Source organism: Sorex fumeus, unplaced genomic scaffold, assembly GCF_029834395.1.
Source record: "Sorex fumeus unplaced genomic scaffold, SorFum_2.1 ptg000063l, whole genome shotgun sequence".
Taxonomy (NCBI): domain Eukaryota; kingdom Metazoa; phylum Chordata; class Mammalia; order Eulipotyphla; family Soricidae; genus Sorex; species Sorex fumeus.
This window is the reverse complement of record NW_026606120.1, coordinates 33,397,311-33,685,668: the sequence shown is the minus strand read 5'-3', so window position 1 is coordinate 33,685,668 and position 288,358 is coordinate 33,397,311. Positions and strand designations below refer to the sequence as shown.

At 40.7% G+C, this 288,358-nt stretch overlaps 1 protein-coding gene across 1 annotated transcript; it reads right to left on the bottom strand.

Annotated features, from left to right (window-relative positions):
* Window positions 1-73,450: 73,450 nt before the first annotated feature.
* On the bottom strand, window positions 73,451-188,956 carry ERCC6L2 (ERCC excision repair 6 like 2). The gene is made up of 19 exons (XM_056126478.1): window positions 188,887-188,956; window positions 185,357-185,781; window positions 159,384-159,503; window positions 145,791-145,984; window positions 142,506-142,667; window positions 141,167-141,374; window positions 138,945-139,085; window positions 137,816-137,929; window positions 134,412-134,531; window positions 128,363-128,434; window positions 127,494-127,639; window positions 126,022-126,117; window positions 124,334-124,433; window positions 117,216-117,368; window positions 113,373-113,453; window positions 110,552-111,674; window positions 104,644-104,798; window positions 85,312-85,493; window positions 73,451-76,085 (listed from the first exon to the last, which is right to left on the bottom strand). Exons 1-19 carry the CDS (start codon window positions 188,954-188,956, stop codon window positions 75,122-75,124), a joined length of 4,626 nt encoding a protein of 1,541 aa, XP_055982453.1. The 3' UTR covers window positions 73,451-75,121.
* Window positions 188,957-288,358: the final 99,402 nt, after the last annotated feature.

The following is a 288,358-nucleotide window of genomic DNA, read 5'->3' as shown; positions in this document are numbered from 1 at the left end:
GAGGGGGGTAAGCTAATGACTAGTTTAAATGCTCAACATGAATGACTGTTCAGAGTATCCCTGCTGAGGATAGCAGGGATGCAAAGGAAGAGCTGCTGCAAATGATACAGGAAAAAAAGGAAGGAGAGGAAAAAGGGATAAGAATAAGATAAGATAAGATAAGATAAGATAGAAAGAGCATCTTTAGCTCCAGGGTTTAATCAGCCAAAGTCTAGGTTTGGCCAGCCACTCATAACTCAGTTGCACCCTAGGCTTGCCAGAGGAGTGGGCAGCACTCCTGTGTAGGAGAGTGCGCCTGCCACACTCAGTCTGCTCTGTCACTCCGCACTCTTGCACACTCTGGGACCAGGCGGTGTGCTCATGGCTTCCACATATCTGCCTCCAGCTACCTGTGCCCCAGAGTGTAGGTCACTGCTGAAGACAGTTGTGCGGCTTGTCAGTTCCTTATTATTATTTTTTTTAAATAAAGAACTTTCTTGTATCAGATAGGAATCACGTTTATTTGCCAGGGATCCCAAAAACTGCTGAAATAAGAAAAAGATTTGTTTATCTCACTTAAGAGAATCCAGATGTAGGGAGCAAAAGGACAGAAGGAACTTAATGATTACAGAGCCACCATAAAACGCAGGAGTGCCTATACCTGGCCTGAAAGGAGGCAACAGAAAAGAGAAGAGTGATCCATATGTTTATAGGGCCTTTTAAGTAACTTTTACATAACTCTAACAACAACTTAGGCACAAAAAGCAGCTTTCTAATTTAGTTCTATTTACTCTCTGCTTCTGTGCTAAACGGGCCATATTACTATTCATATTTAAAAGAATAATTAAAATGTCTATTTTTATGACTATGAAAAACTGTTTGGTCCAGCCCCAAGAAATGAACATTTCTTTTTATATAAAGAATATTTCTTATTGCAGCTATATTTGCTTACAAAGAGACAACCCAAAGTGGATCCCCAGCACTTAATGTTCCCTGTCCCCTTCACTGTCAGTAGTGTCAGTAGTGACTCTGAGCACAGAGACAGGAGTAAGCAAGCCCTGAGTACCATTGGATGTGACCCTCAAAAAGCAAAACAAAAAAATAAGAATATTTCTTATAAAAGTTTTTTTTTACCTAGTTGACTAGTCTTTGGGGGGAAGGTGCTAATATTATTATAGTTTCAATATCATATATTTCACTTCTTAACACAGTTTGTTCTGGAACTTTCTGTTCTTGTGTCTTATCTCTGTTGGTGGATCTCAGTGGCTCTTGTCCAGTGGTCATTTTGGGACTTATAAATTCTGCTCTGAAGGTTATCAACCTTGCTTTCTGGGTTTTGGATCTTCTGTCATTGTTTACTTTTAAATTTTGCTGAAAATTTCCTGCTTTTTTAGTTCTAGATCAGCGATCAAAGAGGCACTGACTTAGGCACCATCTATACAGGAATGAGTGAGTGAAAAGTAAGTTGGGGCCTGGCGGGTTTTACAGTCTAATGACTGAGGCAGCCATGCAACTAAATACTAATACTTGGATGCATTTACACACTCTAGTAGCTAAAACATGAGGGACGTGAAAGTTTGATTACTGAAACCTACTTATGGAGTCAAGGAAAGTCTTATAGTAAAGACAATGCCAAACTTTGCAGAAAGTCTGTTTTCTTTACGAAGTAGAAGAATGGAATTCCAGTCAAAGGTAACAACATAGGAAATTACATGAATGTTTGAAAGACAAAGTCACTTAGATGAATGACACACACAGTGACAATGAAGCTCTGAACACACAAAGTCTTGTAAATTATGCTGATGAAATAGAACAAGACCAGAGACTGCAGGTCCTTGTCTGCTTTCTAAGTTCCAGACAACCCATTTAGAAACTTGTGTCATTGTCTCCTTTGCAAGTTGGCAGGATATTAAAAAACAAACAAACCAAAAAAACCCACCACCAAATGTTTCCGTACAAGAAATAGTATTTTCAAGCCCTAATGCTCATTTTTTCAATCAAATTCAGGGGAGGTGAAAAAAATTTTTAGGGCCGATGAGTCAACATAGTCCTTAGAGTGTCTCGAGACAAAGAATTTTATTAGAATGTAAAAAAGAATAATTGGTTAAATCAATCTAGTATTAAAATCCTCCATGCTTCTGTGGTATTCTGAATTTAAAACAATATAAGATCATTCAAATTCTCCCCACCCTGGAAAGTTGATGTTTCTTACTCAGAGGCACACTTGGATTTCATTCAAAATATAGGGGGAAAGTATTAGCTCAAGTCAGAGCATAAAGACCCTTCCCATTTCCACTTCTCTAGATTATTGGGTTTATTCTATATTTGTAATATTTCTAAATGCTTCAAAGGGGGCTAGGGCAGACATAACTTCACCTCATAGACTTCTGGCTCCAAATCATAAGTCTCCTGAGTATTTTTACCGTATTATTGATTGAAAACATTTAAAATATCTTTCCTCCATAAATTCATGTGTATATAGCTTCCCCTTTCCCTGTAATACACACTTTATAGGCAGGAGGCAATCAATTGAACAACTGTTTTATGGAGAGGCACATATCTTGGGGAAAAAACCCCATAACACCTTACATTCATTAAATTGTGGAGCCCAAATAAGGTACTTTATTGTTGCATTCTTTTCAAATTATGTTTTGCCCTTATAGGTCATGGTATTTCTGTGACTTTTGTCAAAATAACTCCTAAGAAGAATCAGGGAAGGAAAAATAGTGGCTTCTATGAACTGGGAGAATTTTGAAAAGGTGTGGATAGCAGGGCTAGAGGGCCAGGTAACAGGAGTAACAGTTCTGTTTTGAAATCTGCTGCTCAACCTACGATCCAATTTATCAGTTGGTTAAGTACATTTGGAAATACAGTGTTCAATTACTTATTTTTTCAACTAATATTGGATGTGCATCTGGTTGAGTTGTGGGCACTTTGCTTCACATGAATAAAAGATGAAGCTGCGAGCCCAGCCTAAGGAGCTTGCGTTCATGTTCAGTGGTCGCGGAATCCATTCCTCACATTATCGTCGATTGCCTCGAGCAGGCCCCAGTAACGTCTCTTTCATCCTAGCCCTGAGATTATATTCAAGGCTTTTTAGGAGAATGAGACCCATCATTGTTACTGGTATTTGGCATATTTGGTGCGCCACGGGGAGTTTGCCAGACTCTGCCCTGTGGGCAGGCTATATTCGATAGCCTCACATTATCATCACACTTTATTACCGTGCTTGGCCAGGGCAGGAGGGTTCAAACCTTCAGACGCCCTGCAGTGTCCTCACATTTTCAGGTGAAATTTATGTCCTAAAATGTATGTCCTAAAATGTAATCTCTGTCAAATTCAACAAATTCTACTATAACAAAATGCCTTTGATTTAAAAATTTAAGAATGTTTAGTCATTGCTCAAGATAATTTAGAGAGGGGTTTCAGTCTACCTTACTTTGGCTTTCCTTGACTTTTCCCAGCATTGGGGACACAGATGTAGAGGAGGCAAGGCACTTACTTGCTTTATTTATATCCAGCCATGAGTATTTCTAGGGGTCACTAGATTACAGACCCAGGGATAGCCTCTGAGCACCATTGATTCTCCCAAATACTCCCTGTTCTGCCACTACCAAAAAGAACTTTCATTACCAGTGAGGTTTCATCTTACTTCTAGAAAGGATTGTCTGTCCCCTGCCACAGACTGACCATGAAAAATTCTAACCCAACCAGTGTCATTTTGGAATCACTTTTAGGAATATGGGTAATAATATAGTAATAATATAGAGCATGTATAAAGCATACATGTATAATGTATATGTAAATATATGCTTATGTGTCTATAATATGAATACACAAGCATATAAAGCATATATATATATATATATAATGTTGATCCTTGAACAACATGGATTTGAATAGCAAGGATTTACTTATACGCAATTTTTTTTCTAATCACTGTATCACTGTCATTCCATTGGTTGTAGAATTACTCGAGTAGGCTCCAGTTATGTCTCTATTCCTCACAGCCCTGTGATTTTAGGAGCCTCTTCTTACTCATTGTTTCCCAATGATTGGAGGCTCTTTCTATGTCAGGACAAGGAGAGCTATTGTCGTTACTGTGTTTGGCTTATCAAATACACCATGGGGAGCTTGTCAGGCTCTGCCCGTGCAGGCGGGATAATCTCGGTAGCTTGCCGGGCTCTCTGAGAGGACAAAATGGAAGAAGTGTCTTACAATGTGTCCAGAAATCAGCCTGGAGTGTGGTGGTGGTTGGGCAGTGGAGTTTGGCTGCTGGGGCTGGATCCCTTGGGGTGGCGAGGGCTTTCACCTGCCCCATAGCCTGGTACTGAGTCCGGTGGCATGGTTCTGGGAGCTTCCTTTTATACTTCCGTCTGGGAGGAGCATCCGTGAGTTTTGGAGGGTGGCTTATGAGGAGATTATCTGGTGTCAGCAGGATGTGGCTTATGGGTGTGATCCCTGAGTCACCAGGGACTTGGGAAAGCAGGCAGAGGATCTCTGTTCTGGGTCCTGTTGAATCCAGAGTCCAAGGTCACAAAGTTCCTCATTATCTGGGTTTCGTGGGACTTCATTCTTGCGTGAGGCTTGGCCTGAGCATCTGGAAAGTTGCCTGGAGTGTGGCGATGGTTGGGCAGTGAAGGTTGGCTGCCAGGACTGAGTTCCTTGGGGTGGGAAGGGCTCTTACCCATCCCACAGCCTAGTGCGGAGTCTAATGTAGATCCTTATTTAAATTTAGCTAACTGTGGATGGTGGTTAGTTGAAGCTGTGGATGCAGAACTCACAGACATAGAGAAATGACTGCAAGAGAATTGAGCAGGCATGGATTTTGGTGTTAGTGGTGGTGGGGAGGTGGGGGAGGCACTGAAACCAATTTTTCAGAATAACAAGAGACAATTGTAATTAAGATTTAAAATGTTTGACCACTTAGATTTAGGTATCCCTGGCCCCCATACAAGGATGAACTATATTTAAACTATTAGCTTAAATTTTCATTTATCTTCATATTAAAAAGAACGCAATATTGACAAATTATAACATTAATTGACTTGTATCTTTAGCTTTTACAGTAAGGTCAAGATTTTTCATGAGTGGAAAAAGGGATGTCCTGCTGACCCCATCTTTAGCCTTGGGAGGAAGGTACCCTGTGAAATGAGTCATATTACACCATTCTTGTTAGAAAGATAATCTGGAATTAACTTGACCCAAGTTATAGACAGAGCTTCTTCAAGGGACAGAAACCAATCTTGCTAGCCAAATCCTAATAGGCCTGATCAATTTTGTGGAAACAGTTTCTGATAAACATCCATTTCACTAGGTGTCCTGATCTGGTAGGCTGAATCCTGGGGATGGGATTGGGAGATGTCTCTGAGGCAATTGTTCTCATCCACAGTCATCCGTGGAAACCATTTGAGTAGTTCCTCAGAATTCTACACCCTGATTGGTTTGGGTGAGACTGGATATTAATCTTTTAAAAGATAATTCCAAGGTCCAGTGTAGAAACTACTCATGGGGCAGTACAGGTACAGAAGAACTTGGTATTTGAGCATAAAAATTACTAAGATCTTGAGTATCTTTCTTCTTGAGTGGCAGAGAAAGGTAGTGTAGGAACATATATATTTTGGACATGAATTCAGGGTTCATGTCGGGATGTACCTGTAGTCTGGCATAATTGCAAGAGGGAATTCTAGTAACTGTGAAGGATAAAAGAAAAGCCAGCCCTTTGAAGCTTTTCATACTGAAAGAGGAAGCAGGCATCAGATCACATAATAAGGGTAGCATGACTTTCAAACCCCCAAATTCAAAGGGGACCCTACTTATAAGAGAAATATCAGAGACAAGAGGCACACATGGGAGAATATTATTGGAAAGAGCATTTTGCTAAGGAATTTTTACAAATGGAAACTGATTCAAGTTCATGCCATATATAAAAACACAACTGCAAGGTTGGCAGGAAGGAGGGTAACAGCTGCATGCAAATATTTTTCTGAGGACGCTTACCCACCCTCACTCAACTGTCTCTCCTGGAGGCCCCAGAGCCGCTCTGTTTGGGTCCTGCTTGTGATAAGACTATCCCCCTGTCCCTCCTGAGACCATTGTGTCCCCATAAGAATGACAACATATGATAGCTGGTAAAAGAACTAACTATTCTTTTCCAGAAATAAAATGTTTTTACCCTGGGTGATTTAAGAATGATACATTTTAGCATTGGTAGAAAAGGACATGAATTGTGTAGGAAGCACAAATTGTATGGGAAAAACAATTACATAAGTCACGTTTCCTGTGTACCCACACCTGAGTGCTACCTAGAGTATTTGCCTCCAGATTCACTTAGGAAACTTTCTTTTCCTTTCTTGGCCCGTAGATGAATGGGCTGGATTGATCTGGGAGACTTTGGGAGTGATAGTTGTAGGTTGAGGGCATTTGGGGAAATAACTGCAAACTGGAAATGGATATTTCTGTGTTGTTCAGTTCAAGGAAGAGTCTAGATCACTTCTAGGGCAGTTTGGGAAATTGCTACTGTTTGACACAGATGTCCTTGGTCTGGCAGAACTGTGCTTTCCTAGGCACCAAGTTTCTGCGTTAAAAGAGGTGTCTCCAGGCCAGATAAAGTACAGAATTTAGGGTGCTTACCTTGCATGCATCTGACCCTTGTTCAAGCACTGCACAATCCACTGAGTACTGCTGAGAGTGACCCCTGGGAATAGAGCCAAGGATAACTCCCAAGCATCACTGGGTATGCAACCCCCAAAAGAGCAGGCGTACCATTCATGCATAGGTCTGCTGTATGGAAGCACCTCGCACAGGGGCTAGAGATTAAACAGAATAGTCAGTGGATCCACTATGAGTTTCTAAAAAAAACATTTCTGAATAAAAGATACTTCATGCACATTTTATTCCCAAAATTAATCATTTTAATCTGTAAGGGAGTGGAGTTTTTTTTCTGATCTTCTGTATGTTGTCTAATGTCATATATATAAAAAATCAATTTAATGAATCCTATTTTTCTATTAATAAAAATTTGGACTTTTGTGAGCATATGGTAGGGACATGGTCACTATCCAAGGATCTTTGCATATACTTACCCATTTTTATCATCTGGTTATAGAGGAATATCTATCTTGCTTCACAGAGGAGCAAGCAGAACACAGAGTATTCAGTAACTTCTTTAGAAAAACTCAAATGGGGGAACTGGGACTCCAGGCGAGGCTGGGCCTTGAATCATGTCTTATCCACTTCCCTGCACTCTAGCTAAAGGTCACGAGGGGGTGCTTATGATTTTGCATGGTTATAATCCTGCTCCTTCTTCTAGAATGCCCCCAAAAACATTGTTCATATGCACACATGACTTACCCCTGTCCAGAGTTCATCAGTCGATGGATACCCTCTTGACTCACTGGCTTTATATTCTTTCCCTGGTGTTTCTGAATTGGAAACTAGCCAGAAGTCAGGATCTGTTTCTCTTCAATAATTGCAAAATTCAGGAGCTGTTGGCAGCCATAACTACCACCACATGCAGAAAGAACTCTGCAACTAGAGATGGGAAAGAATGCAGGTCCTCGGAGAAATGAGAAGGAAAGACCAAGAGTTTTGGGGCATACAGCATCTGTTCCCAGAATTTCCAAGTCTTGCCACATTCCCAGTTGGGATACACACTATCTAAAGTCTCTAATTTTTTGCCGAAGTTACTTTTCTTGTCACTTATAACCAACATAATTCAAAGCAGCAGAGGCAATTCAACTCTAAGCACTAAACCAAAGATTTCCAAGTTCTTTGCCCTTTTATCCACAAAGAAGCCCTTTATCAATGGATGTGAGCCTCTCTTCAAGTGACTGTGTCCTCAGGACAGGGGTTGTTTAGAAGAACTTTACAGCTGGGTTAATAGCACAGCATGTTTGCATAGATCCTGCAGGAATTTGTCCCATGATCTCTTGTAAAAGAAGGCACCAGAACACTGCCTCCCTTAAGAGATGGAAACTGCCTTTTCTTTAAATTGGGCTACATCATGCTCTTGCTTTGATCAAAAGACAAAATCAGTTATGCTACCTCAAAGGCTTAATCTAAAAGGGCCTTGCTGCTTCTGCCATCTCCAAATGCTGTCCCAAAGCCTCCTAACAAGGAAGTCAGTACAGTTGCTAGAAGATGAAGGGTGACACAGAGGAGAACCCAAGTATCCAGCTAAGAGCCAGTGGCAGCTGCCTGACCCATGAGCACGTTGCTCTTACACCTTCTGAGCCTCTAGCTGTATAAGTGCAGGTGAATGAGTTGACTTGAGACAGCAAAGAATTGGAAGACATGGTCAATACCTGGGATTTTAAATCACCAAGTCTGGATAACTGTTTCTACACCAAGAGGTAAACAGTACAGCCCGTTTCGGTTTTCATTTTCTGGTTTTTAGTTAATATTTCTAATTAAACATACATTGTGGATGGTCATCTTGAAGGCTCTGAATGGTCTCTCCCTAGGAGCCTGTTTCATGGGATGCTGGGAGTTGGTGAAATAGGGAAAATAGTATCTTACAAGACATAGAAAGGACAGGCGGGGGCAGGGGAAGGAGGTGTTGTTTTGTATCCCACAGAATGCTTTGACATATACGAGTATAAGAAAAGGTTCTTTTTCCCAAACACTTTGGAAGGTTCCTAAGGGGTAAGAGTGAATGATCACGACTGCATAAATATGCAAAGTGCATGAGCCTGGTGTCATCTGTGTGCTGGGTCCATGATGTCCCCTTGCTGGAAAGCAAAGCTCCAGGCAAGCCTTAAAGATATTGAATGTCCAATTTCAGAACTTCACAACAATGCCTTCTTTACATGAGACCCTGTACCACTCTTCCTTCACATGGAAATGAGAGGTATAATGACTGGGAATAAACAAATACAAGGTAGGTAAAGATTTTCAACTCAAAAAGAAGTGTAGAAGTATAATGTCAATGTCAATAAGAAAATCTATAATTAGATTTAGAAAATCTCCATTCGCATCCATCACAGATTTGCACCAGAAACTGCATGAGATGCCGTAATTAGTGAGGGTGAGGGAGAAGACAGTGGTAATATTTACAGAGGTTCCCGGTATCTTTCCACAAAGGATCAAGTGGAGACTTTAAAAGAGAGAAACCTGGACGACAGCACTGTCACTCAGGGGTCAGAGTTAACAGGAGGAGCAGCAGTGAACGCTGGCTTTCTGTGCCTCTGATTCATGTAAGAAGGACACATTTCTGGGATGATCCTGTGATATTAGTTTCCTGTGGTTGCCATACAAAATTACCACCAATTTCATGGCTTAATACATGGGACTGGAACAATAGCACAGTGGGTAGGGCGCTTGCCTTGTATGCAACCACCCTGAGTCAATTTCCAGAATCCCATATGGTCTTCCAAGAACCACCAGAGTGATTTCTGAGTGCAGAGCCAGGAGTAACCCTTAAGCATTGTTGGATGTGTGGCCCCACACCAAAACCAAAAGCAATACAAAACAGCAAACATTTCTTCTCTCACAGTGTAGAGACCAGACATCTGAAATCAGTGTTAGTGGGCAGAGGGCTTTCCTTCTGGGACCTTAGGGAGCATGTGCTCTATTGCTTTTATGTTTCTGGTGTCACTTGGCTTGAGGCTGCCACTTGACACCACTTCAATCTCTGCCGATAACGGCCAATCAACTACCTTCTGGCTTCTTTTTATAAGGACTGACAAAGTTGCACTTAGGGACCATCTGAATAATGCAAGATAATTTCCTCATTCTTAACTTCATCCCAAGTGAAAAAAACCTTTTTCCATATAGGAAAACATTTTCAGGTTCAGGGATTAAGAATTGATATCTTCGGGGAGCCATTGAATAACATCTGCTCTAAGTGCAAAACCAAGTCTCTTCTGAACACATCACATAGACCAAAACTGAGGGCATTCTGTGAACAACTGGCTTGTGCCCTCTAAAAATACTTGATATTGGGGCTGGAGCGATAGCACAGCAGGTAGGGCATTTGCCTTGCATGTGGCCAACCCGGGATTGAATCCCAGCATCCCATACGGTCCCCTCCCCCCCCCCCCCCAGCACCTCCAGGACTATTCCTGAGTGCAGAGCCAGGAGTGACTCCTGAGCATCGCTGGGTGTGACCCAAAAAGAAAACAAACAAACAAAAAAAATCCCTTAAAAACCCCTTGATATTCTGAAAGAATTATGGAAAGATATGGTGAGAGGAAATGCAAGAATTCACAAACTAGTGCTGCGTATGATCCTAGGATGAGATGAGTGAGATGGGAGGGTGGGGGGGGGGGGGGTCCCATGCAGGCTTTGTTAGAACAAATAGCAAGTTTGGGTGCTATCTTAAACAACAGCAATATATTGATACTGCATTGCTAAATCTTCATGCTATGTAGAATACTCTTATTCTGATGAAATACATGCTATAATATTGAAGAATTTATTTTAAAATAGAAGAGTAAAACTACTGATAAAAAGTGGTATAAATCTATATAGCTGTCTATATCTATCTAACTATATCACCTTCACTGTCACTATCATCCCATTAATCATCAATTACTCGAGCAGGCTCCAGTAGTGTCTCCATTTGTTCCAGCTATGAGATTTTAGCATCATAAACTTTAAGCTCTCTCTCCACGGATGTAGCACACTAGCTGGAAGTCCTTGGGCATGATGGTGATGCGCTTAGCAGGGAATGTGCAGAGGTTGGTGTCCTCAAAGAGCCCCACCAGGTAGGCTTCATTGGCCTCCTGCAGGTGCCATGCTGACAGTCAAGCTCTAGGAGCACAGGTCGGTCTTGAAGTCCTATAACATTTTGCCCACCAGCCGCTGGAACAGCAGCTGGTGGATCTCGCATAGCGCCATGGTGTCGGACCAGTAGCTGTGCAGCTTCTTTATGCCACCCCATGGCTGGCGTGTTCTTGTGGACCACCTTATACATTCCAATAAGCCTTAGTGGTTTACCGGGAGCCTTCCTGCTCGTTGACTTGCGTGCCGTCTGCTTAGTACAAGCCCTTTCGTTCGTCCCAGCTCAGCTGGATACTCCTTCAGGACTAGGGAAATGAGACCCATTTACTAGTTTAAAGAGTTCTTAAAACATTGAAATCTAACTATATATCCATATTTAATCTACTTATCTGTGCACAGAAAGCAAATGTGGCAAAATGCTACCAATTGGTGAATTTGGTGGAGGTTATAGACCAGTTCCTGCCCATTTAAAAATAGATTATTGGATTTTTTATTACTTCAGTGTAAAATTCTTTATGTATTTCTTATCAAATCTATAACTGCAAACATTTTCTCCTAATCTGTGGGTTGTCTTTTTATTTACTTAAATGGTATCCTCTGAAGATGCAAAAAGCTTATCATTTTGGTGACGTTCAATTGTTTTCTTTTGCTATTCATGCTTTTTGGTGCCATATATGAAACTCCGTTGCCAAATCCAAAATCATGAATATTTAGCCCTTTTTTAAAAAATTTGTAAACTTAGACCTTTGATTTAATTTTAATATATATATGTATATATGGGGACCAGAGAAATAGTATAGCAGATAAGGTGTTTTCTTTGCACACAGCCAACCCTGGTTTACTTCCTGTAGCCTAAACAGTCCCTTAAGCCCTGCCAGGAGTGATCTCTGAGAGCAGAGCCAGGAGTAAGCCCTGAGCACAATTGATTTGATCCCCAAACTAATGTATATATATATATATATATGTACATATATATTATATATATAATGTGACTCATATTTATGCCAGAATGACAGTATAAAATTGTTTTGATTATTAATGCTTGGGACAGAGTGTAGCTAATACACCTACAAATAAACACGCAGGTCAGATCCCAGGCTCTATGTCCGTGTTCAAGCCCATGGTTCCCTTTGAAAGTGCTCATGCCCTAGGTAATAGAATCAGGTTGTGTTCCACACCATGTCCTTTCTTTCTCCCTCTTGACAGTCTTTTTGTGGTCTAAGTAATATGTTTGCTGCAGGTTGACTTTAGGTGACCTTGTGACCACTCACTAGCACAGCGGGTAGGGCATTTGCCTTGAATGCAGCCTACCTGAGTTAGATTCCTCTGCCCCTCTTTGAGAGCCTGGCAAGCTACCGAGAGTATCTCGCCTGCACAGCAAAGCCTAGCAAGCTACCCGTGACATATTTGCTATGTCAAACACAGTAACAGCAAGTCTCACAATGTTACTGGACCTGCTTGAGGAAATCGATGAACAATGGGAGGACAGTGACAGTGACAGTGACAAGTAATATGTCATTAAGGGACCAAGGTCAATGTTTCATGAGAAACTGAAGCAATAAAGGAACTGGTGAAGTGTAGAAATCAAACTCACCATCAGTAGGAATTAGAGAGCTTCCTGTCTGGCCTTCAACAAGATGTGTGGTGATTGTACTTTATGTTTTCAGTTCCAGTTTAAGGTCCGAAGTGGAGCTCAAGGTATAAAGCAGCCTAATGAGCCATTGAAAAGAGATCCATAAATAGGGAATAATCCCTGGGAAAAAAAGCAACATAGATCTAATTCCTCAATAATTAGCCTGTAGCTAATAAATGGAACCTAACCTTCCATCTTCTTGAATGGAGGAAAACAAATATACTGAGAAGCGAATCCATTTGTCATTAAGGGTATCTTGGCTTTTAAAAATTTCTTGAATCTGAAACATTACCAGAAAAAGAAATTTTTTAGACTTGCTAGGGAGCATCACAGAATCTGGAACTGGAAAGGCAATTAAGAAGAGACAAAGGTCACTGCTTTCAGGAGGGAAATATTGAAATACTTAAAAAAAAAAAAAGAAATACTATGTGAAAAACCTTCTTCATATAGAAGAGGAGATGCAGAACTCAGGTGGTCCAGCTCCAGAATGAGGTCACTTCAGGTGCTTTCCTGGGAATTAAAACCTTATATATAATCTGGCAATGTCTTTAAAGAAAGGTAATGACTTTAGACAGAGGAAGTGTCTGCTGATATTTTCCATCTGGAGCCCAGCTGGAAGAAGATGGGAAGTAGGAAGGAGTCCAGGGACATCTCGATGGGCCTCTTCCTTTCTGGATGAGAAAACAGCACCACCATTTTGCAAATAGGAAATGAAGCATAAATATGGCAGAGAATGTGTCGTGTTTAAGTTGTATGACGAGAATTCCAGAATTGATGTTAAGACTATAAACACTAATCCCTGATCCCAGAGGTATGACAGAGGGCAAGGGAATGAAGCTGTTAAAGGTGCAGAAAAAAAAGCCAGGTTTAGACTTGCCTTTAATGACCAAAGTGGCCCACAAGGCCTTCTCCCTGGGGCTAATCTTTGTGTGTAATAATGCGGATTTCTTTCCCCTTTACTTCATTGACTTAGCATTGCTTTACAGTCTCAGAAATTAAACTGCATATCTCTGTGTGGAATTTTAACTACCCAAACCACCAAACCAATGCTAACCCACCACTGAAAGAGATCTCTTTGATCATTGTTCTACCCTCATCATGTTCCTCCCAGTGACCACCATAGCTTTTCAACTGAGCGTAAGAGTTTTGTTGCTTCTTGCTAGCTCATTTGCTTTAGTAATTCATGCTCCAGTTATGAGTAGCACTGTAGCACTGTCCTCCCATTGCTCATCAAGTTTCTTGAGTGGGAACCAGTAACGTCTCCATTGTGAGATATTATGAGTGACCTCACGAAATTTTATTTCCTTAGTTCTCTCAGTGTAATCACCTCCAATTCTACCCAATTTGTCACAAAATACACAATCATATATTTTAAATGGCAGAATAGTATTTCATGGAATGCACACAGGACTGTTTCCTTATACAGTCATTTACTGGTAAGCACTAAGATTGATTATAGGTTTGGGCTATGGATAAGAATGCACTATCAGTATAAGAGTAACAATACCTTTTTGAATTAGTGTTTGCATATCATTTTGATAAATGTCTAGTAGTATTTCTGGATAATATATAATTTGGATATTTGTGTTTTTAAGTCATCTTCCTCCTGCTTTCTATACTATCTATAGTTATGATAATTTACATAACTACCAGGACTATACCAGAGTCCCTTCACCAACCAAGCTTTGCCAACACTTGTTTCCAATTTTTTTGACATAAGACATTCTCATGCAAGTGAGGTGACATCTCATTGTGGTTCTCCTTTTCATTTACCTCAGCAATGTTGAACTTACATGTCTTCTTTGGAGAGTCATGACTCTTAAAAGTTACATTGTTTGTTATTATTGTGGAGCTGTATGAGTTCTTTCTCTTGCATTTTGTTCCTTTTCAGATGTAGGTGGCAAAACTTTTTCTCTCCCTTTCTAGGTCACTCTTTTTTTGTGGCAGTTTCTTTTTTTGATTCATGAACATGAGACATCCATTTCTTTGTGTCTTCTATTTCCTTTAGTGACATTTTACCATTTGCAGTGTATAGGTCTTTTACGCCTATTACTAGATTTACTCCAAATAGCTTATCTTTTTGTATCACTTGTACCACTTGTCATCCTGTTGCTCATAGAGTTCCTTGAGCGGGTTCCAGTGACGTCTCCATTTGTCCCTGTTGTGTGCTAGTTGTAGCCCAATGGCATCTGCTCGCTCCAGGAACACAAAGAGCCTCAAACTATTCGTTCAGGGTCTTGATGAAGAAGTCTGACCATCTTGTAGGTGGGCGGCCAGGTGTTCATTTGACATCCTGTGGAATCCAGTCTGCAACAGCTCTAGTCCAGCAGTCATCTCCAAATCGCATTTCGTGTCTGGCCCATCTGATTTTCGATGCCTCAGCAAATGAAACAGTGTCCCTGATTCTTGATCGTTGACAGAGGTTGGAACACCGAATTCCTTCTCTCACTTGAGTGAGAAGCGTGATACTCCAAGCATAGCACTTTCGATTCCTCTTTGGTTGTTTTTTTTGGGGGGGGAGGGGGTCACACCCAGCAATGCACAGGGGTCATTCCTGGCTCTGCACTCAGGAATTACCCCTGGTGGTGCTCAGGGGACCATATGGGATGCTGGGAATCGAACCCGGGTTGGCTGAGTGCAAGGCAAATGCCCTACCCACTGTGCTATTGCTCCAGCCCCTTGATTCCTCTTTGGGAGACCCAAATAGCATTCTTACCCTGTTTCCGTAGGGTCAAGGTCTCTGAGGCATATGTTAGTGAGGAAGAATGGTGGTGTCAAAGAGATGTGCCCGGAGTCAGAGGTTCTTCGTCCTCTTAACAACTTCTTCAGCACTCTTGAAGGCATTCCATGCCACTCTCTTCCTCCTGTGTAGCTCAGGTGCCAGGTCATTTTCATGCTGAGTTCTCAACCTAGGTACACATAACTGTGGCATTCAGAGATGTTCGTTCCATTGAGAACAAATAGAATGTCAGGAATGAGTCCGTTTCTCATGCCCATTGTCTTGGTGAGATTCAGCTGCAGTCTGACCTTTCCACACTCACAGTTGAAGTCGGCTAGCATTTGTGCTGCTTGGCTAATATTTGGTGTTATTAGAATGATGTCATCAGCGAAACGGAGGTGGTGTAGTTGCTGACTGTCTATCTTCATTCCCATTCCTTCCCATTCCAGATGTCGCATGATGTTCTTGAGTCCTCAAGGACCTAGTGACAACCCATGATCTTTCCTCCAGGTGCCTCTCTGGATGACTTTCAAGCCCTAGTGGGAAAGTTCATCACAGAAACACAAGAGACACCAGCCAGTCCCCTCAGTCAAGCTGTGCCTGGATTCCATTCTCACAGAAACTGTGAGGTGATGCATGTGCTTTGTTCTAAGCCTCATGTTTGTGATCATTAGTTATGCAGTTACTCACTTTTCTGTGAGTACACTGGTTATCCTTTTTTCTGTGTTACTTCAAGGAAGTCATGAAACAAATTCAGGTCCCAGTTTCCTCAAGTTTTGTGCTTGAATTAGAATAAAAATCAGTCACTTCTACTTTTCAGATTTGACCTCAGATGTAATGATTATCATTTAAATGAGATAAATGCTTTAAGTAACTTACAGTTGAAGGAGGGGGGTCCAATGGACTTGGTGGGGGGTGACTATGGAACCATAAGTTTTGAGATATGTGAGATTGTGTGCCTAAAACATCTAGTGTTGTAACCAATATTATCTTAATAATATTTTGGTTATTATAACAATTATAATATAAAAGAAACATGACCAAGGACAGATGACTGAATAAAGAAGCTTTGCTATATCTACACCATGGAATACTACTTGGGCATAAAGAAAGAAGGAGCCAGGCAATTTGTTGGTACATGCATGAGTGTGGAGACTGTCACAGTGAGTGAAATGAGTCTGAGGAAGAGGACAGACACAGAATGATCTCACTATGCAGGATATAAAGAAACATAGAAGGGGATAGTTAATGCCCAAAAAAGATAGAAACAAAGAGCAAGAAAACTCATCCTTAATAGGAAGTTCACCACTCTAGGAGGGGGATAGAGCTGGGAGGGATCACTACAACAATAACAGAGGGAAATGGTCACTCTTCTCAAGAACTGGGTGCTGAAAGGAGGGAAAATTATATATACATGATACATTGTCAGTAACAGTATTATAAATCTCAGTGCCTAAGAGGAAAAAGAAAAAAAAACAACGCCAGTCATAGAGGCAGGCTGAAGGAAAACTGGGGACAATTTAGAGGGAAGTGGACATTGCTGAACAGATGGGTGCTGGAACATTGTACACCTGGAATCCCATCATGAACAACTTTATAATCCAATTAAAATAATAATACTAACACTAATAACGCTAACAAAATACAGATAGCCAGAGCACCCATCACAAAGTTGACTCTTTCTTCACAGAAGAGTGCTGTTAATGCTATATAACTTGGCAGACTCTCCAGGCCTTCAGGATCACAGCACCCTCCATAATCATGAGATCAGGCTACACTTCCTCCCTTTCCCCACTCCTGTTTGATCTGGAAGTCTGGTTCAATAGCAGGTTTTCAGAAAGTTCCAGAAACCTTGCAAAGCCTTGAACCATGAAAGCCCCTCCCAAGGTCTTTTCCAAGATTCCACATCTTCTGTCACTCCATGTATTCTCTGAATTCCTTAGAAAATCAACTGGATGCACAGTCCAGTGGGCTCTGGGAGAGCCCGGAGCAGAGCCCAATCCCATGCCTGTCTGGAGCCATTTATTATAAGAATCTCTAGGGGACAGCATTTGATCAGAGAATGTGTCTAGGGAAGCAGTGTCACCCCAGCATGCAGCTCCTGAACACTCTCAGCAGGAATCAGGGGTCCCTCTCTCTTCCCAGGTCTGACAGACTCTAGATTTCAAAACTCCACCCTGAGCGCCAAACTTTAAACTTTTCATCCATCTTTTCACCACAGTGGGACTAAGGATTCTGAGTTCCTCCCTCTCTTTTCCTACACCCCTTATATTCTTTTTTCCTCATAGCATATACTTGCAAAATAACCCCTTTCCCCATTCCCAAATTCAGCTTTTCCTTGACAGGGTGAACATGACCTTGACCTTAAAGTCAATTTCCCTCCCTAAGAGACATATATAGAGTTACTTGTGCCTGGGGGCCAGATGGAAATATGTTGCTTTGGTTCATTTACATGCATTATGTTCCCTTCAGATATAAGCTTCCCTCTTTATACTTAACTACATGGAAAGAAACAGACCAAAGGAGAAAGTGGGGCCTGGAGTTATAGGACAGCAGGCAGGGCAAGTTATGCACGTGCAGCTAACCTGGGTTTGAACCCTAGCACCCCGTATGATCCCCCAAACCTTGCCAGGAGTAATCCCTAAACACAAAGCAGGAGTAAGCCCTAAGCACTCATTGGTATGGCTAAAAAAAAAAAAAAAAAACGGGAAATGCCTCTTACCTTGAATTAGCCTCCACCTAGCTGTAACCATAGGAGCAAATCACGAGTCCTGGATCAGATCAGCGGCCACCTAGCAGAGGGGTCCTGTCCACTGGGCTCAGTCCATGCACGAGTTCTGACATTCCATTCAGTCCAGAAGAACAATCCCCCAGTGAATGGAAAACCCGGGGATATTCAGAACAAGGAATTACCTCCACGTCTACATTCACTACAGAGAGCAAGACATAGGAATAACTTAAACACTGGCTAATTTGAATGCACCTGTTCTTGCTTAAGAAAGGATGGTCAGGGTTGGGAGAATAGTAAAGCAGGTAAGGTGCTTGCCATGCACACAGCTGACCAGGGTTGACTCCCAGACCCCCAGAGGAGTGATCCCTGAGGGCAGAGCCGAGAGTAAACCCTGAGCACAACTGAGTGTGGCCACACAAAAAAGAACCGATTAGGTGGAAGGCATCCCTCTTTGGATGTCAGTGTAAAGACAGGAGATTGAAACTGGTTTGAATAACAAAAGGCAGCATCTTCTGGAAGCAGTAGTTACCTTTTTTTCCCCTAGGAGATGCATTTCACAGTTACCTTTCCAATACTGGGTAAATTACAAGGGACTCTGATGCATTCTATTTGCATGCCAGGAAAAATGATGTTTTGCTCTTGCCCTCTTTAAGTAGTCTCCCCGCACTGTTCAGTTTCCCACCACCAGGGGCAGCTCAGAGCAGAGGCTGCTGGGGGGTGGGTCGGGCTACAGGGATACAACACGGGTGGCAGCAACGTGGATTCTGTTTCTTCTTTACCCTTTGCAGATTACGATCTTGCAGCTAGGTGGGCTGACAAGTGGGTGGATAGACAGAGGCGGGGGTTTCCTTCGTGGCCTCTTCTAAGGTACCTGGTTTGCTGGCCCTAGGAGAGGGTGCTGTGCATGAGTCACAGACACCCAGAGCCATCAGGCACCCCTGCCTGCCTCCTGCACATCATCTCCTGCTTTGTTCAGACAGGCTCCCTCCAAGTGACCAGTACAAACATACTTATAGTTTAACTAAAAACTTATTAACTCAGACCACAGAGACAGGAGCAGCTCCTGAGCACAGAGTCAGGAGTTAAGTTCTGAGCACTGCTGGGTGTGGCTCCCAAACCAATAAAAAAATTAAAAAATATATATATATATATATAACTCAGAACAGAGAAAGGTCCTATGAGATCTCAAACTTAGTGATTGAACACTTGCAGAAAAATGCTACCACTCAAATCAGGAAAGACTGTGCACCCTCTAAGTACATGAAAGTGCTCAAAAACACTCCTGGTTCTATGTCTGGTTCTACGTACTGTCTGGCCCCAAAGGAATTTTTTTTTTTTTTTGCTTTTTGGGTCACACCCAGCGATGCTCAGGGGTTACTCCTACCTCTGCACTCAGGAATCACTCTCCTCGTGGTGCTCAGGGGATCATATGGGATGCTGGGATCCAAACCCAGGTTGCCTGCATGCAAGGCAAATGCCCTACCCTCTGTGCTATCACTCCAGCCCCCCCCCCAGGAATTTTTTTTTTTTTTGCTTTTCCGGTCACACCCAGCAATGAACAGGGGTTATTCCTGGCTCTGCACTCAGGAATTACTCCTGGCGGCGCTCAGGGGACCATATGGGATGCTGGGAATCAAACTCAGGTCGACCGCATGCAAGGCAAATGCCCTACCTGCTGTGCTATTGCTCCAGCCCCGCCCCAAGGAATTTTTTAATATCCACAATCTGGGCTGATTTTACCAAACTACACACTCAAGACCATTCATATTATCAGGCAACCATTGTGGTTCAGACTGAACAGCTGATTATATTCATTGTGTGGCTGTCTGGATCTAGTCATAGGTTTTCTACTGAGGGTTGTTTCAGAGATTTACAAGTTTTGGTGAGGCAGTTTCTGGAGCAGAAGTGCCCTGACATGAATGAGGGGTCCTGAGGGGTCCTGTGGTCATTGGTGTTTGATCTACTTACAGAAGCTGCCAGTCAGTGTTGGACCCCATGAACTCTGGAGATGATCTACAATGGGTGCTCACTGGTGTAGGGTAACATTGGTTTGCCCCCTCCCTGGCCGCAGGGCACTTGGGTTTGTTGATTGCTCCCCCAACCTGTCAATTACCTTTGCCTCCTGATCAGAATCTGTTAACTTGTAAATACTGTTTTTGTCTTCTCCTTAAGTCCTTTGCATAGTTATTTCAGAGCTGTGTCCTTTTTGTATAGACACAGGAAGACAGTTAATGCTATGCTTTTTTAACTTGGGAGTTAATTGACTTAATAGACAAAGTTAATTGACAATCCAAATGATATTCACTTCTGGGCATCTGTTCTCTCGACTTAAGCCTCAGTTACCCTTAATTCCTAACCTCCAAAGCAGGGGCCTGACGAGGGACTGGATGGACCCAGGGCAAGCTGTGAGCTACCCTGGCATAGAAATGGGCCAGGTCAAAGAGCCATAATACTTAACTATAAAAAGTAACATCTAGATTTGGATCCTGGTAGAGTTAGGAAAGATTAATCTGGTCTGAGCACTGTAGTCTAAGATCTATAGCGAGATGTTCCCAGGAGAGCCACCCTATAAGCTTAATATATCTCTTACTGTGTTCATACAAAGTAACTAATATTAAGTAGAATTAAGACGTTAATTAAGATGTTAATTAAGTTATTGGACTAAGGTACGGAGAAACACGCCTAGGTGGTATTTCCCTCCCTTGAGCCTGATCTGTGATCAGGAAGAGCTTTTGATATGTTGAATGTGCTACTGGACAGGGTGTGGTGTTTACCCCCAATGCAGGGAGTTGGTGAGAGAGTAGAGAGAAACCAGGGCAGCAAGATGGAGCATGGAGAGACTAATAAGGGGGACAGAGGGAGAAGAATATAGGGGACGAATGTAGGAGCAGGTGTGTGGAGAGACCAGGCTGTGAGATGGGGCGCAGAGATGAGTGGGAGAGACAGGAGGAGACAGGAATGAGGGCATTGTGAGACTAGAATGAGGATCTTAGTGAGAGTGGAACAGGGGCATGGGGAGAATGGAATAAATGACAACTGATCATCAACCAGCCTGGTGGCCTTCATTTCCTCCTTTGTCTGCCATGGCATCGGCCATCCCAGGTGGGGGAGTGGCCCGAGTCCACCAAATGCAGGCAGCGAGAGAGAACTGGGGTCTCCCTAGCCACCCGGAGATTACACACACTGGCTCTAGAAACAATGCTAACAAATGGAGGTACTTTGACTCCTGGGCACCCAAATGGGCTGTTACTGCACAGGGTGAACCAGAAGAAGTGGAGACTTAGGTGTGACTCTTGTGCTTCTCTATAGAGGGGTCAGCAATGCAAGGAAGGACAGGGGCTTCAGAGATAGGACAATGGTGGACACTTGCCTTGCATGCAGTTTATCCTGGTTTAATACTCAGCATCTTGCCTTCCCGTGAGCACTGCCAGGAGTGATGCCTGAGCAGAAGAATGAAAGTGGCATGCTTCACATCAACTTCAAGCCAGCCACTTCAAACATGTGCTGTCTCTGCTTCATCACAGGACGGGAGCAGATTCTCCCTCAAGAAGGGAGACTGAAGCTGTGCTCCCTCATGGCATGCCCATGGTCACTGAGCTGGTAAATCTTTTTTTTTTTAAGGTATGGATTTTTTTTTTAATTTTTATTAGTGAGACACCATGAGGTACAGTTGTAGACACCATGAGGTACAGTTGTAGACTTACAAATTTTGTGCTTGTGTTTCAATTATACGGTGACCAAATACCCATCCCTCCACCAGTGCCCATTTCCCACCACCACAGATCCAGTATTCCTCCCACCCTGCCTCTGTGGCAGGGCATTCCCCTTTGTTCTCTCTCTCCTTTTGGGTGTTGTGGTTTGCAAAAGAGTCAAGTCTGATTTTCAGGGAGAAATGTTGGATGATTTACTTTCCGTTGATCACTCTGCATATAAGGAAATGCAGCCACGCGGTTCGGGAAAAATGTCCTGCTACCCGCCAGCCAGAGCCATGCTTGTAGAAGCTCATGGTCACCGGGATTCCATCTGGAGAAGGCAGGACGGCAGCACCTACCCCATCTGGAACCTCCCGGTGATATCGGCTCTGTTTGCGGCCCAGAGCATTCTCAGGGAGCTGTGGGGTCATCCAGCCGGTTTTCTTCTTTGTTTGAGCTGGTAAATCTTAAGTCCTGAACTTACCATTCTCATTCTTTTTATTTTTCCTCTGTCCCTTCCCCTCCCCCCACTTTTCAGGATAAACAAAAAAAAAAAAGACTGGGAGTGTTCACTGAACACTTAACTGTGCTATTCTGTGGGCTTTCTGTGGGAGGGACAACTGTCTAAAGAATTTCATATTCTCAAGTTGCTGGCTTTAGACCACAGACTCAAGAAATCCCCTCTTCCCCACTCCGGAAGGTCATCCCTGGCATGGCCAGACAGGTGGAAAGAGAGAAGGAAGCTTGCTTTACACACAGTCAAGTATATTCAATCCCCAGCATCCCATATGTTCCCCACAAGCACTGCCAGGAGTGATTCCTGAGTGCAGAATCAGGAGTAAGCCCTGAGCATCACCGGGTGTGACCCAAACAACAATAAAAGTCACCACTAGCTTTGGTGGGGAACAGTGATACCCTTCCTATCTTTGTGGGAGGACCCACCAAAAAGAGAACAGAGACTGACCACATAGACAGGAGTGGGCCTCCCTGGAGAAGGCGGGTCTGCACCAGGCCCCAGGCCTGATGCTGGGCTGTGCGGAGAGGACCCTGGTCCCGCGTGTGCATGGTGCCAGGCTGAGAGTGCAGGAGATGATGCAGATGTCAGTCACCTGTCCCCACAGCCCATCCACTGCACTGACGACCTTGGCTGGACGCTGTGCAGCAGGCTGACAGGCAGAGCAGGGCCCAGCGCCTCCTGCTCACACTGGCTGTCAGCAGGGCTCTGCTCCCACTGCACACACATGTGCACGTACACACACACACACACACACACATACGCAAACATAGTGTGCCAGCTTGAGCACACATGCTCACAAATACCCATGCGCCCCTCCCTCCCTCCCTCCCTCCCTCCCTCTCTTTCTCCGTCTCTATCTCTCTGTCTGTCTGTCTGTCTCTCTGTGTCTCTGTCTCTGTCTCTGTCTCTGTCTCTCTCTCTCGCCGCCCGAGGGAGCATCCTTAGGCCCTAGGCCCTGCTCCCTAAACGGGGCATTTCCCAAGGCTCACAGCTCCTGGTCGAGCCCCCAGCAGAGTCCCGCGGGCTCCCGGGGAAGGCCCGTCCCCGCCCATCCCCGCCCGTCCCCGCTGCCAGCTGGGCGCAGCGGGTGGGCTCAGAGCCTCAGCGGCCTCGGCTTCCCTAACGTTCCCGGGCTCCGCTCCGTAGCCAGAAGCCCCTCTGTGGGGCAGGGGTGGCTGCTCCCCGCCCACCGCCTGCTCGTCCGCCCTCCGCCCCCGGGTGGGTCCCCCGCAGACCCGGAGGTCCCAACCCTCCATCCGCAGCCCCCCGGGAGGTCCCACCCCCCTGTCCACGCCTCAGCCCTCCGGGTGGGTCCCCCGCAGCCCCGGGAAGCCTCAGCTCCTGCCCGCAGCCCCCTGGGTGGGTTCCCACAGCCCCGGGAGGCCCCAGCCCCGTGTCCGCGCCGCAGCCCGGCCCCCGGGGACGCCTGGCGGGGTCACCACCCACCGTCCCTGCTGGCTGCGGCCCCAGCCCGCCGCAGGCCTTCATGTCTGATCGTGGCACTGAGCTGACGGTGTGTCCGCCTCTGCTGACCCCTGCAGCCGCGGAGACCCTGCACACTGCCGCGCGCGTCGCGGGAAGGGGCCCCCAGTTCAGGGGCGCCGGCCCACCCTGGCCAGGAATGAAGCAGGGATGAAAGAGGGCTAGGTGGGGACCACACACAGCCCCTGCACTGCCTGGCTGCCTGCCACACACACACAAGCACACACACACAGAGCCCCTGCACTGCCTGATTGCCGCACACATGCACATGCACTCACACACACAGCCCCTGCACTGTCTGGCTGACACACACACGCTCACACACTCACATAGCCCCTACAGCAGCCTGGCTGCCTGCCACACACACACAAGCACACACACAGAGTCCCTGCACTGCCTGGCTGCCACACACACACACACACACACACACACACACACACAGAATCCCTGCACTGTCTGACTGCCACACACATGCACACACACTCACACACACACGCACTCACATACACACACAGCCCCTGCACTGTCTGGCTGCCCCCCATCCCCCCCCCCACACACACACAACCCCTTCACCCTGTGACTGATATTAGGAGAGCCTATTTTGAAGTCCTCCAAAGCCAAAGGTAGATCTTTGTTAGGAACAACCTGGTGGGGAAAATGCGTGACTATGAGTGTGGCAGGCTGAAAAGATGCTCACAGCAGGATCCATAGCATAATGGGCAAGGCCTTTGCTTTGTGTGTGGTTGATCCATGTTCAATCCATGGCATCACATATGGTTCCCTGAGCCTGCCAAGAGTGACCCCTGTGTACAGAGCTAGGAGTGAGCCCTGAGCATTGCTAGATGTGGCCCCCTAAACAAACAAAGTCCAGGACCACCAAGAACATCTGCTAAGAATGTTTGTGGCCAAACAGAATGATTGAAATCATCTCTGTGTGGAGAGACAAGAAAATACACACACACACACACACACACACACACACACACAAGCACACATATCTTTTCCTCAGAGATGAGGCAGGTTTTCCTGTGACTCCCAATTCAGTGAGCACAGTGAAGCCCCTCTCTTTATCTCAGACACAGGTGGCCGGTTTGCAGAAAGCATTTTGTTTTATGCAGTAGGTCATTGTTGGGCATGGGAAGTGCACAGCTTCATGGAAAGATGAAGAACGTGCTGCTTCTGAGCTCAGAGACAGAGCCACGCAGCCTCTCCTTCCCAGGGTTGGGAGTAAGGAGAACCTTCCTGGAAGCGTACTCAGAGCTGGGAAAGCGGGGATCCCCCGCCCTTCCCCGCCCTTCCGCATGTAGAATTTCAGCACAGTCTCCAGTGGACCCAAAGATGATAGAAGCCTCATTCAAGAGCTATTTGTGTCTCTTTCTGGGGCAGTAAACTGGGTAGATATGTCAGATGAGGGCAGGGCAGAGACCCCACAGTGCCCCCAAGTCCCAGTGGATGTCAAAGAATAGCTCCATAAAAAAGGAGCCTGTGCTCCTCAGATAGGCATCCTGGAGGGTCTGACTCACCAGGAAAGATCCCTGTGCCCGAGTTTCCCTCACCCCGTGGCCTCCTCACCATGGACTGGTTTTCCCTGGGGAGGTTGAGGGGGCTGAGGAGGGAGCCACAGTCACCTTCTGGAGCCACTTGCTTCTCACTAGAACCCTTTAAGAAGAAGATCTTGGGATAGAAGTCTTGTACACCTTCTTTATTCTTATTCCTGAAGTGAGATGATGATTTTTGCCAAGAATAGTTTCAGAGTTGGACGCCCCAGGGTTCTGGTTTGGTTTGGAATGCAGAACCCACACAGTTTCAGGAGGTCTTAACAGGACACACACATTCTTCTCAAGCAATGCAGCTGGTCAGGAGAATAAGTTCTCTCTTGAGCTTTCTCGGGGTTTTCCTCAAATTTCCTCAGAGTTTGTCACCATATAATGAGATCCTTGACCCTAAATGCCCCCAGTTAGAGGATAGACCACAAAAATGGAAAAAAGGACCAAGCTCAGAGGTTCCTTTTAATCCCCACATCTGAGAAGTTCTTTTCACTCTATTTGCCTTCTGGGCTGACAGAGTTGCTTCCTTCTGTGGCGACACTGGTACCATAGTGGTCCACCCAGTTTGGTCACCCAAGGGCAGCCCTTTCACCCCATTTACTTCATGTTCTTGGTTCCTTACAAACACTGGCCCTTCCCCAGAGTATCAAACGACCCCCCACAACACCCAGCATCTCCTATTTCTTTGCTGGGCTACATTCAGTTCAACTGTCCTCCACAGGACAAAAATATGCTGCTCTCCTATATGGTGAGACAGTTGACATATTTTTTTCCTTGCAGGAGAGTCTGAGAAGAGAGAGTCCCTGCCTTTTCTTTGTTAGCAAATGCTTCTAAATGTCTATTAGTATTAAATCCAGAAAAGTTGCCAAGTATTTTCCAGGTATTTGGAAAATATTCATCCAGGAACACATTAACAGAGAAAGGGGGATTTTTTTATGGACATTGGACATAGGTAGCAGAGCCAATGGGGCTCATGACTCCTGACTCTTCTTCCGTGCAGCTTCTGGAACATTCTGAGTTTCCTTGCAGCCAGATGGAGCCATATGACTGGGTTCTGGCCAGTGAAATGTGAGTAGAAGAGATTATTGTCACACTGAGGCCCCACCTATAAAAATTTCTCAAGATACAAAAATTACTTAAAAATGCATCAAGGACTTAAATGTAAGATGTCAAACTATTGCACTTTTGGAAAAAATTTTAAAACCACATAAATCCAGAGCCAGGCAGAGTTCTTAGGCTTGGCATAAATCCACAATCCTTAAAAGAGAAAAAAAATAAACTGACAAATTGGTACTTCATCAAAATTATTGGCGGGAATGTGAAATGGCACAATCACTCTGGAAAACAATTGGGCCATTTTTTAAAAGAAAAAACAATCCTAACATACAACTACCCTCTCCCTCAGCATTATACTCCTGAGAATAATTCCTGGAGAAGAGAAAACTTACTTTCATACATAAACTTCTATAAAGAGTGTTTGCAGGGCGATGGAACAATAGTCCAGTGGGTAGGGTGCTTGCCTTGCACATAGCCAACCATATTTGATCCTGGCATACTGTATGGTGCCTCATGCACATCCAGGAGTAATTCCTGAGCTCAGTGGGAGTCAGGAGTAAGCCTGAGCATCACCAGGTGTAGCTCCAAAATGACAATGACAATGACAACAACAACAACAACAACAGCAACAACAACAGAATGTTTGCAGCTGAGTCAGGAGAGATCATGGTGGTAAGGGTGCAGGTACCAAGCCCCAGCACCACAAGAACCCCTGGTACCACCAGAGTAATTGCAAGCTGCAGGGGCTAAGTAGCCCCATGGCCTGGGCTTGGATGGTGAGATCAACAGCAGAGATAAGAATTGCTTGTGAGGTTCCCAGGCCTCCTGAGCACTTCTTGAAAGCACTGCTCCTCAAAAAAAGTTTACAGCAGTCTTATTCATAAGAATCCAAGGGTTGGCGAGACAGTGCTTGGGGTAAATCACTTGCCTTGCCTGTGGTTGACACAGGTTCAATTCCTGGCACTATGTATGGTCTACTAGGAATGATCCCTGAGCTCAGATCCAGGAGTATATCTGGGCACCACCAGGTGTGCTGCAAACCGCCCCCCATATAAAAAATAAACCATAATAATCCCAACTCCTTCAGTGGGTGAATATCTCAGGGAGCTGTGGCACTTCCATGCAAGGAAATATTTCTTTACTCTGTGATTAAAAACTTTAAAGAGCAGGGAAGCACAAAATAGCATAGAGGTAAGGCACTTGACTAGCATGTGTCTTACCCCAGTTCATACCCTCACACCACATACGATTACTACATCACTACAAAGCACTACATAGGATCACGGTAGCCCCTGAATACCACCAGGTGTGGCTCCAATATACCCCTACCCCAAGAAATAGAAACAATTGTTACATCTAAGAAACCAGAAGGATTCCCAGAGAGTTATGCTAGGCAAAATCCCAGTCTCAATGACTCATTTTATGGAGGATTCCCCATATGTGTAATTTGGCTGAACAACACCAAAAAAGGAGAACAGATCAGTGGACCAATCTGGACAATCAGGACTGTTGAGGCTCATGATGGTCACAAAGGACAACATAAAGGTTCCTGGCATGCAACATCTTCTCAGTCTCTGATTCTAGCATAGCCAGCACTGGCTGCAATACTGCACCATTGTTGCTGATACTGTTTTTTGGTTTGTTTTTTTATTTACTTTTCTAGGTCACATGTGACCATATTCAGGGTTTTCTCCTTGCTCCATGTTCAGAGATCACTCTGGGCAGTGCTCAAGAGACCACAGGGGACATTGGGCTCAAAACCAGGTAAAACATGTGCCCAGCAAATTACTCTAGCCCCTGTACTAGAGACTTTTGCTCGATTTGCTCGAGCGGGCCCAGTAACGTCTCCATTGGAGACTTTGTTGTTACTGTGTTTGGCATATCGAATACATCACGGGGAGCTTGCCAGGCTCTTCTGTGTGGACGAGATACTCTCGGTAGCTTGCTGGGCTCTCCGAGAGGGACGGAGGAATCGAACTCGGGCCAGCCATGTTGGCTGCATGCAAGGCAAACGCCCTACCCGCTGTGCTATCGACTAGAGACTTATAAGGTGAAATACTATTGGGGGAACTGGGTGAAGGGGACATGGCATCTCTCTTAATTACTTTGTACAACTTCTTGTAAATCTACAATTATCATGAAACAAAACTACAAAACACTACTTCAGGAAATAAAAGAGGACATGAGGAAATGGAAAAATGTCCCCTGCTCATGGATGGGGAGAATTAACATTGTCAAAATGGCAATACTTCCCAAAGCACTGTACAAATTCAATGGGATCCCTAAAAGGATGCCCATGACATACTTCAAAAATGTGGAACAAACACTCCTGAAATTTATATGGAACAATAAGCCCCCACGAATAGCTAAAGCATTCTTGGGGAAAAGAAAATGGGAGGAATCAACCTCCCCATCTTCAAGCTCTTCTACAAAGCAGTAATAATTAAAACAGCATGGTACTGGAACAAAGGCAGAACTCTAGACCAATGGAACAGAGTTGAATATATTGACATCTCACCCCAAGCATATGATCATCTAATCTTCGATAAGAGAGCAAGAAAAGTGAAGTGGAGAAGGGAAAGCCTCTTTAAGAAGTAGTGCTGGCAAAACTGGATGGCTACACGCGAAAAAAGTGGGCTCAGATCTCTACCTAATTCCATGTACAAAAATAATATCAAAAGAATTAAAAACCTCAGCATCATACCAGAATCCGTAAGGTACATTGAAGACAAGGTTGGCAAAACCTTCCATGACGTTGAAGCTAATGGTATCTTCAAAGATGTCACGCCACTGGCCAAGCAAGTGAAAACAGAGATAGACAAAGGGACTATCTTAAACTGAAAAGCTTCTGCACCTCAAAAGAAACAGTGACCAAAATACAAAGACAGTCTACAGAATGGGAAAGGATATTCGCCGAATACACATCCGACAAGAGGTTGATATCAAGGATATACAAAGTACTGGTTGAACTCCACAAGAAGAAAACACCCAGCCCCATCAAAAAATGGGGCAACGAAATGAACAGAAACTTTCGCAAGGAAGAAATCCTAATGGCTAAAAGGCACAGAGAAAATGCTCTACATCATTAATCATCAGGGAGATGCAGATTAAAACAACAATGAGATACCATTTCACACCACAGAGACTGGCCCACATCCAAAAGAACAAAAGCAACCAATGCTGGCACGAATGTGGTGAGAAAGGGACCCTCCTTCACTGCTGGTGGGAATGCCCACTGGTTCAACCCTTTTGGAAAACAGTATGGATGATTCTCAAAAAATTAGAAATTGAGCTCCCATTTGACCCAGTAAAACCACTCCTGGAAATATATCCCAGAGAGACAAAAAAGTATAGTTGAAGTGACATCTGCACTTGTTTGTTCATTGCAGCACTATTTACAATAGCTAGAATACGGAAAAAACCCGAGTTCCTGAGAACAGATAACTGGTTAAAGAAACTTTGGTACATCTACACAATGAAGTACTATGTAGCTGTTAGAAAAGAGGAAGTCATGAAATTTACATACAAGTGGTACTACATGGAAAGTATCATGTTAAGGGAAATGAGTCAGAAAGAGCAGGATAGACAGAAAGATTGCATTCATCTGGGGAACATAAAGTAACAAAACGGAAGACCAACACCCAGGAGTGGCTGAGATTAGTACCAGGAATTTTGCTCCATGACTTGGAGGTCAGCCACACGTGCTAGGGGAAAAGGAAGCTCAGATAGAGAAGGGAGCACCAAATAAAGAGTCTTGGGAGGATCGTACCAGGGTGGGAGAAGCATGCTGAAAGTAGACTATAGACCAAACATGATTTCCACTCAATGCCTCTCTTGCAAACCACAAGACCCAAAAGGAGAGAGAGAGAGAACAAAAGGGAATGCCCAGCCACAGAGGCAGGGTGGGATGGGGGGATGGGGGGTGGGAGGGATGCTGGGACCTGTGGTGGTGGAGGATGGGCGCTGGTGGAGGAATGGGTACTTGATCATTGTATAACTGAAACCCAAGCACAAAAATTTGTAAGTCTATAACTGTACCTCATGGTGTTTCACTAATAAAAATAAATAAATAAAATATAAAAAAACTTTAATTATTATGGCCTCCCCAAAATACATTTTCCACATATGCCCTCTGTCCCTCCCCCATGTGCTGAATGGATGAAGATATTCCATCGACCTAGAGAAGAAGTCTGGGTCTCTAGAGGGCTGGGAAGAGCAATCATCCTCTCATTCTCCCACACTGATCACAAAAAAACCCCCAACACCACCCCCCAAAAAAACCCACCCTTCCCTTTGGATAAACCACTGGTGTCTTGGGATTTTGTTACCTACCCAAATGGCACGAAGAGCAAAATAACTGCACTGTGTCGCTCTCGTGAAGTGTACTTGTAAAAGTGTTAAGCTAAATATATATGTGGGGGAGGGGACACTCAACAGTATGAAACGTACTGTGAGGGGGGAAAAGCAGGGAAAATAGGCAACAGGTTTGAAACTTTCCTGGTCTTTAAAGTTCCCACCTGCTTCAGCCTGGGTCCCGAGGCTTCTGAGCGCATTCCATCATCTGGAATCCTAAAGAGGACTGAGGAGTCCTGAGGGGCTGAGTCTGGAGGCCAGGCAGGGAGATGTGAGGGCATGGTCAATAATCACTCATCATCCACTGAGCTCAACTTTCTAATCAGTACTCTGTTTTTTGGGAACAGGGCAGGGGCAGAGTCTGAACAACTGCAGGCTAATGATAGAGGCAAGTTGATGAAATACATCCACATTCTTGGATAACAGGGAGGCAAGAAAGTCTTATAGATGGATATGCTAGTTTCATGAACAGAGGCAGAGGGTTGTGTGATCCTTTACAAGTTACTTAACCTCTCTGAGACAGGTTATTTGTTTTCTCTGAAATTAAGAGTACAGCATCTTTCTCAAAGGTCTTATGAGACTAGGTGATATTCCACTTGAACAGAACTTTTTGTAATCTATATGCATTTGTATATTTCATTTATTTATATTTAAGGGTTTTGTGTGTGTGTGTGTGTGTGTGTGTGTGTGTGTGTTTTGGGGGGGGGGGCTGCCAAATCCAATGCTACTCAGGGCTTACATGCTCCTGCTCAGGGACCACTGCTGGCCAACTCCGGGGACCATATGGATTGCCAGGGATCAATCCCAGGTCAGCCACATGCAAAGCAAACAGCGTACCAGCTGTACTATCTTTTTGGCCCCATATGTACTATATTTTAAATAAAACATTTTTACTTTACCTTATGAAGGACAGTGTTCATATTTTTTAGGGTTAAATATTACTGTAATCTTCAATATACTTCTTCTTTTGGGTACTGTTACTGTTCAAAGAAAGAAGTTAAATGAGAAACAACTTTAAAACAGTTTCTAAGTATGTGTTTCATTTGCAAGATGGTGATGACAAATTCGCTCAAGAGATGGGATAAAATCTAGTCAGTGACAAATACATTAATTCACTTTGAAAGTTTTGTGTACATAGTAATTTCAAAATGTTAAATATTCTTTTTATTTTTAAAAATTTTTTTAGTGCTATGATTTACAAAGTTACTGATAGTTGCGTTTTTGGCAATAATTATTCAATGCCAATCCCTCCACCAGTGTCAACTTCCCTTCACTAGTGTTTCCAGATTCTCTCACAACCCAACCTCCCCACTCCACCCTTGCCTGTCAACTTGACAGACACATTAGAAAGTTTTAGTGGTTTCCGCTTAGATCTCATATTTTCAGTTCTATTGAATCTGTTTGGGGTATATGGCTATACTCCTCACTCATATCCCTGGTATAGCTGAAGCCCTGATTCCTGTAAACCCATTACCACTTTTTTTTCTTCCCCCTTTGATTTCTTTCTCTGTCTGTCTCTTCTCTAAATACTGGGGTCAAGGATGATCTAAGCATTCCCCTTTTACTATAGTACATTTCCTCAGCCAGTAGTTTATATACCAGAGATAAGTGAGATCATCCTGTGTTTGTCCTTTATCTTCTGACCTACTTTGCTCAACGTGATATCTCCCAGTTTCAACCATGTCAGCAAACTGCATGATTTCATCGCTCCTTGCAGCTGCTTGTATAATTCTATTACACACACACACACACACACACACACACACACACACACACACACGCCATATATAATCCACTCATCTGTTGTTGGACACCAGGTTGATTCCATATCTTACCTATTGTACTGAGTGCAGCAATGAATATGTTGTGCATATATCCTTTAGAGAGAGTGTTTTTATGTCCTGGGGTTAGATGCCCAAAGTGGGATTTCTGAGTCAAAGTGGCAGTTTGATTCTAAGTTTACTGAGAACTCTCCATACTGTTTTCCACAAGGGTTGCACTAGACAACATTCCCACCAGCAGTGGATGAGAGCTCCTTTTCCATCACATTTCCGCCAACACAGATTGTTCTTACTCTTTTTGGTATGTGCCATTCTCACTGGTGTGGGATGTTATCTCATTATTATTTTCGTTTGGATTATTTTGATGACAAGTGATGCTGAGCATTTTTTTTCATGTGCCTACTGGCTATCTGCCTATTTTCATCTGAGAAAAGTGTCTATTCATTTCCTTTCCCCATTTGTTGATAGGAATTTTGAACTTCTTTTTGTTGATCTTTGTAGGGCAGAGCGATTGCATGGCAGGTAGGGTGTTTGCCTTGCACGTGACTGACCCGGGTTCGATTCCTCCGCCCCTCTCAGAAAGCCCGGCAAACTACCGAGAATATCCCACCACCAGCATGGCAGAAGCTGGCAAGCTACTCGTGGCATATTTGATATGCCAAAAACAGTAACAACAAATCTCACAATGGAGACAGTAACGGTGCCCGCTCAAGCAAATCAATGAACAATGGGAGGACAGTGCTACAGTGCTACAGATCTGTGTATTTTATATATCCTGTATATCAAATGTTTATCTGATGTGTTGGCTGCATACATTTTTACTCATACAGTTAGCTGTCTTTTAGTTTTAGTCTGTTTTGTTTTGTTTTGTTTGTTTTTGCCATTCAGAAGCTCTTTAACTTTGTGTTGTCTCATTAGTTTATTTTTTATTTTATTGCCTTTCCAGTAGTATCTGACCATTGAAGGCACCGTTGAGGTCCAAATCTTAAAGTGTTCTGTCTATATTTTCCTGAGAATACTTAATAGTTTCTGGTCATATTTCAAGGTCTTTAATCCACTTTGAATGGACTTCTGTGTGAGGTATGAGATATGGATCCAACTTTAGTTTGTTATATGTAGTTATCCAATTTTCCAAACACCATTTGTTGAAGAAGCTATCTTTACTCCATTTCATGTTCTCAGCTCCTTCATCAAAAATTTACTGCCCATATATATGGGGTTTTATCATAGGGCATTCAATTCTGATTCATTGGTCAGAGAGTTTATCTTTTTCCAGTACCATGCAATTTTGATCACTAAAGCTTTATAATGCAATTTCAATTAAGGTAATGAAATACGTCCTGCTTTCTTATTTTTCAGAATAGTTCTGGCTATTCACGGTTTCTTTCTGATTCCATACAAACTTTATTATTGATTTTTCTAGATACTGGAAGAATGTCATCTGAATTTGGATGAAGATTCATTGAATCCATATAATAGGTTAGGTAGGATAGTCATTTTTTTAGGTTAGTAATTTTTAATAATATTGATTCTTCCATCTATGAGCATGGTAATTTTTCCACTTCCTAAGATCTTCCTCTATTTCCTAAGTAACTTAAAATTATCGTGGTATAGATCTCCCATGTCTTTTGTTAAGTTGACTCCTAGATACCTGATGTTTGTGGATATTATTTCAAATGGAATGGGCTCCTTGATTTCTTTATCCTCTGCTTCATACTTTGTATTTAAGAATGTTACTGAATTTTGTGTATTGACTTTGTATTCAGCCACTTTGCTATATTAGTTTATTGATAAAATGTTAAATAGTCTATCAGTTTCACAGGTAAAAAAAATACCTAATGGTAAGATTTTTTTTTTAATTTTGTGTTGGGGCCACACCCTTCAGTTCACAGGGATTACTTCTGTCTCTGTTCTCAGGGATCACTTCTGGTAGTGCTCATGGGACCATAAGGGATGCTGAGGATCGAACCTGGGTTTGGCACATGAAAGACAAAGTGCCCTACCTGCTGTCCTATCATTTAGGACTGCTAGTAAGAACTTCTAAAATTTCATCAAATGATTAATAAGATGAAAGAAAAAGGAGATAAAGAGGAGAAAGATATATAAAGATATAAAACTTTGGTTGGCTTTAAAATTTATATGATTTATATGATTACTTTTGCATTGTTAGTAAAATTAACACATATACAGACATACAAACATGTAAAAAATAAGATGATACTCATTCCTGTTACCCAGAAACAATCACTATTATCTTGTGGTAGTCTCTTCTGCTATTATATTCTTAATAGGAATAAAGTGATTTTCATACCCTAGCATTAACACACAGAATCCTCTCCATGTAGACAAATCCTCTCCATGTTTAACAAAAGAAAACTATTTAGGGTCCATCAACCATCTAAAATTACATATTAACCCTACAATATTTCAATATCTATCAATATCTGCTATGACTTCACTCATATTTTCCATTCTCCTAGAAACTCCTGGAATCGTTTTAGCATTTTCTAAGGTGATAGTTAGAAATGCACAACTTTTAACCACATCATGATTCACCCACAGCCACAAGTGCTCCATAAATGCATGGACACTGAAGGGGACATGTGAAGCCCCACTTTTTTTTTTTTGGTTAGTTTTAAAATTTTTTTAATTTTAATATTTATTTATTTATTTATTTTTTATTAGTGAGACACCATGAGGTACAGTTGTAGACTTACAAATTTTGTGCTTGGGTTTCAACTATACAATGATCAAATATCCATCCCTCCACCAGTGCCCATTTCCCACCACCATGGATCTTAGTACACCTCCCACCCCCCATCTCCCCCATCCTACCCTGCCTCTGTGGCAGGGCATTCCCCTCTGTTCTCTTGAAGCCCCACTTTTGAGGCATTTTTGTCATGATCAAAATGCTGGTATGCTGTCTGTGACTGGCCCTTCCCACTTTCAACTCAGCTCATCTTCCTGGTGGGTGGGGGCTTGATTGTTAAACTGCTCTTAAATCTGAACTTTTTGCACAGCATCTGGAGTTCGTGTCAGGCTTGGAATGAAGCAGGTCAACCTTTGCTATAAGTATTGCCTGTACTTGATCTAATGTCTCCCTCACTCTTTTTTTGGCACAGAATCTAAAACCAAACATCATAAAGTATGGGGCTGTTTTCTTGACCCTGATATTAGTCATCTTAATTTGAGCCTTTATACATAAGATGTGGGAGATTTTGAAATCTGAACTCAAAGAGGGTGCCAGAAAGGTCTTGTCCTGTTCAAGTTTTCCATGCGGAATATTCAGATTCTCTTTCCCACACTCCCCAACATCATCCTTCAGCAAAATGGCATTCCATTATGAACCTGTTCAATTCTTAGAAATTGATTTCTTGTGTCTACATCATTTGAAGTCTGGAACCAAGTAGTTGCTAATGCAGAAGTTACTTTTAGCCAATTCCTGAAGAGGGCCAGGAGATCTCTCTCTCTCTCTCTCTCTCTCTCTCTCTCTCTCTCTCTCTCTCTCTCACACACACACACACACACACACACACACACACACACACACTTGGTTCTTGCTTTTGCTTTTTCTGTAAGGGAGATTAGCAGGAAAACTTTTTCTCTTCACTTTTGCAGTGATGATTTATCACTATTTGAAGAGTGCTATTTTTCTGTGGTTGCGTGGTTTGGAACTGCTACAGGCTCTGACTTCTGTAAAATTCCATTTATTTTCAGCATAGGATGCACTCAATATACACATGCTTTCTACAGAAGAGTCAGAGCCCTATTCATTAGATGCTTCTCAGAGTCCACTACGCCCAGTTTTGACATGGAAGGGATCAGAAGCTCTACATGTCTAAGGGTTTTCCCAGCCCCCAGCTACCAATCCTCATCCTATTCCATCCACTGCAAAAAGAAGCAATGCCAACTTAATGGAACTGAAAAATGCAAAGCACACACCAAAGAATGCAGGCCTGGACCTGGGCATAGCTCTCATCTGTTAAGTATGAAATCTCTCCCTGAACAAGTTCTCCACAAACAAGGTCAGTCAGAAAACTGAAGCTACCGTAGCCAGGGAAGGGCCAATGGCGCCATTAAAAACTCTTGCCAGGGGTTACCTCAGACAATGTAAATATAAAACCCAGTGCTTGTGTTTATTTAAAGCTATTGGCATCAGGCTAATTTAGTAGACAAAGATTATCTTGTTTACAGCACCACCCAGTTGATGGACAGACTCTGTATAATATAAATTGAATTGTGAGGGGCAAGGTTGGGGGGGACCCGTTAGCATAAACAATGTCACTCAAGCAAAACAAATCCTGCCAAGACTCAAGCTGGAATTCATTTATTATACAGCTTTAAGTTGACTTGTTTCAACTTAAACAAGCATAAAAGAAGAGGGAAAAGAACTGACATCCAAGGGCTTTATGAGGCTGTTCTTTCATTTCTCACACCTTTTACAAAGGTGTTTCGAACTTTATCATGCTGCAATGTTCACTTCTCTACAAATGCTGTCACTCGAGTCATTTCTCAGTCTGATCAGCTGTAGATTACACACAAATGTAGAAGTTCAAAGGGGCTAAGAGCCACTTGAGGAAAGACTTTCTTTCAAAAGTGAAGAGAAAATCAGACCCACAGCCAGCTCAGACAAAGGACTGATTAGGTCCAACTTCGGTGCTCTGGAGCAGAGATCTGAAGCAGGAAAAATTATACCTAGGAAGCCCAGCAATCCCCAGAAGACTCATGAGCATTTAACAAGGAAGAATGGGACCAGAGAAATACCACAGTGGGTAAGGCATTTATCTTGCATGCAGCAGATTCTGGTTTGATCCCCTGGCAGGGCATAAATGCCGCACCCCACCCCAGTACTGCACAGGGTTCCTTGAGCACCAGGAGTGATCCCCGAGTTTAGTCAATAAAAAAAGAAACATTGTCAGGGTGGAAAGGGAAGAAAAGAAATAGAACATGAGGAAAATGAATGGCATAGCAGGTGAAAGCAGTATAAGAATGAATGAAATGACTTTAAAACAGATGGATGGTATCTAACAGGCAAGATTAAAGACCAGAGGAAAACAGGAGAGATGTTTGTTCTCAAGAAATCTGTCTCTCTCTAAGGTTCTTTTACCTTTTGCTGCCCATTTCTCTTCCAGATTAGGGCTGTATCTTTATCTCCAGTTGGGAGGATTCAATTTTGTGGAAATGTTCACACTTGTAACTATTTCCCCATTTTCTCCTCACCTTTTTAGCATGTACCGCCTCTATTTATTTTTCTCTTGTACCACCAAATCTTCTTAGCTTTCTGTGCTGTTGATATCTGCCACACCAGCCTGCCTCTTAATGCTGGATTAATCCCACTTTCTTCTATGCTCTTACACTTGACCAGTATATGGTTTACTATTACACACAGCAAATTATCTCAAGTATTAACAGTATAAAACAACAAACACATAATTCCTCACACTATTTTTCTGGCTTTTGCTCAGGAGTTGTGGTCCAAAATCTCTTATGAGGAAGATGCCATCCAGGACTGAAATCAACTAAAGGATTGACTGGAATAAAGTTTCTGCTTCCAAGATTTCTCCACCATGGCTGCTGTAGGAGATCTCAGCTTCTTTCCAGAGGGATCTCTCCACACGAATGAATTTCACCTGATACATCACCCCCTTCTCCTGGAGAAAATGATTCAAGGAAAAGAACATCAACTCTCTCTCTCTTTTTTTTTTTTGCATTTTGGGCCACACCCAGTGATGCACAGGGGTTACTCCCGGCTCTGCACTCAGGAATCACTCCTGGCACTACTAGGGAACCATATGGGAAGCTGGGGCTCAAACCCAGGTCAGCCACATGAAAGGCAAATGCCCTACCGCTGTACTATCGCTCCAGTGCACATCAACTATTTTATGATCTAGAATTGGAAGTCATCCACGACCACTCCTATTACATTCTAGTCCTTAAAAACAAGTCACTGAGTCCAGCCTACAAAAAGAGTTATGAGAATGACATATTTTGAGGAAAAAAGTTTCAAAGAATTTATAAACATTTAAAAAAAAAGTCTCCACACTCAACCTCCACCATCTCAGCAGGCCCATGTCCACATCTTGGATTCTTTGTTTCTCAGTCAGGTGAGTTTAACTCCCAGCTGACATCTCTGGAGTCTCTGTGGAACTGGAAGCAAATTACCCTCAGCCTCTATGTCTCCATGCCATCTAAGCAGGCCAAATGCCACATCTCCTGAACCTTATTTGCTCATTCAAACTTCTGTGCCAGCGTCTACTCCTTGCACCCACTCTGTTTGCTGTTACTAGTACCCTGAACAGCTCTATTCATCACACCTCACACTGCTCAAACTTAATACTTTCTGCCACTGAATTCCTTCACTAACAGGGAAGGAATAAAGCAACACCCAACTTAATCCCTCAGAGACTCCCAGAGAGCCTTACTACACAGATTCACTCTCAGCACATGGCAGACAAAATGTTGAAGACGGTGGGAGCCCACCAAACTCAATGAGAGAGAACAATAGCATGGAAAGTTCTACTGGTACCAACCAGCTCTGTAAACTCTCAGAGAATGACTTTACAGACACCACAGTGAGGGGTGGGGATGTTTAATGAGCTCAAAGAAATGATGGCAAAAATGGTCAGCAAAGCACAAGAAAGTATGGAAATGAGAAAACTACAGTTAGAAGTGATAGAAATGAAGAATATGGCAGGGCAGATGATACAAAATCTCAACGGAAAATCTGAGTAGTAGAATAACTAGAATCTGGGGGAAAGATCAAGGAACTCCCAGGTGAGATATAGCAAACCTCTAGAAGACAATAGAAATGGTCTGAAAAGAGATTAAGAGTACAGCAGATAACTATGAAATGAGTTCAATAGGAATAATATAAGGAACATCTGAGTCTGAGGAAAAGTAAGGGAAATTTGATGAAGAACCAATAGTTAAAGAAATAACAATAAGAATATCTCAGAGTTGAGTACTTAAGATACTGATATCCAGAAAGACTGAAGCAAAAATAGACCAACTGAAAAAATATCACTGTCACTGTCACTGTCCTCCCGTTGTTCATCGATTTGCTCGAGGGGTTGGAGTGATAGCACAGCAGCAGGGCAATTTGCCTTGCACACAGTCAGCCGGGCAGGGTCGGGTTCGATTCCTCCGCCCCTCTTGGAGAGCCCAGCAAGCTACTGAGAGTATCTCACCCGTATGGCAAAGCCTGACAAGCTACCTGTGACGTATTCAATATGTCAAAAAAAATCAGGACACATTATACTCAGAATGACAAAATCCAAAGACAGAAACAGAATACTGAAAGCAACAAGATTAAAGAAGAAACTTACATACAAAGGAACTCCTATAAGATCCATAGCAGACCTATCAAATGAGACTACACTTAGGAAGAGAATGATGGGATATAGTAAAAAACATTCAGTGAAATGTATACCTCACCAAAATACTAATATCCAATTAGAGTACCATTTGGATTAAAAGAATTGATACAAAGCTTCATATAGGGGCAACTGGCTTAGGTAATTCATAGCCTTGATACCAGTTTTTCAGATGCCTTAAAGGAATTTCTTTAAAAGGCAAGACAACCTCTCAATAATTTGTGATTGAATAAGCATCCACTCATGGAGCTTATGGTTGTTCTGTATTGGTTAAGAAAGTCTGTTTATTCCTAACTTGCTAAAGTTCTTATACTTTTTCAACAATGAATTAATGTCTCATTTATGTTAATGTTCTGATAGCACAGTGGGTAGGGCGTTCGCCTTACAAGTGGCCAACATGGCCGACCCGAGTTCGATTCCTCCGCCCCTCTCGGAGAGCCCGGCAAGCTACCGAGAGTATTCGATATGCCAGACACAGTAACAACAAAGTCTCCAATGGAGACGTTACTGGGCCCGCTCGAGCAAATCGACGATCAACGGGAGGGCCTTTACCTTTACCTTTACCTATATCTATTCAGGTGGTTATTTTTACATCTGAGAGATATTATATTAAGATATTTTACTTATTAATGCATATAGTTGATCATTACCTATAATATTTTCTAACATAAGTCCAACATTTCATTTTTAGGGTAAAATGCACATTTTACATTTGTATAGGTCTATTCTGACGTTTTCTTTAAATTTTTTAAAAATTCTATTCTCCTTGCTCTTACTCAATTGTGTATTTCTAGCATTTATATATTCAATGTACATTTACAATGTATTAGCACATAATTATTATGCTATTAATTTTTGAAATTTGTATGCCTATAAAAAAAGAAAGATAAAGTTTTTGAAAGAATGTTTTATCAATATATTATTGATTTTCAATCCTGTGTGTGTAATTTCCAGGGTGGCTGGGGAGGACTCCAATAGCTTTCCCTCTCGCCTCCCGAATTCGGTGGAGTCGGACAGCTCCTTAACCTGGGGTGGCCCAGGCCATGGGAGGAGGAAGGAAGCAATGGTCAACCCGGTTGATGATCAGTTGCTATTAATTCCATTCTCCCCACACCCGTGTTCCAGTCTCATTAAGCTCCCCATTCTAGTCTCACTGCCCCTCATTCCCATCTCCTCCTGTCTCTCCGCTCATCTCTCCGTGCTCCCTCTTGCAGCTGCATTTCTCATCTCTCCACATGCCTGCTCCTGCATTCTTCCCCTACATCCTTCTCTCTCTGTCCCCCTTGCTAGTCTCTCTGCATTCCATCTTGTTGCCATGGTCTCTCTCTCTGTCTCTCTCCAACTCCCCCCATAGGGGGGTAGACACCACACCCAGTCTGGTAGCACAATCAACATATCAAAAGCCCTTCCTGACCACCCATCAAGCTCAAGGGCCGAAATCCCACCTAGGGGTTTTTCTACTCTCCTTAGACCTTAGTCCAATAATTCAATTAACATCTTAGTTAACATCTTAATTCTACTTTTTTTTTCTTTTTGGGTCACACCTGGGGATGCTCAAGGATTTCTCCTGGCTTTGTACTCAGGAGTCACTCCTGGCAGTGCTCAGGGGACCATATGGAATGCTGGGAATCGAACCCAGGTCGGCCGCGTGCAAGACAGATGCCCTACCCGCTGTGCTATCGCTCCAGTCCCATTAATTCTACTTCTTAATATTAGTTATTTTGTATGGACACAGTAAGAGATACATTGAGCTTGTAGGGTGGCTCTCCTGGGGACATCTTGCCACAAACTCAGACTTCATTCCTAACCCTAGCAGGGTCTGAATCTAGTTGTTACTTTTTGGATCATGACAGCATTTGCCCATGACCATGCTCTTAACTTATAGTAAAGCATTATGGCGCTTTGGCCAGGCCCATTTTGATGTCAGGGTAGCACACGGCTCACAGCTTGCCCTGGGTCCATCCAGTCCCTCATTGGGACCCTGTTTTTGGGGTGCTAGGAACTAAGGGCAAATGAGGCTTAGGCTGAGAGAACAGATGCCGCGGAGGTAATATTATCTGGAGTCACCTCCCAAGTTACAAAAGCATAGCATGTCCATACAGAAATGACATTGCTCTGAATTAATTATGCAAAGGACTTAAGGAGAGAGAAAAACAATCAACAGAGCAAAAAGAAAGAGGGTACAAGTAAACACAGAGGAATGGGAGCACTGTGATGGGAGTAACTCAATAAACCTAAGCTCTCTGAGACAAGGCTGAAAGGACAAACAATGTTATCCTACATCTCCCCCTTTTCTTTTTACAAAAACAGAATTTAAATTAGAGGAACAATTCCAAATACAAAACAATCTTATTAGTTTTAACAGTCTTATTAGTCCGACCCTGGACCCTGCAGGAGTAATGCTTGTAGTAAAGCATTCAATTGTCCTACACTGTCCAGGGATGATGAGAGTCACCAGTGATGAGAGTCATTTAGTCCCATTCTGAAGAAATCAAGTGTCTGGATCAAAATTGAAGAGTTGTTCCTGTAACAGCAGCAGTAGTGGTTGCAGCAATGAGTCCCAGGGGAGCAGCTATTAAGAGTCTGATAAACTTCAGGAGGCACTGGATCACTCAGGGAGCACTGGAACAGGAGCATCACAACTTCAGAAGTACTTCAGCAAGGAAATGCAGCCATTCTCTGGTCAGGGTCATTGGCATTCATAGATGTGCAAACCTAGCTTATGTTTGAGAAAAAACACTTTTTAAGGTTATCAGAACCTTTGACCATTGGGGTTTGGTAGAGAAAGAGACTGATGGAATCTCCAATACAAATGTGGAATTTCAGAAGTTTAGTTTTATTAATCTATCTAATCATAGATTAATAGATTAATAAAACTAAACTTCTATATGTGTATAGGTGTCTCCACCTATACAATAAAAAGATCTTTATCATATGTGGAAATAAAGAAACATAGTCAGGAAGCATAAAATGGCCAAAACTCCTTATAGCCACTAGAGAAGCAAAACTTTACATAAAAAGGGGAAAACATATTCACAAAAGATTTCTCTAAGGAAACCCTACAAGAAAGAAAGAATGGAATAACACATACAAAGTGTTGAATAAATGAAAAGAACCGTAAACCAAGAATCATCTACCCAGCAAAATTGTCACTCAGAGTAGAAAGAGGGATAGTCATTCTCAGATAAACAGCATTTACAGGCATATTTGTGATTCAATTCCACACTGACGAGGAAACCTAAAGGCCACATATAAAAAAAACAAAACATCAAATAGCACAAGTCCTCATATAGACATGGTAACAAATCCCTTCATACCAATAATTTCTCTGAATGTCAGTGAATCAAAGTTTTCCATAAAATTACACAGAATAGTGGTTGAATCAGGAAACAAAATCGAAGCTTTCATTGCTTACAGGAGACACAAAACTCTCATACTAAACACAGATTCACAGTGAATGGCTATAAACAGGCTAAAGGCAGACTAAAAGAAGCAGGGATTGTCAACTTGGTTTTATGCCAATTAGCATAAAGAGAATAATAAAGGGCCAGGGTAATTCACTTACTTTATACATGGCTGGCCTTGTTCAATCCCAAGCACCATATTTGGTCCTCTGATATTGACAGTAGTGGTCCCTGAGCACAAAAAAGGAAATAAGTCCTAAGTACCACCAGATGAGCCCCCCACAAAAACAAATAAGAAGGAAAATAATCAAAGACAAAGAGAGGGCCATTACAGGTAAAGACATGATAGATTAAGATAATTTGGCTGGAGCGATAGCACAGCGGTAGGGCGTTTGCCTTGCACGCAGCCAACATGGCCGACCCGAGTTTGATTCCTCTGCCCCTCTCGGAGAGCCCGGCAAGCTACCGAGAGTATTCGATATGCCAGACACAGTAACAACAAAGTCTCCAATGGAGACGTTACTGGGCCCGCTCGAGCAAATCGACGATCAACGGGAGGGCCTTTACTTACTTTACTTACTTTACTTATATATATTATATTGTATATATAATGCCCTTCATTTTATATATATGAAGGGCAGCAAGATTTATAAAGCAACTATTAATAGACCTGAAGAAACACATTGATGGCAGCACAATGGTGTTGGGAAATGGCACTGACATTTCTCATCTTTCATCATTGTACAGATCAACCAGGTAAATACCAACAAAGAAACAAGAACCCTAAATGAGGAATTGGAAGAACTGGGTATAATGAACTAATTCAGAATCCCTCAGCCCAGAAAAACCAAATACACATTTCCCTCCAATGCACACAGAACATTCTCTAGGATAGATCACACTGAGAGACAACTTGGACATCCATAAAATCACAAAAATAGAAATTATCTCAAGTATCTTCTTAGATCACAAAGCCACAAAACAGAAAGTTTGGAAATGATTCAATATTTTGAAATTTAACAACATTCTGTTAAATAACAATTGGATCAAAGAAAAAGTGAGTGAAGAAATAAAAAGATTTATCAAAACAAATGAGAATGAAGACACAGACTGTCATAACCTATGTGATACAGTAAAAACAATACCATGGGAGAAGTTCACAGCAATTCAGGTTCATGTCAGGAAATAAAGAAAAAATTTAACAATTAAAAACCCTAGACTTACAGCTTTAGAAACCAGGAAAGAAAAACAAATGAATTCCAAAGTAAGGAGAAGTCAGAAGATAATAAAAATTAGAACAAAAATCAGAAATACAGAAAACAAAAGAAAAAATTAAAGCAAAAGCTGGAAAACATAGAAAAAACACTTGAATAGACTTATGAAGCACAAAAAACAAGTAAAAAGATGAGATGAGAGGAGAGGAGCTATTAACAGGCACCTAAAAAACACAAAGATCATAGGAGGTTACTACAAAAAACACTAGGCTATCTCAAAGAAGAAATGTATGGAGAATCATATAAATTCCCAAAATTGAACTAAGAAAAAATAAGAAACCAAAACAACCCAGTCACAAGTAAGGAAATGAAGCAGTAATTTAAAGTCTTCCCAAAAGAAAAAAATCATGAGTGTCAGTTCTACCAAAACTTTTAAAGAAGACTTAGCACCCATACTCTTCAAATTCTTCCAAAACATCAGAGAAACAGAACTTCTCTCCAATACTTTTATGAAACAATGCAAAAGCACAAGGAAACATTACTAAAAAGAAAATTATATAAAATTATATACCAATATCCACAATGAACACTAATGCAAAGATCCTAAAGAGAAACTTAGTGAACAAAATACAACAATATAGCAAAAGAATCATGCACCACAGTCAAGTGGGTTTCATTCAAGAGATGAAATGGTAGTTCAATATATTCAAATCAATTAATGTAATATCTATATAAGGAAAAGATCATATTGTTATATCAATTGATATAGAGAAAACTTTTCATAAGCAATATTTAGTCATTTTATGAATATAAAGAACACACTTCAAGATAGCAACAGTCATCTATAACAAACTCACATCCAATATTATACTCAGTGGTGAAAAACCAAAAGCCTTCCCTCTGAGAATAGGTACAAGGCAGGAATATAGACTTTTAGTACTCCTTGTCAACATAGTCATGGAAATCTTTGCTACAGCAATCAGACAAAATAAAAGATATTAAAGGGTTCCAAATTGAAGTAGAAAGGTTAAACTAATACTATTTTCAGATGACATGATAATATACATAGAAAACCCTAAAAAGTCCACAAGAAATATCTTAAAAACAATATACTAATATAGTGAGGTAGCAGCCTAGAAAATTTACATTAAAACCAGTAGCATTTTTGTGTGAAAACAATGAACTAGAATATAGTGAAATTGAACACATAATGCTTTTCAATATTGTGTCATAAAACATCAAATACCTACGAAATAACAATGGTGGTGAAAAATTATATAGTGACAACTAGAAATCACTGCTGAAAGAAATAGAAAACACCAGGGAATGAAAAAAATATATTCCTTGTTTATGGATTGGAAGAATCAATGTTGTTAAATGACCTTCCTACTCGGAGATTCAATGCAATTACCCTTAAAATTCTAATGACTTTCTTCAAGGACTTGAAACAAACTCTACTAACATGTGAGTGGAGCCATAAAAGTCCCAAACAGTCAAAGCTCTTCTAAGGAGAAAAGAAGATAGGAGGTACTACATTTCCCAACTTTAATTGTATTACAAAACTATTAAAATCAAAACTGTATAAACTGGAATAAAATTGACTCAGGGGCCAAAGGAACAAAATAGAGAGTTCTGAGATATACCCTCAGATTTATGGTAGCTATTCTATGACAAAGGAGCTATGTACAAGCAGTGGCACAGGGAAAGACTCTTCAACAAAAAATGTTGGGGAAACTGGATAATCACATGAAAATGAAAATAGAACCATATCTTATTATTAACAAAAGTTAATTAAAGGTGGATTAAACACCTCAAGTCTAAAGCAAAATCCATAAGATACAATGAAGAAAACAGGGAAATTCTCCAGGAAATGGACCTCAGAGATGTTTTCAATGAACTGACACAAAGACATTAAAAACAAAACTAATAATATGAGAACAAAAATGGGATGACATCAAATCAACATTTCTGTATGGCAAGAAACTCAAGCTATAATAAAAAAGAAATCTTACCAAGTAGGAGAAAGTATCTGCACGTCATACATCAGATGAAAGGCTAATATCCAAGAGCTATAAAGCATGCAGAAATCTCGACCACATGGGTCTGGAGAGGGAGAGAGTTCAGTGGGTGGAGCACTTGCCTTTACATGGCCAACCTGGATTAAATCCATGCCATCTCACATGGTCTCCTGAGCTCCACTGGAGGTGATCTCTGAGTGCAGAGCCAAGAGTAACTCCTGAGCACTATCAGAAAACCAAGATAAACAAAATTAAAAGTTCAACAACAAATCCAAGAATCCCACCCAAAACTAAGGAAAGGAAATGAACAGAAGACATATAGATAACTATTAGGCATATGAAAAGTGCTCATCACTTATTGTTTAGGAAATACAAGTCAAGCCAATGAGATGTTACTTCATACAGTGACAATGTCATATATATATATAATATATATATATATATATATATTTGTTGTTGTTGTTGTTGTTTGCTTTTTGGGTCACACCCGACGCACAGGGGTTACTCCTGGCTCTGCACTCAGGAATTACCACTGGCGGTGCTCAGGAGATCACATTGGATGTTGAGAATTGAACCCGGGTCAGCCGTGTGCAAGGCAAACACCCTACCTGCTGTGCTATTGCTCCAGCCCCTGACAAGGGCATATATTAAGTCTGGAAATTTTGGGCTGGAGCAATAGTGGGTAGGCACTTGTCTTGCATGCAATTGACCCAGGCTCAATCCCCAGCACCTCCTGTGGTCACCCAAGCCCACCAAGAGTGATCTCTGAACACAGCTAGAAGTAGGCCCTGAACACTGTCAGGTGTGCCCTCCCAGCCCTCAAAAAATGTCTGGAAATAACTAGCATTGGTATGGATATTGTGAGAGAGGAATCTTCATCCACTATTGGTAGGAACATCATCTGGTTCAACTATTTATAGAAAGCAGTATTGGAGATTTTTCAAAAATGTCGGAATAGAACTACAGTATGACCCAGCAATACCACTTCTTAGCACCCAAACCACAAAAAATTTACTCAAAAAGATATTTGTGCACCTATGTTTATTGTAGTGCTTAGTACAATAACCAAGATACAAAAACAATCAAATATTCAACTACAGATGAATAGATCAAGAAGTTGTAGTATATACACAATAGAATACTATGTCACTGTAAGAAAGGACAAAATCATATAATTTTATATATATATATAATATAATTTTCTGCTACATAGATAGAACCGGAGCATCATGATGAATGAAGTCAGTTAGAAGGAGAGGGACAGATAGACAATGGTCTCTCTATGTGAGATATAAAAATACTAAGTAAGGGAGCAGCAAGTCCCCAAAGGGAAGGAACTGGAGCGTTGGTCCACAGAACTGAGTTTATGAGGATCTGTGGAAAGAAGGGTTAGAACGAGGTGGGGGAGCTTTGGTACTGGGGTGGAGGGATGTGGGACTCGAGTGGCAGGTGTAGTGTTGGGAAAATGTATGCACGAAACTACCACTGACAGTATTGTTCATCAAAATAGCTCATAAAGATTGAAAAAATTAGGAACTTCATTTCGTATGCTTTCTTAAAATTTATTTTTTTCCTGGTACTTTATTTTGCAAAAGTATGGTCTATTCTAAAAGGGTTGAAGATAAAGCAAACTTAATCCTTCACTGAAGCTCACAAAAGTGTCCAGAAACTTTGCTCTGGGTTTGGATCTCCTTCTCACCTCACAGGTTTGCTTGCCTGAAGCTTCATCTCTCTCCACATCATTCTTCACTTGGCTTCTTCCTCAAAGCCATTCCTCTGAGAGCCCCCTTGGCCTTAGCCTCTGGCTATTCTTGCTGGTCATTTGCTCTCAATGTCTTTGCTCCTCTCTCCTAACCCACCTAGATAATCATGTCTTGCTTATCCGCCAAAAACATTATTTTCCAAGGAGGCCTTCTCTGAAATTGTAGGAAATGTCCCTCATGATATGGTTGGTTAGGGGGAAAGGTGCCTTATTGGCATTGATGAAGATTTAAGAAGCTTCCAAACAGTGCAGGTACTTGGGTGGGCTTTTGGAGGGAAACTGCAGTCAAGAGGTCAACACAGCACTCCCCAGATGGTAACTGGGAGGTCTCTAGACATTAGTCAAACACTTTTGTATCTCACCATCCTTCCCTCCTTCTTGAGCATTTGCCAACCAGATAGACCTGGTGTCCATTCTGCAGGATGGAATGAAAATGCAATCCAAACACCAATGGGGACCCACCCCTAAAGCCCAAGTTCCTGATCTCCAGAAGCTCTTTCACTAAGCCTGGGAGGACAAAGAGAATATTTAAAGCAGGCTTCTGATATTCTCCTGAGTTTGCTCTCACAGTGGCCTCTGACTGCTTTGATGACCTTGATCTCCCTGCTCGTTTGCAGAGTAAACCCAGATGTTCCTGCTGGACACTAACCAAAGCCTTCCCAGAGTGTCTGGATTTGAATCGTGTGCTCAAGACAACAAACAGATCTTTTGTTATCTGCCCATGTTTATTAACTGTAAATGGGGACAACATTGGCTAAAGCAAGCCCTTCTGATTTGGTACCTAGTTCCCAACCTCCTGGTGTGTTTGGTTTTATAAACCACACACAAAAAAGTATTATACATAGACATCATATTAGGAATTAGGAGTGATTTCCTGCAATGATCCTCAGTATATAATATGTAAGGTACAGATGGAGAATTCTGGGCTCACTTTTCAACTCCATGTTGTCCTTCGGACATGATCTTGCTTACTTGTCTCTGTTTCTTCTCTTGACTCCACTTTGTTTTCATACTGGAGAAGCCTCTGTTCTCTCTCTTGAACATGCATTTCTCCCTTACTTTCCCCTCGCATCTTTCCACATGTTTTAATAAAAAATATAAAAAATAATGAACCCTGTCTGGGATTATATTCACCGAAAATAGTTTCTTATAGGGATTTCTACTGACTGGTGCTGAGTAAATTTACACAAACAAAATGATTATGATAGTTTGGTAGAGAAACAAACAAATTACTTTGGGGGATTTAGACACTTTTCTAAATGGAAAGGGCTGGATCGATAGCACAGTGGGTAGGGCATTTGCCTTGCATGTGGCTTACCTGGCTGACCCAAGTTCAATTCCTCCACCCCTCTCAGACAGCCCAGCAAGCTACTGAGAGTATCTTGCCCTTAAGGCAAAGCCTGGCAAGCTACCCGTGATGTATTCAATATGCCAAACACAGTAACAACAAGTTGAAGGAGACGTTACTGGGCCCGCTCGAGCAAATCAATGAACAATGGGAGGACAGTGCTATAGTGCTACAGACACTTTTCATGGAAGCATTGATATATTCAAAGAGGTGCCTGTGTATTCCAGTGGCTAAGCTGCCAACATGTAATGGAGGCCTGATTATTTTGTTAAACAGGGATCTGGTACCCTGTATTGGAAAACTTTCTGTTTAGATACATATAATGCTCAGCAAGTAGATTATCTGTTAGCATTTGTGAGCCAGCTGAGGAGCCTTGAGAATTTGAGATTCTCTATATAAGGGACTGAATCTTTTTCAAGCCACCAAATGCCTGCTGAAGTTTGTGAAGGGAGTTCACATTTCCTCTTGGCCACACAGAAACTCTCTGTCTCTGGCAGCCCTTGACTCCGTGAATTGCTGCTGGTCTTCTATGTGGTGAAGTATTTGTGAGTGTGTCCCTTGGAGTGATCATAGCTCCGGATATAAGTCATAAAACACTCCCACAAAACAACTCTCAAAGCAGGAGAATGAGGTCTGTCTAAATACCTAAGCAAAATCATAAGGGAGAGATAAGGTGAGGGTCAACATCACGGAATCCAAGACAAAGATAAACAAAATCCGTTGTAGAACAGGGAATAGCTTCATCAATGTTTATAGAAAATGTTCTTCCAAGAAGTGATCACTGGCACAGACTCTGTGTGGTGATAACATGGTGGAAATGGAGGCTAAGCCAGCTACAAAGTGCAGTTTCCATTTCAACAAAGTGGATTTGGCCTGGCCCAGCTTCTGTGGTTCAAGTGAAAGAGAAATGGGAGTAACTGTTCAGATCTGGGGTCCCTGGGCCTTCCCTGCTAGAAGCAGAACTGTGAAGTGGCCTCGGGTCAAGGGCCAGATGGATGGATGGTTCCCAGTGCAGGATGTAGTCTAGGAACTTCAAGGAAGGAAAATGTGTAAGTCACCAGCCCCACCCTCCCCACCAGTATTGAGCAACTACAGTCCTGAGTCAAACCTGAGCCACCCCAATAGCCAAGACACAGCACTGAGGAGTTGGCAGCCGGGTTATGATGTTTCTACTCTTGTTATCTTCATTGCACTCGGATGTGATCCTAGACAAGTTGACTCTAATAGAGAAATGGAATGATGGTGATGTGTCTAGCCTTTTAAATGTTGACAGAGTGTGAATGCCCTTCCATTCCTGGGTGGGCACAGGTGAAGGTTGCTTGTCCATGTCTGGGGTGGGAGCAGGGTCAGGGCAGGGGAGCAGGTCTGGAGGGAATGGTGAAGGGCTTAAGTTTAACTTAGTAGTTAAAGCTGAGCAAGGCAGTGGGTTTCCAGGGATGAGGAGCAAATAGGGCTTGAGACCCTCTGCATTTACTTTTGATTAGCAAACAGTTATGTAACCACACATGAAAGATGGTTACTGCCCAGAGAAATCTGGCTGGCAGCCACTGCAGTATGGGTCTGATGCCCAGGCACTTCCATTCTACAGCATTTGGAAAGCAACTTAATTGGAACAGGCCCTGGACTTTGTGGATGCCAGAACATCATTTTCTCTGAGATCCAAGCCCTCCTGCGCTTGTTGAGAAGTGGACAGGGTTTGTTCTAGAGAAACCATGGTAGGCGCTACATCACTCTGGGTTTTCAGGCTTTGTCTGAGTTTCCTGAGTGTTACCTCCAGAGGGAGATCTTCCCTGATGTGCCTCTGAAGCCAAGCAAAACAAAGGAAACCATATAAACCATATAACACCACCCAGGCTGGTTTATTTCATTTGTTCCATTTAACGTTGCTGGAAAGAATTCTTTCTTTATTATCTCTCTCCCACTAGACACATGAGAACAGGGTTTTTTTTCATAAGGTCACATTTCTATCCCTGGCATCTGAAAAATTGTCTGAAATACAATAGGTCTTTAAAAAAAAAGTGGAATGAATGAAGGTGCTAGGATTTTTTTTTTTTATCAAGTTGGTGAGACGTGAAAAATAGTAGCTGTGAGGAAAGGAGTCTATACTTACAGTTTCAAGGAAACAAAGGCCAGACACATGCAGGACTAAAAGGAAGGACAAGTGTGTGTCAGAGGCAGAGGGAGAGAGGATGAGGCATAGGCTTCACTATGGTTTTCTCAGGGAAAAAAAGGGAGATGTAGGGAAGCAGCTGAACAAGTTGCTCAGAATGAGACAGCAGGACTAATTGTGTGGATTCTAGCTGCAGTGGTATGGTGGCCTCTAGCAATCAACTTCTGGTGACCAAGGCAAAGTCATGCTGTGGTTGTGTGACGGGCACATAGAAGAGGTGGTGCTGACCGTCTAGACCGCATGTGACAGGCATGCTTTTCACTATCACTCGAAATAAGCTGACCCTGGAGTCCAGTCCTGGGATCCCAAGGCTCCAGGGTGTCAAGATATTGTACAATGAAATAAAAAATAAAAATCATGATTTACCCAGAAAGAATTTTTGGCATGCACAAAAATTTTAAAATTTGGATGAAAATATTGAAGCAAATCTAAGGACCAAACATGTCAAGGTAAGTTAGCAAAACTGAAGGTCATTATTCTACTTCTAGTGTCTTAAACCAACATGTTTCCTTAAACCAACATATTTTTCCAATAGAATCATTATTAAGGAATGGTCTTTTTTGACATAACCCCCTCCTTAACTTTTTATTGGAAGGTAACATATAACCAGAGGATTTTATCCATTGTAAGGTACAGCTCCGTATTTTTTTTAACTTTTTAATTTTGTAATGAATCACCATGAGATACAGTTACAGACTTACACATTTCTGTGCTTACGTTTCAATCATACAATGATCGAGTACACATCACTCCACCAGTGCTCATTCCCCACCACCAATTTTCCCAGTACCCTTCCCACCCACCCCCACCCCATCCCGCCTCTATGGCAGGCACATTCCCTTTTACTCTCTCCTTTAGGGAGTTGTGGTCTGCAATGCATGTGTTAAGTGGCTATCATGTTTGGTCTATAGTCTACTTTCAGCACACATCTCTCATCCCAAGTGGATCCTCCGAGCATCCTTTACTTGGTGGTCCCTTCTCTATCTGAGCTGCCTCTTCCACCAGAAGTTCCTGTATGTTTAACTGAACAAACTTAGGAAACCAGCATCCAGATCAAGGACTAGCATTGCCAGCACCTATGTGCCCCCTGACATCACCTCTATTTCAGTGGGGACTGATGACCGAACAGCATGGGGTAGCCTATTCTGTGTTTACCTTCATGTAAACATATTCATATTTTCTTTAGATTTTTTTCTAACCATATGTGTGGAATTTATACATATTATTATATGCAGTTTTCCATCCCAATGGAAAACCAGCAGGACTGTACTACTATACAAGAAGGGAGACATCCACGACATTGGCAACTATCGCCCAATCTGTCTATTGTCTGTCATCTACAAACTGTTCACTCGAGTCATCCTGAATAGGATTAGCAGAACACTAGATTGAAGGACAACCATGTGAACAAGACGGATTCTGAAAAGGATTCAGTACCATCGACCATATCCACATGATTACTAAGCTCATTGAGGTTTCTCAGGAGTTCAAGATGCTGCTCTGTCTAACATTCATTGATTTAAAGAAGGCCTTTGATTCTGTTGAGACGGAAGCGTCATAGAAGCCCTTGCCAATTAGGGCGTACAAACTCAATACATCAGGATCCTCCGCGAGCTGTATTGCGGATTCACTACCAGGATCTCACCATTCTACAAAGAAGTAATCATTCATGTCAAGAGAGGGGTTCGGCAGGATGATACCATTTCACCAAAACTCTTCAGTGCCACCCTCGAGAACATCATGCGACGACTGGAATGGGAAAGAATGGGAGTGAAGATAGATGGTCGGCAACTACACCACCTCCGCTTTGCTGATGACATCATTCTAATAACACCAAACATCAGCCAAGTGGCACAAATGCTGACCAACTTCGACCATGAGTGTGGAAAGGTTGAACTACAGCTGAATCTTACGAAGACAATGTTTTTGAGAAACAGCCTCGTTCCTGACACTCTATTCGCTCTCAACGGAACCACCATCTCCGAATGCAACAGTTATATATATCTAGATCGAGAAATCAACCTAGGCACCAATGATGAATGACCTGGCACCTGAGTTGCGCAGTAGGAAGAGAGCGGCTTGGAATGCCTTCAAGAGCGTTGAAGAAATAACTAAGAGGACAAAGAACCTCTGGCTCCAGGCACATCTCTTCGATTCCACTGTTCTTCCTGCATTAACATATGCCTCAGAGACCTGGTCCCTACGAAAACAGGATGAGAATGCTATTCGGGTCTCTCAAAAAGGAATCGAAAGAGCTATGCTTGGAATATCACGATTCACTCAAATGAGAGATAGAATCCGGAGTTCTAATCTCTGTCAACGCTCAAGAATCAGGAACGCTGTCTCATTTGCCAAGGCATCAAAAATCAGATGGGCTGGACATGTAATGAGGTTTACAGACAACCGCTGGACTAGAGCTATTACTGACTGGATTCCACGAGACATCAAAAGATCGCGTGGACGCCCACCTACAAGATGGTCAGACTTCTTCGTCAAGACCCTGAATTATCAGTGTGAGGCTCTGCATGTTCCTAGAAGAAACAGATGCCATTGGGCTACTCTAGCACACAACAGAGATGAATGGAGACGTTACTGGCACCTGCTCGAGTAAATCGATGAATAACGGGGGATCAAGTGATCAAGTGATTATATGCAGCTAAGGATAATCGATTCTCATGGCCATATAGTGTTTCACTATGCAATATATTACAACTAATTTTCTATTCAAATGTTTTTTTGCGGGGATTTGGGTTTGGGGACCATGCCCAGTGGTACTCAGGGCTTACTCCTGGATCTATGTTCAAGGATCAGTCCTGTGGACCATATGTGGTACCAGGGTATAGATCAAATTCTGGTTGGCCGAGTGCAAAGCAAGCACTTTAACCACGGTGCCTTCTCTCTTGCCGCTCCTTGCCCACACAAATGTAAAGAAACATTTGGGAAATGTAAAGATTGAGACTATGATTCCTTCATTTACTTTTGCCCCTCTGTTGTGTCTTTCCGAATTTTAGCTGCAAACAACAGAATTTTCCATGTATAACTTATTTCCAGAAGATGGGTTAATTGGAGCTATTCTAAGCAACTCACAAAATAGAAGGAAACAGACTTTGAAAAGTGAGGACTTCACATAGTAATGAATCCTGGTAGTAAGAACTAGTGGGTGATTCCTGAGATTAAAAAAAGTAAGATCCTCAACTATAGGATAACATTGGTTTGTTCTTTCTGCCTTGCCACAGGGAGCTTAGGTTTACTGGGTTATTCCCATCACAGTGCTCCTGAGGCACTCCCATTCCTCTGTTTATTTGTAATCTCTTTCTTTGTTCTCTGCTTCCCTAACCGGTGAATCACCTTTATCTCCTAATCAGACTTTATTGACCTGTACATATTGCTTTTCTCTTCTCCTAATGTCCTTTGCATAGTTAATTCAGAGCAATGTCCTTTTTGTATAGACACAAGAAGACGTTAATGCTTTGCTTTTGTAACTTGGGAGTTAATTGACTCCGAATGATATTCACTCTTGGGCATCTGTCCTCTCAACTTAAGCCTCAGTTGCCCTTACTTCCTAGCACCCCAAAAGCAGGGTCCCGACGAGGAACTGGATGGACTCAGGGCAAGGAGTAAGCTACCCTGGCATCAAAATGGGCCAGGCCAAAGCGCCATAATACTTAACTATAAGTTAAGAGCATGGTCATGGACAAATTCTATCATGATCCAAAAAGTAACAACTAAATTAGGACCCTGGTAGGGTTAGGAAAGATTAATCTGGCATGTGCACTATAGTCTGAGATCTATAGCAAGATGCCCCCAGGAGAGCCACCCTACAAGCTTAATATAGCTCTTACTGCTTCCATACAAAATAACTAATATTAATAAGTAGAATTAAAAGATGTTAATTAAATGATTTTTGGACTAAGGAAAGAAGAATCATACTCTAGGTGGTATGGTATTTTGTCCTTGAGTGGAGGGCTTTCATATGTTGATTGTGCTATCTGACCTGGGTTTGGTGATTACACAGCTGGCTTCTCTGATGTGGGTACAAACTACCAACTAAAGGTAAGAACAGTGTGGGAGAACAGGATTTTTTAGTGTGCTGGGAGTCAGAATCCTAGCATCAATCCCCCCACTAAAATGGGGCAGATTCTGGGCCTTCCCAGGATCTTTCATTGTTTCTCGAGCCAGATTGAATGGGCCGAGCCATTTATGGATTTAATTCAGTATCTTTCCTGCAGAACAGGGGACCTGGAAGACTGCATTTCCAGAGACTAACTCCGGTCCTAATTTAAAGTAGTTTATGAAATAAACCCATGGTTCCCAGATGAAGGGACTCTAGAAACCAAGATTTGAAAAGAAGTTAAGAAAAATGTCTACATGGCTTCTAAGGATCCCCATGGAATTTCGAGTTACATGGGAGATTGTTAATTCTATTCTTCTGTTTTGGAGAAGTACAGTAGAGGAGGACAATGTTAGGGATAAGATGTTCTGAGCTCCACCCATACCCAAGTCCCAAAAGAGACACGTGTTTCCAATAAAAACGTGCTCTCAAAGTAGAAATATTTCTGATGCTGGTGAATTAATGTTTCCTTTGGAGAGACCCTTATGTCTTCCATATAACTCCACCTCCAGTGCATCAGATAAAAGTGATGTGGATGATGAGTCTGCTGTCACTTCCGAAGATTCTGAGTCTGAGAGTAGCTCAGCCAAGTGGCCTCCAGACCGCTCGGGATGTGTTCCTAATCACCCAGTCCAGCCGGAGAAGAAGCAGCCTCCATCTTATGAAGGGTTAAGAATAGATTCTCTCAGCCATTTTAAAAAGGCCTATGCCTCGTACAGACCTACATCTCTGTACTGTTGGAAGTATCTTACAGGCTGGAGTAAAAAGGCTCATTGGGTACCTCAAGATTTTCACGTGGTTGCTAAAATATGCTTAAGCCCTTCTTAGTATATGCAGTGGAGGATATGGTTTAGTGATGAGGCCACGGCATTCTGGGTGAAAATTTTCAGGGATTAAATTGATTTATGAGATGTTAATCGGTGAAGGGAAATGGAGTGACCCAAAAAGGCAAGTCACCTTGCCTTGTGCTGTATTTGGTCATATCCTTGAGGCAGCCATGTGTGCTTGAGAGAAGATTGATGCAGATGCCGAATTTAAGGGAAGCCATACAAAGATTGTTCAGAGAGTCTTGGAACGTTATGCAGACTTTATTGGGAGGTTGATGGAAGCCATTGAAAGGCAGGTTAAGGGTAAGCAAACTCAGGAGCATTTGTCAAAACAATTGGTCTTTGAAAATGCTATGGAGGATTGCTAGTCCATTCTGCAACCCATTAAGGAGAAGGAGGACATAACGAGGTATTTGAAGGCATGTAGGAGAAATGTTGGTTCTGTCAAACATCAGGCATGTATCAATGCTGTTGAGGCCTTTGCAGTAGAGAGACAAGCTCAGAAAAGATGTTTCAATTGTGTGTAATCTGGTCACTTTAGAAAGAATTGCAGGGAACCCCCTGCTTCTTTGAAAGCACCACCCTGGCTCTGTCTGTAGTATAAGAGAAAAGAATATTTACAAGTTAACAGAGTCTGATTAGGAGATAAAGGCAATTGACTGGTTGGGGAAGCAGAGCACAAAGAAAGAGGTTACAAATAAACAGAGGAATGGGAGTGCCTCAGGAGCATTGTGATGGGAGTAACCCAATAAACCTAAGCTCCCTGGGGCAAACCAATTTAATGCTACACTCAACCTGCCCAAAGCAGTGTGTTTTAATTTATCCAAGAAACTTTATATGTTAGGAGACAATAGTTGGGCCAGAGAATCATAATTGTTAATACACATCCTTTGTGCAGTTGACCCTGGTTCAATCCCTGTACTACATGAACCCCCAAGTATTGCTGGGTGCTTCCTGGGAAATCATTGAAGATCCTGAATAGAGGAACAACTGACACTGTGGGCCCAGAATTGCCAGTGTCAGCTGCAGTAACAGTACAGAAGTAGAGAAGTAGAGAGGTTGCCTTGGACAGGGTCAACCTGGGTTTGATTCCCAGCACCACATATGGTTTCCTGAGCACTTCCAAGAGTGATGCCCGAGCTCGGAGCCAGGAGTAAACCCTAAACAGTGTGGCCACAAAGTATAGCCCCAAAATGTAAATAAAAACAAAACAAACAAAAGAATCTCAGACTTCCTGAGAGGCCAAAATTCTACTTGAAACTCCAAAAATAAAGGACAATACCATGTGACTAAGTGACATAGTGAAATCAGCTAGGTCAACCAATTTTAAAAGATTATAATTTTCTGGATATTTATTATGAGAAATCATATTTAGGCTTTCCAGGAAGGTAATTTTTTTCCCAGCTTGACTTTTCTCATGAAGCATTATTTATTGTTTAAGGAGCATTCATATTCCACAGCTTTGGGAAACGCTGATCCAGAACAGAATGTGAATGAGGGATAAAATGAAAAACACATTTTAGACTGTTTTAAGTGCAAATTTAAGTATTTGTGATTTTTTCCATAAAAATAAGGAACTTTGAAAATTGATGATCTATTTGATGCTTCAGGAATAACAATATATTAAATGTCACAATAATAACATATTTTCTGTGAGTTTTGCTTTGTATGGAGTATCTTTAAGTATCTTTTTTCAAGACATATTTGTTGCACTCTGATTTTCATGTCCAAAAAATTGGTTTATAACTATTCAACTAATTACATAATATAACTTGGTTTGTCAAGCTGCTTAAAATGTAAACAACAGTAGTATATAATCATTCATATGGATACACCTTCGTCTTCTTATGTACTGTAATTTGAGCCTAGAATTCTTAGCACACATGTACAGTCAGTTGCATAAATACATTCCTTTTTTTTTTTTTTTTGCTTTTTTGGGTCACATCTGGTGATGCACAGGGGTTACTCCTGGCTCTGCATTCAGGAATTATCCCTGGCGGTGCTCAGGGGACCATATGGGATGTTGGGAATCGAACCTGGGTCAGCCACGTGCAAGGCAAACGCCCTACTCGCTGTGCTACCACTCCAGCCCCAAATTCTTTTTTTTTTTTTAATGTAGGAGTACTGCTATTCAACCTGCATAAAAAATTCTTTAAGGGCTACTTGCACCAATTCTACAACAAATGAATGATGAACAGTGATCATCAATTGACACCTACTGGAAATAGTAAACACCAATCCCTTGAACAAATACACAAGTGGATAATTAAGAGTTAGGACTTAAACCATATAAAACAGTTGTCAGAAGTTACAAATGATGGAAATCCAAAAGTAGTACCTGGATCTAAAAATAAAACACTGTGTCAGAGTAACAAAAATGAGTACATCTTCTATGAATGAGGCTCATTTCTTGCACCTGCATGAAATATATGCCTCAATTTCTTTATCTATTCATCTCTCATTGGACAATAGGGTTGTTTCCACATTTTGGCTTTTGTACTTGGTACTGCAGTGAAAACAATTGTGCATCTATCTTCTTGAATTAATGGTTTTGTGTATGGATTAAATATATATAAGTGGAAACACTGCAGTAGTTATATTCTTGCTTTTTGTAAAAGTGTTCATATTGATTTCAAGGAGGGTAAACCAGAAAATATCCCCACCAATAGTGAATGAGGGTTCCTTTTTCACCATATCCCCACCAATACTGTCTGCTTCAAATTTTTTTGACAAACGCCATTCTCATCTGAGGTGTGAGATGACATCTCATTATTGTTTTGATTTACTTTTTTCCTGATAGTGATGATAAATATTTTTTTCCTATGCCTACTGGCCATTTATATGTCTTCTTCAGAGAACTATTCATCTCTACATTTTTCCATTTTTATTTTAAAAAAATTAAATCACCATGAGATGCACTGTTACAAAGTTGTTCATGATTGAGTTTTGGTCACATAATGTACCAACACCCATCCCTTCACCCGTGTAGATTTCCCACCATCAATGTTCCCATTTTCCCTCTTTCCACCCCACCCCCTGTCTGACTCGATGGCAGGAACTTTTCTTCTCCCTCTCTTTTTCTTATTCTCTCTCCTTTTGGGCACTATGGTTTGCAATACAGATACTGAAAAATTACCACGTATATCCCTTTACCTACTCTCAGCACTCCACTCTTGTCAGAATGATCATTTACAACTATCATTGTCACAGGAACCCCTTATCTGTCCTAACTGCCCTCTTTCCCTACCAACCACTAGCCAGTCCTCCACGCCCTCGTTTCTACTGTCCTTGGGTACTGGGCTTTTAATATCACACAAATGAGTGCCCCCTCCTGTTGTTCATCGATTTGCTCGAGCAGGCCCAGTAACGTCTCCATTGGAGACTTTGTTGTTACTGTGTCTGGCATATCGAATACGTCACGGGGAGCTTGCCAGGCTCTGCCATGTGGGCGAGATACTCTCGGTAGCTTGCCAGGCTCTTCGAGAGGGGCGGAGGAATCGAACTTGGGTCGGCCATGTTGGCTGCGTGCAAGGAAAACACCCTACCGCTGTGCTATCGCACAAACAAATGAGTGCAATCATTGTATATCTACATCTCTACATTTTAAAATGAGGTCAATGGATTTTTTTGTTGTTGAATATTTTTGAATGTTTTCTAGGCCTTAGATGTTAACCCTTTACCTGGTGCATAGTGTACAAATATTTTCTCCAATTCTTTTTTTTTTCCTTCTTCTTATATTTATTTATTGAATCACTGTGGGAAAAGTTACTAAGCTTTCAGGTTTAAGTCTCGGTCATACAATGATCAAACGACTCTCCCTTCACCAGTACTCATTTTTCACCACCAAGAATCCCAATATACCCCCCTCCCACCCCTCCCAATGCCTGTGAGGCAGATGATTTCCACTTGACTCTTCTCTACATTGATTACATTCATTATTTCGACAAAAGATGCACCATTATTGTTTAGAATCCCCCCCCCACCCCAACAGTCAGAATTGCTGAAAAGGTATTGTGAGATAGTTTGTTTTCTATAGCTGGTTATGAGAATCATATAATCTTGCATGACTGCAATAGCGGCCTCGTGATTTTCGATTTCTGCAAAGAGCCAGATAATTATGAGATTGGTTTCTGTGTGTCTGGTGTTATGGCTGTGCCGGAGAGCCGCTTGTGGGGGGCAACTCGTGACCTCGGTAGGGTGTGAAGGGTGAGCCAGTACCCCCTCCTTCCCATGAGACTGCAGTTGCCCCATCACAGCCGGCTCATACCTGGCTGTCCAATAAGCTCTGAGGCAGCGGCCACGTTGCTGCTGGGGGGGTGGGGGAGGCAGATGGGAGCGACACCCTTTCCCTCCCAGGGAGGCATGGCGCCGTAGTTTAATGCGTGGTCCATTCACTTTTCTGCTGCAAGCTGCTGGGTTCTGGATTAAGTCCTTTTGTCTCTGGAGCCATGGTTGTGCCGGAGAGCCACTTGTGGGGGGCAACTCAAGACCTCGGTAGGGTGTGAAGGATGAGCTGGTACCACCCCCTTCCCATGAGACTGCAGTTGCCCTGTCACCGCCGACTCATACCTGGCTTTCCAACAAGCTTTGAGGCAGTGGCCACCTTGTATGCGGTCCAGATGCATTTCTGCCAAAAGCAGCTTGGTTTCGAGATTTGTTTCTGGGTCTCTGGGATCATGGCTGTTAATTAGCTTGATCAGGAGCCAGAGAGGCCGTTTGTAGGTGGCAACTCGGGGTCTTGCTGGGATGGGGAGGAAAGGCTGGTTCCACCCCCATCTGGTGAGGCCCCGCGTGTCTCGTCACTGCAGGCCAAAACCTGACTGTCCAGTGGCCTCTGGAGGATTGTGGTCACCAGGCCGCCAAGGGGAGCAGGCCAAGGCACGAAACCTATTCCCACCTGGAGTGGCCCAGTGCCAGTAACCTACTGCAGGAACATAATGCATTTCTGCCAAAAGCCTTTGGATTCTGAGATTTGTTTCTGAGTCTCTGGGATCATGGCTGTTAAGCAGTTCGATCAGAAACCAACCAGAGTGGTCATGCCTCCAATTATATAGTTGAGCCGGAAGTGGTTTGTGGGTGTGTCTCCCACATACCTAACTTTTGGCCGTTTACTTTCTTGGTAAACTTTGCCCCAAGTTTTTGGGGTCTGGCCAAAGGCACTGCAGCAATCTTGGGGTATCTGAAAGCCTGACAGTGCCATCAGGCTGCTGGTGCACTCGCCTCACAGGTACAAATTGATCTGCTGGCAGAATCATACCCCCTTTCTCCAATTCTTTATGCTTTATCTTATATATTTTGCTGTTAAAAAAAAACCATACAGTTTGATGTAGTCAGTTTATTTGTTTATTTTTGGTTTCTATGCCAATGTTGTCAAATCACTGAAGATTTCTCTGAGATCCTCCAAATGTTTTGGGTCCAGTACAGAAAGGCATTAAGGACTGGACCTAACTGTTCAGGTCTCCTTTCCAAGGCTCCTTACTTATGTCTTTTGCTGCCTTAAGTTTTTAAATATCTGTTTAAACAATTAACTGTATTACATTTTCTCTTTAAAAGTGAAATGTAAAGTTGGCTCGACTGAATGCTATAAGATCACTCTCTCCCAAATAATGTTTTTTTTTTTACAGTGAGACATCATGAGGTACAGTTTCAGACTTACACATTTTTGTGCTTGGGTTTCAATTATACAATGATCAAATACCCATCCCTCCACCAGTGCCCATTTCTCACCACCACGAATCCCAGTATCTCTCCCACCCCCCATGCCCCCCATCTCACCCTGCCTCTGTGGCAGGGCATTCCCTTTTGTTCTCTCTCTCTCTCTCTTATTGGGTGTTGTGGTTTGTGAAAGAGGCAATGGGTGACAATCATGTTTAGTCTATAGTCTACTTTCCGCATGTTTCTCCCATCCTGGGACCAAATAATGTTTTTAAATTGAACCTTTTTCTATATTACTAGAGGAAATGCCAGTGGAAATGAAGACAGACTCTCATACTAATTTAATGTAATTGAGAGCCCAGGATTAAACAATCAGATGTACAGACACCTAATTTACAACAAAGGAACTAGGTGCATTAAGTAGACCAAGGAAATCCTATGTAAGTGGGAGAACTGGTTAACTACATGCAGAAGAATAAACCTGGACCTCCTATCTCACACCATAAAAAAGTTATTTCAAAATGGACCATAGACCTCAATATTAGATGCAAATCCATAAGATGCATGGAAGAAAATATTAAACTGTCTGACGCTGACTATGAAGGAATCTTCAATGATTTAACATCATTGGCAAAGGAAATTAAAGCAGAAACAAGCAAACGGGATTGTATCAAACTGAAATGTTTCTGCACCCTAAAAACATGATGGTTAAAATATAAAGATATCATAATTAATGTTGGAACATGGTGAACCGGGGGGGGGGGTGCAATACAGTGTTGGAGGTTAGTATAGAGTTCTTTTTTTTAATTGAAAACAGCCATCATATGGTCCAGTAATTCATGTAATTGGCATTTATCCTCCAAATGCAAAATACTGAGTTGAAATATTGATTGCAGTGCTATTTATTATAACCTATTATAACCAAGTACTATTTATTATAACACAATCCACATGCCCAATAACAGCCAAGTGGAAATATTAATCATTGCATATATATATACATATATACATACAATGGAATACTACTTAGCTATAATAAAAGATTAAATCTTTTATTTCACTGCAACCCAGATAAAACTAGATGGCATAATGCTAGACAAAGTGAGTCAGAAGAAAAATTACTGGAAGAAACTACTCATTTGTAGATACTAAAAGTACCACTATAGATGCAAGAAAAGTGTCCCTGAATTTTCTGTTTGATTGTGGTAACCCAGATTAAATTGGGGGCAAAACAAGAAATATAAAACAAAGCCAATCAGGGGTATAGACAATAGCCAATGGAGAAAACTCTGAGGTTCTACCAATAGAGCCGAGTTTACCAGCGAGAAAGGAGTGGGACAGGCATGAGGTAGGCTCTAGGGACAGTGGTGAGGGGGTACTGGCACACTGGGGGCGGTGGGGCACAATAAACATGTTTGCATAAAGAATCCATACTAATAATATTGCAAGTCATGCTACTTTAAGAAAAAGGAAGGAAGGGTACTGAGTAGCTGAGGGTGCACTGTTCTGCATCTTCTGTTGTTGCTGCTCTGCTTTTCTGGTGTTACTGTTTAAAGGCACCTTTAAGCACAATGTGCAAGCCTGGAAGCAACCAAAATGTGCTTCACTAGGTGAATGTATAAATAAATGAGTAGAGTCAAACAATGGACTATTATTCAGGACATGAGCTCTTAAACCATGAACACATGTGCAAGAAACTTAAGTGCATATTACTAAATGAAAGAGGCCATCTTAAAAGGCTACCAATTATATGATCCCAACTCTATGACCTTCTGGAAAGGGCAAAATATAGGGAAAATTAAAAAAGGATTAGTAGTTGGCAAGGGAGTGGAGGAGGGAAGATGAACAGAGAAAGCTAGAGGGCTTCCAGGCAGCGACTTCCTTCACAGCAGTTTCTCAGCATTCCCCAGCCACGGCCATCTTCTGACCTATTTCCTTCCAGTCGGCCCCCGTAGTATTGCACCATCGCTTCCAATGTATTTTTTGAACTCGTTGCCCCCTTGAAATATCCTGGGGACCCACAAGTTGCCATATGGTCTTGGGATGAGAAATGCTGCTTGATGTGTTACTGTATATTGGTGCCAAACCATAGACTCCAGGACACTGAGAGTACCTAATTTAAGCAACTGTCTTCAAACTGTCTTCATTAGATAATGAGGTGCCAATGTGTATTCACAATCTGTAGCCAGAATGAGTCATTCTGGTGCAGGGTGTGACTGACAGAGAGGTCATATGAGAAGATAAATAAGGCATTTCTCTATTATACTCACGTTTACTTTGAACCTAAAACTTTGAAGACATAAGAAAAAAACCCAACCTAAAACTAATGGCATGGCAAGCCCAAGCATTGTGGGACCTTGGGCAAAGGAACTATTATTTACTGGGGACCTGCATGTGGTATTTCCCATCCTAGTCATTGTTCATGGGATTTTTTGGACCTCCATTGTGCCGAAACGGGGGTAGTACTAGATAATCCTGGAGATCTCTTCAACTGTACAGTGTGTCTTTCTCTGACTACCAAGCTAGTCCCTAATGGAATCTATCCAGGCACAAAAACACAAAAATTAAGTCTGTGGTTCTCGAAGCAACAGTTAGCACCAACTTTTTAAAATTGAGCTTCTGTGGTTTACAATGCTTTCTATTTTCTTTCTTCCAATGCTTTAATAATGATTTGTCACGCATAAAACTCCAACACCACACACATTATCAGTATACCTGCTTTGTCTCCCAAGGACTTCACTACCCTTTCCTCCCAACTCCCTTCCCCACTCAAGTTTTGTGTGGATCAGTTCTACCATTGTGTTGCCTTTAGATCTTTGTTGCTCACTTGCTGTGTATCTTTAATCCCACATATGAAAGATTATTCTGTATCTGCCCCTTTCCTTCTGACTGACTCCCCTCACGTTCCAGTTCCACCCATATCACTGCAAATAGCCTGGCTGGGGATTTTCTTAGAATTAGGTAGCAGCAACTTATAGGAGGTCACTTTTCTAAATTTCTGACAAGAAATTGAGCAGTTTTTGAAAATAGATGTGATGTCTGTCAAGATGACAAGAAGGGCTGGAGGTGGAGAGTCCAGAATATTGGAAAAAGTATGTGAACACTGGTGGAGGAAAGGTGACACTGGTGGTGGGATTGGTGCTGAAATATTATATATTCAAAACTCAACTATCAAAAATCTTGTACATCATGATTCTTTAATTAAATAAAGAATTATTTTTTTAAAAAAGAAAACAGATGTAAAGTATCTAAGTATATCTGAAATTTAGATCTGGAAAAGGTTAATGCCTTTATATATATATCTTATTTCTGAAGAAGATAGTGATGGCAGAGTTTATGGGAAGAAAAGAAAACTAAGATTTTCCATACTCCTTGAATTTTGCATCATGCAAAGAAAAATTTATTTTTCTACACAAAGAAAAATTTATTTAGAAATTACAAAACAGCAGTAAGGTTGGTGTTATACCCTGGCAGGGTATTTGAGGAAGCAAAATAACAAGTATTATATAAGAAGTAAGTTCACAGAACTAAAAAGCATAGCTTTACTACAGCAAATGCTTGTCACTAGGTCCCTGTTTACTTTTGTCTTAGTGTCTCTGTGCATCTGACCTAGCTCATGTAACAGGTATAACATAAGATCTGAGTCTCAAAAGTGCTAATTTCCACTATACATGTGTTTTAAGCAGGCAGACAAGGGAGTATCTACTGATGTGAATGAAAAATCAATGTTTTTTGGGATCTGAGAGTTAGTACAGCAGTTAGGGCACTTGCGTTGTATAGGCTGACCTGGGTTCGATCCCTGGCATTTCATATGGTCCTCTGAGTCTGCAAGTCATCATGACTCTTGAGTGTAGAAACAGAAGTAACCCCTGAGTACCACCAGTGTGGCCCATGAGCAAGACATTTTTAAAAAATTAAGTAGCACTTTAGCACTGTCTTCCAGTTGTTCATCAATTTGCTCAAGTGGGCACCAGTAACATCTCACAACAAATTGAGAGATTTGTTGTTACTGTTTTTGGCATATTGAATATATCATGGGTAGGTTGCCAGGCTTTGCTGTGTGGGAAGGATGCTCTCAGTAGCTTGCCAGGCTCTCTTGAGAGGGATGGAGTAATCGAATCCATTTTGGCTGCATTTGAGGGAAATGCCCTACTGGCTGTGCTATCACTCTGGTCCCAAAATTAAGTGTGTTCACCGCCTTGGCTCTCACCAAGGAACAAACAACAACACAACACTGTCCTCCTGTTGTTCACTGATTTGCTAGAGCAGGCCCAGTAACGTCTCCATTTTGAGACTTGTGCAGAAGAGATACTCTCCGTAGCTTGCTGGGCCCTCTGAGAGGGGCGGAGGAATTGAACCTGGGTTGGCCGGGCTGGTTGCGCGCAAGGCAAATGCCTTACTGCTGTGCTATTGCTCCAAGAGTGATAGCACAGCAGTAGGGCATTTGCCTTGCCCGCAGCCGACTTGGCCAACCAGAGTTTGATTCCTCCACCCCTCTCAGAGAGCCTAGCAAGCTACCGAGAGTATCTCGCCTGCACAGCAAAGTCTGACAAGCTATCCATGATGTATTCGATATGCCAAAGACAGTAATAAATCTCACAATGTTACTGGGCCCGCTCGAGCAAATCCCAAAATTAAGTAAATAAATAAAATTAAAATCACTGTGTATCTAAGCCAAACCACTCCTACAGAAACCCATGGAGAATACTAGAAACCCTCCTGGATGCAGAAGTTCCTGCAGCCTGAGTGGAGAGATTCTTCCAGGTACAAAGGCTTGAGAAGACTGTTGAAGGCACCACCTGCTCCCGGCTGCTCCCTGACAACATCCTACGATAGGCCTTGGGGAGTAGTCTGACAAAATGCCATAAAGGTAACTATGCAGAGATAAATGCGGTGCATTCTCATTTGGGGGGTTCATTTGCATCTCTTCCAGGGAAGAGTACTCTGGGCTCTTTCCTCTCTGAGGAAGTTTATGTTTCTTTGAATGTGTATTTCCTTCTTTCCGTCACCTCATGTTTCCAGAACAAACTTATCTTTACTATTTGTGTTCTTCCTGAAATTCTTGTCTGTGAGGACACATGACAAATCAAGTAACTTGGGTGGAGGCAAGAACTATTTTCTTTCCTGAAAAAAGCAAATTACTCACTCCCACCTGAGTTCCACAGCCCCCCTCCCCCCAAGAAGAAATTGGGTGGGAGAACTTGATCTCTGATGACTGCCTCATGGGGCTAGTGGGATGCAAATGTCCATTTTACAGAGGTGGCTTTGGCTGACTTGGAAAGTCCTGACTTTCCTAGGAATTTACCTTGGTTACCAACGTGGATTACGAGGAAGATGGCATAGCACTGACCTCTTGAGGAAACTACCTCACTGAGTCAGTAAAACATGTTGACAGTTTTCACTTTAAGACTCAACTCACTCACATATGATTACTATAAGACTTTTTTAGGGGTGAGAAATCCACATTACAGCAATATGTACAATTATCAGTACAGGGTGTTGTATACCACTTGAGACAAGGAAAGGTTCAGGAGACAGTTTGGACAGAGTGGAGCCCTGGGAGTCTTCAAAGCTGTTCATCGATGAAGAGCGATGGGGTGGGTGGGGGGGAGGCACTTGTGAGTGAGAGATCTTGGTGCTCTCACTGGAGAAGGCTTTAGGGTCACTGGTGTAAAGTTTAGAAAGCAGCTCAGCATAGCTGGACCTGATGTTTAGAGTGATACTCTATTCCAATGAAGCGTTACCAGGGCCACTTCTCAGTTTTATTTACATGGGGTTTCTGGCACAGCTGAGTTTCATCTGTTCTTGGTTTTCTTCTTTGCATGTCTGCTCACAGGCAACTTCACAAACACACAGTTCCTTTTGGTTGATAAGTTACTCTCTGTGTCCCATGTTTGCATCAGTGGCCTGCTTCTCTCTTACCTGTTCCACTATTCTCCCAGCTGGGATCATCACATGGTGAGAGCCAGAGCCACCCGTTTCTGTCTGTCTGGGTCACTACACTAAGGACATCCACCACAGTGGGGTGAAGAGCAATCACCCAAGAAATGGAAGCCAGGGACCTAGAGTTGTCATTTGAGAATTCAAGAAAGGGAGCCTGTGCCAACTTCTAATTTTCTGGTTTGATTTCTGTACCATATGTGGTCCCCTGAGCACACCCAGAAGTGACCCCATGAGCACAGAGCCAGGAGTAAGCCCTGGCTGGATGTGGTCCATTTCCCCTGCCCCCAACAAACAAAACCCCTCAGATCCTGAATACAGTAAAAGCAAGCAGAAGAGCATGTGGAGACTATTGAGGCTTAAGTGAACTCTACCTGCTTATCTAATCAGGATTGTCATTTGTGGTTGGGGCTTCTACCCCATCGTGCTATGGGTTTACTTTCCCCAAGAGGAAGTCTAGATGGGCACTGCAATGATAAATGACTAGTATAACCTGCTGAGTTATGGATAGACCCTGCCACTGAAGAGCTATGCAATCCTTTCTGCTTCAGTTTCTTCCTCTATAGAACAGGGGTCATAATACCTACCCCTCAGAAGCACTGTGCTACTAGTACAGTGAGAAGAATCTACTTGAAGTGATTAACAAAGAACAAAGAACACATATGAAGAACTCAGTAAATGTGAACTTGTGGTCCCCCAGAATGACTGGGACCCCTTAGTTGACTCTGGACACAAGCTTGACCTGTCAAGTATAAACCCTGTGGCACTGTTATTTTGGGAGCCCCAGTGCCACCACTAAAAGAACCCACAGAGATTCACAGCTGAATTCAGTACTAGAAGGCAGAGACATGCCCACTCCACTCCCAACTCAAATCCCTCAAATGAGGACAGTTGCCCTCATCTTAGTATACCCTAACCCTTTCTTTGTTAGGTGTGTAAACACACAAAAAATAAAAAGGCCGGCGGTCAGGCCGCTTCCCCACTCCAGGGAGGTCGATGGCGATGGTCAGGCAAAGGAAGGAAACGAGGGCCTGACTGGTTGGTCTTAGCAGCGATTTATTACATGGAAGAGATGTATGTCATGGAGGCCTCAGGAATCCTCAAGCACGTGCACCTTTGTTCTCTCCGCTTCTGTCCTCAGCCCGATCTTCCTAGGTTCTCTGATCCCTCCCCCAGAGCCCTGAAATCTCCCTTATATAGATCATAGTACCTCTAAAGGGCGCAATATAATGATGTCATCAAAAGGAGTTACAGAAAGAACATTGAGGAGGCAAACATACATTGTTTCCTTACTTCCACAGGCCAGTAATCCTGGCCTCACCTTTTCACAAGCTACAAGCACTTAGATTAGCACAACAAAGACCAGTTTGCTAGAGCTTGGAATCTACATCTCCAAAATCAGCCAGCCTGGAGCCAGGCATCTACATCCCAAAGACCAGGCCTGGCTTAACACCTGGGATCTGTATACCTAAGGCCAGCTAGGTTCCTGAGAGAAAAGGGAAACTGTCTCAATATACTGAAATCATTTACTGAAGGCAGTTTGAAGGGGAGAAAGCAGTCTCATCCAAGCTAGTCAGGACACACAGGAAAACTGCTTCTAGGACGTGTTTCTCCTCTCCTTGTCCAACCAACATATAAGCATACATAATATTAATCATTTTGTATGGACACAGTAAGAAATACTTTGAGCTTATAGAATTGCTCTCTTAGGGCCATCTCAATCTCAGACTGCAGTGCTCAGGCCAGATATCTTTCCTATTCCTAGCAGCAGGGCCCTAGTCTCGTCGTTACTTTTGGTTCATGACATCATTTGCCTATGATCAACCTCTTAACTTATAGTTAAGAATCGTGGCACCTTGGCCTGGCCCATCGCGATGCCAGGGTAGCACATAACTTACCGGCTTGCCCTGGTTCCATCCAGTCCCACGTCGGGACCCTGCCCTTGGGGTGCTAGGAAGTGAGGGCAACTGAGGCTTAAGTTGAGAAGGCAGATGCCCAGGAGTGAATAATATTCAAAGCCAATCAATTCCTAACTTACGGAGCATATTAATTAATTGTCTTCCTGTATCTATACGAAAGGACATTGCATTAAAGTAAACTGCTCAAAAGACATAAGGAGAGGAGAAAGGCAATATTAACTTACAGTACAGCTTCAGTGTCTAAGAAGGATGAGACCTTACAAATTCGTTGGGGAAGAGAGCATAGAAGTGGTTACAGACAGACAAAGTAATGGGAGTGACTCGGGAGCACTGTGATGGGTGTAACCTGATAAACCTAAGCTCTGTGTACTCCAACAGTTAGGTTTGCAGATATGATGGCAATGTGCCTGAGGGGATCAGCCACTGTTAATGTTCATTCTGGCATCCACCTGGCTGCAGCTCTCCCTGTCCTTTCTCTCTGAAATACTCTTCTCTGTGTGAGCAGTATATAGAATAGGATGAGGAAATGCAAAGTTTGAAAGTGAGGATGCCTAGACCACCCTTGGTCCCAGAATAAAGGGAAGAGAAAGAAATCAAGTGTTGAAGGAAAGACAGGCTGGAAGCACCGAGTACGTCAACGTGTAAAGGAGTGGAGTAGCTAAATATCCACACCGCAGAGTCAACAACCCTGGAAACAAGAGACCCAAACTTCAACCAACAAACTGAAAAAATGCTCCTGTCCAGGAGGGAGGCTGGAAGGTAGGAGGGAGCCTGGGAAGTGGTGGAGGGAAATGGACATGGGTGGTGGAGCTGTGCTGGGATGCTGGATACCTAAAACTCAAGTGACTTTGTAAAGCACAGTCACTGTTACTGTCCTCCCATTGTTCATCGATTTGCTTGAGCTGGAGCAATAGCATAGCAGGTAGGGCATCTGCCTTGCATGCGGCTTACCTGGGTTCGATTCTTTGGTCCTTCTCGGAGAGTCCGGCAAGCTACCGAGAGTATCTCACCTGAACGGCAAAGCCTGGCAAGCTACCTGTGATGTATTCAATATGCCAAAAACAGTAACAAGTCTCACAATTTGTGAGACGTTACTGGTGCCTGCTCAAACAAAGCATGGTGTTTTAATAAAATTTTAAAAAAAAGAGAGAGAAAAATAAAAGAAATAAACTAAAACATCACTGTATTTAGAGAAAAAACAAAGCTCCTCTGTGATCACTGATGGCCAATGTCTTCAAGACTGCACCTGTCAGCTTGCTGTTAGTCAAGCTCTTTGGGGACCCATTCCATCTCTCAAGTGATGGCTTCCCAGGGCAGTGGAGGAAGCAGACAGCCAGGGGAACTGCACCGCAAGAAGGCGCACAGTGCCTGTGCACGTGCCACACTCCAACTCAAGTTTGAGTGAGTCCTGGCCACGACTTCAAAGAGAACGAAGGGTGGACTCAGGGCCCTCAGCCGTTGGGAAAGAGCTGAACAGAGGCCTGTTTAGCACAGTCTGCAACCAGTGAGGTCCCGTGTTTTCCCATCAGCTCTCCGGGGAAGCAGTGCGGAAAAGGATCAGGGAGAGGGAGCGGAGGGGAGAAGGGTGCAGACAGGAGGGTGAGCGGCAGCGGGTTGGGCACTGGGGCTCTTGGCAGGGGAGGAGATTCCAGAAATACTTTGGAAGAAATTCGCTCTCGGCATTGTCGATGCGGAGGTGGAGGCAGAGAAGACGTCGCCTGAGCCTTATGCCGGAGCCTAGGGAGCCGCTGGTCCAGAGGTGGGGCTTCCACGCCGGCGACCCGGCCCACCGGTCTGGAGGCATCTGGCTCATTTCCACCAGGCTCGGCGGCGCCCAGGAGCAGCAGTTGGCACCTGCCGGGAGTTCCCCGCGGCTGCTCCCCCTTTCCCTCCCCCAGTCGTCCGGACTCTGGCACCCCTGGCCCCGTTCACGGTCAGGCTGGGTTTGTTTTTCCCGCGGGCAGCAGCCCCGACTGCTTGGCCTGGCGCCCCAGGTGTGAGTCCCCCGGATGTATGCGCGTCCCAGGTGTGCGCGCGCCCGAGGTGTGTGTGCACCCCAGATGTGTGCGCCCCAGGTGTATGCGCGTCCCTGGTGTGTGCGCCTCACGTTTGTGCCCCCCTCCCCAGGTGTGCACCCGGTATGTGAGCGTCCCAGATGTGTGTGCCCCAAGTATGCGTGCGTCCCAGATGTGCCCCAGGTGTGGAGCCTCAGGTTTGTGTGCCCCAGGTGTGTATGTGTGCTCCAGATGTATACGCCCCAGGTGTAAGCGCCTAAAGTGTGCGCTCGCTTGGGGAACGTTCCCATCTTGAGAAGCAGCGGGAGGGCAGCCCAGGCTCCAGGGAGCTCCCAAACTCCCACCTTGTTCAGGGCACCACGGAACTGGGTCCTATCAATGGCTCCATGAGCTCCGACGCGAGGTTAGGCTGAAGCCCACGGCTGCTTCTCAAACTTATATTTCGCAGGAGAAAACTTCTGAGACCCGGTGGAGTGGGCAGCCGCCCACCCCTGCCTCCTGCGCAGGAAGAAACCTGGAAACTGTACCTGGGGACTGCTGTGAAAAGCACTACCTTGTCCTCCAGACCCTGGAGTGTGATTCCAAGTTTCCCATCAACCACAAGGTAATTTAACAGTTTTATTCGCTTCTTCCTAAAGGAAAACGCCTCTGCGGTTGGGCATCCTTCAGGAAACTTCCAGTACTTTATTTGAAGCATTTTGTTGTTTGGAGGTGCTCAGGACTTGTTTCTGCAGGCTCTGAGCTCAGGAATTACTCCTGCAGGGTCAGAGGATCCTCTGGGGCGGCCCTACCCCTGTTCTATTGCTTTGGCCTTATTTTCAGCTATAAACATTCTCTATGATTTACCACCCCACAGGAGGGGATGGCTGCACGGCACTGACCTGCGCCACATCCTCCAACGGTCCTCCGCCAGGCACAGTGCCCTGTGAGATGACAATGACATTTCACTGATAACAGAAACTCATTTTAAAACTTCAGATCTGCATGTGTGTCCCAACGATCACAAAGAACCATACAGTCATATTGTACTGTCTATGGGCATTTGGTTCCAGGACCTCCATGAATTCCATAATTTCTGTACCCTCAAGTCTTTTATATGAAATTTGAACATAGTTTACACACACCCTTCATATAGTTAAATTATATCTAGATTGCTGTGATACCTAATGCAAATCTGTGAACAACTTAATACTATATTACTTAAAAAATAGTAAGAATAAAAGTACATATTCATATTTAATGCATCCGTGGCTGGCCTAAACTATGAAGCATGTACTCAGAGGCTAGGCTGCTTGAATCCAAGCATGTGAAAGCAATGAATGTAGTACTGAGTTACTTCTTTAATATATGTTAAGCTTACAGAGATAGTATTTGTATAAATTATCACTTTAGATTTTAACAATGTCATGTAAAAAAATTTCAAAGGTCTCCCTTTGTATGTATGAAAATATGTCTTTATTAAAAAACTATACACTCTATCATCTGGCATAGAAACGGGGTGGGGGAGAGGAGAAGGAAGAGGAAGAGGAAGAAGAAGGCCCATTTAGGTCTGTGTGATCAAAACAATGATTTTCAAACTCAGTGCCAATCATCGTGGGTTTTAAAAACACACAGATACACGAATCAGAAAAGAAATACAAATGCAGAAAACACACATAAAGTATGTGGCATACCTTAAGATTGATTAAACATTTGATTTCATGAACATTTGATTTCAGTCATACATCATGAATACGTAAGTACAGGAGTCATGGCATAAAGCATATTTCATAGTTTTCAATGTTGCCCTACTTGGCTATTCAGTGCCATAAGTAAGAATATTTCCCCCTATTTCTGATCAATATCATGGCACATACTGAGGGCCCTCTTCCCGCAGAATAAGGAGGGCCATGACGTCTGAGCTCTCCATTGCTATTTTGTTGACTCATTCTGTTGAGGCAGCCTTGCAAGATCATCAAGGCTTCCCTGGTGTGTCTGGATGTGGGTCAGCAAAGAGCTCAGGGCTCTGTGCCACTGTGCCAGACAAGGCTAGGAGCTGTGTGGATGGGCCCTGCCCCCATGTGGCTTCCTTTTTCAGACCTGAGTTCCTCAGGAATTGCTTCTATGTGAGTGAATTCAACAATGATCAGATTCCATTGGTTTATAAACTACATCGATTCAACAAAATATAACACTCAAGACAATTTACTCATTTATTTATACTGTTGTAAAATAAAAGTACTCTCCTTGGTTTTCTATTGATTAAATCATAATAGTCCTATAAAATTTGAGGCATTGGTGTTCCGTGGCTAATAGTAATGAATACATCACTTTTTTTTTGGGGTTTGTTTTTGTGCCATACCTGGCAATGCTCAGGGGTTCCTCTTCACTCTGCACTCAGGATTATTCCTGGTAGTGCTCAGGGGGCCATATGGGATACTGGGGTTTGATTGAATCTGGGTAGGCTATGTGCAAAGCAAATAATCTACCCACTGGACTAGCTCCTCATCTCTGAATATATAACTTAATATTCACATCTTGTATAGAAAGACATGAAGCTTTGATCTTGTAAAGTTGTACATTTACTATTTTGGCAGACCATCATATATTTAATACTAATTGTTTTCTAAGAACATGAGTACATCACATGGAATAAAATAGAAGAAAGCAGAGAAATGGCTCACTGTGTAAAACACATGTGAGGCCTTCCTGGGTTTTGGTCCTAGGCATATGTTGGCTTACGACTTAATGGAATCTGGGATAGTGAAGTACAGATATTTTAAACTAGAAGGACATTCATGTTGGTCTAGTTCAAACACTTCATTTCTCTTTCGTACTAGGAAGTGGCTGTATACCAGGGCAAATCTCTTACTTAAAGCCATATAATTACAAATTACATGTTCCAGGTCTCATGATAACAAATCTAAAATCTTATCCATTTCATAACAGCAGTGATATCATAATATAGTCTTCAAAGATGAATCATATCAAGGAAAATGAATAGATAGATAACATTTACATGTCAGACTTTCAAACTCCTATATCAACAATTTAATAAAAACATGTTTTGACAACTTGTTGTCAAGTTCAGGTAATAAATAAGGAGTACAATGTTGCAAATGGTGATGGCAGAAGTTCACTGTCATAGTAATTCACTTGTGTATTTATAAATTATTCATGTATATTAGTTGCATTTTCACCTTCATCACTTGAGTTAATTTTTTTCCACAAAAAGTTCTCATTTGATTTCCAAAGCGAAGCCTGTGGATCCTCTCTCCTTCTGGAAGATGTGGTTGGGGGCATTTTTTCACACAGAGTCTCTATTACTGCCAAGTCAGTGAGTTTACTGAGACTGTCGTCATTCTGTTCATTCAAGATGTCCCAGAAATCTTTTGGTCTCTGTTTTGTTTTTTCCGTGGGCCCTGAAAGAGATTTCTTTGGCAGCTGTGTGGGACTATTCCCGTGACTTTTAAAGAGGTCATCGAGAATAGAGGTGTCACCAAGCAAGTTGATCACAGAAGTGTTTTCTAACACTGCACTTTCCATCTTTCTGTTTTCCACTGTGAAAAGTGGCACATTTCTTGAAATGTCTGTCCCTGTGAGGTCCTGTTGATCTTTGATGGCTCCTCCAAGGTTTCTCTCAGAGGCTTCAGATTTACTACTCAGAGAACAAGATGCTCCGTTACCTTTGGAAGCTTGGCTGCTTTTGTCACTGTCAGTCTTCTGGTTAGAGTTTATAGACAATTTTTTAACTTCTGTATTGTTATAAATTCCCTCTTCTCTATAGGTACCATGATTTTGGGACCTAATTGATTTTCCCTGATAAACTTTTTGACTGCAAATTGGAGAAATTTTTTGGGCAGAATCTTTCAGTGACATAGTTTCGAATTCTAACTTTTCTTTTAGAAGAGATTCATTTTTTACAGACTTACTTCTGACTCTTGCTCCTTGCTTATTGGAAAATTTCGTGATTTCTGAGGCAGAATCCACAAAAAATTCTTTTATCTCCAAATACTGAGAAGCATAAAAGTCCTTTAGAATTTTCTGTCGTTCTTCTGAAGTGGCATTAGTTATATGCTCAGCAAATTCCTTTACAGATAACAAATTAAAAGAAGCCATTTCTTCAAACTGTTTTCTGAAAAATTTATGAATAAAACAAGTGTTATATATTTTATTTTATTGTGTTATATAATATATTTTATTGTGTTATATATATTTTTCCCTTTTTCTTTTTTGTTTTGCTTTTGTTTTTGGGCCACACACAGCAACGCTCAGGTGTTACTCCTGGCTCTGCACTCAGGAATCACTGTTGGCATGCTTCGGGACCATATAGGATTGAATCCAGGTCAGTTGTGTGCAGGACAAGCATGCTACCCGCTGTATTATTGCTCTGCCCCCTCACCGTTACATGACATATACAGGGGAAAAACAATGTCCTCTATTTTATTTAGCATATGGAACAATGAAAGTGCATTTTATCCTAGCAAAAGGTGACCTCTTTTCTGAGGCTATTAAAAAAAAATTTTAGTTCATGAAATCAGCAGTTTTCAGGTTTCTGATTTACCCCGTCAGGCATCTCTGGGAATGACGGGGTTTCAGTCTGCTGCTCCTCAAGCAGCCGGTCTATAACAAGAGAATCACGATTTCTATGACCTGTGTTTAAAAATCTACACTGGATTCAAGCACCATGAAATAAAGTTTTCAAAGGATCTTAATGGAAAAAAATCTTTAAAAAAATAAAGGGACTTTTTTCTTCCCCTTTCCGACTCCCCCAGTCCCCATCCTTAATACAAATATAGGAGAATCATTTCAAACAACTTTTTGATGAAGCTAAAAAAGTGATAAACTGAGATTCTTTCTTCTGCCATTGGCTGCAACTTAAGTATTTACACATAGTTAAACTAAAAGGTGAAAGGCTATTTGAAAAAGTGAGAATCAGTCTGAGTACAAGATGCCAATGACCTTTTTGCATAGCTGAGGAAAGGGATCTGATGCAGAGGCAGACTCTACAGGGACCCCAGGATATGTTTCTTTACTCAGGTCTGAATTGGGTCTGTGTCCAATTATAGCGATACTGAGATTAGAGCTAAAATATATGGAAATAGGAGCGCGGTAAACCCACTATTCCTGCCACTCAGACTGGGTGACATCAATTCGCGTCTCATTTGCTTTTAGTAGCTTGCTCATGCATTTCTTTGATGCTTCAGATGAGCACTCTGAGAGCGATCCACACAGTGCTATTATGTTCCTGGTCCCGATGCATCTGTGCTTGATCAACAGTACTCTCACTGCCAAGACACGAGTTATGGATTTATTTTAACTTTTAGGTCTAACCTGGGATCATTCCTGATGGGCCTTGGGGGAACATATGTTGTGCCAGGGATCAAACTGGGGTTGGCCATATGCAAGACAAGCAACATCTTGTACTATCTCTCTGGCCCCACAGAGAACATAGCTAATAACACAGATGATTACATATCTGGTGTATGAAATGCCTGTATTAATTATAAACATATGAACATCAAGTACATACATTTTAAAATATAAACATTACATTAATATTTTTATTTGAGAAATATTCAGTATAAAATCACATATATCAAATATAAACATTTATATGTACATAGGATATTTAATACACGATACTTGAGCTTCTGTCTTCTTACTAATGTTCTCTTTGGAAACCAACAAGCACATTACTGAAAGGTTCTAATTTTCCCTTTGCCTTAAGTAATGAGCTATTTATTGGTCTTTTGCTTAGTAATCATCTCCAAATCCTTTTTGGCCTTCCTAGTCAACATTTGTGTCCTGAGATTAAGCTACTGGCAATGTTACAATGTTACAGGCAATATTTAGAAAAACCCAAGTATTTCAGCAGCAGCCACACCCTTTCTTCTGTCTCTTCGGTGCTGAGATGACCTGTGAATGCAGCTGACACCTCTAGGAGCAGCTGAAGAGCATGAAGGCAATAAAGGGTGCATGGCTGCCCTTCACAGGATGAATTTTGATCAGAATTCCTTTTATTTTATCTTATAATTTGCTTTCCTAATTCTTTATATTTAAAATCAATTTTCTCAAAAATTTCAAGGAACTACAAGGCACAACCAGGGAATGTTAAGTTAGATTCATTGTGAGCAAAATTTAATAAATCCGTATGTGCACTTAGGCAACAATAACAAAAAACCCAAAAGATTGGTAACAAGTATCAAGAGTAGTTACACAGCATGAACAAAGCACTTGTTTCTCCCCTCTTTTCTTGAGGAACTAAGAGAGAGGGGTGAGGCACAGCTAAAATCATCATCTCTTTGCTTTAGTTTTCAGAGTGAAGGTAGAATTGAAAACCTTAACGGCCTTGAGGCTGCGGACTGGTGTAGACTGTGGGGCCCAGTAACTAGGAGAGTTGGCAGGAGAGTGCTGTGGCCAGTGCGTTACATGAAGGCATTCTGATGCTAACTTTTTCACTTAAAATGAGGTTTAGGCAAGGTAGAGAATAAAGGAAGAATGGGAAAAATTCATCATTAGTAATACTTATTTTTATATTAAAAGACAGGATGAAAAAATGTGCTTTTCAAAGACTAGTAAAATATATGTGCAAAATCAGTGTTCAAAGTTAAAAGACATAAAATTGAGCAAATACAAAATACAGTGAAAGCATGTGCACACCTCCACAACGTTGGTGCCTGCCATGCTGCGCATTGGTGGGCATCTGAGAACCAGTTGCTGTAGCAGCACTTGTGGAATTCAGAAGCCAGCTCTTCCCTGGGCAATGAGCATCCTGGAAGAAGCACCAGGAGCACTGGAACCCACAGAGTCACAGCCACCGTCCGACTGTCAGTGGGTTCCATCAGAACCCCTTTGACCAAACCTCCCATCCCTTCAGATCACTACTCCTCAGCTGTCCCAACCAAGACTGGCTCCTCCTCCCCTCCTGCTCTGTGTAATCCTCCCCCTGTGCTCCTGGGTCAGGCTAGAATCCCTTTCCTGTGATGTCTACACCCAATCTTCACTCTCACCCTTTAGCACATATATTGAACTATTCTTTAATTTTGCCAATCTTCCTTTCTTCTCTACCACACCTAAGTCTCATGCCTGTCTAGCCCTCTTATACTTTAAATTGTATGTATTTAACGGTACACCCTAAGCAACCTACCTTGTCTCTTACACACTTAAATCTTAGTGTTCAAGCTCTACATTGCTGCTTCTATCTCATCCTTTTCTTAAACTCCTTCCTCTCTATAAGGTTTATGTGGTTCCACTGAATTATTTTCTCCCTCATCTTATTAATTCACCTCTCAGTTGCTGTCTGCTAATGATAAAACACTCAAGACTTAACACTCCCAACTAATGGCATTTACTTTCTCACCTCCTGTCACTATTCTTGGCCAATAACCATGGTGCTTACTGAAAAAAAAAAAAAAAAAGAAACCCCCCCCAAACCCAAAAACCTATAGATCAATATCTCCTCTGATCCTTAACAAAGTATTAGCAACCAAATCTAGCAACATATCAAAAGTGTTATACATAGGATCAAATGCTATTCACTCCAGAGATTAAAGAATAGTTCAATACATGCAAATCAATTAATGTAATACAACACATCAACATAAGGAAAGATAAAGGTCATATAATGATATCAAATTATGCACAGAAGACAAGACTAAATACCCATTCATGATAAAATCATCTAAAAAATAAGGATAGAAGGAACATATCTCAATATAATAATAGTCATCTACAACAAGCCCACAACAAATATCAGATTTGATGTTGAAAAACTGAGACCCATTCCCCTGAGATAAGGCAGCACACAAGGATTGTCTCTTTCACCCCTAATAAACAACATGGTTTGGAAGTCCTTGCCACAGCAGTCAGACAAGAAAAAGGTATCACAGGGAGTCAAATTAGAATAGATGTCAAATGATCACTATTTGCAGATGACATAGTAATACATATTAAAAAACCCTAAAAACTCCACAAAATACGCTTTTGGAAATAAGAAACCATTACAGTAGAAGTTTTAAAAATTAATACACAAAAATGTGTGGCATTATGTGTGCAAGTAATGAACTTCAAGAAAAATAAAAATATAATCCCTTTAAAAACAGGTCCCAAAATATCAAATATCTAAAAATAATGTAATAAAGGATGTGAAAGATTTACATAATGAAACTATAAATTACTTCTGAAAGCAAAAGAAAAATACAGCAGAAGATCCAAAAACATTCCCTGCTTAGGATGAGAAGAATAAATATTGTCAAAGTGACCTTCTGAACTGAAGCATTCTGAAGATTTATTAAAATTCCCACTAAAATTTCAATGACAGGTACTAAAGTGATAATACAGTGGGGTAGGGTGTTTGCTTTGCACATGGCTCACCCAGGTTTGATCCATAGTATCCCATGTGGTCCTCCAAGCACTGCCAGGAGTTATTACTGAGTGCAGAGCCAGGAATAAACACTGAGCAAAGCTGGGTGTGATTCCACCCCCAACCAAAAAAAAAAAAAAAATTCAAGGACATTCTTCAAAGACTCAGAACAAACTCTACTAAAATTTGTATAGAACAATAAAATGCCCTGAGTAGCCAACAAAATTCTAAAGAAAAAAAAAGATGAAAAATACTGTGCTTCACAACTTTGAACTGAATATAAAGCTATACCAATCAAAACTGCATGGTACTGGAATAAAGAAAACCCACAAATCAAAGGAACAAAATTGGGAGTTGTGACACAATCTCCCAGATTTATGGTAAATAAATCTACAACAAGAGAATGAAGTGGAGAAAGAAAGTTTCTTCAACAGGGGCTGGAGCGACAGCACAGTGGGTAGGGCATTTGTCTTGCATGTGGCCGACCCGGGTTCAATTCCCAGTATCCCATATGGTCCCCTGAGCACCGTCAGGAGTGATTCCTGAGTGAAGAGCCATGAGTAAACCCTGTGCATTTCCGGGTATGACCCAAAGAGGTAAAAAAAAAAAAAAAAGAGTTTCTTCAACAAGTGGTGTTGCAGAAATTGGATAATCATAAGTAAAAATAAGTGAACGAGGAACCATATCTCACAGCATTCACAAGAGTTAAACAAGTGAATTAAAGACCTTATGGTCAGAGCAGAATTCATAAAATACATTAAAGAATAGGCAAAACTTTCTAGAAAATGGACTTCAGATGTGTGATAACAACCTGACCACATAGCAAAGACAACAAAAATTAAAAAACAAAAACAAAAAAAGCAAGCAAACAAACAAAAAAATTTACATCAAATTAAAAAGCTTCTGAACAGCAAAAGAAACTAAAAAAAAAAGATACCTTTCTGAAGAGGAGAAAATATTTGCACACCATACATTGACTAAAGGGCTATATTCAAAATTTAAAAAGCACCCATGAAGCTCAACAACAAAAAATCCAACATCCCCATCCAAAAATAGGGAAAAGCAATGAATCGACACTTATCCATAGAAGACATACAGATGGCCAACTGGCATATGAAAAAGTATGATTAGGGAAATGCAAATGAAAACAACAATGAAATATCATCACACGTCAATGAGTGGACACCAGCCAGTGCTGGTGAGATTGTGGTGAGAAAGAAACCCATATCCCTGGGTGGTGGGAATGTCATCCAGTTCAGACTCCTTGGAAAGAAATATGGCAATCTTCCCTCCAAATAGAACTACCACTGCCTCAGCATTCAAACTTCTTGACATCTCCCCCCAAACACGGAAATGCTCATTCATAAGAATATATGCGCACCTATGTTCCTCATAGCACTTAGCACAATAGCCAAGATATGGAAACAGTCCAAGTGTCCACTATAGATGAACGGACAAAGAAATTGTGACATATAGGGGCTGAAGGGCAGTGGGGAGGGTGCTACTTTGCATGAGTTAACTTGGGTTTGTTCCCAGGCATCTTAAATTGTACTCCAGGCCACCAGAAGTGAGCCCTAAGTGCAGAGCCAGGAGTTAGCAGTGAGCGCTGCCATGTGGTCCCTGCTCCTCCCTCCCTGCAAGAAAATCTTCACTGAGCAAATATCACCATATCTGTGTCCATCTTTATCCCTGTCCTTTCAATACCTCAGACTAGTGTTTCCCAAGTGGGTGATATTTGGGGGATAGGGTGGGTGAGAACAGGGCACTGGAATAATCCAGGGAGTGTAATTTTGAAAACCAGTGCTCTAGACCATTGTCAGTGGTTTTGATCCTACCTCTAGGATACTTTTCCCCAAAACCCACTATGCTTTGGGCTTACTCATTGCTCTGTGCTCAGCAATCAATCCTGGCAATGCTTGGGGGATCATATGAGGTGCCAGGGACAAATCTAGACTGGTTAAAAGCATGTACTGTCTCTCTGACCCTGTACCTCAAGGAATTACTCCTTCAATTAGTACCTCTCTGGCATGGTATCTCCCCCTATTTTGTATGTTCCTATATTTTGCATAGTTTATTGGTTCTATTATCTTCACAACTTTAAGACAACATATCTTTAATTGTACAATCCCCTCCAAGCACCTTTACTTTTCCAACTAGACTCTGAGAGTTAGCATGGGGTCTGGCCTGTCATCACCGGATCCTCACCTGGCATCTGCTCACCAATTCTCAGGTCTTTATGTCAAGTGTCATTTATGTCAGGAAGTCCTCTGCTGTTAGCTCTGGGGCATATTCCCAGCTCACATGATTCTGGTACTCCACAGTGTCAACAAATTTAAGTACTGTCACCTTTTTGAAACTCAGGACTCTTCTTGAACTTCAGGACTCTATACTCTGCATACTTGGAGATCACTGTCAATTCCAAGTGGGTGATACTTGGGGGATTGGAGAGCATCTCCACTAAACTATTTGACATTTTCATAAATTTTCAAAATAATATAAGCAAAATAAAACTCTGTTTTTCACTCCAAAGTCTTTTTTTTTTTTTTAATTTTAAGCACCTCTGGGAATAGATCCCGAGAGTGCAAAAAAGCATAGTAGAAATGACATCTGCACCTGTATATTCATTGCAGCACTGTTCACAATAGCCAGAATCTGGAAACAACCCGAGTGCCGAGAACAGACAACTGGTTAAAGAAACTTTGGTACAAGTACACAATGGAATACTATGCAGCTGTTAGGGAAGATGAAGTCATGAAATTCGCTTATAAGTGGATGGACAAGGAGAGTATCATGCTAAGTGAAATGAGTCAGAAAGAGAGAGACAGACATAGAATGACTGCACTAATTTGTGGAATATAAAATAAAATGAGACTGACACCCAAGGACAGTAGGGCCAGGGCCAGGAATATTGCTCCATGGTTAGCAACCTGCCTCATGAGTTGGGGGAAAAGGCAGCTGGAATAGAGAAGGAATCACTGATGGTTAGAGGAATTGTTCCGGATGGGAGATGTGTGCTGAAAGTAGACAAAGGACCAAATGTGACAGCCTCTCAGTATCTGTATTGCAAACCATAATGATCAAAAGTAGAGAGAGAGTATGGGAGAAATTGTGTGCCATAGAGGCAGGGGGAGAGGTGTGATGGGGGGTATTTGGGATGTTGGTGGTGGAGAATGTGCACTGATGGAGAGATCGGTGTTTGATCACTGAATGACTAAAATTCAAACATGAATGCTTTGTAACTATTTCACGGTGATTCAATAAAAATTTAAAAAATTTTTGAAGTACCACAATTTACAATACTGTTAATGACAGGTTTTCATGTGCCCAATGTTCCAGCACCACACCATCTACCAGTATCTCAGGATTCCCTCCCAAGCATCCCTTTTCTTCCACAATGGTCCAGATCTGTAAACCTAGATCTCAGGTTCTATTATCTTTGGCCATTTTTAATTCCCATATACCATTTCTTTATATACATATATGAGAGGGGTTACTCTGTATCTGTATTTGAGTAAGAATACTGTCTTGTTCTGTATTCTATATTTCTCTCTCCCTCTGACTGACTGCATGGTACCCTCTAGTTCCAACCATATGGCGCCAAACCACCAATTTTTTTTTCTATTCTACTCTCCCCTATTCAGTAAATCCGACCACTTGCTCAAGATAGTAAACTGGAAGTAATTCTGCTTGCTTTCTTTATCAACAACTAATCTAACTTAAACTGAGATTATTCACTAGGGTCTACTGCCAAAGCAACTATGGAGTAAACCGCCACCACATCATTATTTAGGACTTCTGGCCCAAGTTTATGTTTTTAAAAACATGCAACAGATCACACCACTTTTCAACTACTTTCCACTGTGCTTAGAACAAAGTTCAACCTTTCCTAAAATTGAGGAGGCTCTGCACACTTCAGCCTCATGTTCTACACCTCTGCCTGCAACTCACGCCTTAGTCTATGTGGTTCATGGTACGGTTATGTAGAGGAGCTCTTCAGCTCTTCAGAGACACTCCTACTGTGGGTCTGTGTGTGTGTAATGACCTTCAGGAATGCCCCTACTATGGGTCTGTGCCTATGACCCTTCCCGGACACTCCAACTCAAGGAATGTGTCTGACGACCCTTCAAGGATGCTCCCACTGTGGCTGTCTGATAAACTACAGGTGTCAGCTTGTGCTATACCTCTGAGATTTTGTGGTTGCACTCTTGATCTTGTTATCTACACTTTTTTCTGTCTGTCACCACAGTTCATACTTATTTGTATGCTTTATAGGACTGTTTTTGCCTGAAAATTGTATGGTTCAACATCAGCTCTCCAACTGAACTCTATATGCCTTTTTTTACTTTGTATAAATAGCATTTAGACAATGTCCACATTGGTCAATCAATACTGACCAAATGAATGCACAGAATGAATATGTACTTTTTCCAAGTAAGTTATTTGTTTCATGTCTTTGGTAATTTAGGCATTTTCTCGAGCTCGAGCGGGCCCAGTAACGTCTCCATTGGAGACTTTGTTGTTACTGTGTTTGGCATATCGAATACTCTCGGTAGCTTGCCGGGCTCTCCGAGAGGGGCGGAGGAATCGAACTCAGGTCGGCCATGTTGGCCGCTTGTAAGGCGAACGCCCTACCCGCTGTGCTATCGCTCCAGCTCTTTAGCTTTCTAAAAATATCTAAGTATTTGTATTTTATTTTTTTAAGTGTACAATTTCAGATTTTTCTCTGAAATACTCTAATAACAGCTGTAGTCCTGTATTTTATCAAACAGCTATATATCCTTTGGGAATTATAAAACTGACTACAGTGATTGCACAACAGGTATGGCATTTACTTGCATGTGGCCAACCTGGGTTCTAGCCCTAGCACTGCAGATGGTCCTCTGAGCCCGCCAGGAGTGATCTCTGAGACTAACCAGAACCAGGAGTAAGCCCTGGCACAGCGGATGTGGCTCCCCAAAATCACTCATAAAACCCAATGCTATTATAAATTACATACCTGCGGATTCCTTTTGGAGTTTCTCCAATTATGAAGGTGGTCTGTTCTGTACAGTAGATTTCTTTCTTTTTCTGGTTGACAGGATGTAAAAGGCAAAGGGGAAGTGAAATGCTTTCTTCACTTGAGCGTTGATTTTTCTTCACCTGTATCAATGTATCTACCTCTTTTTTTTCTTTATGTGCCTAAAAAAATTAAAAAGAAGCAAAATCTGAAAATCTGAAAGAAAGCAGAACCCCCCCCCCTTTTTTGCAACAGTCCCCTCCTTTGCCCTCTCCCCTTCCTTATTCTCGTCACTATCCTTTGTGCTAGACTGAACTGATACATGCCGATCATGTACACCAAGCCGCAGCCCTGATCCCTCAACACTTGCTTTAAGTTTCTTTAAAAATAATGCAAGAATATTAACCTTGAGGAAATACCTATATTCCATGATTCTGTTTCCTTCACTTTAAGATTTATGGTAATGGGTCTGAAGATTGTACAACAGGTAGGACATTTCCCTTGCACACAGCCTGCCTGGGTTAGATTGCTGGTACCACATATGGTCCCCTTTGGCCCATCAGAGTGGTTCCTGAGCACAGAGCCAGGAGTAAGCCTTGACTACTGCTGGGTGTGGCCCAACTTTAAAAAAAATTATAATTATAATAAGGGAATCATGAAGAACTTTGTACACTGTAAACCGTAAATATGTATACAACATTTTAGAAAGCATACAAATTATAGTGTAATTTATATAAATAATTTCTATATTCATGACTATTTCCATAACTTTTGAGTATTGTTAAGTATTTCTACTATATTATTTAAATATAAAACAATCAATTTAAATATAAAATCCTTATTAAAAGATTGGAGGCTGAAGGGATAGCACTGCGGGTAGGGCATTTGCGTTGCACGCAGCCGAGCAGAGTTCGATTCTTCCGTCCCTCTCAGAGAGCCCAGGAAGCTACCGAGAGTATCCTGCCTGCACAGCAGAGCCTGGCAAGCTCCCCATGGCGCATTTGATATGCCAAAAACAGTAACAACAAGTCTCATAATGGAGACATTACTGGTGCCCACTCAAGCAAATCAATGAACAATGGGTTGACAGTGCTAGAGTGCTATTAAAAGAAACACTTAGTGTAAGAAATGCAATAATCATTTCTAGATGTTAGGGTTAAAACACTGATTTGATGATAAAATTGAATTAAGAAGAGGTATACCTGACAAGTTGAAATCACTCAAGAATACTGGAGTAATGACAATGATTTGAGTTGTAATGTATTTCTTCCTTTTGACATATGGAACAGTCAGATGGGAAATGAAAAAATGAGGAACTCTCTTACCCTTCAGTTCTCAAAATGTAATAGACCTCCAAAGTAAAGATCAAGCTGGAGAGATGTATAGGTAACAAGGTGCCTGCCCTGCACATGTCCGACCCAGGTTTGAATCCTAGCACCAAATATGGTCCTGACCCTAGTCAGGTGTGCCTGCTGAGCAGAACCAGGAGCTTGCTCTGAGCACTGTTGGGTGTGGCCCAGCCTTCCCATCCAAAAAGGGATAAAGGTAGACTACAAATTACTATGTCAGTCTTACTCTGACCTGTATAATTTAAAATTCAAACAAACAATATCATTTTTATAAAAGTAAATATTCGTAATTAAAGGTAAAGTAAAAGTAAAGAAAAGGCCCTCCCGTTGATCATCGATTTACTCGAGCGGGCCCAGTAACATCTCCATTGGAGACTTTGTTGTTACTGTGTTTGGCATATCGAATACATCATGGGGAGCTTGCCAGGCTCTGCCATGCGGGCGAGATACTCTCGGTAGCTTGCCGGGCTCTCCGAGAGGGGCGGAGGAATCGAACTCGGGTCAGCCATGTTGGCTGCGTGCAAGGCAAACGCCCTACCGCTGCGGAAAATAAAATCTATTCAACTGAACTGAAACAATATGTACAAACATACTAGTAATTGTTCTGTTTTGGACAAAATAATCTTACCATTTTAAAATGCCAACTTAGAAATGGCTAATTGAAGACTTCAGGAATATCTGCTGTAAAAAAAGTCTCCAGATCCTATTTTGGCCATAGGAAAAGTACTGCAATTTCAGTCGTCTTTCTAAACCTCCTTGAGACTAATCCTGGAGAAACATGGATCACTGGGCAGTTAATGCTGACCCTTCTCCCCTGCTCATTCATACACCCTCACAGAGTTTCTATAGAAGGAAACTTGGAGTAGGAGAGAGCACAGTGAATAGAACAGCTCGACGGCAATGATAACAGGGCTATGGTTGGTTCCCAGCAATGACCGAAATGCTCCATTAAGCAATTCTGGAATAGATCTGTCTTTTGAGCTCATTCTTTTTTCTAGAAAGCATCCTACAGAGTATACACCAGAACTAAAAGCATTATATTTTCTATATATTTTGTATTTATATATTTTGTACATATATATTTATATGTCATATTCATAAGTACATTTTGGAGCTTGATTAGTTATTGAGAAAATTGGAACAGATTTTTCAAAGGCATTAGAAGGCTGGGTTTTCTGGAAAGGTGAAGAAAAACCAAGATAATCTTGCTAATTTGTAGAACATAAAGAAACAAAGAAAAGGATTAGACAATTCCAATGGGAACTAATCCAAAAACATGATAATCAGAAATAGAAATTGGGGGATAGAAAGTGGGAGAAGGGTTGGTGGCTGGCTGTGGGGGCATGGATCAATGATGGAGGGATTGGGTAACACTGGTGGTTTAGGTTCTCTCCAACTATAATACTGTTGGAAACTATGGTACTTCAATAAAAAATAATAAATGTATGACATCACAAATCTAAGAGGCATCAGCAATTTAACAAATTTGTTCAAATAAAATAATAAAAAAGAAATTATTTCTTTAGGGATGGTGAGGGCTGGAGCAATAGCACAGCAGTAGGGCGTTTGCCTTGCACGCAGCCAACATGGCCGACCCAAGTTCGATTCCTCCGCCCCTCTCGGAGAGCCCGGCAAGCTACTGAGAGTATCTCCTCTGCACGGCAGAGCCTGGCAAGCTACCCGTGATGTATTTGATATGCCAAACACAGTATCAACAAAGTCTCCAATGGAGATGTTACTGGGCCCGCTCGAGCAAATTGATGAACAATGGGAGGACAGTGACAGTGACAGTGACAGGGATGGTGAAATCTAGTAAACCCATAAAAAGCTATGAGTTGATCACTTTTGAAGAACAAAGAATCAAGAGTCCAACAGAATCTCCTGACCCTGCACCAAGCTGTCTTCACCTGGGCAAGGAGCAAGGGTGGGTTGAGTTTCCCTCCCTACCCCAAGCAGAACCCCGGCAGCCAAAAACCTCCAGAACCCAACTCAAGCCATGCTCAAGTTTACTCTCCACAAGCTTGGATGAGCCTCACCTATGAGGGAACCTGCAGAGAAACCCAGGTATGCAGGACCAGTAATTGAGATAGCTCACTCAGAACAGGACTGGGCCTCCTCCCCCCAGTTCCCTGGTTTTCCAGTAGCTTGGCAGTCACACCCACAAACTGCCCCCCGTGCTATATAATCTCATCAACAGCCAAGATCCAGAGACTATGAAATAAAGCTCCCGGAAGAGAGCAACACAGAACATCCTGGAGTGTGCATCCGTGAACCTCTTATACTCTAGCCCACTGATGTACCAAGAGTTGCACACATTTGTTTGTTTTTAACATACATGCTCTTAATCTCTTATATAAGGGCTTAAATAGCTCCAGGATGAAATACAACAATCTTCACACACTTTCCTCTTATATGTTGGTGGGAAGGTGCATGATGGTGGGATTGGTGTTTGAAAATTATTTGTAATGAAATATTGTGAACTATAAAAATAAAATATATAAAATAGAAAGTAAAAAAATCAGGAGTCATATAAAGGCATATGGCACATGTAACTCAATTCAGTCAAATGTTATCCAAGAGTTTCAGATGACAAAAACTTGTATCTCTGAACAAGTGTGAAAAATTCCCTATCCTCAATTCTTAGAAAACTCCACTGTGTTTCTCCAGTGGTTGCATTAATTCACATATTCAACCACCCACAGTTAATGAGAGTTCTGATTTCCTTTCAAATACAACTGTTGATAATATTACTCATGATAAATAAGTACCTGTATGACATTAAAAGAGTGATGTCCCGTGGAATCCAGTTGGTAATGGCTCTAGTCCAGCAGTTATCTCCAAATCGCATTGTGTGTCCAGCCCATCTGATTTAAGACTTCTTGGCAAACAAGACAGCATCCCTGATTCTTGATTGTCAATGAAGATTGGAACCCCGGATTCCTTCTCTCACTTGAGTGAAATGTGATATTCCAAGAATAGCTCTTTCAATTCCTCTTTGGGATACCTGAATAGTGTCCTTGTCCTGTTTCTGTAGGGCCCAGGTCTCTGAGCGTATGTTAGTGCAGGAAGAATGGTGGAGTGGAAAAGATGTGCCCAGAGCTAGAGGTTCTTTGTCCTCTTAACAATTTCTTCGACACTCTTGAAGGCGTTCCACACCTCTCTCTTCCTCCTGTGCAGTTCTGGAACCAAGTCATTCCTCATGTTGAATTCTCGACCCAGGCACACATAGCTGCTGCATTTGGAGATGTTCGTTCCATTGAGAGTAAATAGAACATCAGTGAACGAGTTCATTTTTCATGAACATTGTCTTCGCGCCTGACTGTCCTCGCTCGCCGGGACCCCTTGGAGGGGAGCGGGTTGAGCTTTCCTCCCCACTCTGACCAGGGCTCCGGCAGCCAAAGACCTCCAGGACCAGCCACCACCATGCTGAGACCACTCTCCGCACACATGAAGGTACTGGCAGAGGGACAAAGTCACGCGGGTTCCCGGGCCGAAATCTCCAAGCCTACTCGGATTTGGGCCGAGCATCCTCCACCCAGATCCTCCAAATTCCAGTAGGCGGGGGTCACACCCACCACCTGGCCCCCTGGCGCCGTGTAATCCCATCAGCGGCCAAGACTCAGAGACTATAAAACCCAGATCCCGGCACCGCATTCGCGGCCGCACGACATCTTATTATGACATCTTATTATCTCATTCCTACTTTGGATAAACTGGCAGGTTACCGAATGTAGCCTGCCCACAGGGCAGAGTCTGGCAAACTCCCCCTTGGTGTACCTAATATGCCAAATACCAGTAACAATGATGGGCCTCTTTCTCCTAAAGAGCCTTGAATATAATCTCAGAGCTAGGATGAAGGAGACGTTACTGGGGCCTGCTCGAGGCAATCGACGAATAACAGGATGATTTGTGATTTGTTTGTGATTGTCTTCGTGAGATTCAGCTGCAGTCCGACTTTTCCACATTCACGGTCAAAGTCGGCCAGCATTTGTGCTGTCTGGCTAATGTTTGGTGTTATAAAAACGATGTCATCAGCGAAGTGAAGGTGGTGTAGTTGTTGGGTGTCTATCTTCACTCCCATTTCTTTCCATTCCAGTTGCCACATGACGTTCTCGAAGGTGACACTGAAAAGTTTTGGTGAAATGGTATCACCCTGCTGAACCCCTTTCTTTATGTTGATGATCACTTCCTTGTACAATGGTGAGATCCTGGTGGTGAATCCATAATACAGCTCACAGAGGATCCTAATGTATTGAGTTTCAACACCCTGTTAGGCTAGGGCTTTGATGACTGCTTCAATCTCAACAGAATCAAAGACCTTCCTTAAATCAATGAAGGTTAGAAAGAGTGCCATCTTGAACTCTCGCAAAACCTCAATGAGCTTGGTCACCATGTGGATATGGCCGATTGTGCTGAATCCTTTTCAGAACTCAGCTTGCTCGCATGGTTGTCCTTCATCTAGTGTTCTGCCTATTCTATTCAGGATGACTCGAGCGAACAGCTTGTAGATGACAGCCAATAGGCAGATCGTGCGATAGTTGCCAATGTCGTGGATGTCTCCCTTCTTGAACAGTAGTATAGTCCTGCTGGTTTTCCACTGGGACAGAACCTTGCATTCAGACAGGTAGCATGTGAAAAGCCGAGCCAGCATATTGATGAGTACTGATGGCAGGTTCTTCAGGTGTTCAGGTCTGACCTTGTCTGACTGGGTGCTGTTCTCTTCTTTACTGACAAAATGGCATGTCGGATTTCAGAAGGGAGAACGTTGGGAATGACATATCCATCCTGCAGAATTTGGTACGTGGGCAGCTGGACGTGGCTATTGAAGAGATCCGAGTAGAAGTCATGGATAATCTCCATTGCCCTTTGGGAAGATGTGATAGATCAGAGTGTCAAAGGGCAGTCATCTTGATCTTGTAGTTGGTGAAGGATAGTCGAGCATTGCAAATACTTTTCCTGGCTTCTGCCACATCAGCCAACACTGCTGCTCTGCTGCTCTTTTTTTTTTTTTTGCTTTTTTGGGTTACACCCGGCGATGCACAGAGGTTACTCCTCAGGAGCTACTCCTGATGGTGCTTAGGGGACATATGGGATGCTGGGAATTGAACCCGGGTCGGCTGCGTGCAAGGCAAACGCCCTACCTGCTGTGGTATCTCTCTGCCCCTGCTCTTCTCTCTTTGAGGTCTTCCTTTATCACTTCTCTGCACAGCTTTGCAAGTTCGGACATTAGCTTGTGATTGTCTGAGGCTTGCACCAAACCACATTGGTGAATGAGCTCAAGAGTTTCCAAAGACAGGTGTCTGTTTGTGGCTTTCCCACTCTCGGTATTCCTTGTGCTGTCATGGAGGTGCTGAACCAGTAGATCATATTTCTTGTTGGTGTTGTCAACAACGGCATCTTTCCACGTTGCTGCAATAGTGCCAAACAGCTCCTAGTTGGTCATTCTGGGAATTCTTTTCTTAAACTCTGCAGCCTTTTCACCCTGCTCTGTGAAGTAGAATTTTGTATGAAGGAGACAGTGGTCCGATCCCATTTGGAATTTTGGGACAACAGCAACATGGGTCAGGGCAAAACCATCGATTGAATATGATATGGTCAATTTCATTGTGGAACTGTCCACTGGGAGACTCCCATGTTTAACATTTAGATTTGGCATTCTGTAACTGTGAGTTACTATGGATGGTCTTGGTCGATATTATGAACTCAGACAGTCTCTCATCTTGTTCATTCCATTCTAGGCGATTGGTCCTGATATGGAGTTTTTCAGGCGACCTTCTCGATCCTATCTTGGCATTAAAATCACCGACAATGATCTTGCAGAAGGTGTGTTCTTCTTTATAGAACTTCTCCAGCTCCATGTAGAACTTCTCAATTTCTTCTTCAGCGTAGTGGGATATTGGTGTGTAAACAATGAACCACATCTACTCAAGCATAATTGTCCGAGTCGGGTTGTTAGGCATTAGAATGAATCAATGCTTATGGCCAAGTTCATACTGACAAGGACACCGACACCACCGACGCCTCTATTGTCGCATGTTCCGAGGAACAGTTATTCCCCTTGCACCATCAAGTCCTCGATGGATGCTTCCAATGCCAGCGTATGTGCATTGAATGTATAGTAATTTTTGTCTTTCTTTGTTTTGGTAGCCTAGTTCAGCCCTGAGATTTCATCGGCCTCTCCTTGCTCATCTTTCTTTTTTTTTTTTCACTTTTTTTTTATTATTCTTTTTTTATTAGTGAAACACCATGAGGTACAGTTGTAGATTTACAAATTTTTGTGCTTGGGTTTGATTATACAATGATCAAATACCCATCCCTCCACCAGTGCCCATTTTCCACCACCATGGATAATATCCCCCCACCCCCATCTCCCCATCCCCCCCCCCCCCCGCCTCTGTGGCAGGGCAATCCCCTGTGTTCTCTCTCTCCTTTTGGGTGTTGTGGTCTGCAAAAGAGGCATTGAGTGGCAAACATGTTCAGTCCATAGTCTACTTTCGACATGCATCTCCCCTCCTGGGAGGATCCTCCAAACACCCTTTATTTGGTGTTCCCTTCTCTATCTGAGCTGCCCTTTCCTCTAGAATGCCCGACTGGCCACTAAGCTATGGAGTAATCCTCCTGGTGCTGATCTCAGCTATTCTTGGGTATTAATCTCATATTTTGTTACTTTATATCCCCCAGATGAATGCAATCTTTCTATGTCTATCCCTCTCTTTCTGACTCATTTCGCTTAGCATGATACTTTCCATGTTGTACCACTTGTATGTAAATTTCATGACTTCATCTTTTCTAACAGCTACATAGTACTCCATTGTGTAGATGTACCAAAGTTTCTTTAACCAGTCATCTGTTCTTGGGCATTCAGGTTTCTTCCAGTTTCTGGCTATTGTAAAGAGTGCTGCAATGAACAAACAAGTGCAGATGTCACTTCGACTATACATTTTTGCCTCTCTGGGATATATTCCCAGGAGTGGTATTGCTGGGTCAAATGGGAGCTCAATTTCTAATTTTTTGAGAATCGTCCATACTGTTTTCCAGAAGGGCTGAACCAGTCGACATTCCCACCAACAGTGAAGGAGTGTCCCTTTCTCGCCACATCCGCGCCAGCATCGGTTGCTTTTGTTCTTTTGAATGTGGGCCAGTCTCTGAGGTGTGAGATGGTATCTCATTGTGGTTTTGATCTGCATCTCCCTGATGATTAATGATGTAGAGCATTTTCTCATGTGCTTTTTTGCCATTCGGATTTCTTCTTTGAGAAAGTTTCTGTTCATTTCATTGCCCCATTTTTGGATGGGGTTGGATGTTTTCTTCTTGTGGAGTTTAACCAGTATTTTGTATATCCTGGATATCAACCCCTTGTCAGATGTGTATTTGGTGAATATCCTTTCCCATTCTGTAGACTGTCTTTGTATTTTGGTCACTGTTTCTTTGGAGGCGCAGAAGCTTCTTAGTTTAAGATAGTCCCATTTATCTATCTCTGTTTTCACTTGCTCAGTCAGTGGCGTGGCATCTTTGAAGATACCATTAGCTTCAATGTCATGGAGGGTTTTGCCAACTTTGTCTTCAATGTACCTTATGGTTTCTGGTCTGATATTGAGGTCTTTAATCCATTTTGATCTTACTTTTGTACATGGTGTTAGGCAGAGTTCTGAGCCCATTTTTTTGCATGTAGCCGTCCAGTGATGCCAGCACAATTTGTTAAAGAGGCTTTCCTTACTCCACCTCACATTACTTGCACCTTTATCAAAGATTAGATGATCATGATTGAGGGGAGATGTCAGTGTATTCAACCCTGTTCCATTGGTCTGCAGTTCTGCCTTTGTTCCAGTACCATGCTGTTTTAATTATTACTGCTTTGTAGCACAGTTTGAAGTTCGGGAGGTTGATTCCTCCCATTTTCTTTTTCCCAAGAATTGCTTTAGCTATTTGTGGGGGCTTATTGTTCCATATAAATTTCAGGAGTGTTTGCTCCATTTCTTTGAAGAATGTCATGGGTATCCTAATAGGGATTGCATTGAATTTATACAATGCTTTTGGTAGTATTGCCATTTTGACAATGTTAAGTCTCCTGACCCATGTCCTTGCTCATCTTTCTTAACGCTGCCGTACTGGGGGCTCTTTCAGGGTCAGGGGAATGATTCATATACATATATATGTTATATATATGAATCCCATCAATGGCCAAGATCCCAAGACTATAAAACCAAGCTCCTGGAAGAGAACAACATAGAGTCTCTTGCCCCTGCACCTGGCTGTCCTCACTGGGGCCCCTTGGAGGAAGGAGGGTTGAGTTTCCCTCCCTGCCCCAAGCAGAGCCCCAGCAGCTAAAGACCTCTGGAACCAGCCACAGCCATGCTCACAACCACTCTCCACAAACTCGGACAAGCGTCATGCATGAAGGAACCGGCAGAGGAACCCAAGTGTGCAGGACCCGGGGCTGAGATCTCCAAGCCTGCTCGGATCGGGACTGGGCCTCTTCCACCTAGCCCCCTATCTTCCAGTAGTTAGGCGTTACACCCACCAACTGCCATAGGCACCCTCTAATCCCAGCAACGGCCAAGATCCAGATACTATAAAACCAAGCTTCCAGAAGTGCGGCCGCATATGTGGCTGCGTAACCTCTTATTATCTAGTTCTTGCTCTTGGAGAACCTGGCAGGCTACCGAGAGTATCCTTCCCACATGGCAGAGTCTGGCAAGCTCCCCATGGTGTATTCGCTATGCCAAAACCCAGTAACAATGATGTGTCTCAATCCCCTGACCATGAAAGAGCCTCCAATGTGGTGGCACTTGCTAAAATCTCAGGGTAGGACAAATGGAGACGTTACTGGTACCTGCTTGAGGAAATTGATGAATGGGATTACAGTGACAGTGACATATGAATAGATATGCATATAAGCTGAGAATTAACACATCCTTTTCCTGATTAGGCAAAGTTATTCATCACAAATGACATATCATCTTTCTAAATCAATCCTAATTCTAAGGAGAGAAAAACAACAGTTTTTTATGCCAATAATTTTATACATAAGCATACATATAAAAATCTTCTACTAAAATTACTTTAAAGAATAACTTTCTTTTATAGACAATGTAAAATTAACATCCAGCTATAGAACACAAATGAAAGGACTATGAAAAAAAATCCCACCTAGTAAGTTAATCCCATTACATGCTGAAACCATAAACCTTACTTACTAGACTGCTTAATAAACCAGTCATTTGTGAACAATTACTTTAAACCATCATGTCACTCACTATCCTGCAAAGTAGGTAAATGGAACGCTGTCTGTCCCCAAGTTTACTGACTGTAAACAGTCCATCCCTCCTTGCTGACTCCAAAAGCTGTATAAACATACTGCAATAAAATCCACTAGAGCTCAGAGAAATCCTTTAAGTCATCTACAAAATGCCAATCCAATACAAAGAAAAAGAAGTCCTTCCTAACACAGCATTTTGTATTTACAGTATTCTGAACAGCGCTTAAATCTGCACTAGTTATATGAAAGGAACTCTCTCCTATGCCACCCCCTGCCTCAGGCTGACAGCATGCTTAGTTCTCTCATTTACACCAGACTGCAATAACATAAAGAAGGGTTTACTATTAATCCAGGTTTTACTACAAAGTGGTCCGTTATTTCTCTGTCAAACACTGGCAAGAGTGCCAACTGTCTGTCATCCAATTCAGGGGATTAAGTCTTCTTTTATAGTCTGATACTTGTACCAATTTATAAAAATACAGATATAGTTTCTTAGAGCTGGTCACAGTCTATATTTGGCTTAGATTCAGGCAGCCAGGCTGACTCTGACAGCTGGCGGAAACTGAGAAGAGAATACATCCTCCTCTTTCAGTCACAAGTCTTGGTTGCCATAGTGATTAATCCTTAATTGAATGCTGTCTTTGTGCATTTTTCAGAAAACTTTAAGTAAACTTAAGTTGAAAACATGCAGTTGAAAAAATGTGGCACCACATCACAAACAGATATAGCTAAGTTAAGTGACATATTTCCAATATATTAAAATAATAAACTGACATAATAAAGGTACATTCAATTCCTTCACATCCTTTAAACAATTCTTTTTGGTCTGAACTTTTAAAATACAAATCATAAAAGTTTTTCTCACTTATCATACATCTCATCTTTTTGAAATAAGTTGTCAGAAGAAATGGTTCTAAGTTTGATAGTTTGTATTACTAAATACACTGGTATAAATACAGATGCATTCAGGATAGGTTTCAATGAAGACCCCATAAAATATTTCTATAATTGGAAATTAATCTGTAAAAATACGTGCTATGAGGAATCAAAAAGAAATATTTTAAGTTCTTCTTAAATAATTGCTCTGAAATGCACATTTCCAGTTTTTGTCATTTAAATGATTAATAATTATAAGAAAAGGACTCCGCACTTCTAAAGGACTGCAGGGTTTTGTCTGCAACTGAGATGCGTGCTATTTCTCTTTTGTAGAGTTTGCCATTTATAGGGTATTCCTTTTCAGTTTCATAAAAAGCTCTCAGACATTAGCCTGATATTCCTTGGTAAGGAAAATACTTGCACACTGTGGTCACAGTTTTCACATAATACCTACATAAAAACTGACGGGATTTGTTCTATTTTCTTCAGAAGTGAGGCAACATATCTGCATCTAGCTGCAGTCACACATACCACACACACACATATACACAGACCACACACACGCACAGACCACACACATACGTGCACACATACAGACCACACACACGCAAACACATGCAACAAGCACAGACCACACACACAGACCACAATATGCACACACGCTCTCGAGAGTGTGGGCACACACACAATCTTTTCAAATACAAGCAGAGATCTCTAATGAAACTTTGGTGATAGACACAAAGCACTTAGAAGAGTTCTCAGTAATCAGAAAGATCCTGGACGAGCCCTAGATGAAAGCTACTATACTTGAAGTGGGAGGTCCAGGATTTGCGGGGAGTTCAGTAAGCAACTGCACTGCAGATATTTTCTAAGAGTATGACTGAGTCCCTTTTTACTTCATCTCATTTCATTTCCCTTCAACTTAGCTTTTTCTTTTTCTGTAACAATAAAAAAAATTTAGTTTTTCAGAACTGCAAAAACTACGTCACTCAGCACCCATGCTACAAGCAATCCAGTCTCTCAATGAGTAACAGGAATATCTCACCACAGGGCAATGGACTCTCTCAGTGAGTCATTTATTAATGGTGCTGAATGAAATAATATTGACTTGACATGATAAAATCAAAAGTTGTAAGCAAAATTTTCATCCAAATTCTATGAGAGCTTTGAAATGTCATCACTATCTCATGTAGGCAAAATGTTAAAAGTTCCCAGAAATTTGTAAATCATTTTATAAATAGTATAACCAAAGAGTAGAATGATACTACATCATTCCTTCTCCCTGATATTACTGAGGCAGTTTTCAGAAGAAGAATACTGGGGGAATTAAAAATATTAGAGACAATCCAAAAGGATTAGTCTGGTGGCACACTGATGTTTCTCTCATCTAAATGTCTTTCATCAACATCTAAGGAGATAGCAGAATCAGTAACTTTAATTGGCGAACCTAAACAGAGAATCTATCAGCTTTGAAAAGTTAGTAGTAACTTTAAACCTAATAAAACATACCTTTTTAATAAATTACTATAACTCATGGAAGTACTAAGTTGCTTACTATTTCATAAGAAAAAAAGTAAAGCATATAAAATTTTTAAAAGTGCCACAAATCTTTTTTCTGTGGGGGTAGGGCAGGAGGGGTTTAGGGTTCTCAAGTCTGATGACATTCTGGTGTCACTAGGCCCACAGAGGCAGGTGGTGAGATAACAAGGGTCATCCGATGATGCAGACAACAACTGGGGGTCCCCAGGAACAGCCCCAGAGATGCGGGGGTGGAGGGTCATGCAATCCTTGAGGTTGGACCCAGTCCGAGACTTTACATGTGTCCCTAACTCCTGTGCTGTTCCCCACCACACATTTGGGGGGGGGGGGGCAGGGCGGCGGGTGGGACTACACCCAGCACTGCTAGGGCTCAGGACGCACACAGAGTGCTGGGGATCAATCCAGATGGGCTGTGACAGTTGGCAAGATTCATCACATACATTCTTTTACTTAGTTATTTTCTAATTAATAAATTAGTAGGGATTAAGAACGAGGTATGTCTCAGGTTGTACTTTTCTATAAAGGAAACTGCTTTACTGGTAAATTAGTAGGGACTAAGAATGAGGTATATCTCAGGTTGTACTTTTCTATAAAGGAAACTGCTTTACTGGCGGTACGCTAATTCTGGGCTTCTGGGCGTATAAAGGTCAGACCTGCTAACACCACTCCTTTATTCACAATTAAATATGCTTGCAAACAAATACTTATGGATTATTTTGTCTTCTGAATCCCTGTTTTCTAGAGGAGTTGGAGATATGACATCAGTATTATCTGGTGGGAGTAATAACACCCTTTCATTGAATACTTTGTGCTACACACTGTTCAGAGCATTTTACAAATATGTAGCCTCACACCTTTTTAAGATAACAACAAAAAATTATTTGCACTTTAAATATTTGGTAAATAAGGCAAGGGAAAGTACAAAAAGTACATTATTTTCTGATGGTCACCCAGGAGGAATGTGGTAGGGTTAGAATCTGACTCAATCATCTTACTAGAATCTGAGCTGTAGGTTGGACGTGATCTTTATTATTCCTCTGCCTTTGGAAGAACGCACTTCAGTACGCAGTTGACAAGATTCATCACATACATTCTTTTAGTTATTTTCTAATTATATTAGTAGGGATTAAGAATGAGGTATGTCTCAGGTTGTACTTATCTATAAAAATTATGGCAGTTTTAGGGGTCGGAGTAATAGTACAACAGGTAGGGCATTTGCCTTCTACATGGCCAACCCAGGTTCGATTTCCAGCATCCCATATGCCACCCCCCCCCCCCCCCCGAGCACTGCCAGGAATAATTCCTGAGTGTACAGCCAGGAGTAACCCCTGAGCATTACCAGGTGTGACCCAAAAAGCCAAAAAAAAAAAAACCTGAACAAACAAAATATGGCAGTTTATGTTAGGTGTTTCTTTTTTAAAAAATTTAAACTAAATTTATAATACTGTTTTCCAAAGATTTCTGTATAATGGTAATATATTAGACCTTTGAAGAACTTAAAGCTAGGGGGCCAATGAACACAGATTTTAGGGTACAGAGCCGAGCATCACAGAGACGGCCCTTTGAGGCTCCCGAGCACTACTTGGTATGATTCTGGGGGCAGCTTGTATCACGTGGTCCAAGAAGTACTACCTCCTGGGGCCTGAGCATTCAACCACATGGACTTGTTGGGAAAAGAAACACTGGGAAGGGGTTTCATGCCCAAGAACACAACTTGGGACACCCCCAACACACACACACACACACACACACACACACACACACACACACACACACACAAGTCTACAGCACAGCATTTAATATGTATTAAACCTGAAAGACTGAATCTTAATGCTGAAATCTGTGTATCAAGGTCTGGTTTAAGTTAGTCACTCAGGTGAAAGTGTCTTTTGCCTGACAGCATTAGTGATGTGAGACTGGACTTCTGCAGAGCAGTGTTAAAATTTGCCATCGCAATTTAGCCATGCAACAACCTTTTTTTTTTTTTATTACTGAATCACCGTGAGAACAGTTACAAGGCTCTCAGGTTTAAGTCTCGGTCATACAATGATCAAACACCCATCCCTTCACCAGTGCACATGTTCCACCACCAAGAACCCTAGTATACCCCCAACCCCATCCCTCTCCCTGCCTGTGTGGCAGATGATTTTCACTAAACTCCCTCTTTACTTTGATTACATTCAAATTTTCAACAGAAGACCCACAATTATTATTTGGAATTTTCTCCCAATTATCAGACCTGCTGAAAAGGCATCATTAGATAATTTGTTTTCTATTGCTGACAATAAAGAGCATATGATGTCGCAGCCATGCAATTTTGGATTTCTGGTATTTTAGTAATTAAGTCCAGAGGGATTTCTGCCAGAAGCCGCTGGGCTCCGAGACTGGTTTGTGTGCCTCTGGGATCATGGTCGATCAGGAGCAGAGGAACTGTTTGTGGGCAGCAACTAAGGGTCTTGTCCAGGCGGGGGGGGGGGAACCAATTTCTTTATACTAAGAGCTGAGCTGGTTTCTTAGTGATGGAGAAAGATAGCAGAAAATCCTAGTACATATTGCTTTGTTTCCTGAAATTGGAAGAAATGTGCCTTACTTTGAAATGATCATTGTGAAGAGAAAAGGTTTCTGATGACATTGGACTGTCCATATCAAGAAAGTTGGGGCTGAAAGGACTGAAAAGCATCAGTACAGCTGAGGGAAGGTCAATGAACTCTCTACTGCTAGCCACTGTCTATTAAAGGCAAAGGACGCTTCAAGTATTTTCATTTTTGTAACTTTCCTTAGAAATATTACAAAGGAATATTTTATTGTTTCTGTATCAAAGGGCTGCTTCTCAGGTTTGTTTTGTATGAAATCATATGATTGTAAATTTTTCTGAGAAAGTTCTGAATATATTAACAGCCAGTATTAGTAAATTCTTTCATTAGATCCACTATAGGGGTTTACAGAGTGACTCAATGTTTTCATACTAAAATTGTTCAGAAAAAGAGCATGGCTGTAGAAGGGCACGGGGTAGTGTGGAAAACTAATAAACACTGCTGTCTCAAATGAACAGAAACTTTCTCAAAGAAGAAACACGAATGGCCAAAAGGCACATGAAAAATGCTCTTCATCACTAATCATCAGGGAGATGCAGGTCAAAACAACAATGAGGTATCATCTCACACTACAGAGACTGGCTCACATCCAAAAGAACAAAAGCAACAGGTGTTTGCACAGATGTGGGGAGAAGGGGACTCTCCTTTACTGCTGGTGGGAATGCCGACTGGTTCAGCCCTTTTGGAAAACAATATGGAAACGTTTCTCAAAAAAAAAAATAAGAAATTGAGCTCCCATTTGACCCAGTAATACCACTTCTGGGAATATATCCCAGAGATGCAAAAAAGTACAGTAGAAATGATATCTGTACTGCATGTTTATTGCAGCACTATTCACAATAGCCAGAATCTGGAAAAAACCTGAGTGCCTGAGAACAGACAACTAGTTAAAGAAACTTTACATTTACACAATGGAAAACTATGCAGCTATTAGAAAAGATGAAGTTATGAGATTTGCATATAAGTGGATTGATATGGAGAGTATCATGCTAAATGAAATGAGTCAGAGAGAGAGGGAAAGACATAGAATGACTGCACTCATTTGTGGATAATGGAAGACTAACACCCAAGGATAGTAGAGATAAGGGCCACGAGGATCGGTCCATGGTTTGGAAGCCAGCCTCACATGCTGGGGGAAAAGGCAACTCTTATAGAGAAGGGACCACAAAGTAAACCGAGGCTTGGAGGGCTCGTTCAGGATGGGAAATGCTGCTGAAAGTAGACTGTGGACCGAACATGATTACCACTTAGTACCTGTATTGCAAACCACAACACCCAAATGGAGGGAGAGTAAAAGCGAATGTGCCTGCCACGGGGGGGGGGGGGGGGAGGGGGGTAGGAGTGGGGGGTGAGAGAGGTGTTGGAAGGGATACGAGGAACATTAGTGGTGGGGAGTGGGCAATGGTGGAGGGATGGGTACTTGAATCACTGTATGACTGGAATGTAATCACAAAAGTTTGTAAATCTGTAAACTGTACCTCATGGTGATTCATTAAAATAAAAATTAAAAAAATTTTGGAGGGAAACTACAAGATCATACACTTTACTTTTACTAGATGCATAGCAATGGTTTTGGTTCTTATTTAATAGTACAAGCTTCTCAGATTCCTTATTTCTTGCAAACTTTTAAAAGAAACTGTTAAGTAATTTAACATTAGGCATTCAAAGAGGATCTCTATTCCTCTCGGAATGCCTAATAATGTTAAATTGCTTAACAGTGCTTCTCTACACTCGCAAAGCAGTGCGGAGATGTGATAAAGGAAGACCTCAAAGAGAAGAGTAGCAGTGCAGGCAGATGCAGCAGAATCCTGGAAAAGCATTCACAATGCCCATCTGTCCTTCGCCAACTACAAGACCAAGACGACTGCCCTCCGACGTCCTGATGGATCTATCACATCTTCCAGAAGGGCAATGGAGAAGATTATTCATGACTCCTACTCGGATCTCTTCAATAGCCACGTCCACCTGCCCACCTACCAAATTCCTCAGGATGAATATGTCATTCCCAACGTTCTACCTTCCAAAATCCAACATGCCATTTCATTGGTAAAGAGAACAGCACCCGGCCCAGACAAGGTCAGACCTGAACACCTGAAGAATTTGCCATTGGTACTCATCAATACACTGGCTTGGCACTTCACACGCTACCTGTCTAAATGCAAGGTTCCATCCCAGTGGAAAACCAGCAGGGCTGTACTACTGTACAAGAAGGGAGACATCCACGACATTGGCAACTACCACCTAATCTGCCTATTGTCTGTCATCTACAAGGGGTTCACTTGAGTCATCCTGAATAGGATTGGCAGAATACTAGATGAAGGACAACCATGCAAGCAAGCTGGGTTCCACAAATGATTCAGCATGATCGACCATATCCACAGGATAACCAAGCTCATTGAGGTTTCTCGGGAGTTCAAGATGCTGCTCTGTAACGTTCATTGATTTAAAGAAGGACTTTGAGTCATCGAAGCCCGAGCCAAACAGGGCATTCAAACTCAATACATCAGGATCCTCCGTGAGCTCTATTATGGATTCACTACCAGGATCTCACCATTCTACAGGGAAGTGATCATTGACGTCAAGAGAGGGGTTTGGCAGGGTGATACCATTTCACCGAAACTCTTCAGTGCCACCCTTGAAAACATCATGCGATGACTAGAATGGGAAGGAATGGGAGTGAAGATAGACGGTAGGCAACTACACCACCTCCGCTTTGCTGATGACGTTGTTCTAATAACACCAAACATTAGCCAAGCAGCACAAATGCTGGCCGACTTCGACTGTGAGTGTGGAAAGGTTGGACTACAGCTGAACCTCACAAGGACAATGTTTATGAGAAACAGTTTTGTTCCTGACATCCCATTCGCTCTCAATGGAATAAACATCTCTGAATGCAACAGTTATGTGTACCTAGGTCGAGAAGTCAACATGACAAATGACCTGGCACCTGAGTTGCACAGGAGGAAGAGAGCAGCTTGAACGCCTTTATGAGTGACAAAGAAATAGCTAAGAGGACAAAGAACCTTCAGCTCCGGGCACATCTCTTTGATTCCACTGTTCTTCCTGCATTAACATACACCTCAGAGACCTGGGCCCTGTGAAAACGGGATTGAGAATGCTATCCGGGTCTCCCAAAGAGGAATCAAAAGAGCTATGCTTGGAGTAACCTGCTTCACGAAAATGAGAGAAAGAATCTGGAATTCCGACCTCTGTCGACAATCAAGAATCAGGGACGCTGTCTTGTATGCCAAGGCATTGAAAATCAGATGGGCTGGACATGTAATGAGATTTGAAGATGACCACTGGACTAGAGCTGTTACCGACTGGATTCCACGGGATATCAAAAGACCGCGTGGCCGCCCACCTACCAGATGGTCAGACTTCTTCATCAAGATCATGAACGATCTGTTTGGGGCTCTTCGTGTTCCTAGAACAAGCAGACGCCACTGGACTACACTAGCATGCGACAGGAACGAATGGAGATGTTATTGGTGCCTGCTCGAGCAAACTGGTGAGTAATGGGATGTCAAGTGATCAAGTGATCAAGGTATTCAGAGAGATCAATCTTTTAACACAAAACATCTTCAGTAACTACACTGCACCAAATGGTGTCACAATTTTATTAGCATTTTAAAATGAAGAACCTAGAAGACTTTTTAAAGCAACTTCTGTGAAATTAATTGAAAATGAAAGATATTACCTCAGATTTTCTTACCTTAGAAGTACAAACAGCTATATTAGCAGGAAGCTGAGAAAATTGCTTCAATTCAAATACATCACGCACTGCCCAATGGCTCATGTGATTTTCAGCTTTGCTCGATCCAATCACATTCTGGTTTGAGTGAACGTAAGCTACTTCCTGAACACCATCTAGGAGATAATCATGATGTGCTGTTAAGAAGCAATGTGGGGGCTGGACAGTTAGTAGGGTGCACAGGGCGCCTGCATTGCCTGTGACAGAGTGGGATTTGTTCTCCTGCACCTGTACACCATTCCCTGAGCCTTGCCAGAAGTGATTCCTGAGCACAGGTAAGCTCTGAGCACTGCTGGGTGTGGCCCCCCAAACCAAACAAAACAAGAAGCAAAGCAGGGGCCAGAGAGATAGCTTGAAGGGCTAAACATGTGTTTTGCATGTAGGAGGCAGAGTTTGATCTCTGGCATCCCCGGGGTGATCCTTGTGCATCAAGCGAGTACAGCCCCTGAGCACCATGAGGTCCAACTCACCACCAAAAGCAGTATGTGTTTATGCATACTTAAAAAAATTGCTGGTATAGCTGGAGATACAGTTTACCAGATAGGGCATTCACCCTGCATGCAGATAATTGAGTTCCTATCCCTGGGATCCCCTACGGTCCCCTGAGAATGGCCAGGAGTAATTCCTGAGTGCAGAGCCAAGAGTTAACTCCTGAGAATCTTCAGGAGTGCCCCAAAACCTCCTCCTCGTCTCCCCAAAAAATATTGCTTGAAGTAGTGCTAATTTTATTTTAAATTTCTTAGTGAAATATTTAATTTGTATGTCAATATTGCAATATTAAAATACATACACACAAAAAGAGTTCAATATGTTGACATATGTCAAAGGTTCCCAAACTTAGATGGCCTACCATCATTCTTATTAAAAAAATTAGGTCCTGGAAAGGGAACAAACAGAAGGCACCTTGCACTACCCAAACTACTGCCCAAGGCACCTGGCACCCCAATTTGCACCACAGGCTACTACTGTCTCTTGGATCCTCCCAGCAACACTGCCCAGGGCTATCGCTATCCGTGTCCACAAGGAGAAGCCGTGGTTTAGGGTAACTTGGAAAGAACTTTAATGTGAACTACTGCGATTAGGAAATAATTTTCAGATTTAAATCTGAAATGAGGTTTTGGCATTAAGAAAGGTCCTGGCTGAAAGTCATCCCAATAATAAGAATTTGATGCCTTTGCTGATTTAAAAATTTCTAATTTGGAGCCAAAGAGAACAGTGCAAGGGTTGTAGGCACTGATCATGCTTATGGCTGACCCCAGTCTGAATCCCAGCATTAACAGGGGTGATCCCTGAGCAGGGAGCCAGGAGGAAGCCCCACTGGGTATGGCTCCAAAATAAAACAAACAAAAAAGTTTAAAAAAAACTAAAAAATATTTCATTTAAAGAGCTGTCTAACTTCATCTTGGTTAGAGTGATGGAGCAGGAACATGTGGTTTAGATGGCTTTGTTCATTTAAACTGGTATTTTGTCTCTGTCTTTGTACATAAGCCTAAGGATACTCAAGATAAAAGCTTTTAAGAAAATGGGGGGAAAAGGCTTTTACCTGAAAGTTTAAAAAATATTTACTTAAAAAATTTTAGATTGCTTTGCTTTAGGCACCTAAAGTTTACTTTTAAAACTGTGGTCATAAGAGAGAGGGCTAGATCTGAGGTTTGTAAAAGTCTTCTTCAAACAGCTCTGACAGTGAAGCTAGTACAATCTTCAACCCTTTTGGTCTGGAAAGCCTTCAGTGAGGACTGCCAATCATACAAAAACAAAATGCTGTCAAACAGAAGACTAAAAGTGCAACTAAAACAACACTCTCCTGAAATTTCCAAATGCCTGACTGCATGTATGGAAGCCATTTCAAAGACTTCAAAAGGAATCTTCCAGTAGAAAAGATTCTCAAATCTGTAGCATTTTATTCAAAATAGTGTTAGTTTCACATATGACCTATTTGCAACTTTAAAAGTCAACAACAACAAAAAAAACTCAGCTGGGGGCCAGAGTGAGAGTACAATAGGTAGGGCGGTTGCCTTGCAGGCAGTTGATGGGTTCAATCCCTGGCATCCTGTATGGTCCCCCAAGCACAGCCACGAGTAATTCCTGAGTGCAAACCCAGGAGTAACCCCTGAGCATCCCTGGGTGTGATCCAAAAAGCAAAACAAAAACAACAACAAAAGGAACAACCCTCAGCTGATCTCTTAAAAAGGTTTATGCAAAAATTCCTCACACCTCAAGTCTAAAAACAGAAGACAAATCAAAGGACAATTAAGTACTTTGTACCAACAGTAGAACAAAAATGTTAACTTTTGAGGGGGGTGGTTCTCAAATGATACTCAGGGGGCCCAGGGGCCACCCTGGCAATATTCAGACAACCAGGCTGGTGGTTCAATGCTAGGATGGTAGGATGCAGTGCTGCTTGGCCCTGTGGTGCCACCCTGGTTTTCAGGGGTCTCTAGGGTGACACCCAGCCACTCCCTGTATGGATGTGTATGGATGCCTTGTGGTATTGGGAACAGAACCAGTCAGGTACTATCTTATGTACAATCTCATCGACCACATATGTAGTTTTAAACGACTGCTAATAACCACACAAGAAAGCCCTATTTGTAAAATAAAGACAAATACAATGATCATTCTCAGATTTCAGCGATGTCATGCTTTTTTTTTTTGAAAATAATGTTTAAATCACTAGAGAGATTCTCAGGAGGTGGTAAGAGTAGGGAAGCAATCCTCCAGTCTCTCTCAGACTCCTTCCATGGATACTAGATAGCAAAACCAAAGTCCTTGAGAACACCTGAAACCAACCAACCGAAACCATTTGAAGGGCCCAACCTGGCCTGGACCCTTGAAATACTAGTCAGTGAGGACAATCCACCAGTAACAACACATGCCTGAGAACAGATGACTATCAGAAGCTATGGTGTATCTACATACAAACAAAACACTACACAGCTACCAGGAAAAATGAGGTCACAAAATTTGCTTCTACGTGGATGGACATGGAGACTATTAAAAAGCTGAGAGAAATGAGTCAGAGGGAGAGGGACAGACGTAGATTGACCACATTCATTTGTGGGATATAAGAAAGCATATTATGATTATAAAACTAATACCCAAAGACAGCAGAAATGAAGACCAGGACAACTGGTCCATGATTGGAAGGTCGCCACAAGTGGCGGCTGGGGGCAGAGGGTGAATAAGGACAAAGAAGGGATTACTATGACAGTGACAGTTGGAAATGAAAACTCTGGACAAGAACTGAGTGCTGAAAGGAGGTAAAGTGATATACATGAAAACCTTTCAGTACCTGTACTGCAAACCACAATGCCTAAAAAGGCTGGGGGCAGAGGGAAAGAGAGAGAGACAGAGAGAGAGAGAGAAAGAGAGGGAAGGAGAGAGAAAGGGAGGGAGAGAGAGAAGGGTGGAAAGACAAAAAGCGGGGGAGAGGGGTACATATATATTTTATATAAATATATATATATATATATATATGAGAGAGAGATGGGGGAGGGCGGGAGGGAAAGAGAGAGGAAGAGAGGAGAGAGAGATGCCTACCATAGAGGCAAGATGTGTGTGTGTGTGGGGGGGGGGGAGTGGCAGGAGGGAAACTGGGGACATTAGTGGTGGGAAATGTACACAGGTGAAGGGATGGGTTTTGGAACACTATGACTGAAACCCAATCATGGAAAACTTTTTAATTATGTATTTCATGGTGCTTCAATAAAAAGGGGGGAAAATAAAATTTTGTTTTATACAAAAACAAAAACCTAAACCTTGTAAATAAAGTAAGCATTACTTTTTCTGTGTTCTCTCAAGAACTGCATAGGGAATATTCTCCCAACAGAGGTGTTCTCAATTACAATTTTTTTTTTAATGAAAAGTAAAAAACACCTTTGCTACTCTAAATGTTGTTATAAGCACTGACCATTTATGAAAAATGCTATGGTCTAACAGAGATTCTCAAGCTTATTTGACCTGCCGGCCTCTTTCCCCTTCAAAAAGTAAATTTCTTAGCACCATTACCCCCTAGTTTACTGTAGGATAACAATGTTTTGTCCCTCCTCAGGTAGCTTAGGTTTATCGGGTCACACCCATCCCAGTGGGAAGGATCATTCCCATTCCTCTATTTATCTGTAAACTCTTCTCTGTGCTCTCCTCCCCAGCCAGTTAATCACCTTTTCTCCTTAATCAGATTCTGTTACCTTGTAAGATCAGATCTTTCTAGGACACTGAACTTGTATTATAAGTTAATATTGCCTTTCTCCTCTCTTTATGTCTTTTGAATCGTTTACCTTAAAGCAATGTCCTTTCTGTATGGACACAGAAAGACAGTTGATATTATGCTTTGTAACTTAGGAGTTGATTGACTCTGAATATTTACTCCTGGGCATCTGCTTTCTTGACTCAGTTGCCCTTAGTTCCTTGCACCCCCAAAGCAGGGTCCCAACGAGGGACTGAATGGAGCCAGGGCAAGCTGTGAACTACCCTGGCATTGAAATAGGCCAGGCCAAAGCACTACAATATTCAACTGTAAGTTGAGGGCTCGTTCATGGACAAATGCTATCATGATCCAAAAGTAAGTAACAACAAGACTAGGACCCTGTTGGGGCTAGGAAGAGACTAACCTCGCCTGAAGACTGTGGAATATACAGTGAGATGTCCTCAGGAAGAACTAAACTGTAAGTTTTATCTCTTACTGTGCTCATACAGAATGACATTGCTAGAAATACTAGAAGTAGATTTACTACAACTATTTAAGTAGATTACTATCTGAGAAAAGAACACACCCTTGTTGGGATCCCACCCTTGAGCAGATCTCCTAGTAATCTGGAGTAATCTCTTTAGATGAAATTTTATCTTTGAGTTAATCTCTTGGAGGAGTGGTTTTACCTCTCTGTTTATTTGTTAATGTTCAACCCATCTTTGTGTCACCACCCTATGTGATTGCTATATCAACTAAGACTGTAAGTTAGGAGGGGGCTCAGGCTCCAGAGATCCAGAGTCAGAGCAAGAGGGGCTCAGGCTTGAGAGAGAGAAGCAGAAGGGGAGTGGAGATTGGAATAAATTACAATTGATATCGACCAGCCTGGCCCTCGTTTCTTCCTTCGTCTGCCCTTGGCCAACAGTCATCCTGATCCAGGCCACACACAGCAGCTCAAGAGCACCGAATGCAGGCGGTGAGATAGAGCCGCCCAGAGAGCCCATGAACACACAACCTTCAGCATGCTTAGATTTTACAGTCTACCTTCTTTAATCAAACAAGAAACCCTCAAATGTACAGGTGACTACTGCAGCTCCACCCCCTAGATGAGGTGTGGGGGTATAGGCAGGAAAATCACCATCACCCCTGAAGCACTGACAGACTGATTGAGTTCACAGAGAGAGAAGCAAAAATGATTATATTCGTGCTTCCTAAAGTGAGCCAAACATGACTTTTGTCTTAAACATTAAACCATTAAATCTCAGGTTTAATATCATCTCAGGGACTAACTACTTGTTAGAGGGCCATAAAGTGGGCAGAGGAACATGTCAGACTGCTATGAGGGTTCATAGCAAGAGGCAAATTTTGAGAACTGCATAAATGGCTGATTCAACAGATAAATGGTAAAAAAGTGAAAGGAAAGGTAAAGGTATAGAATAGATTGAAAGGATTTTTTTTTAAATGAATGGAACTATAGTATCCAGTGATACATACTTGTGTGATAATATAAATTAGTACAAAAGTTGTGAGACATAAAATTTCCTGGGAAAGATAAAGTTCCATATCTTGTCCCTGGTCCTGCCACCCATTCCCTTCCTCACCTATGTTTGGAGAATTTAAAACTGAAATTGACTGCACAAAGAAGTAGCAAAGGAAAAGTTTTCAGAATTTCTCTGTAGTTACCTAAAAGTTTGTCCATTGATTCACACACTTGTTCTTGATTAACAACTGTCTTATTTGAAATTTTCAGTGCTTTTCTTGATTGGAAAGTGGTATTTTTCTTATGGGTGGGCAATTTTGAAGAGAAACTTCTTTCTTTTACAGTTTTTGGTCTTTGACTCTGTTTAGAGAAACTGATGTGGTTGATAGATAAATCATCATCTGAAGATACAAAATCATCAATGGTCTGAGAATGACAATATACATTTGTTGCACATGGTTGGCCTGTTTTCTCTGTTTTAGGTTCCCTTTTATTTTCTCTGTTTCTCTTAGGCCTCAAAACATCAATTCTTCTTTGTTTTCTTACTCTTGACTTGGAGGAAATTTCAATGTCATCAGATTCATCACTAATATCACTAGTACTTTTTCTTTTCATAAGAGATCTCAGGGGCATGTTCTCAGAACTTAACTGTTTTGAAATTAGTCCATTTCCTCTGATATCAGCGTTTCTACCATTACCACCATTAATTAATTTTGCAGAGTTTTCTGTTTCAGAACCTCCAGATTCATCCACGAGTGGCCTCAACCCTAGGTTATTTTCAGATAATCTTTTTGTAGGATGTTGTGTGGGGAAAATAATATCACTTTCATCTGATTCTGTGGCAATCTGGAAATCACATAGGTCAGCTGTATTTTTAATTTTTTTTTCATCATCAGACTCGGAAGAAGTCTCCAATATTTTCTCATTTTTAAATAAAATATGTTCCTCATTTGGATTTTGAATAGCACCAGAATTTTGATGTTTTAAAGTACCACAAGAGTCTGAACTTTCTTGATGATGAACATCACTGGATATAGGTTCTGCATCAGAACTTTCATCAAGCGAGACATTATTTCCACCACTTTCCTTAACTGCTTTACACTGTGTTTCAAACAATTTAGAAAATCCACACTGGAATAAAGTTGGTTGGCCGAGAGGACCCGGAGCTTTACTTGAATTAGATGCTTTGTTTGTAATATTCTTTACTCTTGAGTTTCCCCCTGCTTCATCATCACTAAAATCACTGCAGAGATCACATGGTTCTTCTGCCAATAGTTCTACAGGTTCCGCTGGATTTCTGGGTTCTTCACAGTTTACCTTGCTAGGCTACGGAAGAAGCAATGACAAAAAAATTAGAATTGGTCAAAATAATATATCAAATCTAGAAGAGATCTGAGATATTATCAAAGAGAATGAAGTTTGCGAAGAATATGTACATCATTTAGTATTTTCTGAAAGAAAAAATGATGGATTTAATATTACAACTTTAGTCACTATATTTTTTATTTCAAGTTGACTAACTTTCAAAAAAACTAATTGTAATTGAGAATACTATTTTATCAAATGGTAACAACAACAGAGAAAATGGTCAGCAAGCAAAACCTGGGTCAGTCCTCAGAAGAAACCCGGGAGGAAGTAAAAAGATAAATAACAAGTGTAAAAGATCTCTAGAACAGTAACCATTGATGGTGTTATGCGTGCTAGAGCTATGAATTGTTCCAGAAGGAAATGGAGAAAAACCATTCGCTGAGATTTCACAGAAAAGCACACACAGATGCCAATGAAACATCTGAAAAAAAAAAAAAAGCGCAACTCACCAATAGAGTAAGAGAGACACACTTAAATCCTAATATCATTAAATTAACAAAAATTAAGATGAGACATGTCAAAAGTTCTTAGGGATGTAGAGTCACAGAAATCTTCTATCGACTCTGTGTTAGTGAAAACTGTTCAGGACCCTTTGCAGGAAAGTGTGGTGTTCCCTTGGAGACTTATGGGTATCCTTAGCCAAACAGGTCCACTCTGGGCAAACACCCTACAATAACTTGCCCCTCTGCACCCACTGATCTGTTTCCTAAACTATCTCTCTGGCTCTGAAATGCATATTTTAAAAAAGGCCTTATGATAACAATACAGACTCTGTATGAGATATAACAAACTACTAAAAAACTTCAAGACCAAGAACTCAAATAAAAATCTGCTTGAGTCAGGATACTTCAAGATTTAATATGAAACATATGGATATTTTCTCATTCAATTTCTGTTTAGTAAAAGGTTATTTATTTATGTTGGGTCAGTCACCTATACATTGCGTATAATTCTGGATTTATTGGTTTTTTTGCTTGTTGTTTTTGGGTCACGTCTGGCAATGCACAGCGCTTACTCCTGGCTCTGTAGTCAAGAATCACTCCTACTGGGTTTAGGGGACCCTAGGGGATTCCAGGGACCAAATCCAGGTCAGTAGCGTGCAAAGAAAATGCCCTAACTGCTGTACTATCACTCTGGCCCCTAGATTTACTGTTTCTTACAGTTAAAATTTCAATGCCTAATGATTACTCCTGAATTTTTTCTTATAATATTAGATATACTTTTTCTTATAATATTAGATGTAAAACGGATCTAAATTATTCATTTTACTATAGTACTCTACATGTCCCTGACTTCCTTAAAATATTTTTTAATTGCCGTAACAAGGGTTTACATAAGTAAAAATATTTGTTTTAGGGGGTTTAGTGTTATGATACCACGTCCACCACCAAGATGCTCCTAACCATCTACCACAGAACATAAGGCCTTTTCGGCTCTTTCTCCCACGTCTTGGTAACATCAGTTCTGCTGTCAGAGTGTAGGAATCTGTTGTTACTGGATATTGTACCATCTCTTGATTAGTGTCCCTTACATATGAGTGAGATTAAAAGACTTTTTCTTTTCATATTGAAAAAGAGAAGGGGAAAACTAAAGAAATTAAAGTGGGCACAGTCCTTGTTCCCTAGAAGTTCTGATCTATGTATTAAAGTTGCTCACCACTCCCTGCTGATGTGCTTGAGGCTCCTCTCTCAACCAGCTGGTGGCCGTCATGACGCCTGCTTCCACCTGGCCTTCTCTCTGTTCAGAACACAAACGGAGAACACAGTGTAAAGATAGTCAGGCAAGGAGCAACAGTGTTCTATAACATGGAGTAAAGAAAGAAAAACAGTGCACAGCTTGTATTTCCCTCTCTAAATGTTATTTTTCAACCTGTTAATCGAGGAACTAATGCAGTTTCCAGAGCCTTCTTGAATCCTCTGGATTGTCAGGTAGAAGAGCTGTGCAGTGGAAAGGTACTGGGCACTTTAAATGCTCTTGGGTTCACATTTACTCTTTTCAGATATAAAACTAACAGTACTTTGCAGCAAACTTCATTAAAAGATCTAGCAGGAGAGCAAAAATAATTTACTTTTTCAGTAAACATATCTATCAAAACCGAACTTGTGCAACAAAATGACAGTAAGGGCATAGTAGCAAGATTTCAACTTCACAAATAATGTGGAGACTAGGAACTTAACAGTCTAGTTAACATGGTGTTAATAGTCATTAAAATACATTGATTCCTCTGAAGAGCAGGTATCAAAATGAAAAGGCCTATCTTTGTTTGTTTTTTACTTTTTCGGTCACACCTGGCAATGCACAGGGGTTACTCCTGGCTCATGCACTCAGGAATCAGTCCTGGTGGTGCTTGGTGGATTATATGGGATTCTGGGAATCAAACCCGGGTCAGCATGTGCAAGGCAAATGCCCTACCTGCTGTACTATTACACCAGCCCCTAAGGCCTACCTTAATATGAAACTAAAAGTCACAAAAAAGATCTTAAATATATAACATATTTGCTACACCATTTGGGAAAGCATGCTTTTCAAGTTTCTGCTGTGTCACTTGGGAGAAATATTTAATGACCTGGATTCTAGAAATTTTCCTTCAAAAGGACATAACATAATTTCTTTTTATAGGTTTTATTTGTTGATAAGACAAGAGAAAATAACACTGCTATCACTACAGTGGTAATGCCCCACACCAATGACATGATTCTAGCCACTAGGAATCAAATAAGTATCTACCCTGTAGGGTGTTGCTCAGAGAAGAGCCTCCTTCTTTCCTGTGCTACTGTGCTCTGCAGTAGATGCTAACTGCTCAATGCAGCTGCCACTGGCATCAAGCACCTCTGTCAGAAGGCAAACAGAAACCTCAGTCTTCTCATCCTCAAGCCAGACTCCCTGGAGTCCTTCTTGGTACTTTTTCCTCACACTTTCTAATTTAACCATGAGCAAATCCTGCCACTGCCAGAAGACTGGGTCACTGCTGCAGTCTCTCTCCTCCTAGCTGGCCTCTTACTTTTGCTCCACACTTTCACAGTCTAATTTTCAACACTTCAGACTATAGAGCAGCTTTCTTTACACCCGTGCACTGGCATCTGTCCTGTCTAACAGTCTTCAGACTAGCAGTTAGTCAAAGTGATAGACCAAGAGTGGTCAACCTCTCCACATCTGGACACTGGTATATATCGGGACATCTTTGTCTCAAAGTGTTTGCTCGATCATGTCTTGCCTTCCTGTCAGGTGTCTGGCCCTCTCTCTCACTCAACCCCATCCCTCTCACCTCTGGACTTGATGGAATCTGGGCATATTTGTTTTTCAAAGCCTCAGCATCTTCCTCTGATGCAGCCTCCTTGTCTCTCAAAGGGACCACCTGCCATCTTACAGGGTATCTCACTTAGCTGCTCCATCTAGAACTACAGTGCACTTTCCTTAAGGCTTTTCCTAGTGCCATTCCTTACTCTTCTTTTTTTAATAGAGAAATAATTTACATAGAACATGGTGTAAGTTAAAAGTATATAACATGATGATTTTATACACTTATATACTGCCAAGAATTTCTATTGTGGATTTAACAACGTCTACCATATCACTTAATGTTTTTTAAACTTAACTCTTTTTTAAAAAAATCAATTTTTGTAGTGAGAACATTAAAAATCTAGTTTCTTAATTGTAAAGTCTGCAATACAGTATCACGAGCTATAATTCTATGTTTTATATTAACTCTCCAAACTCATTTCTATTCTATAAGCTCTATTTTTCCTCCTTGTATCCCATCATAACATACTATATGTTTTACTTAAATATCTTTTATTATCTGTCTACCCCTAAATATAATTTACATTGTTTAGAGAAAGGATTTTTGTTTTAGTCATCTCTTAAATTTAGCTCTATAAATAAATACCACCTGGTATTTAGCATAAGCTCAGATTTCCGAAATAAATTTCCATTAATAATTGCTGAAGGGAAACCATGGTATAGATAACGTAAAGCAGAAAGCAAAAAAAATTACATGGGAGGCTGTCAGTGAGCGTCCTGCAGGACTCAGAATCAACAGTCTGCATCAGATGTTATGTAACAGCAACTCTGTTCACAGATTCCAAATACTAGGTACCTTTCTCTTCCTCAATCATCAGTGCTTGCTCACAGGTGCTTCTGAGCGTGCTTAACACAAGCTTACATGCTACATGATGCTACACCATGCAAATGTTCTCTTCCATCTCCCACTAAAATGGTGTAAGTTTTAGGACACTTGAATGTTTTTACAGTGTTCACCAAATAAAGTATATTCAAGCTTTATTGTAAGATCTGGAAGTAAATCTTCTTAACTTTCCAGAGACATCTCTATGAGAAAGTTTTTAAAAATACTTCAGAATTGTTATATCAGTATCAACTAGAAAGTAGGTTAATATTCTTAGCATTTTAGAATTGATATACTCAGGACCTGTAAGAGTTGAAGATATGAAGAATATTATTATTAAAGAATAAGAAACATCTGTATGCCGAGGATGAACACAACTGGGAGGTTTAAAATACTGCTGTGGGATATTTACTGAGGATAGAAAACAAAAACTCCACGATTGCATTTCAGAGAGTATTTGGTAACTTTAAATCAAAACGTGTTTAGAAATACGTATTTAGAAAATTCTCTTTTTCAGTTTCTGACTCAACAGCTGTTTTCTAAATAATAAAGTTCTCTATGCTAGCCAGAAAATGCCCTTCGAGGTCACATTATCTAGTTTACATTTTCCAATTACATGTATATTAATTGCAACTATACATAGGAAAATCTTAGAGGAACAATTAATTCATTTTTTAGTTTATCTTAAGTAAACAGAGCTCTAAGTATTTTTACAAATAAAAACAAAAATATTTGAAAAATTATCAACACTGTCTTTCAAGTTTCCTGAGGTACAAAATCATTTTTTAAAAAAATTTTTTTATTTATTGAATCACTGTGAGAACAGCCACAAAGCCTTTCAGTTTAAGTCTCGGTCAGTCATACAATGATCAAAGACCTATCCCTTCACCAGTGCACATTTTCCACCACCAAGAACCCCAGTATACCCCCCACCCCTCCTTCTGCCTGTGTGGCAAATATCCACTTTACTCTCTCTACGTTGATCACATTCAATATTACGACAAAAGTCCCACCATTATTATTTGGAATTTTCCCCAACAATCAGACCTGCCAAAAAGATATAATTAGACAATCTGTTTTCTATTGCTGATTATGAAGAGCATATGATGGGCTGGTTCCACCCCCCATCCCATGAGGCCCCGCGTGCCTCGTCACTGCAGTCTCAGTGGCTGTCCATTAGGCTCTGAAAGATGGTGGCCACCATGCCGCTGCCACCAGGGGGAAAAGGCGAAGGGACAAACAGCCTTTCCCTCCTGGGGTCAGCCCCTAATCCGGGAAGTCGCGCCCTCAACCTGCCTCCAGTGCCATCTTGCCACACTCAACCGTGAACAAAATCATTTTTAAAACATCATCAAAAAACCCCCAAACTTTCGCACCTCCAAGATGTCCTTTGTAAGACAAGACCCTTGGGATCTTAATTTGAAGAGATTCTTGACCCCAAAAAGCTCTCCTTGATGCTCTTTTGATCCTTGAACTGCTTCAAAATAACGCTTGGCATTTTCACTTCCAACCACTGCACAGTGAAGTTGCTAAAACAGGAAAAAACACAAGATACTTTTGAAGTGTTTGTTCCAATGATTTATCAGTATTTCATGGCATTTTCTGTATAGACACAGGTTTACTGGAGCAGGCAGAAGAACCTCCTCAGGAGGAAACTTCATTTTAATTTCTGCAGAAGATGTTGCTATTACAGTGACAACGTCACCATCATCACCATCATTATCTGGCTGATTTTATTAAAGAAGATGTCTTAGATTTCCAATATTAAGATTCCATCTCTGTGAAACAGTGATTTGATGTGAACCATCTGATAGGACAATATATGGTTGAGGCATTTTTCTCCTTTCTAGACTTATTACAGCAGAAAGCAGTTGAAATAGGCAGCAATAATCACTGCATTGCCCAATATAATTATAAAGTACTTATATAGTAACCAAATTAGTGTCAAACTAATTATGATCATGGTTAGGTTACATTATCAGTTAATGACAAAACTCAATCACTGTTTTAGAAACAGTGCATTTTGAAAGAAAATTATAGAAAATATAGAATGGGAGGAAACCCTTAAGACAAGCAGCACTTTAGAATTATTGTTATTAATTGCCTATTTATTTTCTTTGTAGTTATCAAATGTGATATAAAAATTTAAAATCAAGTATAATCTGATTAATCTCATATATTTAAAATCTCTTGAAATAAAGAATACATAACAGAAAGCAATTTAAGGGGCTGGAGAGATAGTACAGTTGGAAGGGTGCTTGTCTTGTAAGTGGCTGACACAGTTCAATCCCAGGTATCCTATAAAGTGCCCTAAGTCCACCACAAGTGATCCGTGTGTGTAGAGCCAGGAGTAAGCTCTGAGCACTTCTGCATGTGTCCCAAAAAACAAACAAAAAAGCAATTTACATTTACTAAAATTAGTAAGAAGTGCAACTTTATTGTGACCATCATCAGTTGATCTCGATCTTTAAACTACATGGAACTATTCTAGGACACTAAAATTAATTATTTTTATTAACAGTCACTTTACTGAATATCTAATACATGTGAAACATCTTTATATTCTTTGATTCCTAAAATCCTGTATCAGCTACCATTTAGAAAGAATTTCTTACTTTGGAAATAAGTTTAGAGAAATCTCTATGGAACCATAAAACTTCCAGAACAGTCAAAAGTTATCCTAAGCAAACAGAAAATGGGAATTGCCGCACTCCCAGACTTCAGTTTCTACAACTAAGTCATACTGATGAAACCATGTGGTACTAAAATAAAGACATCCTCTGAGATCTGCTTATTTGTCTTTTTCTTTCTGACTTACTTCACTTAGCATGACTTCTTCCACCATTTCTATGCAATTCTAATGGATTAGAATGGAGAGATCAGAGATAAACACTTAAATTATAGACAGTTTACTTTGACAAAGGGGCTAGATACAGGAAGTGAGCAAGGAGAGCCTCCTTAAGAAATGGTACTGGGGAAACTAAATAGCTACATTAAAAAAAAATTAAGATTCCTTTCTCACACCATACACAAAAGTCAATTACTAGAATAGGGCATGCGCAATAGTATAGCAGCTACAGTGCTTACCTTGCATGATCATCAGAACATTACTTACAACAGTCAAATTCTGGAAACAACCTAAGTGCCCGACAACATATAAGTAAATAAAGAAATTCCAATATACAGATACAACGGATTTGCTGAGGTATGAGAAGTTTGTGCAGCTAGGACAGAACTGGAGGAAGCCATGCTAAGTGAAAAAGAGATAAGTAACAGGTAGATTTGGCTCATATGCTGAGTATAATGAAATACAGCAAGGGATTAGAAAATTACTATTGGACACAATCCTTGAGATCAATAGAACTGTTATCCACAGATGCTGAGGGAAAAAGGGGATGTGTTGGAGATGGGGAGAATTTGGGATAACAGTGAAGGGATTTCTGCATTCTCAGTGGGCATGATGTAGCAGTACTACAAATGTGAAATAGTATTTGTACTACTGTAAAAACTACAGTAATTAAAAGAAGTTATAGTGATCTGTGACACAATGTGAATACTGAATAGTATACTTAAAAATGTTTGAGGATAAATTTTGTTTTTTTATCATAATTTCAAGATAAATATAAAGTTTCAAAGCAAAAATACTTATATCCTTTGTTCACTATGTTCATGAGAGATAATGGTATGTAATTTTCTGTTCTTGCAACGTTTTTGGTCAAATTTCAGTACCAATAGTCATATTTCTAAAGTAATTGAATACTTCTATATTTATTTTAGATGAAACTGTGCTTTGTGACTTAGGCTTTCTCCAGAGGTTTTATTTCTGGATTATTTCTCTAATAGTCTGTTTTTGTTCCCTCAGTTAACTCTGAAAATATATTAATTTTAAAAGTTTTTTTTTCTTTTTCTCTTCTTCAATATCTTACGTTAGTTCTCATGGCTCCTTAAAAAGTTAACATAAATCTGGTGCCATAAAACAACAGAAATTAAACCTTCTGCTATTCTAGAGCTGAGTTTTACTGAGCTCAAATCAAGGTACCTGTTGTAGGTCTACCTCTTTGCCCTGGTCTCCAGGGATGACTCACCCTGCCTCTGGCTGTCAGCATTCCTTACCATATGGTCAGCTCACCCAGACCTCTGCCTTCTGGCTTGTACTGTCCTTTTTCCCATCTCTGCCACATTTCCTCTGCCTTTCTTATAAAGACACTATGACCTTAGGAACAGGTCAAAAATCCAGCATAATCTCATCTCACATCTACAAGGAACCATTTTCTCATAATACAGTAGCACTGCACTGTCCTCCTGTTGTTGATCGATTTGCTTGAGCAGGTCCAGCAACATCTCCATTGTGAGACTTGTATTTGTTACTGTGTTTCACATACTGAATACGTCACAGGTAGCTTGCCAAGCTTTGCCATGTGGGCGAGATACTCTCAGTAGCTTGCTGGGCTCTCGGAGAGGGGCGAAGGAATCAAACCTGAGCCAACGGGTCGGCTGCATGCAAGGCAAACGCCTTGCCCACTGTGTTATCTCTTCAGCCTTCATAATACAGTAAAATGTATAAATTCCAGAGATTGGGCTCTAATAGCTTAAGAGGAATATTTTCATAATTTTTTATTATTTTAAAAACTTTTCAATAATGACTTTTTGTTTGGTATTCATTTTTAGAATTTTTATATGCTTATCTCAATGACATATTGCAATAATTACTCAAAAGGTGTAAGATGGAAGTATTTAAATTTTCTGGGCAATGGGAAGGGCTTTCTTCTTGATTTCAGCAAAAAAATTAGACTGTCATACTTCACTCCTTTGAGTATTTCTACTTACTACTTGAGAGTATTCTTGTCAATTATCAGTTGAGAGTAGACAGCCTTGTTGACTGCAATTTTATACATCTGGGGCGGTATTACAAAGGATAAACCGCCCTACTAGACCTTCAGTGATACTTCAAAGGGGGACCACAACAGTTACCTCAAAGATGCCCTATATGATTTTTAACCATTTTCATTGAGGTACCAGGATTTGCAATACTGCCAACCATACTTGGCATGCATGCATCATCCCAACGCTGCCACCCCCTCTCCCCGCCAGAGCCACACCTTGTACAGTGTCCCAAGGGCCTCCCCATCAGCATCCCCATGGCACAGCTCCACAGACAGAGCCTCCAGGTCCAGCAATGTCGGCCATTCATTGTTCTCAGTTCCTTTTTAACCAAACATGAGAAGAAGACCTTTGTTCTTTTAAATTTACTGTGGAGATGGTGACACGTATACACATATAGAAGAATAAAGCTAAACTTCTGAAATGCCACAAAACTGTAAATTAATGATAAGTTGATAAAGTATTTTTCTGCACAGCGGTAGGGCGTTTGCCTTGCACGCAGCCAACATGGCCGGCCCGAGTTCGATTCCTCCGCCCCTCTCGGAGAGCCCGGCAAGCTACTGAGAGTATCTTGCCCGCACGGCAGAGCCTGGCAAGCTCCCCGTGACGTATTCGATATGCCAAACACAGTAACAACAAAGTCTCCAATGGAGACGTTACTGGGCCTGCTCGAGCAAATCAATGATCAACGGGAGGGCCTTTACTTTACTTACAGGTATATAAATTTAAAATCTTAACATTGTGAATAGTTCTGTGCTAATATATCTTTAGATTTACATGAAATACATAAGTCTAACAAATGTAAAATTTAGTAAGAAGAATTAAGAAAAATTTAAGGGAACAATCCGAATATACCTATAAGAGTATGAAAGTATGTTTTATCGTAAGCAAACATATTATAGGTACTTCTTAAATATCTGCATTAATAAGAAAGAGATTTTAATATAGAAAAACTCTGTGGGGCTGGAGAGAGTAAATGGGTAGGGCACTTGCCTTGCATGCAGCCAGTCCAGGTTGAATCCTGGTATCCCGTATGGTCTCCTGAGCCCTGACAGAAGTGATTCCTGAGTGTAGTCAAGGATAAGCCCTGCCCACTGCTGGGCATGGTCCCAAAACAAAACAAAACACTCTACTGATATAAAGAAATGAAACACCTGATCAGAAGAACATTCAATATAAATGATATGTTAATGTTATTGAAAAGCATACGATTCCTAAGCAGGATAGGAGTAAACAAACATTTCTTAGTCCAGAAGAGGCAGCCACAGCACCGTGAGTGCAGGCCATCCTCAGTGAGAAGTGCTGAGGAGTTTGTCTTGTTTTTTAAAGAAGCACCTTTCATACTTTTTTTTCAAAATTGGCTTCAAGGCTATAAATTCCCTGATCTGTTGCCTGTCTTTGAAGCTCTGTATTATCCCTTCAAATTTGAATGTAATCTACCTGGATACAGCGTTCTTTAGGAGGTTTTTAATTTTAATCCATTTTTGTAATATAGTGGTCCACTCTCTTCTAGCTCAGTTTCATTTAATAGATCTGTGAATCTCAAGGGCTTTCCTTCGCATGTGAGTTCTTCATGGTCCTGTTGCTTTTCATATTCTGTTTCTATCTGTAGTTTCCTTCATTCTAAATACAATGTGTATGGAGTTTTTCTATTTGAGACTATTTTCACTAGGACTCTTCAGGTCTCTTGGGTCTGGGTACCTGGATTTCTCAACTTTGGGAAAATGTTATCTATGATTTCCTTAACTAGTGGGTCTTCATAAGATTTGTCTTTCTGTTTTTCAGTGACTGGTGATTCTTGCATTGTTTCTCCAGAACTCATTCCATCATTCTCCGATGTGCTATTCATTCTTAGTCTTCCCCATCTTCTGTTGTTCTGTAGAGGTTCCTTCCATCTCATTTTGGTGCTCCTCATCTGCTGTTATTCTGGTGCTCAAATCTTCTATTGAATTTTTTTAATACCTACCATACTCTTCATTTCTGATGATAATTTTCTCCCTTTTGGCTTTCATATTATTTTGTGCTTTACTGACTACCTGTGCCATCGTTTCTTTAAGCTCACTAAATATCCTCACTGTGATATCCACCAAAGTCATAGAGTCTACAGAGCTGGTTGAGCTTTCTCTGCTTGCAGTCACTAACCTTGTGGGAGTCTATATGTTTCCCATTGGTTTGTTACACACTTGCTGTGTTGAGGATGAATTTTGGCAGTTAGCCCCCTAAGGGGCTGGAGCGATAGCACAGCGGGTAGGACGTTTACCTTGCATGCAGCCAACATGGCCGACCCAAATTCGATTCCTCCGCCCCTCTCAGAGAGCCCAGCAAGTTACTGAGAGTATCTTACCCGCATGGCAAAGCCTGGCAAGCTACCCGTAATGTATTCGATATGGCAAACATAGTAACAACAAAAGTCTCCAATGGAGACATTACTGGGCCTGCTCGAGAAAAATCGATGAACAACAGGAGGACAGGGAATCAGTGACTCAGCCCCCTAGGAGTCTCAGAGAGATTGTTCTGGGAGTTGCTCTCATTCTCCCTGCCTGTCTTCACTAAGTGACAGGAAGTGTAACTGTGAGCAGTGTGAGGTATGATGAGCTGCAGTGTGGTTCTAGAAAGGTGGAGCACAGCCTGGGAGGGTTGCAGAGCAAGCAGAATTTTGGGAGACGTGGAGCTGAACTGCTGATATGGCTGAAGGCAAGTGTGGAGGCATCAGCTGAGCTGGAAGCAAGGAGAACTTGCCTCCAGTTCCAAATAAAGCTGGAAGATGTCAGCCAGATTAACCTCACCTGGGGGAGGGAGGAGGGGGAGAGAGAGAGAGAGAGAGAGAGAGAGAGAGAGAGAGAGAGAGAGAGAGAGAGAGAGAGAGAGAGAGCACGCTGGGGGTGGGGGGAGAGGGCGAGGCAGTTTTAGGACATGTTGGGGATCTATCCAGAGAGGAAAATGTGACCCCAGCAGTTCCAAAAAGGTTATTCCCCCCCCCCCCCTTTTTAAGTATCTGTTGTCAGTTTGGAATACCCAGAAGTTGCACCCACCACTTTCATTTGTCCTCAGTTGTTTAGCTTGATTTTTTCCCCTCAATTTGACCCTAACCACTCTTTGTCTTTCAAGGTTAATGATACTTTGTAGGTCACACAGAGAACTTTTCCTTCTTCTCCCAAAAGTTTTATGTCCTTTTAAAACATTACTTTTGGAATTTCCCCATGAAAATATTTGAGCATACCAGGGAGGTCAGAGTGTGCTCTCGATATGAGGCCTCGATTTAGGCTTCAATCAGTTTCAAACCGCATTGGCTATCTTTCCCTAACATGACTGGAACCTTATCTATATCCTATCAAGTTTATGGCTGAATTTTCTTTAATGGTTCACATCTTGAAATTATGTCATAAAGCAACTATTTTATATGAAGCTTGAAAAATACCCATCATCTTTTATTAGATACTAGGCTATTTTATTTCATAGATGAGTCACATCAATAAGCAAAAAGAAAATATATGTATATATATGTAGTAATGGGACTGCAAAATTACTGTGATTGAAAATTCGTACCTGCGACTAAAGAAAACATTTTCTGCAAATTATTCCTAGGTTTTAAAACAAAAGAAAAGAAATTTACCTGCTTATATACTTGTCGTAAATACATGATTTCCTCCACAGTTCCCAAGGAGATCAGTCTAAGCACTTTGACATCTCTGCACTGCCCAATTCTATATGCTCTGCAACAATATTAAAAACAAAAACAAATACAATTCAATTGAAGGGCCAGAGAATCAGTACAGGGATTAGGCCCTGAGCACTGGAGGGTATAGCCCAAAAGCCAAAGAACATGATTGACAACAAATGAAAAAAAAGGATGCTTTTTTTCAACATTCTGATTTGTTCTCAACATGCAATCATTGCTAATTCCATGCTTGAAAGTTCCCTGTGCCCTCTACTAACTTTGTAGTTTTGGTTTCAGTTATTCGGCTTTTTTTGTGAAGGGGGAAGGGTGGTGCTCAAAGCTTACTCCTGGCTCTGGATGAGGAATCATTTCTGGTGGTGCTTGGGGTACCATGCGGGGTGCTGGAAACTGAACCTGAGTCAGCTGCATGCAAGGCAAGTGCCCTGCAGCTATATGATCTCTCTGGTCACGATTTTTTTCTTTTTTTGTTTTGGCTTTAGTGCCACAGCTGGTAGTGCTTGAGAGCTACTCGTGGTTCAGTGCTCTGGGGTTGTTCCCAGTGGTGCTCAGGGGCCCATGCAGTGCTCAGGATTGAGTCTGGAACATCACGATGCAAAACATGCCCCCCACCCTTCGGGCTACCTCCACAATTCTCTACTGTAGGATTTTTTTTCTGCCACTTTCTAGATCATAGAGACTAAAATAATTTTGAATTCTGGGGGATGGGGGGTGGGAGGGATACTGGGATGGTGGAGAATGAGCACTGGTGGAGGGATGGGTATTTGATCATTGTATAACTGAAACCCAAGCACAAAAATTTGTAAGTCTACAATTGTACCTCATGGTGTCTCACTAATAAAAATTTAAAAAATAAATAAATAAATAAAATTCTTAATATTTAAAAAAAATTCTAAATTCTGTAGTTTTTAAATTTTTCTTTTTTTAATCAACCAAGAGCCAAAGCATATTTATTAATACACTCTCTATCCCAGAATTCTAATTTCTAGAATTTCTTTTTTTATTATTATATCAAATTTTTCATTTAATATTTTTCTTTTTTTTAAATTTTTATTAGTGAAATACCATGAGGTACAGTTTTAAACTTAGAAATTTTTGTGCTTGGCTTCAATTATCCAATGATCAAATACCCATCCCTCCACCAGTGTCCATTTTCCACCACCATAGATCCCAGTATCCCTCCCACCCCCATCCTCCCATTCCACCCTGCATTTCCTTTTGTGGCAGGGCATTTCCTTTTGTTCTCTCTCTCCTTTTGGGTGTTGTGGTTTGCAAAACAGGCATTGAATGGCAATCATGTTTGGTCTACAGTCTACTTTCAGCATGCTTCTCCCATCCTGGGAGGATCCTCCCGACACCCTTTATTTGGTGCTCCTTTCTCTATCTAAGCTGCCTTTTCCCCTAGCATGTGTGGCTGGCCTCCAAGCCACGGAGTAAACCTCCTGGTAGTAATCTCGGCTATTCTTGGGTGTTAGTTTCCTATTTTGTTACTTTATGTTCCCCAGATGAATGCAATCTTTCTATGTCTATTCCTCTCTGACTGATTTCGCTTAGCATGATACTTTCCATGTAGTACTAAAATTAAAAATATTTGTAGCCCACTTAAAATTTTCTAAGTATTACACCTGTCAATAGCTTGAAGATCATTAGCTGGATTCCAAGTAGGATCAAATAATACAACAACATTGGCACCAACAAAGTTGAGCCCTAGTCCACCAGCCCTAGAGAAAACAAAAAGTCCACATTAAGCATTTTTTAAAAGTTGCTCTAAAATTCAATTGTACCACATATCTATAATTAAAACAAAACAACACTGCATTGTCATAATGAAACAAGTGATTAAACTATAAATAAAATATCTATCTTATACTATTCTGCTGGGACCACTCTCCACACGTCCGGACGGGCCTCATGCATGAAAGAACTGGCAGAGGAACCCAGACATGTGGGTCCCGGGGCTTAGGTCTCCAAGCCTACTCGGATTGGGACTGGGCCTTCTCCACCCATACCCCCCATCTTCCAGTAGGTAGGCGTCACACCCACCAGCTGCTGCCAGCGCCAGGTAGGTCCCATCAACATTCATGTAAATAGACTACTAATTTCTATAGTTTTAGATATTCAAATATTTTTTTCTGCAAGATTTTTTTCTAGAATTACCATTTAAAACTTATGGTACATTTCACTTAACTATTAGGTTAACTATATCATTAGTTATATATAATCTGTAGAAATAAAATACGTATTATATGTAATAGCACTGCACTGTAGCACTGTCCTCCTGTTGTTCATCGATTTACTCGAGCATGCGCCAGTAACATCTCATTGTGAGACTTGTTGTTACTGTTTTTGGCATATTGACTACATCCCAGGTAGCTTGCCAGGCTTTGTCATGCGGGCGGGATACTCTCAGTAGCTTGCCAGGCTGTCCTAGAGGGATGATGTTATATATAAATAAAATATATTATATAGTAGATTATATTCCAGTAAACATATATCCAGCTATATTCACCTGCTTGAAACAAGGAACAAATAAAGAAGGAAAATGCCTTGTGCACTGAAAGCAGAGAGCTCTTTCAGGATCCTTGGACCAAGTATGAAAACTACCATCACAAATGGCTCTCAGGGTCGAAGAGGTAGTACCTAGATAGAGCAGCTGCCTTGAACACAGCCAGGATCTAGGTTCAATTCCTGGTCCTTTGAGCCTTCCAGGAAGAATCTATGAGTACAGAGCCAGGAAACCAAGCACTGTTGGTGTGGCCCCAAACAAACAAAAATTCTAAACTAATCAATTAAGATTTAAATCTGATTACTCAGATTACAAAATTTATGTTAAGAACATTTCCTGTTTGTTGGAAACATCCATTTCTCAAATTGGTATCTTTATAAACGCAGATACATAATGAGAATTCAATGACGATAAGGAAAATAAAAGTTTCAGTAAAACTCTAGATTCTGTCACTTAAATCACGAAAGCATTTTTGCTCTCACTAAATCAATAAGGCATCATCATCAAAAATTAATCCAGTAATAGCAAAAATTACACTATTACACTAGCTCTAAGTAGCAATTAGATAAAAATTATCATTTATTTTCCTACATTGTGGAGACAAGGCAAACACTGACATCCTGTGTGCTGTTGAACTCTTTCACGATCTTGATTCTTTCCTCTGATTTGGTACTTCCATCAAGTCGGCGGTAATCGAGTCCAGATGCCATGCAGTATTGTTGCAGCACATCAAGTAACTAGAGAGGAAAGGTAGAGGTGGGTAAAAAGAATTCAAGGTTTAAGAATTTTCACGCTACTGCTGAGATGATTACCAAGTATAAATTATTGCAATTAACAATTTCTTTCTAATAATTATAAGAGTGACAAATGCTTTTCTGTCTTTTTACCCATTATCCTGAAACTGACTTCAATATTTACTAAGCTGTTTTTCTCAAAAAATCAATCTTTTAGGGAAAAAGTTGATCTTTAATTTTTTTAAACTAAAAGTATTGGCTAAAAATTTATATAAAGGCATTCTATTATTTTTGCCATTTCTACATCCTAAGACTTTTTTTTTTTTGCTTTTTGGGTCACACTCGGCATTGTACAGGGGTTACTCCTGGCTCATGCACTCAGGAATTACTCCAGGCAATACTCAGGGGACTATATGGGATGCTGGGAATTGAACCTGGGTTACCCACTGTGTTATTGCTCCAGGCCCCATATCCTAAGACTCTTAATATGGTGTATGGTATATAACACCGTATTAACAAAACTAACAAAATTTTATAAAGTATCTTTGTGGTGTGACAATGTAACAGGTCTGAAGTCTGAGATCTGAGGGTCTGTTTTAAGTTAGTCTTCTTCCATTTCCTTTTTCAATTATGAGACAAAATAACAACAGGAGATCCCCTGGGTTTTGTGCTTTTAGGGTTAGGGCTTAACCAATCCAATCAAGAATACATTAGAATGAAACTCACCTTAGTGGAAAAAGAAAAAAGAAGAACTTTATCTCTGTTTTTCCTGCAATGAGTCAGAAGCTGCTGAAGGACCTGGGAATACATCATTGAACACCAGTGAGCCAACTACAGCCACAAGCTGACTTCACACACATGCAACCATTATGAATTTTTAGAAGTTAGTTTTTATAGGACATCTTCAGTTATTTTTCCTCACTCTTTTCTAATATGGGGAATAATGAATTAGAGAATAATGTATGAGCTTATCATCAAAGTTCTTGATACATTTAATTTTATCTTTATTAGTAAAAAAGGAACATCTTAATTATGGAATGTACTTAAATAAATCTAATTTCCAAAATGCACTATCTTTACACCTACAATATGTTCAGAAACTTGAGAGAGAGAACAATTATTTTAAATTTTTAAAAAAATTTTATTGAATCACCGTGAGATAGTTATAAGCTTTCATGTTTGGGTTACAATCACACAATGGTCAAACACCCATCCCTCTACCACTGCACATTCCCCATCACCAATATCCCCAGTATACCCCCTCTATCCCCCTCTCCCCCTGCCTTGATAGCAGACATGATTCCCCATAATCTTTCTCTACTTTTGGGCATTATGGTTTGCAATACAGACCCTGAGAAGTTTTCATGTTTGGTCCTTAATCTACTTTCTGCACATATCTCCCATCACGACTGATTCCTCCAGTCATCTTTTTCTTAGTGATGCCTTCTCCATTCCAGCTGCCTTCTCCCCTTTGCTCATGAGGCAGGCTTCCAGCTATGGAACAATCTATCTGTACCGTGTATCTACTATCCTTAGGTGTCTGCTTTATGTTATGTTGTTTTATACTCCACAAATGAGTGGAGTCCTTCTATGTCTGTCCCTCTCTTTCTGACTCATTTCCACTGAGCATGATAGTCTCATGTCTATCCATTTATAAGCAAAGTTCATGACTTCATCTCTCCTGACAGCTGCATAGTATTCCATTGTGTAGATGTGCCAAAGTTTCTTTAACCACTCAGTCATCTGTTCTATGGCACTTGGGTTGTTTCCAGATTTTGGCTACTGTGAACAGTGCTGCAATGAACATATAGGTACAGATGTCATTTCTACTGTGCTTTTTTGCATCCTCAGGATATATTCCTAGAAGACAAATTCAAATTTTCTCTGGATAGGTCAGTGAAATTAGAGAAAAAATGAATTAAGCTTCATTTGCATTAGTTTTGCTGACTAATAAAACACTAATACAAATAAAGGTGCATCAGAACTTCATAATTTATTATTTAAATGTTTTAGAAATTTAAATTTAATGCTAAAATTAGGACAGCAATTTAGAAAGATTTAAAAATCCCACAGCATAGATTACAGAAGAACTGAGCAAAATAAACAGGGAATTCCACAGGCTTCCTCCGTGCCTCACACCAGCACTCTCCTCCATACTGCCCTTCTTACTAACTAATCATTTCTAAAGATTTTAACAAAATGTATTATGACATGGACCTACCCTCACAGTATTACATAAATTTCACAGCCCCCAAATTCCTTGTTCTAATTATTCTTATCTTTCCACAAGCTTCTGTTGATCAGCAATTGTTTTTCTTTCCCTACAGCTTTGTCGTTTCTGAAATGGTACATAAAAAGTACAGGGATTTAAGTGTTTGGGCTAATCCCCAGTAGGTCCCTGGCACCACATATGGTCCCTGGAGCATCTGCAGGAGAGATTCCTGAGCAGAGCCAGTAAGAGCTGGTAGTAAGCCAGGAACACTGCCAGGCATTGCCCCAAATCAAAACAAAACAACAACAAAATTAAAATGTTTTTAGAATTGGAATCAAACTTGCTTCTTGGTATATGTACTTACAGTATCTGCTCCCTTGTCTTTTCATAGTCTAAAAGCTATTTTCCTTATGCTGTTAAGTAATATTCTACTGTCTGTGAGGTAGACGGGAAGATAGAGAGGCTCCCTCCCCAGGCGATGGCAGTAGATTTCCTAGGAAGAAATAGCTCTGAAGTTGTGAAAGCCAACCTTGCAGAAAACAGGAACTAAGGCCCATAAGACCCTCACCGGCAATATACCCTGAGATTGGACACCTACTCATGAAGGAAATTCCTCGAATACCCTCAGACCTCTTCCTTATTCTGATTAACTTTAGTGATTCAGCCCAAAGAAAACTCCAGAACAAGACATCCCATAGAGATACTCTATAAAAGCCACCTTGAACAAAGGAAGGGCACATATGCTGCCGGAGCCCATGTGCTACTTGTGCCCATGAGGCCAGGCACATGTGGTGCCTGAGTACATGTGTTGCCCGCATCTCCCTGCCTTGAGATGTGTACTTTCATGTCTAATGCTGGAATGTGTGTAGAGGCTCTCTCCACCCTTGGAGAAGACCAGGCTCTCTGTTGGGCACGTTCCTCTCCACTCTATCCAACTTTCTCTTCCTCCTTCCCTTCAAAACCTCCAAATAAAAACTGTAACTTCACTGCTTGTCTGCTCCTGAAATTCCTTTCTGTGAGGTGAGACAAGAACCCAGTAAGCCTGGGTCCCGGGTGGCAGGAAGAAAGTGAGAAAGTGACCGACACTTCCTCCTCCCCACTTCATATGAGCCACCCGTGGGATCCACTGACATCATCTGGATATACCAGAGTAAACTCTGGAAGGACATTTTAGTTGCTCCCAAGTTTGGATAATCATTATAATGACATAAAGTTTAATTCATTTGGATAAATACCAAGGATGTGATGGCTGGAGAAGATGGTAATAGTACATTTAGGTTTGTGACAAACTGCAACTCTTCCAAAATGGCTGTTCTATTTTTCACTGCCACCAACAATGAAAGACTGTACCTACTGGTCTACCTCTTCACTAGCATTTGATACTGTCAAAGCTTCGGGTTCGGTCATTCTAATTAACATGGAGCCATATTTCATTAGCTAAATTTTCATTTCCTTAATGACAAGAGGCTGAGCAACTTTTTAAATGTTTATCTGGCAATTTAAATAGCTTATTTGGTAAGGCATCTGTCTGTCTTTGGCTCATTTGAAAGTGGATTACTTTTTTTGTTTGTTTTTTGTTTTTGAGCCACATCCAATGGTATTCAGGGGTTACTCTTGGCTCTGAGATCAGGAATTAATCACGGTGGCGATCTGGGGACCATATGGGATGCCAGTGATTGAACCTCGGTGGCCTGTGCAAGACACACACCCTACTCCCTGTGCTATTGCTCTGGCCCTGGATTATTTTCTTATTGTTGAATTTTAAGGGTTCTTTTTAAGATACAAATCTTCTATTGATTTTACAAATATTTTCTCTAATTTATCTTTTCCCCCTTTTTTTGTTTTTAAAAATATTAACGATTAAAAGTCAAGGATATACTGCAAAGTAATTCATTTTGATGGAATGGTATTGTGCCTAATGTAAGTTTGGGTGGTCGAGTATCTTACAATAAAAAAATGTGATTCCTTTTTTGATTTAAGATCTTCACATGTATCTTTTGAAAAAGACATATGAATAACAAGAAAAACAATATTAAAACTAGGATTACTAACAAAACTTCAAATGATAGTGCAATCAATATAGGTGAGAACCTTTACAACTAAGACCTATGTTTTATCAGTCACTTGTCTCCCAAAGAAAGAGACAGTCTACCTCTTGACATTCCAAAATAAAGGAACCAATTTTGGAGGCGTTTGTAACTTGAAAGACCTGGATCTAGCTTTCCTCAACTCATTCACTCAGATCTACAAAAATGAATATGATCCTGGTCAGGATTTCAGCAACGGCAAGATTCCTCTTTCCTTCTACTCCCTCCCCCATCTCCTCAGACAGTGGCTTGGTAGTCTTCCCCAGAAAAAAGGAAAAATAAGAAAGAAAATTTAAGATGATAAAATAAATGTATCATGACACCAGAAAAACACAAATAAATGTTAAAAAAGAATACATGACTTAAAATGGACAGACACCAGTTTTACTGAATCTGTACAAAGAAACAAAACTCTGTATTTAGGTATAAGATTATTTCCTAAACTGTTAGTGAGTATAAAGAAAAACTTTACAAACAATTGTTATTGAACGAAAATACTGAATATATTTGAATAATGAAAATATACTATTCAAGAAAAACATAGGAAGGTATTTACTGGAAGTTACAGCCCCTCAAGGGAAAATTAAAACAAAGTCATGAAGAAATGCAGTAAACGAACTTTTTTAGGTAGGCAAAGCTCTAGATTTTGATTTCACACAGCAGATGCTAAAGTAAAAAAGTAAAGGTCCTCCTGTTGATCATCGATTTGCTCGAGTGGGCCCAGTAACGTCTCCATTGGAGACTTTGTTGTTACTGTGTCTGGCATATCGAATACGTCACAGGGAGCTTGCCAGGCTCTGCTGTGCGGGCGAGATACTCTCGGTAGCTTGCTGGGCTCTCCGAGAGGGGCAGAGGAATTGAACTCGGGTCAGCCATGTTGGCTGCGTGCAAGGCAAACGCCCTACCGCTGTGCTATGGCTCCAGCCCCAGCAGATGCTAATATTGCTAATATACAAATATATATGATCTCTGTTAAGTGTGGACTGGTTTTAATTTTTTTATTTATATTATATTATTTAAATATAATTAAATTTAAATATAATTTAAATATATTTAAATAGGGCTGGAGCAATAGCACAGTGGATAGGGCGTTTGCCTTGCACGTGGTCGACCCAGGTTCAATTCCTCTACCTCAAGCCCGGCAAACTACCAAGAGTATCCCTAGGTAAGCAAAGCTCTAGATTTTGAGACACACAGCAGAGCCTGACAAGCTCCCCATGATGTATTCGATATGCCAAAAATAGTAACAAGTCTCACAATGGACATGTTAACGGTGCCTGCTCAAGCAAATCGATGAGCAACGGGAGGACAGTGCTACAGTGCTAAATAGGGCTGGAGCAATAGCACAGTGGGTAGGGCAATTGCTTTGCACACAGCCGACCCAGGTTTGATTCCTCCATCCCTCTTGGAGAGCCCAGCAAGCTACCGAGAATATCCTGCCCGCACGGCAGAGCCTAGCAAGCTCCTTGTGATGTATTCGATATGCCAAAATCACAATGAAGACATTACTGGTGCCTGCTCGAGCAAATCGATGAACAATGGGAGGACAGTGCTACGGTGCTACAGGTATTATATTAATACCTATTATATTAATATATAATTATATTAATACCTATAGGTCATAGGTTGCAATAGTGTAAAAAGTTTTTAAATTGATATACGAAGTTATTGCACACACCTACCACCAAAATGCCTATGAGTGTCACCCTTTGTCACCTTCGCTTGAACATTCCTTCTCTCCCATCCCTCCTATTATTTGTTAACTGAACTTTATGGTTTTGGTACAAAATGTTTAGTACAAAACTCCCTCAACACCACCATGTGCTTGACACCCTCACCTATGCTGCCGCCTTGCTTCACGTCACCTACCCTTGCCCTTCTCTCTCACCCCAAATCTGGCACTCTCAGGTCTGTCTTAGCAGTGGAGGTTTATTATCTACTGATATTCTATATACCAAAGATGACATTCTCCATTTGTTCCTCTGCCTCTGGGTTACGTTTCTCAGCATGAGACCCTCCAATTCCCACTTGTTGTGAGTGGCATGGCTTTCTGTCCTAGGGGCTGCACAGAACATTCCACTGTGTATATGTGTTCAGAGGTTTCTATCTATCCACCAGGTGTTGGGCATTTGGTTTGCTTCCACATTGTACTAGGAGTTGCATTATAGGTATGCGTAATCTCTTCAACTTAATGCTTTTGTGTTTTAGGAACAGATACCTAGATGATAGATGGGTCAAATGACAGTTACAGTCTTACTTTTCTGAGAAATATCCATATTGTTTTCCGGAGAGGCTTGGTCAGGTGACATTCCCACCTGCAGTGATTGAGGGTTTCTTTTTCATCAGATCCCCTCCAATGTTTAAAATTTTTAGGCTTTTTGATACATACACCATATACAGCTGCACTCTCTCACCACTCCCCATTAGAATACAGTTTTTATGACATCCTGTGTGCATATTACTTAAGAGAACTTACCTTCATTTTTCCACTGTATTTTGGGTCAGAAAGTGTTTCAAAGGCTGCATCTTTGCTTTTCTGCATAAAATCTGGGAATCTAGAAAACACCTGGTCACAGATCCTTTTGATAAGTGTTTCCTTAAGGGGAACAATTAGAAGAAAAGAGACTTTTACTTAACGCATTTAAACCTCTATATGCTTTGAAATTTCTTATGAAAAAGTCCACTTAGAGGAAATACATTACTTTGAAAACATTCCCTTTTTAAAGTCATATTTATAATTTAGAAAACCTTAATATTACTCATGCAATGACAGCTCTGATGAACAGTGAGACAATTACTTTTTTAAAAATTTCTAAAACAAGGGAATCTCCTGTCAGCTGCTCTTGTTGGAGTGTAAGGAGACCAGAGGTTCCCCCTTCTGTTCTGGTGTTTCCAGGGAGCCTCCTGCTAATCCTTGGGAATTATAGAAGCTGCAGACAATGGTAATGCACCATCTGACACACTGTCCCCAGGATGCAATTACCTTCGCCAATGTAGCCATTAGCTTCTCCCCAGAGGAGTTGACGTGCCTGCATGTCACTCAGAGAAACTCTACAGAGGCGTAATGCTCGAGACCTACCAGGACCTGTGGGCCATCGGGGTTTCTGGGTTGAAACCTGCAGTGATCTCCTGGCTGGAACAAGGAGCCCTGAGCTCAGGGAGGAGAGGTGTGTGTGCGTAAGTTAAATAGCAGCTTCAGGGGTTTTCACTGCAGCGATTTGATTTGGGAATTGGGTCACCAGATATGAGTAGGTTGGGAAGAGCCACCCCGGGTGGAATGTCTCTGATCCTGCACACTGTGATAAAGTTTCGAGTGAGCCATTGTACCCTCAGCCCCAGGGGGATGCCCAGACAGGTGGGATGTCTTCTGAGGGTGATCAGAATAAAGACAGCGACCTTACTCTGAAGAAGCCCTCCCCTAGGATAAGCTTCTTTCAGTCTGCTGTCCTCAGCTTTTGGACACAATCCCCCCCCCCCCCAAACACACACGAACAAGAGGGCAGCCCCTGGACTGTAGGAGAGGAGCACACTGTTTATAGGGAGTATCTCTCATGCTGACAGTCCCACCAGGATAGACACCAGGGATTGGACCTGCCCATGAGTAAGGAATGTGGGTGAGCCTTTCTGAGTTCTATGCACTTTGACATCCCCTTAGAGACACACAGTGGTCAGAGTCCCCAGGATTGTCAGAATCCAGGACACACTTTGAGTCAGGCATCATCCCAGTGTGACAGACCAAAGATCCAAACTGGAGAGAAAAATTATGTGTATGGACTCTAAGGCTTCACTTCCCACTCAAAATGTATAATATACATAGTTCATACTGTTCTGTTCCTACTGCAGAAACACTTCATGTGTTAGCAATGTGGACAGGCCTTTATTCTGTCCTCACAACTTAAATGTCCACAGGGAAATTCGTATGGGAACAAAAACTTGTTCTTCTCAGGACTGTGGGAAGGCCTTCACTTGCTACTCAAATCTTTCTTGTCACAGGAACTCATTCTGGTGAGAAAGCGTATTCATGTCAGGACTGTGGGAAGGTTTTCTCTCACTGTTCAAGCCTTTCTAGGCCGAAGAGAAATCACACTGGAGAGAAACACTGTATCTTTAAGGAATGTGGGAAGGCCTTTGACTATCCCTCAAACATTTCGGATGCCATGAAAATTCATCATGGATGGAAGGCTTGTGTCCGTCAGGAGTGTGGGAAGGTCTTTAGCAGATCTTCCCATCTTACTGTACATAGAATTCACACTGGAGAGAAACCTCATAAATGTAAGGTTTGTGGAAAGGCCTTCACTCAACAGTCAGCCCTTAAGAGTATATGAGAAGTCATAACAGAGAGAAACCTTATGTGTGTCAGGAGTGTGGGAAGGCCTTTCACAAATCCTCAGTGTTCACTGTACATATGAGAGCCCACAAGAGAGAAGCCTTTTTTATGTCAGGAGTGTGGCAAGACCTTTAGCAGATCCTCTATTCTTACTATACATAGGAGAATTCACACTGAAGAGAAATCTTATAAATGTAAGGTATGTGGACAGTCCTTCACTCAATTGATAGGCCTTAAGAAACATATGAATACTCATACTGGAGAGAAGCCTCATGTATGTCAGGAATGTGGGAAGGCCTTTTGCACATCCTCACAACTTACTGTACATAGGAGAATTCACATTGGAGAGAAACCTAATAAGTATAAAGTTTGTGGAAAGGCTTTCACTCACCAATCAGTCCTTACTGAGCATTTGAGAACTCATACTGGAGAGAAGCCTTATGTGTGTCAGGAGCGTGAGAAGGCCTTTAGCTCCTCCTCAGCACTCACTGTACATAGGAGAACTCATTCGGGAGAGAAGCCCTTTGTATGTCAGGAGTGTGGGAAGACCTTTAGCACATCCTCATATCTTACTGTACATAGTAGAATTCACACTAGAGAGAAACCTTATAAATGTGAGGTATGTGGAAAGGCCTTCACTCAAGATTCAGTCTTTAATAAGCATATGAATACTCATACTGGAGAGAAGCCTTATGTATGTAAGGAATTTGGGGAGGCCTACAATATTCCCCTCAAGCTTTAGGAATCATAGTAAAATTCATACTGGATGACTCCATCCCCTAATAATAATTCCCAAATTCAGAACAAACTCCCTTCAAACAATAAAGTTTTGCTTGGACAAGGTTGATTTGGGGTTGCAAAAGTGGGATTCCAAAAGTGCAGTCGAGAAAGAAATAACCCTGATAGCATGTGACAAATTTCCAGTGACTTCAGTACTATAAGGGAAAGATAATTGCTGATAATTATACATGTCTTGGCATGTAATGATTACCATTACCTATGCCAGCGTCCCAGCATTTGGACTTGACGTCTATGTTAAGTTGTAAATAATGGGTCCAGGTGAAAATTGATTAAATGAGAACTAAGTAAACCTCTCAAAAAATTTTTTTTTCTAAAACAAAAATATAACACTCCCTAGTAAAAACAGCAGCATAAAAGAACAGTAACAAGAATTCAAATGTTAGAATTAACTTTTAAACAGCATTAAGATAATAAAACAAAAGGAAAATGTAAATTCCTTAAAAAGCTCATCAAAAGGTCCTTTTATGATGTGTTCTGAAATAAGACTTTAAAAAGCCTCGTCCATTATCTAGCCAAGCAAGTCTGTCACGGGGGGGTTAAATAAAATATGAGCATCAGCAAAAACATACAGAGCTAATATTTTCATTTAACCTTAACATTTCTGTTAGATTAAAAACTTAAGTTCATATATTTCTTTGAAAAAACATCAAGCAAGTCAGTGTTCTCTGAAATTTCATGCAAAAATAGCACTGCACAGCAGCTACGAAGTATCTGTACCAAAGACACAAAGAGTCAACAAATCCAATCCAAACCTGCTGTCTGGAAGCACCAGCAGCCTGCAGCAAAGAGACGTGGTTTGCCACCTTTTGAAGGACTGCAAGATAACTGAAGTACAAGGTTTTTATTGCTTCGCCATCTGAATTGGTCTGCAATCAGAAAAAAAAATACAGAACATAAAAACAAGTACAAGTCTAACATGGCTATGTAATATCAACAATATTCATTTTGGGGCTACAATAGGCATAATAAATTCTGCAAAAATCTGTTTATAAAATATGTGTGAATCATGACCATGGAATCATGCTTTTGTTGAATCATAATTTAGTGATATTTTAATGAAATGGGGAGAAAGTCCTTTAGAAAGTATTTATCTTCTTGATACAGAGACAGATACACTGTTTTTTAAAGACGTGTCTGGTAAAATACTAAGGCAACAATCACTAGGTTATACAGACTTCTTCACTCTGTCATTTCATTTACACTCCAAGGTTTCCTAGGAAACCAACACTATTACAAAGGAATAAAGTGGTAAGAACCAACAAAATAAACAGCATAAATACTATCTGGATAAATATTTATTTACACCCCCTCTTTTTATGTCTGCATGACTTGATAATTACATGAATAAAGAAGTAAAAAAAAAGGTAAAACTAAAATTAAATTAAATTTAAAAGATTTAAAATAGGTTTTTAGAACTACAATTACTTGTTTCTAAGTTATTTTACTGTGCTAAGACAGTTTCTACTAATAAACACTATATCTCATATTAGAATAATTATTTTAAGTATGCTATCAAAGAGAAAGTAATTTTAGTGTTAGGGAATAATGAGAAACTCCCTGAAAATGAAATAAAACTTCAAGCTGATAGCAGTAAATGTCTCTGTAAATGTTGAGGATAGAAGATAGAAACTACATTCAAAAACTGTTTTTTTTTTTTAAAAAAAGATATTTGTAAACTGTATTCTGCTGATTACCATTTGCTATTATAATAATATTTTTGAAGATGATTCCTTATTAATTTAGGGCTTCTTAAGTCAAGGATTTAGAAATTAAAATTTGTCTAAGGAAAAGCCATTTTGCCTAATAACTTGCTCTGGTACTAAAATTAAGAACCACATTATCAAAAGCAAAAAAGTCAAGATGTACTAGTGCCATACTTGCCTTATAACAACAATTTCGCCTTTTTCGGCCACTGCTGCAAGGACAAGGCTCAGAGGACTTTAGTATCAAAATTACATCTTCGGTGTCTAACACTGCCTGATAGACAGCTTTCTGAAACTCTGTCAGAGAACAGTACACCATCTGCCAAAGGAGCAACAGTCACCACAATGCACATTAGACTTCACAGATCCAACAAGTGAAAACTCACTCTCACTGACATGTCTTCTAGGCACAGCATCACTGCCAGTTCTCCTATGTTCCTTGTCACTACCCTCTCCTAAACTACACAAATAATAACTTCATTTTCAAATAAATCGTTTCTCATTGGCAAAAGTGCAAAGTGTAAGAAAAACAATTGTCATTTCCATATGTATTTCTCAATATATTGTGAATCTTCTCAGGGCTTTGTATTGACCATCATACAAAAAAATGATTGCAAATGATTAATGTCTAGCTTAATAAAAAGATTAGGTAAGGACAAGAAGATAATTTTCCCTTGAATAATACCACTAAGAAAATGCATTTTATTTAAAAATTATTTTTGATTTTAATAGAAAAAAGTCACTGGAAAACTTTATTCTTAAAAAATAATACTAATACTTGGGAGACTGGGAATTTCTAAAAATTCAATGTTGCTGAAAATGAAGTATTTTTATTTAATATCTTGCTATAAATCTCTAACGTTATTAAATATTGATTAAACAAAAGCAATACACTACACTAGCACATGACGGGGACAAATGGAGACGTTACTGGTGCCCGCTCGAGCAAATCGATGATTAATGGGAAGTCAAATGATCAAAAGCAATAAATTGTTATTTTGTCTCCAACTGCAAAAAAAAAAAAAGAAAAAGATACATAGAACAATGGTCAATAAGTTACAGGGAACACATTTTAACCCTATTTTTTTAATTTTTATTTTTATGTAGGAGTACTGCTATTTATTCAGCCACTGATTAGGCTGATTGAATCCACACTTTAACTTTTAATTTCCGGAACATATTTCTGCTCTGGAAACTGGTAAATTTCTCCTAGATATATAATTAGGGTCAGAAAACTAAATATAACTATGATAGGGCTTTTACAAATGACTCTTACTTGGAGAAAAAAAAGGCAAAATAAGTATGTGTACATGGTACTAAAAATGAGAAATATGCACATCCAAGCAAATAAAGGGATGTCTATATAAAGCAGTACTGGTACACATAGGCTACTATCTACACCTTGATGCTAATTCATGTATCTAAGAATAAAAGGGGTGAGGACGACAGTTCAGAGGTCAGGAGCATAAAGTCTTGCATGCACAGAGACCCCAGTTTCAATCTCTGGCACGGCACGCCACCATTCCCTCCACTCCACAAACAGCATCAGGGGGAAACCCGTCCACTCAGCAGTCTGAGGGAGAGCAGCACCGCTTCCCTGCAGTGTGAACCTGTGGCCTCGCTGGCTGAAGCACTGCTGAGAGTGGCCCAAGGGAACCCAAACAAAACTGCTTGGGGGCAGCACTCGACTCATCAAGAAAACAAGAGAGAATATTGAAGATGATGGTCAATGAAGTATGAAGAAATTTTGAATTTTTTCCTGCATATTTACTGATACATAATTCACGAAATTATGTAAGTTTATGGTACTTAAACTGATATTGACACCTATGAAATGATGAAATAATTAACACAACATGTAAAATGGTCAACACATCATCACCTCACTTGATCAGTTGTTTTGTGATGAGAACAATTAAGATCTACTTTCATATGAGCTTTCAAGTATACAAAAAAATAGATTTGACACTTGCCTGTGGCGTCTATGAACCCACTGGAAGTTCTGTGTAAGTCTGTAATTTTTAGCCAACATCTCTACACCTCCCTTAACCCAGGTCTCTGGCAACCACCCTGCTACTACTTGTTTCTAATATCTTTTTAAAGATTCCACATATAAGTGAGACCATACTTCATTGAGAAAGAAATACAGCAAAAAAAATCCTCTAAAAGTGTAAAAGTAAATGAACAACAAACTTGTTAGTTAACATGTCAACAAAGTTAATAAGGGAATTACTGAGCTCAATTTAATGTTTTTTAAACTTTTCATGTACATTTTTCCCACACCAACTACAAGACAAAACACAACATTTATAGAATACCATAGAAATTATATACTACAGAAGAAAATTTTTAGGGTTATAAAATAACAAGAAATCAACAACACCCCAAAGCAGGTCTCACCCGGTCTTCCTTCTTAGGTAACTGATCCTTGATGAGAGCTTTTGTGCGCCTGAGAAACCACCCAGACATCTTCTCCGCCAGCCTCTGCATGGCCTCCCGGCCAGTAGCTAATTCTCTTTTTGTTGCTGTATGCCTCTGACCATGTTCTACTGGATCAGAAAACTGCTTCTTGAAATGTACTCTGCTGCCTAAAAGTCCTGGCACAGCCCTTTATAAAGGCAGAAAACTAATGTTAGGGCTCTATAAAATTATGTAAAAATAAGACTAAATTCTCTTTGTTTCTATAATACCTATTAATGTCAACAATAACAAAAGCCAAGAAAACAGAATGTTCCTTCTTACAATTTCAGTAAACTTAATTATACCATGGGATTTGTAACTCAGCCAAGATATACACTTCTGGAACCAGGAATATTATATAGAAATGGGTTTTCATGAAACTCTCTACTCCACATAGTATGGGATCAGATGCTTCCATAAATAAACTGAATTGTTTTTTTAAAACTACATTTTTAAAAATTTAGGTACCGTGATTCACAAAGGTGTTAATAACAGGGTTCCGGGAATATACTGTGCTAACACCAATTCCACCACCACAACTTCCTTTCACCAATGCTCCAGTTATCCTTTCTCAAACTCCTCCTGCCACACAGCTTCTCTCCTGTACTGGCACGTTTCAAAGTCTACTGTAGTTCGCTTACAGTAGCGTAAGCTCTGTGGTTTACACGTATAAATAAGCCTGCGCTCATACCACCACTGTGTTCAGGGCCCTTGACACTATTTTACCTTCAGAACACTTTCTCCTTCTTTTCACCATCTATTTCTCCCCTTTCCCGAACTGTTCATTTCAGAGTTCAGGGAAGGAGAGAAATATGCAGGAAGCCTGTAGCCTAGAGTCAGTGTCTGCCCACCTTTGCTATCTTCCTTCCATGTACTTGTCTTTTGGGGTGGGGGAGGTACCCAGCAGTGCTCAGGGCTTACCCCTGGCTCTGAGCTCAGGAATCACTCCTGGCAGGCTAGGAGGACATTATATAGTGCCAGGGATCAAATCTGGTCGCAAGGCAAGTACCCTACCCACTGTAATATTGCTCTGGCCCCTTATCTTATTTTTTGTTTTGTTTTTGGTAAAGCAAGGTAGTGTTCATTGAAACTTAAAAGATGTGACTGAAACACAAGCACGGAAGTTTGTAAGTCTTAAAAAAAAAGAGATGTGACAGAGAAAAAGAGAGAAATTAATAACTAGCAAATAACATAACATTATTGAATGTACTGAATATAAGGAATAATATTTCATTACTATAAAATTTTTATAAAATTTTTCAAAAGAGTTTTCACTCACCAGTCCATCACACACCACAGTTCCTTCATGTTATTCTGAAGAATGGTTCCAGTAAGGCCAATACGAACTTTACATTTTAAAGCTTTCATAACTTCTGTCACCCTGGCCTTTGGATTTTTGATTCTGTGAGCTTCATCCACAATGACAGCAGACCATTTCAAACTACGTATTAAGGAAAAAAATGAGAGAAAGTGAAGAAAATCTCCCTTTCTTAGTCTATGTAATTTTTGCTTTTGAAATCTTCAAGCTTTTATTTCTCTTTACACTGATGATGCCATGGAATTAAAAACTAATCTGTCATATAAAAGTTTATGTAAACACAAGGATACAGAGGTTGCTTAAAGGTGTTTAAAGATAGTAGACAACATCACAAAATATTACTAGAATGACAATAAAGGAACTTTAAAGTTTACAAAAAAGGAAACAAATACAAAATAAGATTAAAACTTGTAGTGTTAAATCAGAATAAAAAACTATCAGTATAAACTTTTAAAAAATGTATCATACATCTGTCTGCTAAATAAAAGTAAAATCCATTGTTACTTAAGCATTCCCATGGCCAGATGAAAGGCCAATGAAGAAATGAGTAATCTTAGTACATGTGTCAGGGAAATTAATGAAGATTAATTCAAGCCCAGAGATGTATACAAAGATAAAAGGGGGCAGCAGAAAGTCTAAGCAATGAGTTAACTGAAATTTAACTTTGTCTGCACTCCCATTCTCCAGAGAGGACAGGTTGGAAACGCAGTTAATAATCATTCCTTTAAAAATCACAATATGACTTTCCTGATAATTATAGAAAAGTACACCTAACAACTGTAGAATAGACTTTTCTTGTCAATTACCTGTGGATCTGAAAAAATATGGTGTGAACACATCCATATACCAAAAGGGTGCTCCTGTCCAACCCTACAGCAGAAATAAAAGTTCTACATTACAGATTCTGCTACAACCCACCCGGGCAACACCTCATCATTAGGCTCTCTGTACTTTTAGCATATTCTCTAATAAGCTAGTCAGCATATTTCACTCAATCCTGAGAGCTGTTCCAGCAAATGATCAAATCCAAAGGGAGTTCCCAGGAACCTCTGTCACTAAGCTATGTGACCTGAGGACTTACAGCTTGCAACTAGAGGAAGGAGTGGGTGGGTGGGAGTAGTTTCCTGAGAATGAAGTTTTACCATGTAGGATTTTGTAATACTCTTACATCTGTTAAAAAAATATCCCAGTTTTGCAAATGGACCAAAGGAGTGGTTAAAAAATATGATGAGTGAAAGATGAAAAACATATACAGCTTTAGAAGCTAGAAGTTGAAGTTCGAGGTGTATACTTAGGTTTATGAGCTTAGGAATTTGAAGCAAACACATTTTTACTCAAGTATGTCTTAATGAAATATACCCTAATTAGTATAACTATATTCAATCTGGTAGTCATCAGTCTATAAATACAGTATATACTTTACAAAATACCCATCTGATCATTTTTGGGATTACATTAGAAACCTATAGAAAACACCTAGGGGCACTCCAGTAGCCCTGATAAAGGCAAAATTCTCAAAGAATCTTTCAGAACTTCTAATATAGAAGTTCCCCAGATCACTACCAAGAATGATTCCTGAATGCAGAACCAGGAGAAAACCCTGAGCACTGCCAGGTATGGCCCCCAAAACAAAATAAATAAATACATTTACAACAAACTCCATAACTAAAATCATTCATGAAATTTATACTCAAGTCTGAAAAACAGATTTTACATGAGATTAAAATGAGTCATATTATTCCTTATAAAGAACTTTATAGAGAGAGTAGTACAGAAGAAATAGAGTAAGAAAATGAAAAACCTGACACAGGTCTTTTTTTTTATTAAAGGAAATTTTTAGAATAACATTGGTTTGTCCTTTTCTGCTTTGCCACAGGGAGCTTAGGCTTACTGGGCTACTCCCATCACAGTGTTCCCATTCCTCGGTGTTTATTTGTAACCTCTTTCTTTGTGCTCTGCTTCCCCAACCAGTCAATCACCTTTTTCTCCTAATCAGACTCTGTTAACTTGTAAATATTGCTTTTCTCTTCTCCCAATGTCCTTTGCATAGTTAATTCAGAGCAATGTCCTTTTTGTATAGACACAGGAAGACAGTTAATGATATGCTTTTGCAACTTAAGAGTTAACTGACTCCAAAACAAAAACAAAACAAAACAAAACAAAAACAGTCCTGGGCATCTGTTCTCTCAAATTAAGCGTCAGTTGCCCTTACTTCCTAGCACTCTAAAGGCAGGGTCCCAATGAGGAACTGGATAGACCCAGAGTAAGATGTGAGCTACCCTGGCATCAAAATGGGCCTGGCCAAAGTCCCATAATAATTAACTATAAGAGCATGGTCATGGACAAATGCTATCATGATCCAAAAAGTAACAACTAGATTAGGACCCTGGTAGGGTTAGGAAAGATTAATCTGGCCTGAGCATTATAGTCTGAGACCTATAGCGAGATGCCCCCAGGAGAGCCATCCTATAAGCTTAATGTAGCTCTTACTGTGTCCATACAAAATAACTAATATTAAGAAGTAGAATTAAGATGTTAATTAAGATGTCAATTAAATGACTGTTGGACTAAGGAAAGGAGAAGCACACCGTAGGTGGTATTTTGCCCTTGAGTGGAGGGCTTCCGTATGCTGATTTTACTATCTGACCTGGGTCTGGTTGCTATCCCCAATGCTGGGAGTTGGAGAGAGACTAGAAAGAGTCCAAGGCGGCAAGTCAGAGTGTGGAGAGATGAGCAAGGGACACAGGAAACTCCAATGAGCAGCTTAGGGAGACTGAAGCAGGCAATTGATCACCAACCAGCCTGGTCCTTGTTTCCTCCTTCATTCACCAACGGCATTGGCTGTCATGGGTGGGGAATGGCATGAGACCACAGAACACAGGTGGTGAGAGAGAGCTTCGGGGTTCCTACTCACTTGGTGATTACACAGAAGTTAAGGGGATGAGAGTGATAGCATAGTGGGAAGGATGCTTGCTTTCCATGTGGCCTACCCAGGTTAGGTCCCCCGCATCTCATATGGTCCCCCACGTCCCATCAAGAATGATCCCTGCACAAAGAACCAGCAATAATTCCTGAGCACTGCAGGCTGTGGCCCCCAGTAAACAAACAAAAGCAACAACATGAAGTTAATCATAATCAACTAGTTTAATAATTCCGAACTAAGTAAATAATGCTAATAAACAGTTAAGAGATTTTATAATTAATATATAAGCGTTCATGTATGTAACTGATACAAAAAATTGTTACCTGTTCAGTTCATCCAGACACAACCGCAGTGTTTCATAAGTTGTTAGAGCAATTTCACATTTCCTCTGCTTTATTCGAATCAACTCATGGTCTTTTTTGTTACCATGTAAAAGAACAACTCTGAAATATCCCCAGGTGTCCAATTCATCTCTCCAATTGTAAAGGACTGAAAGGGGAGCAACTATCAAGAATATCTGAAAGAAGAAAAATTCATTTCAATATATTTTGTAAATAAAAGAGAACTCCAATCAAATGATGTTGCTCGGCCACAATAGCGGCCACGCGATTTTGGATTTCTGATATTTTACTAATTAAGTCTGGAAGGATTTCTGCCAAGAGCCAGATAATTAAGAGACTGATTTTTGTGCCTCTGCCATGGCTATGCTGATAAGCTCTGAGGCGGCAGTCACCATGCTGCCGGGGGGTGGGGGGGCGGAGGGGAGGCAGAAGGGAGAGATACCCTTTCCCTCCCGGGGAGGAATGGCACCGTAGTTTAATGTATAGTCCATTCACTTTTCTGCTGCAAGATGCTGGGCTCTGGATTAAGTCCTCTTGCCTCTGGAGCCATGACTGTGCCGGAGAGCTGATCATGGGGGGCCCATTTTTAACTTATTAATGCAAATACTTAAGCATTATCTGTAGTATATATCATATATATAATATACAAAATATATAGTATTTTCTGACAAAAAGCCAACATTCCCATTTAAGGATAATACACATTATATTTTTATAGGCTTCCCATAACACTTTCTTAATTCTCTTCTCACTCTGTATATTGTATATTCCTGGGATTTACCTATTTCATGTAATTTTAATGTATTAGCATAGAATTATTCACACTATTTTTTAAATTTATATGTACATAAACCTACAATTTAAAAAAATATTATCATTGGTTTATAATTTTTGTGAAATTTCAGTTTAGCTTTATTCATCTATATGTGTAGGTACCATTACCTCCACAATAAACTGTTTTTAAGGTCTATACATTTTTAATATCTCTATGTGTGAGATATAAGGAAAGAGTAAGGGAACAACAATAGGCCAAATCATGAGAAATGGATATTTTGCCTATAGAACTGAGTCAGAAATTGTGGGGAGAGGGTGCAGGGGTAGCTAAGAGGGGCCTTGGGACACTGGTGGAGGAAAGCAGGCACTGTTAATGCACAGGGTGTGTCATTAAAATGACATACAATAAAAAGTATAATTTACCACATAGCAAATTCCAATAGCTCAATTAAAATGACAGAAGAGAATTGAAAGTTTGGTTCTTAATGTTTGGATCTCATCCTTACAGTGTTACTGGCTCTGCGGTTTAGATACATCCATATACTATACCTCTACACCAATGTGCTCAAGGCCCCTGACACTTCCCATTACCCCCCATCCATCTCTTCTTATTCTCTCCCTCATTTTCTTTGCTTCTCTGTAGTATAGCACTGTAGCACTGTCCTCCCATTGTTCACTGATTTGCTAGAGCGGGCCCAGTAACATCTCTATCATGAGACTTGTTGTTACTGTGTTTGGCATATCGAATACGTCATGGGTAGCATTCCAGGCTTTGCCGTGCAAGTGAGATAATCTCGGTAGCTTGCCGGGCTCTCCGAGAGGGGCAGAGGAATCGAACCTGGGTCGGCCAGACCGGCTACGTGTAAGGCAAATGCCCTACCCATTGTGCTATCGCTCCAGCCCCTGTAAACAAAAATGATTAAAGATGCACAACTATGTTTTTTTGTAGTCAAGATCTGGAAATAATCCAAGTGCCCAATAACAGATGAATGGATAAAGAAATTATGGTATATGTATATGATAGAGTAGAACTCAGCTGTAAGAAAAAACAAAATCTTTCAGTTTTCTGCAACTTGAATGAAACTGGAAGGCAACAAGCTAAGTAAAATGGGTCAAGAGGAAAAAATAAATACGACATATTCTCACTCATATGAGGAATAAAAAGAAACAAAGATGGGAAATAGTGTTTAAAGAAAACAATCTTCAGGTGCTGCCAAAATTGCTGAAAAAGCCAACAGGGAAGGGCCAAAAAAGAAACCTGGGGAAAGTAGTGGAAGAATACTGACATCCTGGTGGCGTATTTGGCACTACGGCAATGTAAGCCCTGGAAGTAAGTGTTAATACGATCATAAATCTATCCAGGGGTCCTTCCCGGAGCCACAGGGCTGGGCAGACCCATGCACAGCCGGTTTTTATCCTAGAACTGTGGGGGAGGGGATCTCAGACAGACCACAACAACAGCAGTAATGTTCCAGGAGACATTCCTCCTCCCATCCAGGTATCCGCTTGGTATCCAGGGGTCCTTCCCAGAGTCCTGGCCACTAATGCAGCTGCGATTTATTCTCCCTCTCCATATCCCATAAGAACCATAAGTTATCCTCTTACATGGAACTTTCACCAGGGCAGCTTGCTCACCAGAAACACGTTAGGCCAATAAGTCATTAGCCCCACCTCAATCAATATTACAGCAAAAACACAATAGTAACAGTGGGTGTGAAGGTCTAAATTGCACAGGTCACAATGGTAAAGCAACACAGAAGCCCACCAAGCTTAGTGAAGAGACTAGCCCAGAAGACCCAACCAGTAATGAAGCGCTAGACAACCTCTCTGTCAAGGAATTTAGAAGGGAGCCACTGAGGATGCATAGGGAGCTAAAAGAAGCAATGGAATGCACCGCCAAAAAAATACGAAAGGATTTGAAAGTAGAAATGTGGAAAATGCAAACAAGGTTACAGATGAAATGACAGATCCAAAAAACCTGGTAGGTGAATTGAAAAACTCAGAGTAACAGCTGCTGAGAACAGAATCTGTGAGCTCGAAGATGAAGTGCAGAGACTCTCCAGAAAAGAGCAGAAAATGGAAAATAGACTCAGTCCACGAATAGATGCCAAGAGAAGACTGGGATGAAGCCAAGAGGAATAACATAAGAATTATTGGAGTCCCAGAGGGACAGGAAGAAACCCCTGAGGAAGAAGAAACTGTCAAAGACATCATTGCTACAACATTCCCAGAGCTGAAGAGCACATGCGACCACATTCAGAAGGATAACCTCTCAGCATCTGTATTGCAAACCATAATGCCCAAAAGTAGAGAAAGAGTATGGGGGGAAACTGTCTGTCATGGAGGCATGGGGAGGGTGGGGAAGGAGGGCTATACTGGGGAGATTGGTGGTAGGGAATATGCACTGGTGGACGGATGGGTGTTTGATCATTGTATGACTGTAACTCAAACATGAAAGCTTGCAACTGTATCTCACAGTGACTCGATAAAAAAAAAAATACTATCATAAATCATGAAACCTCAATGAAGTTTTGATTGAAAGAAACTGAAACAAATAAATGGGATGACAACAAACAAAAAAGGTTTTTGCACTGAAAAACTACATCTAAAGTAATAAAGACTCTACAGAATGGAAGAAAATATTTGCATATCATCAATGTGAGAAGTCGAATATTCAATACATATATATATCTTGAATATATATCCATATGTATCTTGAATATGTATGTATAAAGCTCATCAACAAGAACAAAAAAATTTCCTCAAAGAATATGGATGGCCATCAGACACAAGAAAAAGTGCATCATAACTTATTATGAGAAAAATGCTTAACAAAATGACAATGTTGTTATCTCACACCAGTTAAAATGGTGCATATCACAAAGACCAGAAACAACCAATGTTAGCAGGAATTCCAGTGAAAAGGGAACTCTCAGAGTTAGTAGGAACGACATCCACTACAAACTCCATGATAAACAGTATGTGTAGGATAACAACGGTTTGTGCTTTCTCCTCTGCCACAGAGTTTAGGTTTTTCAGGTGATATCCATCACAGTTCTCCTGAAGCACATCTATTCCTCTGTGTTTATTGGAATATAGCCCTAAACATTTCAGGATAACATTGGTATGTCCTGATTCCCTTGCCACAGGAGCTTAGGTTTATCACATTGCTCCTGAGGCACTTCCATTACATCATGTTTAGCTGTAAACTATTCTCTATGCTCTCTTCCCAAACAGGTCTATCACCTTTTCCGCCTAATCAGACTCTGTTAACCTGTAAGGTCAGATTTCTCAGAAATCTATAATTTTATATTTGCTCGAGCTCGAGCGGGCCCAGTAATGTCTCCATTGGAGACTTTGTTGTTACTGTGTTTGGCATATCGAATACTCTCGGTAGCTTGCCGGGCTCTCCGAGAGGGGCGGAGGAATCGAACTCGGGTCAGCCATGTTATGTTGGCCGCGTGTAAGGCGAACGCCCTACCCGCTGTGCTATTGCTCCAATTTTATATTTATGAATGAAATATTGCCTCTCTCCTTTCCTTACGTCTTTTGCATAGTTTACTTTAAAGCAATGTCCTTTTTGTATAGACAGAGGAAGACAATTAATATGATGCTTTTGTAACTTGGGAGTTAATTGACTCCGAATAATATTCACTCCGGGACATCTCCTTTCTTGACTTAAGCCTCAGTTGCCCTTACTTCCTAAAAGCAGGATCCCAACGAAGGACTGAATGGATCCCCCAGGGCAAGCTGTGAACTACCCTGGCACCAAAATGTGCCAGGAGAAAGTGTCACAGTACTCAACTGTAAGTTAAGAGCATGGTCATGGACAAATACTGTTATGATCCAAAAGGTAACAAAGAGATTAGGACCCTGCTAGGGTTAGGAAAGACTAATCTGGTCTGAGCACTGTAGTCCGAGATCTACAGGGAGATGGCCTGAGGAGAGCAATTCTATAAGCTTAATGTATCTGTATCCATACAAAATGACTAATATTATGAATGTATGTTTGTTGGACTAAGGAAAGGAGAACCACACCCATAATTGGAATTTCAGTCTTGGGAAGTTGTCTTGCTGGATAAGAATTTGTCTTAGAAGAAGCTTCCCCTGAGGGAAGAACTTTAGCTCTGTGGATTTATGACCACATTTATGTGTAATTATTACCCCGACCCCTCATGCTCTGAGATTTAACTAAGACTGTAAGAGTGGGCTGAGGGAGTCAAAAGGAGATTTAAGGGGAGATCCAGAAGAAGCATGAAGTAGAAGCAGTAGGCAGAAGCAGGAAGGAGAAGTGTGAAGGAGCAGGATCCAAGAGAGGATGAGGGGCATCAGTGAAGGGGTTGAGGAAGAGAAATGGGACGAGATTGGAATTAACTGCAACTGACATCAACCAGTCTGGCCCTCTTTCCTTCCTTTGTTAGCCTCTCTGGGGTGGGGGAAGCAGCCTGAGACTACTGAACATGGATGGAGAGAGAGAGAGAGAGAGAGAGAGAGAGAGAGAGAGAGAGAGAGAGAGAGAGAGAGAGAGCCACTGCCCTTTAGTAAATACACAGTATTAAGACTTCTCAGAGAATAAAAAATGTAACTTCCATTAAGACATAGTACTTCGATGCCTTCACACGCACAAGAACACAAAAAACAAGACTCAAAAAGATACATGCACATCTATGTTCTTTGCAGCATTATTTATAATAACCAAGATAAGTAAACAACAAAAATTTTCAATGAGAAATGAGTGGATAAAGAAGTGGTGGTGGTATGTATAGCACTGTCCTCCCATTGTTCATTGATTTGCTCGTATGGGCACCACTAACATCTCCATTGTGAGACTTGTTGTTACTGTTTTTGGCATATCGAATACTCCACGGGGAGCTTGTCAGGCTCTCCTATGTGGGCGGGATACTCTTGGTAGCTTGCCAGGCTCTCTGATAGGAATGGAGGAATCAAACCCAGGTCGGCCGCGTGCAACGCAAACACCACTGTGCTATCACGCCAGTGTGGTACACATACACACACAATACAGTACTACTCAGTATAAGATGAAATGCTGTATTTTGATACAATGTGGATGGAAGTAGAGAAAATCAATTTAAATGTGACCAGTCAGGAAAAGAAGGAAAAATACCAATAATCTATCTCATATGTGATATATAATAAAGAAACAAAGTAAAAGAAAGGGCAGTATCCGACGACAACAGACCTTGGACTGTTGTTGGACTGTTGTTGGATAGTCCACTGCGTAGGGCATTCGCCTTGCATTCGTCTGACCTAAGTTCAGTCTCCAGCACCATATTCAGTCTCTGTCCCACCAAGAGTGATCCCTGAGCTCAGGACCAACAGCCAGCACTGAACACAGCAAACTGTCATCCAAAAAACGGGGAAAAATGTTTCTGTACACAGAAGATAAGCTATTAGCCCTAAATACACCAATAAAAACTGTTAGGATAAATTCAGTAAGGTTGCAAAATGCTGAATAATAAAATAATGAACTACAAGGAACCAATTCTGTCAATCTTGTGCTTCAAAGTAGGTGAACCTAGCAACAGTAGTCTGCTTCACTTATAGTAATGAGACTGAAAAGGAACAGAGGAGGTAAAGGAAAAGAACCAAAGAGAGAAAAGATGATTATTATCTGCACATTCATAACATTATTACATGAACATTTCTTTAGTTCTTTCATTCTTGTGATTACCAAATTATTTTTAATATTTCATTAAATTTAAATGTAGTGTATTAATTTCCCTCTTTTCTCAATCTAATTATCACCAGACATATAAGAGATATATAAATCTGCACTGACATTAAGAACTAAAATACAACTGAATACAAGGTTAAAATCTGTCTTTGAACTCTTTAAGACTGAAAAAGAAAAAAAAATTAACGATCATAATGCCTAGTTTTAGTATCAAACTAAATTGAATACATGCATAATACTAAAAATAAAATTTTGAATGATTATAAAGCATTAAGTTAAAAACTTCAAATATTTATACTAGAATGCTGTTAGTGACGAACAATAGCCTGATTTCTCAAGAAATCTTTTACAGATACCTAAAGGACTTGTTTTATCATTTTTTAAATATTTTATTGAAACACAGTAACGAAGTTGTTCATGACTGAGTTTCAGTTCTACAATGTTCCAACACTCATGCTTTCACCAGTGCACATTATTGCCACCAGCTTCCCTCCCTCTCCCCAGCCTGCTGCTATGACAGGCACTTTTCTTTTCCTTCTCCTCCTCCCATTTTCCTTTCAGGCACAGTGGTTTGCAATACTGGTACTGAAAAGGTACCATGCACATCAGTTTATCTCCTTTCAGCACTCAGTTTCTGTCCAGTGATCATTTCTAATGATCTCTGACACAGTGATCCCTTCTCTGTCCTAACTGCACTCCAGCTCCCCATTTGCGGTAAACTTCAGACCATGGACCAATACTCCTGGCCCTTCTTTCCACTGTCATTGGGTTTTATTCACATTCTCTGGTTTCTTTTTGTATATCCTGCAAATGAATGCATCATTCTCTTTGTCACTTTTCTGCTGTCTGACAGAACTCAGAATGAAACTCTCCATGTCCCTCCAAGTATAAATAATTCTCATAACTTCATTTTGCCTAACGACTGCATAGTATTCCATTATATAGATATGCCATGGTTTCTTTATTCATTCCTCTGTTCTCAGGCACTCGGGTTGTTTCCACGTTGTTGTGAACAGTGCTGCAATAACATTGGAAGGCAGATTGTGTTTCTGCTGTGTGTTTTTAGGCCCCAGGACATATTCCCAGAAGTGGTATTAATGGGTCAAATGGGAGCTGAATTTCTAGTTTTTTGAGGAATGTCCATATTGTTTTCCAAAAAGGCTGGACCAGTCAGCATTCCCCAGCAACAATCAAGGAGAGACCCTTTTTTCCAACATCCACACCAGCACTGGTTGTTCTTCTTTTGGATGTGGGCCAGTCCCTGTGGTGTGAGATGATTATTTCACTGTCGTTTTGATCTCCCTGATGATTAGTGATATTGTCACTGTCACTGTCACTGTCCTCCCGTTGTTCATCGATTTGCTCGAGCAGGCCCAGTTACTTCTCCATCGTGAGACTTGTTGTTACTGTGTTTGGCATATCAAATACGTCACGGGTAGCTTGCCAGGCTCTGCCGTGCGGGCGAGATACTCTCGGTAGCTTGCGGGGCTCTCCGAGAGAGGTGGAGGAATCAAACTTGGGTCGGCCATGTTGGACACTTGCAAGCCCCTACCCGCTGCGCTATCGCTCCAGCCCTAAAGAGTATGTTTTCATGTGCCTTTTGGCCATTTAAATTTCTTCTTTGAGGAAGTTTCTGTTAATTTTTTCACCCCATTTTTTGATGATATTGAATGCATTTTTTCTTGTAAATTTCTACCAGTATCTTGTACATTTTTTATGTTAACTCCTAATCAGAAGGGCAATGGGTGAATAACCTTTCCCAATCCATAGACTGTCTTTGTAACCTGTCACTGTTTCTTTTGAGGTGTGGAAGCTTCTTAGTTTAATGCAGTCCCATTTGTTAATCTTGCTTCTACTTGCTTGGTCATTGGTGCCTCATCTTTGAAGTTACCTTTGTCTTCAACATGATGAAGGGTTTTACCTACATTTTCTTCCATGTACCTTATGGAATTGGATCTGATGTGAATGTCTTTAATCCATTTTGATCTTACTCTTTTGCATGGTGTTAGATAGAGGTCTGAGTCCTTTTTTTTTTTCATATAGCTATTCAGTTTTTCCAGCACCACTTGTTGAAGAGGCTTTCCTTGCTCCATGTCATATTTCTTGCTCCCTTATCAAAGATTAATTGATAATACATTAGACAGTTTGTGTCGGGATACTCAACTTTATTCTACTGGTGTGTGAGTCTGTCCTTATTCCAATATCAAGCTGTTTTAGTTACTACTACTTTGTAGTACAATTTGAAGCTGGAGAAAGTGACTCCCATCTTTTTTCCCCAAGGACTATGTTAGCTAGGGGAGGGTTGGGGTAATTGTTCCATATGAATTTTAAAATGTTTGATCTATTCCTTCTAAAAATGAGTACCCTTATAGGGACTGCATTGAGTCTGTATGATGCCTTGGGGAGTATTGACATTTTAATGATACCAATCCTCCCAATCCATGAGCAACAAATCTGTTTCTATTTCTTCATGTCCTCTTTTTTATTTTTGAACTAGTTTTATAATTTTCTTTGTACAGATCCTTCACCTCTTTAATTAAGCTGATTTCAAGGTACATGATTTTCTGAGGCAGAACTGTGAATGGAACTTTTTTTAAAAAATATTTCTTCTATTTCATTATTTGCATAAAAGAAAGAATGGCTTTCTTTTATGCAAATAATGGACTTTTGCATATTAATTTTTATAAACTGTCATATAAATCTATTGTTTTCAGGAGCTTTCTGAAGTGTCTTTAGGATTTCTAAGTATAGTATCATGTCATCTACAAATTGTCAGAGCTTGACTTCTTCCTTTCTTATCTGAATGTCCTTGATATCTTTTCCTTGCCTAACTGCTATAGCAAGTACTTCCAGAACTATACTGAATAGAAGTGGCAACACTAGAAATGTTGTTCTGTGCCTTATCTTAGAGGGAAGTCTTTTAGTTTTTGCCCACTGATTATAGTGTTTGTTGTGGAATGTGGCAGACGGCCGTGACTATACTGAGGAAAGTTCCTCAATTCACATTTTGTTGAGTTTTAGTTATGAATGGGTGCTGGAGCTTATCAAATACTTTCTTTGCATCTATTGATACAAGCATATAGTTTCTATTTTTTCTTTTATTTATATCATGCATTATGTTGATTGACTTGTATATGTTAAACCATCTTGCATTTCCAGGATTTTACTGGTCGTGGAGTATGATCTTTTTGATGATCTATTGGATTTTATTTGCTTATGATTTTGTTGAGGATCTTTGCATCTGTGCTCACCAAGGATATTGGCTAGTGATTCTCTGTTTTTGTTTTTGTCTGCTTTTAATAGTAGGGCAATGATTATTTCATAGAAACTGTTAGGGAATATTTTTGTTTGCTTAATTTCCTTTATGAGCCTGAAATGACTAGCAGAACGTCCTCTTTAAAGGTTTGAAGCAACTCACTAGTGAATTATCTATGTCTGGGATTTTTGTTGGGGGGAAGGCTTTTGATTATCATTCCAATTTCCTTGATAGTGACAATTTGTTCAGGTATTCCAAAATCATCTTGGATCAGTCTTGGGAGGATATAGGAATCTAGGAATTCACACATTTCTTCAGGGTTCTCTCGTTCCATGGCATAAAGACTCTAAAGTAATCTTTGATGATTCTTTGAATTTCTATGGTGTATGTTGTGATGTCCCCTATTTCATTTCTAATTCGGTTTCTAAGGGTTTTGTCTGTCTCTTACTCTGAGTCTTGCTACTGGTTTATTTATCTTGTTTATTTTTTCAAAGAAGCAGCTCTTGGTTTCATTAATCTTTCAGATTGCTTTCTAGGGATTCGAGATCATCAATTTCTGCTCTAAGTTTTTTTATTTTCTGCCTCCTGGCTGGTTAGGGTTTCTTTTGTTGGCCATTTTCCAGTTTCTTGAGTTGTACAATCAAATTACTTATGTGGGCGCTTTCTTCCTTTTTCATGAATACTTGCATAGAATAAACTTTTAACACTGTTTTTGCTGTCAGACGCGTTATCCATTGCGCATCTCACAAATTCTGGTAGGTAGTGTCTTCCTTTTAATTTGTTTCCATTAATCTTTTAAGTTCCTTTTTGACTTCCTCTCTGAACCACTGGTTGTTCAGTAACAAGTTATTTAATTTCCAGGTGTCTGAGTTGCTCCTCCATTTCTGTTTGTGATTAACTTCTACTCTTAGTGCATCATGATCTGAGAAAATAGTTGATAATGATCTATGCTCTTAGTAGAGGTATGCTTTGTGTCCCAGCATGTGGCCTATCTTGGAGAATGTCCTATGTGCAGTGGAGAAGAATGCATTCAGACTTTCGAGAATACAAGGTCACATATATATATGTATATTTATTTATATATAGATATAAATAGATGAGCTGGAGCGATAGCATAGCAGGTAGGGCATTTGCCTTGCACGCTGCTGACATGGCCGACCCGAGTTCGATTCCTCCGTCCCTCTCTAGAGCCCGGCAAGCTACCAAGAGTATCTCTCCCGCATGGCAAAGCCTGGCAAGCTACCCGTGACGTATTTGTTATGCCAAACACAGTAACAAGTCTCACAATGTTATTGGGCCCGCTCAAGCAAATCGATGAACAATGGGAGGACAGTGCTACAGTGATATATAGATATACATAATATATAGTATATATACATAACGTACATATGTACGTACGTCTGTATGCATTTATGTATACTAACCCCCTCTCTTCCACTTCTTCCCTCAAAGTATTTTCTTGCTGAGCTTTAGTCTAGTGGATCTAAAGAGGTGACAAAGCAGTGTTGAAATCTCAAACTACTATTGTGTTGTTATCACAACAGTTGTGTTGTCTTTCCTCAAGTCTAATAGCAGTTGTTTTAAGTATTTTGCTTGTCCCTCATTAGGTCATTAGGTGCATATATGTCTATGAGCTTGAGTTCCCCTTGATATACAGATCCACTGATGATTAAGAAATGATGCTGATCATTAAGAAATGACCTTCACTGTATCTTATAATCTTCATTCTGAAGTTTGTCATTTTCTGAGGAGGTTTTACCTTGAAGAATTGTCTTCCAACCTTTGACTTTGAGATTGCATTTGCTCTAACTGTTCATATGTGTTCCTTGCATGCAAAAGAATGTTGGGTTCAATTGTCAAATCTATTCTGCCACTCTGTGTCTCTTAATTGGTGCAGTTAGTCCATTAACTTTGAGATTATTAAGTTTTTTTGCCATCTTTTTGTCAAGAGTTTGGCATGCTTTTGGGGCTTGTCTTGTCTTAAAGTAGCCTGTTAAATTCTTTGTATAACAATGGTTCTGAACCTATGAAGTGTATGAGTTGTTTCTCTGTGAAGTGTGTATTGTTCCTTCAAATCTGAATGATAGTCTAGCTGAGTTAAGTATTCTTTAAGAAGGATTCACTTCATTAAGTTTGTTCACTATATCCCACCACTGTTTTCAGGCCCAGAGGGATTCATTTGATTAGTATGCTGCATAACTTAATGATGCTACTTTATATATAATTTTCTTCTTTGATCTTGCTGTTTTCAGCTTTCTGTCTCTATCTATGGTTCTCATCTTTCTGGTTGGGATGTGTCTCGGGAATAATTTTATTTGAATTCTTTTTAGCTGGTACCCTTCAGACCTCCTGGATCTGCACTCTTCAGCTCTGGAAACTTCTCAGCAATGATGACTTTGACTGTTGCTTCTTTATCAGAGTTGTCTTCCTGCCCTCTGTGACACCAATGATTCTCATGCTGTTCCTCCTGCATTCATCCCCATGTTCTTTTGTCACCCGTTGGTTTATTTTGAGGTATCTTTTCCATCTTTTGCTGTTTCTCAGCTCTGTCATTTTCCTCATTTCTGCTCTCATACCCTCTTGTGTTTTACTGGAAATCTATTTCACTGTGTTTTTGAACTACTTATACATCCTCAACAATTTCTGTTTACATTCCTTATCAGAGATGTTATATAGCTCACTATTACTTGTAGAGACTTCTGGGATAGCATCTTCACTCACTATATTTGGTGAGTTCTGTGTTGCTTTCCCATGGTGACCTTTATAGTCTGGTGTTGTATCTTGTATGCTGTTGAATGGTTCGGTGGCTACAGTCAGGATGTCTTTGTATGTTTACCATGAGTTATAAAGAAGCAAAGAAATGTGCAGCCTGGAGAGTAGCTGAGTGGTCATCCTCTTTGAGAGGATGGGAGATTCCTGACTTGGTGGGCAAAATGACAATCCTGGAGAAAAGTACGACCCCTGATACCAATGGCCATGCTCAGTTTCCTGGGACCAGGCAAATGACTCCTTTTAAAACTTGTAAAAAGTTACTCTCTTTTTTTCTTTTGTAAAGATAGGTATATGATATTTATAAACATTTACAAAAAAACTACATATAATATATATGTACATATATATATACACAAATAGCATTAAAAGCCACTAAGAAGAATGACAAATATAAATACATACAAACAGCATTAAAAGTTCAGCTTACAAAATCAATGTTCCTTCTAAGGAACAATAGAATTTAATTCATATTTTGGGATGTATTAGTTTGCTAAACAACTTCAAATATTAATGATGCATCTTATGTAAATATCTGCAACTGTCCCAATTTTATATAAAAATATAAGCTTCAATGAACTTAATGAAATTAAAAATCTTCTGAAAATTATGCCCATAAAATCTGTAGTGAATGAAACAGAAACAGAAATAGAGCAAAGGATAAGGAGAGGGTTACAAGGATGAAGCTAACAGTTTTAGGTACTAGGGATGTCACACTTCATGAATATAGTCAGTTGGACTGAGTCACACACTTTAAATGAGTTAAAATGGTATATTTGTTAATTTTATCTCAATCACTTTTTAACTCAAAAATTAGACCTGCCTTGTACATGGCTGGTCCCTCATACCACATATGTTCCCTCAAGCACCCACTGCCAGGATTAACCCGGCCAGAGCCAGTAGTGAACACAGCCAGGTCTGGCCCAAGAACAAAATAAAAAAAAAACTTAGGACAATTAAACAAATACTTTAGTAGTATCTTTAAATTCTTCTTTTACTACATTTTTTACTTTTATGGCTAAAGATTTCTATATACTTTTCGAAATTCATTTAATACTTGGTATAGTTCCAAATATCCTACCTTCTTTGCTGTAGAAGAGGGTTCCTTTTTCATACTTCGTAGTAAAAACTCTGGCATGTTATTTTCAATATCTTCACGAGTTCCTTTTTTATGCAAAACTGCAGCCAAAAATGAAATGACCTGGGTAAAAAGGAAACATCTTCAATGTTGCTCTGTGTGATATTTCATGATGGGCAAACTTAAATTGCTTACATTAAACTACAAAATAGTAATAATTAAAATGTCTAAATTAATTTGTCATGGAGGAAACATTACACTATCATTTGTTATTTTAATTTGTAACAAAAGGATTATATTTGTGTGTTACCCTTGAATGCAGTTTAAAAATTTTCTGACATTGACATATATATGTGAATTATTTCATGTAAATTTTATTTTTTATTTTGGGGCTACACCTGGCAGTGCTCAGGGGTTACTACTGGCTCTCGGCTCAGGAGACCACATGGGGTGGTAGGAATTGAACAAGGAATGCTCACATGCAAGGAAAGTAACCCATCCACTGTACTAACTCTTTGGCCCAGTCACATTGACATTTTTGTGATGATAAAAGTCTACCAAATCATTGAAATCTTTTTCAATTACATCAGTTATTACCATTTTATGTTTTGATCCATGGAAGGTATTGCTTCGTATTCTTTACTAGTACAACCTACATATTTTTAACAAATTAAATTCCTTAACTGGGTAGTATTTGGCTTATAAAGTTGTGCGATTATTTTTATCCAGTATACAACTGGAATAAAAAATATTTTTTTTAATATGGACTGTAGCACTGCACTGTCCTCCCATTGTTCATCGATTTGCTCAAGCGGGCCCAGTAACGTCTCCATTGTGAGATTTGTTGTTACTGTGTTTGGCATATCAAATATGCCACGGTAGCTTGCCAGGATTTGCTGAGCTGGTGAGATACTCTCAGTAGCTTGCTGGGCTCTCCAAGAGGGGCAGAGGAATCGAAACTGGCTTGGCTGGGCCTGCCACGCGCAAGGCAAACGCCCTACCGCTGTGCTATTGCTCCAGCCCCTGCTAAGATTACTTATTATTATGCACATAATTTTGAGTAAATTACTCTACAAATCTCAACTGAGAAATACAGATACTAAGAAAATATAAACTTACATAATGAAGAACAAAAAATTAATAAATTGAACTTCAGTTCAAATTTCAATCGTTGGGGCTGGAGCAATAGCACTGCGGGTAGGGCGTTTGCTTTGCATGCAGCCAACCCGGGTTCGATTCCCAGCATCCCATATGGTCCCCTGAGCACCGCCAGGGGTGATTCCTGAGTGCAGAGCCAGGAGTAACCCCTGTGCATCGCTGGGTGTGATGGGTGTGACCCAAAAAGCAAAAAAAAAAAAACAAAAAAAAATTTCAATCGTCAGTTGTTTGGCACCTACATACACTTGGACCAGTTAACGTTTTTAAATGATTAAAATTGTGCAAAAATTTGAGTGTAGCCAAAATATATATAATCAGAATTGTTTGGGGAATAGAGAATGAATATTCAAAGCATCTGTATAAGGGAAAAACTTTGGTCATTACTTCAGAGAAATAAAATGTATAATTATACTAAAAAATGTAATATGGATACAGATAACTATAATCTGAATCTTAAAGATTAGAAGAATATTAATGGTGCAGAACTATTTGAATAGGTGGTATAAAAATATTAATAACTTATTTTGGAAAGCAAGTCTTAGGTTCCAGGATCCATTAGGAACATCAAAACCAAAAAAGAAAATTATTAAGTCTCTGAGTGCGTAGATAAATGGCAACACTTGGGATTAAAAACAAAAACTCAAGCTTTAAAGCAGCCAGAAAAGAAGGGCTGGAAGGTAATCTGTACAATTAACTACCTTTTAAAGCAACAATTAGGCAAATAACTTATGCTGTGGCAAATAAATAAACATAAAGGAAAATCCTGAACAGCAGGATACTTACATGATGTTAAAGAAATAAAAAATTTAAAAAAAATGCAACCTAGTCTTATGCCTAGCTAAAAATAACAAAGGAAGAATATATGGTCGGGAACTCAAGGACAGCCCAGGCAGTGAAGTGCTTGCTATGCACATGGTGTATCCTGGTTCAATCCCTGGCACCATGTCCCTAACACTGCTAGGGGTGATCATTGAACGCAGAGCACTCAACTGCCCTACCCCCACAGAAAAAGAAAAAGAATTAAGGTGAAGATCTTTTTTGATACTTAAGAAACACACTGAAAGAAATAAATAAAAAGTATATAAAAATATGTATAAAGAGTGGTTTCAGGAGCTGGAATGATAGCACAGCAGGTAGGGCGTTTGCCTTGCACACGGCTGACCCGGGTTCGATTCCCAGCATCCCATACGGTCCCCTGAGCACCGCCAGGGGTAATTCCTGAGTGCAGAACCAGGAGTAACCCCTGTGCATCGCCAGGTGTGACTCAAAAAGCAGGAAAAAAAAAACAAAAAAAGAGTGGTTTTAGTCACAGAAAAATGTTACAGACTGTGATAAAGGCAAACATTAAAACCAACAAAAGAGCAATATACAGAAAAACATAACTATACCAACATCAAATAAAAAGAGATCATTGTATTATGATCAAATAAAAGAATACAAAGATATAAAAATGTATATGAGTCAGAACAGGCTCAGTGCTGTAACAATATTCTAGGTTCTTATGTCACACAAAGGAAATCAAGGTACCAATCTCTAATGGATTTTGATAAATCAAGGAAGTTTGGAGTAAAAACTAGAAAATTATGAAAAAAATGTGTGCCACAACCAATCAGTTAAGATATAATATAATCAGATAGAGATACCTCTGGACCCCGTACCAGGCTGTCTTATCCAAGGCAACACACAAGGGGGTGGGCCTCCCCGCTCTAACAGAGCAGCAGCAGCTGAAAACCATCAGAACTCAATTGCTGCTATGCTCCTGACCTATCGCTCTCCATGGGCCAGGACGAGCCTCATCCATGAGTGAATCTGTTGAAAGGTCCAGGTATGTGGGACTTGTGACTGAAATCTCCAGGCTCAAATGGAATGCGGAATGGGTAACCACCTCCCATCTCCCTGTGTTTCTGGTATTCTGGCAGTCACATCAGAAACTGCCTCGAGTGGCATGTAAGCTCATTAATGGCCATGATCCAGAGACTCACAAACAAATCTCTTGGAAGAGAGCAACAAAGAAAAATAATGCCTCTGGACCCCAAAGTGACTATCCAGTTAAAAACTTAACTCTAGCTCTATCAACTCTAGCTGTATTTAAAATTTTAGAATATCCTAGAGCAACACCTCATACTCTACACCACTGATGTACCAAGAGCAGTACACCACATCTGTATGCAACGCATAAGAACATGTTAGTAATCTCTTACGTAAGGGCTTAATAGCTCAAGGGTGAAATACAACAATCTTCACTTTCCTCTAAAGAAAATTTTGTAGATTATTTTTAGTGGATTACTCACAACAAGCAATACAAAATAAATTATTTAGATCCTGCTTTGGGGGCAGGGTTTGGGGTTGGGTGGAAACATTCGAAATATGGTGGTGGGTAGGTGTAATGATTGTGGGATTGGTGCTGGAATATTAAATGTAACAAATTATTGTGAACTTTAGAAAAATAAAAATATTAAAAAATAGATACAATAGAACTAGAGAGGCTATCAAAAATAAATACAAATGAGAAAAATCAACAGAAAATACGGGATGAAACCAAAAGCAAATAGACAGATTTTAATCCAAACATATTACAGAATGCATCACATGGAAATGCTCTAATTGATTGTACTAATTAAAAGAAAAAGATGTTCAGAAACACAAAATATGGGCTGGAGCGATAGCACAGCGGGTAGGGCGTTCGCCTTACAAGCGGCCAATATGGCCGACCCGAGTTCGATTCCTCCGCCCCTCTCGGAGAGCCCGGCAAGCTACCGAGAGTATTCGATATGCCAGACACAGTAACAACAAAGTCTCCAATGGAGATGTTACTGGCCCGCTCGAGCAAAAAATACTAAAATAAATTTTAGGAAAAAGTTTTAAAAAATAACACTGCATTCCACTGCATAATCATTGCATATTTCATGCCAATATTTTTCTGCAAGAATAGGTGGTACACAACCTTTATGTGCTGCTTCAGGGATATGTGTACTACTGAAAAAACAAAAACAAAAAAACAGTGCAAGCATTATGTGGTGGCATGTAAACAAAAGCCAAAAACAGAAAGCAGTTACAGCTACTTTTACTAATATCAGATAATGAAGACGGAGGCAAAACATTCCTCATTTTAAAAGACACAATTTCAGTTGATGCTCTTAAAAAAATTAATTCAGTCAGAATAGTTTAAATAGTTAAAGAAACAAATAGTGAAGTAGGGACTGGAGCAATAGTACAGCAGGTAGGGCGTTTGCCTTGCATGCAGCCAACCTGGGTTCGATTCCCAGCATTCCATATGGTCCCCTGAGCACCACCAGGAGTAACTACTGAGTGCAAAGCCAGAAGTAACCCCTGAGCATAGCCGGGTGTGACCCAAAAAGCCAAAGAAAAAAACATAGTGAAGTAAACAGATCATAAGCATAATGGAATATTCTGAAATTACTCAGTAAAGATAAACAAATCAGTGAAGTTGTAGAATATTTGAATTAGATGGTGAGGAAACATGGTCTAATGAACACTTGATAAAATAGTGCAGAATACTATGAAAGCTTCAGTTAAAATAAACATGAGGACTGGGGCGACAGTAAAGAGGTAGGTCATTGCCTTGCACCTGTCCGACTTGAGCTTGATCCCTGGCACCCCATGGTCCCCCACGCTCACCAGGAGTAATTCTGAGTTAAGAGCAGCAGTACGCCCTAAGCATCACTAGGTGCTGTCCCAAAACAAGAACTATTAAAATTTAAAGTACACGTGAAATACTTGACATATGTATTAAATAATGCAATGCAAAAATATTTTAAAAACCTCAATATAGTTCAACAGGGCGAAATTCATAAAGATTATGTGGTATCAGCAGAAAAAAAAAAAAGCAGTAAAAATTCCCAGATGTTCAAAGTGTAATTTGGAATAGTATTTTTGAGAACTAGTAAATATTTTTCAACTATTTCAAAACAATGAAAAAGAGAACATATCTTGAATTAAATAAGTCATAATTACATAAAGTCATGTCTCAGTTCTTAAGTACATGTTTTTTTTTGTGTGTAGGGGGGAGATTTTTAATAAGATATCCAAATATCTATCTCAAAAAAATTTAAAGGGGGTACAGCAATAGTACAGCGGGCAGGGCAGCTGCCTTGCATCTGACCAACATGGGTTCGATCCTCAACATCTCATGTGGTTCTAAGCACTACTAGGAGTAATTTCTTAGTGCAGAACCAGACCTAACTCCTGTGCATTGCTGGGTGTGCTCACCCTCACTCCCTAAAATTAAGAGTCATGTCTTCTCCCTTGTATTCCTATTTCCACACTGCAGACTTATCCTTAACCATATCTCTTTGCCTAAAATAAACTTTATTTTCTGCTCCCCACCCCTGCCACCACCAAGAAAAGGCAGTTAAAAGAAAGCACACTCAAAGATCTGGAAGTAAGGTAGAGTGTTCGAAAATCATACTCTGCATACAGAAGAGGCACAAGGTCACTCCTTGTCACTAGCTCCTCTCCCCAAAAAACAAGGGGCAACCTCTGATCAGAGTCAAAAGCAGTCCCCATGTATCATTGAATATAGCCCAAAAACAAAACAAGAAAAAAATAAAATAGGAAAATACATAAAATAAAAAGAGCACTATTAAGAACTTAATAACCAGGGCTAAGATCTCCAAGCCTGCTCGGATCGGGGCTGAGCATCCTCCATCCAGATCCTCCAAATTCCAATAGGCAGGGGTCACACCCACCAACTGGCCCCCTGGCGCCATGTGTAATCCCATCAATGGCCAAGACCCAAGAGACTATAAAACCCAGCTCCCGGAAGAGAACAGTGCAGAGTCTCCTGCCCCCACGCCTGGCTGTCCTCGCCAGGTCCCCTTAGAGGGGAGCGGGTTGAGTTTCCCCACCCCCCACCCTGACCAGGGCTTCAGCAGCCGAAGACCTCCAGAACCAGCCACCACCATGCTGAGACCACACTCCACACGCATGAAGGTACTGGCAGAGGAACAAAGGCAAGCGGGTCCCGGGGCTGAGATCTCCAAGCCTGCTAGGATCGGGGCTGAGCATCCTCCACCCAGATCCCCCAAATTCCAGTAGGCAGGGGTCACACCCACCAACTGGCTCCCTGGCGCCGTGTGTAATCCCATCAACGGCCAAGACCCAGAGACTATAAAACCCAGTTCTCAGAAGCAAGCGGCCGCATTTGCGGCCGTGTGCCACCTTATTATCTCATTCTTTCTTTGGACAAAATGGCAGGCTACTGAATGTAACGTGCCCACACGGCAGAGTCTGGCAAACTCCCCGTGGTGTGACCAATATGCCAAATACCAGTAACAATGATGGGTCTTACACTCCTAACCCTGGAAGAGCCTTTAATATGGCACTTTTTAAAAAAATCTCAGGGCTAGGATGAAGGAGACGTTACTGGGGCCTGCTCGAGGCAATCGATGAACAACAGGATGGTCAAGATCCTGATTAAGAACTTGCAAAAACCATGAACACCTAAAAAGCTGATTAAGATCAAAGGAACTTTAAGAGGCAAAAACAGATGCTGACTCACCCACTGGCCCTGCTCTACAGATTCCTGACAAAATCTCCAAGTAGATGCACACAAAATAGTTGGGATTCATGGAAACACAGTTCCCATGGCTGAAAACTCTGGGGAGCTCTCAGAAGGGAAGTGGGCCGTGTTCCTGCCCAGCCAAGCTTCAGCATTCCACCCACAAGCCCTGCGACAGTCAGGAGAAGGGCTCAGTTACACCACTTTACTGATATCCTCTGTAAATACATCAAACTGCCAAAAATTTCAGGTACCCAGTGCCCAGGCTGAGAACTCTGGGGTTTCACAGAGCGGGGTGAGAAGCCTCCCCTCCACCCCCACACTTCCAGAAGCCCCGGAAGCCACATCCACTGACCACACCATGTCAACTCATTGGCCCAGACCACAGACCCTGAAGCCTCTGGAAACCTCCTAATTCCTCAATATTGAAATTCCAGTAGGAGCACACCAAATTAAATGGGAAAGTATCATCCGTCACTGTCCTCCCATTGTTCATCGATTTTGTCGAATGGGCCCACTAACATCTCCAGTGTGAGACTTTGTTGTTACTATGTTTGGCATATCAAATATGTCATGGGTAGCTTGACAGGCTTTGCTGTGCGGGCAAGATACTCTCAGTAGCTTGCTGGGTTCTCCGAGAGGGGCAGAGGAATTGAACTCAGGTTGGCCATGTTGGCTGCGTGCAAGGAAAATGCCCTATTAGCTGTGCTTTCGCTCTAGCCCAGGGAAAGTATCATAGAAACTAACAATTCAATGCAAAAACAGTAACATAAGTTTCAACTACCAACAAGCACCTTAATTAAATTCTTGAATAAGGACTTAACACACAATCAGATATAACAATTTTCATATAAAAACTAATTTTCATACTTATGAATTTTAATATTGGAGCTTTATTATATTTACTATCAGAGCTTTATTATATTATTATAATATATTATATACATGGGCAGGAGCGATAGCACAGCAGGTAGGGCATTTGCCTTCCTAAGCGGTCAACATGGCCGACCTGAGTTTGATTCCTCCACCCCTCTCGGAGAGCCCAGCAAGCTAACAAGAGTATCTCACCTGCACGGTAAAGCCTGGAAAGTTCCCTGTGGTGTATTCAATACAATTGTCACAATGGAGACATTAGTGGGCCCACTTGAGCAAATCGATGAACAACGGAAGGACAGTGACAGTGATTATATATATGATATATTATAATATACAACATATAATAGTATATTATTATATATTACATATTATAATATTATAATGGGCCTGACCGATAGCATAGTGTGTAGAGTGTTTGCTTTGCGTGTGGCCAACCTGGGTTCGATTCCTCCACCCCTCTCAGAGAGCCTGGCAAGCTACCGAGAGTATTTTGCCCACACAGCAAAGCCTGGAAAGCTATCCATGATGTATTAGATATGCCAAAAATGGTAACAACCAGTCTCACTATGGAGACATTACTGGTGCCACTCGAGCAAATCAATGAACAATGGGAGGACAGTGCCAGTGAATATTATAATATTAGAGTTAAAATCTATTTCAACTCTAGATTTGCATCAATAGTTGTGGCTTTCATCTCTACTAAAATAAGTATTTCTTTAAAGAGGCAAATACAAAAATACATGCATAGAATATAAGAACATTGCTATGCTGTGTGAAATTTATCCAAATCTCATGAATTTGGATAAATTTCACACTTATTAATACTAACACAAGCAGAAATGTGTGTGTGTGTATATATATATATATATATATATATATAAAATTAGAAAAAACTGAAGTTCATGTAGTTGAACCAACAAAGTCAATTCAAATGCTTGAGAAATAATGACAGTCTTAAAATCTTCCACATCTTACAGAAAGAAAAAATTGGTCTCAACATATTTCGTGAATTCAACATAAACTTACTTTAAAAAACTGACAGAAATATTGTTATACAAAAGATTTGGGGACAATTTCTCTTGTTCATATAAAAGCAAACCTCTTAATAATATAAGCAAATGGAAAATAAAAATATAAATAATATGCTAAAATCAAGTTGGATTGATTCTGGGAATGTATGTTTGATTTTACTACAAATTCAAATATTAGAAAGGTACTAGGTAGTATCTTAGTACTTTATGTAGTATTTCTAACTCTTAGTCTCCTAAAAATAAATGACCCATTTCACTGACATATTTTACATAACATGAGCAGTACATTAAACAATGAAAACTCAAGAATGTTTTTATCATTAAAACAACACCCTTAAAAAAATGTTAACTCTTGGGTAGATGTTTAATTACTGTTTCAAGCACTAATCCAAATGGGCTCACATTTGAATTCTAACAAAACTTTGAAAAAGACTCAGTACCCTTACCCTTCAGGCTGTTTCAAAAATAGTGAAGAAACAGGAATTCCTTCAAACAGCTTCCATGATGCCAACCTTACCCTAATACAAAAGCACACAGAACTATTACTAAAATGAAAATTATAGGTTAATATCCCCTAGAATACGTATGCAAAGATCATCAATAAAAATCCCAGGGAACAAAATTCAACAATGTATCGAAAGGATCAATACTATGACCAAATGGAATTCATTTAGGAAAACTGGAATGAAAATCATTTAATAGAACAACATATCAACGAAAAGAAAGTTAAAAGATTAAATGATTATATAAACTGATACAGAAAACGTTCAAGTCTTGAAGTCCATTCATGATTAAAAACCCTCAAAAAATAGGATCAAGATAGCCATCTACAAAAACCCACAACTACTAGAGTTTTTTCTATGTAGTAGTAGACTGCATGATTTCATCTCTCTTACATCTTTGTCGTATTTCATGCAGCTATTTTTCTTAGTTATGTTTTTTCTTAAAACTATTTTTCTTCATTTTACAACCTTTTTCTTCTTTTTGGGTCACATATGGTGATGCAGAGGCATTACTCCTGGCAGTGCTCGGGGGACCATACGGGATGCTGGGGATTGAACTCAGGTCAGCTGTGTGCAAGGCAAATACCCGACCAGCTGTGCTATTGTTCCGGACCCCATTCTGCAACTTCTAGATCCATTCATCTGTAATTGGAAAATTGTTTGTTTTTTAGTTTTTAGTTTTGGATTATACTCAGCAATGCTCAGGGATTACTCCTGGCTCTACACTTAGGAATTACTTCTGACAGTGCTGAGGGACCATAATGGGTACCAGGGATCAAACCCAGGTCTATCTCATGCAAGGTAAACTTGCTACCTGCTCTACTATCTCTTCTGACCATCATTTCCTCCTCCCCTCTTTCTTATCGTGACAAATGCATTAAGTGCTCCAATAACTATAAGTGTGCTTATATGCTTTTGAATTAATGTTTAAGAGTAGATGTGTTTGAGAGTAGATGTCAAGATGTGGTACCATGATGGATTATATGGGAGCTCTATTTTTACTCCTCAAGAAGTATTTGCAAATACTGCTTTTTACAGAGGCTGGACTAGATGTCATTTCCACTGACAATTAATGTTCCAAATCCTTGAAGAATGTCATTGGAATATTAGTGGGAATTGCATTTAATCTGTCTAATGACTTAGGTAAAACGATATTTTGACAATATTATTTTTTCCAGTCCATGAAAATGTATGGGATACCATTCCCATAACAAAAACCCTAAGATCAGGACAGTCTCCTGGGACTGACCACTCTGGCAGCAATAATGATAAACATGAACTATTTTCCCATTTCCTGATGCTTCTGTTACTTTCAGTAGTGACAGTTTTCATTTTATAGGTCTCACTCCTTTGTTTAAAAGCTGATTCCTAAGTATTTGATGTTTTGGGACTCTATTTTGGAAGAAGTTGTTGTTTTTTATTCTTTTGCTTCTTACTCATTATTTGCATACAAAGCTGCTATTATTTTAAATGGTCATCCTTGTGTTATGTCTGATCCCACTGGATAAGCATGATAAACTTTCAGTGCCAGTATTGCAAACCACAATACCCAAAAGAAAAGCAAAGGGGGAGAGAGAGAGAGAGAGAGAGAGAGAGAGAGAGAGAGAGAGAGAGAGAGAGAGAAGAAGAGAAGAGATAAATGATAAATACCACAGAGGCAGGCTTAGGGGTGAGGTGTGAAGAAGGGCAGGAGAATGGCTGGAGGGGAATTGGGGACACTGGTGATGAGAAATGTACAATGATGAAGGGAAGGATGCTGGAACATTGTATGACTGTGTGTCTCAAGTGATTTAATTAAAAAAAAATACAAAAGATCAGCTGCACATGGCTCAGGTGGAGAAAACTTTCAAGTCTTACATGCCTTTGGTGCCATGACAGAGCAGACTCCAAACAACATGGCTGAGAGGGTCTCCACATTTATCTGGAGGTCTGTCAGGTAGAGAAGCCCTCACCAGTCTCTGGTTTCTCCGACAGGCTTTTTCTCTGGGGGTTCAAGGACATCTGGTCTGGCCCATGACACACATGACACCTCAACCATGGAACTCATGCCACTGGGATTCCCACCCACTCAATGTTATTCAGATCTCAGGCTTGGTATGAGGTGGGCATCTCAGAACAGGAACACCTCTGTTGCTGGTGAATTTCTCCCCAGACTGAGAAGGGGTTCCCAGACTGAGAAAGGGGGTAGACAAGCCTTCGTTACTTGAGATCTCTCTAGTGGGTGGCAGGTGGAAGGTGTCCCATTCTCTGGCCTTAGCCCCCAGAGTGGGTGGTGTGGCAGTTCTGGGCATTATGCCAGTGAGTTTTTATCCATAGGGTACTTGGCATTTCCAGGGTACTTGGAAAATCCATGGATTTTCACCCATGATGCAGCAGCTTTCTGGCCCTTAAGAGGTGGCACCCACTGGATGAGTGGCAGCTCACTGTCCCATGAGATTCGGAGACATCTTGTCAATGGGTTCTCAGCCACCCAAATACAACAGGTCTCAGTTTGGTGAAAGGTGGGATGCCTTGTCACCAACAAGCCTTGTCACTTCTACTCCAGTGTTTCAAAACAGTCCTTGGGTTGCTGCATGAGCCTGGGTGAGCTGTTAAAATGGACTTCTTTGGTCTATTACAACAGGAACAAGATCAAAGTTTCCCAAAAATAGAAGGCCCAATCTCTTCGCTCTTGAAACTGGCCATTTTTGACCTTCCTTGTTCACCCCAAGTATCATTGCTATCCCTAAGAAGGGAACTTGCAAAGCAAGGTATCCAAACAAGACAAAACCCACCAGAAGCATGGCCACCGTATACAGGGGTCACTAGCTGTAAAATTGAATCTTAGGTGGAAAAACACTGGTTAGGATGGTCACAGGCCTGGTCTTCTGACAGCTCCCAGACAAACCATTCAAGTAGACCACAGCCACCAGACTCACACTCTCTCTAAAAAGACCATTTGCAGTCCTCTCTATTCCCACAGTTACCAAGGTTCCTGGCATTCTGCTCTGGAATTCTCTCTTGGGTGAACAGGAATACACATATAAACCCAGGTTACAATGTGATGATATGGTGTGGAAAAGAGAAGAAGGGGTGTGGTGGTGCGGTATGAAAGAAGAGAGAGGCACTGAGCAGCTGGAAAGTGGTGAGTAAGAGTAGTGAGAAGAAGAGGGACAGCAATCAGGGCTGCTTCTCAGGATGCAGAGGTTCCTGATTCTGTGGCTATTTTAGCTCACAGACACAGACCTACATGAACCGCTAAGTACTGAGTTACTTAATAGAAGAACACAGACCATTCCTGGAGGTCGGTATGTTAATCTTGCACATTCACAGGAACCCAGAGATGTCAGTGTTTCCTGTAACAGACCCTAGAAGAACGCCATTTCTTTCGTCTTTAGCTAGACTTATTTCTCATCAAGACTGTAGTAAATCAAGTTATTTGGATATGTATGCTACACATATTTCTACGAAGAGTATAAGGGCCAAAACGCATTTTAAAAAATTATTCAATACTACAGGTCATTACACAAAGGTAAATCAAAATCATGGAGCTATCACTTCATATGTACAAGGATGTCAATCATGAAGAAACAAATTTTCAAGTTTTGGCAAGAATATGGAAATGGTTATAGGAATGATTAGAATATAAATGAATATTTATATATATGCATGTATGGTGTGAATATGGAAATATAAAATGATATACATTTTCACAATGGCAAATGTAGCAGCTCCTCAAAAATTAAATAAAGATTCACCACAACACTTAATAATTCAATTACAGGCACAAATTAATGCACATAGTCACTCACGAATCAGTACACCTTTATAGCAGGATGACCGAAAATAACAAAACAACTTAAAAATTTACGTGGAACAATTCAAAAATTCACTGAAGGATGAATGAGTAACACCATACTAATTATATACAAAGGAATATTGTCTGGTCATAAAATAAAGTGCATATTCATTTTAAAAGTACAACTTGAATGGGCTTTTAAAAAATACATTAAGGGACTGGAGCAATAGTACAGCGGTTAGGGCATTTGCCTTGCATGCGGCGGACCTGGGTTTGATTCCCAGCTTCCCACATGGTCACTGAAGCACCGCCAGGAGTAATTCCTGAGTGCAGAGCCAGAAGCAACCCCTGCGCATCACAGGTTGTGACCCAAAAAGCCAAAAATAAATAAATAAATACATTAAGTGCAAGAATCAAGACAGAACTTTAGTTGTTAGATTGCTTTTGTATGAAAAATTCAGAAAGGGAAATCAGCAAAGACAGAGAACTGGCTTTTGCCTGGGGAAAGTAGGAATGAAGAGTTGTTTACATATAGTTACAGGATGTTTTTCTGTAATGAAAAAGCCTTCAAATGAGAGAGAGAGAGACAGAAAAACTAACTATATCTGCAAAGAGTCATTGAAGAGTGGGTATTAAAATGTTATTTATAATACAAGCATCACTTCAAATATAATTTATATTTCATAAAATGTATTTGTACACATATATTGATAAAATCAAAATTCTTTATTCTTAGAAAATACTGTGTAAATTATCTAGTACAGGTCAATGACTCTATAAACAGGAGTCATTTAATTTTTTAATGAGGTAACAATGAGTCAAGAGTATAACTGTTTAAAATCATATCCTTTCAGTCCACGCTCCCTGTCTTTGGTAATTTTAATTCTGTAGTTACTGCCTGTTCTTGTTTTGATTTATATTTCACATGAGATCATCCAGTCTCCTCTGACTTACTCACTTAGCATAACACCTTCCAGTTCATTATAGCAAGACAAAAATTTTATATTTTTTCTAAAAGCTGACCAGTGGAGTATTTACACTTGCTCATTATCTACTCATTTGTTTATTATTTAGCACTTGATTTATTCCCAAATCTTGGCTTTTGTAAATTGCACGATAGTTAAAATAGGTGTGCTTTTATTTTTTTAAATAAGCATTTCTTGTGCTTTGGGGAGTGGGATTGCTGGTAGTTCTACTTTTAACATCTTTAGAAATATTCATAATTTTCCAGTGATTCTGGACCAATTTTATAATCTGGTATACAGATTATTCTCATAGACATGAGTATCTCTGTGGTTGTTTTTCTCGATTCTCTGGTAATAATAAAAGATTTCTTTTTCTGTTTTAATTTTTTGATGTGGAGGACTCTCCTCTTATAGTCATAGTCATCTCTATGTCTGCCTGGGATTAACTTCTCCCCATTTTTGATAGGGTTGTTCACATTTTGCTGAGTTTTTTGAGTTCCTTATATATACCTTGGATATATAACCCTTCGTATAGCATGTGAATATTTTCTTCTATTCAGTAGGATGTCTATTAAAATTAGTTTATTTTGCAAAATCATTTTAGTTTGATATAACAAACACTGTATTTTTCTTATGTTTTCATTGCGCCTTGAAGTCAAATCACGAAAACAGCACTCAAGCCAACAGGGTGGGGCAATTTTTTCCTGTTTTGTTTTTGTTTTTCCAATGTATTCATTATTCTGACAACTCTAATATGCAAGGATTTATCCACTGTAAGTTAATTGTTGTGTATGGTGTAAGATAGTGATCCAATTTATTTTCCAAATGGTTATCCAGTTTCCCATTCATTTACTGAAACTTATTTGGTGTTCCAACAGGACTTATTTGGTGTTCCAACAGGTACGCCTCAAAAATGTTCCATGTGTACTAGAGAAAATTAAGTATTCATTTGTGAGAGTAAGAGCCTTGTAAATGTATTTATTTATCCTATCTAGTCCAAATCATCAAAGTCTCATTTCCAGACCAGGAAGCTTACAGGATAGATATGCAACGTCCTAAATAAGAGTCCTCAGCTCTATATTACCACACTGCTAAACACAGATGCATGTGCGCGCATGCGCAAACACACACACACACACACACACACACACACACACACACACGTCAAAATACCACTGTGACTCTAATATAAAAACACTGTTTCCTTGTTGCTCTTCTGCCTAGTTATTATTTGTGAGAGCAGGAACTATTCATTTCCAACTATTGTGTTGATGTGGACGACTCTCTTCTTATAGTGGTTTTATGTATCTTTATGTTCCTTTTGGTATGTATATGTGGATGAGCATAAAATCTTGATGCACTGATTCCATCATTACATAATATCTATTTCTGTTACTTAGCTATTTTTGTCTGATTAAATCCAGCTGTGCTTTGTAGGTTACTGTTGCCTTTATAATTGTTTGCCAACCTTTTACTCTGAATCCACTGGACTCAAATGGACTGTGTGTAGGCAACAGAAAGCTGGGTTTTATTTTCTGAATCAGGCCATTCTTCCTTTTGATTCACTGCATTTAATACATGAGATAGAAAGGAATCTATTGCTATTTTTCTATAAGATTTCTATATTGAAATATGTCTCTGTTCCTTTGTTCTTCTGTTCCTTTGTTCTTTTTTCTCCTTTGATAGCCACTTTTTGTGTAGTGACCAAGTTCCATTGGCCTCTTCATTTTGTTTCTTCTATTTTTGTTTTGAGACTCACATGAAGTGGACTTTGGCTTACTTCTAGAGGTATGTTTGAATTTGGCACACAAGTATCCCCAGGAACTTATAAGCTTATACTCCTAATTGCTGGCCCTGTCTGCTCAAATTTGGTGCAAAGATGCCCCTCAGGCACAATACCAAACCTAGACTGGACACATATCCCCTGAGGGACATGTAGACCTGATCAGAGCCATAGCTGCTGTCAGTCAGTGGTGACTGTAAGCCCCCAGTAAACTTTGACACAACAATCACTGCCAGACACAACCAACTGTGAACCTTGAGTCCTACTCAGGTTCACCTGTCCTCAGCACTAACAGCTGCAGGGTAACTGAGACCTCAAGCCCTCAAATGCCCAGGTCCTTGCAAACTTAAAGCAAAAGCCACTGCCTGGCAGTTGAGATTCCTAGTCAATGTCCATTATCTACCTGAATATGGATCCTTGCAACAGACCCTGCACAGCACCAGGCACAGTGGGACAAAAGAGAAAACTGCCTTTATTCATAGACCAAGAAAAATACTAGAAAGGCACCCACTACATTTGTCCAAAGGCCCATGATTAGGGATACATAAGTGTGGAGTTGGTCTCTAATATGAAATATATTCTTGCCACAGATTTTCACCACATACTTTTTGGCACAAGTACAGGCATCCTCCAATGCTCCAAAAGAAAGCTATTCCTATTCACATGATAACCTATGGTCACAGAGAAGGAACGCATACACTTTCATATTCTTCTGCTCCAGGCTTCAAACACATAAATGTTATGGTCAGGGACACCTTGATATAAGTAGCATTGGAGCACTGTCCTCACATTGTTAGCCGATTTGCTCCTGCGGGCACCAGTAACGTCTCCATTGTGAGACTGTTACTGTTTTTGGCATATCGAATACGACATGGGGAGCTTGCCAGACTCTGCAGGATACTCTCAGTAGCCTGCCAGGTTCTCTGAGAGGGAGGGAGGGAGGAATCACACCCAGGTCGGCCATGTGCAAGGAAAATGCCCTACCTGCTGCGCTATCGCTCCAGCCCCTTGATAATAGTAATACTTCTTTATGTCTTGTTCTTACTGACTGAGAACACTGGGCAGCTCTGTGACCTGTGGTACCACCAGGATCTTCAGTGGCATACAAAAGAATTCACTGCTTTATCCTCAACTCTTCCATAAGCTGCTTCATTACAAAAAGAATATACTAATTGTAATAATTCATAATTCAGTTTTTCATCTGTAATTATATACAAACTTATTTTGTCAAATTCCGTACATACAAAATACTTCAGTTAAAAACATCACCTCTGGATGGGCTTACGGAAAGCAACTAATTTTATACACTTGGATAGATTATAAAAGTACAGCACTACATACTAGAATTGTTCACATCCCAACCTGGAATGTAGAATTCCTTTCTTTTACTTCATGGGGCTCTTTCTTCAGCTCTGAAGAAGTCTTTGTTCTCTCTTAACTGTCTTTTCTCTCCCTTCAAATGAAATTTTTTTTGCTTCCAATATGTGTGTATGTATACCTATATTAACTACATAAGAGATTACTTAACTCACTAAAATCAGTAAGGATTTTAAAGAAATCATCGCATCTTATTTAACTCATACCACCCCACTAAGAGATTATGTATAATATCAAACAGAGGAAATAAAAACAGACTTGTCTTTGGGAGAGGCTAACTGAAGCCACTGACAAGCTTTTAGCTAATTATATTAACGTTAGCAGTGACATGTCACACATATATAGGAAAAGAGAGAATGTGAAGATGAATAATTGAGGGAGATTTTACAGACAGGACTGTAAATAGTATTTATCACTTTCAACTTTATTCTGGTTGAACAGAACCTAAGTCCGTCAACAGGCTATCACTACAAGAAAGCAAAGGAAATGGGTATTTTTAGCTACATTACTGGTGCCTGCTCGAGAAAACCAATGAACAACAGGAGGACAGTGCTTACACTGCTACCATACTGTACCATTACAATAGATCTTTGTCAAAATATTAATTCTTAGGTGAACGACTTATTTACAAAGACACTTTACAAAATTAAAACTTAAAAAATATATATAGATCTAAAGTTATATTCAGACATGAGAAGGGCAACAGTAAATATAGAATCAGTCATTTTTATAATAGTAAAAGACCAAAAACCACATATTTGTAATGAAATACCACTCTGAGAAAGTTTTCTGCTTTCATAGGCATTCCTTTCTAAACTCTCAGCAAGCAAACATTTTTATAGGCCATCTTTCTTCACTGAGTTCACGATAGAGTAAATCAAAGAAAACAGTGTAACAAACCTCATATAAAACAACAAAGGCAGCAAAGCCAAAAAAAAAGTGTAATTCTTATAGGACAGAAGAAAGCTACACACAAGTCTTATTTTTTTAATAATTCCCAAGAACTTTAAAAGGTATAGAGAGCATGCTTTGACATTATTCTTTTAAAAGTATGGGTTTTGCTTAATTAAAAGAAAATACGTTAACAATGAAGCACAATCTTAAAAGGGGGGAAATTCCATTTATATTTATAAAATTGCAATTCCTAAAATCTAAATGACATACTAAAAAAATTACTTTATATTTCAAACCCTGGATAGGGCCAAAGAGACAGTACAGCATGTACGGCACTTGCCTTGCACATGGTCAATCCCTGGCACCATTTATAGTCCCCAAGTCCAACAGGACTGATCCCTGAGTACAGAGACAGGAGTAAGCCCTATGAACTGCTGGGTATAGCTCCCAAACACATAAAAATATATAATAAAGCCTCAGCACATTTTTGTTTCTGCTTTAAAAGATTTGTAGCCCTGAAAGGTTAGACTGCCTTATTAGATAAATATTTTTCATTGTGAATAATAGAGGTAGTGTTTTTTCTTGATGACTATACTCCTAAACAACATTTCCAATCTGACTTGTAATCTAAAGATCTTTTATATTTAAGTATGGCTTTCAAACCTACAGAAATATACTTATTAAAAAGACATTAACAATAATTTTAGGAAGTAATAAGTAGCAATTCCACCTTTTTCTGTGAGATTAGGTTTGCTACACTTTAAAAATTTACAACCTTTAACAATGACATTGCTGATGACATCGTTCTAATAACACCAAACATTAGCCAAGCAACACAAATGCTGGCCGACTTCGACCATGAATGTGGAAAGGTCAGACTGCAGCTGAATCTCACAAAGGCAATGTTTATGAGAAACAGTCCTGTTCCTGACTTTCCATTCACTCTCAACGGAATGAATATCTCTGAATGCCGCAGTTATGTATACCTAGGTCAAGAAGTCAACATGACGAATGACCTGGCACCTGAGTTGTGCAGGAGGAAGAGAGCGGCTAGAAATGTCTTCAAGAACATTGAAGAAATAGCTAAGAGGACAAAGAACCTCTGGCTCCGGGCACATCTCTTTGACTCCACTGTTCTTCCTGCATTAACATATGCCTCAGAAACTTGGGCCCTATGAAAACAGAATGAGAATGCTATACAGGTCTCCCAAAGAGGAACTGAAAGAGCTATGCTTGGAGTATCATGCTTCACTCAAGTGAGAGAAAGAATACGGAGTTCCGACCTCTGTTGACAATTAAAGATCAGGAACACTGTCTCATTTGCCAACGCGTTGAAAATCAGATGGGCTGGACACATAATCCTATTTGGAGATGACTGCTGGACTAGACCCATTACTGACTGGATTCCACGGGACATCAAAAGATCACATGGCTGCCCACCTATAAGATGGTCAGACTTCGTCTAGACCCTGAATGATCAGGTTGAGGCTCTTTGAGTTCCTGGAGTGAGCAGATGCCCTTGGGCTACATTAGTACATGACAGGGACAAATAGAGATGTTACTGGCAGTCACTAGAGCAAATCGATGAGTAATGGGTTATCAAGTAATCAAGTGATCAAGAACAATGACATCTTTGATAATATCCAATAATATAGAAACAATTTAAAGAAAAACTTTAGGGATGGGGAAATAGTTCAATGGGCCAGAACATAAGCTGTGAATGCAGAAGGCCAGGTTCAATCACAGAACACCACATGGAACCTGTAAGCACCACCAAGAGTACAGAGCACAGAGGCAGGAGTAATAGAGCACTACTTGGGGGTGGCCTAAAAGACACATGAATAAGTCTTTACAGCACACAAAATTCTATCTCTGGTGATCAAAAAAATTCTAAACGTGGGGCCAGAGTGATAGTACAGCTGGTAGGGCATGTACCTTGCATGCAGTCAACCCATTTTTAATCCCCTGCATCCCATATGGTCCCTTATGAACCGCCAGGAGTAATTCCTAAGTGCAGAGTCAGGAGGAACCCCTGAGCACCGCTGGGCGTGACCCAAAAAGAAAAAAAAATTCTAAAACTGAGTTTTCACAGCAGATGGGTAAGTAGGTAAACTGCATAAAGTATTTTCATTAAGACTTTAAGATAAAAATCAACTTGGATTCAATGAATCTTTGTTATAATAAACTGCCCCCTGCCCCATGTAATCCCATCAACAGAATGTAATCAAAGTAGATATAATCTGAGCAAAGCTTCTCAAACTTTAATGAGACTCAAATGATACAAAGAAATTGTTAAAACACAGACTTCTGGGCCTCATCACCAGAGTTTCCTTCAGTATGTCTGGGATAAGACCAAAAATTTATAATTCTAGTAAGTGGTATTATAATTTCTAGGCTGCATATGGATACAAAAATAAATTTCTTGAATTTATTATATGACATTTATATCTTAGGAAAATATCACTGTCACTGTCATCCCGTTGTTCATTTATTTCCTTGAGCAGGCATCAGTAACGTCTCCATTCGTCCTATCCCTGAGATTTTAGCAAGTGCCACATTGGAGGCTCTTTCAGGGTAAGGGGAATGATACCCATCATTGTTACTGAGTTTTGGCATATCAAATACGCCACGGGGAGCTTGCAAGACTCTGCTGTGCAAGCAGGATACTCTCGGTAACCTGCCAGGTTCTCCTAGAGCGAGAACTAGACAATAAGAAGTCGTGAGGCCACGATTCCGGGAGCTTGGTTTTATAGTCTCTGGGTCATGGCCTTTGATGAGATTACACAGCACTGGGCAATTAGTGGGTGTGACACCTAGCTACTGGAAGATGGGGGATCTGAGTAGAGGAGGCCCGGTCCTGATCTGAGCAGGCTTGGAGATCTCAGCCCCGGGTCCTGCACACCTGGGTTCCGCTGCCAGTTCCTTCATGTGTAAGGCTCATCAGAGAGTGGTCTTGAGCATGGATGTGGCTGGTTTTCAGAGGTCTTCAGTTGCCAGGGCTCTGCTTGGAGCGGGGAGGGAAACTCAACTTCAAGGGGCCCCAATGAAGACAGCCAGGCGCGGGGGTAGGAGACTCTGAGTTGTTCTCTTCCAGGAGCTTGGTTTTATAGTCTCTGGGTCTTGACTATTGATGGGATTACGTGGCGTCCTGGGGCAGTTGGTGGGTATGACACCTAGCTACTAGAAGATGGGGGATCTGGGTGGAGCAAAATATATCATGATCATGATCACGACCATCCTGTTTGTCAATTGCCTCGAGCAGGCCCCAGTAACATCTCCTTCGTCCTAGCCCTGAGATTTAAAAAGTGCCATATTCAAGGCTCTTTCGGGGTTAGGAGAATGAGACCCATCATTGTTACTGGTATTTGGCATATTGGGTACGCCACAAGGAGTTTGCCAGACTCTGCCGTGTGGGCAGGTTACATTCGGTAGCCTGCCACTTTGTCCAAAGTAGGAATGAAATCATAAATGTAGCCGCGCGCTTCCGGAGCTGGGTTTTATAGTCTCTGGGTCTTGGCCGTTAATGGGATTACACAGCACCAGGGAGCCAGTTGGTGGGTGTGACCCCTGCCTACTGGAATATGGAGGATCTGAGTGGAGGATGCTCAGCCCTGATCCAAGCAGGCTTGGAGATCTCAGCCCTGGGACCCGCTTGCCTTTGTTCCTCTGCTGGTACCGTCATGCGTGTGGAGAGTGGTCTCAGCATGGTGGTGGCTGGTTCTGGAGGTCTTCGGCTGCTGAAGCCCTGGTCGGGGCAGGGAGGGAAACTTGACCCACTCCCCTCCAAGGGGGCCCGGCGAGGACAGCCAGGGGCGGGGGCAGGAGACTCTTCACTGTTCTCTTCCAGGAGCTGAGTTTTATACCCAGTTGGTGGGTATGACACCTAGCTACTGGAAGATGGGGGATCTGGGTGGAGCAAAAAATATAATCACAAAATTACACAATCACATACACAAATGCTAAAATTAGACGTGTTTGTTGTATTTGGAGGAATGTGGAGGGGTCCATACTGGCGGTGCTCAAGGTTTACTCCTGGCTTTATGCTCTGGGACCGCATGGAATGCCAGAGTAAGAAGACAAGTGGTCTACCCACTATACTATCTCTCCAGTCCCTAAAATGAAGACTGAAAAAAAATAATTTACACGTCTATGGAACAACCATTAACATCTCACTCTCAGATGGGGAGGTTAAAAAAACAGGATATTAATAAGGAAACACCTCTCAATATAGAATTTTGACCAAGTAGTCTTAATTGACATTTACAGGCTCTTCACTCTCTCAATAAAGTAATGAAAACTAAAATCACATAAGTATCTGTTTTGGATCACAATGAAGAGAAATAAAAATCAACCATGAAGATAAACTGGAAAGAAAAGTCTAACATTTGGAGACTAAACAACATGCTACTAAATCATTATTGGGTCATAGAGGAAATCAAAAAGAAAATTTTAAAGGCTTGGACAAGCCTCACCCTTGAGTGAATTTGCTGGAAAACCCACTTAATCACTTAATCACTTATCTTCCCATTAGTCTCGATTTGCTCGAGCAGGCGCCAGTAACGTCTCCATTTGTCCCTGTCGCATGCTAGTGTAGCCCAATGGCATCTGTTCGCTCTGGGAACATGAAGAGCCTCAAACTGATTGTTCATGATCTTGATGAAGAAGTCTGACCATCTGGTAGGTGGGCGGCCACACAGACTTTTGACATTCTGTGGAATCCAGTCGGTAACAGCTCTAGTCCAGCGGTCGTCTTTAAATCTCATTATCTGACCAGCCCATCTGATTTTTGACACCTTGGCAAATGAGACAGCGTCCCTGATTCTTGATCGTCGACAGATGTCGGAACTCTGGATTCTTTCTCTCATTTGAGTAAAACGTGATATTCCAAGCATAGCTCTTTCAATTCCTCTTTGGGAGACCTGAATAGCGTTCTCATCCTGTTTGCGTAGGGCCCAGGTCTCGGAGGCATATGTTAATGCAGGAAGAACAGTGGAATCAAAGAGATGTGCCCGGAGCTGAAGGTTCTTCGTCCTCTTAGCTATTTCTTCGACGTTCTTGAAGGCGTTCCAAGCCACTCTCTTCCTCCTGCAAAGCTCAGGTGCCAGGTCATTTGTCATGTTGACTTCTCGACCTAGGTACACATAGCTGTTGCATTTGGAGATGGTTGTTCCGTTGAGAGCAAATGGGGCATCAGGAATGAGGCTGTTTCTCATAAACATTGTCTTCGTAAGATTCAGCTGTAGTCCTACCTTTCCACACTCACGGTCAAAGTCGGCCAGCATTTGTGCTGCTTTACTAATGTTTGGTGTTATTAGAACAATGTTATCAGCAAAGCGGAGGTGGTGTAGTTGCCGACCATCTATCTTCATTCCCATTCCTTCCCATTCCAGTCGTCGCATGATGTTCTTGAGGGTGGCACTGAAGAGTTTCGGTGAAATGGTATCACCCTGCCGAACCCCTCTCTTGACATCAATGATTACTTCTTTGTAGAATGGTGAGATCCTGGTAGTGAATCCGCAATACAGCTCACGGAGGATCTTGATGTATTGGGCTTGAATGCCCTGATTGGCTAGGGCTTCAATGACCGCTTCCGTCTCAACAGAATCAAAGGCCTTCTTTAAATCAATGAATGTTAAACAGAGCGGCATCTTGAACTCCCGAGAAACCTCAATGAGCTTAGTTATCGTGTGGATATGGTCGATGGTGCTGAATCCTTTGCGGAACCCTGCTTGCTCGCATGGTTGTCCTTCATCTAGTGTTCTGCCAATCCTATTTAGGATGACTTGAGAGAGTAACTTGTAGATGACAGACAATAGGCAGATTGGGCAATAGTTGCCAAGGTCATGGACGTCTCCCTTCTTGAACAGTAGTACGGTCCTGCTGGTTTTCCATTGGGATGGAACTTTGCATTCAGACAGGTAGCGTGTGAAGAGCCGAGCCAGTGTATTGATGAGTACTGACAGCAGGCTGACACTACCTCCACTACCTAGCCGCTGCCAGACTCTAGAACGCTTTCCAGACCCGCGTGGCAGCTCCGGCCGAGACTCATGCACGACTGAAGACCCACAGAACAAGATAAGCGAAACTCTCTGAGACCTTGGACTCCAGGCTCAACGGACCCAGGGACAGAGATTCTCTGCTTGCTCCCACCAATCACAGGTGAAAAAGGGATTCTAATCAGGAGCCCCACCCTACCCTGCCCTCTCTGCTTCCACCAACCACCAGAGACCCAGGGATCAGATTGCACACAGAAGACCCACCCTACCCCTACTGGGACCAGATAAAGACCCCACTGGTAGACCTCCACTACTGACACTACCTCCGCTACCCAGCCACCACCACACTCCAGGACGCTTTCCAGACCCGCGCGGCCGCAAAGCGGCCATTTTGCCACATCATAAGACACTAAATTCCCATCTTCCGGAATTGCCGTACCATATTTGATAGGGTTCAAATATGGTAACACCTATGAGGGCGATTAGAGGTTGCCCCAAAAGCCTCTATCCCTCTCGGAAAGACTGGCATGCTACGGAGAGTATTCCGCCCACATGGAAGAGCCTGGCAAGCTATCCATTGTGTATTCGATATGCCAAAACCAGTAACTACAATGGGTCTCATTCAGCTGACCCTGAAGGCTTCACTGACATGGCAGCACTGAAAAACCCAGGTATGCCAAAATGGTGTATGAAATATCCAGGCTTGCACAGAGTCAGGAATAGCGACCCCCACCCCCCACCCATCTCCCTGTGTTTCCAGTAGCCTGGCAGTCATGCCCAGGAACTGCCTCTGGCCCTTTGTAATCTCATTAACGGCCAAGATCCAGACATTCACAAAGAAATCTCTTCAGAAGAGAGCAACACAGAACAATACGCCATAGAGATGCCTCTGGACCCCAAAGTCACCATCAAGTTAAAAAAAAATAAATCAACACAGTTTTATAACCATATTTAAAATTTTAAAATTCCTGGAGTTTGTGGCCACATACGTGGCCATATGACATCTCATTCTTATATAAGGGCTTAAAGTCTCCAGGATGAAATACAACAATCTTCACATACTTTCCTCTAAGAAATTTTTTTGGACTATTTTTAGTGGATTATTCATAAAAAGCAATACAAAATAAATTTAGGTTGTGCTTTGGGGGTAGAAGTTGAGGGTTGGGGTAGAAACATTTAAAATATGGTGGTGTATAGATGTAATGGCAGTGGGATTGTTGTTGGAATATTAAATGTAACAAATAACTGTGAACAACTTTATAAAAAATAAAACAAAGTTTTAAATTTTCAGCAAATAAAAGATGAGTTATCAGAAAATATGAAACACAGCAAAAGAAGTATTGAGAAGGAACTTCACAGCAATATTGGATTATATCCAGAAACAAGAAAATTTTCAACACTAATCCCAACGATAGCACAGCGGGTAGGGCGTTCGCCTTACAAGCGGCCAACATGGCCAACCCGAGTTCAATTCCTCCGCCCCTCTCGGAGAGCCCGGCAAGCTACCGAGATTATTCGATATGCCAGACACAGTAACAACAAAGTCTCCAATGGAGATGTTACTGGGCCCGCTTGAGCAAATCGACGATCAACGGGAGGACCTTTACCTTACCTTTACCTTTAAGAATGTATAAAAAGAACAAAACTTAAAGTCAGTTGTCAAAAGGATATAAAATAAATAGAAATCATAAAAGACAATATTTCATTGACATCTAGAGCTGGTGCCTGAAAAAGAAAAACAAAACTGACAAAGAAAATCCCTTGTAAGAATATCAGAAATGAAAAGGAAGGAGTTAGAAAAATTTCTATGAACATCAAACTGGAGACACTACAAGAAACAGATAAAGTTTTAAAATAAAACAATCTCCCAAAACATAATCAGGAGTAAACAGAAAATCCTAAGAGACCAAACACAAGCAAGAAAACAAATAATTAAAATTGTCCCCTGAAACAACATTCTAAGCCCAAATGGCTTCTATCAAACCTTCAAAGACAGTCTATAAATGATTCTGATAAAAAATATTATAATAAAGATGACTATGTATTCTAAAACAACAATACTAAAATTTAATTATAAAGTAATTAGAACAATACCTGTACTGTTTTTCCCAGGCCCATGTCATCACCAAGAATACATCCTCTTCCTTGGATGAAGTGTCCATAAAGAAACTGGGCCCCTTCCCTTTGGTAATCTCTCAGATACCTGTTAATAGTAAAAGGGATAGAGTCTCCACCTTCTGATAATTGAAAGGCAACAGCAGATGAAGGAAATATCTGATCTGGGAAATAAGGTTTCTCCAAATCTTCATCATCAAATATGAAATTCCTGGAGCAGTCTTTAACAGGTTTTGTTTCTTGAAGTCTTTTAAGAGGTACTTCTCTCTCTTGAAAATCTGAATACAAGATGACTGCAAGTGGATTCCCATGTTTATCCACTGTGACAGACTTTATGATTGCTTCACAAAGTTTTTCATTATCTGGCGAAGGCGCAAGACATCGTTCTCCTGGATACCATATACCTGTGATAATAGAGAAAAAAACTAAATTCACCTTACAAAATAGCATGCCTCAATTCTCTCCTGGAGGGGGGGGGATTCACATAAAAATTATCTCATATAAATGTTCTTCCCAAATAACTGTACACTTCCCAAAACATAGCATAAGATAGTCCCCTACAGTAATATAACGGTACATAATTTATTGCCAAGGTTCTCACCCTGGCTGTATATCATAATCTCCATATTTGTTTAGATCAGACCTAGGTTGACTCCAATTCCTGAATATGTGCCAAGGGCATTTGATTTTATAATTTTGTTTAGTTGTTATTGGAATACAAAAGATGAACTGGTGTACAGCTAGGGTTGATATTAATGATTAAATACCACTGACAGAGGTATGGTGCGGCCAGCAGGTCAATCTGTACCTGTGAGGCGAGTGCATCAGCAGCCTGATGGCACCTTCAGACTTCCAGATACCCCAAAACTGCTGCTGTGCCTTTGGCCAGACCCCAAAAACTTGGGGCAAAGTTTACCAAGAAAGTAAACGGCCAAAAGTTAGGTATGTGGGAAACACCTCCAGCTCAGTAATATAATTGGAGGCATGGCCTCTCTGGTTCCTGATTGAACTGCTTAATGGCCATGATCCCAGACACTCAGAAACAAATCTCAAAACCCAGTGGCTTTTGGCAGAAATGCGTCCAGTCCCTGCAGTAGGTTCCCGGTGCTGGGTCAACCCAGGTGGGAATAGGCCTGTTGCGGGAATAGGCCTGTTCCCCCTGGCAGCCCGGTGGCCGCCATCCTCCAGAGGTCACTGGACAGTCAGGTTTGAGTCGACAGTGACGAGACACGTGGGACCTCACGGGATGGAGGTGGAGCTGGTCCTGTCCTCCCCACCCCAATGAGACCCCAAGTCATCGCCCACAAACGGCCTTTCTGGCTCCTGATCAAGCTGCTTAACGGCAATGATCCCAGAGACTCAGAAACAAATCTCGAAACTCAGTGGCTTTTGGCAGAAATGCATCCGGACCCCACAGTAGGTTATTGTCACCAGGCCACCCCAGGGGGGAAAGGGTGTTGTTACTCCGCCTGCTCCCCCTTGGCGTCTTGGTGGCCATCATCCTCCAGAGACCATTGGACAGTGAGGCTTGGGCCCGAAGTGACGAAACTTGTTGGGCCTCATGGGATGGGGATGGAGCCAGTCCTGTCCTCCCCGTCCCAATGAGATCCCAAGTCATCACCCACAAATGGCCTCTCTGGCTCCTGATCAAGCTGTTTAACGGCTATGATCCCAGACACTTAGAAACAAATCTCGAAACCTAGCGGCTTTTGGCAGAAATGCATCCATACCACGTAGTAGGTTACTGTCGGCGGGCCACCCCAGGGGGGAAAGGGTGTTGTCCCTCTGCCTGCTTCTCCCTGGTAGCTTGGTGGCCATCATCCTCCAGAGGCCACTGGACAGTCAGGTTTGGGCCCGCAGTGACAAGACATTTGGAGCCTCATAGGATGGGGGTGGAGCCGGTCCTGTCCTCCCCACCCCAATGAGACCCCAAGTCATCGCCCATGAACGGCCTCTCTTGCTCCTAATCAAGCTGCTTAATGGCCATGATCGCAGAGACTCAGAAGCAAATCTCGAAACCCAGTGGCTTTTGCAGAAATGTGTCTGGACCCAGCAGTAGGTTACTGTCGCTGGGTCACCCCAGGGAGGAAAGGGTGCTGTCCCTCTGCCTGCTCCCCCTTGGTGACTTGGTGGCCACCATCCTCCAGAGGCCATTGGACAGTCAGGCTTGGGCCTGCAGTGACAAAATTTATTGGGCCTCACGGGATGAGGGTGGAGCTAGTTCTGTCCTCCCCGTCCCAATGAGACCGCAAGTCATCACCCACAAACGGACTTTCTGGCTCCTGATCAAGCTGCTTAACGGCCATGATCCCAGAGACTCGGGAGCAAATCTCGGATCCCAGGAGGTCTTGGAAGAAATCCCTCCAGATTTAAGTGTTAAAATTTCGGAATTTCAAAATTGCGTGGCCACTACTGCAGTCACATGCCATCATGTTATTCATAACCAGCAATAGAAACAAATTGTCTACTGTTGCCTTTTCAGCAGATCTGAGTGTTGGGATTAAATCTCAAATAATAATGGTGAGTCTGGTGTCAAAATATTGAATGTGATCAAAGTAGAGAGACTAATGTGGAAATCATCTGCCCCACAGGTAGAGGGAGGGTGTGGAATGGGGGTATACTGGGGTTATTGGGGGTGGAGAATGGGCACTGGTGAAGGTACGGGTGTTTCATTGTATGACCAAGACTTAGACCTGAAAGCTTTGTAACTGCTCTCACGGTGACTCAATAAATAAAATTATAAAAAATTAAAAAAGTAAGGTGGAGTTCATGCACAATTCAATCAGCTAATCAGTGGCTGAATAAATAGCAGTATTTCTACATAAAAAATAAATAAATAAATACCACTGACAATTAGTAAACATAAAATGTATCACTCAAGCTGTGGTAGAGTAATAAAAATAGGAATTGGTAATCAGTATGTTAAAATACTATAGAAAGGAGTATTTTTTTTGTCATTCAATCATTTTATTTCCTTTATCCAGAGTTTTTTCTCACCTTCAAAACTACTACTTTAATTTGTATACAACTAACGAAGAGAACCTCCACTTCAAATATAAAGATGTGTGCCAACTTGGTCACATTTATTCCCTTCTAGGTTTTATAAACTGAGATTCTAGAAAGTTGAATTACAAGATCTTTCTGTTAAGATTTGTATTATTCTTTTATCTTTGTGGAATTATTTTGTGCTCAAATTGCTTATTTTATACAAATTAAAGCAATGACAGCTTTCATTTTCTGTTCAGAAAAATGAACTACTATGAATAAAGAAAGAGAAGTCTCCGGGAGTTTTGGTGCAGTTTAAGGTACCAAATGTAAGAAATTCATTCACTTTACAAATAAAATTCCTTATTAAAAGAAAATCCCAGACGGATATTGTGAAATCCCCCTCTGGTGCGGAGCTGTGTAAACTACTTCACTCGGGGATTACACATTAAAGAATGTTCACTGGCTCTCTGGGCGGCTCTCTTTTGCCACCCATGTTTGGTGCTCTCGAGCTGCTTCCTTACCCAGGACAGCTGTTGCCTTGGATGGACGAAGGAAGAACGAGGGCCAAGCCAGTTGCCGATTAGCTGCCATTTATTCAATCTCTCGTCACTCCCAGCTCTCTCCAACTCTCTAACTCGGTCTACAACACTCTCCATGACTCCTCTCCAATCTCCTTGTCCCTCTGTGTCCCTCTGTTACCGTCTCTGTCTCAAACTCTGTCTCCTTCAATCCACTCTTTTGCTACCCCCCCCCCCCGTTTTTTTTGTTGTTTTTTTTTTTTTTTGTATTTTTGCTTTTTGGGTCATACCCGGTGATGCAACAGGGGTTACACCTAGTTCACACACTCAGGAATTACTCCTGGCGGTGCTTGGGCGACTATATGGGAGCTCGGAATTGAACCTGGGTCGGCCGCGTGCAAGGCAAATGCCCTACACCCGGCTGTACTATCACTCCTCCCCACAGGAAGCTCAATCAAACTGTTTTTCCAGTCTTCCCAACCACCTACAGCCCATGAGGGCAAAAGATCCTTTAAGGTGTGTTTCTCCTCTCCTTAGACCAGCAACTTAATTAACATCTTTAATTCTACTTCGTAATATTTATCATTCTGTATAGACACAGTAAAGACACTTTAATGCTTGTAGGGTGACTCTCCTGGGGACATCTCACCACAGACTCAGACTACAGTGCTCAGGCCGTATCAATCATTCCTAACCCCAGCAGGGTCCAAATCTAGTTATTACTTTTTGGATCATGACAGAATTTGTCTATGACCAAGCTCTTAACTTACAAATAAGCATTGTGGCACTTTGGCCAGGCCCATTTCGATGCCAGGGTAGTTCATAGCTCACAGTTTGCCCTGGGTCCATCCAGTCGGGACCCTGCTTTAGGGGAATCTAGGAAGGGCGGGCAAATGAGGCTTAAGTCGAGAGAGCAGATGTCCAGGAGTTTTATTACCTGGAGTCAATCAACTCCCAAGCCACAGGCTTGTCTTTTCAACTGTCTTCCTATATCCAAACAAAAGCTATTGCTCTGAAGTAGTTAACCAAGCCAAGCGCAGTTAGGAGAACAGAAAGACAATATTTACAAGTCTGAGTCTGATCAGGAGACAAAGGTAACTGACAGGTTGGGGGGCAATCAACAAACACAAGCTTCCAGCAGCCAGGGAGGAAGAACAAACCAATGTTATGCTACATGGTATGTCTATAGTTGTAAGAATACTAGTAATTATATTCTCATTCATTTCTCACTGAGGTCAAATAGCCAATGTTTGTTTGTTAGGATCCTCCAGATGATTTCAACTTAGGTTTTTGAATGTTATAAAAATTCACTGTACTATTTCTCATCAATTGTTCAAAATGTAAAACCATTATTCCCACTAACTTTGGTAAGATTATTATAACTAACATTAGAAGTACACAGAGAAAAATCTGTTTTATTGCCTCTGCTCAGCACAGCGGGTAGGGCGTCTGCCTTGCACGCAGCCAACATGGCCGACCCGAGTTCGATTCCTCCGCCCATCTCGGAGAGCCCGGCAAGCTACCGAGAGTATTCGATATGCCAGACACAGTAACCACAAAGTCTCCAATGGAGACGTTACTGGGCCCGCTCGAGCAAATCGACGATCAACAGGAGAGCCTTTACTCCAGCCCATATGCTCTTTGGATTCAAGCTCTTCAGAATTATAATATTCTAAAATAATTTAAATATGCAACTAAGTCCTTGATCCACTATACAGGAGGAACGGGTAAGTCATTGGCCTCTAGTTTCCTACTAATACTATCTGACATAAAACCTAAATTAACTACTATTAGAAAACTGGGGGTGGGGAGCACACTAGGCAATACTCTCGAGTTACTCCTGGCTCTGCACTCAGGAATTACTCCTGGCAGTGCTGGGGAAACCACATGGGAAGCTGCAGATCAAACCCCGGCTGGTCCCATGCAAAGTATGAACCCTACCTGCTGTACTACTGCTCTGGCATCCACTATTAGAAATTCTTAATGTGCTTTTCTCTATCATGTGACTTACTACTCAGCAAGTATCTCCTAATTTTTAAAGAATTTATTTATAATTCAATGCATGACTTAATTTCAATTATTTACCAGTTCTGTGCCATACAATGGATACAAAAATGAAGAAATCAACTGTAAAAGTGATAGTGATTAATCCTTGTTCAAACTAGCCTTTCTGAACTTCTTCTAACTTTCTAAGATAGAAAACTAACTCCTCTTTATACTACCCTCTACATCCTAATGCCCTAATTGTTTTGCATCAAAAAATATATCACTTTCTTCCATGCTCTCATCTCTCTAATACAACTATTGACAAATTTTTTGCAACATCAGATTTTGGCCCTATGCTGCTCTAGGACTTGTAACACAAATCCAAAAAAGTGGACATGGCCATGTTCTAACAGGACCTTCAAAAACAAGCGATATGACCTTATAGCTTCAGTTTGCCAACCTCTTCCCTAAAATGCCAACTTCATCTTTCTCCCAAATCACTACTTTACCATAGGCTCTGCTGCTACCTTTCCCCTTACTCTCCATCTCCCACAGAGTGGCAACACTATTTTCCAATATAAGATGTAAGATGTGTAGGGATGTGGTTCAAATTCTTAGCATATATGCCTTTCGTGTAAGAGGTCCTGGGTTCCATTCCTGGGACTGAAAGATCCAGAGGTAGTCAAGGAAGCCCCCAATGGGGCTGGAGTAATAGTACAGCAGGTAGGGTGTTTGCCTTGCACACAGCCGACATGGGTTCGATTCCCAGCATCCCATATGGTCCCCTGAGCACTGCCAGGAGTAATTCCTGAGTGCATGAGCCAGGAGTAACCCTTGTGCATCATCAGGTGAGACCCCAAAAAGCAAAAAAAAAAAAAGGAAGCCCCCAAGAACTGTAGGGGATGTAGAAGATGCTCCTGCACCACCACCATTACCACCCACCGATAATTTCATAATACATATAAACATATGTATATTGATCACAAACACACGGACGAGTACTTCTCTATCTTCTGATAAGTCTCCACTGCACAATCAATCAATTCCAGATGACTATGACCTAAGAATCTCTACATATTGTCTGCTTCAACGTAACACTACAATTTGCTATGTAACTGGTAACTGAAACATGTTTAGCAGGTGGTCTAGCGACCTGCAAATCATCTCAGGTATCAACTAAATTTTAAAGCATCCCTTTAATCTCTCTCAAATCAGCATCATAAGCATTTGTATCAGTGTTATTACCACGGTTTTAGTTGTTAACAATCTCAATCTGTCCTGATTACAAAGTAATTTCCTTTCCAATGCCATGTCTGTATTTAAAACTTGATCCCAGGACCAGCACACAGTAAGCACTCAGCAATCATGTGCTGAGTTTAACTCTTACAAATCTTTAACATCTGCTATGAGAGAAAGATATCAAAGTATACAAACATGAAACTTGTAATAAGTGCGTTGGAGGATCAGTGTGCTATTAGAAAGACCAAGAAACTCCATTTAGAAGAAATCAAAAGAATATCTGTCAGGGTAGCCAAAGGCTCCCAAACTCCACAACTGCCGCCATGCCCCCAGCTGGATTCCACTACCTTGAGCTGAGTCTCACCCAGAAATTAATCTGCTGAAAACTTCAGGTATGCAGGTTTTGTGAGTGAAATCTCCAGGTTTTCACGGAGTCAGGATGGGCTACCCCCACCTTTGTACTTCTGGAAGCCCTGGCAGTCGCACCACGACCCAGTTAAAAATGTAATTTCAGCTGTATTCCGACTTTAAAAATGCTTGACGTCCCGGAGCAGCATCTCAAACCACACTAGTAAATTGGTAGTAGCACACCAGATTGTAAAATAGAGAGGTAAAATAGAAGGCAACCAATTTGATTACCAAAACACTAATAGCGAGGGCTTAACCTGTAACATCTCAGTAATCTCTTATATGACTCCATGGTGAGATATAACTTTCACTTTCTTCTACTTGATCACTTGATTCCCCGTTATTCATCGATTTACTTGAGCGGGTGCCAGTAACGTCTCCATTCATCTTTCTTCTACATAAACATTTTTTCATCATTCTGTTATTAAATTATTGACAAGCAATATAAAATAAATTATTGAAGGCCTGCTATTAGGGGAGGCTTAATCGGTGGTTGGGAAAACTGAAGACAATATTGGACAGAAGGTGTAATGGTGGTGGGAGTGGTGTTGGAATACTGAGTTCCTATAACAAATGACCATGAACAACTTTGCAAACCACTGTTTATATAAAGTGTAAGGGAAAAATTTACACCCGCAGGTCTTACGTATTCCATGTAACTCCAAAATTAACACAGAATTGCTCTAAAAGTGTTATTAATAGCAGGTGTAAGACATGATTATCACCACGAGATCCAAGTATAAAACAAAATTTAATATATATATTTTAATTACATATATATTGTATACATATATATTTTTTAAAAGACTACATATATAGCTTATATACATATACATATTTTTTTAAAACACATTTTACATATATATTTTTAAAAAGAGGAGTATCTATCAACTGATACAGTATGTGTATTTTACAGGCTTTACACAATTTCTGGAAGTCTACTTGGTTCCTGAGTTCAGATATTTTCTAAAACTAAACAGATTCAGTTAAGTTTGAATGAGAGCTGGATCCAAACTCTCAGTCTCCAAAGTGCTGAACATAATGGGAGATCAAGGTGGTGGGGAGAAGAAAACTCCGACTGGTCCTTCTCGGACATCACTTTCTACCCGCTCTATCACCAGCACACAAGAAAGACCCTCTGGGGTCTCCACCCTGAGCTTTCAGTTGCTTCCCAATGCCTAAAGCATCCTCTGGGCAATCTCTGCTCAAACAGGGAGCAGCACCCTAGGTATTTTCTCTGACCCTCCCATCTAAAGGGGCCGTCCCATCTCTGTTTCCAGAGAAAACACAAAGTAACTGTTACTGTCCGCCTCCACTTAAGAGGTACAGCCCCTCCAGCGGAGTCTGAACTCGTAGTGTTCACCGCTGTACCCTGGGTACCCAGCACAAAATCTCAACCTCAACTCGTAGGTCTGACAAGTATTTTTATACAGAGCCTACGCTCGAAGGTCGGCCGTGCTGGACACTGACCTCGGGCGCAGAAACACGTACCCGCCCCTTCGAGCACCTTCTCCGCGTGTCGGAGCCCCTGCTCTGTGTCTCCGCGTGTCCGGGCACCTGCTCCGTCCCGCCCACAGCCGAGCGGGCGGGCGGCGCGGCCGGGACCGTCCCGGACCGGACCGGACCGGACCTGCCCCGAAACGGGCCTGCGGCCGCGGCGCCCCTGCGGCTCGGGGCACCCACATTTCTGGACCGTGCCTGCGCGCCCCGGGCCCTGCTCGACGACCCCGGCCCAGCCCCTCCCTGCGCGCGGGGCCGGGGTCCGCACGCGGCTCTGCCTGACCACCTCCCCGCACGGCGGGGGCTCGGGCCGCGAGCTGCACCGGGCGGGGACCCCGGGCCGTACCTCTGCCTGCGGCTCCCGCGCGGAGCTCCACGGCACCGGGGTCCATCGCGCGGCCGGACGCGGGCGCGGCCCAACCCGCCCCGCCCCCTCCGGACAGCGCGTCCGGTGCTCCGAGCCCGGCAGGGGCGGCGGGGGCGGCGTGGTTGGCGGGCTGGGAGGGCGGGGGGCGGCGGGGCGCGGCGGGCCCGGGGGCCGGGAGGGCGGGGGCCGGCGGGGGAGCAGCGGCGGCCACCGGAGCCGCCGGAGAGACCCGTTCCGACGGGAAGAGCGCGAGGACGCGCCAGGGCCCCGCGCGCGCCCGCCGGCATCAAGTCCCACGAGAACCGCAGGATCTCGCGAGAGCAGGACCGGGCTCGCCTCGTCCCACCGCTGATCCCCGGAGGCCGCTGTAGTCTCGCGAGAGGAGCTGCTCGGGGCAGTCCTGCCTCGGGGCTGGCCGTGTGTCGGGGCTCGCGGGGCTGCTGGCGCGGGGGTTCGGCCCGGGGAGCGCGAGCGTCCTCGCGGGGTCCTTGCGGGCAGACGAGCGGCCGGGTACGCCAGAGGCACCGAACACAGCCGCTCCCGAAGAACGCCACTGCAGAGCCAGCAGCTCTCAGAGGCCCGTGAGAATCATCGCCGTGTCCCACGCAGCGTCTAAGGGCACCGGGCTTTGTAGAACTCGGCGTGAGAGCAACGTCCAGGCTGTTTCTGTGACATCTGCAGGGTGATGGGTGCCACACCGTAGTTACATGGATATTGCGCTCTCCCCGGCATCGTGGGTCGATCAGTGTACTCTGTTATCGTGTGGGCCACCAAGGCTGTAACCAGCAGAGCAAAAGGAGAGGAGAACCCGCCGTGCATGGTAAAGTAAAAAATATTCTGGAATTCCTGAAGTCAGTACAAGTGAAGTCCTATAGCTAGATCATGCAAAGTCATTGGCAAAGAGCATCTAGCACAAAGCTGTTGAAACTACAAAATAAAAAATGAAAAAGCATTACTTGAATTCGGAGTCTCTTGAGAAAGGTGGTTACACTTAAAAGTATACACACTGTAAAGGTCAAATTCTGGCTATATCACACACAGACTGGATAGATTAGAAGCCACAGAATCTGGGCTGGAGAGAGAATGCAAGAGTTAGGGACTGTGCCTCCTGTGCACCCTCTTCCCCAGGTTCAGTTCCCAACACTGAGGCCCTGGAGGTCATAAAGGCTCCCAGGCACTGCCAGGTGGCCCAGGGAATTCCTGGCACCACTGCATCCTTGTACACTCACACTGACTGCCAGTCCAGCTGGCCAATGATCAGCAAGTGGGATCTCTGGTGACTCTGTGGTCAGTCAGTGACGCCCAGGAGTAGTGCAGAGTTCTTGCACCTCAACTAAGAGTTCAATCCCCAATGAACGTGTGCAAGCAATGGCTATGCAGGCATTTACAGAACTTTAATTGGTTGCATTCCATTGATAATAATAGTAAGAACATGCAGCTGATTTACTGATTGAATTTATTTTTTTTACTTCTGAAGGTTGGGAAATCTCATCAAGGTTCTGATATTTACATTCTTATAAAAACCTTCCTCCTGGTTGATAATGGGCAACTCCTTGATGTATTCTCCCATGGTGGAAGGATGCAGGATCTGGAACCTTTTTTAAAGAACACTTCATCCTGGGCTCAAAGGAATAGCTCAGGGGCTTAGAACATGTCCCTTTCACACCTGTGGTCATGAGTTCAAATCCCAAGTGGCCCATGTGTGCTGAGCCTAGCAGCTCTGCTATGAGATCCCTCGAAATTCAAGAGATTTCCTGCTGTATCACAACCAGGTGTGTAAGCACACACAGAATGGGGTGTGGCCCCCTCGTGCACAGCACAACTAAAATTATGTGCCAGCCATAGTTAGCAAGTGTGAACTCTGGTGAGCCTGTGATCAGTGCAGCAGTGACTCCCAGCAAGTAGCATAGCCAGAGATTTTATTCCTTAACTAAGAGTAGACTCGCCAGTGAACATGAGTGCAAGCACTAAATTAATGGAATCCATATCTCAGTGAGCATCGGGAGGCCAAGTGTTTAAGCACCAGCTCCTGATGTGCAACTGCTCCTAAGCACCACAGTCAGAACAAAAATGTGGGAGTACCATAGCTAGGTGTGTGTGTAAGCCCCAGTCTTCCTAACAAAAACAGCAACTGAGGGAAGGCAGAGAAGGGGTGGAGGAGAATAAACAATAAACCATTTAATACTCATCGTGAGGGCTCCAACTCATCATAATCTGGCAAAGTTCTTACTTTCTAATACCATAATATTAAAGCAGGATTTCAGTTCATGAGTTTAGAAAGGACACAAATATTCAGATCATAGCAATATGAAGCCTATAACGAAGGCTCCTCTACTTCCAGTCATCACAGGTGCAAGTTGAGAATTTTAGTCATTTGTATCAAGTAAATGATGGATGAGGGAAAAGATATGTTAGGACAAGGTACAGATAACAGACTTTGTGTAACAAGGTAGTGTGCTTAATAGTGAACTGTATAAGTGATTGAGGTAGCATTATTTTGTGTTTATTGCAAGTAAAGAGTATAAACAAAGGTAGGTCAACAAAAGGACAATTTAACATGAGTCAGTCATGGCAAAAATATAAATGAGTGGCAGGTTAGTCTCCGGTATATGATGAGTACTGCTGCACTGTGAAGGCTCACCAGTGTTTTTTCTGTTGTATTTTGAAGGAGCAGTGTTCAGGACTGACTTCTGCCTCTGTACTTGGGGCTCATTCCTGGAGGGGCTCAGGGGGATACTATATGTATGATGCTGGGGATTGAACCCAAGTCAGCTATTTGCCAGACAAGCACCTTATCCTTTGTACTGTCTCCCCAGCCCATCAATGCTATTTTTTGTTTTATAGAATCATTGAATATTAGACTTGAAGCAATTTTAAGGTTCCTTTGAACCAGTGCTCTAGTTTAAAGATAATTTTAAAAATTTAGGAGATGGTGAGTTACCTAAAATTATAAGTAAAAATAAAAATCAGACTTAGAATAATGATTTCTGATTCTCATTCCATATGATGCATATGTGTTAGTTTCTAAGAGAAAAGGCATGGGTGCGCATGTGGGACCCAAGGATTTGGTGGCTGAGAAAAGTTTTCCTGGCCAGCCCATGGTGACAGATGAATGAAGGACCGAGGGAATGGAGAAACTGGGCCTTGGGCACAGTCTGGTCGGTAGACAATTTATTTCTCTCTCCTCTCCAATGTAGTTTAATCTCTCCCCTTACAGCACAATTATAGTGGTTGTTTTAGTCATAGTCCCCAGTCATCATAGTTCCATCATCCTAGTTTCTTCATAGACCTCAAAGTCCTCACCTCATTACATTTTCTTCCTTGTCTCATCATACTCTACATCCAGTCATTGTCAACATCTAGTCCTCCTTCTAGTCACAGAGACCTCTTGTCCTCAAAGACCTTAAAGTCCCAAAGTCTCCAAAGTCTCAGTTCTCATCCTTTTTTTCTCTTTACAGCATATTTATATAGAAATCATGAAGGCTGGAGGTAGACATAGGTGAGATTATACACTGTCATAACAACAAAGAGGTAAAGCCAACCCTTTAGGAGATTAACTCAAGGACAAAATCTCATCTGAGGGTTCAGCACTTCAGATTTCTAGGAGACCCACTCAAGAGCAGGATTCCATCCAGTGCTAATTGCTTTCTCCTTTCCTCAGGTAGTAATACATTTAAACAGTCATAGTAAATTTGACGAGGGGTGGGTTGAGTTTCCCTCCTCGCCTCTAGCAGAGCCCCGGCAGCCACAGACCTCTGGTACCCAGCCACAGCCATGCTCAAGGCCACTCTCCACATGCTTGGACAAGCCTCACACATGATGGAACCGGCAGAGGAACCTGGGTGAGTGGGTCCCAGGGCTGAGATCTCCAAGCCTGCTTGCATCGGGACTGGGCCTCCTCCACCCAGATCCCCCATTTTCCAATTACCTAGGCAGTTACACCCACAAAATGCCCCCCGGCGCCATGAAATTCCATTGAAGGCCAAGCTCCAGAGACTATAAAGCAAAGCTCCCAGAAGTGCGCAGCCGCTTATGCTGTCATACGACCTCTTATAGTCTAGTTTTCACTCTCGGAGAAACTTGCAAGCTACGGAGAGTATCCTGCCCACATGGCAGAGCCTGGCAAGCTCCCATGAAGTATTCTATAGGCCAAAACCAGTAACATGATGTGTTTCATTCCCCTGACACTGAAAGAGCCTCCAATGTGGCACCATTGGGAAGGATGAGTGAGGAGAGGCTGCTTAAATCTCAGGGCTAGGACAAATGCAGATGTTACTGGTGCCCACTCGAGCAAATTGATGAATAACAGGATGACAGTGATACAGTGATAGTAAATTTACTACTTTTAATATTTCTAGTCATTTTGTATGAACATAGTAAGAGATATATTAAAGTTAAAGGTTGGCTCTTCCTGGGGACCTCTTGCTATATATTCCAGACCACAGTCCTGAGGCCAGTTTAGTCTTTCCTAACCCCAGCAGGGTCCTTATTCAATTACTTCTTTGTGGGTCATGACAGAGTTTGTCCCATGACCATGCTCTAAACTTATTATATTTGCAATGCTTAGTTTGTCTCCTTTTGATTCCAGGGTAGCTTACAACTTTCCCTGGGTTCATCCAGTCCCTTCATTGGGACCCTGCTTTTGGAGTGCTAGGAACTAAGGTCAGTGGAGGATTAAGACAAGTAAATATGGATGCCCAGGAGTAGATATTATTTTGGAGTCAATTAACTCCCATGTTACAAAGCATAGCATGAACTTTCTTCCTGTGTCTATACAAAAAAGGACATTGCTAAATAAACCATGCAAATGACATAAAGGAAAGAGAAAAGCAACATGGGATTATTAGTGCTTGATGGAATTGGGTGTGCCTTGGGGGCACTCTTGTGGGAGTAACTCAATAAACTCCCTTTGAGAAGAGCAAGGACAACCCAATGTTATCCAACAGATATATAAAAATACAGAAGATAATTTTAGATTTTAAAATACAAAGCTTTTAAATTTACTTCATGTAATGTTTCAATTTATGTCAGATAATAAGTCAAAACTCTTGTAGCAAAATACTAAGAATTGCAAGTTTAAATCAAGTGTGTAAAATAGTCATTCCAAGAATTTAAAAAGGGAATTGAAAACTAACTTGCTTAGCTAACATTTATGCCACTGATGTCCTGAAGTTATTTGTTCATCTCAGGTACAAAAGAAGCTGAGTTTTAACAGTTTTGTAGAAACAGAAGATATAGGTTTAAGTTCTCACAAGGTCCCAAGTGAAAAACGATTCTCAACTGAAATTAGAAACCATAAATGTAACACTCTCAATGAAGTAGTGAGCTAAAAGAAAAGTTTTAGGACCAACAGAGGGAAAGATGATTAAAAAGCAAGACTCACCTGTTTCCACATTGACTCTTTAGGAAGGGCTACATCTGTAATAATGATTTTCCTTTGACATTTAGAAACCACAGCCATAATCTCAAATATACTTTGACTGAATTCATACGATCTACACGATGTAGTTAAACCCAAGCCAATATAAACACATCGTATAGTGCCAGGTTAATTACTTCCAGATTCTTAAAAAGAAGCACATCCTCTCTGGAAGGAAAAAAGAGTTAAGGACTCCAAATTTCCCAAAGATAAAACCCTAAGAAGTAATCTATGGTCCCTAAACTGCAAAATGCATGAAATGAGCCAGTAGAAAAAGCATGCAACAGCACAACAGAATTGTTTCAGTTATGAGAAGTATTAGATACAACTTCTGTTATGTACATTGTTAATATACTTATTGATATTTAAAAATAAGACTGAAAATATGAGAAATAAAAATATACCATCAGAGTCAATTCTTGGTATCATACAACCCCCTAAGCACCTCCAGCAGTGATACCTGAGCAAAGAACCAGAAGTAAGCCCTGGAAACAATAGGATGCAGCACTATTGGGTATGACCCTTCCCCCAAAAAAACCCAAATAAAAAAGATAGAATGTTTAACAGTAAGCCTATTGAAATATTACAAAATAATTTTGAAAAAAATATTTGTTTTTAATGAAACAATGCCTCCTCTCAAAAAAAGATGCATGTGGGAGTATTCCAATAAAACTTTTTAAAAATGACCCTAAATGTCCAGGACTGAACATATTAATTTAAATTTAAAACACACTAATAAATAAAACAGATTGAACTCAATATTATAGGAAGTATGTGAACGGAGCAATCTAAAGAAATGATCCTTAGTCATGTGAATAAATACAAAAGAAAGGCTATGAGAAATAGAGTTTAGAATTGGAATTCCAAAAGTAACAAACAGAATGAATGGGGGAAAAGTGTTTAAAGAGCCAATAGCAGAGACCCTCATAATCAGGAAGCATAATGAATTGGGAAAATATAATGGAAAAAAAACAGGAGACTGGAGAGACAGTGCAGCAGGTAGGGCTCTTGCCTTACATGCATCCAACCCTGACCCTGGTTCAATCGTCGGCATTCCATATTGTCCCCAGAGCCCTGTCAGTAGTGATTCCTGAGCACGGAGTCAAGATTAAGCTCTGAGCACTACTGAATACTACCCCCCCACCAAAAAAAAATCCCAGAAATAAAAGATAAAAACATTTATCAGTAGGCATATTAAATTATTACAGAAGAAATCGTTTGAAAAAAATTACCTATCTAGAATAGATCAGCCCCAGCTTTCCAGTAGCTTGGCAGTCACACCTACAAACTGCTCCCAGTGTCATGTAATTTCATCAACAGCCAAGATCCAGAGACTATAAAATAAAGCTCCCAGAAAAGAGTGACACAAAATCTCCTGCTCCTGTGCCAGACTGTCTTCACCAGGGCCCCCTCGGAGAGGGACAGGTTGAGTTTCCCTCCCTCCCCCAAGCAGAACACTAGGAGCCCAAAACCTCCAGAACCCAGCCACAGCCATGCTCAAGGCCACTCTCCACATGCTCCAAGGAGCCTCACCCATGAAGGAACCGGCAGAGGAATCCAGGTATGTGGTACATGTGGCTGAGATCTCCAAGCCTGCTCACATCAGAACTGGGCCTCCTACACCCAGATCCCCAGTTTTCCACTAGGTTGGCAGTCACACCAACAAATTGCCCCTGGTGCCATGTATCTCATCAACAGCTGAGATCCAGAGACTATAAAATAAAGTTACCAGAAGAGAGTGATGCAGAATCTCCTGGAGCGTGCGGCCGCAGTTGTGGCCATGCAACATCTTACGCTCTAGCCCACTGATGTACCTAAAGTAGCATATTTGTTCGGTACCTCAATGCTACTTCAATCACTTGTCAACATACTTGCTTGTATTCTCTTATATGAGGGCTTTAATGGGTCCAGAATGAAATACAACAACCTTCACACACTTACCTCTTACTGTCGTAGGAAGATGCTCACTGGTGGGATGGGTCTTTGAATATTATCTGTAATGAACTACTTTATGAAAATAAAATGTATAAAAATCAAAAAAAATAGAATAGATCAGCTGTTTAGCTGATAGAATAGTTTAAATGAAACTAGAAGACAGTTCAAATTGAAAGATAGGATAGTAAGTTCAAATTGAAAGAGAAAGAAATCAATTTTAATTTTATATTCAGATAAATAATAATGAAATAAAAAGAATATTTCCAGACAAAACTAGAAGACCTATAAACTCATTGCATGACCTTCTGAAAAATTTTGAATGTTTTTCATCAGAGCTGTGCTCAGTCAACCACTGCAAGCGATGTTTGATTCTCAAGGATCCCTCCTATCCCTGTAGCTGCATCCTGACCTGTAAGCCTGTGATTCCATGACTAAAATGGCCTCAACACTAAGGAAAGCCGCAGCAGCCAGATCATCACACAGAAAAGGATTCAGATTTTCATCATCAAAAAGCTCAAAGGATGAGTGAATGAAGCATTATCATAAAACATTATCCTTGCATGGCTCTCAGATGACTATGATAATAAAATATCTAATACCCACAGGCTATAGAAATGGTATGGAAGTTCAGATGCTTTACTTTGGCAGAGGATATACTTTGATCCCTGACATATAGGGTTCCCTGAGCCCCACCAGGAGTGAAAGCACCAAAAAAAAAGTTTTGAACAGATTAATATTTTGTGGTAAGAGATTCTCAGATTTAATAAAAAACAATTAAATTTTCTTAATATCAATAAGTTAATGATATGAAAATTAACATCAAGTGGAAATATTAAGTGAAATAATAAAATTCATTTTATGTGTGTCACTTTAAAGATAACCACTGAGATCCCTGAACACAGCCAGTGTGGTCCCAAAACAAACAAAAAGCATTGAAATTAAAACAAAATTGATAGTAACATAAATGTCTGGGGAAGGGTGTGATTCTTTATTGGATTATGCATGAAATTCTATTATTCACATAAATGCCTAAAAATAAGAATTATAATGAATAATAATGAAACAGAATGGCTCAGAATACTTTTATTAAAACTATGATTTAAACTGCCTTAAGAATAAGAAATTATTTATATAAATGATAAGAGGCATAGTTTTCCAGGCAGGTAAAATATTTCTCAACTTATCATTTCTACTTATGTTTCAGGTCTTAAAACATTCATAATTTCAAGGAGTAACTTGTAAATCCAAAAGAAAGTATGAGCTTTTGATATTCTTCACAGGATTTGTCAAAAATAAAGATCAAATCACATAATTAGCAGTTATCATTTAACAAATATAAATAGACTACTGCATCCTATTTTTAGAGAGTAAACATATTCACAAGCTTATAGGGAAAGTTTATAAAAACTGACCATGAACTACGTTAGCAAATCTCAACATTTTAGCAGTCCATTTCATACTAATCAATTGTCTAATCCCATGTATTAGTTAGAACTCACTATTTTTTGATAAGGTGATGCATTAGTGAATTTTAACATATCTGTAAATATCTTATCTGTTAGATAAAAATGGGATGGAAATTAGAAAATAATTATGTAAGAAGTTTTTAGGGAAGTATCTTTAGATGTTCTTAAACAACCAACTTCATATTGTTATATAAGATAGTCTTCCACATAAAATTTCCAAAAGAGAAGCCGGAGAGATAGTATAGAGGTTAAGACATTTGTCTTGCATTTGAATAAGCACTGGTATGACATATGATCCCCAGAACACCTATAGGAGTGACCTCTGAGCTGAGCTTCAGCTGTGAATAAGTGCTTATTTTCATTCCATTTCAGGTGCATGTATGTGCATAACACAGGTATGGAGTAGCTATACAACTACCAGTCAATGGCATGCAGCTGTGCTTACGTTTCTAGAGCTGCTTACATAAAGCAAGTGAAAGCTAGGATGGAGAAACTACTGTCCCCCCAATACTCAGGCAATTACTTTGATGCTTATTGCTACTTCTTGTCAAGAAAAACAAACAAAATAGTAATAACCATTGTTGAACATTCCCCTGTTGTTGCAAGACCCTTATCCTCTGAAGTGGCATCCAGAAAAATATTTTTAAGCTAGTAAATTTTACTCTCCTTCGTTTTTCACTCATTTCCCTTTGGAAAGCCACATAATAAAGGAAACTTTTCAAATGCTGTATATATTACTGGGAACAATCTCTGTTAGTGGGATGAGGTGAAAAAGAATCACTCATCAATGCTAATGGGAATGTTGTTCAGTTCAACCCCTATGGAAAACAATATGGTGGCTACTCAATAAGCCCAGAATCAAGCTCCATATGACCCAGCAATTCCATTTTGGGGTATCTATCTCCAGGACAGAAAAACATTTATTCTAAAGACGGCATGCACACCGTTATTCATTGCAGCACTCAGTATGATAGCTAAGATTTGGAGATCATCTAGATACTCAATGACAGATAAGTAGCTCGTGAAGATTTGGTATATAATACATGAAGGAATACTACACAGCTATAAGAAAAGATGGAATCATGCAATTTGTGGCAACATGTGTTGGGGAACAGTTTTTCCCCAATGTGCCCGGACAAGTTGCTCACCAGATCCGGGCAGACGTAGGGCAAAGAATGATAGACGTGCATAGAAACACCCTCCTGGAGCAGCTGTTGGCTGTTCACTTTATTGCCAAATACACACATATTTTATAGAAGGTTTCAGCTTACAAGAAGGTCCAATCACATAAATTTTAGCATATTGGCCCATTGCCCCGGCCCAATCCCAATCAAGGCTAGATGCTAAGGTTAGGATGACATGCTAAGCATATACGACAGTTTGTGTCTTTGGCGCATGTGACTAGGAGTGAGACTCAAAGCCGAACACCCGGTGCTGACATCCTGTTCTTGCCATCTTTACCCAGGTACTCCCTCTTGCAAGGTTTCATTTCTGGGCTGCTTTGCAAGGTCAGGTCTTCTCTGCTCTAGTGCCTGTCACCATGCTCCACAAACATAGATGGAACTGGAAGACATCATGTTCCGTGCAGTAAGCCAGAAGAAGGATAAACTGAGGGTGACAGCTATTTAGAATAGCTGCATAAGTGAATACAATGTTTTAAAGAGGGGATGCACTGATCAACCTTGGCCCCACAGTAGAGGGAAAAGGAAAGAAAAAGTGTAGGGGAGGGGAATAAGAAGCAGATGAGAAACAACAGGGCCTGGGACAGTGGAGCCAGGTGCAAAGGCGTGCTAAGGAATGACAGAACTAAATATCCAAACCACAGAGTCAACAACACTGAAATCAAGAGGCCCAAACTCTAACAACCAAACTTAGAAAGGTGCCTGCCAAGTAGGCAGACTGGGTCAGCTTGGGGAGGGGATGGTGAGATAAAGAAAGGAATCTGGGAACATTGGTGGAGGGAAGTTCATACTGCTGGTAGAATCGGTACTGCAACATTATATGTTTAAAACTCAACTATGAATAACTTTTTAAATCATGGTGCTTTAATAAAAAATGTGTAAAGAAAAGTATTGATATTTTAAAGAATTCTTTAAATCTTAATATGAACATTAAAGCTATAAATATATAATTATAGAAATTTTGCTCCATGACTTGGAGGCCAGCCACACGTGCTAGGGGAAAAGGAAGCTCAGATAGAGAAGAGAGCACCAAATAAAGGGTGTTGGGAGGATCCTCCCAGGGTGGGAGAAACATACTGAAAGTAGACTATAGACCAAACATGATTGCCACTTAATGCCTCTCTTGCAAACCACAGGACCCAAAAGGAGAGAGCGAGAACAAGGGGAAATGCCTTGCCACAGAGGCAGGGTAGGATGGGGAGGATGGGGGGTGGGAGGGATGCTGGGACCTGTGGTGGTGGAGGATGGGCGCTGGTGGAAGGATGGGTACTTGATCATTGTATAACTGAAACCTGAAACCCAAGCACAAAAATTTGTAAGTCTATAACTGTATCTCATGGTGTTTCACTAATAAAAAAAAATAAATAAATAATTATCATAAAATGCTGTATAGATTGGTAAAATTAGGAAATAACCACATACACCAAGGAAAATACTCAGAAAAGACATGAGACATTAACTTTATACTTCACGTTGTTCACCAACACAAGCACAGCTTACAATGATTATAAAACCAAAAAATAAAAAGAAAAGAAAAGAAAAACTAAACAAAAGCAAACCCTAGGCAAGAGGGTGAATTTGATTTACAGTCATCACAGTGTTAAATTTGTATGTCTAGTGTTCAAATAAAAATCACAAGGCATACCAAAAAAATAAGATATTCAAAGAAAAAAATTAATAGAATATGTCTCTGAAAGGATTAAAATAGTTATACTAGTCAAAGAATTAAAAATAACTACCAAAGAACTAAAGCAAAATGTGGAAAAATCAAGAAAAGATGTGTAAACAAAATAGAAATTTCAGTAAAGACAGAGAAAACAAAACAAAAAAAAACCTGAAATGCAATTACCATTACAATGACTTTAAATGAAAATTCCCTAGACAAACTCAAAAGCCAAATTTAAGGAGGCAGAAGAATCAGTACAATTGAACTTAGAACATTATAAGGGAAGTTACTGAGGCCAAATAATAGAAAGAAAAAAGAATTTAAGAAAAGTGAGCAAATTGTAAGGGATATAATATATGTGGAGACCATGGAGAGCATCAACGTGTGCATTGTGAGAATTTCAGAGGAGAAGCAAGGGACAGACAGAATATATAAATAAATCTTAAAATTTTGTTTCCTGTAAAGCCTCTTTAACAAATTGTGCTGGCAAAACTGGACAGCTATATGCAAAAAAAAAAAAAATGGGCTCAGATCTCTGCCTAGCACCATGTACAAAAGTAAGATCAAAATGGATTAAAGACCTCAACATCAGACCAGAATCCATAAGGTACATTGAAGAAAAGGTCTGCAAAACCCTCCATGATATTGAAGCTAAAGGTGTCTTCAAAGATGAAGGCCACTGGCCAAGAAAGTGAAAACAGAGATAAACAAGTGGAACCATCTTAAACTAAGAAGCTTCTGCACCTCAAAAGAAACAGTGACCAAAATACAAAGACAGTCTACAGAATGGGAAAGTATATTTACCCAATACCCATTCGATAAGGGGCTGATATCAAGGATATACAAAGCACTGGTTGAACGCCACAAAAAAACAAAAACAAAAACAAACAAACAGAAGAAACATCCAATCCCATCAAAAAATGGGGTGATGAAATAAACAAAACTTTCTCAAAAAAGAAATCCGCATGGATAAAAGGCACATGAGAAAATGGTCTACATCACTAATCATCAGGGACTGAGACATCATCTCACCCCACAGAGAATGGCCCACATTCAAAGGAAAAAAAACAACTGGTGTTGGCACGGATATGGGGAGAAAGAAACTCTCCTTCACTGCTGGTGGGAATGCTGACTGGTTCAGTCCTTTTCGAAAACAGTATGGACGATTTTCAAAAAAGTAGAAATTGAGCTCCCATTTGACCCAGCAATACCACTCCTGGGAATATATCCCAGAGAGGCAAAAAAGTATAGTTCAAATGACATCTGCACTTGTATGTTCATTGCTGCACTGTTCACAATAGCCAAAATCTGGAAAAAACCTGAGTGCCTGAGAACAGATGACTGGTCAAAGAAACTTTGGTACATCTACATGATGGAATACTATGCAGCTGTTAGAAAAGATGAAGTCATGAAATTTGCATACAAGTGGATCTACATGGAAAGTATCATGGTAAGTGAAATGAGTCAGAAAGAGAGGGACAGGCATAGAAAGATTGCACTCATCTGTGGAATATAAAGTAACAGAATGGGAAACCAACACCCAAGAGTAGTTGATATAAGAACCAGGAGGTCTACTCCTCAGGTCTAGCCTCACATGCTGGGGGAAAAGGCAGCTGAGATAGAGAAGGGAACACCAAGTAAAGGATGTTGGGAGGACCCATTCTGGTTGAAAGATGCATGCCGAAAGTAGACTATAGACCGAACGCAATGGCCACTCAATACCTCTATTGCAAACTACAACACCCCAAAGGAGAAAGAACAAAAGGGAATGCCCTGACACAGAGGCGGGGTGGGGTGGAGGGATGGGGTGGGGGTGGTCAGGATATTGGGAACATTGGTGGAGGAGAATGGGCACTGGTGGAGAGATGGGTAAATGGTTTTTGTATGATTGAAATAAGAAAGTTTGTAAGTTTGTAACTGTACCTCATAGTGATTCACTAATAAAAAATTTTTTAAAAATTTTGTTTCTTGGGAGTGGGTCATTGGGGTCACACCTGGCACAACTCAGAGCTTGTTCCTATCTCTGTACTTGGGGTCGCTTCTGGCAGCAGTGCTTGGGAGACTATCTGGGGGTGTCAGGGATTGAACAAGAGTCCACTGCATGCAAAGCAAGTTTCTTCACTTTTGTGCTATCTTGGGCCGAAAATTCATGTTTTTAAATAAAGGCATGAATATAAACATCTTAAGAAACTCAACAAATTTCAAGTAAGGTGGTATTAAGAAGATTAAAAATCTAGAAGAGACTTTTAAAAGAGACCTGTGTCATAACACAATATTTTCAAAATCTTAAAAGAAAAAAAAAACCTTGAAAACTGCAAGAGAAGTGAGTTATTATTCATGAGATATTCTCAGTAAGATTATTAGCATGTTTCTTGTTAGTTACTTTGAAGACTAGAAGTCAATGAATTGATGCAATCAAAATGCTAAAGAAAAATATGTCAATCTTTATGAACTACTTCATACACTAAAACTGTCTTCCAAAAATTTGGAATAGACTGAAGCAATGTCAGAGAAACAAAAACTAAGGGAGTTCATGATCACAAGATCTGTGTGTGTCAAATACTAAATTTCTTACAAAATGAAAACTTGATTGTAACTTGATGTTGTTCAAAGAAAAGAAGAGCTCAACAAAGGTTAAATTGAAAATCTAATATTATTTTGAGAATTAAACTATTTTGATTTAGAAGACTGACACAGAGGAGGAGCCAAGATGTCTGTATGAAGGAAAGCTCCTGTAATCCCCCATAGCGAGACTGTTATGCAGAAGCAGGCAGAGTGCAGTACGTGAATCCTGCCCAGATTGGCCATTGCCTCTGGGCATCCACTGAGGAGGGTTCTCTGAAGAGGGAATGAGTACAAATGGAGACAGATGGAGCTGGGAGAGGGAATGGTTACAGAGGGACAGCCCTGCCATGTGTTAGTGTCTAGTTGAAAAATCCCTCAGCAATGAAGGAGAAAGTGGAGCCCCATAGCAAAGCACTGGGGTAGCTGAGAGGTGTGTCCTGGGGAAGGATAGTAAACTAAGCATTGCAGAGTTCTGATAGGGAGACTTTGTTCAGCCCTGCTAAGAGCTGTTACCCTGGGGAACACGTGATGAGGAATAACTGCCATTCTAATTCTCTGCAGGTTGAGTCAGACCTGCCCACTGAAACCAAAGGTGCATAAAGAAGCCAGCCAACTTGGCCCCACTTAGACCACCAGATCCTCAATCCACTTGGCCAAACCAGCCTATCAGAACCATGAGTGTTTAGCCAAACCCATTCAGTCCTTATGGCCTTCCCAAATCTTTGACACCCAAGAAAGGGAGACTGGCACTCAAACTTTTGGTTTTAAATTTTTTTTTTTTATTATTTGAGTCATACCCGGCAATACTCTTGGCTCTGCATTCAGGAATTACTCCTGGTGGTGCTCAGGGGACCATATGGGCTGCCAAAGATTGGACTTGGTTTGGCCATGTACAAGGCAAATGCCCTATCAGCTGTATTATCATTCCAGCCCCTGTCACTTAAACTTTTGGAACATGACAGGGCAGACACAATGTAGTTCACTATGATGATAACAAACTACAAGGCTCTCCCAATCCCAAGCTCTGGTGCTTTGGGATATTTCTGATCCAAATGCTTGTCCTCAAATCTTAAACAAAATTGACTTAAAACGGGCATCCCACAGACAGAAATTCTTGGGCTTCTGCTGCCCACATAATTCCTGAACAGTGAAAGGACATCAGTGGCTTCCAGAGAAGCACCTTAAGTGGCAAAGCAACAGGACTTTTCAGTCTGCAGCGGGACTTGTCCTATCAAACAGTCGTAGCAACTGTGTCCCTGGTTGTCTTTCAGACCTCTCTCCAGGCATATGAATCAATCTATCTGGTGACAAAGGTCTACAGCAACTTAGTACCATAGGCTTGTCTCACCTTCACATACAAGATCACATCACAGGCTGAAACCTAATTGGAGCTGGGAACTAAAGAACACCCTTCCCCGGTAACTATGCAAGTAAGCCCATGGAACTGCTGCAGCAGAGTTCCTGGGATCACAGTGTGCAGCATCAGCTCATGTTGACTGGACTGTACTACCTCATCAGTCACCAGACACCAGCCACCAGCAACACACTCAGACCTCAAATAGTCAGAAGGCATTTCAGCCTTAAGAAAATACCAAGCAGTTGTACACATCTCGAAGACAGTTCAGTCTTGCAAACATGAAGAGCTGATAATAGCTCAATCCAACTGAGCTCCATAGGAAACCTCTACAAAGTACCAGGGTTAATGACAATTTTTAAAATTCAGAGAGCTGAAGATATAGCACAGCGACTAAGATGATTACTTTAAATGCAACTGAACCTGGGATCCCCGTATGTTCCCCTGAGCCTGCCACGAATGATCTTTGAGTACAACAGAGCCAAGAGTAAGTCCTGAGTACCTCTAGGTGTGGCCCCAGTACAAACAGAAAAGTAAAAGAGCTCAAATAACAAAGAACAGGATAGAAAGTGGACACATTGTGATCACTTCAGAAATAAGAAGGTGGCAAGAAAGTGGTATGAATATTTGTATATCAAGAAAAAAGCAAATGAATAGAAAAGATTTTAAAACACGAAGTTTACTAAGTTTACTAAGATAAAATCAGATAACAATAAAATTAAGAGATCTATAACCAGAAAGGAGCTTTAATCAAAAATTTCCCAATTGAGATAAGACCTGGATCTGTCAGTTACACTGATGAATTCTGTAAATCACTTAAAGAATTAAGAATAATCCTTAGAATTTTTCAACAAAATTTAAGAAGAGGGACAACTTCTAACTCATTTTATGAACCCAGAATAACAATAAGGCTAGAGCCAAATAAAAAACAAGAAAACAAGGACTGAAGACACACTATAGGAGGTAAGGTGCCTGCCTTACATGTGGTCAACCAGCTCAATTCATGGCACCACAAATGGTTCCTGGAGCAGTACCACGTGTAACACAGCACAGATTCAAAAGTAGCCCATAAGCATCTCTCAGAGTGGCCCAATACCTTCCCCTCAATAAAGAAAGAAAACAAAATTGACAAGTACAGACAAAATTCTGTGATCATTGATTTCAAATTTCTCTTCACATAAATCAATGGCCCTCCCGTTGATCATCGATTTGCCCGAGCGGGCCCAGTAACGTCTCCATTGGAGACTTTGTTGTTACTGTGTCTGGCATATCGAATACTCTCAGTAGCTTGCCGGGCTCTCCGAGAGGGGCGGAGGAATCGAACTCGGGTCGGCCATGTTGGCCACTTGTAAGGCGAACGCCCTACCGCTGTGCAATGATCACAAAATTCCGTGATCATTGATTTCAAAATTTCACTTCACAGCACTAACCTGCATAATTTTAGCAGCATAATAAAGGATTATAAACACAGCCAAGCTTTTTTTAATTCCTGTAAAATTAGGTAGGCTCACCCCACAAAAAATGTTCAATGAAATATAACATCAGCTAAGAAAAAGTCTACATGACCATGCCAATTTATGCAGAAGTATTCAACAAAATTCAACACCTTCCTTAGCAAAGTAGGAATAGAGGAAAATTTTCACATAATAAACCATGTGTGTAGTATGAGGCTAATACACAAGAACAGTGGAAATGAGGGCCAGGTTGACCGGTCATGATGGAAGCTTGCCACATGTGGTGATAGTGGTGGCGGGCGGTGGGGTGAGGGAAGAGGGCAGTTAGGATAGAAAAGAGACCACTGTGACAATCATAGTTGGAAACGATCACTCTGAACAAGAACTGAGTGCTGAAAGAAGGTAAAAGGATATACATACCAATCATTCAATACCTATATTGTAAACCTCAATGCCCCAAAAGAAAGAAAGGTGAGTGTGTGTATGAGTGAGTCTGTGTGTGTGAGTATGAGAGAGAGAGAGAGAGAGAGAAATAGAGAGGGGGAGAGTGAAAGAAGTACCTGCCATAAGGGAAAGCTGGGGGAACCCTGGTGGGAAGGACATTAGTGGTTAGAAATGTAGTTGGTGAAGGAATGCTGTTGGAACATTGTATGACTGAAACCCAGTCATGGACTTTGAAACTGTGTATCTCATGATGATTTAATCTAAAAAATTGTTTGAAAACCTCACAGCATATAACAATGATGAAAGACTTATTCACAATTGGATCCCCACTTTAATTCAACATAATAATTGACATTTAGTCAGGACTATTAAGCAAGAAAAAGAAATTAAAGATATCCAAATTGAAAAGGAGTAAAATAATGTCTGCATATATTACCTAATATGCAAAAATCCCTAAAACATCAACACACAAATATTGTTAGAACTAACAAATTTAATTCAAAGTAGCAGAATACATTAGTGCACAAAAAACAGTTGCATTCATATATACAATAAATAATCTAAAAGAGAAATTTAAAATTTTTTAAATTTATAATCATATAGAAAAATAATAAAATACTTTGGAATTAACCATGGAGGTGAAAGATTTAAACATTGATAACTACAAAATTTTACTAAAACATAAAAGTAGACATAAGCAAATGGAAACATATCTCATGTTCATGGATCAAAACACTTAATATTTGTTAAAATGTCATTAATAACCAGTGTGATTTACAGATCAATCCAATCCTTATAAAAATTTTAAAGCTTTTTGCAGATAAAGGAAAAACCCATTCTACACTTCACATGGAATCTTAAGAAATCTTGAATAAGCAAAAGAATGCTATGTAATAAAAAATAATGTAGTGTTGGCAAAAAGGCAGGCACATTGGGCAGTGGCATATAAGAGAGCCCAGAAATATACATTACCATATATGCCAATGGTATATATGGTATATACATTACCATATATGCCAATGGTATATATGGCTGGAGCGATAGCACAGCGGGTAGGGCGTTTGCCTTACAAGCGGCCAACATGGCCGACCTGAGTTCGATTCCTCCGCCCCTCTCGGAGAGCCCGGCAAGCTACCGAGAGTATTCGATATGCCAGACACAGTAACAACAAAGTCTCCAATGGAGACGTTACTGGGCCCGCTCGAGCAAATCAACGATCAACGGGAGGGCAATATATGCCAAATGATTTTTGACAAGGTTGTCAAGATGATTCAACAAAATAAAGGACAATCTGAGCAAATAATATTACATGGTATTCACATGTAGTAATTAGATCAGAGTCTTTTCTAGTATACTCACAAAAATTTACTCAGAATGCATTAATGCATTAATTTACTCAGAATAGCATAAGTGGAAACCTACATACAATAAAACTCTTAAAAGAAATAGAGTTAAGCTTCATGGTACTGAATTTAGCAGTGATTTCTTGGGTGTTATATCAAAGGGACTGGTAACAAAAAACAGAGACAAATTGAACTTCACTGTAAACATGCATGCATCAAAAGACTCTAGTAACAGATTAAGGAGGGAGAACCCCTAAAAAAGATATATAATTTCAAATAATATATCTCTCAAGGGATAAATATCTAGAATACATAGAGAAGTTCTAAAGCTTAACAACAACAATAACAAAAACATTAAAAATGGGCAAAGGGAAATATATATTAGAAATATAAAAATAATAAGTTTATTAAGACTTAAAATATTAATTAAAATTTAACCATAAAATAAATATGAGAAATAAAATATTTTTATATATTCAAAATTGGTAAAGGACTTGAATAAATATTTATTCAAAGGACTTTGAAATATTTAAATATTCAAATAAATATTTTTATTTATTCGAGTCCTTTGAATAAACAAATGCATATAATCAATGAGTAGATTAAAAGATGCTCAGTAGTACATTAGTAAAGATATGGAGAAATTCAAACATTTCTGCACTCCTAGTGGTTGTACATTAAAACAGTGAAACCCCAATGAATAAGTATGCCAGGTATAAAAAAAAAGTTATACAAATTATTGTATGATGCAGAAATTGCACTTCTGGGTATGTGCCCAAAAGAACTGACAACCTTAGAAGTAGCCCAAGTGTCTCATAACATATTAATGGGTAAGCAAAATGTGGTGTACTTATACACACAATGGAAATGTATTGGCTTCAAAAAGAAGACATTCTGAGACATGCTAAAATGGAGGTTAACTTTGGAAACATGCTAGTTTAAGTAGATAGATACAAAAGAAGAGATGCTGTATGATTCCATTTATCTGGGGTAAAAATCTATAAAAACATAAATTAGAATGATAGTTGCAGATAGTTGCAACTTCATGAATGATAGTTCATGAAGACATGATAGAATATAGTGTCACTCTTTAATGGTGGGGAGGTTTAGTCTGGGAAGACAAAATATTGAAAGTGACAACAGTTACACAACAATGTAGATATAATTAACACTAAACTGCATTCTTAAAACAGTAAATGACTGAATAACTTTAAGATTCATTATGTAGACCAAGACCTAGGTGGTTCAATTAGAAATTAAACTGCATTTGTCTTACAATTCTACTTCTAGACATTCACCCCAAGTGCCCAAAAGGATTTATTCAGAAAAGAACATATGCACTGCTACAAACATTGCAGCATCATTCACGATAGCCAAGAAACTTGTGTCCAAGAACAAGATTACCAGTAAAGAAATGATGGTACATATTCACGATGAAGTACTAGTCAGCTACAGAAGAAAATATGAAACTGTGCAGCATGCATGTGGATGGATCTGGAGAGTATCATGCTGAGTGAAGTTAATCAGTAGGGGAGGAACAGACACAGAATGATCTCATTCATATGCAGAAAAAAAAACATAGTAGGGGAATAACAAATACCCAAATGTGACAGAAACTGAGAACTGGTTTTCAGTAGGAAGCTTACCAAGGGAGAAGGGAAAGTATATTTGGACTAATGGTGGAGGGTGTGGAGCTAGAATGATTTATGCAAGGACCCCTGCTATTAACAGGAAGCCATAGTGCATAATGTAAAATAATCTCTTAATTAATAAAAAATAAAGCTATTCAACAGTAGAACTTCAGTTATAAGACAATAATAACGTAATCATTCCTTATTAAAATGATATTAGAAGGGAAGACTAGGAAGAAAAAAAGGAAAGCAGAACATGAGGTTAAGGGAATAATCCAGTCTAACAACACTTGCAGTAAATGTAGAAGTACTGATGTTGGGGTGGGAGAAGGTGCAGAGCGGTGGAGCACTGTGTCTGTCTGTGACGTTCTCAGCATTAGAAAGTCCCCCAGCACGGCTAGGTGCTATTACAAGAATCAAAGCAGAAGTAGTTCTGAGTATGCAGTTGTACTCCCCAAACCAAAATCAGTCCAAACCAAGTACTGACATTAGATTACAAAAACAAAAAACTCCATATGCCAACAACAACCAAAACAGAAGCCTAAAACAGGAGGTATGGAAAGATAGGAAGAAAAAATATAAAATTATGCAAAAGCTATAGGGCTGGAGCCATAGTACAGTGGTAGGGTGATTGCTTTGCGTGCAGCTGACCAGGGTTGGATCCCCTGCATCTCATTTGGTCCTGTGAGTGCACCAGGAGTGTCAACCCTGAGAACCTCTGGGTGTGCCTGCTATATATATATATATATATTATGAATATATAATATATATTATATAATAAATTGATAAAGATAAATATTGATGTTAATATCTGTCAAAATAGAAGTTAAAACAAAATATGAAGGCAAAGGACAATAGTATATGTAGGTATTGTAACAGATCAAGAAGAAAATATATGTCACAAAGTTCAAAAGAGAAGCTCGGTACACAGTAAAGTTTAACACAGCAACATTTTTCATATCAGTGTACATCTAGAAACAAACTAGAAATAAGCTATGTGAAAAAGCAAGTCGTGAAGTGCTGAATAATAAACTTTCAAAATAATAGGGAGAAAGAACATTTAAAAAAGAATTAGAATAATAACTAAAACTCATGAATAAAATTCTTTAGCAGTCAAATTTACCCCAAAATTGTATGCACAATTTCTAGACTTTGCTAATTAATATTGTGGTTAGGTGATTTGACTAATTCAACTATTTTATTTTTTCTTTCTTTTGTTTATTTTGTTTTTGGGCCACACCTGGCAGCAATTGAGAGACCATAAGGCATTGGAAATTGAACTCAGTCCTCCTGTACAAATAGCATGTTATCTTTCCAACCCTCCAATATTTTAAATTTGCACAAAACATAAATAGCCATCATTTCTACATCATCTTTGAAAAAGAAGACTAAAGAGAGAAATTTTGCCCTATTATATCTTAAGATATACAACAACTCTATAGCATTAAAAATATGACACTGAGTGATGCTTCCAGAACCCACACCAGGCTGTCTCATCTGGGACACCCTGGAGGGGGTGGTTGAGCCCACCACCTGTTCAAACAGCCCCAGAGGCCATAAACCTCCATACTCCACAATTGCAGCCATGCTTAAGGCTGAACTCTACTGCTTGGGATGAACTTTACCCAGAAACTGATCTGTTGAAAAACTCAGGTATGCTGGTTTTGTGACAAAAATCTCCAAGCTCTCACAGATTTGGGGATGGGCTACTCCCATATGTCCCTGGCAGTCACACCCATGAACTGTCTCTGGTGCAAATTAAGTTCATAATAAGTTCATTAACTGACTATGATCCAAATATATATATATATATATATATATATATATATATACAGAGAGAGATCAAAAGATCAATAAGCTGCAGAGATGCTTCTAGACTCCAAAGTCACCATCCAGTTAAAAATTTAATTCCAGCTGATCTGATTTTAAAACTAGAATTCTAAAATTTCATAATTCCTGGAGCATGTGCTCTCTGCGACATCTCAAACTCTACACTACTGATATATATGTGTATACATATATATTCATACATATATATCAATAGTAGCACAATACATCATTGTTGTTATCAGCCTGTGACTCATTTCGTTCTTCAACTGATGGGAATTATTATGGGTCCCAAACTCACTTGGAGACCCAGTCACCACAGGATGGTGACATGTATGAATACAGGTCACTCTACAGAATGGCCCGCTTTTCCATTTCCCTATTTCTGCTCCTGCACTCTGCCTGCATCCTTTTATCACTGCATTTCACTTCTACTACAGCAATCTGTAATCTGTTTTTCTTAAGCAAATCTAGTGTTTAAGTTTTCTTGATCTTTTAAGAAAACCACATTAACAATTATAATGCGTTAATGTGAATAGCTAAATAAAATAGTTGTAAAACCAAATAATATTCAGTCTATTAAATAAAATGCTAAAGAAATAATGGCATTTTAAATTTTAGGATGTAGGTGATTGATCTTGCAATACTAATTCTTTGTGTTTTTAAGTATTATGTATGCTCTCATTGCAAATATGGATGCCAGTGGCTTACAGTAATGCACAAATTAAAGCTCAACAGAGGCCAATGTATATTTAATTATTTATATTTATGATTATTTATATTTATAATTAATTATTTATATTTAATTATTTCATAGACATACAGCCTTTATACAAATTTTAGATAGGAGTCAGAAATTCTGGCTTACTAATAACAGTTTCCTAAACAAAAAAATATATAAATATTTTACAGCTTAAGTAACATAACACATGAATTTATTAAATTTACCTGAATTAGTATGCCTCTTACTAAAATTGGATCTTGGCATTTCTGTAATATTGAATTAGGTGCAAGATGCTTCTTAGGATTCTCTTTCAAAGACCTGCACAAAGAATTAGAGTAGTAAGTTGATCTACCTATTAAAAATAAGAGTTAAAAATAAGAGTGAAACATTAAGGTGAAGGGAAATATTCATTAGAGGTGTGCAATGGTGGTTTTAAGAATTGCTCCTTTAAAAAAATTGCTCCTTTAATATAAGACCTTGACATTTATGTTATTTCTTTAAATAATATAATTAGAAATAAGTTGCTTATTGATGCATTGTTTTGACAAAACAATATCACTTACATATTTTAAAATAAGGCTTATTGTCAGTTATGTCATTTACTATGATCTAAATTAATATTAAAAGTTTAAAATTAAAAAAACTAATGTCAAATAGTTTTCATTATTCTTGCTACTTATTCTACAATTAACATTCAATTATTTTTTGTTTTCCTTGCTCTTATTTTACCACCCTGTAAACAGTTATTTTCTCTTTGCTTTCCTCTTTAAAGACACATTTAGAAACTCTAAAAGGATACTCCTAGTTTTTCCAAATAGCCCCGAGAGCCTGAAGAAGCACTGAATCACATTCCCTCCACCATATTTTAAAACTCAGACTCACTACTTATTGAGAAGCTTGGTAATCCAGTCTTCTTGAAATCCACTATGATTTTTAATTGCTCTTCAGAGAAGTTTGGAAGAGAAGATCTAGATCTTAAGGCAATCTGGTAGCTTTCTAAATAACTTTAACTGAAAGTAGATATCCCTCTTGCCTTAAAAAAACCTACCTTTAAGTCAGATGCATCAGAGGCCTTCGACTGATTATAACTTCTTAGGAAGAATATTCTTATTTTTCTGAAAGTCTTAAAACAAGTAGGCAATGTTATTTGGGTGTGGCTTATTAAAGAACTCTTTGAAAAATCCCTACAACTACAGAAAGTCATTCTTCCTTTCTAAGAAGGAAGTAGCAGCAGTAAGCTTTTTGCATTAACGTATTAACATACTGTGTCTTGAAATCAAATGATCCTATTATAGAACTAGTTATTTTTATAATTGAGATAAAAAACTACCTGAAGGGAAATTTCTACCACAGCAACTTATTACTTTTACTGGAAGAGAGCAAAAGCAGAAGCTGTTAGTAATAGTGAGATTGCTATTCCCCAGTGAACAAATCAGCTCAGTCATACAAGGAACATCTAAAATTGGCTTTTAAGAAAAGCTTTCTCTCTTAATCAGTAGTGTAGAAATAGATACCCAGCATGAATAAAACATTTCTAGTAGACTCAGGACAGTCAAAGACATTTGCGAATGAACTTAAAAAGAAGGAAACAAGTAGTATTATTAAAAGATTATTATTAAAAGATTAATAATTTACTTCTTGTTTCTTGGAATAAAGCCCTTTTGTGGGTGGGGCTTCGTGTCTGGGAGGTTGCTCTTGGTGGTGTTCAGGGGACCAAGTAATGCCAGATATCAAACCATGCTTTCTTCATGCATAGCATACACTTCCAGCTCACTGAGCTATCACTGAAGACCCCTAATTTGTTCTTTTACGGTCTTCTAACTTTGAGCTTTTACAGGGTATCATATGGTCCATATTATATAGTTTATAGCTTTTCAGATTAGTTTCTTTCACATAAACACTAAGTTATTAGTCTGGGACTTAGTAAGTCATTTACTTTCAGTGCTAAGTAATATCCCATTGTCTGATGTTTCACAGTTTAGCTTTCACCTTTTGAAGAACATCTTGGTTGCTTCTCAGTTTTGGCAATTATGAATAAAGCTGCTCTAAATATCTATGTGCAAGTAATAGCTCAGCTGACATATGTTTGCAGCTCTCTGGGCACATACTAAGAAATATAATACCTAGATTTTAGTTTGACTATGCTCACATTTATACCACAAGGAAGAAGTGAGCAGGGAAGGACCAGAAAGAGAAATGAGGGGCCAAAAGATTGATGGATCTTCTTAGACTTCCTACTTTGCATATATGATTTGATTGATTATTCTACAAATCTCATTTGCCGAAAGACATATGAGATCTTTTCACAGACCTATGTAAGAACACGTTCAATCTGATCATCCCAGAATCACCAGTGCTTCATTTGCATATGTCACCATATAGGTTGTTCCTATAGAATGGTCTTATAAGGTTTAACCAATCAGACAGGAGGAAATAACTAAGAGGCAGGGGTATGTAATATGTAGGTGTTGGATTCTCTGCTGAACAGCCTGGGCAGTGCCACCCTGTTGAGTAAATCTCCTGGGAGAGCTCCAGAGTGGCTTCCCCACTCTGGAGCTCTTTTGGACATCACCAAAAGTGACGCTCTCTTCCCATCATTTGTAATTGGATCATTTGTCCTTCCATAGTTCCAAGCAGCTCGGGCTTGATATTGAGTAATTCTAGCTCCCTGGCAGAGAGTTTATGTTAACTGAGTTACACCCCCTACAGCGCTCCCAGACACATTCATTTCACAGGGGCACTCCCAATCCTCCGTGTTTATCTTTAACTTCTCCTTTGTGGTTTACTTCCCCTGTCTATTAATTGCATTGTGTCCCATTCTCTTCTGTCCCCCCACTCATTACAGAGAGCAGTTTTTCTTTCCCTATATTAACCTTATTTGAATTCAATAAATCATTGTTGGTTATCAGCCCGTGACTCATTTCGTTCATCAACTGGGGGGAACGACTATGGGTCCCCAATTCACTTGGAGACCCAGTCACCACAGGACGGTGACATGTATGAATACAGGTCACTCTACAGAATGACCCTCTTTTCCGCCCCTATTTCTGCCCCTGCACTCTGCCTGCCTTTCATTCTTTCATCTTTGCATTTCACTTCTACTACAGTAATGTGTAACCTATTTTTTTCCTTAGGCAACTCTATTGTTTAAGTTTTTTTGATCTTTTAAAAGAACCACATGAACAATTTTAATGCTAACTACTAAATAAAAGATCTGTAAAACCAAAGAACTGTGCTAGTTGGTGCATTGGTCATACGCTACTGTCCATGAGAAGGATGTGACAATCTGCTCATGACAGAATCTGTTTGTTGATAGCCACAGGATAATAAGTTTAGATTTTATGGGGATTGCAATGAATCTATAAATCAAGTTGGGGAGAACTGACATCTTAGTTATACTGAATCTTCCTATTTATTTAGAATCTCTCCCTTAGTTCTTTGACTTCTTATCAGAGTTTTATGGTTCTCCTTATATAGATTTTAAGCATGTGTATTATATTAATACATAAGTGTTTCTTTTTTGTAGGGTGCTAATATCAATGGTATTATGTTTTTAATTTTTAAAAATCTACCTGGTCATTACTGATATATAGAAAAGTAATTAACCTTTGTGTATTAACCCAATCAACTGTTTTGTGACTACTTATCACTTTTAGGAGTTTGTTATAGGTTGTTTTTGATACTTTTACATACAAAGTATGTTGAACAATATATATAACATCTGTGAACAAGAAAATTTATTTGCTTCTTCCAAATCTTTGTACTTTATAGTTCCCTTTCTCATGCTGCATTAGCTAAGAATGGACAAGGCTGAAAAGTCCAAGACTAGAAAGGAATGATGAAAGCAGTTATCTTTGATTTCGTCCCCATCTTAATGGGTGTTTTGAGCTTTTTGTCAGATGTATAATGTTAGTTATATCATTTTAGAAAGCAACTCTCTATCTCCAGTTCGCTAAGAGTATTCTTCATAGGATGGAGCTGAAATCTGTCAGAGACATTTTTTATGTCTACTGATAAAACCATGTCACTTTTTACCTTCTCTTTTCTTTTTTTACTTTTTCTTTGTTTTTGGTTTTTTTTTTTTTGGCCACACCCAGCTGTGCACATGAACTTATTCCTGGCTCTGTGATTAGAGGTCAGTTGTGGTGGTGTGTTTGGGATTGATCCTGTATCAGCCACTAGCACTATCTCTCATGCTCCATCATTTTTTATTTTGTAACCTGTTAATATGATAGATTACATGAATTAAGTTTTGAATGTTGAAATTGCCTTGCATACCTCAGATAGATCCCATTTGATTGAAGTACATATTATTTGTTTTTTATATAGCACTGAATTCAATTTGGTAACATTTAATTCAGAGTGTTCATCAGGAATATTGGTATATAGCTTTCTTTTTATCAAATGCCTTTGTTTTTTGGTGTTAGTGTAATGCTGACTTTATTGAATAATTTAGAAAGTAGGCTCTGTATTACTGTCAAGAAATGATAGTAGAGACTTGGTAAACTTTCTTCAGTGAATTTTTGGTAGTACCTGTCAGTGAACTCATCTGAGCCTAATGCTTTCTATTTGGAAGGTTATTAATTATTGATTATATTTATTAAGATTTGCTCGAGCGGGCCCAGCAACGTCTCCATTGGAGATTTTGTTGTTACTGTGTTTGGCATATCAAATACATCACGGGCGGCTTGCCAGGCTCTGCCGTGTGGGCGAGATACTCTCGGTAGCTTGCCGGGCTCTCCGAGAGGGGCGGAGGAATCGAACTCGGGTCGGCCATGTTGGCTCCGTGCAAGGCAAACACCTTACCACTGTGCTACTTATTCAGATTCACTATCTTATATGAGTTTTATGTTAGATTATCAAATTTGTGAATATAATTGCTCATATGATTTATTTATTATTTTTTTCCTCTTTTTTTCTTTTGTGGCCTATTTCTTTTTTTTTTGCTTTTCTTACACTTTTTATTTTTTGAAATATGTTTGTTGGTTCAAGCAAAATTATAATACTGTTTGATATGGTTATTAAAGTAAGTAAAGGAGATGTTTAGCACAATTCTATTATGAATGGATAAGGTAAAGGAATTTAAATGAAGAATAAATTTTATATTTTGTTTGAAGTATTTATAAATATTTGTAAAGTGTTGATACTAGTAGCTTATGACAAGTTATACCTGTATAATTTCATAGTTAGGACAGTCACTAAAATATCTATCCAAGTATATATAGTCAAAACATTTCAGAGAAATTTCAAAACAAAATTTTAAAGAAGGTAAAAAATAATCCATAGAACGTTTCTCAAAAAACTAGAAATTGAGCTCCCATTTGGCCCAGCAATACCACTTCTGGGAATATATCCTAGAGATGCAAAAATGTACAGTAGAAATGACATCTATACTTGTATGTTTATTGCAGCGCTGTTTACAATAGCCAGAATCCGGGAAAAAACCCGAGTGCCCAAGAACAGATGACTGGTTAAAGAAACTTCAGTATATTTACAGAATGGAATACTATGCAGTTGTTAGGAAAGATGGAAACATGAAATTTGCATATAAGTGGATCAACATGGAGAGTATCATGCCAAGTGAAATGAGTCAGAAAGAGCAGGACAGACACAGAATGACTGCACCCATTTGTGGAATATAAAGAAATATAATAGGAGAAAAACACCTAAGAATAGTAGATATAAAGGCCAGGAGGGTGGCCCCATGGCTTGGAAGCTGATCTCATGTAATGGGAGAAAAGGCAGGAGAGATGAAGAAGAGATGACTAAGCAAATGATGGTTAGAGGGATCACTCAGGATGGTAGATGTGTGCTGAAAGTAGGCTATGAACCCAACATGATGGCTGCTTAGTGCCTATGTTGCAAACCATAACAACCAAAAGGAGAGAGAGTAAGAGGGAATGTGTCTGGCACAGAGGGGGGTGTGGGAAGGGGTGGGGGTGGCGGGAGGGACATTGGGAACATTGGTGGCGGAGAATGGGCACTGGTGGAGGGATGGGTACTTGAACATTGTTTGATTGAAATGTAATCACGAAAATTTGTAAGTCTGTAATTATCTCACAATAATTCATTAAAATAAAAAGTAAACATAAAATTAAAAAAGAAGCAATGAAAAAAACCCATAGAAAGAATAATAAACAGTTAAAAGGAAAGAATTAGAAAATAAGTCAAAATGCTAGACTTAAGTGTTTACACATAGTAACAAGTATTAAATGTAAATGATCTAAATCAACTCAAAAGAAACTGTCAGAGTGGATTTTAAAATGATTGCAATATATGAAATGTATAAAAAAATCATGTCAAATATAATAATATTGCTAGATTGAAAATAAGAGTAGAAAAATATCTGCCATGTGAACATAATCAGTAAAAAAAGCATGAATGGCTTTATTAATTCCAGATAAAGTCATTCCCAGAGCAAAAAAAGAAAATTACCTGAGAGGTATACTACCAAATGATACAAAGTTCAAGACATCCAGATGGTAGTTCAATGCTAAATGTGTATGTATCAAACAGCACTAAGATTGCATAAGGCACAAATTACAGAAATAGAATATAAAATAGAATGTAAAACGTACATATCATCAATTGTAGTTGGAGACTTTAATACTTATCTCTCAGCAATTAATAGAATATCTAGACATAAAATCAGTAACTACAAAGATTTTAGCAAAACAAACCAGTAGAATCAAATAATCTAACAACAGCAGAATATACAATTTTTCAAATGTTCGTGGGGTATTTACAGGATAGGTCATATTATGGGCGATTAAACAAATACTAATGCATTTGTAGGAATTGTAAATGCTATCTAATCCTATAGAGGTCAAAATAAAAACAAAAACAAAGAAACCACACAAATTAACCATGAACCAAAGACAAAATATGATTTATTTATTTATTTATTTATTTATTGAACCACCGTGAGATACAGTTACAAAGCTTTCATGTTTGAGATTCAGCCATACAATGATCGAACACCCATCCCTCCACCAATGCAAACTTTTCACTACCAATATCCCTATTAACTCCACCCCCCCTCCCATTCCAGTCCTCACCCTGCATCTATGGCAGACAATTTCTCAGATACTCTCTCTCTACTTTTGGGCATTATATTTTGCTTTTCCCACCACCATTCAAGTCTGCCTTCCACGGGCAGAGGAAAGATCATTTATTTTCCATTGCTCATTTTGTCGTGCAGCTGTGTAAATGGCCAACGTGCTTCTGAAATTCTAAGATTATGAATGGTTGGGTTCCAGAGACATCTCTGTAGGGAGATAATCCATTTTGGGATTCAATTGGGAGTTTTTGGGCCCCAGCTGTTGGTGTGCCAAAATGTCACCTGGAGGTAGGTTGTGGGTGTGACATCTGACCTCAAGAGTGGACAGGGATCAGGGGAAGGAATGCCCAGCTTTGCTGCCATGTGGCCTATTTTCAAACCACACTTGTTGGTGCCCAGGGTTCACTACTGGCTCTGTGCTTAGTAATCAGATGACTACTGGTGGGATTCAGGGGACCATACGGGGGTGCTGTATGGTTTAGCAACTTGCAAAACACTAGTTAATGTTCTCGATCTTTTTAAAGAACCATCTTTTATATGCTGATTTTCTCTATCAATTTCCTATTTCTATTTCCTTATTTCTTCTTCAACTTTTTCTTCTGTTTTCTTTGGATTTAATATTCACTTCTTTCTCTCACTTCCTAAGGTAAAAGATTAGATTTTTGGTTTTAGGTGTTTCAGACATATAGTGATTCTTCTTTTAGCTTTTTTAATTGGATCTCTAGAGTTTACAATATAAGTCTACAATGAACCCAGACCCACTTGAAATAACAGTATGCTCTATGAGAATAGTAAATGCTTCTGTAATATAAAAATAATCTGAATAAGCATATATAAGCATATTTAAGCATACATAATTAAAAACATTGTTGTTGCTATTACTATCCTGAACAAGCGAATATATCTTGGATCAATTAAGAATTTTAAAAAAGTTTTTATTTTTGCCTTAACTTTTTTCTTTTTCCCTGCTTTTGTTTACTTTGTGGATTCTGCTTTCTGGTCTATATAATTTTATTTCTTCCCAAAGAACTTCTCTTTCTTTACACTTCTTACAAGCAGGTATATTGGCTACAGATTCCCTGAATTTTTTTTCTAAGAAGCACTTTATTTTTCCTTCAGTCCTGTAGTATGATTCAACAGGATATAGGATGCTGAGTTTGTTTTCATTCCTCTTAGCACAACAAATATTTTACTTCACTCTTCCTGCTTTCATGGTTTCTGAAAGGAATCTGAGGTCATTCCTACCTCTCATGCTCTATAGAAAAGGTGTTTTTCCCCTCTACATTTTTAAGGATGTTTTCTTAATTTTGATTCCCTGAAATTTGAAAATGAAACACAAAGGTCTTGTTCTTTTGTTTTGTTTTAAAATGTATCTTTGTGTTCTCTGAGATTTCTAAATTAGTTTGGCGTATGACATTAGTTTGTGGGTAGTCTAAATAGTTATTTTTCTGTGTTGCTTCTGTTCCTTTTTCTATTCTTTTTGTATACCATTTTTCAAATGTAACTCCTTTTGCAGATGTCCTCCAGTTTAAGATATTTTTTAGTCTTTTTTCCCCAACTTATTCTCATTTTGAAAATTTTTGACATATCCTAAAGCTCAGATTCTTCCTCACTAAGACTACTCATTTCTACTATAATACATATTTTTTATCTTTAGCATTGCTTTTTGTTTCAAGAATTTTTATCAGTCAGCTTACATTGTTCATTTTTCTCCCATGTTCTATAAACATTAAAGCTGTATAATATATAGTGATACATGTAATATCTGTATCATTGTATCACTGCCATCCCGTTGTTCATCAATTTACTCGAGTGGGTGCCAGTAACATCACCTTCATCCCGCTCTGAGATTTTATTTTATTTATTTATTTTTTTTACTAGTGAAACACCATGAGGTACAGTTGTAGACTTAAAATCTTTCGAGCTTGGGTTTCAGTTATAAAATGATCGAATACCCATCCCTTTACCAGTGCCCATTCTCCACCACCAATGAACTCAGTAGCCCTCCAACATCCTCCACCCCATAACCCCCACCCCATCCCCTTCCACCCTGCCCCTCCTCTGTGGAAGGACATTCCCTTTTGCTCTATCTCTCCTTTTGGGTATTGTGGTTTGCAATAGAGGTATTGAGTGGCTATGGTATTCGGTCTATAGTCTACTTTCAGCAAACATCTCGCATCCCAAGAGAATCCTCCAAACATCCTTTACTTGGTGTTCCCTTCTATATCTGAGCTGCCTTTTTCCCAAACATCTGATGCCGGCTTCCAAGCAATGGAGCAGACCTCCTGGTACTTATCTCAACTATTCTTGGGTGTATTCCCATTCTGTTACTTTATATTCCCCAGATGAATACAGTCTTTCTATGTCTGTCCCTCTTTTTCTGACTCATTTCACTTAGCATTTTACTTTCCTGTAGAACCACTTGTATGTAAATTTCATGACTTCATATTTTATAATAGCTGCATAGTATTCCATTGTGTAGATGTACCAATTTTCTTTGACCAGTCATCTGTTCTTGGGCACTTGGGTTTTTTCCAGATTTTGGCTATTGTGAACAGTGCAGCAATGAACATACAAGTGCAGATGTCATTTTGACTATATTTTTTTGCCTCTCTGATTTATATTCCCAGGAGTGGCATTGCTGGGTCAAATGGGAGCTCAATTTTTATTTTTTGAGAATCATCCATACTGTTTTCCTAAAGGGCTGAACCAGTCAGCATTCCCACCAGCAGCGAAGGAGAGTCTTTTTCTCCCCACATCAGTGCCAACACCGGTTGCTTATGTTCTTTTGGATGTGGGCCAGTCTCTGTGGTATGAGATGATATATCATTGTTGTTTTGATCTGCATCTCCCTGATAATTAGTGATGTAGAGCATTTCCTCATGTCCCTTTCAGCCATTTGAATTTCTTCTTTGTGAAAGTTTCTGTTCATTTCATTGCCCCATTTTTTGATGGGGTTGGATGTTTTCTTTTTGTGGAGTTCAACCAGTGTATATCCTTGATATCAGCCCCTTATTGGATGGGTATTGGGTGAATATACTTTCCCATTCTGTATATTGTCTTTGAATTTTAATCACTGTATCTTTTGTGGTGCAGAAGCTTCTTAGTTTAATATAGTCCCATTTGTTTGTCTCTGATTCCATTTGGTTAGTCAGTGGCATGTCATCTTTAAAGATATCGTTAGCCTCAATATTGTGGAGGCTTTTGCTGACCTTGTCTTCAGTGTACCTTATGGATTCTGGTCTGATGTTGAGGTCTTTAATCCATTTTGATCTGACTTTTGTGCATTGTGTAAAGTCGAGGTATAAGCCCATTTATTTGCATGTAGTTGTCCAGTTATGCCAGCACCATTTGTTAAAGAGGCTTTCCTTGCTCCGCTTTACATTTCTTTGCTCCCTTATCAAAGATTAGATGTTCATAGCACAGCGGGTAGGGCGTTCGCCTTACAAGCGGCCAACATGGCCGACCCGAGTTCGATTCCTCCGCCCCTCTCGGAGAGCCCGGCAAGCTACCGAGAGTATTCAATATGCCAGACACAGTAACAACAAAGTCTCCAATGGAGACGTTACTGGGCCCGCTCGAGCAAATCGACGATCAACGGGAGGGCCTTTACCTTTTTACATTTGGGGTTGTGTGTAGGGATATTCCACCCTGTTCCATTGGTCTGCGGCTCTACCTTTGTTCCGTTACCATTCTGTTTTAATTGTTACTGCTTTCTAGTAGAGTTTGAGATTGGGGAGGGTGATGCCTCCCATCATCTTTTTTCCAAGAATTGCTTTAGCTATTCATGAGTGTTTGTTGTTCCAAATGACTTTTAGGAGTCCTTGATCTATTTCTTTGGAGAATTTCATTGTTATCCTTCTAGGAATCGCACTGAATCTGTATAGCACAGTGGGGAGTATTGCCATTTTGACAATGTTAATTCTTCCTATCCATGAGCAGGGGATATATTTCCATTTCCTCATGTCCTATTTTATTTCGTTGAGTAACGTTTTGTAGTTTTCTTTTTAGAGGTCCTTTACCTCCTTAGTTAGACTGATTCAGAGGTACTTGGTTTTCTGAAGCATGATTGTGAACGGGATTGCTTTTTTCATGTCTCTTTCCTCTGTCTCATTATTTGTGTATGGATTTCCATATACAAATTTCTATGGATTTTTGGGTATTGATTTTATAGCCTGAGACTTTAATGTACAAGTCTATTGTTTCTAGGAGTTTCTTGGTAGAGAATTTAGGATTCTCTAAGATATAGTATCATATCATTTGTGAGTAGTGAGAGCTTGATTTCTTCCTTTCCTATCTGGATGCCCTTAATATTTTTTTCTTGCCTAACTGCTATTGCAAGTACTTCCAGTACTATATTGAACAGTAGTGGAGAATGTGGGCATCCTTGTCTTGTCCCTGATCTTAAAGGAAAGGCTCTTAGTTTTTCCCCATTGAGGATAATGCTTGCCATAGGTTTGTTGTAGATGGCTTCGACTATATTGAGGAAAGTTCCTTTTAAGACCATTTTGGTGAGAGTTTTCATCATACACCGGTGTTGGATCTTGTCAAAAGCTTTCTCTGCATCTACTGATATGATCATATGATTTTTATCTTTACTTTTGTTGATATGATGAATTATGTTGATTGATTTCCGAATGTTAAACCATCCAGGCATCCCCGGTATGAATCCCACTTGGTCGTAGTGTATGTTCTTTTTGATTAGTTATTGGATTCTATTTACTAATATTTAGTTGAGGATCTTCACATCCTTGTTCATCAGCGATATTGGCCTGTAATTTTCTTTGTTAGTGGTGTCTTTGTTTGCTTTTGGTATTAGGGATATATATGCCTCATAGAAACTGTTTGGAATAGTTCCTATTTTTCAATTTCATGGAAAGTCTTTAGGAAAACTTGCAGCAGTCTTTAAATGTTTGGAAGAATTGTACAACAGGAAGAAATCACACTCTTAAATGTATATGCACCTAAGGAGACCAGCTAAATTCTTAAAACAACTGCTAACGCATTTTAAGGAGGACATTGCTAGCAATACAATAGTAGTTCGAGACTTTAAAATAGTCTTATCACCTCTGGATAGATCAACAAGAACAAAACTCAGCAAGGAAACACTGACTTTGAAGGAAGAAATAGAAGAAAGAGGACTATCAGACCTGTACAGGGCTTTACACCCCCAAAAGAAATAATACACATTCTTTTCCAGTGCACATGGAACATTTTCTAAAGTAGACCACATTCTGGGTCATAAAACATACCTCAGTAGAATTCGGAAGATAGAAATTGTATCAACTATCTTTTCAGACCATGATGCCCTGTAGAAGCGAATCACATACAGACACGAAGAACCTAATCAAACACCTGGAAACTAAACAACTCAATGTTGAAAAACGAGTGGGTCAGGAAGGAAGTCAAGGACAAAATCAAAAGATACCTTGGAAACAAATGAGAATGAAGACACGAGCTACAGAACCTATGGGACGCAGCTAAAGCTGTGTTAAGAGGAAAATATATAGCTTTGCAAGCATACCTCAGGAAGTAAGAAAGGGCCTACATAGACAACTTGACATCACAGCTCAAGATCTTAGAAAAAGACCAACAGAAGGAACCCAAATCCGGCCTAAGGAAAGAAATAATAAAACTTAGAGCAGAAATTAATGACATGGAAACCCAAAAAACAATCTGAAAGGTCAATGAAACCAAGAGCTGGTTCTTTGAGAAAATAAACAAGATTGATAAACCACTAGCAAGATTCACAAGGAAAGAGAGAAAACCCTAATAAACGGAATCATAAATGAAAAAGGGGCCATCACAACAGAAACCAGTGAAATTCAAGATTATCAGAGACTACTTTGAGAGTCTGTATGCCACGAAACAAGAGAGCCTAGAAGAAATGGATAAATTCCTGGATTCCTATGATCTGCCAAGATTGGAGTACCTGAATAGAGCCATTAATATTAAGGAAATTGAAACCTTAATTAAAAGCTTTCCCCAAAACAAAAGCCCAGGTCCAGATGGAACTCTGAAATTTTAGCAGACTCTCCTTACTCGTCTTTCCCAATGCCAGCATATTGGACACTCTTTCAGGGTCAGGGAAATGAGACCCGTTATTGTTACTGTTTTTGGCATATCGAATATGCCACAGGTAGAATGCCAGGCTTTGCTGTACAGGTGGGATACTCTCGGTAGCTTCCTGGGCTCTCTAAGAGGCATATATACATATTTCTCTCTGTGATTTTTCTACAAATCATAGAAAATTATAGAGGTAGTATTTATGCATATATATTTTATTTAGCTTTATTTCATGGGAAAACTCAAAACAAAAATTCTTTAGTTAATATCTTTTGTTATTCACAATATGTTCCTTTAAATTATACCTGAGTTCCTATAATAAGATGTCTTTTAGAGGAAGGTTTAGCTGCTAGAGAACCCAAACCTATCATTAGAAGGTTGAAACTTTCAGTCCTACACCTTGACATTCAGAGGAGTGCTGAAGATTGAGCAATTCCAAATGAGTAATGATTTTATTGATCATCCTATCTAGCAAAATGTCCATAAAAATCTTAAATAATGACCTTTGATAGTTTTAGGTCATTGTGTATTCATCCTTTCTGTGGAGAGAAATTGCTGGGCTAAGAACAATTCTAGACCTCACCTTAATTTGTTAATTTATATATTAGAATAAACAAGTAAACCTGTAAATATATGTGTTTCTCAGTGGTATGTAAGTAAATTAAGGAACTTGAGGAGAGGGCTATTGAGGAAGCTCCCAGTTTGTAGTCAAATCAAATATAAATGTTAACAGTGTGGAGACCAGAGAGACAGTCCAATGGGTAAGGCAAATATATTGCATGAAGCCGAACCAGTTTCAATACCAAGAACCATATATGACCCCTATCAGGACTGGTACCTGAGCACAGAGTCAGGATAAAATCCTGAGAATAGACAGGTGTGGCAAAAAGAAGGTAAGAGAGAATGAGGAAGGAAGAGGGGAAGGAAAAGAAAAGTAAAAAAATTTAAAAGATAGGACAAGAAAAGAAAAACTGAGTAATCAGGGAGTCCACAGCTTGCTATTGGCATCTTACATAGGTGCAATCTTGAGGGAGTGACCCCCACTCCATTCTCACTGATGTGAAGAGATATCATTTTGTTGTTTTGCTTTGCAACCCCCAATTATCAGTGATGATGTATGCTCATTTATACTTGTTGGTGATTTGCATAAGTTCTTGACAGAAGTATCTAACTCCACATTTTTATGTTTATGTTTTATTGTCTAGTATTGTGCTCTATGCATCTTGGATAATAGCCCTTTATCAGATGCAGGTTCTGCAAATATTTTCTCTCATTCAGTAGGATGTCTTGTGATTTTACCCATAGTTTCCTTTATAGTACAGGAGTTTTTAAAATTTATTTGCATTTGTTATTTTTTTTCACTGTGTTAGGCAATGGAGCCAAGTCACTAAAGACAGCCCTCAAATCAATATGATTTTTTCCTATTCTTCTGCTTATTTATTCCTTGATGTGTTTTATGGATTCAGGTCTTACATCAAAGTCCCCATGTGCGTAACTAAGGTTTGTCCATCCTGTTAATTCTTTCTGAAAACCAGTTCTTGGTTTTGTTGATCCCTTATATTGTTTTATTGATTTCTATATTATTAATTTTCACTCTAATTTATTATTTTTTCTATTTATATTGGTATTCATTTCTTGTACTTTTCCTAAGAAAAGTTCTTAAGATGTGAGATTAAGCTATTTATTTGAAGTTTTTCCAGTTTTTTTTTATGTAAACCGGTGTTGCTATGGACTTCATTTTTTTATATTCAAATATAAATTTAATAGAAAACCCTTATAAAATTCTGGGTTGACATGCCCTTCGAAAGTTCCCAACAAGATTTTTTATTCAGCCACTGATTAGCTGATTGAATTGGGCATGAACTCCACCTTACTTTTTTTTCATAATTTTATTTTTTTTTCTTCTTATATATATTTATTGAATCACTGTGGGAAAAATTACAAAGCTTTCAGGTTTAAGTCTTGGTCATACAATGATCAAACACCTTTCCCTTCACCAGTACTCATTTTTCATCACCAAGAACCCCAATATACCCCCCTCCCACCCCGCCCAATGCCTGTGAGGCAGATGATTTCTACTTAACTCTTCTCTACATTGATTACATTCATTATTTCAACAAAAGATGCACCATTATTGTTTAGAATTTCCCCACAAAAAATCAGAATTGCTGAAAAGACTTTGTTTTCTATAGCTGGTATGAGAATCATATAATGTCATATAATGATTTTGGATTTCTGCAAAGAGCCAAATCTTTACGAGATTGGTTTCCGTGCATCTGGTGTTATGGCTGTGCCAGAGAGCCACTTGTGGGGGGCAACTCATGACCTCGGTAGGGTGTGAAGGACGAGTCAGTACGCCCCCCTTCCCATGAGACTGCAGTTGCCCCGTCACCGCTGGCTCATACCTGGCTTTCCAATAAGCTCTGAGGCGGCAGCCACCTTGCTGCCAGGGGAGGAAAAAGGCGGAAGGGAACAACACCCTTCCCCTCCCAGGGAGGCATGGCGCCATAGTTTAACACATGGTCCATTCACTTTTCTGCCTCAAATTGCTGGGCTCTGGATTAAGTCCTTTAGCCTCTGGAGCCATGGCCGTGCTGGAGAGCCACTCATGGGGGGGCAACTCATGACCTTGGTAGGGCGTGAAGGACGAGCTGGTATTGTTCCCCTTCCCATGAGACTGCAATTGCCCCATCACTGCTGGATCATACCTGGCTTTCCAATAAGCTCTGAGGCTGCAGCCACTAGATGCATTTCTGCCAAAAGCTGCTGGGTTTCGAGATTTGTTTCTGAGTCTCTGGGATCATGGCCATTAATCTGCTTGATCAGGAGCCAGAGAGGCCATTTGTAGGCAGCGACTTGGGGTTTCATTGGGATGGGGAGGAATGGGCTGGTTCCACCTTCATCTGGCGAGGCCCCGCGTGTCTCATCACTGCAGGCCCAAACCTGACTGTCCTGTGGCCTCTGGAGGTTGGCGGCCACTGGGCTACCAGAGGGAACAGGCCAAGGCCTGAAACCTATTCTCACCTGAATTGGCCCAGCACCAGCAACCCACTGCAGGAACAGGACGCATTTTGCCAAAAGCTTTTGGGTTCCGAGATTCGTTTCTGAGTCTCTGGGATCATGGCCGTTAAGCAGTTCGATCAGGAACCAGAGAGGCCATGCCTCCAATTATATCGCTGAGCTGGAGGTGGTTTGTGGGTGTGTTTCCCACATACCTAACTTTTGGCCCTTTACTTTCTTGGTAAACTTTGCCCCAAGTTTTTGGGGTCTGGCCAAAGGCAGAGCAGCAATTTTGGGGTATCTGAAAGTCTAATGGTGCCATCAGGCTACTGATGCACTCTCCTCACAGGTACAGACTGACATGCTGGTGGCACCATACCCCTTGGACTTCATTTTTGATACGGCTTTTGTGTCCCATATGTTCTAGCGTTTTTTTCTCTTACTTATCATTTTCAGCAATCTTTTTATTTTTCTTTGATTTCTTTCTTGATCAAATATTTATTTAAAAGCATGTTGTACATTTTCTAAATGTTGGAGCTCCTCAAGTTTCTTTCTATGGCTGGTTTCTAATTTTGTGACATTTTAATCTGAAAATATGCATAATATGACTTCTATTTTTGTGACTTTATTCGGTACTCTAATATCCTAGCATGTATGTTACTCTATCTTGGCAAAAGTCCCATGTGCACTGGAGAATATGTACTCGTCTTTGGGGGAATGAAGAGCCCTTTTTAGGGTTATTAATCCCACCTCTTTCATATTTTTTCCTTTAAGATTATTATGGGCTGGAGCGATAGCACAGTGGGTAGGGTGTTTGCCTTGCATGCGGCCAACCCGACTAACAGGGGTTCAATTCCTCTGCCCCTCTTGGAGAGTCAGGAGAGTTCAGTAAGCTACAGAGTGTAGCTCGTCTGCATGACAAAGCCTGGCAAGTTACCCTTAATGTATTTGATATTCCAAACACAGTAACAACAAGTCTCAAAATGGAGATGATACTGGGCCCGCTCAAGCAAATCGATGAACAGTGGAGGACAGTGACATTGACAATAAAGATCATTATTTCCTCATTTATTTTTTTTTGTCTGGTTGACATATCCAGTGGTAGAAAGAGGATACCAATTTCTTTTCTACTACAGTGTTTCTGTTGATCTTTTTTTAGGTCTATTAGTGGTTGCAAGGTATGTTTTTATTTCTCTTCATTTGGTGCATATATGCTAATAGTATTGCTAAGTTTTATTAGTATATAGATTTCTCAATCATATAATAAACATCCATATCTTTTACTAAATTTTTGTTGTTGGAGTCTATTTTGTCTAATATAGGTAACATGGAAAGTATCATGGAAAGTCTAGAGGCCTATCCTAAATTTCACTAGTCTTTGGCTTCAACCACAAGTTCAGTTACTCAAATAAGGGTAGAATGTGGGATTACCAGGCAATGGAGGAAGAGTGCACACTTTCTGTAGAAACTGAAGGCCTCCTATGACTTCAGGATTTCATTACAGTGCCTCAACATGAACTAGGAAGTGAGTAAACTTTTTTTTTTTGCTAAGAGCATGCAGATGTCACTCAGTCCTGCATTGTTCCACTATTGAAACAGTGGGATTTCCCTTCAGTTTGTTTCCCATTCTGAAAAGGATCAGAACTCACTAACTAGTTGCATGGAGTTGCAGATGTACCCCACCTATTAATGGTAGTGCTGGATAATTTATCTGGCCTTTTTTTTGCCCTTGGATTAGGTTTTTTTTAGGGTCAGAGCGATAGCATAGCGGTAAGGTGTTTGCCTTGCAGGTGGCCGACCTGAGTTTGATTCCTCCGTCCCTCTTGGAGAGCCCGGCAAGCTACCTAGAGTATTCCGCCCAAACGGCAAAGCCTGGCAAGCTACAAGTGACATATTCAATATGCCAGAAAACGGTAACAACAAGTCTCACAATGGTGATGTTACTGGTGCTCGCTCGAGCAAATTGATGAACAAAGGGAGGACAGTGACAGTGACAGTGACAGGATTAGGTTTTAAGGCTGGAACTCTGGGTTTCAGTTGGCTCCTTTATTTCCCAAGGCAAGGTTTCATGTCTTAGAGTCTCTATCACCTCTTCTCTGTTCTCCCTGCCACCTCACCCTAAATCAGTCATAGTGGCCATTGCTTATTCCACAGCAGATGACCCTCCGTTATGAGGACCGGTTTCTCCAGTGAAATTTCTTAGAAAGACTCCGTGCAAGAATCTGTGTTTAATTCTGGGTTTTGATGCAGTTTTGTTCTGAGGTCCAGAGCATTCTCAAAGTGCCCCCTTTCTGCCATTTGGCTCCATCTCTTGCCATGCACTGTAGCACTGTTCTCCCGTTGCTCATCGATTTGCTCGAATGGGCCCAGTAATGTCTCCATTGTGAGACTCGTTGTTACTGTGTTTGGCATTATTGAATACTTCACGGGTAGCTTGCCAGGCTTTGCCATGAGGGCGAGATACTTTCAGTAGCTTGTCAGGCTCTCCAAGAGGGGCGGAGGAATCGAACCCGGCTGAGCCCGGCCAGCCGCTTGCAAGGCAAATGCCCTACCACTGTGCTATCGCTCCAGCTCATCTCTTGCCATATATTTTGAATTTAAGTTAGTAGCATTATATCAAAGCCTTTATTCTTTTTTTTTTTTAATTTATTTATTGAATCACTGTGGGAAAGGTTACAAAGCTTTCAGGTTTATGTCTCAGTCATGCAAATATCAAACACATTTCCCTTTACCAATACTTATTTTTTACCATGAAGAACCCCAATAAAACCCCACCCCCCACCCCTCCCCGTCCCTGTGAGGCAGATGAATTCTAGTTAACACTCTATCTGCTTTGATTAGATTCATTGTTTCAATAAAAGATTCACCACTATTATTTAGAGTTTACCCCCCCCCCCCAAATCAGACATGCTGAAAAAGCATTGTGAAGTGATTTGCTTTCTACAGCTGGGTTCAAGAATTAAATGTTGGTTTTGGATTTCTGCTATTTTACCTATTGACCCTGGAAGTATTTCTACTAAAAGTCAGATAGTTAAGAAATTGGTTTCTGTGTTCTGGAGTCATGGCCGTGCTGGAGAGCCGCTCACGGGGGGCAACTGGTGGCCTCGGTAGGGCGTGAAGGGCGGAGCGAAACGCCCCCCTTCCCATGAAGTTTTAGTCGCCCCCACACTCCCGGCTCATATCTGCTGTCCACAAGGCTCCCATGTGGCCGCCATCTTTCTTTCCAGAGAGGAGAGGGCGAATGGGGCAACACCCTTTCCCCTCCGGCAGACTTGATGGGCTGGATCAACGCATAGTCCGTTCACTTTTCTGCTCCAAGCTGCTGGGTTCTGCATTAAGTCCTTGTGCTTCTGGGGCCATGGCCGTGCTGGAGAGCCGCTCGCGGGGGGCGACTGGTGACCTCGGTAGGGCGTGAAGGACGGACCGGAACGCCCCCCGACCCATGAGGTTTTAGTCGCCCCCACTCCCCCGGCTCATACCTGCTGTCCACAAGGCTCCCATGCGGCCGCCATCCTTCTTTCCAGAGAAGAGAGGGCGAATGGGGCAACACCCTTTCCCCTCCGGCAGACTTGATGGCCTGGATTAACGCATAGTCCTTTCACTTTTCTGCTCCAAGCTGCCGGGTTCTGCATTAAGTCCTTGTGCTTCTGGGACTGTGGCCGTGCTGGGGAGCCGCTCGTGGGGGGCAACTGTTGACCTCGTTAGGGCGTGAAGGACGGACTGGAACGCCCCCCTTCTCGTGAGGTTTTAGTCGCCCCCACACCCCCGGCTCATACCTGCTGTCCACAAGGCTCCCATGCGGCCGCCATCCTTCTTTCCAGAGAAGAGAGGGCGAATGGGGCAACACCCTTTCCCCTCCGGCAGACTTGATGGCCTGGATCAATGCATAGTCCGTTCACTTTTCTGCTCCAAGCTGCTGGGTTCTGCATTAAGTCCTTGTGCTTCTGGGGCCGTGGCTGTGCTGGAGAGCCGCTCGTGGGGGGTGACTGGTGACCTCGGTAGGGCGTGAAGGACGGACCGGAACGCCCCCCTTCCCATGAGGTTTTAGTCGCCCCCACACCCCCGGCTCATACCTGCTGTCCACAAGGCTCCCATGTGGCCGCCATCTTTCTTTCCAGAGAGGAGAGGGCGAATGGGGCAACACCCTTTCCCCTCCGGCAGACTTGATGGGCTGGATCAACGCATAGTCCGTTCACTTTTCTGCTCCAAGCTGCTGGGTTCTGCATTAAGTCCTTGTGCTTCTGGGGCCGTGGCTGTGCTGGAGAGCCGCTCGTGGGGGGTGACTGGTGACCTCGGTAGGGCATGAAGGACGGACCGGAACGCCCCCCTTCCCATGAGGTTTTAGTCGCCCCCACACCCCCGGCTCATACCTGCTGTCCACAAGGCTCCCATGTGGCCGCCATCTTTCTTTCCAGAGGGAGGAGGGCGGAAGGGAGCAACACCCTTTCCCCTCTGGGCAGAAATGATTGCCTGGATTAACGCATAGTCCTTTCACTTTTCTGCTCCAAGCTGCTGGGTTCTGCATTAAGCCCTTGTGCTTCTGGGGCTGTGGCCGTGCTGGAGAGCCGCTCGTGGGGGGCAACTGGTGACCTCGGTAGGGCATGAAGGACGGACCGGAACGCCCCCCTTCCCATGAGGTTTTAGTCGCCCCCACACCCCCGGCTCATACCTGCTGTCCACAAGGCTCCCATGCGGCCGCCATCCTTCTTTCCAGAGAAGAGAGGGCGAATGGGGCAACACCCTTTCCCCTCCGGCAGACTTGATGGCCTGGATTAACGCATAGTCCTTTCACTTTTCTGCTCCAAGCTGCCGGGTTCTGCATTAAGTCCTTGTGCTTCTGGGACTGTGGCCGTGTTGGGGAGCCGCTCGTGGGGGGGCAACTGTTGACCTCGTTAGGGCGTGAAGGACGGACTGGAACGCCCCCCTTCTCGTGAGGTTTTATTCGCCCCCCACACCCCCGGCTCATACCTGCTGTCCACAAGGCTCCCATGCAGCCGCCATCCTTCTTTCCAGAGAAGAGAGGGCGAATGGGGCAACACCCTTTCCCCTCTGGGCAGAAATGATGGCCTGGGTTAACTCATCGTCCGTTCGCTTTTCTGCTCTAAGCTGCTGGGTTCTGCATTAAGTCCTTGTGTTTCTGGGGCTGTGGCCGTGCTCCAAACTTAACTCTGACTTTCAGGGAGAAAGATTGGGTGGTTTACTTCTCATTGATCACTTTGTATATAGAGAGATGTTCCATCTGGGGGAGGCGGGATGCGGCACCTACTCCATCTGGAACTTGCGGGTGATCTCGGCTCTTTTTGGAACCTGTTTTTTCTTTTTTTTTTTTTCCTCCGGGATCCCGCACCCTCCATGTGTTCCTTCTCTTATCAAAGCCTTTATTCTTGATTTGAAGACATCTTTCAATAGAAAATCACTCAAAGTTTTTCTGTGTTGGTGACCTAATTTCTAAATAAAAGCAAAGGAATCAATCTAAAATTCATAATAGCAAATTATCTGTTTTAATAAGCCTATAACAAAAACCACAGAAATAAATTATTATACAATTTTGAAATATAGAAAATTATTGTCCAAAAGTTGAAATTATATTTTAAGGGTTTAACCAAGTATTTTTTAGCACATAAATTCAGGCACTGATTTCCTAATGTAAAATAATAATATTGACACTAGATTCCTCGCCATCCACCCCCCCTTCTCCCCCAGTTTATTAGGTAAACCAATATTAAGCAGTATTAGTTTAAGTTTGGGTCCTGTCACATGCTAACTGTATATCTTGAACAAATCCATGTTCATTCAACAAAATCAATTGTTTTGAGCTTCAGTTTCTTTTTTTTTCCTGGTATGATGAACTATTTTAGGACAGGCACTGTTAGCCATGACTCACACAGGTATTCTTGTTGTTTGGACATGAGCAGTTTCTAGAATTTATTTCTCATGAAAGAAGATTGTGTCTGTAATGCTTTAGAGTAGCATTTCTCAACTAAGAACCATATGTCTCCTGTAGGGGTCCAGAATATTCCAAGGGGGCCACAATACAAATGGAAAACTTTATAAATGGGGTGTTAAGGCAGAAGACTACGGGACAACTGTTATGACAGAGAGTATCATAAGAAATAAACAAGGCTGGAAGGGGGCCACAGCTAGAAGGTTGGGAAACACTGTTCTAGAGCCTAAAAATGAATTCTCTATGTGCATTGATCATTATTAATTATTAAGCTTATTTTTCTCCAGGTTTACCTCCAATTTATACTATATACCATAGCGTTTTCTGTAGAGCAATTGTTTCTCTACCACAATTTTCTCAGAAGCTTTGATTATATAAAATTGGCTGTGTTGATTTATACATTGGCATTTTCCATGAGATAAGCCAGAGAGAACCCTGATGTTCCAGCTTCTTTGTTGGTGTCTCTTAGTGTGATCATGTAGTTCCCCTTCATCGAATCCTACAGGTCCCAGGCATCAACCAAATCACCAACTTAATAACATTTAAAATTTTGATATCATTTCCTGAATTACTGTGACTCATGTCCTCCTAATAAGATATTGACCACTTGAATGCAAAGGGCACATGATATTCCTCCAGTTGGCTGTACCATCCTGCAGTCATTCCTGGGATATGTTTCCCACCTCCAATGCAGACGTTTGAAAATTGCGAATCAAGGGCCAACTCAGACTTCTGTTTTAATAACTTCATTGCATCTCAGTTTTAGCCATTTTCTTGATTTTCTGTGACAGCTTTGGCACTCACAACAGCAAAGCCATAGAGCTGTGGTAGAGACTCCAGGGTCCACTGGAATCAAACCTGAAATATTTATTACTTGGTTGAGCTTCAATTTCTTTATTTATTATTTATGAGTAGCATTAAAATATATTGGAATTTCTAACTTGATTAGGTTCTTAAAAAAGTGTAGTTCAAAAATTTATGTAGGCATTTATGTGTGCATGCTGCGTATACAGTACATCTCTGCTTCAAAATACTTTAAAATCTTTATTAACTACATAATTTTTTTAATCTAAAGGATACCAAGCCCCACCCAGAGTGTCCATATTCATAGAGCCAGGGATAAGCCCTGGGTATGGCCTCCAAACAGACCAAAATAAAAAACAAGAAATCCAAAGAGTAGTTAGAGTCTTAGTGTACTTATCTACACCATCAGTTCTTCCTAGACAGTTGACACTGTGGTTTGTTCCAATATCTTTCAGCCCCCATGAGGCTTAAATTCCTTTCCATCATCAAGAAAGAGTGGAGAAGACAGTAATAATCCAAATTCCATGACCATTTCTCCTTGATCCTCAAAGACACAAGAGTAACATCAAATTAGCTTTCAAATACATTTTTGTAAACTGTTGTGTCCTTTTTCAGGAAGAATAATTCATAACATTCACTTTTAAACAGAAACTTAAATTGTAACAGATGTTTCCTTTAGAAAAGTTTCTTGAATACATTGACAGACCTTTGGCTAAACTGATGAATTAATTTGTTTAGACCAGATTTCATAAATCTTCTAATAATTCTTCTCTTTGCACATATTGATTTGATTTTTGAGATCTACCGCATATGGCTTAAACACTTTGACCTTTACTACTTCAATCAATTAATATTTATTTCAAGGTTGTATGATGAACAACCATTGAAGGATATAGTAAAGACATAAAATCCAATTTGTCAGTTAAATAAACCTGATTTTCTAGAAAATTTGCATAAATTAATCTGTCACTGAGTTTGTCAAATTTGATGTAACCCTTTCTCTTCTAGAGCTTTGTTAAAGATAAATTCCCAGTATTGCTAAAGATATGTATGTTTGTGTACGTATACTGTTGTCACAGGTAAATGTGACTGATTGTGGGAAGCTGGCCCTTTAACTGACCAAGGGCCTATGTGACTGTGCTATGTATGGTTATCTTGGCCTATCTGACCCTGAAAAAGCGGGTCCTGACTAGCGCAAATCTGGTACTGCGTCTGCTCTGACCACAGCCTATGAGCTATGTATGGTTGTCTAAAAGAAAACATTTGTCACAGCTAGCCCAAGAATAAGAAGTAACTGACACTGACTAATCAAGCACATGGAACATGTAGTTTTTGTAACTCTCCTAACAATATATGATATGACCTAGTGATGTAATTGCCTTCTGTGATGTAAGCATAGTTTCCTGCGTCGCAAAGTATATAATACCCCTGCTGCCCTGAATAAAGTCCTGTCCTGTCCTGTCTCTTTATCTCTTTTTCTAAACTGTACTCTGTCTCTTGTGTCTTGCGTCTTCATTCAGTTGGTCCCTCCTTGCACCTAAGGATCCTAGGGCCACCTCCACGGGCCGGAGAGTGGTCTGGCGGGGCCCCCCGCAACTGATTTAAATTGTATGCATACAAACCTGATTTTGACTATATAAGTAGAATTATTTATGATGTATTGGGCTTTTTTTCCATTAATGGATAAAGTTCAAATATCAGCTTAGCCTAGATCAAGACATATTTTAACACTAAATTTAGCGTCATTTTAAAATTATACCTGCATTAAACCTGAGGTGAACATTGCTTATCAAGCTTAAGTGTGGTTAATGAAAACTTTCAAAAAATGAATACAAATTGTTATAAGTGTACTTCCTAGAGAACTTTATTTCTAGGATACAATTAACTAAATGTCATGAGTCTTCATTTTGGAGGGTGGTGTTAATTGTGACAGGATAATGTGAGATTTAGAGAATCACTTATAGATTATAACAAGAGTGGGTTTAAGTAGATAATGATTTTATTATCTACACACTTACATTCACTGGACTATTGCAATTTTATTTAAACCTTTTCAATCTTGAGTTAATTAACTATAAAATAAAGGATAGAATGCTTTCAGAAAAGTGATTCTAGGGGCCAGAACAATAGTATAGCAGGTAAAGTTCTTGCCTTGCACACAGCAGACATGAGTTCCATCCCTGTCACCATATATGGACCCCTGTACCCAGTGATGAGTGATCCCTGAGCACAAAGCCAGAAGTAAGCCCTGAGCACCACCAGGTGTGACTCAAAAACCAAAAATTAAACATAAAAAACAAAACCCAGTGATTCTAAAACTTGAGTGTATACCAGTATAATGTAGGAGTGTAGTTTAATCAGAGATTGCTACAAAGACACCAATATCAGGTTATTCATTAAAGAAAGGACAAGTAGTGATGGGCAAATCAGATACAAGACATTCAAAGACTGAAAAAAAGAAGCAGGACCCTTTTGCTTTCTATATGATCCTTCAACCATATACACACGTTAATTCAAAATGGATAAATGACCACAACATAAGATCTAAATTATAAAATACGCAAAGTATGGGGGAAATTTTCACATTATTAAACATAACAATGATTTTTTTTCACATAAAACCTAAAGTACATGAGTCCAGGGAAACAGATAAACGGAATTCATTGAAAATTATAAAATTTTATGCATCAAGATGCACTACAAAACTTTTGTGCATCAAAAGACTAAGGGAATGTTAAAATGATCTACAGAATGGTAGAAAATATTTTCAAATCATTGATCTAATAGTTGGTCAGAAATTTGCAATTCAGCAAGTTCCCAGATGACATTCATGTTGCTGGCCTAGATGTCAGATTTGAAGAAACTCACTCTTGCATCCTGAGAGAAGGAACTCAAATGAATATTTTTTAAAACTATAAAAAACAATTACTAATCATAGACCAACAATCACTGCAAGTAGTAAGTTTCTAAAATTCAGTGGTAAAATGGATTTATAGGTGAAGGAGGAACAATTGACAGAACAAATGCAACATTGTTAATCATTCACAACATTGAATGGTTTTAATATTATCGTAACAGTACATTAACAGCTTAATAGAGAAATATATATATAACCAAAGGTTCAAATATAAAAATAACTAGCATTAATTTATGAGAAATATCTTATTAAGTCAGAGATAATAAAGGGACTTACAATACAGTAAAGGGTTGTACAAAATTATACCAGGCATAGAAATCACTTGTAGAATGTTAAAAATCCTGGTTAATATCAGGAGTAAAGAAACTTGTCAAGCTTGTTGCTTTTATTCAGCACTTTGCAGGAGATTTTTTAATTAAACTGTAGTACTAGAAAAAATGATATGTGAAAAACATCCGAACAAAATAAAAAAAAACAATATTTACAGATGATGCTCTTTTCATGTAGAAAGCACCAAAGAATCAGCAGATAAATATTTAAATCAATCTGTGTGCTTAAAGGAATACTGTGGTTAAAGTTAATAATAATTCATCTCTATCCCATGGGCTAAAGATGTATATATAAACTGTTTTTATTCATGTATTTTATATAGGCACCCTAGTTTACAAAGCTATTCATAGCTGAGTGAGGCATTTCCAATTCCAAACCCTTCACAAGCGAACAAGTGTTACCTTACTCTTCTCACCACCTGCTTAGCAGCATCTCTTTTAAAAACTTTACAAATTGTAACTTGGGTCCTGTATTTAGATTAGTGTTGACTGTCATTTTTTTCCTCTTTGTTTCTTCTACTTTTCTTGAGGCACATTGATTTACAATCCTGTTATTAATAGTTTCACACACACATAATTATAATCCCATAGCACCACCAGAGTGGCCTCTTCCCTCCACCAGTAACCAAAGACCTCTTTCATCTCTGCACCATCCCAGTTATGCTCAGTTTTATAGACTAACTCTTCTGTTCTATTGCCTTTGGCCATTTTCTTTTTCCTTACTATGTCATTCAGTATCCCACACATTAAATTATTATGTAACTGTCCTTCTCTTTGACTAACTTCACTCAGTAAGATACCCTCCAGTTTCAGTCACATAATGACAAAACGTATTATTTCATCTTTATTTATAGTTGAATAGAAATCCATTGTGTATACGTACCATAATTTATTTAGCCAGTCACCTATTTTTTGACACCTGGGTTGTTTCCAGATTTTGGCTAAATTTAAGGTGCTACAGAAAATATCAGGGTACAACATCTTTTTGAAATAGTGTCTTGAGCTCTTGGAGTGGGTGCCAAGAAGTGGAATTTCTGGGTCAAGTAGAAGCTCAATTTTCAGATTTTTTTGAAGTGCCCAAAATGTCTTCCAAAGATGTTGAACCAGTTAGCCTTCTCATCAATAGTGGATGAAATTTCTTTTTTCCCCACTTCTATACCAGTGGTGATTGTTTTTGTTCTTTTATAAAACATTTATTTTATTTTTATAAAGTTCACAATAATTTATTACATTCACTATTCCAACACCAATTCCACCATCCTTCCTCATTTCCACCATCATTATTTCCAATTTTCCCATCCACCACTCAAGCCTGTCCCAGAGGCAGCCCCTAAATAATTTATTTTGTATTGCCTGTTATGATAATTCACTGAAATGATCAAAAACAATTTCATTAGAAGAAAGTGTGTGAAGATTAGTGTATCTCGCCCTCAGACTGTTAATTATTGTATAAGAGATTACTAACAGGTTACAGGTTGGGCCTTTGTGTGCTAATACTTTTTTTTAATTGAGATTAGTTGCCTTTTACTTTACATCCCATCCAATATGGTGTGCTACGCCTAGTACATCAGTGTATGGAGTACAAGATGTCATGCAGCCATGAATGCTGACATCTACAGGAATTATAAAATTTTAAATAAGATGATACATCTGGAGTTAAATTTTAACTGGATGGTGACTTTGGGGTCCAGAGTCATCTGTGAAGCTGTCTATCTCTTCCAAGATTTATTTGTGAATCTCTGGATCGTGGCTGATTAATGAGCTTACGTGGTGCTAGAGGCAGTCCATGGGCATGATTGCCAGGTTCCGGGAAGAACAGGGGACTGGACGGGGGTCGTCCATCTCTCAGTCTGTGAAAGCCGGGAGATTTCGGTAACAAAGCCCACGTACCTGAGTTTTTCAGCATATTCATTCATGCATGGGGCTCATCTGAGCCTGTGCAGAACAGCCATGAGCATGGCAGCAATTGAATTCTGGAGGTTTTTGACTGTCAGGGATCTATTTGGGTGGGTGGGTGGACTTATCCCCTCTGGGGTGCTCCAAATATGGTTTCAGTCTGACATGGGATCTGTAGGCATATCTGCAGCATGTTGATCTCTTCAGAGTTTATTGTGAGTCATTTTTGTTCTTTTTCTATGTACGTTAGTCTTACTGGTATGAAGTGATATCTTCTAATTTTGATTGGCATTCCCCTGAAGATAAGTTATATGCCATCATTTACAGTTTTTCATATACACCTTGATCATCTCTGTGTCTTCTTTAAGGAAATATTTGCTTATCTCTTCTCCCATTTTTTGATGGGTTTGTTTGTTTTATTTGTTTGTTGTTGTTGTTAAACTTTACAATGCTTTGTGCATCTTGGTTATTAACCCTTTGTCACTTGAGTGATGAGCAAATAGTTTGTCCTACTATGGAATGTATTTTTATTCTTGTCATCACTCCTTTTGTGGTGTGAAACTTTTTAATTTGACATAGTTCCATTTGTTTAAAATTTTGCTTCTGTTTGCTTGATCAGTACCATTAGTCATTGAAGACACTTTTTGATTCATTGTTGTGAAGAATTATACCTGATTTCCTCAATTTATGAATTGAGTTTAGATACTGAGATATTTAATGCATTTTAACTTAACATTTGTGTAAGTGATGATATAGAGTTCATAGTTCTTTCTTTTACATATAGCTGATGAATTTTCCTAAAACCATTTGTTGAAGAGGTTTGCCTTGCTCTACTTCACACTCCTGGCTCCTTTGTCAAAGATTTGGCGATTATGTATCTGAAGGTCTATCTTCAGCCTCTCAGTTCTATTACATTGGACAAGAGTCTAGACTTTATTCCAGTACCACGACTGTCTTGGTTACTATAGTTACACTATAATTTAAATCTGGAAAAAGAAAAGCCTTCCATTCTATTTATTCTTAGAATTTTTTTTGTTGTTCAGGGGATTTTATTACTTCATAGATATTTTAACAGCATTTGACCTATATCTTTAAAAATGTCATAGGTATTTTTGTAGGAGCTGTGTTGAATCTGTATAGTGCTTTGGGAAGGATGGTCATTTTTGGCAATGCTTATCCTTCGTATTCATGAACAAAAAATGTGTTTTCATTTTCTTGTGCCTTCTACTTTTTTTACCAGTAATTTGTAGTTTAATTTGTATAAGTTTTTCACTTATTTTGATGATTCCAAGATACTTGACTTATTTTATTAATTTTATTAGTGAAACAGCATGTGGTACAGTTGTAGACTTACAATTTTTTGTGCTTGTGTTTCAGTTATACAATGATTGAGTACCCATCCCTCCACCAGTGCCCATTCTCCACCTCCAGTGCTCCCAGCATCCCTCCCACCTCCCCACCCCCCCATCCCACCCTACCCCTGTGGCAGGGCATTCCGTTTTGTTTTCGCTCTCCTTTTGGATGCTGTGGTTTGCAGAAGAGGCATTGAGTGGCAATCATGTTCGGTCAATAGTCTACTTTCAGCATGTATATCTCATCCTGGGATATTTATTCTTGTCATCATTTTTTTGGTGCTTCCTTCTCTCTCTCTGAGCTGCCCTTTCCCCTAGCATGTGCTGCTGGCCTCCAAGCCATGGAGTGAACCTCCTGGTACTTATCTAGGCTATTCTTGGGGTTAGTCTCCTATTTAGAAACAGCTTCGTTCCTGATGCCCCATTTGCTCTCAACGGAATGACCATCTCCGAATGCAACAGCTATGTGTACCTAGGTCGAGAAGTCAACATGACAAATGACCTGCACCCGAGCTGCACAGGAGGAAGAGAGTGGCTTGGAACGCCTTCAAGAATGTCGAAGAAATAGCTAAGAGGACGAAGAACCTCCGGCTCTGGGCACATCTCTTTGATTTCACTGTTCTTCCTGCATTAACATATGCCTCAGAGACCTGGGCCCTACTCAAACAGGATGAGAACGCTATTCAGGTCTCCCAAAGAAGAATAGAAAGAGCTATGCTTGGAATATCACGTTTCACTCAAATGAGAGAAAGAATCTGGAGTTCTGACATCCGTCGATGATCAAGAATCAGGGATGCTGTTTCGTTTGCCAAGGTGTCAAAAATCAGATGGGCTGGTCGCGTAATGAGATTTAAAGATGACCGCTGGACTAGAGCTGTTACTGACTGGATTCCACGGGATGTCAAAAGACCGCGTGGCCGCCCACCTACCAGATGGTCATATTTCTTCATCAATATCATGAACAATCGGTTTGAGGCTCTTCATGTTCCCAGAGCGAACAGATGCCATTGGGCTACACTAGCACGCAACAGGGACAAATGGAGACGTTACTGGTGCCCGCTCGAGCAAATCGACGACTAATGGGAAGTTAAGTGAAGTGTGATTAAGTCTCCTATTTTGTTACTTTATATTCCCCAGATGAATCCAATCTTTCTATGTCTGTCCCTCTCTTTCTGACTCATTTCACTTAGCATGAAACTTTCCATGTAGTACCACTTGTATGTAAATTTCATGACTTCATCTTTTCTAACAGCTGCATGGTACTCCATTGTGTAGATGTACCAAAGTTTCTTTGACCAGTCATCTGTTCTCGGGCACTCGGGTTTTTTCTAGATTTTGGCTATTGTGAATAGTGCAGCAGTGAACATAGAAGTGCAAATGTCATTTCGACTGTACTTTTTTGCCTCTCTGGGATATATTCCCAGGAGTGGTATTGCTGGGTCAAATGAGAGCTCAATTTCTAATTTTTTTAGAATCGTCCATACTAATTTCCAAAAGGGCTGAACCAGTCGGCATTCCCACCAGCAGTGAATGAGGTGTCCCTTTCTCACCACATCCATGCCAACACAGGTTGCTTTTGTTCTTTTGGATGTGGGCCAGTCTCTGTGGTGTGAGATGATATCTCATTGTTGTTTTGATCTGCTGTATGAACATCTAATCTTTGATAAGGAAGCAAGAAATGTGAAGTGGAGCAAGGAATGCCTCTTTAACAAATGGTACTGGCATAACTGGACAATCACATGCAAAAAAAAATGGGCTTAGACCGACTTAACATCATGCACAAAAGTCATATCAAAATGGATTAAAGATCTCAACATCAGGCCAAAATCCATAAGGTACATTGAAAACAAGGTTGGCAAAACCCTCCACGATATTGAGGCTTATGGTATCTTCAAACATGACACTCCACTGACCAACCAAGTGGAAACAGAGATAAACAAATGGGACTATCTTAAATTAAGAAGCGTCTGCATCTCAAAAGTTACAGTGACCAGAATACAAAGACAATCTACAGATGGGAAAAAATATTTACCCAATACCCATTTAAGGGGTTGATATCAAGGGTATACAAAGGGGTTGATATCAAGGATATACAAAGCACTGGTTGAACTCTACAAGAAGAAAACATCTAACCCCATCAAAAAATGGGGTGATGAAATGAACAGGGCTGGAGTGATAGCACAGCGGTAGGGCGTTTGCCTTGCACGCAGTCAACATGGCTGACCCAAGTTCGATTCCTCCACCCCTCTCGGAGAGCCCGGCAAGCTACTGAGAGTATCTCGCCCGCAGGGCAGAGCCTGGCAAGCTACCAGTGATGTATTCGATATGTCAAACACAGTAACAACAAAGTCTCCAATGGAGACATTACTGGGCCCGCTCGAGCAAATCAATGAACAATGGGAGGACAGTGAAATGAACAAAAACTTTTCCAAAGAAGAACTCTGAATGGCTAAAAGACACATGAGAAAATGCTCTACATCACTAATCATCAGGGAAATACTTAACTTTTTTGAGGCAGCATTATGAATGGAATTTCCCTCTCTAATTCCCCTCTTCTACTTCATTGTGTAGAAAAATTCTGTGAATTTCTGTGTGTTAATTTTGTAGCCTGCCATTTTATTACAAAGATTTATTGGTTGTAGGCAATTTTGGTAGAATCTTTTGGGTTTCCTTAATGCCATGTCACCTGCAAATAGTAATGGCCTGAATTCTCTTCCAAACTGGATCCCCTTGATATTTATGAAAAAAAAAAAAAAAACTTCCAATACTATAACAAATAATAGTGGTGAGAACATACACAATATTTTGTGCATGATTCTCTGGAATGCTTAATAAAGTTTTGCAACCACCCTCCCTCAACTTCCCTGACTTTCTCTTAAAGAACTGATCGCTATTTCTGTTTTCATTATTTCATCTTTCAGTGTAGTTCCCACCCTCTTGTACCTGCTTCAGGTACTTTTTTTTCTTTTTTCTCTTTTTGGGTCACACCCAGTGATGCTCAGGGATTACTCCTGGCTCTACACTCAGGATTTATTCCTGGCATTGCACAGGGGGCCATGTGGGATGCTGGGGTGGTCAATACCTGCATTGGCCACATGCAAGTCACTCCAGCCCATATATATATATATATATATATATATATATATATATATATATATAGTTATCTCATCTGTACAGCACTAAAATGTCCAATCCTTTAACCAGTGAATGTCCTTGTGTCAGCCTCAGTCTGCAACCTCAATCCTCCTCCTCCTCACTCCCTTCCTTCCTTGGAATAATTTCTATAATGGCCCTGATATTTAAAATACTTAAACTTGTTTTTGTGGGTTCATTTTAGAGTAAATCTCATTCCTACTCTGAAATTTATCATATTATATAAATATATCCCTTTAGCACATGGATTTAGTAAATATTATTGTGATCTAACAAGGTGTTGGGTTTTTCTTACCTTTTATTTATTTATTTTTTTTTTGCATAAGCAGGGTAGGTTAAATTGAATTACATAGGAGAGGGTTGATTTGATGAAGAGAACACTAAAGCGTAAAATCTGACAGAATCAAGTTGAAGGGAAAAAGTAGAAAATGGAAATGCATACCAAAGTTCTTGTGTATTCCTAAATATTCATTTAAAAGCAGTCCAGAACTTGATAAGTGAATTATTGGCAAAAATCTATGAAGGAAGTAAGAATGGGCAATCACCCTTCTTTAGGGAACATCCCCTCGCTGCCTCAAAATATCTTAGGCATGGCTTTTTGTAGACATATCATACCAGAAGCCTGGGTTATATCTGGAATTCAAGAGCTCTCCATGTTTTGAATGTGGCCTAGAGAACACATATGGTCAACAGACTGCATTTTTGCCACCCACGACTTTAGATCATATTCATCGGAGCCAGTTAAAGAATAAATCTGCTGAGTCAAAATAAAATTTAACACTAAAAGTTCTTATTCAAACAGTCATTCATACAATATGCCATTTTAATCATACAATTGATAAATAAACTTTTAGACACAAAAGCCACACACATTAGAAGTTATAAAGGGTACAACAGCTGAGAAGATGATTAGTGCCAAGTTCGAAGTTCTGTTGCTTGTTGAAGCACATCTCCTTTCATTCCCACTCCTCTCTGGAACTAAGTTCACATGAAATGAAGTTTAGTTTAATCAATTTACCAAGTGTTTACATGAGCATTAGAAAAATGGGAGGTAAATAAGACTAAATGTCTATTTGGAAAGTACTTAAAATCATTTAAAAGCAAAAAGAGGGGATGAAACCACACCCTAATCAATAAATATTTGACATAGTATGCTATGGAAGTGGGAGGGAAAGAGTTCAAAGGATTAGAGTACATGCTCTGCATGCAGGAAGTTCAGGTTTAATCCCTATTACTTTATAGTCTCCAGAGAAGCAGTCAGAAGTAACTCCTGAACTCTGTGAAGAGTGTGACCCTAAGACAAACACAAAACCAAAAATGCTTTGATTTAAAAAACAAAACATAGATTAAGTTTTAAAAAAACTGAGTAAAGTGTTCTCCAAATTACATTAGAACATCCAGCATGTTAATTTCCCAATATAAGTAAGGATTTGATCAATGTTTTGTTTGCTTGTTTTATTTTTGACCTTACTCTTGACTCTGTGCTCAGGGATCACTTCTGGTGGGGATTGGAGGATCACACAGGGATTGCAATCTGATTAGTTATGAGCAAGTTAAGCACCCTCCCCACTCTACTCTCTCTGGCCACCATCAGTGCCTTTTTTTTAAAAAAAAAAATATTTTATTTTATTTTAGTTTAGTTTTTCTTTATTGCGTCACACCCAGTGATGCTCATGGGTTATTCCTGGCTCTGCACTCAGGAATTATTCCTGGCAGTGCTAGGGAACCATATGGGATGCCGGGGATCGAATCTGGGTCGGCTGTATGCAGGCAAATGCCCTACCCAGTGTACTATCACTTTGGCCCTCAGTGCCTATTTGAGTGAACTACATGACCATGCCTCTTCTGAGGTCTACAGAGTCCACTTAATTTTAGTAAGTGTCAGCACATATAATTAGATTAAATAGTTACTTTTATGTCACCAAATCATGCATAGATGACTTTACAATTGTTAATAAAAGCGAAAATAATTGTGAAATGCTTTATTATCATGGATTTCTTTGGTAGAAGTTGAAAAGTTTGATACAATCTGCTAAATAAAATAATTCAAAGAGGGATTTACATATTTTAGAAGATATTAAGAGAACCATAAAGACAAATATAGTGGAAGAGAGATTAAAATCTGTATATAGGAAATCTGTATGTATGTAGTACAGTTGAAGGAAATGATTACCCCCAAATTTAAGCCTGTTTCTCTCAATAACAATTCTTAAGAGAAGGTTGTCAGAAGCACTAATCACTTTATATAAATTTGTTATCTAATTTACTAATGACTGTATATAAAACAGTTACCCAAGTTTTTGCATAGCATTTAGTTAACAATGTATCTGACCTAGTTTTGCTGGAGGCCAAGATGGAATGTTACTAATAATTGAAATTCTTTCATTTACACTGTCACCGTCACTGTCCTCCTGTTGTTCATTGATTTGCTCAAGGGGGTCCAGTAACGTCTCCATTGTAAGACTTGTTGTTACTGTGTTTGGCATATCGAATACTTCACGGGTAGCTTGCCAGGCTTTGCCATGTGGGCGAGCTACTCTCAGTAGCTTGCTGGGCTCTCTGAGAGCCGGCGGAGGAATTGAACCAGGGTCAGTCGGGTGGGCCACGTGCAAGGCAAATGCCGTACCGCTTGGAGAGTAATTCCTACAAATTAGGCTTTCTTTGGTAGGCATTTTGGAGCTGATGCTGCAAAACAAATGCAAAATGAGTCAAACTGCTTGACATTTCTTGACAAGCAAACTTAATTTTAGAAAGAAGTGACTTCAAAGCACTTCCAGAAATGAGATATTTATGAATGTTTTTAGTAATATTTTTGACAGAAAAACTCAAGAATTATTAGTGCATTTCTGTTCTTGAAAAGAATACAACAAATATGCTAAGAATCTTACTTATTATGTGAAATTGATATCACTAATTATATAACCATATATGAGTATGAGAATAATCAATGCTGAGAAATCATCTGTGGCAGTATGTTGTGATTTTATTTTTAAATGCAGAAGTTTATTATCTGCCTTACAGTTTTTACAGCAATAAAATTCTAATTTTTCTTCTCCATACAAAGTATTTTTATTTAATTCATTTCTATTTGACATAGGAGTGAAAGTCTAGGCAACTATTACATAATACATATTATGATATGATTTATGAATTATGAGACATTCTTGTCTACTGACAAGTATGAGGAAATCATCTAGTTCTTCTGAATGTTGTTTTTCTATCTTTGTATTATTCCAGAAACAGATCCTAAAGAAAGGATTTAAGTACCAGAAGTTTATTTGGCTTATTTAGGAAGTACAGGGAGTGATGTGCTGAAGAAGGCTGTGCTTCTACTAGCTGGGAGAACTGACTGTGCATTACGTCCTCAGCTCCACATCCTTTGACTTGAAGAATAGAGACATGAAGCAGGCCTTGACAGTGAAAGATATTACACAATAAAAATATGCAAGTGCTACATTGCCATGCTGTATTTATTTTCCTTTGTGTGTTGTTGAGCGTCAGTTTTCTAAAACAGTAGAGGAGTGAGGCAGTGAGAAGACATGATTCCAGGAAAGGGCATAATATTTAGCTGCCCTTGATATCAATGAGAAACTATATACGATTGTCAAGGTGGCCATCCCTTGCCTCTCTGGTTTCTTTTGAACTGATCAAGCAATCCATTAGAGAAATTAGCAAAAGAAAAGAGGAAGTTTAATAACATGTGGATAGTCTACATAGCGATAGATTCTAAAACAAATAGAGAAAAATGAAGGAATAATATATTGAGCTAAGATATGGAATGGAGTTTTAGGATCCAAGGAGAGAGAAGAATTAACATGATGAAGACCAAATGCTCTGTGATTAGATGTTTACCCTACCACATAGATGGATATCTCTGATAGAATATTTATTTATTTATTTATTTAAAGATTGATCTTGGCCACACAAGTGGTACACAAATCTTACTCCTGGTTCTGTACTCAGAGATCACTCCTGGAAGGAAGGACTTAGGAACCGTAGGCAGTGGTGGGGATTGAACCCAGGTTAGCCGCAATCAAGGTGAATGCTCTTTTTTTTTTAATTTTTTTTTTATATTTATTTATTGAATCACTGCGGGAAAGGTTACAAAGCTTTCAGGTTTAGGTCTCAGTCATGCAAATATCAAACACATTTCCCTTTACCAATACTTATTTTTTACCATGAAGAACCCCAATAAAACCCCACCCCCACCCCTCCCAGTCCCTGTGAGGCAGATGAATTCTAGTTAACACTCTATCTGCTTTGATTAGATTCACTGTTTCAATAAAAGATTCACCACTATTATTTAGAGTTTACCCCCCCCCCCCAAATCAGACATGCTGAAAAAGTATTGTGAAGTGATTTGCTTTCTACAGCTGGGTTCAAGAATTAAATGTTGGTTTTGGATTTCTGCTATTTTACCTATTGACCCTGGAAGTATTTTTACTGAAAGTCAGATAATTAAGAAATTGGTTTCTGTGTTCTGGAGTCGTGGCCGTGCTGGAGAGCCGCTTGTGGGGGGCAACTTGTGGCCTCGGTAGGGCGTGAAGGACGGACCGGAACGCCCCCCTTCCCATGAGGTTTTAGTCGCCCCCACACCCCCGGCTCATACTTGTGTCCACAAGGCTCCCATGCGGCCGCCATCTTTCTTTCCAGAGAGGAGAGGGCGAATGGGGCAACACCCTTTCCCCTCCGGACAGACATGATGGCCTGGATTAACGCATAGTCCTTTCACTTTTCTGCTGCAAGCTGCAGGGTTCTGCATTAAGTCCTTGTGTTTCTGGGGCTGTGGCCGTGCTCCAAACTTAACTCTGATTTTCAGGGAGAAAGGTTGGGTGGTTTACTTCCCATTGATCACTTTGTATATAGAGAGATGTCGCACGGCCACGTAAGCGGCAGCGCGGTTTTGAGAAAAACTCCTAGTTCCCGCATACTCGAGCTGTGCTTGTAGAGGCTTCTGGTTACCGGGATTCCATCTGGGGGAGGCGGGATGCGGTACTACCCCATCTGGGACTTCCCGATGATCTCGGCTCTTTTTGGAACCTGTTTTTTTTTTTTTTCTCCAGGATCTGTGGTTCCCGCCCTCCATGTGGTCCTTCTCTTGGGCCATATGTTGTAAAGATGGCGCTGGGGGGCGGGCTGTGGGCATGACTTCCGGAATCAGAGGTTACCTGGGAGCTGTAGTCCCGCAGATTTGAGAAAAAGTCCCAGTTCCCGCATACTCGAGCTGTGCTTGTAGAGGCTTCTGGTCACCGGGGTTCCATCTGGGGGAGGCGGGATGCGGTACCCACCCCATCTGGGACTTCCTGGTGATCTCGGCTCTTTTTGGAACCTGTTTTTTTTTTTCCTCCGGGATCTGTGGTTCCCGCCCTCCATGTGGTCCTTCTCTTGGGATGTATCGGTGAATGCCCTTTTTGCTGTACTATTGCTCTGGCCCCAAAGAATATTTTTCATGCTGAAAGTGAGGAGTGGGGAAGAAGTATAACTCAATGCAATGCATTTGCCTTGCTTGTGTGAGAACTGGGTTTGATCTTCAGGACTATAGGGGAAAGTTTGTAATGCATGGTACCAGTAGGAGACATAAGGAAAGTGTCAACTAAAATGATCTTCTGTGGTTTATTGTGATCCCTAACATTTTCTTCAGTTTCCTTTCTGAGTTTGAAGCACGAAAGGCCTTGGGGATGGTTAAGTAGGTCCTTTAAAATAATACATAAACCACAACTTTACTGATATCCTGGCAATGATGATTTGTCAGGAATGCAAAACGGTAAGAAAATGGACAGTAAAAAGAGGCTGGGAAAAATTCAGAGCCTACAACCCTGTATGAGAACAAGGGAAGCACATTAAGGAGAAAACAGAACAAATGACCCTCCATTGCCATGTTTACCTGAGTTGCCCCTTTCTGCAGTTGTCCATCCTACTAATTGTACAGCACTGCCAGGGACTGACTTCTCTATGTTAGGTTAGAGAAATTTTGTGACAAGTGATCCAAAAATAAATGTTGGTCTCTTTCTGATACCTGGAATTCTATTTTCAAAGTTCAGTATTTTTTGACTTATGTAGAAACTTCCTGAACATTGTAAGCAACTATGTCTCAAGCATATGCTAATTCGCTCTTGGCTTGGCGGGCTAAGTTAGAGTTGAGCAGAGAACTGAGACATAGTGAGAGGGCATGGGGTCCCTGGGGGGGGGGGTGGAGTGGCTATCTGTTTTCTTTCATATACAAAGAGAATAAGAAGAAGGTTACTAAGGAAAAGGCAGAACTAAACTATTGCCCCCAGACATGTGTTCCAAAATGACCCAAGTCAATTAGGCCACATATCACTCTTGGGACCTTTTGGTCAGAAATTACAATCAGCTGAAGTATATGTTTTATATGAATGGATAAGGACTAATACCTTGCCTACATCCTCACTTCAAAGCTATAATAAAAGCAGATCTCATCAAGTTCTGCTGTGTTCCAAACATGTATCAAATACATTCCCAAGGACAGCAAGCCCCAAATATGTCTCAACCTGTCTTATACTTTCCAAGAAGCTCCAGCTTCCAATACTTTGTAGTTATTCTGACCACTGCATTTCATGAAAGGCACATTTGAGAAAAAATGTATTTCAAAAGCAGAATTTTGTCTACATTAATTCACTCAACAAAATGTTTGACCAGTGGCTGGGCAACACTGCTCAGGAATCAGCTTTGCATGCCATGACGAAGGACGGAAACCACCTATTTATCAGCGTCCCACTATCCTTATATTTCAGAAGGGAAGTTAAAAAACTTTTAGCTAATCCATGCATTTTAAACACCATAAAATTCAGTATTTAGGGCTTGTTTGTAACATTTATCATGACAAGCAGTACGCCACAAATTTCACTAATAAAAACCCATTTTCACCATTTGCTATGCTAATCAGAGAATATTTGACCTATGCTAAGCATTAGTCAAGGAATAATCTGCCAGCGGCCTTTCTGGCTGAATAGTAGCTCACCATCTGAGACTGTGAATTCTTAAACAACTGATTGCTTCTGTGCAAGTGTTTTATGGTTAAATGCAAACACTGTAACTAATCATCTAAATTTGGAGGGAAAGGGCAGTTAAGGTGCATCAAAGACCAAAACCACATTCTTTTCAGTTTCGAGTAAGACTGAATCTACTAGCTGGGATTTCCTAGGTAAGTGTTTTTCTGTTATTTTAATAAATGCTTCCTATCAATTCTAATTTATCAGGTCTTGGGTTCTCAGGAAAGTAAAGATCTTTATTCACTCCTCTGAAATCTGAAAGTTAAAATGTTGAAATGATAACAAAGTTAAAAGAACAAGTTTTAATCTTACCTGCTGTCTGGATAGCAGCTGCAGATTTCCTAGTTGATCTTTATAAAATAACTCATAACATTTCTTTCAATGAAAATTTGAAATTAGTAAAGATTTCTCCTTAACTTTTTTGGAGTTAAGACAGTAAAGCTGTGGAAATGTAATGCAGAAAGTTTCTATTTTGAGACAATCTAAAAAGATGTAAATCTTATTACCTTTAATAATGGTTCTGTTGGCCACCAATAATCAAAATTTAAAAATTAGGTTAGGAATCAGAAGAAGAGTCAAAGGAAGAAAACACTTGCCTAATCCATGTGTAATCAGAGGATCAGGTTAATTGTTAGAAAAGTAAAATATGATGAGATTTGAGGGTTAATTAAAATTATTCAATAGCCTGGGCTGAGAAATCATCAATTTCTATATGAAACACCCCTGAATTTAACCACGCATGAAGGATAAATAGAAGGATTAACGGAATTGGAACAAAATGATGGTGCCATGGAGTTCACAAAACTTACTTGGTGGTACAAAGAATTCATGAACCTTAATCCACATGTTCTGTAGGAGCAGTTTCCTTGGTAGTCATGTAAATGGGCAGTTCAACGACAGTTTAAAACAAGCTGTGACTCCCACATGCCAGGCAACACTGCCACTGATTTACAAGACACTGCAGTAACAAATAGTCCGGCCAAAACAAAAGTGGACATCTTAATTAAAACTCTTGAAAACAAACAGAAAACCACCTAATTCTAAAATAAACTGATCTTTAAAAACCAGAAGCAAATTTCAGCTCAGTAGGAGACAGTCACATTAGGCCACTACTGAATGCATCCTTGGGGACAAAACAGACATGATTAGGATCTAATGTATATTCAATATTTCATAGCTGAAGTCTTCACAATCTTCTCTTCCTTAGTGCAGTGCAAATTATTGATAATAGTAATTTGGAAAATAGCATACTCAAGAAGATCTTTAAGCCACAAAGAAGCCACCACAGAAACAGATTTTTAAAACCGGTAATGAGGGACTACAGACATAGCACAATGGGTAGTGCTAGTACAGTACCTACAATGTAAATGGTCCCCTGAGCCCACCCAGAGTGGTCCCTAAACAGAGCCAGGAGTAAGTCCTGAGCACCATTGGATGCGATCAAGCCTCGTCCACTACCAAAGAACTCCAATCTCTGTGATATCTTTCAAAATTTCAAGTCAATGTTTCAATATCTTAAATCTTAAATTTAATAAAATTTAGATTAATAAGACTAAGATTTATATTAACAAGAATAATATCTTAAATCTCTTTCAAGACTAAGATATTAATTTCTCATGTTATTTTCAGAAAACCTCTCTGTCTTCATCACTGGCACAAATTACCCACCTCCCCATCCTGCAAGCTGCAGGGCCTCCATCTAATACTTTGTACGAGGCAGCTTCCATTTAGTGACAAGTTTTCTATCATTTCTATTACTAAGATTTTTCTTACTGAAAAATTTATAATGTTTCTCAACATTTATTAATCAAATGTCATTATAAACTGCATTATTATGTTGTGAAGATCTGCAGCAACTGTTGGGTCACTCATCACCGGTCAGCACCATTTCCACCTCTGCCACGATGAGGCAGTGGACCATATGGTTTACACCATGTTTGAAATCCATCAAGTACGGTGTGTAATGATTGAAAATGGATAGGAAGTGTCTAATGATATGTTGCACGGCTGCTTTGCAAACGTGCGGTCTGGAAAGAGGCCTGGAGCAAGGTGGCCGTTGGGTAGTGGAGGTCGGCCGATGAGGAGTTTATATGGTGCCGGCAGGGAGTGTCTTATGGGTGTGAGCCCTGAATCATCAAAAAATGGGGGAGTCAGGCAAAGGATCTCTGCTCCCAGGTCCCATTGAGCCAAGTCCAAGGTCACAAAGTACCACATTAACTGGCCTCCCTGGTACTTCATTCACGCTGGGGGGCTGGTGGCAGCTGTGACTCTGGATGTGGGGCAGGCCCTTCCTGTGAATCGCCCCAGCTGTGGCAGGTGTCGAGGCCATCCCCAGGAAGGTTGCAAAACAGTGCAGAGAAGCGATAAAGGAAGACCTCAAAGAGAGAAGAGCAGCAGTGCTGGCAGATGTGGAAGAAGCCAGGAAAAGCATTCACAATGTCTTGCTGTCCTTTGCCAAATACAAGACCAAGGTGACTGCCCTCCGACATCCTAATGGATCTATCATATCTTTCAGAAGGGCAGCAGAGAATATTATCCATGACTTCTACTCGAATCTCTTCGAAAGCCACGTCCACCTGCCCACATACCAAATTCCACAGGATGGATACGTCGTTCCCAATGTTCTCCCTTCCAAAATCTGACACACCATTTCATTGGTAAAAAAGTGTTCAGCACCTGGCCCAGACAAGGTCAGACCTGAACACCTGAAGAATCTGCCATCAGTACTCGTCAATACACTGGCTCGGCTCTTCACATGCTACCTGACTAAATGCCAGGTTCCGTCCCAATGGAAAACCAGCAGGACCATACTACTGTACAAGATGGGAGACATCCATGACATTGGCAAACATTGCCCAATCTGCCTGTTGTCCGTCGTCTACAAGCTGTTCACTTGAGTCTTCTGAATAGGATTGGCAGAACACTAGATGAAGGACAACCATGCAAGCAAGCCAGGTTCCGAAAAGGATTTAGCACGATCGACCATATCCACATGTTAACGAAGCTCATTAAGGTTTCTCAGGAGTTCAAGATGCCACTCTGTCCAACGTTCATGGATTTAAAGAAGGCCTTTGATTCTGTTGAGACTAAAGCAGTCACCAAAGCCCTAGCCAAACAGAGCGTTCAAACTCAATACATCAGGTTCCTTCATGAGCTGTATTACTGATTCACTTCCAGGATCCCATCATTCTACAAGGAAGTGATCATCCATGTCAAGAGAGGGGTTAGGCAGGGTGATACCATTTCACCAAAACTCTTCAGTGCCACCCTCAAGAACATCATGCAATGACTGGAATGGGAAGGAATGGGAGTGAAGATGGATAGCCGGCAATTACACTATCTCCGCTTCACTGATGACATTGTTCTAATAATACTAAACATTAGCCAAGTGGCACAAATGCTGGCAGACTTCAGCCGTGAATGTGGAAAGGTCAGACTACAGCTGAATTTCATGATGAAAATGTTCATGAAAAACAGACTCGTTCCTGACGTTCTATTTGCTTTCAATGGAAAGAACATCTCCAAATGCAGCAGCTACGTGTACCTACGTCAAAAACTCAACATGACAAACGACCTGGCACCTGAACTGCGCAGGAGGAAAAGAGCAGTGTGGAACACCTTCAAGCGCATCAAAGAAATAGCTAAGAGGACTAAGGACCTCCAGTTCCAGGCACATCTCTTCGACTCCACCATTCTTTCTGCATTAACATATGCCTCACAGACCTGTGCCCTATGATAACAGGATGAGAATGCTATTTGGGTCTCCCAAAGAGAAATCAAAAGAGCTATGCTTGGAGTATCACGCTTTATTCAAGTGAGAGAAGGAATCTGGAGTTCCGACCTCCATCAGTGATCTAGAACGAGGGACGCTGTCTCATTTGCCAAGGCGTCGAAAATCAGATAGGCTGAACGTGTAATGTTATTTGAAAATGACAGCTGGACTAGAGCTGTTATGGACTGGATTCCATGGGAGGTCAAAATATCACGTGGCTGCCCACCTACAAGATGATTAGACTTCTTCGTCAAGACCCTGAATGAACGAATTGAGGCTCTTCATGTTCCTGGACTGAGCAGACACCATTGAGCTACACTAGCTTGCGACAGGGACATATTGGAGACATTACTGGTGCCCACTCGAGCAAAGCAATGAGTAACGGGATGTCAAGTGATCAAGTAATCAAGTGATCCCACCATTGCCTTCTGCCTTGGAGGATTTCCTCTTGTAGTTATGCTATGAATCTAAGGGGTGCTCCTTTATATGTGATTTTCTTCTTTGATCTCGCTACTTGCAGTATTATGTCTCTATCCATGGCATCCATCATTCTAACTATGATACGTCTTGGAGTGTTTTTGTTAGGGTCCCTTTTAGCTGTCACCCTTCAGGCTCCTTGAATCTGAATGCCTCCATTCTCCAGCTTTGGGAACTTTCCAGCAATGATTTCTTTAACTGTGGATTTTTCTTTGGGGTTGCCTCCCTGTCCTTCTGGCACTTCGATGACTCTAATGTTGCTCCTCTTGAAATCATTCCCTAGGACGCTGATTCATTCTGGATCTATTTTGAGGTCTCTTCCCATTGTTTGTTGTTGCCTGCAGGCTTCCAGCAGCTCATCTTCAAGCTCACTGATTCTGTCTTTAGCTGTAGCCATTCTGCTGTTAAGGGCACCCACTGAGTCTTTTATTTTATCTACCAAATCCTTTATTCATGATATTTCTGTGTGTAGCTTTTCAATTTCTGCTCTCATTTCTTCCTATGTTTTCCCGACTGTGTCTGTTCCACTGCTTCTTTCATGTCCTCCTTTAATTTGCTGTATATCTGTCCCACTGTTTCTTTGAGCTCATTGAACATCTTCAGTACTTTATCTCCGAAATCTTTATTGGAGAGCTCACATTTCTGGTAACAAATTCTTTCATACTCTAGATACCCAAATACCCAAAGCCTTTTGTGGCTTCTGGACTCTTTTCATCATCCCCACCTCGGGGTGGGGATTTGTGCTGTTTCTTCAATTTGTTGTGGTGGTATGGAGACAATGATGTGACACCAGATTGGATGGCAGGGCAGAGGGAAAATAACTGCAGCCGAGGCTGCAGGCCCCACAAGAGGCCATGCCCACTTCTGCAGAGGCAATGTCCCCTGTCTCAGAGGCCACACCCTCTGAAGCAATGTAACTGTGAAGCTGGGTAAGGGGGGGCTCACAAACCTGGTGGGAAAAAACACAGCAGTGCTGCTGGGAATTGCTTCACCACCCACTAGGGCGGGGTGGTGGGGGGGGGCGGGGCAGGCGCTGGGACAGTCTGGGTCCGAGAAGGTGGCTGGGACGCGGGAACGGAGGGTTGGGAAGGCTCACATACACCTCTATGTGTATTCTTTAGGGAATCTGGGGTTATTGTTTTTGTTGTGAAGTTTTGTGTTTTATACATCTTTTTTTATACTAATCTCTTTGTGTGATGTATTGTGTGCATATCTTTTCTCCCATAGAGTAGGGTATTTTGTTTTCAGTCCAGTTTTTCTTTTAATTGGATTTAGTCCTATGTGTTTATTTTTGCTTTGCTTTTGTTGTCTTTCGCTCTGGAGTCAAATTAGTGAAAATACCTGGGTTCTATAGCCTATAGAGTTTTGCCTATACTTTCATTATTGTATTTGATGGATTCTGGTCTAATCTCAAGTTATTTAGTCCACGTTGAATTGATTTTAAGAATGGTGTGAAATAAGATTTCAGTTTTTGTTTTTCTGGGTATTTCTGCATAAAACTTTTATTTTCCCACAACCATCTGTTGAGAAGACTTTTCTTCCTTCACTTCATGTACCAACTCTTTTGTCTCAAATTAATTGTCCATAAACTTGGAGGCTTATCTCTGAACTCCCAATTTTATTCTATTAGTTTGAAAATGTGTCACATAATTTTTATTATTATAGCTTTATAGTATAACTTAAAGTGAGGAAATGCAGTACCTCATGTCTCCTTTATTACCCACTGAGGTATGCGGTTAGGTTGTTTGCTCATGCCTGTTTTGATTCACCCTGCAAACTTGTGCTGGTAGTATTGAGATCTGTGACTCGTATATTATGAATATTATGACTGTAGTATCTTCAATCTCTTTTATATATATACATATATATGTATATATAAAAGGCTGGAGCAATAGCACGGCGGTAGGGCGTTTGCCTTGCATGCAGCCAACATGGCCGACCCGAGTTCAATTCCTCCACCCTTCTCGGAGAGCCCGGCAAGCTACCGAGAGTATCTTGCCCACACAGCAGAGCCTGGCAAGCTCCCCGTGACGTATTCGATATGCCAGACACAGTAACAACAAAGTCTCAAATGGAGATGTTACTGGCCCTGCTCGAGCAAATCGATGATCAACGGGAGGGTCTTTATTTTACTAGTTTGGGAAGAAAAAATAGCAGAGTATCTTCCTAGTTCTCAAATGCAGAGAAGTTACAGCACATTAAATGTATATATAAATATATATATATAGGAGTACTTTTATGTCTTTTTTTTACCTTGTGGTTGTTCAGTAGTTTATTTTCCAAATGTTTCAGATTATTCCTAACTTTCATTTTTTTTTGTTAATTTTACTTTCATTGTATTGATGGTCTAAAAAGAAACTTTAAATAATTTCAATGTTTGTGACTCTATTGATTCTTTTTTTGTGTCCTAGATGAGTCTATCCTGAAAAATGTTCTGTGTTTAGTGAATAATTTGTAATCATAATTTTGAATTGGAGAGTTCTGTGCATATATCTATCTCTTAATTAGTGTATAGCGCCTATCCATACTTCATAATGCCTTTTTATTTTGAAATCTATATTGTCAATATAGATACGGTTATCCCTCTTATTTTTTCACCTAGGCTACCATTTGCCTGTATTATTGTTTTACAGCTTTGGGTATCTAGAGTATGAAGGAATTTGTTACTATATTCTGGTGAGAATTTTGGATCTTTTAGCAATTTGTCTTTTTTCCTTTGATGTTCCCTTATTTACCGAGGTTTCACTTTTTATGTAGTGATTTGCTTCCATTTGCTTCTAATTGTCATTGTCCTTTAGTTAACATTGATTTGAGGCTACTATGTGGTTTTGATTTGAAGTAAAGTTTATTTCACTTTTTGAATTTAAAGCAGTTAAGTTTCAAGTTCATTTCAGAAGTCCTTTTATCATTCTCCTTTCCCCATTATTTAAACATATCTTTCTTCTTCTGAATAGGGTTTCTTTGACTTTCATAGCAGACCATTTATTATTTCTTGCTGAAATGGATTAAGGGAAACAAATAGGCTCAGCTATTTTGTTTGTGTCTGTAAGTTCTTTTATTGCTTCTTCAAATCTTGGTGATGATATGGAGGATAAAGGATTCTTGACTGGGGTTTTGTTTGTTCAAGACTTTGTATGAAGCATATTATTCCCTACTGGTCTGTATTGTTACATTTATGAAATCCAATGTGAGTCTTATGAATTACTTTATACAACTTTAGTCTGGGGGTTTGGGCCACACCCACCTGAGCTTGGCTTACTCTTGGCCCTGTGCCCAGGAAAAACTGCAAGGACTCAAGAGGCCATATGTGGTGCCAGGAATTAAACCTGGGTTGGCTGCAAGCAAAGCATGGCCTGAATGCCTGGATTCAGTGGGGATTTTTATCGCTACTCCCCTTTTAATCTATTTTATATGTAAGAAACTTTCTCTTGGTACTTTTCGAGGTCTTCTCACTGTTTCTTGCCATTTTAATTATAGCATGTTGGTATTCTGTTTGGGTTTATTTTGTTTGGAAATATTTAAACTTTCTGAATTAAGGTATATGACTCTTCCTCAGAATTTCTTGGATATTATTCCTTCTGCCAGCAATTTTTTCTTTCTCTCCCATTTCTCTTCTGAAACTCATATGATAAGACTGCTACTCCTTGTATCATTGTTCAATGAATCTATTATGCTATCCTCATATTTAATTTTTTTCTTTTCTTTTCTGATGATTTCATCTATGCATGGTCAGTTATTTGACTCTTGGCCCCTTCCACTTTGCTGCTGATCCGTGTGTGTGTGTATGTATGTGTGTGCGTGTGTGTGTGTGCGTGCACGTGTGTGTGCGTGCACGCATGTGTGTTTGGCTACTGTATTCACTGATTTATTAATTTCTTTTTGAATATATTCTTATATTTTATTGTTTATGTTTCCTGAACTTATATATTCTCCCTCCCACTGATTTCTTTATTTCATTGAACTTCAAAAGGAGTGTTGCTTGGAAGCCTCCTTCTGGGTTTTTGGATCCACATATTGATGAATCTCAGTTCCTAGATTTCTTCATTTTGCCTAGTGCTGTGTGAGCACTAGGGACGAATATCTGAGTTGTTTTCAAGGTTTAAAGCTTGCAAAATTGAGTTAGTGGTTTTAGTCCTTGGTTTGTGTGGGCACAAGTACCCTTATAGTTGTTGTAGCACCAAGTTTTAGCAGACCTGGGCTTTGGTCCAGGGTTTAGAGTTGCTGGTGTTTGGCAACAGATATGAAATAAATTTCAGCCAGCCTGAGCAGTGACTGAGGATTGTGATCATGCATATCCTATATCACTATTCAGCCATCTGAGCTTTATAGCTATTGAGGGATTTGCGTTTACTGGTACCTGGCTACAATTAGAGAACCCAAAGTTCAGAGGACCTACGTAGCAACCCATGGAGTGATACTGTAATTATTTGGATAGGCTGAGGCACCAAGTTTGAGTGGGCTTATACTGCCACCATATCAATAAAAATTATATTTGCATTCATATGTCTAAGTGCTGTGTTTAATTAGGCCTGAAAGATGACCAGGAGGCAATAGCCACTTCCGTGTCAAGCTTGGACAGTTCTGTTGTGCTATCTTGTGTACTGTTTTTCTGGAAGTCATAGGTGCCTATTTACCAGTTTTGAAGGACCTGACTGAAAGTAATAAAAGAATTCAGGTTTTTGCATCCCAAGGATAGTGGTGATCCAGATTTAATCGGTCTTTGAAAAGTAGCTTCAGACCTGAAATGACCCAATGTGTCTGAGCACTTATATTGGGAGGACCTGATTGGTAGTTTGGGACTCCATCAGCAGAACTTAGCTGACTGCACTTCTGTGTCCTATAAGACCAAAGGTGACCTCCTTGCTGGCTTCTTAGCCAGTCACAAGTAACTAAGTGGAACTGAGTCTGTTGGCTTGAGTAAGCAAATATCCCTCTGTTGAGATCTTTCTTTGCTACTTTCTCGAGCGGACCCAGTAACGTCTCCATTGGAGATTTTGTTGTTACTGTGTTTGGCATATCGAATACATCACGGGTGGCTTGCCAGGCTCTGCCGTGTGGGCGAGATACTCTCGGTAGCTTGCCAGGCTCTTCGAGAGGGGCGGAGGAATCGAACTCGGGTCGACCATGTTGGCTGCGTGCAAGGCAAACGCCCTACGGCTGTGCTATCGCTCCAGCCCACCTTGGATAAATGATCTCATCTAGTGATCTCTCTTATACGCAAGATATAATGAGACATAATAGTGTAGTAACAAATGCCAAAGAATAAAAGATACAAGGAACATGAGAACTGATGTTCAGTAGGAAGTTTGCCACTTCGAAAGGTACCGGGTGTGGGCAGGGAAGGTGACACTGCAACAATGGGGGAGGAAATTGTTCTACTGTGGGGCTGAGAGGGCCTGAGAGGGAGTAAGTACATAAACTGTATCAACAACAGGAAATCCAATCAACAACAGCACTAGAAACCATACTGTCAAAAGTTATTTTTTAAAAAATGCCTTAGTGGATGGGTGGGCAGGAAATGGGGGTGGAGGGCATTGATGGAGGGAGGTGGACACTGTTGAAGAGATTGTTGTTGAAACATTGTATTTCTGAAAAACCAAATCATGGATAGCTTTGTAATTCACAGTAAATTAGTTTTAAAAGCGTGGCCTCCAAATAGACTACCAGAATCAATAGAGACAATGTCTACACCTTCCAACCAACTCTTCCTCACTTTTATCCTGCTCAGTGAAGGTGAAAGAGGAACACAGCCCTTAGTACACCTATCTCTTTTGTCACTATCTTAGAAGCATGTTACTGAGGTCTTACATGAGCCATAGGTTCCCATCAAACTACATCCCTCTAAACACTTGTACTACTCTGAGCTGCCCCTTTCCTGCTGGTCCATTGCTACCTCCATTGCTACCTGGAATCTTGCCAGTAAGTCCTGGGGAATGCCTGGATGCAGTGGGGATTTTTTTCTCTGATAGAATTCAGGAAAAGCTCTATATTCTATTCCATCACTGATGTATATTTTGCCATGGATGGGTGCTGATGAATGTCCATATATTCATACATATCAAACCCTTCCCCAGTTTTAAATTTTATTCACGATCACGATCATCCTGTTGTTCGTTGATTGCCTCGAGCAGGCACCAGTAACGTCTCCTTCGTCCTAGCCCTGAGATTTTAAAAAGTGCCATATTCAAGGCTCTTTCAGGATTAGGAGAATGAGACCCATCATTGTTACTGGTATTTGGCATATTGGGTACGCCACGGGGAGTTTGCCAGCCTCTGCCGTGTGGGCAGGTAACATTCGGTAGCCTGCCAGGTTGTCCAAAGTAAGAATGAGATAATAAGATGCTTCCAGGAGCTGGGTTTTATAGTCTCTGTGTCTTGGCCATTGACGGGATTACCTGGCGCCAGGGGCAATTTGTGTGTGTGACCCGTGCCTACTTGAAGATGGAGGATCTGGGTGGAGGATGCTCAGCCCTGATCCGAGGAGGCTTGGAGATCTCAGCCCCGGGACCCGCATGCCTGTGTTCCTCTGCTGGTTCCTTCATGAGTGTGGAGAGTGGTCTCAGCATGGTGGTGGCTGGTTCTGGAGGTCTTCGGCTGCCGGGGCTCTGCTCGAGGTGGGATGGGAAACTCGACCTGCCCCCCTCCCAGGGGCCCCAGCGAGGACAGCCAGGCCCGGGGGCAGGAGACTCTGTGCTGTTCTCTTCTGGGAGCTGGGTTTTATAGTCTCTGGATCTACATTTTATTATTTTCATAAAAAATTATTTTTCATTTTTTATCTTTATTCTTTTTTATTGAATCAGCATGAGATCAGTTACAAAGCTTTCAGGTTTAAATCTCGGTGATACAATGATCAAACACCCATCCCTTCACCAGTGCACAGTTCCACCACCAAGAACCTTAGTATATCACCCATCCCATCCCTCCCCCTGTCAGTGTGGCAGATGATTTATACTTTACTCTCTCTCTGTTTTGATTATATTCAATTTTTCAACAAAAGACCTACCATTATTATTTGGAATTTTTTCTCCAACATTCAGACCTGCAGAGAAGGCATCATTAGATAATTTGTTTTCTGTTGCTGATAATGAAGAGCATATTGGATTTCTGATATTTTAGTAATTAAGTATGGAGGGATTTCTGCCAGAAGTCTCTGGGTTCTGAGATTGGTTTGTGTGCCTCTGGGATTGTTGCCATTCAGGAGTCAGAGTTGTCGTTTGTGAATGGCAACTTGGAGTCTTGTCAGGGCGGGGAGAAGGGCTGGTTCCAGCCCCCATCCAGTGAGCCCCGTGTGTCTTGTCACTGCAGATGCTTACCTCTCAGTTCAGTAGGCTCTGAAAGATGGTCACCATGCTGCCAAGGGGAAGAAGGCGGAAGGGACAATGCCCTTTCCCTCCTGGGGTGGCACGGGGTTGTAGCTTAATTTACAGTCTGGAATCATGAGCCACCGTGTTACACCACTGTTACAAAGCTTTCATGTTTGATATTCAGAAATACAATGATCGATCATCCATCCCTCCACTAGTGCAAACTTTCCACCACTAATATCCCCATTATCCCCTCCATTTCCATGTCAGTCCTTAACCTGCTTCCACAGCAGACAATTGTTCAGATACTCTCTCTATAGTTTAGGGAATTATATTTAGCTTGGATATTCCTACCACTATTCAAGCCTGCCTTCTAGGGGAAGATACTAGCTCATCTATTTTCCCTTGCTCACTTTGTATGTCAGGAAAGGTTGTGCAGTCACTTACGCAGCCACATAGTTCAGAGGAATAGTTCTGTTCCCCACATACCAGAGCCATGCTTGTAGAAACTCATGATTACCGGGATTCCATCTGCAGAAGATGGGGAGACTGCACCTGCTCCATCTGGGGCACCCTGGTGGTTTTGGCTTGGTTTGGGGTCCAGAGAATTCTCCGGTGCTATGGTGCCCACTGGGATTCTTCACTGCTGAGTGTGGCAAGATGGTGTCGGGGCGGGTTGAGGGCATGACTTCCAGCATCAGCGGCAGACTGGAAGCTGGAATGGAACTACCCAGTTCAAGTGCCCCCATGCAGTTCAAAGAAATAGTCCTAGTCCCCACATACCAGAGCCATGCTTGTAGAAGCTCATGGTGGCTGGGATTCCATCTGGAGAAGGCAACCTTTTTCTCTTTAACTGGTATTATTTTATTCCTTTTATTGCCTTATCCTGGGCTCAGTGATTTGATTTTTTAGCTTATTTCCCCCATACTCCTATTGAGTTTCTCTATTGTGTTCTTTTAGTTCAGCTGTTCTTTTAGTTCATTCCTATAGTTCAATAATTTTTGTTTGAATTTTGGCTATATGATCTCTCACATTTACTCTGCCCCTGTTGAAGCTATTTTTCATTGATTTTATCATTCTAGTGACCATAATTTCATAATTAGGATTGATGTTTTGAAGTCTTTCTTGGGAGTTTTAATAGCTTACTGGCAGTACTCAGGACTTACTCCTGGTTATTTGCTCAGGGATCACTCCAGACAGGGCTCAGAGGACCATGTGAGGTGACACGGATTGAAACTGGCTCAACAGCATACAAAGCAAGCACCCTATGGGCTGTATCCGTGGAGAGTCTTACAGTCTTCTTTTGATCCAACAGTTCAATCATTCTTCTATTGCTTCTTTGTGTATGGTCCTACGCACAGTCCTGGAAAGCTACTACAGATTCATAACCATAATTGGAAGGCAGTGTGTAACCCCAACTTCACATGGGCTTGGATTATCTCTGAGAGATTTTGTACTGTGGTGGTTATAGCACAGAAGTACAGCAGGCCTTAAATAGTTATTATTGCCTTGGAGCAGCTGTGGCATTAAAATTACATGGGTCTGGGTAGCAACTGGAGGTGTATATACAAATGCCTACTAGTTTCACAGGCCTTCAAGACTACTGGAGAATTTGTGATCGTGACAACCTGGCAGCAACTCTAGTGCCAAGATCAAGAAGACCTTGACAAGGTTGATGATGTTCAGTGTAGTGGGTGTGGTCTATAATGAAAGGTTAAAGATTGTGGGTTACAGGAAGATTCTATATGCCCATCTTTGAGCAGATTGGCAGCAACAGGTTTATAAGTTCACAAGCACCATGTTTCAACCAGGTTCCAGGTTCAAACAGGTCAGGGGAAATGATCAAAGGGCACTGGTTTGCATGCATACAGTCACTGGTCTGCTCTCACTGTGCAGAGCTGAGAAAACCATGTTGGGGTAAAGAGAGAAGTAACCAGAGTATGCCTGTTAGTGCTGACAGGGAGCAGTGGGCTGCAAAACCGCCTTGCTCACTGCCATTACTTTGGGAGATGTGCAGGGTTCTTTCTGTCTACAGGGATATGACCTGTTCACTAGCAATGAAATGTACCCTGGTAGGAGCCAGGGATAGGAGCACAGGTATACACCAAGTATTAGAATATGAAACTGGGTGCTAGGGTTTGGAGGTGACAGTCTCTCCCATATTCCTACACCTCAGAGAAAATCTTTCTGGTTCTAGTTTTCTGCTCCTTGGTGGAGTTTCTTTCTTGGCAAGAACATCTATTTACAATCATTTAGATCCTTTTCCGTCCAGTGGTGTGAAAACAGAAGTCAAGCCTTAAATAGTTGTTATTTTCTGGTAGTAGCTTTGTCTTTAAAACCATGTGGGTCTGAACAGTGACTGGGGGCATATTCAAGGTTTCAGGTCAGTTTCTATGCTGATTAATATGAGTCTTGAAGTAGATTTTTCAATAATTGTAGGAGGATGCAAAAACAGGGTTTCTTTATTCAGTTGTTTTCTTAACTGCCTGTGTTGTGGATTTCTACACATAATCTGGTGGTTATTATAATATATTCAGAAATAGTGAATCTGTTGGGTACGTGTTATTGGGGAAAATGTTCAAGAAACAAAAATCATTCTTGACTCATTCCCATGAACCACCTCTGGTGCCATGTAAGCTCTCTCACCAGCCATGATCCAGAGACTCAGAAATCTCAAAAAAGATCAAATGGCAGAATTTCTCCCAGATCCTGCACAAGGCAGAGTAGTCCCAGAGCAACGAGTTGGGTGGTGGGTGAGCCCTGCTTCTGCCCAAACAGAACCAGGGCAGCCGAAAACCTCCACACTCCACAATCCCTGCTGTGCTCTCAGCTGGACCCCCTATTGCTAGAACGAGACTCATCCAGAAATTATTTTGCTAAAAAAACTCAGTTATGTGGGTATTGTGACTAGAATCTCCAGTCTTTCATGGACTTGGGGATGGGCTACCACCCCACATCTCCCTGTATTTCCAGAAGCCTGGAAGTCATGCACATACACCAAAGCTTCCACTCAGTTAAGAATTTAACTACAACTGTATCACCCCATTAAAAATTTTGGACTCTTATTGGGTGTTGTGGTTTGCAAAAGAGGCAATGGGTGACAATAATGTTTGGTATATAGTCTACTTTCAGCATTCTTCTCCCATCCTGGGAGGATCCTCCCAACACCCTTTATTCGGTGCTCCCTTCTCTATCTGAGCTCCATGATCATTATATAATTGAAACCCAAGCACAAAAATGTGTAAGTCTGCAACTGTACCTCATGATGTCTCACTATTAAAAATTTAAAAAAATAAAATAAATTAAAAAAAATTTTGGACTTCCTGGAGTGACATCTCAAACTCTAACACTGATAAACCAAGAATAACACAAGAGATTTGATGAAATGTAATGTAGAAGGGAACCAATCTTTTTTTTCTTTTTCTTTTTCTTTTTGGGTCACACCCGGCGACACACAGGGTCGCATAGGGGTTACTCCTGGCTTTGCACTCAGGAATTACTCTTGGCGGTGCTCTGGGGACCACATGGGATGCTGGAACTCGAACCCGGGTCAGTTGCATGCAAGGCAAACACTCTACCCACTGTACCATTGTTCATCCCCAAGGGAACCAATCTTGATTAACAAAACATAAACACAGAAGGCTTAACCTGTAGAAACATCTTAGTAATCTCTTATACAAAGGCTTAATGGCTCTCTGGTGAGATACAATATTTATTAACTTTCTTCTAAGGAAATATTTTTTGATCTTCCTTTTATAAAAAGCATGTAGCACTGTAGCACTGTCCTATTGTTCATCTATTTGCTGGAGCGGACCAGTAACGTCTCCATTGTGAGACTTGTTGTTACTTTGTTTGACATATCGAATACCTCACGGGTAGCTTGCCAGGCTTTGTTGTGCAGGTGAGATGCTCTAGGTAGCTTGCGGGTTTTTCCGAGAGGGGCGGAAGAATCAAACCCGGCTCAGCCAGTTTGGCCGCATGCAAGGCGGCCTTACTTGCTGTGCTATCACTCTAGCCTATAAAAAGCAAAAAAAAATATATATTATTTATAAAAAGCAACATAAAATAAATTACTGGGGGCCGGCTATGGGGAATGCTCAAGGGGTGCTTGGGAAATTTGGAAATAATGATGGTAAGAAGATGCAACGGTGGTGGGATTGGTGTTGGTATATTGAATGTTTGTCATTAAACTAATTGACCCAATAAAGTAATTTTAAAAATTGTTCTTAGTATAGTCTTTAACTTTATGATGTAAAATGTAAATATTTCTAATATGCATGTCTATTTTGTGGGAAACGGGTACTTTTTTAATAAAAGTGCATAATAGACTAAGATATATATATATATATATATATATATATATGAAAAAGGTGAGTCTGTAGTTTTCAAGCACTATCATAACAAGGTACCACAAAATCTGTGTGGTTTTAACAGCAGAAATTAATTTTATCGCTCTGCTGGAAGCCACAAACCCAAGATCAAGGTATGGGAATAATTGCTTATTTAAAGTCTCTTTCTTTGGCTGTATCTGATTGTCTTCATATGGTCTTCCTTTTCTGAGTGTCTGTGATCTAATCTCTTATTATAAGGAATCTGATGTAACTATATTAATCCTTTCCTCGTAACTTCATTTTCACCTGTTCATTTTCTCTTTAAAACTCTTAGTAGTTAGGACTTCAACATAAAGATATTTTGGAGGACACAAATCAATCTATAACAGTGAGTAATTAAAGGTGTCCTGCAAATTCCAGGCAAAACACTTTTCCATTTTTATAGTACTGAACTCTGAGACTCCTAAACAAATACAAAGCTGCTCTTTGGGGAATTATGGAGCAGCTCCTAACAGCGTACTGTTAACGCTATTAACAGCTCTAATTCTCATGTTTAAACAGTATTTATTTTGTGCCACCCTTACCCAATTATCTACCCCCTGCACCTTCCATCATCAACCAGTTTTCCCATTTTAGTGACACTGAAAAACTTTACAAATATTTAGATATCATTGATTAAAGAGTAAAAGAAGAGAGAAAAATTTCTGCCATAGAGACACAGGATTTTGTAGATGTAAAAAAGTAAGAAATTATTAAGTGTTAGAACTTTAAAAATCTAAATTCTGTACATTATAATCTCATAAAATGTCTTGTGTTACTCATATTCAGGGGAAATTAAGAGTATACTTTCTAAGAATGCATCCTTTAAAAGAAGAGCACCATATAATTTATGTCCATTTTATTGTTATTAAAGATAACTGTGATTTTCTAAAATATCCTTTGCGTCAAGATTGTTATGGTAATTGGACTTTAAGATCAAATTTTGGAACTTTTTTTTTCTCTAATGAAATTGTAGTACTGTAGCACTGTCCTCCCATTGTTCATTGATTTGCTCAAGCGGGCACCAGTAACGTCTCACAACAAATTGTGATACTTGTTGTTATTGTTTTCGACACTACTTCCACTACCCAGCCGTCGCCACACTCCAGGACGCTTTCCGGACCCACGTGGCAGCTCTGGCCGAAACCCACGCACAACTGAAGACCCACAGAACAAGATAAGCGGAACTCCCTGAGACCTTGGACTCCAGGCTCGGCGGACCCAGGGACAGAGCTTCTCTGCTTGCTCCCACCAACCACAGCCATTGCCACACTCCAGGATGCTTTTCGGACCCACGCGGCCGCTTCGTACCCGCGTGACACATCATAAGACACTAAATACCCATCTTCCGGAATTGTCGTACTGTATTTGATAGGGTTCAAATATGGTAACACCTACAAGGGTGATTAGAGGTCACCCCAAAAGCCTCTATCCCTCTCGGAAAGACTGGCAAGCTACCGAGAGTATTCCGCCCGCACAGAAGAGCCTGACAAGCTATCCGTTGTGTATTCGATATGCCAAAACCAGTAACTACAACTGGTCTCATTCACCTGACCCTGAAGGCTTCACCGACATGGCAGCACTGAGAAGGATGAGAAAGGAGAGGCCAACAAAATCTCAAGGTCGACCTAGGCTGCCATAATGAAGGAAGACAAAAATGATCGTCTGTACTTTCAATGCACATACGCTAGCATCAGATGCATCCATTGAGGACCTGATGGTACAAGCGCGAATGATCAAGTATGACATCATTGGTCTGACCGAGACAAGAAGGCACGAATCTCACCATGCCATTTTCGACACTGGAGAAGAATTGTTCCTCGGAAAATGCGATAAAAGAGGTGTTGGAGGCGTCGGTGTCCTTGTCAACACAAACTAGGCCAAGAGCATTGATTCATTCGAATGCCTAACAACCCGAATCGGAGTTTACATTTGAATAGATGTGGCTCACTGCCTGCAGTTTCTATCTTCGTTGTCTACGCACCAACATCTCATTATGATGAAAGAGAAATCGAGAAGTTCTACATGGAGCTAGAGAATTTCTATAAAGAAGACCACACCTTCTACAAGATCATTGTGGGTGATTTTAATGCCAAGATAGGACCGAGAAGATCAGCTGAAGAACTTCACATCGGGACCCATGGCCTAGAATGGAACGAACAGGGTGAGAGACTGTCTGAGTTCATCATGTCGACCAAGACCATTCATGGTAACTCACAGTTCCAGAAGGCAGAATCTAAACGATGGACATGGGAGTCTCCCGGTGGACGATTCCACAACGAAATAGACCACATCATATTCAATCGATGGTTTTGCCTGACTGATGTCGCTGTTGTCCCAAAATTTCGAACGGGATCGGACCACCGTCTCCTTTGTGCAAAATTCTACTTCACAGAGCGGGGAGAAAGGGCTGCAAAGTTTAAAAAGAGAACTCCCAGAATGACCACCAACTGGGAACTCTTTGGTACTATTGCGGCAACATGGGAAGATGCCATTGTTGACAACATTGACGAGGAATACGATCGACTGGTTCAGCACCTCCATGAATGTGCGAGGAATGCCAAGAGACAGCCACAAAAAATCGCCTGTCTTCGAAAACTCTTGAGCTAATTCGCCAGCATGGTTTGGCGCATGCCTCAGGCAACCGCAAGCTAACTCCGAGCTCGCAAAGCAGTGCAGAGATGCGATCAAGGAAGACCTCAGAGAGAAGAGCAGAAGTACTGGTAGATGCGACAGAAGCCGGGAAAAGTATTCATAACGCCCGCCTGTCCTTCGCCAACTACAAGACCAAAATGACTGCCCTCCGACGTCCTGATGGATTCATCACATCCTCCAGAACGGCAATGGAGAAGATTTTCCATGACTTCTACTCAAATCTCTTTGATAGCCATGTCCACTTGCTGACATACCAAATTCCACAGGATGGATATGTCGTTCCCAACATTCTCCCTTCCGAAATCTGACACGCCATTTCGTCAGTAAAGAAACAAACAGCACCCGGCCCAGACAATGTCAGATCTGAACACCTGAAGAACCTGCTGTCAGTACTCATCAATACACTGGCTCGGCTCTTCACTCACTACCTGTCTGAATGCAAGGTTCCGTCCCAATGGAAAACCAACAGGACCATACTACTGTTCAAGAAGGGAGACATCCATGACATTGGCAACTATCACCCGATCTGCCTATTGTCTGTCATCTACAAGTTGTTCACTTGAGTCATCCTGAATAGGATTGGCAGAACACTAGATGAAGGACAACCATGCGAGCAAGCCAGGTTCCGCAAAGGATTCAGCACCATCGACCATATCCACACGATAACCAAGCTCATTGAGGTTTCTTGGGAGTTCAAGATGCCGCTCTGTTTAACGTTCATTGATTTAAAGAAGGCCTTTGATTCTGTTGAGATGGAAGCGGTCATTGAAGCCCTAGCCAATCAGGGCATTCAAGCCCAATACATCAGGATCCTCCGTGAGCTGTATTGCAGATTCACTACCAGGATCTCACCATCCTACAAAGAAGTGATCGTTGATGTCAAGAGAGGGGTGCGGCAGGGTGATACCATTTCACCGAAACTCTTCAGTGCCACCCTCGAGAACATCATGTGACGACTGGAATGGGAAGGAATGGGAGTGAAGATAGATGGTCGGCAACTACACCACCTCCGCTTTGCTGATGACATTGTTTTAATAACACCAAACATCAGCCAAGCGGCGCAAATGCTGGCCAACTTTGACCGTGAGTGTGGAAAGGTAGGACTACAGCTGAATCTTACGAAGACAATGTTTCTGAGAAACAGCCTCGTTCCTGACACCCCATTCGCTCTCAATGGAACAACCATCTCCGAATGCAACAGCTATGTGTACCTAGGTCGAGAAGTCAACATGACAAATGACCTGGCACCCGAGCTGCGCAGGAGGAAGAGAGCGGCTTGGAACACCTTCAAGAACGTCAAAGAAATAGCTAAGAAGACGAAGAACCTACGGCTCCGGGCACATCTCTTTGATTCCACTGATCTTCCTGCATTAACATTTGCCTCAGAGACCTGGGCCCTACGCAAACAGGATGAGAACGCTATTCAGGTCTCCCAAAGAAGAATAGAAAGAGCTATGCTTGGAATATCACGTTTCACTCAAATGAGAGAAAGAATCCGGAGTTCTGACATCCGTCGACGATCAAGAATCAGGGACGCTGTCTCATTTGCCAAGGTGTCAAAAATCAGATGGGCTGGTCACGTAATGAGATTTAAAGACGACCGCTGGACTAGAGCTGTTACCGTCTGGATTCCAAGGGATGTCAAAAGACCGCGTGGCCGCCCACCTACCAGATGTCAGACTTCTTCGTCAAGATCATGAACGATCGGTTTGAGGATCTTCATGTTCCCGGAGCGAACAGATGCCATTGGGCTACACTAGCACGCGACAGGGACAAATGGAGACGTTACTGGCGCCCATCGAGCAAATCGACGACTAACTTGAAGTTAAGTGATTAAGTGATTGTTTTTGGCATATCAAATACTTCACGGGTAGCTTGCCAGACTGTGCCGTGTGGGCGAGATACTCTCGGTCGCTTGCCAGGCTCTCTGAGAGGGGCAGAGGAATCGAACTGAGGTCAATCGCATGCAAGGGAAAAGCCCTACCCACTGTGCTATTGCTCCAGCCCTCTAATGAAATTAGAACCCTTTATTTATCAAAAAGTATTAGCTTTTTGGGTTTTATTTCAGACTATATAGAATATTTTTTTCACTTTCCTCCAATCCAAGGCATAGCAACATAACTATGAAATTACACATAGCAAGGTCTATAGTGGTTATCTAAGGCAGATTAATATTGAATACAGTTAAGCCTTTGCAGCCCTTTCTCCCCGCTCTGTGAAGTAGAATTTTGCACGAAGGAGACGGTGGTCCGATCCCGTTCGAAATTTTGGGACAACAGCGACATCAGTCAGGCAAAACCGTCGATTGAATATGATGTGGTCTATTTCGTTGTGGAATCATCCACCGGGAGACTCCCATGTCCATCGTTTAGATTCTGCCTTCTGGAACTGTGAGTTACCATGAATGGTCTTGGTCGACATGATGAACTCAGACAGTCTCTCACCCTGTTCGTTCCATTCTAGGCCATGGGTCCCGATGTGAAGTTCTTCAGCTGATCTTCTCGGTCCTATCTTGGCATTAAAATCACCCACAATGATCTTGTAGAAGGTGTGGTCTTCTTTATAGAACTTCTCTAGCTCCATGTAGAACTTCTCGATTTCTCTTTCATCATAATGAGATGTTGGTGCGTAGACAACGAAGATAGAAACTGCAGGCAGTGAGCCACATCTATTCAAATGTAAACGTCCGATTCGGGTTGTTAGGCATTCGAATGAATCAATGCTCTTGGCCAAGTTTGTGTTGACAAGGACACCGACGCCTCCAACACCTCTTTTATCGCATGTTCCGAGGAACAATTCTTCTCCGGTGTCGAAAACAGCATGGTGAGATTCGTGCCTTCTTGTTTCGGTCAGACCAATGATGTCGTACTTGATCATTCGCGCTTGTACCATCAGGTCCTCGATGGATGCATCTGATGCTAGCATACGTGCATTGAAAGTACAGACGATCATTTTTGTCTTCCTTCGTTGTGGCAGCCTAGGTCGGCCTTGAGATTTTGTCGGCCTCTCCTTTCTCATCCTTCTCAGTGCTGCCATGTCGGTGAAAATCAGATGGGCTGGTCACGTAATGAGATTTAAAGACGACCGTTGGACTAGAGCTGTTACTGATTGGATTCCACGGGATGTCAAGAGACCGCGTGGCCGCCCACCTACCAGATGGTCAGACTTCTTTGTCAAGATCATGAACGATCGGTTTGAGGCGCTCCATGTTCCCAGAGCGAAGAGATGCCATTGGGCTACACTAGCACGCGACAGGGACAAATGGAGACGTTACTGGCGCCCGCTCGAGCAAATCGACGACTAACGGGAAGTTAAGTGATTAAGTTAAGTGACAGTTAAGCCTAGCCATTTAAAACTATTTATAATGCAATTCAAAATTAAAAGCCTTAACTTAGAATTAATCATAATATTCAGGAGTTTGGGCATATATACAACTCAATAAAACCTTAGTAAATAACAATTAGATAACAATCTATGTAAGAGGTTTATTTGGCTTTGAATAAATGAATACGATCAAGCTTTAGATTTGAAAACCAAAACATAATTTGTATTCGACTTAATGTCAAGATTTTATTTTTCTCTTTACATAATTTCTTTAACTTGAATTAACTCCCTTATTAGCTATGATATTGATGATGATATGATGTTTCATTAGTTTTAAGTCTTGACATCCTTCTACTATAATTTTTAATATTAGTAAATTAGATATTAAAAAAACTAGACAAAATTACTAATTATAATGGATAGTACTAAGAATAACATTCATGTCAATATTTCCTTTATGACTTCTACATTATAATTGCATGTGTTAAACCCAATCTGAAAAGATGCAGAGATGCAACTCCCTGCCCCAATCACAATATTCACTTGAAAAAAAATCATAAGTACCTCCAAAATTAATCAATCTTAAATGAAGACTCATGAGAAAAGAACAAGCTGCTTTACATTAAGATAACAAATATAAAGGTGCTCAGACATGCTCTTATTATGGAACACTGTACTCCATGGTGCTCACTTGTTTAATTGTTTTCAGTTCCATTACCCACTCCCTCCCTCCCTGATTTTTTTGACCAAAAGTTAATCACTATACATGTCATTTTCTTAAAACTCCCTTACCAAATAGATTCTGATTGAGTTTGCTTTTTGGGGGGGGTCACACCCAGCCAATATTCAGGGGTTACTCCTGGCTCTGAACTCAGGAGTTACTCCTTGCAGTGCTCAGGGGACCATATGGGATGCTGGGAATCAAACCCGGGTTGGCCACATGCAAGGCAAACGCCCTACCTGCTGTGCTATCTCTCCAGCCCAGATTCTTTTTTGAGTTTGGGCAATGAGAACCACCAGTCGAATCAATTACCCATACTCAAAGTCTATTGACATCACCTCCCTTCTAAATCCTTCCAGCCTTTGAGGAGATAGCAGCTTTTTTACTGATGTTTGTATCTGAATTTTCCTCATTGCTTCGTGTGCCTTTTCAATTCCCTAAACATGTTGGAATTAGCTTTTTATTCTCCTTATAGTTCTTGTTGTCTAGAATGCGCTAATTGAATTCCCTAGTATGAATTTTATTTTCCTGATTAAAATCTAATTTAAATGCTTCCCAAATATGACTTAAGTTAGGTGTAAAAACTCAGCCAAATATAGTGGTCTGAGAGTGGGTGCAGGAGTCTATTATCACCAAGATGTAAGGAGTTTCTATGAAAACACAGACTCGGGAAGGCAAGAATAGACATGGAATCTAACTGAACTGGATCTTAGCCAGGATAGCAACAAAACATTTTTTTTTTTGGAATGTCTGATCCCAGACAGAAATAATAAAGGAAAAGATGAAAAGGATATTATAAAAATGGAACCAGTTATTGCACTTTATCAAGAAAACTGTACCTTCACAAGAAGAGATGTCTTCCACTCAGGATTCACTGAGCCTTTAGAAGAATCTATCACTGAGGAATGTAAGAATGGAGAAAAGCAAGGAATTCATTCTCTGGGTCCTTCCCATATTCCAACATCCTTAGTTTATTTCTCTTTATTGTGGAATAGTTGACATATAATATTAGTCTTAGATATGTAAGAATGTCTGTTCAATATGTCATCTATGGCAACATGGTCAACACAATGAGACTTGTTAATGTTAGATACTTAACATTTTTCTTCTGATAGGATCTTTTTTCCTTTTATCTATCATTTCAATTTTGTTGGCTATTTTCAAGCATACAAAAATTTTTATTCAGAAAATCCTTTCTGTACCTCCCTACCTCTACTTGTGGCTAATATTCATTTTCCCCACTACCCAGCCACCGCCATGCTCCAGGACGCTTTCCGGACACTTGGGCTGAGACTCACGCATGAGTGAAGCCCTACAGAACAAGGGACGTGGAACTCTTGGATTCCAGGCTCAATGGACCCGGGAACAGAGATCCTTTGCCTGCTCCCAGCAGCCCGGCAGACCTCCACTGCCTCCACTACCTCCACTACCCAGCCACCACCACGCTCCAGGACACTTTATGGACCACCCAGCTTCATCAGAGACACTTAATATGAGATTACCACACCATATTTGATGGGGTTCAAATATGGTTTGAACCATGGGAAAACCTGCAAGGATGATTAGAGACTGCCCTGAAAGCCTCTATCACTCTCGGAGAGCCTGGCAAGCTATCGAGAATATCCTGCCCGCACAGCAGAGCCTGGCAAGCTATCTGTGGTGTATTCGATACGCCCAAACCAGTAAATACAATGGGTCTCATTCCCTTGACCCTGAAAGAGCCACCAATACAGCAGCGTTAAGAAGGATGAGGAAGGAGAGGCTGATAAAATCTCAGGGCCGAACTAGGCTGCCAAAATGAAGAAGGACAAAAATGACTATCTGTACTTCCAATGCACATACGCTGGCATCTGATGCATCCATTGAAGACCTGATGGTGCAAGCGCAAAAGATCAAGTATGACATCATTGGTCTGACGGAGACAAGAAGGCATCAATCACATCACGCCGTTTTCGACACTGGAGAAGAACTGTTCCTCGGAACATACGGCAAAAGAGGCATCGGTGGTATAGGTATCCTTGTCAACACAAACTTGGCCATGAGTATTGATTAATTTGAATGCCTAACAACCTGAGTCGGATAATTACACTTGAATAGATGTGGCTCACTGCTGGCAGTTTCTATCTTCATTGTCTATGCACCCAAAGGAGAAATTGAGAAGTTCTACTTGGAGCTGGAGGAGTTCTGTAAAGAAGACCACACCTTCTACAAGATCATTGTCAGTGATTTTAATGCCAAGAGAGGACCAAGAAGATCACCTGAAGAACCATTGGGACCAATGGCCTAAAATGGAACAAACAGGGTGAGAGACTCTCTGAGTTCATCATGTCAACCAAGACCATCCATGGTAACTCACAATTCCAGAAGGCTGAATATAAGCGTTGGACATGGGAGTCTCCCAGTGGACGATTCCATAATGAAATTTACCACATCATATTCAATCAATGGTTTTGCCTGACCGATGTCGCTGTTTCCCCAAATTTCAAATGGGATTGGACCACCGTCTTCTTTGTGCAAAATTCTAATTCACGGAGTGGGAAGAAAGGGCTGCAAAGTTTAAGAAGAGAAGTCCCAGAACAACCACCAACTGGGAACTCTTTGGCACTATTGAGGCAACATGGGAAGATGCCATCGTTGACAACATTCGATGAGGAATACTATTGACTGGTTCAGCACCTCCACGATTATGTAAGGAACGCCAAGAGAGAGAGAGAGAGTTAGCCACAAAAAGATGCCTGTCTTCGAAAACTCTTGAGCTCATTTGCCACTGTGGCTTGGCGCAAGCTTCAGGCAACCGCAAGCGAATGTCCAAGCTAGCAAAGCAGTGCAGAGAAGCAACCAAGAAAGACCTCAAAGAGAGAATAGCAGCAGTGCTTGCAGATGTGGCAGAAGCCAGGAAAAACTTTTGCAACACCCACCTGTCCTTCGCCAATTACAAGAACAAGATGACTGCCCTCCAATATCCTGATGGATCTATCAAATATTCCAGAAGGGCAATGGAGAAGATTATCTATGACTTCTATTCGGATCTCTTTGATAGTCATGTCCACCTTCCCACATACCAAATTCCACAGGATAGATATGTCACTCCCAACGTTCTGCCTCCGAAATCCAACATATCATTTCATCTGTAAAGAAGCGAAGAGCACCCGGCCCAGACAAGGTCAGACCCAAACACATGAAGAAATTGACGTCAGTACTCATCAATACACTGTCTCGGCTCTTCACACGCTACCTATCTGAATGCAAGGTTCTGTCCCAATGGAAAACCAGAAGGACCATATTACTGTACAAGAAGGGAGTCATCCACGACATTGGCAACCATCTCCTGATCTGCCTCTTGTCTGTCGTTTGCAAGCGGTTCACTCAAGTCATTCTGAATAAGATTGGCATAACACTAGATAAAGTACAACCATGGGAGCAAGTCAGGTTCCAAAAAGGATTCAGCATGATCGACCATATACACATGTTAACCAAGCTCATTGAAATTTCTCGGGAGTTCAAGATGCTGCTCTCTCTAACGTTTATTGATTTAAAGAAGGCCTTTGATTCTGTCGAGACCTAAGTGGTCTTCGAAGTCCTAGGCAAACAGGATGGTCAAACTCAACACATCAGAATCCTCCTTGAGCTCTATTATGAATTCACTACCATGGTGTAACTATTCTACAAGGAAGTGATCATCCATGTCAAGAGAGGGGTTTGGCAGGGTGATACCATTTGACCAAAACTCTTCAGTGCCACCCTCAATAATGTCATGTGATGACTGGAATGGGAAGGAATGAGAGTGAAGATAGACAGTCAGCAACTACACCACCTCTGCTTTGCTGATGACATCGTTCTAATAACACCAAACATTAGTCAAGCGGCACACATGCTGGCCAACTTCGACCGTGAGGGATGGAGGAATCAAACCTGGGTCAGCTGTGTTCAAGGCATAGGCCCTACCCGCTGTGCTATATATATATTCCACATTGTTAAATCAAAATAACCTGGGATGTCATTCTTGTTTTCCAAGCAACCAATATAAATTACCATGAACACAGTCACTTTAAACAAAAGAAATGTAATCAATCATAGTTTTAGGATTGTACTCTATTTATTTATTACGTGGCACTCAGTGCTTGCTCCTGACTCTGCGCTCAGGAGTCACTGAGTGCCTGGGGATCATATAGGGAGCCAGGATGAACCCTAGTTGGTCACTAACAAGGCAAGTGCACTATCCACTACACTATTGCTCTGGCCCAACCCTAGTTGGTCACTAACAAGGCAAGTGCACTATCCACTACACTATTGCTCTGGCCCAGGACTTCACTTTTCTGAATACAAAATATTTTTAATTTAAAAAAATTCATTAAAGACCCATGATTTACAAAGCTACTCATAGAGGAGCCTTAGGCATTAAATATTCCAACACCAACCCCACCACTAGTGTTTACTACCTTCCACTGGTGTCCCCACCACCTCACCTCCACCTGCCACCTTGACAGGTACATTTCAAAGTTCGGTGTTTGTAATTTAGATCTCATGTTTCTAATATTATTTTGGATATATAACTATACCACTGTGCCACATCAGTAGTGCATCTGATGTCCAAACTTTCCTTTCTCGTCTTTTTTTTTTGTGAGTCAAAAAAAAAAAACCCACCAACATATAACTAAACAAGAAGTTTAAGCAATCCCGGGCTTAAAGTTATATAATAACTGAAGACAGAATAAAGATTTCTAAAATACTGTTATTTTTTAAAAAGATAACTTGCTTCTTGCCTATTTTATCTGTCATATGTCAGAAACTAACCAAAATAATTTAGGGAAAGGTCCATTAAAGTAAATCAGATTGATGCATCCCAGCAGAACTTGGCCTGAAATAGAACTCTTTAAGCTCTCTCCTCTAATTGTTTTCTTCCCTTCCTTCTAATTGGTTTCCATTGGAGCACTTTCTTAATAAATTACTTACACAAATTTATCTTAGAGACTGGTTTCTCCTCCTGACCTACATGATATGTGGGATCATAACAGATATAAAACCTGTATTCCTTTCTGCGGGGGATTCATATGCATAAAATGAAGTAATTCTCAAGGAGTTTTTTCTACCATGCTGAATTTGATTTATTCAAGTTATATACATATTTTTCATTTGAAAGTGAATCTCTAATAATAGATCTAGAAACAGGGTGATTAAAGGTATTCTTAGAATCTTAAGGATTATCCTTTTGTGTTTGTAAAAAATCTGTCCAGCTCTGGCATAGTAATGGATCTGGCCATTTGGTTTTGTTTCTCTAAATTAGCCAAGAACAAGAATTATCAAAGCTTTTTGATTTACTGGAGTCTGGCTTTAAATAGCTTAATGAGTCATTCCTGACAAGCTTGCAAACAGATCTCTAGCTGTATTCAGACTTTAATCTTTGTGGTGGTGAGGTGGGTTTCCCCTGCTTTATTTTAATCTAACAACACAAGAAATGCTAGCCACACAAATTAAAACAAGTAAAGAGTTAACCTTAAAAATGACCAGAGTCCAGATGGCAGCATGGAAGTCATCAGCGGCATTTAATCTTCCAAAGGATTTATCACTGCAGTAACTCAGTCTTTCATGTGGCTCTGCCACAATTCTTTGGACGCGCGTGCGCGCGCGCGCACACACACACACACACACAGAATATGGAGTTCATGGACTTGCTATTGTACCATTAACAGGGATTTAAAACAAGACCCTTGAAGTAGAAGGGTTACCTGGAGAGTCATGCAGTCTTTGTCATCAGGAGCTGTAAAGACAGTTACACTGGTGACAGGATATTTATGTTTCTTTGTGTACTTAATAGTCATCTACTGGTTTCATCTCACTCTTCTTTTTCCCTCGTTTCCAGCTCCAACTAATGCCTCATTTTAGCTATTTTATAACCTCTTCCTTCTGTTGTGTCATGGATTTTTTTAAAATTTTTTTCCCTTTATTTTATTTTATTTTTTTTAAAGTTGTAGATTTACAAATTTTTGTGCTTTGGTTTCAATTATACAATGATCAGATACCCATCCCTCCACCAGTGCCCATTTTCCACCACCATGGATAATATCCCTCCCACCCCCATCCCCCCATCCCCCCTGTCTCTGTGGCAGGGCAATCCCCTGTGTTCTCTCTCTCCTTTTGGGTGTTGTGGTCTGCAAAAGAGGCATTGAGTGGCAAACATGTTCAGTCCATAGTCTACTTTCGACATGCATCTCCCCTCCTGGGAGGATCCTCCAAACATCCTTTATTTGGTGCTCCCTTCTCTATCTGAACTGCCCTTTCCTCTAGGATACCGGGCTAGCCTCTAAGTTATGGAGTAATCCTCCTGGTGCTGATCTCAGCTATTCTTGGGTATTAATCTCATACTTTGTTACTTTATATCCCCCAGATGAATGCAATCTTTCTATGTCTATCCCTCTCTTTCTGACTCATTTCGCTTAGCATGATACTTTCCATATTGTACCACTTGTATGTAAAGTTCATGACTTCATCTTTTCTAAGAGCTACATAGTACTCCATTGTGTAGATGTACCAAAGTTTCTTTAACCAGTCATCTGTTCTTGGGCATTCAGGTTTCTTCCAGTTTCTGGCTATTGTAAAGAGTGCTGCAATGAACAAACAAGTGCAGATGTCACTTCGACTATACATTTTTGTCTCTCTGGGATATATTCCCAGGAGTGGTATTGCTGGGTCAAATGGGATCTCAATTTCTAATTTTTTGAGAATCGTCCATACTGTTTTCCAGAAGGGCTGAACCAGTGGACATTCCCACCAACAGTGAAGGAGTGTCCCTTTCTCGCCACATCCACGCCAGCATCGGTTGCTTTTGTTCTTTTGAATGTGGGCCAGTCTCTGAGGTGTGAGATGGTATCTCATTGTGGTTTTGATCTGCATCTCCCTGATGATAAATGATGTAGAGCATTTTCTCATGTGCTTTTTTGCCATTCGGATTTCTTCTTTGAGAAAGTTTCTGTTCATTTCATTGCCCCATTTTTGGATGGGGTTGGATGTTTTCTTCTTGTGGAGTTTAACCAGTATTTTGTATATCCTGGATATCAACCTCTTGTCAGATGTGTATTCGGTGAATATCCTTTCCCATTCTGTAGACTGTCTTTGTATTTTGGTCACTGTTTCTTTGGAGGTGCAGAAGCTTCTTAGTTTAAGATAGTCCCATTTATCTATCTGTGTTTTCACTTGCTCGGCCAGTGGCGTGGCATCTTTGAAGATACCATTAGCTTCAATGTCATGGAGGGTTTTGCCAACTTTATCTTCAATGTACCTTATGGCTTCTGGTCTGATGTTGAGGTCTTTAATCTATTTTGATCTTACTTTTGTACATGGTGTTAGGCAGAGTTCTGAGCCTATTTTTTTGCATGTAGCCGTCCAGTGATGCCAACACAATTTATTAAAGAGGCTTTCCTTACTCCACTTCACATTACTTGCACCTTTATCAAAGATTAGATGAGCATATGATTGAGGAGAGATGTCAGTGTATTCAACCCTGTTCCATTGGTCTGCAGTTCTGCTTTTGTTCCAGTACCATGCTGTTTTAATTATTACTGCTTTGTAGTACAGTTTGAAGTTCGGGAGGTTGATTCCTCCCATTTTCTTTTTCCCAAGAATTGCTTTAGCTATTCGTGGGGGCTTTTTGTTCCATATAAATTTCAAGAGTGTTTGCTCCATTTCTTTGAAGAATGTCATGGGTATCCTTATAGGGATTGCATTGAATTTATACAATACTTTCGGTAGTATTGCCATTTTGACAATGTTAAGTCTCCCGACCCATGAGCAGGGGATATCTTTCCATTTCCTCATGCCCTCTTTTATTTCCTGAAGTAGCGTTTTGTAGTTTTCTTTGTACAGGTCCTTTACTTCCTTAGTTAAGCTGATTCCTAGGTACTTGATTTTCTGGGGCACAATTGTGAATGGGATTGTTTTTTTCATGTTGCTTTCTTCTCTCTCACTGTTTGCGTATAGGAAAGCCATGGACTTTTGGGTATTGATTTTATAACCTGCAACTTTACTATACGAGTCTATTGTTTCTAGGAGTTTTTTGGTGGAAGTTATTGGGTTCTCTAAGTAGAGTATCATATCATCTGCGAATAGTGATTTCTTGATTTCTTCCTTTCCTACCTGAATGCCCTTAACATCTTTTTCCTGCCTAATCGCTATTGCAAGTACTTCCAGTACTATATTGAACAGCAGTGGAGAGAGTGGGCATCCCTGTCTCGTCCCTGATCTTAGAGGGAAGGCTCTCAGTTTTTCCCCATTGAGGATGATGCTTGCTGTAGGCTTGTGGTAGATGGCTTTAATTATGTTGAGGAAGGTCCCCTCTATACCCATTTTGGCTAGGATTTTCATCATAAAGGGGTGCTGGATCTTATCAAATGCTTTCTCTGCATCTATTGATATGATCATATGCTTTTTATCTTTTCTTTTGTTGATATGGTGGATTATGTTGATTGATTTCCGAATGTTAAACCATCCTTGCATCCCTGGGATGAATCCTACTTGGTCATGGTGTATGATCTTTTTGATGAGTAGTTGGATTCTATTTGCTAGTAGTTTGTTGAGGATCTTTGCATCTGTGTTCATCAGGGATATCGGCCTGTAATTCTCTTTCTTTGTGGTATCTCTGTCTGCTTTTGGTATCAGTGTGATATTTGCTTCGTAGAAACTGTTCGGAAGTGTTTTTGATATTTCAATTTCGTGGAAAAGCTTAAAGAGCATCGGGAGTAAGTCCTCTTTAAAGATTTGGAAGAATTCACTAGTGAATCCATCCGGGCCAGGGCTTTTGTGCTTGGGGAGACTT

Excerpts from the sequence above, each read along its gene's own strand:
- ERCC6L2 (XM_056126478.1), bottom strand. The coding sequence starts at position 188,956 with ATGGCAGCTAATCGGCAACTGGCTTGGCCCTCGTTCTTCCTTCGTCCA. Across the intron at positions 142,668-145,790 it reads TGTCTGGATGAACTGAACAG|TTTGAAATGGTCTGCTGTCA; the intron begins GTAACAATTTTT and ends CTTAATACGTAG. Across the intron at positions 126,118-127,493 it reads GTTTGCCTTGTCTCCACAAT|GGCTGGTGGACTAGGGCTCA; the intron begins GTAGGAAAATAA and ends TGTTTTCTCTAG.